The sequence below is a fragment of the Phalacrocorax carbo genome, chromosome 7 (assembly GCF_963921805.1).
Source record: "Phalacrocorax carbo chromosome 7, bPhaCar2.1, whole genome shotgun sequence".
Lineage (NCBI taxonomy): Eukaryota > Metazoa > Chordata > Aves > Suliformes > Phalacrocoracidae > Phalacrocorax > Phalacrocorax carbo.
Window position 1 is genome coordinate 33,672,915 of NC_087519.1, and position 288,358 is coordinate 33,961,272.

The window sequence follows — 288,358 nt, forward strand, 5'->3', positions numbered from 1 at the left end:
ATCTTTCCTCCTAAAGTTTTTACTCAATTTCCCTCCTGAAAAGACTGCCACTGACAATCAAGGAAAGCAAGCAATTACACAGTCTTATAATACTTGAAAGATGTAAAGATAATCAAACATCTTCATAGCAGTTTCGTGAAAGATCATCTGACTTTATGCATATGCAGGTTCTGCAGTCTGAGTGTGCTAGGAAGTTATACCATACTTCTTAGGGCTTCTGTAAAGACCCAGTTTCAGAACAGCCTGGATTTCTCTGTTACAATATCTTAAAATCCCTGATGTGTTTTTTGATTGTATGTCAGCCCATTTTAGGGTGATGGCCAGCTAATATCAAAGATAGCTGATTAATGACTCATGGACCAGAAGTCACCAGGAAGTCCATTTCCTGAGACATCCTTGGGACATCCTTTCTCTGAGTCACCATACCCGCATATCAATAAGGAATTTTCACACTACAGTGACCAAAGCCTCTTCCCTTTTGCCCTCTTTACCAGCAGTTCAAACACCTTTCTCCTTCATGTGCCAAAATATGCATGCACTAGGTGACTTTAAGACAAAGATGTAAGCACAGTTACGTGACATTCCTGCATTCACCGTAGACATGTGTCAGTTGTACATCCATGCACATGATGTACATTAGATCATAACATAAGCACACTAACATAAATGACCTATCTAGTAATATGGTGGTAGAGTATCACAGTAAACAGCTCTTGAAGGCCTATGCCTTTTCTTCATTTTCTCTAACCTCTGCCTTTTTTGCCCAGTAATTTCTGGTTTCTCCTTTACTTGAAACACAGAACCAAGCCACAGGTTCATAGCTAGATTCCTATCTCAAAAGTTCTAGTGCTCAGGAATGTTTGGATTTGGAGTTTTGGCTTGACGCATCACAAGGCCATAGTTATTTGATCACAGCTTACTGAAGCTCAGGTTTTTTTAGGGTCCCCCAACTTTCAGATTTTTAAGATATGTGGGTTTCATTTGTCTCTGATTTTGAAGAGGTATCACTGACATGATAGCACACATCCTGTTCTGTATTATTTCCTTTAAAAATTGGGAACTTGTTTAATCACAAATAGTGAATTAAAAAAAAAACAAAATAAATTTTACACTGATGGTGTTGCATTTCCCAGTGCTGCTTCACTGCTTACATGTTGTAGTATTTTATTTTTGTGAAACTAAAGTGTATCTGTTACTTCTAGCAGTCTGTTGGTGTAATTTCCACATAATTTAATCATGCTTATCAAAATACTACTTGTGGGAAGAATGATCGGTTTGTTTATAGGGTTTTATTCACCCCAGAAATGTGGCTATAAAAAGTTAATATTGTCCTGAATGTATTCCTTATATAAACACAGCAGGATTGGGAAAGCATTCCAGGACATATATCTGTCACTGTAAGTGGTATCACCCTATAACTCTGCTTAGCTAAAATCAGTCTCTAATCAAAAAAAGGTAATGGATTTGTTCTGATGGCACTGTAAAGTGTCAAAACCGTAATTCTTACTGAACTCTCTCTTCACAGCTGAGATTAAATAGAATAGCCTAATTGCACCTTGTGCTCATTTAGTGTCTTTGGAATTAAGAAGGTAGGATTTTAACATCTATTCTATATTCTTGTAGTCTTAAATTTGAGCTTTGGTAGACAGAGAGAGAAAAAGTACAGCTTCATTTTCTGTCTTCTAGGGAGATTAAAAAACCCATTAATTTAAGTAGCAGGCTCTGCACAGAGGGAGAAAAAAAGATTGCTTGAATAAAGATCACGCAGAAACATGACCGAACATTAAGGCCCTCCAAGCTCAGAAGCTGCCTGAAGCATACACTTTAAGGCTCTTTACTAGGGCTCACACTGAACAGAGGCAAGAACAACAGTTTGGCTCTGCCCACCAACCCTGCATCAGGGAGAGGAGCCCAGGCAGCTGCCTTTCTCCTGTTTGTGCACAGCAGGCTAAGGGCTGTGACAGAAAGAAAATGAAGGTCTATAAAGTTAGTTCCAAGGCAGTTACAGCAGACAAAAGATCAGTTTAGTGCCTTTGTTCTTAGCTGTAGTTCTGCGTAGTGTCTGGGAAATTCCTATTGACATCCCAGTCACACAGAAAGGCACTTCAGGTACATATGGCACAAGTGCAATTTTCCCTTTTTATGGGTAACATTTACCTGCAGGGTTTGGCTATCCTATAAAGTGGTATTTAAAATATTCTCAAGGGCTCTTTCATCAACAAAGAGAAAAAAAATATACTTGTAGCTTGCTTGGCTTCCACATTCAGTATTAAAGAAAACAACCTGCTCCAGTCACACAAAAGGTAAATAGATATTTCACCATCATCTCACTGTTAGCTGGCACTGAAAATTAAAATTAAAATTCAACAGCATGACCATACTGAAAGGAAAACAAAAGAAAAGACAAGGAGAACCCATGTTCTCTGAACCAACAAGTCTTGAATTGCTACAGAAGAATGGGAGAAAAGGATTTGAATTAAGCCTTTCACCCAGTATCTATAATATTCAGGCTTTGAGGCAACAAAAGAAAAACATTTCTACAGATGGGTTGGGGTAAGAGGAGGAGAAAATGTGAGAAATCTGCACAAGAAAACAAATATCTTGTACTCAGTCATCAAACATATTAGGATTGTAGCCAAATGGCTTTATTTTATTTTACAATTACCAGACAAGCTCATTTATGGAATAGCATGAGCCTTGCTTTCCTACAATTTTTAGCACAATAGAAAATTAACTAGAGAAAACTGGCAGATGCAGTTTTTATCAATAAAGCTCTGGTTAGAGGAGTTGAAAATCTTTTCCTTTCATGTTTTCAAGTTCTTATTGTATACAATTGTTTTCCTCAAGGGATTATACCTGATCCCATGAAGCTTTCCCTGCCAAGACAGTCCAGCCTCATTGTGGAATGAGAGCAGACATTGATAGGCAGGGACCACAAGGGAGACTGTGGCGGCTCTGGGCCCCTCTCTCCCAGCAGGTTTTTGCTGCTCAGCCTGTAAGGGTCACCTGAGCATGGCTTAAAGGATCTGGAAAGGAGAGGATATCTGAAGGCCAAATATTTTAAAAATGCAAGCCCTTTGCCATTTCTCTATGAACCTCTCCCATCAAATAAAATAGATTCAACACTGTTTGTTTCCAAATGTGCTGGAAATGAAAATAACTGCAGTTATTGAAGCTGTGGGAGGTACAATGGATATTTCAGCTGCAACAGGATGAGAATGCCCGATCAAAGGTTCCCTTCAAGCTCTTTATAGCAGACAAATCCTCAAAAGAAAACATACTTTGTTAACTTTCATTTGAATACATCCTGCTCCAGCCAGACAGCCCACTTAAAATGACACAGAAGTAGTAAATTGTTCTGCTGATTGGTTAGCTGGAGTTTAACAGCTTGAGCTTATCAGGAAAGCTATAGGAACAAAAGTGTCGGGCATATCATCGTTCAGGCAAGACCTCCATCTACTCTCCCTGAACCTCTGAGGTGAAGGCCTTTAATGCCTCTTTGCGGTAAAAGATATGTCATGAAAACACTGAGAGAAGGACAAAGGCCACCCAGAAGGGATCTTATTCAACAAACCTTCCATACAGCACCCCACAAGAAAGCTTCTTAACACGAAGTATTTCAATAGCTGCATTGGGCCCATGTTTTTCCAAGAAAGTGTTTGCCTCAAAAAGTCCCTTATGAGGTAGAAACAACAGGAGATCTTGTCCTCAAGATAATTCCAATATCTAGCAACTGAAAAATGATGAGAAGAACAGACTTCCTGTTATTTTGTTCTGAGAAATGGCACCCCAAGGCATTAAAATGCCCATGAAAATATGGAGGGCCAGATTTTTACAGCACTCACAGCATACACTGTTGAATTGAGATTCAAAACACTCAGTTCCTGTTTTCTGGCCAATCCATTTAGGCTGCTGACTTCTGGCTCTGAATACCCTCCAGAGCTCAACGGCTTGTGCCCAATAATGTGCACATGCCACTAAGCCCAGCATTGTCAGACAGCTACAGGCTGATCAGAAGCATTGGTAGATTTGGTTATTTCTGTCTGATGATACAGTCAACCTTTGAATAATTGCCTCTGAAGAAATAGGAGTAAATAACACACATCCAGTCTGGCCCAAAGCATTTTATCAACGCCAAAATCTCTACAATGTACAAGACTCTACAACAGACAAGGACAACCCCTCAAAGGCAACTATGATTGTTGCATGAAAGAGTAACAAAGCTCAATTAACCCATTAAATTATCTGCCAAGAGACTAAAGAATTTACTGTTCAAACGTGCAAAATTAGGCTAAATAGAAAGTGTCGAGGTCTAGTAAGACAGGATGCCCTTACAAGGAAGCAGCCCCAAAACTCAATGGGCAAAGGAGACCGTAGGTCATGAAAGGGCTGGAGAGGCAGGCACTTAGTACATCTCAGTGGTGATGTTCATTTAACACGCAGAAACAAAACACAATATGGAAATTCACCAGTCAGGTATGAGCTGTCGGTTGTGTTGGGTATGAAGTCAAAGATACATGTATCTTAGATCCTCTTAGGATGTTGTCGTAGGAGTTTCTATGTGTGACAACATTAATTTGAGCTTCAGGTAGAGAACCATATGCCAGAATGTACAATTAGGTGTAAGCTTCCTGCTTTAACCCCATCTCCTGTGTCTGTCTGGTTTGTTTTGTAACAATATTAAAAATGTAACTATAGCCCTTAGTGAAATTAGACAGATTTATGAAAGGGAAATCATGCCTGACCAACCTGACAGCAATCTACGATGACATGACTAGCTCAGAGGATGAAGGAAGGGCAGTGGATGCTGGTTATCTTGACTTCCACAAAGCTTTTGACACTGTCTCCCATAATATTCTCACAGACAAATGATAAAGTATGGGCTTTATAAATGGACAGTGAGTTGGACTGAAAATGAGCTGCACTGCCTGGCTCAGAGTTGACATCAGTGGCACAAAGTCCAGCTGGAGGCCAGTCACTAGTGGTGTATACCATGGCTGAGGTCAGTGCTTTATAAACGACCTGTATGGTGGGACAGAGTGCAGCCTTCTCAAATTTGCAGATGATACACAACTAGAAAGAGTGGTTGATGCACCAGCTGCTTTTACTGCCATAGAGAGGCACCCAGGCAGGCTGGAGACATGGGCCAACAGGAATTTCCTGAAGTTCAACAAACAGAAGTGCAAAGTGTTGTCCCTTGGGGAGCAATAACCTCCTGCACCAGAATAGGCTGGGGACTGACTGGCTGGAAAGCATGTTTGCACAAAGAGCTCCTAGTGGACATCAAGCCGACCACAAGTGAGTAGTGCATCTTTATGGCAAAGAAGGCAACAGCCTCCTAGGCTGCAGTAAGATAAGCAGCTGCCAGCACAAATCTGGAATGCTGTGCCCAGTGCTGAGCTCCCCAAACAGGAGAGACAGGGACAGGCAGGAGCAAGTCCAGCAAAGGGCCACAAAAACAATTATAAGGGTTTGTAGCATCTGATATATGAAAAGAGGCTGAGAGGGTTGGGGTTGTTCAGTCTGGAGAAGACAAGGCTTGGGGGGATCTTATCAATGTGCTAAATACCTGATGGGAGGGATTAAGAACATGGAGCCAGGCTCTTCTCAATAATATCCAGCACAGGAGGTAAGGGGCACAAATTGAAATACAGGAAATTCCATTCAAACATAAGACTACACTTCTTCTGTGAGGGTGGGCAAACAGTGGAACAGGCTGCCCAGAGAGGTTGTGGAGTCTCAATCCTTGGAGGTAATCAAAACCCTGACTGGGTGCTGGCAACCTGCTGTAGCTGACCCCGCTTTGAGCAGGGGAGTTGGACTAGACAATCTCTGGACATCCCTTCCAAGCTCAACTGTTATCTGAAAACATGCCAATCACAGTTAGTATCTATGAAAAATAAAGGCACCTGTAAAGTGTCACATTTCTGTGTACATTTACTAAGAACATATTTACTACAAGTTTCACATTTAGCTTGAGGCTCTCTTCAACTTCTCACCGAAGTAAATGTAACTTAAGTGCATATATCAAAAGAGAAACAAAACTCATGACTGATAACTGTCACATTAAACTAACTTTAAAGTCCATGATTCAGGAGGTGGTGGTGTTAAGCAGAAAAGTTTCAGTGCAGCTTTTCACTCCAGTGCACTTCCACTGCCTCGAGCCTCACCAAGTGTATGCAATGTATGTTTGTTCACATACAGATCTTTGTGTAAAAAGACTATCCTCCTCTGCATTTTAGATCATTTGCTTGCTATTTTTGGCAAAACCTAGGAGGTATTTGATACTTGTACTAATTTCTACCAATATTCTTCCAGCTCACCCCTCCTTGTATAATACTACATTTGCCAGAGGCTAATGTAGTTCTTTCCATCTGTTTCCCCTTTTTGTTCGTTTTTGAGGGAGAGGCAGCAGGGATAGGGGATTTGGAATGGGTAAGGATAAATCAAAACTTTGGAAAGAAGAAACCAGAGCCTCTTAAACTTATTTACTGAGGTCCAGAAAAGCAGAATTGACTGTTGCTGCTTTTCTAATTCCAGACTTAGTCAACAAAGTTGTTAGTGTTGCAAATCAAACCATAGTACCTCAAGAACAAAGAGAGATACAGATAGACTCCAAAGTCATTAAACCCCCCAAACCAGCTGCATATCTGTAAACACTGCTCCTCTTAGAGCAGGGAAACTCATCCCTAATCTCCAAAGTATCATTTAGGATTAAATTGATAAGAATATGAGTTTAAAGGAAAATCTACTGGACTCTGACTGTTCTAGTACATACAATGTTTGTAATAAATCCACCAGTAGTTTTTACTCTTTATTGCAGATATCCATAGGCTATTTGCTTATTTTCCCAAGCTATTCAAGACATTCAAACATTTTTCTCCCCTTCCAGAAATGCTGATATGAATCGTATGGACAAAGTAAACAGAGTACTCTGTTAAGAGTTTCCCTTTTTACAAGTGAGCCATAAAATTGTCCATTAATCAGCCTTGCTTCCCCAGGGGCTGGGCTGCATTGTTGAGGTTTCCTTTTCCATTTCTGATCCCTGTTTTGTTGAGGAGATTACAATAAAGAAAAAAAAGTCATAATGCAGTAAACCAAAAAGAATAGGCTTTTGAAAACTGCCCTCCTCTCCACAAAACTTGGACAGAGCTGGAGTTTTGATCAGTGGTGGAGAATTCTAAATTTAAACATGCTCTATTTTTCATCCTTAACCTTCTAGTAAAATAACACCCCTATCATGGTTCCTTCACTTCCCATCCAGAGGACATAGTGTTCCTATCTATTTAAATAATTCCAACAAGTTCCTTAGAACAATTAAAAGGCCCTTAAAGGTCTCCTGGGATACGTATCTACAACCAGAGAAATAATGAAAAGCTGAGAGAATTTACTGGGAATCTGGCATTTCAGAGCTTTGCTTCCTGTTAATTCCTGAGAAAGGTGTCAGTTTTGACAATGCTTGAATTTATCTGGAGGGCATATACTTTTAAAACAGGGCAGGAAGAAAAATATATCATTGTACTTGTCACTGCACAACATGTGCCGTCTGTGGGCACAGTCAGCCAGCAACTCTACTGCACATCATATCTTTGAAAAGCCAACTCTTTACCCATGACAGACAAGTCTGCATCTGGTTTTGAAGGTGCACAGCAAGAGTGAGGTGAAGGAGTCAACCTCAGTTGCAGTAGGATTTCCAGCTGACTTTGCTGTGTTTTTTAGAATAAGTAGAAAGCTCATGAGGCTTACACACGAACACTGGAAGCTGGTATAAAATAGCACAGAATGAAGAAAGTCCACTAACATGTGCATGATTATACTACCTGTAGATTTGGCCTCCAGCTGTCATAGATTTGCTAACTATCACCTAAAAGTTAATACCTTTGTCTTCAAGGTGTTAGATAATTTAATACAAACTTTCCAATTCATTCTGTCCCTAATTCAAACTTGGGCTCTTATATTGCTTCTTCTGTCTTCCCTATCTTTCACTATCACACGTCTGGGGGGAGATGACATAAGCTCCTTGCAGGCATATATTTTTAGCAGAGCAGCTTATTTAACATGCAAACCAAATACATAATCAAAGTGGTTGTTTTAAAGGGAAAGTCATCTCAAGGTTGACTTAAAAGCCAAACAGCTTTATCTCACCAAAGTCTCAGTTAAGTGCTGCAGTGTAGAGCCCTACGTGTAAGGCAAGACTGCTCTTTCCAGTGAGGCTCTGTTGATCTATGATCTAATCTAGGCTCTTTAAATAAGCTTTTAAGTGTGTAACTAAGAACCCTTTTATCTGTTATTAATGTCTCCTTCTGTTATCACTGCAAGAAATTTAAATATACTAGTTGTATTTGATTAATTCCTCTACAGATTTCCTTCCCTCCCCAAAATACGTGAAGCTTGGTAAGGAATTATTTTTTCCCTCTCTGTATTCCTTATGAGCTCAGTGGCACTCTAATATTAGCCTCATGTACATAAAACACTGAAATGTCTGGACATGCATGCAATGTGACTCACTCACACCTAGTGAACAAGTTCTCTCATTCAAAGACTACAGAAGTGTGAGTTTCTTGAATCACTGATTTTATTAGTACAAACATGTTGAACTTTACTAACATACCTTTTGACTTTATTGGCATACCTTACTTTTTACATCTTAAAGACCTTGGCAGTTTTTCCACAGTCAATTTAATTGAGATAGCATTCAGGGGAGAAGAAAGAATACCTAACTATATCATGAAAGGAATTTCTCCTAATCTTTTTCATCTTAGTGGTGGCTGACCTAAGAAGATACCTGCCACATAACCTGGTTTTTTTTTCATGAAGGTTCTTTTATTCTTGTCTAAAGCTAAATCTTACCACAGGTCTGATTCTAGTTCAGTCTTGAGTTTTCACATGCTGTTAGGGAAGACCTGTGTCCTGTATGAAACCTAAAGCAATACTCATTATGCATGTTTGCATTGGCTTCTGTGTCAACCAGGAAAACTGTTCTTAAAAAGAGCAAATAAAAGAAAATCTGCTGAGAAATTATTAGTTGCCTTGGGAACAGTACCTGCCAAGTCAGCTCTTAACTCATGCATCCAGTTGCCACTGAATTTGATCAGCTCCGTAGCACATTGCATCTGACTTATCCTGTTGTGTCCCAGAACTGCTGAGCCTTTTTCTGTGGCCAAAAAGAAAGATATCATAAAGGTCACATCTACCCTTTCTAAATCTTCCAGACCTGGGAAAGAAATGTGTTCCTTTTCTTGCTGCTGCAGTGACAGATATTTAGCTCAGTGGTGAGACACATGAATGAATATGCAAAAGTTAAAATCAGGACCACAGTTCTGTTCTTGCTTAAATAAAAATACCCTGTGAAGTATTTTATTCTGACCTTCAGCTGTGCTATCCACAATTGACTTAGACTTACAATCCTTTAGCAGGTATTACATTGATGAGAATTTTCTGTGCTGTCTAGGAAGGCTTAAGCAAGCTTTGACTTCTCTGTTAACAAGGAAGTGCCTCTAGAAAATTTCAGTCCAGGCCCCCATACCTCCCTCCAGCAAACTATTGCAAAACTGACCAAGTAGATCCTGGTGCCTTATGCCAAATCAGTGACCAAAAGCATCTCTAAAGCCAGTTAAACTAAAAGAACAGGTGTAGAGCATGCAGAATGAACCAGAGAATCTCATCCTACTGTGTTTTTATATGCAGATATAAATCCAGTAAGACATTGTCTAAATGCTGTAATTCTGCAATGTCTGTTTTTTCCATTACAGCCACCGCTTTTCATCTTGTTCACACTAACATACATATGTATACACACATCTTATATGTGCACACACACACACAGAGAAAACAAGAAAACATGGATTCAGAAAGAACCTAAGTATGAAATCAACAAAGCAGAAAGTGCAGAGCTTTGAAATGTTAAACCCCATGCTAGCAGAGTGTTTGTACCCACCCCTTTGTGAATACAGCTCCATGAATAGTGTACGACATTTTTAAGACACATTCCTGGCTCTTACTTCATAAACCTGAGTGTTAAAATTGTAGCATAAAAGTTCCTATCACATTTTAATTTACCACCAAATTGTGATATGTCAAATTCCAGACAAGAAACCACTGAAACCATAAATTCTTCCAATGACTGTTACTAAGTCTGATGTTTCATAAAGATAATGCAGCTAATTCTGTCCTAATACATAAACTCTAACTAGTAGAGAATATAATGTGGGTTACAACGTGCACTCCTGAAGCAAACCTTAGTAAAAGACCCAAGGATATTGCTAATTTCTCATGGTAGTCACTAGGAAAGTGTGAATTCTGTACCAACATGTCTTCCCTCCTCTTTCTAAACCCATTTTATAACTGTAAGCATTCTCCTTCATTGTCCCCTTGCTTCTAGTAATGACTTGGTTTGTTGGTTTTTTTTAAATTCCTTGCTCTGTTAACAACCTTTGCAGTGCAGAGGGTCTTGCTGGAAAAAATACGCCCGGAGCCTTCATATCATTTGCATATCATTTTAAATACATTTACATGGCATTTTAATCAAGGAAAATGCAAACGCACAGTTATAACTTTTTATTTATAGAGTTCTTATAAGGCACTCAGCAAAACATACAGACAAAATATGACCTCAGGGCTGAAGAGAAAAAAGTGTCAGTGAGAAGACTGTTAGCGTGTTTTGAAAATCCATCTGATTAATGCCCTGATTTACATATAGCTGTTATTGTTTGAGGCTATTTAGGAACTTGAAATGTTCTGATTTAATCAGTTTTACAACAGAAAAATTCTGTCTACATGTACCCAGAAAGTCACTTACACACAGAGCACACGCGAATCTCTTACTTAGTTCTGGATGTCATCTGGCAGATATTTGCTCTAACTTACGGAGCTTGCAAGGGACAGATTCTTGGCAGCTGCCACATGATCCTCACCCTCAGATTTCAAAGTTCTGCTGAATGTAACACTGAAGATGACCTGACATCTATTGCATCTCCTCAAATTGCCATGATCTGGTCAGCCTAGCTACATCTCTCATTTCCTTGAAATATGCTGCTGGTAAGGGAGAAGGGTCATAATAATGGAGTTGGCCAGGAAGAAGGTGCTCTGCTCTGCCTTACACCAGCTAGCTTGTCGCCCACTCACAAGTCTTCCCACCCAAACCTTCCCAACAGTAGCAGCAGACAGAAGCTCTGATTCTCCCCCAAAAATACAATTATGCCAGTGACTGACTCACCTTTGCCTCCCAGCTTGAGGAGTGGTGCTGAGAGGGAAGCTATATGGGAACTCTGCAGGGAACAGAAAGCTCTGAAGAAGTGGAAGTGGAGTATGAATTCCAGAAACCAAGGACTTCCTCAAATATAATAGACCTCTCTATATAATTACATATAAAGCAACAACACTGGAGGAATTTTGTAAGGTCATGCTTTAAAAAGTCAAGCAATGCCAGATTTAAGGCTATCAGAAGAATCTTAACCTTTTTAGACATGTACATTCTGATGATTCTCACAATCATATTGAAAGCCTCCATGAGAACCTGGGACAGAAGAAAGACCTGACTGGACACTAGATTTTGACTCCATGAAAACTGTTCATATGCCTCATCCAAAAGGTTAAAGCTGAAAATTTTTGCAGAATTAAAATCCTGAGACAACTTTCTTCAAGTTGTTTTTCAAAATGTGACATTACCTCAATGAAATACCTTCATCTGATTTCCTCCTGGGCAAGCTGAAGAAGCAGCTCACTGAAACTAAAAAAAATTGTCTCAGCTTAGAAATTACTCACAAATAAAACTGAAGAAAGACTCATCTTCAGTATGTTTGTCCACCTTAAATAATGAATGAGGTGTCTGTTCTGCCTGGAAGGAAAGAAACAAGTATGAAATAATGTGATTATTGATGGTATGCTAGGAATTATACTTTTAATATGCCAGCTCCATAAATATCTACCTGAATCTGACAAGAAATGCTATGAGACTTAATGGGTATTTGTAAAATGTTTAGTGATTCCTATGTGAAAAGCCCCTTTGAAGTACTGTTGTTGTTGTTGTTGTTGTTGTTGTTGTTGTTGTAGAAAATAGGAAAGGTGGCAGTCTTAGTAAAGGAAAAGAAACTACAGGAAATATGTAAGAAAAAGGATGAAAACCACTGTAATACTTCAAAGACCAGTGCTTCTAAAGCCATCACTTACTGTTCCATAGATATTCTACAATTTTTTCCCAATCTTCACAAAACATCAGCGTTTCAGATTTACATCTTAGTCATATGGCAGAGTTATGGTATAATCTAAATCTCTTTCAGGGCAACAAAGTAAACAAAACTGCTAGTGTACTATATAAATTTTGCTTAAGGGCTTTAAGGACAGCAATGACATAGGGGAAAAATCTGTTCAGGCTTACACTGGTCTGACAGGAAGGGAATCAAGACCTTCATTCTTTTTTCTGGGAAATATAGGGCTTTTCAGGTGAACTAAAGCAGCCCGGGTGTCACTGAGGCACATAATATCAACCAAGGGAGTCTGTGGACTGCACTTTTTGTTTGCCCACCCTTCAAAGCCCATTAGTGTGGGGGGACAGAGAATTTGTGAAAGAGGGAGGTGCAAGATAGAGTTAGAGCAGAATTTTCAGGTAATAGTGAAAGTTAAAACTTTATGAGCTTTGTTTTTTTGTTCTGTTGCTGTTGTTCTTCTTGTTGGTGGTTTGGCTTATGGCTGGGGGTTTTGGATAGGTGGGGGGGGTTGTTTGTTTGGGGTTTTTCTTAAAGTATAAAAAGAAAAAAAGCTTGAACCACCACTGGAGAAGTAGAGCTCTTAGAAATGAAATGTTGTAACTCACCACCTGTGCCAGTACTACATTATCCACTTTTCTGATGGCTTTTTCCCTCAAGGACCAATTCAGCAACAAATACGCTCGGAGTTCAGCTATATTTGATGATCACTGGGATGTCACTGTGCCCAAATTTCTTATTTGCAGCTATTAGTTATTCTTTTCACAGCTGCGTTATTCACTCCCAGGTAAGCTACGAGAGTGACCTCCACACAGATATGTGGGAAGTTCTTCTGTCTGCTGAGGGAAAGCCTTCATCTGGTTATCATATGACAGTAACTAATGGTAAGGATGATGAAAAGACCCATGACAAGGAAAAGGTATCAATATTTTCTTGAATTACCCCCTACTTTCTACAAGTTACAAGCCACTTTTAGGTTATAAAAACCTGGAGGATGCCAAAGACTTCATTTAAAACAAAATCATGTCATCTTCTGGGAATTTTTGCAGAAAATCATACCACTGACTGAGTGAAATAGTTTGCAAAAAGGACATATCTGGCATTCCGTGGTTTTTTGAGTGGAATAAAATTTCACAGGAGATTTGATTCATCTCCTATGTTCATCTCCAAGTCAGTGTTTCAGACCCGGTGAAAGCCCATAATTATGACTGAGATTTGTAATCTCATATGAAACAACAAGACAGGCTCTGTCCATTTCAAAACAGCTATTCATATCAGGCATCTAAGCACTACTGCCATACAAGACTTCCATATTATTAACTGCTAGTATATAAAAAAAAATGCATGGACTGATAAGACAGTATAACACTGTCAGTGCCCACAATTTTATCAAAATTTTCACTTTATTGGGTGTTTTTCTTCAAAATCCCAGCTACAAGGGTCATGTAACTTTATCTGAAGGTCAGATTTCAAAAAAGTTTCTTACCTCTCCTTTTTAGTGAAGCTTGATAACATAAGGCAGCTGAACCCTATCAAAAGTAAAGTAACCACCGAATATGATGCTATAATAACCTATTGTTTTAAAACCTCTCTTGAAGGCAAAGACAATCTCATTATTGTTATTAATAACACTACATCAGTGTAGATCAATCTTAAGGTCAAAACTGTTTTTTAAGCTGTGAAAAGTCATACTGCTCTTGATACCTGTACTGGCCAGGTTTATTTATATTTAATGCCAGCCTGACTGTAACTCATAAAGATCACCTATATTTTTTCAAAATAAAAATGTGAATGTAATTTTAAGATTTATCTAGAACAGGGAAAAAAAATCTAGAAAGAATGTGTAAACCTTTGTGATTTATAAAAAGAGGTTTATATTTCAAAATTACTTCCATAAGATACAGTCCAAAAAAAGCTGCACTGAAATTCAGAATAAAATGAACTTTTTGTCCTTTTTTTTCAGTAATTATTACAAAAATGAGAAATAACAGAGCTTTCTATATTATTACTATTTGAAAAAGAATGTGTGGCACGGGGTATGCTGTGGAAGGCTAGTGTCTGAGCAAAAAGCTTAGCTTCTTAAGGTTTATAATAAAAATGTGAAATATCATGAACTGGGCAGGGGAGGATTTGGAACACTAACAGTTTAACCTTCATTCTGTAAAGGTAGAAGTAGGCAAATAAAAGAAACATGTCTGTCATCAATAGCACCATGATGACATGAGGAAGGTCACGTTTGCCAGAATTTTCATTTTTTCCCCCAGGGAACATGAAACATGTCAAGTGCATGATCATGTACCAGGAGGAGCAGTAATACTTTTTGTGGTCAATCACCTTCTCCGCCTTGAGTGGAAAGCTAAACTTTCAGAAGTCAACAAAATCAAAAATTAATTAATGCACGTACAGCTCAAGAACTGAGACCACTATCACTATAAGTGAAGTGTCAGGCACTATTCAAAAGCCATTGAATAGTCACCTGTCCCAAAACATGGCAATAATTCCAAATGTCTCATCAAACAAAATTTTCAGTAGCAACCAGGTAGAAGTCAAAGACTGGATTTTTTTCTTGTCTTTTACCCATTCAGTTGTGAAGATACAATCTGTGAAGTGATGTTTCTGAACAAATATTGGGTTTATTCTGCAGTTTTTCTGTATTTCTGAAACTAATAATTTGGGGATTTCTCCTGCAATTTCCTTTTTCTAAAGGGTTGGTGTTCTTTGACAAGTATTCTGATATAGATATGCACTTCTTATCCTTTAAGGTTGTTCTGATCTAAGAATTACCCCAGAGAAATGTTACAAAAATAATTTTCTTTCGTTTCTGTAACATGATCTAGTTCTTTTCAAGATCTCCAAACCTTAACAATGGGCTATGTCACAGTTTAGAATGCAGCTCAAGTCAAGCATTGTGAAGTACAAAGAACAAAAAGTGAAGTACATCAACTAAAAGGCCTAAAATACTTTCATCTATCTTGCTATCTATATTTAGTTAAAATATGCCATTTTTAAAATATTTCAATGTGATCATATTGGCACATTTTCCTCTACTTGCTTAAAGAAATATTAGACTGTTCACAATACAGAATGTTAAACTCAAAAAGTTTATGCTGTCAAATATTATGAAAAATATATTTATACACGAATATATGTATATGTGTGTGTGTTTATATACATATATATAAAGGTCCTATTTTAATTCCATTTTAAGAAAAAGCCAAGAACATCTAAAGCCCATTTTAATTATTTTTGGCCTTCGTATTTTCTTCCTGAGTTATTTTGAGAAAGAGAAAACCTATCACCAATAATATTTTAAAGCCATCACTTAATGTTCTGTCATACATCACTAAACATTTCAGTTTCCAGACCTTTCAGCAGTTATACAGCTGTTATTTATGGCACTAGCGAGTAGTTTTATAGTCTGATTATCAGAAAGGGAATAGGAGTTAGGCTTTTTTTCTGGCTTCTGTCTCTTCAAAAATGAAAGCAGAACAAATCCTGCTCAAATAAGAAGGAAAGTGTTTCCCAGCCTTTGCTTAGTTTGTGTTGTTTTCCTTTCAGGTTCTCTTCTATGGACTCCCACTGAAAACATGTCTTTAAGGAGTATTTGTTAAGGCTAAACAGACAGGTTACTGGTGGCCTTTGTCTTCCTGTTTTTAACTATTTTCATTCTTCCATTATGTCAACCACAAAAATATTCTCATAAAGGTCTCATAAAGCTACGTAACACTGAAGCAGTATTTGATTATCCCTTGCTTAACAGCTCTTCAACATCAAGCACCTATGTACAGCTCCAAAGATAACACAGTACAACATTAAGTGAATTTTAATAGTAAATAAAAGATGGCAATTCCTCTCTCTTTCCACCTGTCAAACAAAAATACGTTGTATCTGTTGCATGAAATACTAACAGTAAAGTATAATTATTCTGATTTAACAAAACATGAACAATGACAACATTTCAACACCAACAGGCAATCATTAACATGTAGGCCAAGTTATCATAGGATAAAGGAAAACACATAAATTGTTTAAAAGAAATGGTCTGTTACTAGAAACACAAGCTCATATGTGCCAACAAATTGTATCACAAGAAAAAGATCAAACTGGTGCACGCACAAGCATAGGTTATGGAAGCAAAAAGGAAGAGATATGCTCTTAATGATAATTAAGAACTGAAACAATCATATTATAAATATTCATTATAGAAAGATAGCTTCACTGCTTAGAAAACATTTCCATCTTGCAAACGTGTCATTGAATTTTTTTCTTCCTTGTTATGAAGGATGGAAGACCACAGCATCTGTTGTACTACACAATGGGTCTGTTCATAACTAAAAAGTTGGGCACTTAAAGGTGAAAATATGCAAGAGGCTTTTCTCTCATTACTTATTTCTGCAGGTCTGTAAAACTGAAGGGATTAAAACTTTAGATTCATTGATTATAAGCCTAGGGAAAAGGCTGGAATGGTGCAGTTAATACCCAGCTTCGTTTTAAAGAGAAAGTCACAAAGACTAATTCTGCCTACAGAAATAAGAAATAAGAGGATCTAGCTAGAAGAAGATCTCCAAAATGTGGAGGGCAAATCTAAACACAATCAACTTTTTGGAGGTTTTCTATTCCCATGGTGAGAAAACAGCAGAGGTGTAATTGTGAACTACAGTTCAATATAAAGGCCTCACAGAGCACTTGGTACTCAATTTTTTGTTTCTCATGAAAGGCTCTTTTTTTTTTTCAGCTAAAAATTCAATCTCCAACCCCTCTGTTCCACTCAGAATTCATAGTTATGCCTAATTTGCTGCTTTTCTGGCTCACTTACAGGCCCTGTTGGCAGGTAGTGAATGCAAAATCATTTTAATGGGGCAACCCCTGGGAACGGGAGCAAAAGTTTTGAGCATTTACAATGTTATAATGACGTACAGCCAGCTGTTAGAAGAAATAGGCCTCCATCACTGGAGCTCACTGGAATGAGACCATTTGCATGTATATTTTCAACTCAACAGTCAGCTAAAGAAGGAAAATAAGTAATCCAAACAACAAAAGAACAGGATTGGTCTGGACAGGGAAACATCATGAGGACATACGTTACTTATTAAACCCATTGCACAATGAGAACTCCATCCCCAAGTTGAGAACCACAAGCTGTTGATGCCACAAGCAAAGTGAGGGCCAATAGAACTTGAAGGCCCAGATGGGAAGGTAAAGCAAATAAAATAGTTCAGAATGGTAGCAAGCAAAGAGAAGAAACTCCTGGACAAGGACAATTTGATATGTTGGACAGTTTATACAAACATGAATTTAATTTGGATGTAACCCAGAGCATATTTTGGGCAACATGATCAGACACTAAATTCCCATCTTTTCTATTACTTACCATCTCCTGAACAATAGCTCTCAGTGACGACAACTGGTGCCAAGTTTGAAGAAAATGGACTTAATTCGTTTCCCACTGAAATCAATAGAAATCTCCCCTTGCCTTCACAGGAAGATAGATTAAGCCATTTATTAGCAAGAGTATCTGCTCATAACAATACTATTATAGAACAATTAGAAAAATTATAAGAAACTGGAGAACAAACTGAAGAATAAGCACTATGGTTAAGAAATAATAAGAAATCTATTTTTAAATATGCATCATTCTCCCTTTGATACAAAAGTGAGCCACAATGTCTTATTTCACATTAATTTCTTCCCACTAATTCAGCTGATCAATGATCTCCAAAGAACCTGTTTGTCTTGTTTTCCTCTACTTCAGTCTTCTCCATGGAATTGCTGTCTCAACTCTTTCATGTAACACAAGATTATTTTCAATCCACTGCCTCCTAAAACATCCACAAGAGGATGATTAAAAGAAAAACATCTGTCTTAAAAATCTTGTGTTCATTTGCATGTGGGATTTTCTAAAGGAAGGCAGTGGTTTATAGAGCTGAACGGTTATAAATTCTTTTGAAAAATCTCACTTCTAAGTCAAGCATGGGGTCTCTGTGGGGACACTAGCTAGGACTCAGTGAACACACAGTCGGAGAGTCTCTGCTAAATTTCATGGTGCAAGGTGCCTACATGGGTGTTCTGAGCAAGGACTGAAGCCTCTTTCAGGAGTTAGAAAGGGAAACCAAGGAGGCAGGAGGTTCAATTGCACTGGGTGAGGGAAGAGGAGGAACAATTACCAGGTGGGCATCAGCTGGGAGAGGAAGGTGCAAGCAGGTCAATGGTAAAAGCAGCTGTCTTCATCCTTGGAGCTTTTCAAGATCCAAATGGATAAGGCCCTGAGTAATCACATCTGACCCTGCTGACCCTGCTTTGAGTATGGTTGGCCAAGAGACTCCCTGAGTTCCCTTCCCACCTGAATTATCTTGTGATCCTATGCTTCTTGCAGCCCCCACTTCCTTATCTCTGTCTCCCAGCTAAGACCAAAAAAAAAAAAAAAATCAGTCAAACACAGATACTTAGGTTGAAAAAAAAAAAAACCTAAACCCTGTCTCTCTAGTGGATTTGAGAAATCTTTTAGTCCATACCCCTTCCACAAGGGACAATCATGATACCTATACCACTCCTGACAGATCTGTAGTTTACATTCCTCAGGATTTTCTCTGCAGAGTAATATAGACTCAACAGCCTCTGCTAGTAATTTATCCTGGTACACCACTCTCCATCTCAGGAAGGTTTATCCTAACTCAGTATGTAAATTTGTTTTGCTTCTGTGTAATTCCATAATTTCTTGTTCCAGCTGTTAGACATGGAGGGCACATTATTCCCTCCCTCATTGCAGCATCTTGTTCCGTATTTTTAAATGAATATCAATCTTTTATCTAGTCTGAACAACCCCAGTGTATCCAAACTTTCCCTGTGCCTCAAGTCACTGACCATTCTCTCTGCCTTCCTCTACACCCTTTCCAATTGGCCAATATCCTTCACAACCTGCAGTGCCCAGGACTGGGCAGCCTATTCCAGGTGACACTGATGCAGGGAACAGAGTAGAAAGTTGACTCCATGTATCTTGCAGGTTATGCTCCACATACAGTCATGTTTGCTTTATTCACAGCATCATGAGGCCCTTGGCTTGAACCCAACTCATAATCAGCTATAACTCTAAGCTAGATGTTTTTTTTCAGAATTGCTATTAACCCATATTCCTACATCAAGTACTGAAGCAATTGATTAGTTCTGCCTAAATGTTGAACCTTCACTTCTCCTTTCTGGACAACATCCTGACTTTTCCAACTCATATCTTTAACTCTCCAGATTATTTTTACTTCTAATTTAAATATAACAAACTTGGAAGTCCTTCATAAGTCTAGCAATCCCTCTCTCTATTCCACCACTTGAGTCATTAATGAAAATATTGACCAGAACTACAGAGTTGTGTAAGTAGGAGGAAGCTGTTATTTCCTGAACTTCTTACCTCCTTCCTCCTCATTTCAAGTCCATTTCCTTCCTCCCTCCCTAGGGCATCTGCAGAGAGCAGCCAAAGAACAAGAGGAGAAGGCAGGCTTCAGCCAGCCCAGCAGTCATACATGTATTTTAGTAGTGGTAAGGACCAAAAGTAGCAACAAAAAGATAATAGGATAGTGAACTGTGATTCAAAAGTGGAACTCTGTATAAAGCAGCTGATATCACACCTTGTTTGCCATTTTCCTGCAGTTTTAGAAGTGTGCCATTTACATGTCGAAATGGTCCTGCACATAAAGCAATATACACCCATGATCATGACATATTACATGGTCTCTTGCAGGTCAAAATAAGACAGTAGAAATAGCAGTATCTGATATTCCTACATCCCCTGCAAAAGCCTTCTGGCTGAGCTCAGCCCATTCTGATGGCACCCATCAGACAGTCTACAGTGTTTTAGCACTATACAATCTTTCTCTTTTCAAATGTCCTCCTTGTATGCTCAAATGCAGAAACTTTCAGCTCAATAGCTTAATTATGCACTCAGATAATGTAAATACAATACTTTGGTTGCTGTAAAAAATCCAATTTTGTCTGCTGGCAGTGTCTAAGTGTGAAGCAATTTGCAGTGAGGAAAATTCTGCCTTATTCTGAATGGAGCCAGAAATCTTGATAACATTCAGCTGTATTTGAGTGCTTTCAATTTTCTGGTATTTTCAAATACTGGTGTCCCCTTCCTAACCATCCTTATGTCCTAATGTCCCATTTAAGACAATACCAGAATCAAAGCCAAAGCCAGTAGCCTTTATGAAAGAGTTTAAATATATATATAGAGAGAGGAATTACTATAGGTATAAAAAAATGAAAGTACTAGTCTATTGCTAATATAAGTCAAAATGGGAACTCTGCACTTTGGAGCAGAGATTGAGTGCTTAAGTTGTAGGTAGGTGCAATTGACCTTGGTACTGGTCAGCAGCACACAATGAAAAAGAATCTTTTTTAAAAAAACAACATCAACAAAACCAACCCCCAAAAAACCCAAAAAAACCCAATAACAGAGTGCACCTCCTCCATTAGGTTATTCCAATTTTATATTAATGTAGTTGCATTAACTAGCAGTTCAACTATCATAACCTAACATTGGAGAAAAAGAGGATCACACAGGCATAGACTTCCAGAAACCTTTAAGGAAAGGTTTAACTACATTTCCTGTCAATATCTATCAAGGACAGTAAAACATCTTTGCTATTTTCCACCCTATTCAGCACTGAGAAGGACATAAGATTCTTTTTTTTCCCTCACCAGGAACTGAGTTTATTCTCCCCACCCCAGTCAGGATTGACCTACTTAGATAGTCTACGTAATATATAACATTATTGCCAGGTGCATTGTTTTCCTCTACAGCAAAGAATGTCTTCATATTCCCAGAGTGTATCAAGTGCTAAAAGGCATCTGCATAATCTCCAGAAGGCAAACACAGAAATCCAGATAAAAAATACACTTAGGATATAATTATAAAAACATGCAATGTTAGACAAAAAATTCATTTTTTTCATTTTTTTAGTATTTTCAAAAGGAGGAAGGAGGAAGGTTTCTGAGGTTTCCAGAGCAGGGAAGCATTTTCCACTTGATTTAAAGAATTGCAGGCTTGATCTGGCACCTAGCAGTAGCAATACAGGCAAAACATCTCAAGGCATCTCCTCCCTTTTCATAATAACTTTTTCACTGCAGTGGTAGGGTAAAATAGTGATGCTCTCACATCCCTGCTGCCAGCTCTTACCCATTGTACCAGAGCATTATAAACATCTGGCAGCCATTCAGCAAGCCAGAACTGAAAATTATTTAGCTAAAAAAAAAAAAAGTAGGGGAGTTTGCTAGGTTTTTTTTTAAGCCAAATCAACTCACCTGTCAGGTTCACCACTTTCTTGTGCAAAAGCTTGTGCTAGAATAGCAGTCTTTAACACAAGGGTGAAGACTACATCGCTTGTATTATTAGCCAACCTCTAGCTGCAGTCTCAGAATCCCAAAAGACACATTAGCATGGCTTGAGCAGTAAGTTGGTGGGAGGGAGGATGTCACTGAATTCAAACCTGGTCTCACTTACACTAGCTTGTACACCAATACACTGCTCTCAATTTTCATCCCTGTAAGGGAAAAATCAAGACCAACGAGTTAATGAAATGTCGGGTGAAGAATCAGCTAAACATGTCAAAATGCCACAAAAAATATTGCTCCCAGAAGAGAAAGAATCAAGAGTTCACCAGAAATGGCGTATGGCTGGTGATCATTATTAACAACCAAAAAAGAAAAAAAAAAAAAAAGGGAAAAAAAGGAAAAAAAAAAAGAAAGATCTCTCACACCACAGTTCAGTCAGTTCCTTTCCTGGCTAATACTCTAAAATGATAAATCATATCATACATTACAAAGGATTCCAATAGACATATGGCAGTCCTTCTAGTTTAGGTTTATTTACAGCATTTTCAAAGATGCAGACAACTGAGGAACCTCCCATGTAGCTGAACCTCAATACTATTGAATCATAAAAAGTAACAGCAACCGACTCTTAACCACAAAGATCAAATCCAAATCTCACCTCTTTTTAAATGTCATTCTGCTACCATCCTTCTCTTCATTAGCTTTTCTTTCCATGTCATGTTTTTCATTATCAATTCTATTCAGTGAACATAGTTCTGCAATTAATTTTGCAGTGTTTTTGTTCATTTTCTTCCCCCGGCCCATAATCATATATAGTGTGTCTTTCTGTAAGAAACAAGCTTAACAGATGCCAGTATTATACAGCACAGGCATGGCACCCAAATACCTAACAGACTGCTATATGATTACCAAAAAATAAAAAGTCACCTTCTCCCTGTATAACCTTATCACAAGATAGAACAGATATAGACTGAGGCAAGATGAATTTCAATCTGCAATAGATATGCTCTTTTCTGGATTATAGCCCTTGTATTAAGAAATCAAAATAGATTCCAAGTGGATAATCAAAATCTGAAGTTTTTTCCTCTTCTTGTAAAAGGTCAGTTCCCTATTGATGTAAATCAGCTGAATTGTATTTCATACCATAAAATTTATTTGCATTGGTGAAGGATCTGTAAACACAGGGACAATAGTCTCATAGTTAAGATTCTAGTCTAGGAATGAGGAGCTCAGAGTTTAGCTCCTAGCTGTGCCACCACTTTTCTGCATGAACTTTAAATGCAAAGCCCCTCATCTGAATATCTATTTCTGCTCTACAAAATCAAAAGAAAACTTCTCTGAGTAGTCTATTTAAATTGTAAGCCACTTAAGGCAAGATAAACAATCATCATTATCAAAGTGGTAGAAACATGGTACTTATCCATTTTTTCTCTAACTGCTAATCTGGACACTGTGGGCTAGTACAGAAAAACACTGTGATTCACACTGGGATTTTGTCTACACCAAAAGAGATTCTTAGCGAAACAGTCCAGAAAACTTCCCCCAAGTCATTTCCTAACCTATGAACCTCTGAACCACAAAAGACTTCAGAATCACAGCATGGAAATTGTAACATTTGTGTTTTCCCCAGTGTTTCCTTGTCAGGTAGCACCTCAAGCAGTTACTAACACAACCATACTTTAGAACATGTTGAACTCCAATTCAACAAATATAGCCCGCTACAGTTTGATGCCTGCTAAATCTCTTTCACCACTGTCCTAAGGCCTTCCACCTAACATCTAAGGTCTTTCCAACACCTTTCATGACTTAGTTACTTCTTTCCTCTGTTCATACTCTTCATCTTACTTGTTGAACTACTGTTTTCTTTTCAGCTCCAAGATTTCAGCTAACAAAAGATGTAGCCCTCAGGCATAATTTAAAGTTTAGATTCTCTCAAAATTGCTTAGCCAAAATAATACTGTTACTATGATCCTTGTGGTTTTATTACCGCTATCTCCCTTTAGCACCGGTCATTTTTAACTTTCATAAGAGCTGTCCCCACAAAAAAAAAAGAGGAGTGCAAATATTCTCATAAGCATTGAAGAAGGAACTACTATGCGACATACAGGCACTACAACACAGCCTACAAACAGAAGATCAGTGAATTCATTTCAGGTTGCTCATAGGCCCAAGACAGCAGTTTTATTCAATTTGAGATGGAAAAAGACACTTAAAAATATGTAGCCATTCTCAAGAAGTCAGCATTCAAAACGGCATTTATATGAAATGGCTCGTGCTGCTGATCTGGGGCTACAGAGTTTAACAAAATTATACCCACATTCAAACTCTGGCACCCACAGGAATTAAATAAACCAGACAAAGATGTGACAAATCTTCCAAACAGGATCATGTGAATGAACACACATGCAATCAGATCGCATAAATATGATAGCAGAGAAAGGGATCTCAAGTTTCCTGAAAGCTAGTAAGCCTAAATTATATCTTCCTCCATGAGTCAGGAAAGGATCAGGATATTCTGAATACTGGTCCATATGTCCAATGTCCAATGCTTTTTCTTATGACAGGGCCAGGGAGAAATCTTAATGTCAAATTTCCAAGATGAACTCATCTTTTACTTTTTCCTTCTGTCATTCTATCTCCCTTAGCCTGAGAGAACAAAGCCCCTGTCCTAAAGCATTTAAAATGCTGCATTAGAATTAGAAAAAAGCAGATTGCCAGACAGTCTTAATAAATAAAAAAACAATATGAAAGTGATCTACATGGAGCAGATTGTTGAAAATCAGCTGGCCTGAACTTGTTCACACAGAAATAATTACATAATATGAAAAAGTAGGCAATAAAATTGCAGAAAAAAAATTATGCTTAAAAAATTTGCACAAAGGGGTAAAAAATGAGTTAAATTATCTGTTGTGAATTGCTCCTCAATTTCAGCACTGCAGTATGTTCTACTATTTGAGCAGGAAAAATAATTAGACTTCCAAAGTAGTTCATACATACCTCAGCGACCTCGTACTAATCTACGAGGTCTGGAAATCAAGCTGAGAACTCACAACAGGACTGGTATAAATAGGGAAAATATTTACTGACTATAATGATTAGCTATACTCTTAGGGATAAATGGACAGTGAAACTTCATGAATTTGCTTCCAGCTGTGCAACAACTTATATTATACACAAAATATCTATAGAATAATACAACAAACATGCTTTTCTCTCATTCCGTTTAGTTTTTTTGAGTTAAATCAGTTTCCCAAATGTCTTGGCTTAGCTTATCCACAAAGCATTATCCACAACTTTGTTTTTGAAAAATGAATTCAAAATTCCAAGGAGGTGAAGAAGTATCAGCCCAGCTGCAGGTGAAGTGTAAGACCTGGCTCATCCTTCCAGATGTACCTGGAAACAACAGTGACTTATACTTTTGCAGAATAATCTGGCCCAATGAGGTGACATAAGTCAAAAATCTAATTGCTGTTTTTTATGAAATAATAACAAAAATAACTCCCTGCACCCTGGCTTATGCTCCTAAGGATAATGCAACCAGGTGAAGCCGTCAGGAAATCCAGTGTTTTCATAGAGGAAAATACATATGACTAAAGCCTAGGAGCAAAACTATGTAAACAATTTTTTCAAATGAACAAACTAAAAATTGCATTCAGTTAACAAAATTAATGTCATAATTTTGGTCAACCAAAAAGATATATCTCTTTTTCTCCTCTGCTTAATAGAGTCTAAACTATTCTCTCTGGCTTTCTAAAACTTAGTCTATCTATCCCTTCATTAGGGATATTTCAAAGCCAGCCTGTCCAGACCTGAAGTCTTTTTGGAAAATGAAAGCAGCAAAGGACTAAACAAAAAAAATATGTTGTCGCACTTTTACGTAACAGTACAAGAGTGGAATAGCAAGATTAATTTGGGCTGCCTGCCTGAGAGGCCAGGAACCCCACTTGCAGCCCTGGAGGCAAGCGCTCTTCTCCCTCCCTGCAGCATACTGCACATTAGGTTCCACAGCCCTCCCTCCCTCCGCTTGCATGAACAGGAAGGAAAGGCCTTACCTTCTCCAGGGCAGGCACACTGAAAAATAATTCTAAATTAAAAAGTGAAAAAGTTCATTTCAGCAGTTAGGAATCAATCCCATCTTTATTTTCAACTTTTAGATAAAACTGTTGCATAAATTCCAGTCAAGCTCACAAATAATTTCAGAATGACTGAAATTACATTGCTTGGGAAATTATTTGCTGGGGGAAAAATAAAATAAAAAATTAACAAATCTCATCTGGAAAGAATGGCTCTGCAATCTCCTCCTGACTATGCCACAAGCTTGTTCGTCTGCATACTTAAGCTATTCAAATTCTCTTTGCCTGACTTCTTTTATTGTTCAGACACTGATTGTGATGCTTCCTGTCTCTAAGGCTGCTGCAAAACTGCATCACTAATATCAAAGGTCTTTGAGATTCCTGTATGGAAATGCAAAAAAAAAAAAAAAAAAGATTCTTGCACTGAGCAGCAAAATTGACTGTTATTCCTTTGAATATGAGACAGAGGGTAGAATCAAATATACAGAGACAGATCTAACTCCAGAAAATAGGAACTGAGAAAATCTGCACTCTAAAGACTGTAATACTGTAAGTACTGCTGCATTTAATAAACATTCATTAATTCAATGATGAAAATTTGCTTCTGTCCAAAACCATAATTCCATCAAATTTTTAACTCCTTGCTGTAGGAATTTAAAATAAACATTTTATGATATCTTAAAATTTGGTGGCAAAAAGCTGCAGTCTCACTTTAGACTGTTTCAAATGAAAATTTAATTTAGATTTAATTAGAAATATGTACGGCAAGTGATTGCTATAAGTTTGTTGACAGAGATCCCATCCAGCAACTCTACCATCAGTGCATGCAGAAACCTACAGTACAAGAAGAACCATGATGTCGTGCAGAGCTCTCTGAATAGCCTGTAAGGAGTCATTCAGACTACGGATAATAATGCTTCTTTTTTTCAAATTAATCACCAACAGATCACATTTTTTCCCCAAAAGTTAACCCACCCATTCTGCTGGGGTAGATGGTGCCCTTGATTAATCACATTTCTCACGGAAGGTCATGAGTAACAGCCTGACTTCCATCTCCAAAGGCATTTGACTCCCCCCAGTAAATGATAATCCGGGAAGGCAGCAGGAATGGAGGAGAGCTCACATATTAGCAACATGGTTTTGCTGGTGCAGGTGGTCATAACTTATTGCAGATGGAGATATAAATTGCTAACATCTCTCACAGGACCATAGCATTATGTATGTACAATACCATATGTGAGAGTTTGAAGCCACAATGTCTTCCTCAGAAGAAGCATCGTTTAGGGAACTGAACGGTGAAATTTTTTCTTTCATCTGGAGGAAAAGGTCCCAAAGGAAAAGAGTGATGAGATGTTTGTTTATCATTTTTAAATGAGCTGCTAGTAAAGAAGAGAAATGTTGAAACATTTTCATCCTGGAAGGAGGAGAGGCATTGTGGTCTTCTATTTTTATCACTTAACAAGCCAATGGCATGAAAAAGGTAAGGGATCTGCACCATACACGAAGACAAGTTTGCAGGAGAAGGAAATGGCTCTCGCCCACAGTTTAAAAGAGGGAGAGAGTTGGCAGGTTCTTCACGGGTCTAAGTTAAAAGTCAGTCTGTTTAAATTGCTACTCAATCTATTCAAACTGCAACTGTGTACTTCTAGGTTGAAATGTAACAGACTACATAAGCTTTGTACCTTCAACTCAGGAAAAGAAACCAACCATGGCTTCAGTCTGATTTCAGGGAAGAAATTGGGGTAGACTGTGAACATGTGTACATCCTAGTGTGGCTGTGGGAATCTCTACTGATGCTTTTAACCCTTCAAATGCTAAATAATGAAGAAGGTGCTCTCCTAGGCTGGAAGCAGAGAGATTTTACCCAGTTGTTTCTGATTTAGGGATGTAGCAGTCCTACAAGAAAGATTACCAAATTGTCAATTCAGATTCTCCTTGTACCTTCTGATTGTAATCTGCTTCCCAAATCTTGCTGAGTTCTCCAGACATTGTAGCAGATGCACAAAGATTAAATCTGTTTTTCTAGACTAGGGATCCTCTGTAGCATCACAGGGGTAAGGCTTGGATTTGATGCAAAAGCAATGCAAGTTGTTCTACAGTTAACAAATACATCACTATTTAATCCACCAAACACCATAAACACTAGTGCAAACATTTTAAGAAGCTACTGTGTAGTCATTAAATATTGAAATCCATTCTTAATTAAATACTTTGTTTGACATAAAAATTATAATTCTCAATGCAAGATTTAGCCCTGTTCCAGCATAAGAGCAGCAGCATGACATAATGTGTTAGACCATCTGTGTTTACAATCACTGGCTTTCCTAATGTATATATGAAAATTAGGTCAAGCCAGAAACAGGTTGCTTTATTTAGTTAGAAGATAACTCAGGCTGTTGCTAGACATCAAAATCCATGACTTCTCATAGTTCTGACCAATTACAGAAATTAACTGCTCCATTGAAATAGCACATCTGAAAGTTTTTAAAATTTCTTTGAAAAAAATGTGGTGCTGTAGAATTACATAAATTTATCCATTTTTTTTGGCTACTACAAGTATTTGTGACAATGTGTATGCTGAAAAATAGAGGAAAACAGAACAGAGTTTTGCAAGATCTTATAAAATCTAAACCCAGTCCCCCATCGACTTTTTTTTCCCCTTTGGTCTATAGAGTATGTACCTTCAAACAGAATTTATGTGATGTACCGTTTCACTTTAAAATTACATTTTCCAGACCTATCCAACTTTTAAATATCTTTTTACTATTATTATTTATAAACACAAGGATAACGGATAAGGTTAATGGAAGATGATGTTTAGCTATGAAGACGTTACCAAAAATAATTACACCATCAAAAGTCTTTCTTACATTGGATTAGCAGGTTATCACTATTGAAAGGGGCCAAAGCTGTGGATGAAGGAGAGGATTGGCATGGGAAGAGAATGAAGGCAAAGGCATCACAGCACCCTAGAGAAGTTTGTGCTAATACCTACAACAAAACAAAGCCACTCCTTGTGAGAACTGCATCCACAACTACCAGTAGGCTGTGGAAATACATATAGAAGGGAGGAGGTATCTCAGTTTCTCTTAGTGTTAATGTACCCTTGCAAAAATTGTACAATCTGAGACATCACTTCCTGCAAATATACTTATGTTGCCTACCTCTACAACTCTATACCTAAGGTCCATAAACTTTTCCCAAGAACAGTGAATGAGATTCAGAGGGTAGTTTTAAGTGCTTACAGGATACAAATCCTTACACTGCCCAGGAGTAACACTTCATCCTGGGCAAAAAGACACCAATAGGCTTCTGAAATTCAACATATGAATATATGGAAGTCAGCCACTATTTCCTCACAATGTCTGATGGTTTTCTAAAACCATTAGTGCTTGTAGCCATGTGATAATTTGGACATCTTTTAGAAAAAGTTATGCCTCTAGCTTTCAAAGTTTCAAAAGACAATTAAAAAAATATAAGCTACATTATCTCGTCTAACCAGGTGGCAAATAAAATTTAAAGAAAGCAAATGAAATGTATTTAGAATCTCTAATTATATTGGGCTTGAATTTTTATCACTAGGGCTGGCAAAGCACTAACCTCTATAAATGTATGAAAGTATGGGATACCCAGGATGGTGAAGAATTATCTACAGTGACTCCTAGAATTATAATGAGAGAAAGCTGCATTAAATCAAGATAAGAACATTTAGAAAAATAATGCTAGAATGTGGAAGATTGCAGACATCATTCACAGTCACCATTTTTCTTTTCTTCTTCCTATGCCTTTGATCTAGAGAGAAGCAATAAAAGTAATATGAGCTATGAAAGGAAAATCATATAAAAGGGAGGCATTGTAGGACCATTAAACACAATCAGTTACAGGGAATGAAGGACAATACATGAACAAAGAGAAAAAAAAGTACAATTTTAGATTTTTAATCATTATTTTTTAGAATAATTTCAGGCTAGTTTCTTTAGAACAACTGTGTTTTCCTAGAATCTTTTTGACCATTTATAGACCTTGCTATCTACAGATCCTCAAAATATTGTTTTAGAGTGATGAGACAGGGATGAATTTGTTTAACTGACAGCACAAATGATAAAAATAGTAATTTATAGGAAAGATGCTCTACAGATGGCAATCAGCACCTTATCTCCCCCAAACTGCTTCTGCTTTGCACTCTTGCTCTGCAATGAGCACAATGAGATGAAACAAACAAAGCAAGAGCTAAAAATTATGCAAAGTTCACCTCCCCTCACATGGGACAAACGTCATTTCTGTCACTATTAAGTTGAGGTAACAACATGCTAAAAAGGAGGACTTAAAAACTGCCCAGGAATATTCTGTGTGCTCGCTTCATAAGAGATTCTTTTGTTTCAAACACTTTTACATTTTAAAATAAGAAAATTCTGTTTTGAAATTTACAGCAAAGTTTCAAATTATTGAAGCCATCTGTTTCAACATTTTCTTCTGCATTTCGACTTGTTCTGGTTTTTTCACTTTGTATTATTTCTAAAGTTTGAAGTAAAAAGACAGATGAAAACAAATTTTAATAATGATCCCAAGTTTATATTGTTTTGATTACATCTTCATACATTTTTTACAATTTTTCTATCAGGACAGCATTTTGGCAAGAATCAGATTCTTTTTGACAAGCTGGTGTCTTTAAAAAAAAAAAAAAAGAAAACCCACAGAAAATATCCCACTGGGAAAAAAGCAAGTATGCTCCAGTAAGAAATAGTGGACAATATAGTTTATTTAGAAGGATTTTTATCCAACACCCTTGGTTACACTCAGTAGAAAATATACCTTATGGTATTTAGGGCAACCAAAACAATCATTTATTTGCAATACTCCTAGCTTTATGGAATCGTATAATCTGCAAATATAAAGACAGATCTTCCTAATACAAGTATGTATTCAAGGGGCTAAATAATTGGTAAAAAAACCCCGTCTTCTTTAGCTATGATTTCACATCACCATCATTCGCTTCCTATCAAGGCTAAGTAACGTTATATGTATTATTGAATTTGGTTTCTGAAATCCCAGCACATTTGTTGTAAGAAGAGGACTGAAACAGCCATCTTTGTCCACATCTATGACATCTACATGCAAGTGTGAGAAATCAAGCATGGCCACAGGAGAATTTTGAAACTTATATACCTGAAAGGAATTAATAGAGGAGGAAAACAGGTATGGAGAATCTTATGTGGAACTGACCATGCAGATCTGAAATAAGAAAAAAAGGGCTGGTGATATTTGTCTTTCTCATCTATAAATGTTTTCTCAATTAAAAACTAATAAATAAATAAATACATGCAGGCATGCAGATTGGTAATAAACTGTCTGCCATAAGCGCTTAACTGTAGGTCAGGATGTAAACACATTTTCCTAAGAATTGCACAGCTTCTCCTTAAAGAAAATAATATGGAGCCACCACTAAAATATTAATTTTCTTAAAGAATAAAAGCATTAAAATTTTATTGTTTTATTTATTCATTTTCATATGCTACTTTTAATTACAATAGAACTTGGACTCCTTATTGGCTTCTGTTGCATATGACCAGTCTGGGAATTCCCAAGAATTGCATGAATAAAAATATCCAATTCAACGTTCAAGTTATGTTCAGCAGAATGTAAAGCACATCTACACATAGCTTTTATTTCTTTCTGAACTATCATAGCCACAATAGAAGGATCAGTGGGAGCATATCTTTCATACACCAATAAATAGAAATCAAAGTGGGAAACGCTGAAATGAAATCAGGAGTTAAAAGCCACTTATTGTTATTCCCTGCACTCTATAGTGTGACGTAATTCTATAATAGACATAGTTAATTTCAGACATCCCAGGTACAAGGTGGCTATCAAATCATGTTCACATGAAGTACTAAATTAAACTATGAGATGCCTCAGTACTTTCAATAGCACCATTAGTTGAATAAATGCTGCATAATACAAGCATTAGTATTCAAATCTGCCCATAATTTCTAAAATGAAGTGTGATCACTTTGGATACTTATTTGAAGCAGAAGGTATTATGGCTAGCTATTAGTATTACTAACACAATCACTGAATGTATACATACAACTTCATACAAAAAAGTATATGTACGGTATAAATCTTTCATTTATTTGTTCTAAACTGTCTTTAAAATTCTCATTCAAAGCCAACGTACAAATACTATGGGGAAGATATCTGGAGCTACCTTTGTGATAAATAGATTGAAAAGTAGAGATGCACATCTAGAGTCTGAACTTTTAATTAATGATGTTAATGAGAATGTTGTCACAAATTTCAATGGCAAAAGAATCTACTTTTTATAATGCATTGTCACACAAGCATTCTTAAAGAAGGACTGTGTTCTTAGGGACTGAAACTTTAGCTGCAGCAGCATGCTGCTCATGTCTGAGCTCTGAGATTGCTTCGTTATTCCTCCCCTGAGAATTCGATGGATTTAGTTCAAGCACCATTGAACGTGATGCTGTATTAATTGCCCTGGAGGGTAGCAAGGCCTTTGAACTGTGGCTGTGAGTGATATTTTGCTATAAGACATGTGTCAGCACTTGGCTGGTTAACTCTAGGGCTGGGTTGTACAGCATGCTGGGACCAAGTATCTGGAAAACTACTTTGCATCCTAATCTTACATCTGTTTTCTATCATGCTGTGAGATTGACTGGCCATTCTATCAGAGAAGCATCATTCTGGAATAGGCAGTCTAAGTAAAAATATTGTACTGTCAAAGAATATTAAGGACACGCCATCATCTCTCATAGTTCATATAACCAGCTGGCAGGCAGACACCAAGGTAATATAGTGGCTGATGCGCTATCCTTTCTCCTGTAGAGGAACAGTCTGTGCCCAGCTTGGTACAACAGAAACTAAAGTAAAAACAGTTCCACAGACCCACTTGTCTCTGTGTTTGTGAGTATAAATTTTCTTTAGATATAACTGCAGGCAGAGTCCCTACCACACAATCATCTATCACATAACCCATTATTATCAGTATTAGAATAGCACCAAGAGGTCACAGCACAGCTTTAGCAGTTATAGCACTCACCCGAACATTACAGACTCCAGTTCAGCTCCATCCTCCCAAAAGAGCTCCAACCCCTACCTGCTTTTCCTCTGAAGAGGAGTAAGCCAGAACACTGTGCTGTATCCTGTCTCCACACTCCTTTCTAAAGTCATGCCACTTTGTATTATAAAGCACAGCAAGCATCACTTCTGCAGCTGAGACCTTAAGGGCATTCGCCTAGTATTGAAAAACCTGGGTTCTGATTCTTAGTCCAGAAAGTTTCTGTTTTATGTATACTAGGTGAAATACCTAAAAGTTACACCTAACTCCTGGTCTGGCAATATCTTCATATGGAAGGGATCATTGTCACCGTATTTTGTGTGGTCCCCAGTCCTGGACTATTTGTTACATGTTGCTCCTAGAACAACCTCCTCAGGAGACACAGACAGAGAGAAATGCTTAGAACAAAGGTCCTGATCTGCCTTAAGTGCAGGACGTTTCCAAGATGCTAAGTTCTGGCAAGAGCAAGGCAGTCATGGTCATGCACAAAAGCAGAAATTGTAGGACCCTGCATGACTTCAGTGAAGCCGAATAATTTTCATGGCTAGAGGCATGTATGAAGGATGTGGGGGTTAAACTAATTTATGGACTGAGGCAGGATTAAGATGTCAAGTTCCAGTTTCAGTGCCTAGATCATTTTTCCTACGTTTCTCCTTTTTTTCCTTCCTTTTTGCTTTCTTTCTGCTTTTCCTTTCCCTTCACTTCCTTTTCTGATTTAGTCTACAGGCTGGTTTTGGCTGGGATAGAGTTCATTTTCTTCACAGTAGCTAGTATGGGGCTGTGTTTTGGATTTGTGCTGAAAACAGTGTTGATAATACTGGGATGGTTTCATTCCTGCTGAGAAGTGCTGACACAGAGTCAAGGCCTTTTCTGCCTCTCAGCCCACCCCACCAGCGAGCAGGCTGGGGGCGCACAAGGGGTTGGGAGGGGACACAGCTGGGACGGCTGACCCCAACTGACCAGAGGGATATTCCACACCATATGACATCATGCTCAGCATGTAGAGCTGGGGGAAGGAGAAGGATGGGGAGGGGAGGTTCAGAGTGATAGCATTTGTCTTCCCAAGTAACCATTACGCGTGATGGAGCCCTGCTTTCCTGGAGATGGCTGAACACCTGCCTGCTGAGGGGGAGGTGTAACTGAATTCCTTGTTTTGCTTTGCTTGTGTGCATGGCTTTTGCTTTACCTATTAAACTGTCTTTATCTCAGCCCACGAGTTTTCTTTTACTCTTCTGATTCTCTCCCCCATCCCACTGTGGGGGGAGTGAGTGAGAAGCTGTGTGGGGCTTAGTTGCCAGCTGAGGTTAAACCATGACAAAGCAGGGAACTAAACTTGCCACTGTTATCAAACAAAACTTACCTCTCTTTCCAAAAGGATATGAGCTACACCTTCTCCTTTTATCCCTGCTAATAATAATGTTTGGAAGCAATAATTAATCTCTTTAGTTTAGAAAGTGTACGTGGGATTCAAGTGGATGCATGAAAAAAGCAACCATAAATTCACAAGATATGTTAATAATGGTGCCACATACACGCCTACATATTGACATGTAAAGCAGAAAGTTATCATATAAATTCCTGCATAAAATACTAAACCTTCCCTAGTCATTTATTTGATATTCTAAAATATCTATCAAAAATAAAAAAGACTAAGATCCCATACTAAACATTAAACCATAGGCTCTTTTCTTTTTCTTTTATGGGGGGTTGTGGGGGTTGTTTTTTATTGTTGTTGGTTGTTGTTTGTTTTTTGTTTTTAACCTCTTTAACCCATCACAGCAGAAATTTTTAGGAGAAAGAGATGTTGACATTTGAAGTTGAATATTTAAAAAGGATGTCACCTTAAGATTAAAAAGAGAATAATTTTGTAAAGCAAAATGCAGTACTTCACATTTTACGGTCAGACAGAGCCACACCCTGTGACGTAAAAGAGACACAAAGTATAGCCATAGTCTTTTGATCTAGGACAAAGAGTTGCCCTTCATATTGCTGGTAATATGAACTAAATAATAGAAAAATATTAAATAATTTACCTGCAGCTTCAACCAATGGAGAGATAATCTAACTTCCCCTTAGAATTTTATTCAGTGTGACGACAGCAATTTTGCTTCTATGCAACAGTACAAGAATTTGGATAGAATCTTCTCTGCAAAGAGACACACACACACTTATACTTGATTAAAAAATTAAATAATAACCCCCTGTTAAGTAAAATGTCTTAAAACACACATTTCTTTTGCTAGGGCCCAGTGCAGTTACTGAAAGCTGATGAAAAAAACTCCACATAAAGCCAATGCATACAACAAAAGGGATAATGAACTTAACAGGGGCAAGGGGATCATACCACAGGGTACTCAGTGCCATCGCACTTCTTCCCTCAGTCCAAATCCCTGACTGGAGCAGTATTCTCATATGTTACAAGTCAGTTGTTTACTGCCAGAGTCCATCTGTAAGTATAAGGAGTACTTTTTCATGTCCTAAGATGTTACTTGTATTTAGTTTCAAATGAAAAAAAGCTAGCTAGAAGTCTCTAAATCTGAACTGTCAAATGAGAAAGTTTTTGCACTAAGTGGCAGTATAGTTTGTAGGCATTTATCAAGATAGCCCATCAGGTTGACACTTGACATGTAAATTGTATAGTAAATCTGACAGCTCAAATATTAATGCATCCACCTAGTTCTATCTTACACTGTTACTACTGCAATAGACTTTTTGAAAGCATCCTTGATATCCATTTCAAATCTGGCTGATTTTTCAAGTTGACATCATATCAACCCAGTTGATTTAGAACTAGCTATTTGAAGACAGCTCAGTCTGTAATTATTAAATTAATTACTGATGCAATTTACAAGTAATATTTTGTATTAATATTCCCCAATAGTTTTTAATCAGCTAAAAAAGTCCTCAACACACACAATGTATTTGACCATTTCAGTTGATAGCATTGCCATGCCTGTAGGCCAAGAGATTACAATAAACTATCCCCCTTTCTTGTAGCTTCTTGCTCTGCAGGATATATTTTCTCCTTATAATAATCTGATACCCAAAGAAGTGATGAGTTAAGACTTCCAGGGCCAATTCAAATACTCACAGACATCCAAAAGAAACAGCTCTGCTGTACTGCAAACAATGGAATAGGCACTTTTAAAGCACCAGTGCTATTTACAGCTTCACGTGCTGTAAGCTGGGGACTGCAACAACAGACATCTCAGCATCATTCTGGGTGCTGAGAAACTTCACTTCCTGCTGACACCTGCAAGAGCTCCCTGCAGGACCATCTCTGCATTTTGCAACATTGGGCTGCAGAATAGATAGGAATTGTTTTGTAGGGTGGGATTTCCAGGCTGCACATGGTCTAGAAAAACTTAGTGTCTCTGAATTCTGTTTCTACTAGCAAGAGCCCTTTGTAATAGGCAGGTTTAATATTCCTTAGGAAAAATGGAAACTACACTTCTCTTAAATATGCCTTGTAAATAGCAAGTAGTAGGCTGATGGCAGAAACAAACTTGAAAACTTTGCTATTCTACAGAATAGGAATTACTTCAGCCATCTTTAAGAATAATATTTGTAGTTATAATTAGACTGGACAAAAAAAAAAAACCTAAACAAACTACCAATTTCTTTCCCCACAATAAATCTTAAGTGCTGCTTTTAAAAACATTTTAACACCTACTTTGGTTTCATTCTTTCAATTTTGAATAGCGATTCATAAGAATCATTATCCAGTGGTCATTTGAAAGATGCAATGATAAATAAAAATAACTCCCAAATTGTTTATCTTACTAACTTCATGTGACCTTTATTTTCACGTTTCCTTTTTATTAATTTCAAGTATCTGACTCATTTCATATCCAGGCCAGCCTTTATTATATAAAAAAAAAAAAAAGATTGCCTTTGATTTTAGAAATAATCTTTTTAGAAATAATCTCATTTCTTAGTCCTCCATGTTGTTTATCAAATGACTCCATCTGTTCCTTAAAAGAACCCATCCAAAACAAAAAAAAAAAAAAGTCAGAAGTGGAAACAAGAAAAATAATTTCTTGCCAATCCCACTTTATTTTATCTTAAAAATAATGGGAAGATACTTAAAGAGAGAACATATGTGTATAAGAATATTTTAGGGAATCATTATATCATTGAGGACATGTTCTAAAGACAGGACAATGAAAAAATATCAGAAACAGACTTCAGGAATGCTGAACTGCAAACAGGCGACTGGAAATGGGCAACTATGGATCAAGGTCTTGAAGAGTAGTGTGATCTAGCTCAGGACAAACACGTCTCAATAGACAGTAATAGTTAGACACTAAATTTACTAAATCGTATGGGGCCAAAAAATTGAAGTCAATGGTATTATAATTACGGCCACTAGATTATTTGTTTCATACATATGAACCTCACTAGTTCAATTAAAAAAGATATATTGGAACTATCAGATACCACTTTTCTCAGGGAGAGGGATATACTTTTCATTTTTTTTCCATTTTAAAGCTTGTTTTAGAACTAAATATCAGTCATTCTAACAAATACAGCAAATATATTCACAAACAAATGTAATTTTTATTTTAATCTGCAGTAGGTATAACAAGCTCCCAGTTATACTGAATCTGTTAGCTCCTGACTTTTGTATCAAAAGATTCTGATATGCCTAAGCTAAAATTTCAGTGTAGCTAGATTCCAAATATTATTTTTTGTTACTGTTTACCTTCTCTCACACCTTAACCCTGCTTCCATCCAGTCTGCTTACTGGCCTAGTTTTTGCAGAAGTTTTCTTTTGCTACTTGAGGAAATACAGGTATTTATCTGGCAGGACCAAACTGACTGTAAGTTTTCGGTTGATTCAGACAGTTTAAACAAAGAGAGGTTAGTGGCAAAGTTTCTCTCTTCCCCTAGTACCACACTAAGGAAAACAGAGAAAAGAAATCTTTCCACCTCTTCACAGTTATGGTTAATTGACTTCCCCCTTCCCACCATGGGGAAAGGCACTGCCTTCCCATGTCTCCAGACCATATGGCTGAAAGGAGGGGAAGTAAACTACTAACTGCAGAGAAGCAGCAGGTTGTGCCAAGAAGATAGAGAAAGGAGGCGGTAACAGCAGAAAACCCAAACATCAGCCAGGAAAACAAAATGTGGCCATACATGTATTGCTAAAAATGGCAACCAGGATAAAGGCTCCAGGGATCTTTATTTAGAAGAATACATTTCATAAGGTAGGTATAAATATAAAATAATTAGCATGTAATAAAAACTGTTGACAAGAATGATATGATACACCTTAAGTTATTTGGCTGGATTAACAGATAGCAGTAGAATTGTTCTTAATAATAAGTATTTGTCCTACTTTTCTGCTGAAATGGTAACCTCTGATGACAATGGCCCAATTCTTGAAAAATTTCTCCTTTGGTTTCAACATCAGTGTTTGGAAAAGCTGATCTGTGTGTTGCTAGCTCATACCAGATGGTCAAGCAATGACAAGGCAGACATTTTAGCTCTACTGCAAAGGTCAGATTACTCCTCTTTCTAAAGTAGGAAAAAAAAAACATCCCAAATTTCAGGTTTTATGCTATTTTGAGTGTGTACTTCGAGTTTATTTAGAAGTTACACCAGATTTTGGGCTAAAGGTTCCCAACCGCCTTCAGAAAGTGTCCTGATGATGTTAGTTGAAGCCTATCCTGCCCTACACCTTGCCATCACTGAATGTCACAGATAACTGATCCCATACTCATTTCCTGGCATTTTGAAAATAAACACATTAGGCAAATGGAACACGGAAGCAAATATGATTGTTTTATCCTGATTTTGCAGTGCCTATGGCTCCTTAGTAATAAACAACTTTTCTTCTATCCAATCAAGCACCATATCTTTTCCTGCTTGAGATGGTACACAAGAGTATTTAGAAACATTTCACAGGTCTTTACTACCATTTTCATCTCAACCTCAGTGTACTCTGGTAGAAAGACATGTACTTATTCTTTCCACAGTACTTTCTGCTTTTGCTTTTTACACAGTACATTTAAAATAAATTCCTTGGTGATCTTGGGAAGAACTTTCAGATCATCCTAAGCCAGCTCAGCAAAATGTTCAACCATGTAACTTAGAAGTCAGTCATGAGGGCTTCTGTATTTCTCTTCCGCAATCCATGTATTGGCCCCACACGACTTAGGAAATGACCAAAGGAAACATTCACTCACTTCATGAATGGATGATCTCTTAAAGAAGCAGAGATGCTGTAGCTGATTTTGAAATTCAAAGGGGTGTTTGGTAACTGCAGAAAGACAAGAATTTATGAAGTCTAGCTCCTTTGTTGCCTGTTGTTATTCTCATTTTCAAAGGCTCAGTATACCAATACATTCACCTTAATACAGCACACGTGAAAAATAAACAATATCCTTTTAAAATTGACGATAATACAATTCCATCTTTTTGTTCTTCCTGGTTTCATCCTAAAGCAAATATGAGAAAAAGACCATTTTTCCCAAATAGAAGAAGAAACCTCACAGGGGACTTCATTTCACAGGGCTTCTAGACTGTGTCTGAGTGCTATTCAAAATCTCAAGACTTATGTGTATAAATTGTTTTAAAAGCTGATCAAGTTATTGAAGCAAGACTGTTAGCTAATTGATTGGTCTTACCAAAAGATACCTGTACATTTTATTTATCATTTATAAAATCATGTAGATACTCTTTGTATTCAAGGTATATTGATAAATGAGCTCATTATAAATACCTGTGGATGCAGCATATATAAACTGGCCCCTAGTTAAATGGCAGGGGTTCATGTTTTCCAACAAAACACTACCTTTTCAGTAGAAATCTCTATGATAAAAGAAATGATATTGAATTCACCTGCAGTGATGCATGTTAATTAAAGTATGTCTATAAAACGTATTGTGGGCAAATGCAAGCTTGCCCCACCTATACTGCAAGCCAAACGAAAGCCAGAAGTCATAAATTAGCCACTTACTAGGTACAACTAGTAGAGCCCAACTGCTTTGCCTAATATATTAGCTTATGTATAATCTATTCCACTATACAAGTACTTGGTCTGGAGCTGACTCATGTCCCATGGGATATAAGTAGGGACAGAAAAAGTGATGTGTTGTATGTTTTACATAAATAACACCCTTGCAAGAATAATTTTCTAGCAAGCTGCAGGGATTACCAGAAACTTGATTGTAATGTAAGAAAACAATAGTAAAATTAATATCTGGGAAAGGGTTCACTCCTTTATCAATCAACATGTATCGATGTCAGACATGGAAGTTTAACTAGTGATGATGAGACACTCAGACAAGTATTCCTTCAAAAGAATTAACTTGCAGTTGACCAAGATAATGAATGAGTAAAAGTTTTGCAGTCAAATCTGCAGCTTAGATACAACATTGCTGTAAAGAATGTTGTGAAAACCCCAAACTTCTCTTGTGCTATATATTCCTGAGTTAACAGATACAGAGTCAAATGTCTGGATCTAGAAAACAGGTTGAGGCGAGTACAATGTTCCTTTTATCAGGATCTAAGAGTAGGAATGGTACTTGAAATGGGAAAAGAAAATATTTTTAAAATACCATCTTTCTGAGTTTGGAACACCGTGTATGAAAGTTGTGTTGTCCTTCACTTTGACTTTCTCTCTTACCAAAAGCACATTAGTTATGATCATGTGTCAGATTGACATGACTGAGTTGTGCTGATCTGCCAATATTACCAGCTTCTCTGATCTGATAAGGTGTTCATTTCAAAAACACTTTATCAAAGAAAGATGAAGGTCTTAATGTCCTTCTACCAAGTTATTTAACACTGAACATGCCTATGAATTCTTCAACATTGTTTCACTTCAATGACTGCATTGCTTACGACATACAAAGCAAATAGCACATTTTAAAAAACAGAGAAGTAATCTATTTTGTGATTTTTATATTTTTTTTATTAATTTCACCCTGGTTTCAAGATGAGAATGAAAATATACAACCTCCACACTAGTTTGCTTTGTCATTCCTTATAATATTTTCACATTATTAGTTGGCTTGCAAATGTATATGCTAATACATAGGAAGGAATTTGACATTTCAAATTATCAGCCTACCTGCTAATACACTAGAATGAAATTTCAACTAGGTTCAAGTGACCAGTAAAGGGGGAACTCTGCTTCCTTAGCCAAAGGGAGAAATATAGTGACCCTTGCTCATTTTTCCATCCAGTTTTAGTGTACAGAAGAGCATACTTGCCCCCAGTGGGGGATGTGATAAAGCAGCACATCATGGAGAACAGAGCATAAAGGTTTTTTCGGGGGGAGAGGAAGAGAGATGTCCTTGAAAACCATGAAATAAAACAACTGGGAAATCTAGGTGCCTACACAGTGTATGGTTTTGTTGTTCATAACTCAGAAGTAAAAGCCAGAGACAACAGGAAGATAATTTTAATAAAGACAGCTTTAGAAAGCTACCAGCTTCCTCAGCAACATTTCCAGCTGGTGCACATCAGCAGAGCTCTGCTGAAGTTAAAGGCAACAATTGAGCCAGCAGAAACATAGTATTACGCTCAAAAGAGATTAACTAAAGGTGGGATAAACTTGAGATGTGTAACACTGAGCTGGATTAGTTTTTAATGACCCCACCTATCTTTCCTACCAGCTCTCTGTTCATCTAAATGTTTGTGTAAAACTAAATTGCAGATCTCTAGCCAAGAAAATAAACCAGGTTTGATTAAAAACAAACAGGAACTCTAGAGTTATTGCAGGGTTTTGTTTACTTAACTTTGCTTCAGTCCACACTTTGTTACAAGTGTTCATACAGACTTCCTAGTGAATTCAAAATGTGAGCTATTCGGGACAAGCACAGGGTGAAACCTGATCAGAACTTACTTGTATACCATTGCATTTTGAATACAATTCTGAATTTATAAAAGGCACATATATAGGACAGACAAGAGCTGTCAATCAACTGTTTTCTGCAAACAATTTCCACATCTTTAAGGTATGAAGAGCATCATGGTTCTTCTCTTAACAGGAAGCAATCAACAGCCAGAGAGAAAAACCATGAAATATTTTAATCAATACCATCAGGGCTAATAATTACTGTTGACTGCTTATTTTAAGTTTCTAAAGACAGGTGATATAATTTTCAGTGTCTTATAAAAGGCCAAATGTGCAGGTGTTCAGAAAATAGAAATACATTTTTAAATTCATTTAAAAATATTTCTAAATCTTAAATATGTAAATGCAGTCCAACAACCTTACACTTCCAGGGTATAATGTGTATAATATAATAAATGCTTACAATGAAAGCCCCTTCAATTGAAATATTCCTTTCCAGCAGCATCTGTATTTTCTGCAAAAGCATGCTGATCCTGAATTAAGTTCCTTCCAACCATAAAAAGTATTTTCAGCTTTCCTTTCAAAAAGGCTTTCCAATTACTATTTCAGTTGATCGAAGAAAATTTTTCTAGGTATGTATTTTAGGGAAATAATTTATTGTGTCTGGATTTTCATAAAGAATGAAAAAAAATTCCCAAATATCAGGATTTTCAGAAAATACAAATTCCATGTTTTTCTGGCTCCAATACTCAGAATTATTTATTACTTTATGATTTATATATCTTTGTATCATAGGCAGAGGCAGATTATTCCTCACTATGGAATTATCCCTTCCCCCCCAAATTTCACTGTTGCATTAAAAATTTAAAAGTGCTAAGGCTCTGCTGGCAGAAATCTGGCTATATTTTTGTCACATGTAAGGACTCATAACAAAAAGAGTGTTGCTTCACATAAAGCAATAAAATTTCAAGGACCTAATTTTAATATTAATCTGCCATTGTATCAGAAATTAATAACTATGTAATTTTAATTACATAAAGTGCAAATGGGATTTCTTAATGCTATCAACAGCTGTTTGAAATTACATTTATCTGAAAATATTGGAAAAACAGAAATGCTCCTTCACAAACTATGTGGCAATGAATTTGCCAGGTATCTAACAGTCTAGTGAAACCTCTGTTTCTTACATAAGATGCCCTATAGAATACAAAATCATGAATAAGCAGTATGACTAATACTGCTCTTCCCCCCAGCTCCTGCTAGGTAAACAAGGACATGTAAAAGAAGCACCTCTGAGGGAATGCCAAGGCGTGTGACTCCCTTAGTGTCAAGAAATTACCAGAAATATCTACCACAGGGAACTACCCAGCTAATGAAAACAAAAATGATCTGAAACTCAAGAATAATGATAGCTCAATGTCTAATTATCCGAGATTAATTTTTGATGACACCTCCTCCAGCCAATTAGTTTGCTAGTCACCAAACAGTGCTTTTGGCAAGGAGGGTTAAGCAGAAGGCTGGAAAAATAACAAGAGAAAACAGGACTGAAAATGCTGGAGCCAGAAGGGTCCCAATTCTTCAGCAACTTCTCTCAGTGGCAGAAGTAGGCTCTGCGCATGCCAAGAGAGTTAAGACAAGTTTAAACCAGAGTGAGAGAGAAGAGGATCAGCAGACTGGGACGCCTCCCACAGCATCCAGGGTGAGCATTACCACCCCTGTGAAACCCGATCTAAGCCCAGTGCTGCAGCCTCTCCCCATGACCCACAACATTGGTACCACACACAGCTGTCCAGCCTGCTCTGCCATTCATCACCCTGATAGACAGGCTTTCTGAGCAAGGGCTGCAGTACAACACCCAGAGACCCCATCACTCCCTGTGTACACCTTTACCAGAAATTGCGCGTGAGCCTGCCATGGCCTTCAGGGCTTTGTTCATCATGTGCTAGTGTGCACGTTCCTCTCCAATGACCTGCAGCACTGGTCTCAGACTTTGGCCAGAAAAAGATGAAAGGAAATCACTATGGTTGCTCATCAGCAATAAAATAAAAAGTAGGTATAAAACAGTAGAAACTAGCCATATGAAAGGCCCTGTGCTCCACATATATAAATCAGCATAGCTCCATTAAACTCCTCTTTAACAATCCCAAATGCCAGCACCAGCATCAGTCAGAACATAAGTTACACTGATCTTCCATAACCCACTTGCACATCGGGACATCATGTGATAATAGCACTAGCTGACTCTTACTAAGCTTCTCCAGCTATTTCTGCAGCATAAAAAGAAAAGTGACATGGCAACTGCTGGAAAAGACTGATAAATATTTCACTTACTCAGATTTAGAAACTTGATTGGTGTAAAACAGTTGTTCTGCTTTAAAGAACAGACCTCTGCAAACCATTATGTTTGTGTAGGAAGATGGAAGAGTGGGGGAAGACAGGCAAACAGAATGAACAGAAATTACTTTTCTTTATTTTTCTTCTTCCTCTTTGAATTTTACAAGTTTGCGACCAGCAAAGCTCAGGTTTTTGATCTAGAGCCAGATAGACAATCTTTTTAATCAGTCAGCATTTACCATAGTGAAAAAATATCCAGCAGAACCTTGTATCTTGTCATTTTCAATAAACCTACTATATCCCACCAAGATTATTTTTTCCTAGGCCATAAATTTGTCCTCACCTAGTAACCTACCACCTGCTGATCCCCATTATTTCTGAAGCTTGTTACAGACAAGTTTAGTTACGATTCTTTTTTTTTCTGTTCCATGAAGCAGAAGTACTATGTCATACCTGCATAACCCATTCCTTGTTCTCTCTCCAAAGATACTGATACAGCTGGTAACTCAATGAGATGTTTATTTCAGGCTGTCAGGCTGTTATCTAGCAGGTAAGAGCAGTACACCAAGGGAGGTACATATAGGAGATAAAGCAACCACCTCACTAAAACAAGTCTAGAGAAGGTCTGAGGTATAACCTTTCCTCAGTGCTGGAGAATATAAATGAATCAGTTGTGTTAGATTTAGACTTGCTTGACTTAAAATTAATTTCTGCAATACCATCAGGCATTAATATTGACATTTGATGGTATTTGAGTTGCTATTTACACTCTATACAGTAGAGGTACACCAGACAGTTTACCTTTAATACAAGCAGCTGGTTACTCATTTGGGAAGCCAAGGTGGGATGGTGTGGCCACTATCACCTTATGACCCTTAAAGATTACCTAACAAGGACTGCAATGCCAAATTAGCTCCAGAGACTGCCTCTTCTATTTGGAATTGACTGCAGTCACCACCTGTACATAGTACAGAGCAGCACTGATTTCTTCTATGTCTTTTTATCAGCCATACTAAGTGACCTACCTTATTCCTGGTAGGCTAGCCATGTACATTGTCCCTATAATATAGAATAATATTATAAAATAAGTTGGAAGGGGCCCTGAATTCCAACATCATCCTCAAAGCAGAACTGACTTCAAAGTTAGATTGCTCAGGGTCTTGACTAGGTAAGTTCTGAATGGCTCCAAGGATGTTAATTCAACAGCCTCTCAGGGTCCTGTTCCAGTGCTTGACCACCCTCATGTGAAAAAAGATAAAACATTTCCTATGGCTATTCCTAAGAAATATCCTAGTATGAACAAAACCTCAGAGAGAGCAGCAAACCATGTTAAAAAGTTTGAATAATTTAATGATATATGGTAAAGTCTCTGTTTGTAAGTGGTGGCAGTAGTATGACTTCAGGGTTACTTTATTTTTACCTTGCTGTAACTGAACACAAAGATGATAGCTGTAGCAAGCTCATGCTGAAACATACATTGTTACAGCACTAATGTGATGTCACCATTCTCCCATTCTCAGCCAGACCATCCAACACTTCTCTTCAATGCAGACACAACTGAAAATATTCTTGTGATAGTTTCACCATGAATCTTCTACAGTTCAGTTTTCCACATTTTAGAAATTATTTTCCCTCTTCCAGACACGGGCGTATGTTAACCTCCCTTAGGCAAAAACATTATATCATTGATGTGTTTATAATCTAACCTTCCACCAACAAGAAAAAGCAAATTAAGAATTTGAAAAAGCAGTTATTTGATACAACATGATTCAGTTATGTTTATTTCCAAAGAATGCCTTGAGTAGGGTTGATCTAAACCAGTGACAAGCACTGCTTTCTGCTGTATACCTAAACTAAGACTAAATTAACAAACTCTTTCAGTTTGTAATCAGCTAATAAAAATAAAGTGCAGCAAACAGAAACTAACCTGTTTGTTTTTCAAAGTAATGCATGTGCTGTATCCAGACCTTAATTAGACCACATAGTAAGAGACTTTTATAGATGGATTTTTATAGACACTTTTCCAGACACACTGTGCTCCTGATATTCCCCCCCAAGCCTCAATCCACACCTTGCTAAATAACTTTTATAGATCTAATTAAACAGGCTGGTGATTCAGTAGTAACCCTATTAAAAAAAAAAAACCAAAACAAAACAACAGTACTTGAGAACTGACACTCTTACTATAGCATCCTCCTTTCTTTCCAGTAGGATTCTATAAAAAGAGCTACTGATAAGATCTCAAGATGTTTTTATATTGCACAATCTGATGTGATCCTAGAAACACCTCACCTAGTTCTGTGTGAGCTGGGCTTTCTACACAGTTCAATGCAGCACCAAAAAAAGACACATTAACTCTGCTGCCAGCAGCAATATGACAGGAATAGTGTGGCACTGCATCCAAGCTAATTACATGCTTTTCTGCTGTACTCCTCCTTATGGAACTAGGAGAGAACACGCATTATTCATCAGAGACACCCCCTGAGATCTTTTATGTCTAATATTATTGAAAGACAAGATAAACCTCCATCACTGAAATGTTGCCTAGAAATTAATAGGGATCTATAAAAATTACCCTCCAAAACAGAAGAATACAAATGAGAATTATTTATTTCCTTTTTTTCTAGTATTATTAAATTTAAGGAACTATTCTATAGACGGCATGCAGGCCCATTAAAGTTGATAACAAAGCTCCTGTTATTGGAATTGAAGCCACAATTCCCTAAGATGACTCAGAAATCTCAGAGACTGGTTATGATACTCTATTTAACTTCAGGCATTTTCTGTGAAGAATAAAATGTTGCAAAGCCCTTAGAAATTATTACAAAAAGCTGCTCATGCTCCAGGATTACTAGTTCTCTAAGAACTCCCTTCAGCTGCAAATAAGCTTGTCACATAAGAACTTATATCTGTCTAATACTCCACCGGTTTTGTCCAGGTAATACTGGGACTCATGAAAGAATAGAGGCTTTTGCTGTCAGTCGGTCCTGCTCTAGCCTTCCAGCACCAACATGGCATGTTTCATGAATACACATTATAAGTCTGATTGTGTTTAGCAAGCTGTTGCTGCACTTTCCACATTTAAGAGGATTTTTCTGAACTCTGTAAGAAATACAAAGTTACATGCCAAATTTTATTCTCAGTTAAACTGAGCAGTTTTAATGTTCATATAAGGCATTTTTTCACTACTCCGAAGGAACAATTTCTATACTTTAAGAGACTGAAAAAGGCTTCCTATCATGCTTCCAGCGACATCTTTGAACATGTAGAAGTTATCCTCATACTTCAGACTCCTTAGCACAGTAAGAATTTTTTTCCTGTGTCAACTTTATCAGCCATTTTTTATGGCAGAAGGTGAAATATTTTGAAATAAGGCATTCCTACCCAAAACTACTTCCATATTTTTAAAGGAAATCTTGCAATTCTAATATTTTAAAAAGTATTTGTTTTACTGTGGCTGAAACAACAATGCATTTCTTCAGTACCTTTCTGGATATGGCTGATAGTTCCCACAGTCTAGAAATGCTTTTGTACTAAGAAAATAACGTTGAATAGATGGTTTGTGGCCTTAGACACCCCAAAACGCACTATTTCCTAATCTTGAGCAGAGAAACTAAAAATGTATAGAAATATACTAATTTCCTGCAAAATCCAGTCGTAACCGGAACTTATAGTTATCAACTTGCATTATAGGGTGGTGTGCAACAACCCCCAAAATCATGAAACACAAACTTTACCTTACATATTTTTCTGAGGAAGCTCCAGTCAATAAAGAGTTAAGCACTGCAGCAGCAAAACTCTTCCTATCTGGGAAATCCATGCCACTAAAAAACCAATTCCTCTTATTTCCACCCTGCTCATAGGGAAACAGCAGGCCTTTTACTCATTATTATTTATTTCTTTGATCTTCTCTCCCCTTGAACCTTACTGCACTTCCTTTTACAAGTTTTCCAGTTCCTTGGCAAAGGTGTACATATCAACACCATCTGGCTGCATGCAAAGAAACATTACTACATGCTTCCCTGAAGACAAGCCTGCTGTGTTAGCCATGAGCCACTGACATAATTTCCAGCTCAGCACTTCAGAAGAGTTCTACTCAAACGCCATTGCTTGTATTTCCTCACAAAAGAGGAGAGGAAAAAAACCCTAAACCCTCCACTGGATCTATAATGGTAGGGAATGTGTGTGTCTCGTTTTATGAACACAAAAATTTCAGGCTCAATTATGTGTTACTACTATGTACTCTTCCTGCCAAGCCACTGCTCTGTTTCTGATAAGTATGCAGCAATATAATGAAAGAACAAACTACAGATCTTTTAAGTTGCTTTTGAGTAATGCTTTTTGCACATTAAATGCATCATGGTAGAGGTTTTGCATCTCAGGAAGCATTGGCAAACCCTGTCAATTGTTGCTATGTTTTACCAAAACATTTAACCAACTGAATAATAACAACCCCTATTAATCATATGAGTGGTGAGCAATTCCTGCGTTCCAGCTGTAGATTTATGACAAAGTAACATTAGAAGCAGCATTCTTAGACCAGAGCCTGTCATTTATTAGTTAATTTCCACAAGCACATATTTGTATGTCTAAATATTGTAGGCAGGATTCCCATGACAAATTAAAGTTAATGGAAATTGTATGCATCTCTTAATTCTTGGAATTGAAACAATATTAGCACTGCATGCAATACTAAATGAAAGCTCACTATGAGCCTTTTAAACACAGCACTTTCTTCAGCTTGCTACCTTTGGCTATGCAGTCAGTTCAAGTTTATATTCAGAAACTACCTATCGTTTAGCTGCTTTGACTAATTAACCAAACTGAGTATTAAATTGCTTGAAGTGTCATAACCTGTTCCTGCCCAGCTCAACTCCATCCAGTAATATACTTATTAAAACCACAATTACAGACACAGGCAAATGTTACAAACACTGCTTTGCCTTCAGGACCCCACAGGATCCAAAGCTGAAGCCTAGACAATGAGTTGTGAGCAGAGGCCCTCTCTGTGCAGCGTGCTTCATCTTGACTATATGCCAAGGCCAGGTTTTTTCCCATTCTACTTGTTGCCAGAGCACATTACTGTGTTTGGGTCTTAGCTTGAAGACTACTGATGACAATCTTTGGTGGAAAGCTCTGAAAAAAATACCTTTACATACAGAGAAGTGATTTTTTAAGAAAACAAACAACCAAAATATTATGGAGATAATTTGCAATTAATGGTTAGATGTATTTTGAGGCCTGCATCTTTTAAAGTAAAACAATAAATTCGGAGTTTTACTCCCCTATACAAAATTGTCCATGATGCAGGAGCACGCTGCACTTGGGCACTATCTTGGCGTAATTCCAGCCAATAAATTTTGCAGAGCAAAGGTCAGCACAGGACTCAAAAGTAATCTCCTGCTCCACTCATTCAAATATATTCATACACACTCCCCTGCCTGTGCATATGTAATAGTAAGCCAAGAAGGATGGAAATTTTCAGACTGCTGCAAAACCTAACTATACAAGTTGGGTTCCTGAAATCTGATAACCACAAGAAATGCAAATAAACTACTACAACCTTAGAATTTTCAAACATTGGTTTTACGTTTGCTATTTGTATTCTTCTAAAACTACAAATGTGCTACTATAGATGCTTTATAATCATCCTGAAGAAAATGCAGATCTGTTCTTTCTTTTAAGATGCAGAGAATGTGCAACTCAAATACACCTTAAATTTAAAAAAGAAAAGGACATAAAAAAGGCTCCACATTAATGAACTTGAAGGCAGATATTACTGTATTACATTGGACAGTATCAACCACAACAGACTCCTATAAAAATGAGAAAATATATCTTATAATTTTTATTGTAAGACTAAGTTATTGACAGTGAATTTGGAAGCCAGCTATGCACAGGTCACACCAATAATTTTTAATGTCTTGTTTCATGCTAGATTTCTGTGAAGTTTTATGTTCCTTGTTCACTAATTCTTTAAGCATAAAAACACCAGCAGGTGCCAAATGAAATTATCAGGCAGCAGGTTTAAAACAAACAAAAGGAAGTACTTTTTCACACAATACATAATTTAATTGTTGAATTCCTTGTTACAGGATGTTTTGCGTGCCAAAGTCATAGGCCAGTTTAAAAAAAAAAAAAGAGAGAGAATGAAAGAAAGAAAGAAAAAAGCATAATTTAGAGAACAGTTTCATCAAGGCCTATTATATAAATAGGGCAAATATAATCTGCAGCTCTGGAATTCCCAAAACCACAGAATACTGGAATTTGGCAGAGGAAATAGGGGAAAGTCTCATTCCACTCTTGACTTACCCCCACTCCTTGCCCAGCAAAAAAAGAAAAAAATACATATTCTGCTAGAGGGTACCATCAGAGGAAGAGGTTGTTGGACTAGATGACCTTCAGCTAAGCCTGTCTGGAAAGGTTCTTTTTCCTGTGCACTGTCTCTGGTAAGAATGCAAAAAAGTCTACCTATAAGTGCCATCTTCTTTATGTAAGACTTTTGATGATGTACAGCAACAGTTTCTAAGTTGGGTTTTCTAGCTGCTTTTTTGAGTCTACATTATCAAGGCAAATGCATCCCAATTTGCAACCATTCTTTTCAGGTCAGACATCATTTGGATAATCATGGCTTATTAAAAATATCTGTTTAATGTTTTTATCTCAATTTAACTATAAACAGGCTCTATGTATACTCTGACCTCAAGAAAAAATAATGCTTGCTCCCTGCAGTTAGTTATTACTTCGATATTGAGTTGCAAGATACATGCTGATATAATGTCAGGGGTGGATCTGTACTACTTCTAACTCTTGCATATGAATGAGCACCATTATGTGACACATGCAAGATAATAACCATTACCACTGAGGATGGGATTCACTCCTGTTCAGAGAAGTAATTATTTAATATTAAAAATATATATATATTGATCAAGGATAACATAACAATAACATGTACCAACACAGTATACCAGTTTTCCATACGTTATCATGCAGATTATTTTCCTCTTCCAAAACAGCTACCTACATGCCTACACACTGGTGCCGTATTTACTATGGGAAACGATAGCTCAGGCAATGCTTGGCTCCCAGCTCACTCTCTTAATTTTTGCAGCAGCAGATGTTGCCATAATTCTTTTTCATAGGATCACCTTTCTGGTTTTATCTGCAAAGAGGGCTGTCAAATTTATCTTCTGTTTAGGTCATCAGCAACAAAAATCAGATGTTTTTTGAAAAATAGCCAACTTTTTGAGCTAGGTGAAGCGTGAATGTTGTTCAAGCTTGCTTGTTTTATTCTTCTAGCAGAAAACTAAGGGTACACACATGTGCTTTGTTAAATCATGAAGCAGAGTAACTCAAAATCTCTAGATTTTGTCATGTTTTCTTTTTTGAAACAAATTTTAAAATTACTTACATTAAACTAGTGTGTAGAAGCTCTCCTTTAGAATTAATATAAACTACCCAAATATATTTTCATTTGCTTCCATGTCTAACCTAAATTAAGGGCACCTTAATTTTGAATGAGGGTTGGTAGTAGGAACTGATGTCATTTAAGCAATCTATATTAAATTGCAGTTGATGAAGTTTCGGTTTAACTTTTCTAAAACATACATACCAAGATGTCATAGCTGCTTTTGAAAAAATAATGGTTACTTTAGATAGCTACTCCTTAACAGGCACATTGGGTAACATAGTAGATTTATCTCCACAGTATTTCTGGAAAACCAGTTTATGTTACAAAATGCATTTAATTTGCTGCTGAAACAGAAGACCTGAATATTAGTTTATAGCCTTCTTGTCAGAGACAGGTACTTTAAAATCATGAAACAGCTTATTGAAATGCATTGTTTAATTTTTAACTAACAAAATGTTGCTAGAAAATATGTAGGAAGAAGCTAATCAGAACCAGGAAGGTTTGAATGGAAGAAACTTTGTAAAAGTGTTGAATAAAAGCCAGAGTAGTTTTTGAAAAAACTCTTGCTAACTCGACTGCCTTTATCAGCATTACGTATAATGTGATTCACATCCATGAAGAACCCATGGTTGGGCAAACATTCGAACAAGTTATTTGTTCTGAAATAGTTTCCAGATCACGTTACAGTAGGAAACTATATTGATTCTATAAGGATCGAGTAAAGTGTTTTCATTTATTTTCACATTTAACCAGGTTTTCTAATAATGTTCTGAAACACCCTAAAATATTTACAGTTATGAGACTGATATTGTTGCTAAGTATTCCTGTTTGCAGATGAGAATTAATTCCACTTATAAGAGAAGATCAAATCCCTACATGCTGGTGATACAACCTAGAAAATCCATTAGGGATAAAATGAAAAACAGATTTCATAAATAAATATGTAATATTTCTCATGTTTAAAAGCTAACTTGAGACAACCTAGGTTAGAAAAAGCATGCTGTCTGAAAAAATGAACTGCAATAGTTCAACCAACAGGCCAATGAGATTGTTTTAGATGGTCTATCCCCACTCTGCTACTTCATTCAGACCTTTAGCACATGGGATTACAAACGGAAATTACCAAGCTAGCTGTAATTCAGTTCTGATTAACTTGCCCAAGCCATGACTACTTTCCAGTGGAAAATTTTGTCTACAGTTGAAACACTGATACATGATTGACTTAAACACTTCACTGATTCAGGGATGTTTTTGCGTGAAGTGCTTATGGTCAAATGCATAAAATGGGGATTTAGCTAGTTTTCACTCCAACCAAGAAAGCAATACAAATACAGCTTTAACTACAACACATTTCTGTCCACAGTGAATAAATGGATTTTTCATTCTTTTGCTTCTCCACACAGCTAAAATGAGAATGAGGATATTAGTGGCAAATTTAAGAAACATGCATCCCAAAGAATGATGGTGTCTACATTCTCAGAGGAAAACCATTATCTAGTCCACATGTTGCAAACTATATGGACATTTCTGAGGCCACCTGAACTTCTTGTAATTTAAAACAGCAGAAGCCTCTCAAGAATGGGCTATAACTCATTCAAAGGCACACTCATGGTATGATTTGAACATTTCAAAACTATATGTAAGAAAATTAATGGTGAGTTTAAGGAAAAAAACAAAACCCAAAACTTGGAAGACGTGCACTGTATCCAAACACCCAAAGAAACACATCAGGAAGTTGATGAGATTCTGATTAGCAGTCAGAGAGGAACCAGCATCACACAAATCTAATGGAAGTTCCCAGACTGGAGATAATATCATAAATATCTGACCTCAAAAAGAAACTGTCAAACCTGACATCTGCTACAGTGCTGTATCTATAGAACTTAAACCACCACCTCAGGTTGCCTCTCCTGGAGTCACCTCTCAGTGGTGAAACACTTGGAAGATCAGAGGTCAGTCACTTCACTACTGGTGGCATACAGTAGAGATATTATAACTCATCCAGGTCAGTAAGAAAAACAAATATTAAATGCAGTGAATTCTGAAACATGTTTGGTAAAATAGATAAATAAATAAATATGAAAAAGAAAACACTCCTATTCTTCTTGATTTGTTCATTTTTTGCTTTCCCCAATAGTATTACTACCTCATTTCTGCCAGCCTGCTGATCTAGCTGAAGTCTACATCCTCAGCCCTATAGTATTTAAGCAGTAACAACAGCAAGAGTAACAACCTCAACCCCTTTTCTTAAATTCCTTCTTTGAGTAACGCTTGTATAAGAAATGAGTTTGTTTCTCTATGTGTACATGCAACCAAGCACTTCAGGCAAGACAAAGGTTTTTTAGTTGGTTTTCTTTCTTAATAAGAGCAAAAGCTGAAAAGAACAGTTTTTTCACTTACCTGAAACCTGCAGGGTCTGTAATTGCTTGTCAGCTCTCGCAGATATGACCACCTTACTGAGGTTTTGCCTCACCAGAATGTCCTGATACTGGCAGCAGCAGACATACCAGCTGATTTTTAGGGGTCCTACAGATATCAACCTCTCAGGGGGAGACCTGAGAGAAATAAAAATCTCTCCCATACTTATAGGCCAATCCTACAAGAAGTCTTCCATATTAGGGTAAAATCCTTAAACTACATTCTATATTTTAGTAGACAGCTACAGCACAGCTTGATCACATTATCAAATCTAGATTCTGCAACATTTCACAGTGCACACATCTTTTAGTAATGTTTTATATGTACATTATTATTATAGTTTTAACACTACATAAATGTATGTGAATTTGGTGTTCATGAAAATGAACAGACTATTAAAAAGACTAGAACCCACTGGTCTTTAGGGAAACGTTTCTTTATGACACTCCTCCCCTGCAAATGGCCAGGTCTATTGCATTCTGGAGCCTTTCTTGAATTCCTGCCAATGACACTGGATCCTGTAATGGTTTTGTAATGAGGCTAAAATCAACACCTCTAAACTAAATGGGAAGAAGACAGAAAAAGGAACTGGGACATGGTGAGAGGAAATACAGTGAGGCCAAAGTCATCCAGAATGTCAGAAGAGAAAAAAGGAAGGAGACTAGAAAAAATAGAAGAAGGAATGCGAGAACTATATGGTATAAACAGAGTAAAGTAGATTTTTCTTGGTTTCCTCCTTTCTTTCCCTGGCATTCAGTGCCATGTCAAGAGCACACTTGTCACTTTTGTGAGAACTCACAATCAGCAGCTAGAAGAGAAATGGTCTGATGGCACTGTTCTGCTCTGCAGTTTGCACAAATCAACACTAGCATGAAACATTCTTTTTGGTTTAAAACAAAACAAAACAAAACAAAAACACTTAGGTTCAGCATGTCCAAAGTCCTGAACTGGGGAAGAATACAAACACATGAACAGTTTTATGCTATTACACACTATTAGAAGCTGAAGTTTCAGTCGTGGAATCCTATGTTCTCAGTACACTGCACAACCTCATTTATATATCCTCACTTATCCAAAATAGTTTGTGACAGACCACGCTGTCACAGTGAATAGCAAAAACCCAATGTTAGATTACTGAGAAGGGCCTTGGGAAGGAACAGGGCTTACAGCATTAGGAGTCCAGAACAAACTTAAAATCTGCCCTCCCATTCCGAGCTTGCCTACTTAAAACACAGTTCTCAGAACAGGTTAAGTAGAGAAAAATATTTTACGTTATTACTATTATTATTATGGTTCTCCTATTTCATTATCACACTCTTTGAATAGGAAAAGAGAAGTTCTAAGAAGAAAGAATGCCTTTTTCAGGAAATCTAAGCTCAAGGATTGCTGTCAAGCATATACTTTAGTTGTTGTTTTGTTTTGAAAACATGTAAAGACATGTTTTCCATTTATATTGTATCACTCTTTTTTACAGTTTGCACAAAATCAAATCTTTTTTAGGAATCATCGTCTACAGCCACTTTTTATTGCACTGGAGGTTATGATCTTCTGTTCACATCATTATGCTCAGGAGACTGTATAGAGGAGGGGGTAAAGTTTTCATGCAGCAATAGAATTCAAATCTCTTCTCACAGAAAATACCTATTTTTTCCAAGAACTATGAACTAGAACTAGATTAAAAAGCAGGATTAAGACATTCACCACAGACATGAACAATGGTAGTCAACAAAGCCACTGAAGGCAAAGTCATGAAGAAATCATAATAGAAAAAACATATAATGTACTAACAAAATTACTTTATGAAATGTAGGGGGACAGGGAAGAAAGAGAATTTGAAGAGGGTTTTAAAGTCTTGTTTCCACTTGTCCTTCTGGTCTTCTGGTTGGCTGTGTGCAAGTTCTTGAACCCTTCTACACTTTTCTACACCCTGGTTTGTGCACAGTGGAGACAATCCTAACTGCCCTTGCAAATTGGACTGAGATCCATGAAGAACAAAGTATGGTTAATAGATAACCAGCAATATCACATTTAAGCATATCCTTCTAATTCCAGCTCTTCTCATAGCATCATTCTCTACAAAAAGTCACCTCAAACAGCTTTTTTGCAAAGAAAGCAATAGTTTCAAGTGATTACATTTATAATTTTAATAATGTAAGAGTTTTACAGTAAGGTACCATGCAACCAAGAATTCATTACTTTTCCTTTCAGATTTTAATAAAAGTACACTATGAATTATTTAAACTAAATGAAACTTGTCAAGATAAATTAATTTAGTACATGTTGCGATGCAGTATATTCTGGCTTTAATTGTGTTTGCTGCTTACTGAGTACAGTGATTCACAAAGTCCAGTAATATATTTTCCCAGCCGTTAGAAACAAGAACCACGGGAGTGTTGTATCATTTTCATTACTCAGAGATTTTTCACTTATTTTTTGATAAAAAGTTGAAGTAAGGTTATTAGACTAAAAAAAAACCAACCAAACAAATAGTGAAAATACTGAAAGGTTCAGGGGATTTCTCATGTACCTCTTCTATTTCAACTCCAGTCAGCAGTACCTAGGAAAAATCCCAGGATGATGAGTTTTCAGAAGCTGCTGTGCAAAAATTGTGAGAATTAATTTGGTACTATTTAGTTCTCATTATAAAGTAAAAACAGCATCCCAGGAAAGTCAATAAAAATTTTGCCTTTGACATGAGTGAAAGAGAAGACTCAATCCATTGCCTAAACATAGCTGTTAGTGGCATGTGAAATGCCCTGGGGGACTCCGCCTGGCTCCAGCTGACAGTCTAGCAGTGCTTGACTTTCCTGTAGGTCATGTTACTTTTTCTGCCAGCCTTATGGGGAATCCCATGACTGGGATTCCCAGGTGACTGGGACACCTCAAGTAGCATTAAGCACTACTTTTACATCACTGAACTGAGCCCAAGATATCTCCCATTGGACATCCCAGACTGATGGTGCCTTACATGGGTACTGTTGTACAAGTCTGCTGGCAGCCCCAGCCTAACAGACCTGTTGGCATTCCTAACAGTAAAATATGCATTAAGATATTTATATAAATAAGTTATATATCTTTATATACAAATACCTTTAATAAAGATGCATATTTAGAAGGAATCATCCTTTCCATTCAGCTATGCTGTCAAGTCTCACAAAGACCTCGTACCAAAGATCACTTCCCATACTATACAGGTAAAAATTGTTCAAATCTCTTTTCCAAAGCATTTTGCAGGGTAAATTTCTTGAAGGATAAGGTTGCAGAAAGCAGGATTCTCTTTTGGAATTTCTGTACCTTCCTGAGAATAACATTTGTTTCTAAAGAAAGTAAGGAGCAGGAATTCTTATGAAGTCTTAAGTTATGGCTAGCTTGTGAAAGAGATGTGGTGGTTCACTTTTACTGGAAAGGGATACTTTTCCAGTTTTCTCACATTTTAATGGAAGCTGTGAATTCTCTGCTTGTCTAAAAACAAGACTAAACCTATTTTCCAGTTTGTGCTAGAAATGATGACTGCATTGAGTTTTCTGGGGAAATTAATCAAGAAAATAATTTGTCATCAGGGAGGAAGCTCAGTTTAGGAAGAATGATGTAACAGTCTTCCAGAGTCGATTCATGCTTGTTTTCCAGGATGGTGACATTTGAAACTGCAACAGTGCTAAAAAGCTGGAATCATATAAAAAAATAAAGCAAGCTCAAGTTTGTTTGAATGAACACAAAATCAGATTTTTTTCCAAGAATTTAAGAATAATGCTCATAGCACATATAATCTTAATTTTAAAATTAAATTTAAAAACTACTCTTTGTAACAAGTCTATAAACAGACTAGTCATACAGTGCTTTCTGAATAGTTCATAAGGCACTTGTGTTTACTTAGAGGTCATTCAAGTTCAAGACGACTGATTTAGATCTTGGTACAAGTAGAAACTTCACCACTTTGGCAGAAAACCCACAACATTTAAGTTTCTGAAAGCAGTACACAAGTCTTGAGATTAGGTATATTTGAAGATACTGAACCATGTTCTCTGTTCGCTACAGTTGTCTTTATGCTGCACCATCCTTCCTCCTCTTATCTGCAAACTGAAGAGGCCACTCCATCGTTTTTGGACATGTGAGAGTGCACCATGTTCTCCTCATACCTCTGACAAAATTCAACAGCAGACATCCTCACCCAAAGCAAATGTTGTGTGCAGAGCCAGTGTGCCGAAACATCAGAGCTGTTACATGCTGGGTCAGGCCTATGTAGAGCAACCTGACAGTTACTCTATATTGCCCTCTGCAATGTAGGTATTCCAACAGAGAGTCATTAACACTATTGCTGCAGAGCTGATTGCTCCTATTGTTGACTTCTCATTTTCTTTCTTTTTCCAATTTCATTTATTCCTTGAAAGATTCCTCCTGCTCTCCCCCGACTCACAGCACTTGCTGATGGCTGATAGAAAAGTGGCTGGCCTGAAACAAACAGAAGAAACTTGCCTTGCATCTCAAGGAAGAGATAGACCCTGAAATTATGCACAACAATCTCCAGGCTTAAAAGACAGGTCCTGGGGGTTTCATCAATAATGAATATCTGTACAGCAAGAATGGAGGTAGGGATATCACCACACGCTAACAGGGTATTTTATGCTGAAATAACAGGTGGTCATAAGAAGTTCGTAAGTCTAGCTGCCAGGAAATGGAAGGAGAAACAAACAAAAGGGTGTGATTCAGAACAAATCAACCTCATCCAGTACATTGAGAATATATGGGATGAGCTCTGAAGTGATTACATTTCCTCACATAGATGCGAGGAAAAGGTATGTTGGGAAGGGTTGAACTGGCCTCAATCTTCTCTGAAAAAAATTTACCTTGCATTATAATAACAATAACTACTTTTAACATTTATATAAAAGGTTTTCTTATGGAGAATCCCCAAGTTCTGCTCCTGGCTTGGGAAGCAGTAGCCCCAGCACATGTTGGTTTATGAGGGCAAATAGGCAAGAGAATACCATGTCCAATTGATACTTCAGGGAGATTTGAAGGAGGATGACCACATATTTGGAAATAGGCTAGGACACTGGGGCTACTACTCCCTATCCTACAAAAAAGAGCCTTTGGACTGTAAATAACCATAAGCAATCAGGCCCTTGGTTTTACGTCTCATCAGCAAGACTACACTACGTATTCATTTAACTCACACTTGCTTTTAAGTTCTCTCAGCTTCTATTGCTGGTGGGTTTAATTCTTTGTCTTACCAATGAACTGCATTCCTTTACTTTTTATTCATTGGAAATCTGTAGCTGACTCATCTAGCACTACATTGACCAAATCATAATTGAAGAAATCCTGCACTGACAGAAAAAAACAGGTCAAGTAGCTTCATGTATTCTTAAGATTTCTAATGTCTATGTGCCATTCCTCATGCTACAGGCTTGAGAATTTTTTGTCAGATAAGATCATTCTGAAATCATGAGATTCTTTAAAAAATAAAAAAAATGGTGGTACACAGTAAAACTTAGGCTTTTAAATATGTACTGATGAAGAGGAGAAAATGCATATACACTTAAAAAAAATATACTTCAGTGTCTTGATAAGCTGTGACAAACTTTTCCAGTTTTTGAGATGTTGCTTAATCTTCTGGCTCCATTATTAAATCTCTAATAAACAAGGTATTAAACTATCAGTAAAACCAATCTAAGGGTATGGGGGAAAACCAGCATTTAATTTACTAAGTGCTTCAGGAGAGAACGTTCTTCTAATCTAGTAAGCTAAAAACAAGGTGTAAGTAATTCTAACAGAAAATATAAATTAGGAAGTAGCCTGGAGAAGGAAGCCCAGTTGTGTGTGCCTTAAGCTTCAAAATTATTTATTTGTTCTATATTTCATATTGTACAAAACAGTTGCATTGAAAACACAAATCTTCAGAAGTGCCTGAAGATTAATCCCATGGAGCTCAAAAGCCCTGCTATTTTGACCTTTTCTTCAGAAAGACAGTTGTCCAACTCTTACAAAGTAATATTTTCCAAGAGGACACCAATAAAATCTCTTCCCATATATGCTTCAACTCTTCTGGGAAGGATACCTGCATTTTCCAATATTCTGTTTGAATGGCAAGCTTCAGAGAGCATTCTACAAACTTTCTGAAATGCTAAATCTTTCAAGACATCTCAAGTTATATATTCTAAAATTTGTTTGTGCTTTTTTGCAAAGAGCATGCACACAGTTATTGCAGTGTAGCTGACAGACAGAAACACATGAAACTACATAATTTGATCAAGGCATCAGCGAATCACAAGCTTGTTTTAAAAGTCATGGTGCCAACCAAGTAAGACCTTAGCTCCGTAATCACATAACATTAAAAAAAAAAAAACACACAAAAAAAAGTCAGATGACCACCCCATTTGAAATCAGCTTCCTCAGTTAAAAAAAAGCATTATGTTTACAGTCCTGTACATTCCTTAAATGTTGCTTATCTGCTCATCTCACTTGGATAATAAAGTGAGTTTCCAAGACCATGCTACACTTTTCAAAGTTTCACTCTGTCACCTTCCTTGTTATCTCTGTAATAGAAATGAAGCATGCAGTAACCAGTAAGACTAGACTGCTGAACAATGTTATTTTAAAAGCTAAAGAGATATATCAGAAGGTAGAATTCAGGTTTCCCAATTTAAAATAAATAAATAAATAAATAAGTTGTGCTAAATTTCTAATTATATATTTGTTTACACGCACTTCAGTATTAGCAGTCACACATCCATACTGTCCATAACGCTTGTATCAAATCAGTAGGGTTATAACACCATTAAAGCGATAATGCAGTACAGTTTTTAGAACAGAGCAGCCCATCGGTTAAACCCTTCTGCAGGAGACATAGGTCAAATTCACACAGCTGCTGTTTCCTGTGCTATTATGGGGTTTGTCTGTATATGACACCCCATGCTACCCACAGTCCTACAAAGAAAAGCATATTAGCAGCAGCAGAACAGATCAAGGACAACTGTCTCTCTTCTACTCATATGAAAATTAAGTGGGAAAGTTCATCTAAGGCAGCACATTACATCCGTTTAGCAAATGACACAACTAAAAGGAGACTCAAAAGGAGAGTCAAAGCTTTCAGTCAAAGCTACACCCTTTCAGCGTAGCACCACTGGAAGTACAAAGTGTTAGGGAAAATAACAGTAGGAAGGTTGTCTTGTATGTTTCTTTTAACATAGTTACCTTCCTCCTAGTATAAATTGTACTAAGTTGAACACATTGAGATTTTGCGTGGTCTTGAAAGTCAAACAATCCTAGGTGAATGGAGTACAGGATACAAATCACCTGGAAATGGTATGCATTGCAAGTACAAACCAAGACGCCACAGTTGAGCACTAGACCACTGAAACCAAGTAAGCTGAAAGAGTCCCTTTGGTCTTATCTATGTTAATTAGTAGGAGAATAAGAGAAGATACTTTCTGCTTATAGTATCTAGATTTGGAAGAAGCTATCTAAACTAAACATTGCACTCTGAAGCTTTTATTTACATCAGACAATTTCTGGCACCATTTACAGAGGACAGTTATCTGCACGAGGATCCAATGCATTAAAGAAACCAAGCCCACACTAGAGGACATTCCTTATTTAGACAAGCATCCACTCTCTAGATTTCTATAGACACAGGTGCTTCTAGCACATCCTAAACAAAGGAAAAATAGTGGGTATCCAAAGCAGCTTCACAACTAGTATATAATGTACTGTAACAAAAACTTTCTGATTGCATCTATGTAAGTGGGCAAGCACTGCAAACTATCTGAAGCAACAACTTCACTCTTGTTATCAATATTCTGAGCTATTTATATGCATACTGATTGTTATCCCGTACTCCTTGCCAAGGAGCATTTTGAGAGTCCTTTAGCCACCATTCTTCAGCTCTTCAAGAGCTAGGTCAGATGCTGAATATATATAAACAGCCCTTTTGTGCTTGAACGTGAAAGAGAAATGAGTCATCTGTACATGATCTGTGTTACAGCAAAATGTAATTTTTCGCTCTGACAACATGTTCGTGTTTGTTAAGTTATCTTGATTGCAAAGAGAAATTTGTTTTCTGTGGAGGCTTCTATGGCTTAAAATGTCAACTGTTTTACCTATTTCCCTCTTTCTTTCTTCCTTTTTCAACTGATTCACAAATTAAGTTGACCCTCTGCTAGGTTGAAAAAAAAAGACTCCTGAAAATTAAAAGTCTGGCACAAGCCTATACTAAAAGTCCATTTATCTTGTCTTTTCTATAAAGGTAGTTTGCAGATTCTGGCAAAGATCCCATTTCCAGTAACATAAGTCCCCAAGGAGTTCTGGTACCTGAGGCTTTCTCTTCCTGGATCCTGACCACATTACTGTGATTAAACTGTCTATTACAGAAAATACTGCTGTTATTGTTTGTATTTATTATTGTAAGAGGAAAAGAGCACAAAAACATATGTATATTAAACGCTGGATAGTATTGTCACTGGTGCATCGGAAGTGACTCTGCAAGCGGTAGTTTAAAAGCATTTATCTTCTCTTCATGTTGCTTTGTTACTCTGCTCTGAGAGGGGTACCAGTATAATGCACGTAGGCTTTGACTACCCAGCAAAGTAATGGAATACGGCAGACACAGAAATGAGTCAGGTTCTTTAATCATCCATAAGTAGGTGCTGTCTGATACAATCATCTCTCTGAGCCAACTGTCTGAAACTTAGCATCGTTTGTTACACGTAAGTGTAAAGTCTATAACCTTAGCTTGCTTAACCTGCGCCTCACAGTGAATGATTCTTATGTGCATTCTCCACATTCAGTGGCCAACCAGCACTATTGAGCCTGTGCACCTCTCCCTGCCTCTAGCAGTATAAGGCTTTCCTGGTGACCTCAAGCTTTTGCATTCCAAACATGAATATTGCCGACTTCCTTGTGGCTCCAACTCACTCTAGTAAAATCATTATACCAAACTGCTTCATCTTTCATGGTGTTGGAGGATAAAGTGTGTGTGAAGAATAGAATTGCATGCTTGGAACCACTCCTAAGCACTGAGCAGTTTTGCAGATGGGGCTAGCAGGCTGTTCAAAGTCCTTGTGACGTTTCCCTTTCTTTTAACTGCAGCTCTACTCACTAAGCAATATAATCTTCCTTTTACCATGGAGTATGCTAATATAAAGCCACTTTGTCAGCATGCTGGTGACACCACAGTTGAAGTATATATCAGTTCAATCATTCATAAATCAATGTGTATATTCTTCCTAAGCTCTAATGTCATTTCATCAATGCACTCCTTATTTCGCAGTTATTGATACTAAATTCCAACATGATTACAAAATCACATTTTTCACTTTATTACATTTTGAATATTGAACGTTTTTCCTCTTTATTAAATTACACTGTATTAGAAGAGTCTGAAAATCCTCTGATGCATGACCAAGGACATAGTTCCATCTGTTTTGTTTTTCTGATTCATGACATAGATGAATTTGTTTTAACCAGTATATGAATTTCACTTTAATTCCACTTTATGTCTGCCAGGTTACATCATTTCTGATGAGTGGATACTCTGCAACAGAGCTTTGCAAAATTATTTAAGTTTAAAGTAAAACCAGCTTTTTGCATAGCTCAGGTGTTTGGAAATGAGATACAGGGACTTAAGTTACCAGTTTAAATCGAACACATGGCACAAAGCCATATCAAAACCTGGCAAAACCAGCCTGGCCAAAAATAATTCCTATTTGAAGGTTTCTTGGTAGCCTATATAAAATGAACAAATTTCCTAACAGCTACTTAGAAATGCAGGTGTTTACACAACCAGAGCTGCTAGCACAATTGATGGATTGTCAGCAGTTTTAGCCCAAATTCCAGGTGTTTGATTTTGAACTCAAAACTTTACAGTAGACCAGGAGAAACTCTGCACTATGTCTTAGAATTACACCATGCAAATTTGTTGTTTATATTACAGAAGAACTTAAAAGACTGTATAAACGAGAGCAAGACTCCATGGAATTAGGTGCTGTACAAGCACCTGTGGTGCCTAAAAGGAGGAGGGATGAATCCTAAACTAACTGAAACTTAATTTAGGAGTCTAATAATCTTCAGCATTTTCAAGAGACACCTATGGAAGAAAAGTTAGATTGCAATAGGCTGAATCACCTCCTAGAAGTGCCCATCTCTCTCTATGAAGCATCCAGCAAGTTAGCATATGTATGGATCACAATAAGGGGACAGTCCCTAAGCTTATCTATTTGACAAACAAGTCTTCTAATGTCCAGTTTTCCATATGAAAAAAAAAAAAAGAGGTGGAAACAGACCTTAAAATTTTACAAATTTGCCTCATTAACATGTGAGATGAATTTAAAATTTCAAGGCTGTGGAGATTCATTGACCCAGACTGTTATACTGTCTCTAGTGGTGTTACCACACTACTTTGTTGGTGTGACAATACTTTGATTCAAAAGTTGTCACATAGCAAAAGAAGAATAAAAATGCAGACGTCCAGGAGGTTTTACTGGAAATATCATGTGAATAGATATATATTAAAAAAAAAGGATCACTTATTTCCTTCTGGACATTCCACTGTATTAGTGACCATCCATTGGGTGCTGAAAATAAAAAATAATCATGCCTATGTTGATCAGGGTATCCTGCCATTTCCTGTACAACCAGCACCTTCCAGAAGTGTGCTAGACAGGGAACAAAAAAAATCATTGGTATCTGAGGTCATCCGGGAGAAGAGCTTTCATTAGTCACTGACCCTACCTCAGCAGAAAACAACAGGTAATCCAAGGGCTTTTTTAATGGCTTGCCATTTACAACACACAAAACTCAACATACAGGCTAAGAATTATTATGCAGTGTTTTGTTTTGTTTTCAGAAAGAGACAAAAACAAAAGGAAAAAAACCACATCCTGCCAGGTCTCAGTTTTAAGGTTTAAAAGTGCATCTTTGTAACAAAGAAACAGGCCCGTTTCTTGCCTACAGCAAGGGGTGTTTGGGTAGGAAAGCAGACAAGAATCAATCACCTCCATGCACAAAAATGATTTCAGTTATTTGCAGGATCTAAGATGAAGCAGTGAAATTCTAATTTCTTCTCCTTTCCTGCCCAGGTGTATGTTTATACCCACATTGCACTTTGAGGAATTCTCTTTCAACAGCAGATATCTTCCATTTGTAATGCTGCAGCTACACATATATATGTGCCTATTAGTGTACATATAATTTTTTTTTCAATAATGCTGCAGGTATACATTGAAAGGCTCATCTCCTTTTCCCCTAGAGTAGTGATATTAACAGGCAAGATACATTTACACCTCTCCAGAGATGATGATTTTGCAGTTGAATGGCAATAAGGATATCCCACAGCAGCAGAGGAAAGCCTGGACAATGGCAGAGGCTGGATGCATGTGTACCTTTATTTCAGAGAATAAATTATAAAAAACAACTATGTGAGCTCTTAAGTTTAGGGCACATTACCCTTTCTCCCAGTTTAAACTACATTTAGGTTAAAGCAATTTAGCTCGAGACAGGATTTCTCACTAGGACAGGAACAAAAATTAAATGTACCTATGCCCCCCGTTTCCCCTCCACTTCTTTCAGCACTTTTGCACTCCTGAATAGAAGAGAAATTGCTATCTCTATAGCACAGAAATTCTTCACATTCTCAGTTCAGTTGGGCACAGCAATGTAAGAATCAAGTATTAAAATGAATTATTTAAGAGATTACAGACTATATATAACAATATCCAAGGGTCTTAATGCTTAACACACACACTCTGCCCCGAAAGAATAACAACATTGGTCAAAGCCCTGCACAAAGATAGGCATTGCACTGAAATCGGTTTTGATTTTTTTTTATTCTACCAGTATAACAGAGAGTAGAATTTGCTCCATTAGCCCTGATATCTAAGGTCATTTTTACAAGTATTTGTTCAGAGATTGTGCTTCCCAGCTGTCCCTATTTCAATTTGCTTTGCTAATGTCATCAGAGGTTGTTAAAACTTGAATACGGGGTGAAAAAAATAGCAAAAAACAGTTTGCTTTAAAGGTAGTTCTCTAATAAAAATATAATGTTTTGCTTTGGGGTTTCAGTATTCTATGCAACTTGCTATTCAGTATTTTTGAACTTGCACGTGCATGAGCAACATAAAATCAATATCAGGGTTATTACCTAGGAGACACAGGTGGGTTGCTTTCGTAAAGCAAGTACCATTTCCCAATCCATTACTCCTTCCTGTAACTCTATAAATAATTAAGAGAATATGCCTGTTTCATGGGATGATTCTTATCAACTGCCAGCTAGAAAGACCTCCACAACCTACTGTACACCAGAGCGTGTGCTACAAACCATATTGCTTTGATTTTCTCTCTGTGTGTGGAAATGTTTGGCTCAAACATAAAAACATGAAGTGGCATGCACTAAAACTGTAAGTCTTCAGTACCTCCACTTGTAAACTAGTTTTACAGCTGTAAATTAAAGGGATTTAAAGGCTTTTGTGCAGATGCTAATAAATTCCATCCACAAAATCATTTTTCCTCTCCCTTACAGAACTTTCCCATGTGCTTTCACGTGATACACCTGTTCTCATTATGTGGGCATATACCTTTGTCCTGTGATAAAGCATTCCTTCATCATAGAATTATTAAATGTCATTCCTCTTGATTACTCAGTAAATCCCCTGTGGCAACAAATAAATTGCAACAAATGGATCACACACAGTAATGCACACTTCAATATTCTAAACAATATTTGACCACAGCAAATTAAGAAATTTCCATTCAGTATGAATATGCATACATTAGAAACACTATATATGTAACAAAAATAAGTTTACACTTTTCCTAATTTTGTGTAACTTGTATGATATGTGATGTGCCATAAAAGTAGTTAAAAAACATACATTTGAAGCACTGAATGCTGTTCAGCATGCTGTTTCGAATGGTTACACAAACTGGTGTGTAACTGGGGCACAGCCTTATAAACAACAAATGATGAAAACTTCCATCAGTTGAAGATGATGGCTTTTGTTCAGTTGCATAAGGCTAATATAGCAGGATGTATTTCTGTATGACTAAATGACAAATGCACGAAGATGATTGATGGAATGAAGTAAATCTTTTGTTTTCCAAAACAATAGCTCCTCATTCTCTATTGTACTATTTCTCTTATGCACAGATAAAGGCAGCAGTAAGCTCCCCTCCCCCTTTTTAGAAAAAGGTTACTCAGGTTTTTGGATGATGTCCTAATCCACCAGTCCTGTGGGTTTAACTGGGAAAATGATGACAGCAGTCTGGTCCGTGGCTGTGAGGCAAGGATGGCACCATCACAGAACAGAACTCTCCCCAGGAGTTCTGTGCTGTGAATACCTCTGCCTACATCCTTGGGGGGATTTCCTTAGACTATTTTAACACAGAGACTAAGGTTTGTAGTCTACTGTTGGTAGTTATAAGATGGATAACCAGAGGTTCGGCTGTCTGGACCCATGTAGAACCTATACAAGCAGAAGACATGTCCCAAAGGATAGGCTGATAGATACAGAGTGGACCATATTGATTAGTTTCAGGTATTTATATTACCTTCACTAGACCTGAATCTCATCCACATTCACTGTGAGGAGTGTAGGGAGATCAGCCAACCGCTAAACTAGGCAGTAACAAGGTTAGGTACTGTGAATATACTGTTCTTCTCCCATGTTCACCTGAACTCCATTCTTACTCTCTGTGTCCTGTCAGGATGCTGTGCTGAACATACGCAACATCAAAGTGCTGTATAAAAAAAAAAAAAGAGAGAACCTCAAAACTTTGGAGAAGAAATTTCACCTTCAAGCAGCCTGTCCAGTTCATAGCGCTCTTAGGTCACTATATACACAAGAAATTTCTGCCAGTGCATCCCAATTGGTGGAGAAGACATCTCTGCAGCCACTTGAGCTCCCCAGGCTGCAGTTATGCTCCATATCAGGATCTGGGAACATGGAGATTTTTGCCTTACTGCTGGTCCCAACTTAGCCAAGCCAGCTGTCCATGGTCCCTGCTGTAATCAGTGATTGCTAAGAGCACATGCAACATTTGCACAAAGGAAAAGCAGGCTGTCTTTGAAGAGGCAACCCCATCAATGACAGGCGGCAAACTGACACATTGTATATATGGATATTGTTTTTTGAAATAGGTAGAGTATGCTTTCACACTTGAGCAAGCACCTGAAAGACATTAACAGTGCACACACATCATCCAGGTCCTCTGCACAGAAGTGAGTTTACCCAGGAAAAAAGATTAATGTATTTCTATAAGCAGTTTTAGTTTGGGATGTTTTATTTGTTGGATGCATTATTTTAGAGGCATCGGTACCGTTTCAGTTTCAGAAGTTCTAAGCACATAACACCCCCACATCCTCACCACCCCTTGTAATAAGTGGGGTTAGAGTGCCATAGGAAAAATCAGAAATATGGACAAAACAAATAATTTTTTTCAGTCTCATTAAGTGAGGATAAATGCCACAGGCAAGAGAGAACAGCCTTTTCCAAAAAGGCAATTTATAAAATCACGCTTTTATAAATGCTAACATCCTCACATTATCTTTATATCCAAGTAAATGACGTGTGTTACACAGTAATAAGACCTATATTTTCTGGAACAGGAAATCGGTAAAACAGTTTTCTATCAGACATTACATCTGCTAGAGCCTCAGGACACTCAGACTGACTAATGCCAGTAAGGCTGATGTGTGACAATCATAGATAAATTACATTTTTTCTGGTGGGTTTATTTTGTTTAAATTGTGTTAAGTGTATAAATAAATAGCTTAAAAGTATTCTATCCAAACAAATAGAGAAGTTCTCCTAAAAAAGCAAGAATACTGACAGTCATGGAATCCTCTAACCGGTTGGATTATCTCCATGGAACCTTGCAAGTTAAGCCATTTTAATTGTCACTGAGTGGTACTCTTATGTCACTTGGCTTTACATACTTATATATCTACCTCTGAAAACTACTGAGAAATCTGAGCAAGCCTCCTTTAACCAAATAAACTGAAAACCCTATGAAGAAATATAATTGCTTTGGGAAATTATTCCTAACCCTTAAAATTGTAACCATTCTCATTAATTAAGTGTGGTTTGGGGGAGTAGATGGCTCAAGAGATTGGTAATCAGCTATCGGTTTACCTCTAGTCTAGGTAAGGATGGGGTGCTGAATTATTGTCTTTCACTAAAATATCATTCCCTAATCATGTTTTTCTAGCCTAAGTGCTTGGATTCTGAAGAACCTTAGTGATACCAGTCCTCTAGCAAGCCAGAGCAAGAAATCAAGCAACTGCTCATCTCCCAGACCACCTTTAAGCTCAAATTAAGTGTGTCATCCACTGTACTGTGGGAAGCAGAGACCACAGATATCTTCACTCCAGTCTACAATCACTCTGAATCCACTGCCTTGTCTTGTGGATGAACAAGATTTCAGCCCTCATGAAATCTGAGAGCTACAAGGCCATTTGAGAGCTACAAGGGCATTGTCAGAGTGTGTAGAGATGCAGTTAGGAAAGCAAAAGCCCAGCTTGAATTGAAACTGGCCATAGACGTCAAAAATAATAAGAAAGGGTTCTTCAGGTATGTAAAACACAAGTATAAACAGAAGGAAAACATAGGCCCACTGTTAAACGGAAAAGGAGAGTCAAGTCACCAACGATGCTGAAAAGGCAGAGATTCTCAACACTTTCTTCACCTCTGTCTTTACCAGCACTGTTGGGTCCCAGGCTTTGGGAATGAAATTGCTGGTTGATCCAAACACTGACCCACCATCAGTGAAGGAAGAGTTAGTATGTGAATTATTACAGGAGCTTGACCCCTACAAATCAATGTGCCCTGATGCCATCCACCCGAGGGTGTTGAGAGAGCTGGCTGACATCATCGCAAGGCCACTCTCCACAATCTTCAAGAAGTCGTGGAGAACCGGGGATGTCCCAGAGGACTGGAGGAAGGCAAATGTTACCCCTATCCACAAGAAGGGCTCGTGGGAGGATCTGGGTAACTATAGGCCCATCAGTCTTTCTTCAATCCTTGGAAAAGTTATGGAACGAATCCTCCTGGGGTCCATCACAAGTCAAATGAAGCACGTGATTGGGAAAAGCCAACGTGGCTTCACTAAAGGCAGATCGTGTTTGACAAACCTAGTGGCCTTCTATGACAAAGTGACTTGCCTGGTTGACATGGGACGGGTGGTGGACATTGTCTACCTGGACTTCTCCAAGGCTTTTGATACAGTTCCCTACGGACTCCTCCTGGAGAAGTTAATGCATTATGACCTAGACAAGTGGTCTGTGTGATGAGTGGGGAATTGGCTGACTGGCTGCACCCAAAGGGAGGTGGTAAATAGCTCCTTTTCCAAGTGCCAACCTGTCACAAGTGGAGTCACCCAGGGACTGATATTGGGCCCAATGTTATTCATCATCTTTATAACTGATCTGGATAATGGGATCCAGTGTAGCCTGATGAAGTTTGTGGTTGACACCAAGCTGAGTGGGGAAGTAGACACTCCAGAAGGGAGAGCTGCTCTGCAGGGACATCTGGATAGGCTGGAAGAGGGGGCCAGCAAGAACCTTAGGAAGTTCAAAAAGGACAAGTGTAAGGTCTTGCACCTGGCAAAACATAATCTGGGAGTGCAGCACAGACTGGGATCCACCTGGTTGGAGAGCAGCTCCGTGGAAAGGGTGTCTCTGTCCTGGTGGACAGGAAGCTCAACATGAGCGAACAGTGTGCTGCTGCAGCCAAAAAGGCCAATAGGATGCTGGGTTGCATCAAAAAGGGCATCACCAGCAGAGAGAAAGAAGTCATCATCCCACTCTACTCAGCGCTTGTCAGGCCACACCTGGAGTACTGTGTACAGTTCTGGTCCCCGCTATACAGAAAGGATGTGGGCAGGCTGGCAGGGGTGCAGAGAAGGGCCACCAAGATGATCAGAGGACTGTGAAGCCTGCCATATGAGGATAGGCTGGGAGAACAGGGTTTGTTCAGCCTTGAGAAAAGGAGGCTTACAGGGGATCTCATCACCATGTACCAGTAGTTAAGGGGTAGCTACAAAGAAGATGGAGACTCCCTTTTTACAAGGAGTCCCATGGAGAGGACAAGGAGGAATGGGCACAGGTTGCTCTTGGGGAGATTCCAACTGGACATGACAGGAAAATTTTTCACAGTCAACCATTGGAATAATCTCCCCAGGGAAGAGGTTGACTTGGCCGCATTGGACGTCTTCAAGAGTCGTCTGGACAGGGTGCTAGGCCATCTTGTCTAGACTGTGCTCTTCCTAGAAAGGTTGGGCTAGGTGATCCCTGAGGTGCCTTCCAACCTGTGAGTCTGTGATTCTGTGAAATAAATGCAAAAGACACATACATGTAGAGCGGAAGCTTGACTTAATTTCATTTATCTTTTATCTGTGTCTTGAAATCAGCAAGCAGCTAGGTGCAGTTTATCCAAGTATTTAAAAAATTTTCACTTTACAAATGACCAACAAGCTCCTGTGCATTTCATAAGTACTAACATCATAATCCCTTCTTAATCTGTCAAGTGGTGGATATTTTCATATTTTGGTGTACTGAAAGGTAATATTACTGGAGCGTTATTTGCCAATTTCCCTGATGACTGAGTCTGCATCATTCAGAATTTAACTATGGAAGTGGAATTCTTGCCTATCAGGGTTTATTTACAGATTTTACCAGATGAATGTGTAACCTGTGAACTGTATTTAGGGATTTCCAGCTGTTAACGGAAAGCCTGGAATGAACAGCTTGCAAGCTTTGAACATATTTAAAAATCACTACTAGTAATCCTCAAATATTATTAAACTACCAGGGATGGAACAGTATATGTTTAAATGTGTATTAACCCTTTAGTCACTACAATTATAGCATACACATACTACAGACTATACATGCAGACCTTTGAGTCTCTGTGATGCATTTAAGCACAGTCTGATACAAGTGCCACCAGCTCAGTGTTGTATTTCCCTGGTTTGACCACCTGGCAAAATCAGAAAACCCTGGTTTTTGTTTTGACTGATTGAAGATAATTTTGTGGAGCCTGGCAGAGACAGCCTTGGTCCTTTATTTAGATATGTAGCTAGAAGAAGAAGTGCATAGAAGATGAGAGAAACATCTCCATCCATTCCTCCTTGTACTGCATTGATTATCTGTTTTCTAGAAAACCTTAATTTACAAAGTTTACCCCATTTTCTACAGTACCCATTATAAGACTTATTCCTCAACAAGTTTTGTTTTAAACACAATTTAGACAGTTGAACATTCTCCAAAATCAATTCTTTGTAGAGTACCCTGATATTTAGCTTGTTTGAAGACAAAAAAAAAAAAAAAATGTTTGGGTCAAGTGGATAAGCCAATTCTGAATTATGAGACTTTTTGAGAAGAGACAGATTTTAGCAATGGAAAATAGTTCTAAGATTTGGTCTGTAACCAGCTCAAGCACTATTGACATAAAACCCTTCAGATATTACTTTAACACTCCCCACACAAAGAACTAGTGAAGGACCTATTTTCTACCTTGTACAAAATTCTAAGTTCAAAGATATTTGAGTTCTACACCTCCTAGCAGTTAAGGACATTTTGTGTCTACAATTTCAAAGAGACGTCACATAGCTTTTCAAAACTATGTCCTATGTAAATGAACTCTTCAGCTAAGGAAAAATATTTCTTTAGAATAAATAAGAGAAAAATGTAAACAGCTTCAGAATAAATGAGAGAAAAACGTAAACATCATTCTTGTTAAGAGGCAGGTCTGAATGGTTTCCATCACGTGAAACTATGATAGCTTCATTCCAAAATCCAGCCACCATCCTTATTAACATATATTTTGAGACCATACACATGTTCCCAGTGTTGGCCACTTGAGTTTGAGGCTTCTAGTTTATTATTATTTCTCATCTGATTTCTAGTCAATATTTCAAGAGAGACATAAAACAAAAGCAATCAAGAGCTCCTTTTAAAGAATACAGACATGTGTAAACTTCTATAAATTATTTTTTTTTTCCTCAAGTTACTAAGTACAGTAATTCAAGCTTTGGCTGTCTGCCTAAAACTACAGTTTCCTTAAGTTTTAATTCAAACTTTCATCTATAAAATTGATTATACCATTAAAATAAAAGTGACATAGTTACCAACTACTCTCTATAATTAGATACTGTTAGGTGCTTCCTGTTACTTGAAAAACATTCTTCATTTAATATACAGAGAGAGGTAGTGTTGACTAATGAGCTGTTCCATTACTAACTTTTACCAGTTAGTAGTAATAGTTTTATCAGAGCTGCAAACACTTTTGAATAGCTAGATCTTTGTTTTGAGAGCTGAGCTGAAATGTTCCAAATGCAGTAAAACTGAGGAGCCCACGTGCAATATGGATTCTTTGTTCACCTCCTGTACAGGCTGAAAGAGACAACCTAGACATAAATGGTCATTTGTTCTCATTACTGATCCCAAGGAATATTGTGAAGGAACGCGGAAATTAATCTAAGTATTCTGGCTATGTTCCAGCTTGGATAACTACATCCTCTCTACCATGAACACCCTCTATTTCTCTCCACTCTTTAATTTCATTTTAATAAATTACTCATTTCCCTAGTTATAAAACATTGCCTAGTGCTGATGATAAAGAATGACTACCACATTCCTCTCTGACAATGGCTGCAGAACAAGCCTTACCTCCCCACGGTCAGGCTGGCTGCGGAGGTGGCATCCTGCCCACTTGAGTTGCTCTGCAATTAAAAAGTGCTGAGTAAACATAAGAGATGAGCCAAAGCAAGGAACAGAAATTTGAAACAATACATTGCACCCCTCTAAGTAGGAGAATGTTCCAACCTAGAAGGGAAGAGAGTTCACTGCCATATAAAAACACAGACTGTGTTTGCATTTGTGAAGCCATAGTCTCATCAGACTTTGAATACCTTTAACCTGGGACTGTGGCTGCAAGTTCTTTCTCAACTTCAGCTGTGTCAGCAGAAGAGGTCCTATTGGCCTATGTCCCTGTCACAGCTTCCCTCCACCCTCTGGCTACTGCTCTCTCAGATCTCCCAGCTAAGCTACCCTCTGAGCGCGTGTTTCAGCCAAAGTAAATCTGATTAGCATAAACAGCTTAATAACAGGTCTTTGCTAACATTAATCCAGTCCATGTTGACTGGAACAGGGTTAGGGAAAATGTCACAAACAGCTTAGCCACTGGGTACCAGAGGACAGTGTATTCCTTGAGGGTGACAAAGACAGCCACCTGGAGGCTTGTCTCCCCTTCTAGCTTATCTGCAGCCAAAGAAGGATTTACACCTACAGTAATACTTGTATTTGGAAAAAAAAAAAAAACAACAAACAAAAAACAAACAAAAAACAACAAACATATAAAGTGGGATGCTTTGGTATTAAACTGGAAAGATCCAACCTTCTGTCATGAAGCAGAGTTCATATGGTGGAATTTATACAGAGATAACCTGGCCATACATAAGGGCACAGTAAAACTGAAACATAAACCTAGAAGATCAAAGTACTGTTTGAAGAGATCTGTTATATCAGTGATCTGTTATATCAGAGACCTTTCAAAAACCTTTTATACCCCTACCATATTTTGTTGGTTGAAATTAAGTTTTCTGCTGTTGCCATAGCCTCTTAACACTAGGAAAAATATTAGTAGAGGAGGGATGGGATGGGATGGGATAGTCAAAGGTGAGCAGCAATAAGGAAAAAAAAAAAACAAACCCAAACAAAAAAGATCCAAACATACAAAGTCCAGTCCATGGTAGGGATGCAGTGCAATTAGTTACTCTGTTCTCTAACACCTAGTCCACACTTTCAAAAAGTGAGGCATATAGCCAAGTCCTAACCAGTTTTCTGGACTATGCAAATGGAATAATCCTGGCTACAATCTTAGAAGAAGTTGTGCTCCTGAGTGGGATTGAGAGGTACAAGTGTTAATGGGGTGTGACAAACCAGAGAGGAAAAGAGTTGTGACTTTGCTGCTTTTCCTGGCTGGAGTAGGCTGATCTTTCCCTGCCTCTCCAGAATTTGGCATCCAAAACCAGGCTTCACAGCAATTTGGAGTTACACCTTCAGCTTGTCAAGTGGCTAGTGGCTCAGATCCACTCAAGTTTTCCAAAAGGTTGCAACACCCACAATGTTATTACTCCAAACAGGACAGCACTCTGGGTTTGTCAGCATTAAGTAGGTTCATTTAAACATCAATTCAGGGATGGAAATATTAGAAACTTTTCCTAGGAAAAGAAGGTTGAACACTGAAGGTGGATTGCAAAATTGGAAACAAGATTACAAAAAAAAACACCAACAGAAAACTTAAAAGGACTCACTCCTGAGTCCCTTTCCATTAAGACTACATTTTCTCTTTCTTCAAAACAATCTCCCAAACTATTCACAAATCTTTAGCCAGCAATAGCTCTGATAATTCACATTTGCCTCTACCTTTTCCTTGTGAGCCTGACTTTTCTCTTCTTTCAGTACAAGTAAAACATTCAGTAACTGGTGCTGGGACCAGTTCAAGGCAAATCAAACATTTGGGGCATCTCTGGAAGGAAAGACAGATAAAGGGGAGAGGGGAGTTAGCTTTCAAGACTATAAAGTATCCAGTATCATAGGAAATGTTCACTGGATGCACATCCTGTCTCTGGCTCAGTTTAAGCTGTCCACAGGGACTAAACACAGCACATTAATAATATGGGTGACAGAACTGGCATGTAGAGTCTTTGTTTGAACTATATTCCCTACTCTCTTGTCAGCTTAGAGGCTTGCAACAAGTGAGTTGATTCACCCATCACTCTCTTTTATGTATCCACAAGGCGAGATCCAGCAAACAAAAAACTACTCCAGATATCTCTTAAACATGACAGTAGTATCACAGTTTAAATAAAGATGTTTCTAGTTTTCTTTTCTCTTTCTGTTTTATATACTTTTTCTTTGCACCAAATTTCTATTGTTTCAGTCAGAAAAAAATGTAATTGATTTTTCCTTAATTCTCTGTATAGCTTTAGCCAGGGTACCCAGTCTTTGATTTGGAGTGCCAGTAACCATGACTAAATGGACAGTTAATCCAGCCTGTAAACTATGACAGCAGTCCAGTCCCTTTACCCTTTCTTACAGAAGACATTATCCATGCTATTATAGAAAGAAAATTCTCCTATGAAACCATAAAAGCCTGAAAGCTGCTTCTTAACTTTCACCCCTCAGTTTCCCTAAGAGCAGCTGAGAGGTTCTACATATCTGGGCTATTAATTGGCTCTTACTATCAGAACAGCTGAGTACCCAGCACCCCTTAATCGCAGTTACCCCCACCACACTCCTGAGGTAAAGCAGTGGCATAACCTCTACTGTACTAACAGGGGGCACAAAGAGTCTGTATAACTTGCTCAAAGCATTCACAAGATCTGTGGCAGAGGCAAGATTTCAGTTCTCCTTCTGCAAGCCAGGGCTTGTATCTCTTCCAAAACCAAGCAGCACAGAAGCAGGGGAACTTACTTGCTCCCTCCCCACCACCCTCCTGCTTTTCCAGTTTGAATGGATAGGAAGGTCATATATTGGACACTTGTCTAGAAACCCCTTATTTTGTGGACACCCCCTGTGTCAGGGAGTTGTTACTACCAGTTCATCAGGCTGTGAATACAATAAATTCCTGTAACATGCATCCATCAACCCAGCTAAAGTTTTCCCAAGCCGCAGAAAGCCTGAGATGAATACCACTTCAGCCTCCCTGGACATGTGTCTTCTTTTCCATCAGTTTTATAATTTCACAAAGAACAAAATCAAACATGCAAGAACCTGGTTTTGTATAAAATTTGCCAGCCTACAAGGAAAGACAACCCAGACCTTGGGTTTCTGGGCATTCTGTAGTTATTCTGTAGTTATGGCAACTTAACTTAAAAAAATAAGTGTCCTGTCACAGCCGAGACCATTCACCATTGTCCTGAAAAGTGTTGTTGTACACTTGCATTTGTAGCAGTCTAAGCACTCCCATCAATAGCCCCATAAGCAGTTTTCACACTTGTACTATCCAATTTAGGAGGGAATGCTGGTTTTATCTCAATTATATACTGTAATCCTCTATTTAATCCCTCCTTTCAGGTTTTACTGCAGTTTATTCAAACTCTGCCTTTGCTTTTATTTGCAGTGCACTATTTTTTTCTTAGGTCATGCCAGGCCCTTTCTAGGAAATAATAATTCCTTAGGCAATTTTTCAAATTTTTAACAAATGAAAGTAAAAAAGCTAAGCAAATTGTCCTGTGGGTATCACAACTAAGTAAAGCAAGTATCCTACCTATTTGTGTCCTCCATCATTTAACAGCTCTTCCTCTATCGATGCCCTTTCCATATCACTCTTAACTTCTCTCTTAGTTCCCAGAGCCCTCACAAATTGAAGATGTTACAGACAAATTTTTAAACCAGAGTAGTTAGTGGTTGCTGCTGTCAAACTTAAGTTGCATATGTGATGACTGTCAAGCTGGCTGTTGCTTTCTAGAATGGCAAAGATGCCAAGTTATAATTGTTCCACTCAGGGGGTACATGCACTCTAGCCTCTTCTGAGCCACCAATATGCACTGTGTAACACCTTTGAAACTAATACCACTCTATCAAATTTGGCTGAAGGTGTCCAGTGAGTTCCAAAACTACTGAGAACTAAAAAGCAGGGTGGCTGCATGTACTTGTCTTGAAAGTGTACCACATCCCCCCATAACAATTCAGCCATTAGCTGTCTCTAGATTCAAGACAATAAGACAGGTTTAATGACATTCCAATATAGTCAAAAGACACAAATTTCAAAAGCATACGGTCAATCAGCAAGGATTATCCAGACTACAGTAAAAGTCAGTGGATTTTGTTACTACTCTGCCTGGGGGGTACCCTTCACTTCTGTTAGAAGCACAAAGAACGAATGTCATACAGAAGCTCCACATTCAGCTTGTTTTGAAGTTTAGAAAATTGTCTCATCTCCTACCGTAACAATGAGATTGCAGTGCTTTCCCACAAGCACATAAGCTATATCTTCACCTTTGCCACCCCCCACTAACTATACTGACAAATACATTCCAGTTGTCATGTTGTCATTATAATCCTGCCAGAGAAGGGGGGGGGGGGGGGGGGGGGTTGAAGGGATTTTTTAAAGTAAATCCCTTTTTAAGCTTTACTTAAAAGGTTCAAAATTAGTTCTGAATTAGCTTTTCATACCAGTTTTAATTTCTTTCATCTTCTGAAAAAATTGCTTGAGATTAACAGAGAGAAGCAAGCACTCCAAGGAAGGTAACTTTAGGAGTCGTCTGGACAGGGTGCTGGGCCATCTTGTCTAGACTGTGCTCTTCCTAGAAAGGTTGGACTAGATGATCCCTGAGGTCACTTCCAACCTGTGATTCTGTGATAGCTCTAAGTGTCTTCAGAACTAACCACTAGAAGCATTCCTAAAGCCTCAGTTATTCCTCATGTAAATAATAATGACTATAAGTCAGCCTTACCAAATAAAGGTCATTGTGGTAATGATACATCTACCACATCCAGATCCTGACAGCCTCTATAGTGAAGTCTAGGGTATGATCCAATTGTAATCAAAAGTAGGTACCTTCTAACCTTTCTAGCATTGACTTTGTCTCTTTTGCCAATGCATCTTCCAATCACATGCATCTCAGTAAGGTTTTCCAGGAGTTGTGGGATAGATACACAAGAAGCAGTGCAATCATAGACTCAATATACATTTTGATTCAGTTCCCAGTGCTTCATTACTGCATAGTAAGCAGAGCCATGGGGGACAACACAATACTCAACTGCTTTTTTGTAAGAGACCTTGGAATTTTAATACTTTTCTTAGAAGCATGGGAGTTTACAGTATCCAGATAATAGCCAAAGGACAACTTATACTTAATTTTTACTTTTTATTGAGGTAAAGTTTTGAAAATCAATCCAAAAGGTCTTAAAAAAAAAATAGCAGCTGTTGTAAATAGGGCCACTTATGCTGATAATAACAGATACTTTTCCATGGGGATATGTGTTAGCATAGATGTGGGAGCATACCAGTTTCTGACTGTGGCAGTACTAAGCTTAACCCCTTCCTGTGTAACTCAAGCAAAGTGAATTTACCTTTTTCACAATTTATCCAGGCACCATCAAAACCCTTTTTTATTGAATTTATGGCAAGTGGTCAGCTCTAAAGCAGAAATGGCATGAGGTAGCAAAGTGCAGAGCAGTTTTCAGGAAAAGCAGCAGTGCTGCCAGGACTGAAAGGCATCTTCTTGGAGAAAAGGCGAACAGGACAGTACATCAGGGGGAAGAGGACAAAAAATGAGCATTTGACTCCTAAAAAGAACAGAAGCAACAAGAAATTTTGGAATATTTTTTTTTCCCCCGGAAAGAAAGGAAGAAGATGGAAGGAGAGAGAGGGCAGTACACTAATAGGTCTGATACAGTTTTCTGGGGTTTCCTTCTCTCATCATTTTTGAACAATGATTGGAAAAGATCTTGCATTTAAAACTTCTGTAAAAGCTTTGTAAAACTATGACAGAGAGGGAGGCACTCCCCCAGACCAATGGGACGTAAACTTCTCTGAGGTATCCAGGATTTTCATGCTGCCAAATATGAGAGACTTAAGAAAGTGTAAGCTGCCTCTTTGTATAATTCCCGTGTTAAGCTAAGCCTTAACACTGCTGCTATGCACAACCCAGGACAGGTAACTCTGTGCTTAATCCATTGGTTTTATTCTCCCAAAAGGAATTATCTGCTCCTTGATAGAACACTAATCTTCCATAATCTTACAAGATCAGGTTACCTGTTTATGCCCAGAAACTGTCTCTATCCTTATCCTAGCTTTCTTTCATGTCTTCTCCCTTTCTGAACAAATGCATTGTTTTGTGTCTGAGCAGGGGCTTACAATGTATTTTCTCTTGTGAGTGGTATTGACCCAATGGCACACAGCATGCACCTTACTCAAAGTCTGAGCAATGTGTAGCATGACTTAAAAAAAAGGATAAGGATGTCACCCACAGCTAAAAAAAAACCCAGAATGCAAAAAAATAAGGGAAACTCCAAATAAAATAAAATCATGAAGAGACAGGGACAGGAAGAGCACATCTCCTTATATTTACCTGGAGGAGAATTTAAAACCACAGCAAGTTTTGGAATGAGTGAAAGGAACAGAACAGACAACACAAAGAAAGAAAAGTTCCTTGTAGTGTTAATTTCCCTCACTGCTTTGCACATGCTTTGAGGAAGATGGAGGGCAAAATCGTTTCAAGATCACAGCATTTTGAGGCAATAATGTAGCTCATTTTGTCACCACTACAGATGGCAGGCTGTAATGAGCCCACGTTAATGACTACTATAGATATTCTATACACAGATATGTAATGGTGCGCTGCGAGATGTCGACAATGAAACCAAATGCTGAGAGCCTTGTCCTCATTTCAGGTTTTGTTACAGGCATGAAGCTCAGACCTGGTTTGCTCAAAGATGGACATAAGATTACTACATTCAAGAGAATTTGGTCCAATTTTTACAGAAAACAAAGGTTGATTCATGTTTTGTGCTGAATCACTTTCTCCCAGATAAAACTGGGTGAAACTCATAGGTTTCTCCTGAACTGTCACATTCATTTTTGGACACTATATCTGGCTTAAAGTAAAAGACAAAACTGGACACAGCAAAAACTGGAACTCAGAAACACACCTGCTTAGACTTACTTTAATGCTGGCAGACATGCTCTTTTAGCATATAAAACCCCACAGAACATGCATTTTAACTACATACAGTCAGGGCCCTGAGTGCATGAATAGATCCTACTGCCCCAGCCAGCCTCACCCAGGACCTGCACCCACGCCCTCTGCCCATACATCCAAGAATACGATTTGAACTCAGGCCTAGGCCCACAGTCCTGGCCAGGCTATGTCACGGGTTCCCATACCTGTGCCTGAGCTGCTATTGTTTAGGCTTCCCCACACTGACCACAAACCAAACCTGTTGCCTTAGTTTCACCTGATAAAAGCTGGATTGTTGCTGTTACTACTCTGTTCTGCTCTTCCAGCTCAGACCAGGACTGAAGGCTCAAGTCTGAGCTTAAATAAGGCTCTTGGATGCACAAGTGAGGGGTGGAGGTCTCAGGAGAGGCTGATCAGTACAATTAAGGCTTATAGGCGCACTCAGGGCCCTGACACGTATAAAACCTGGGAAAGTTTGAAAAACACCCAAACCAACAGATAATGCTCACAGTGTTTCCAAAGAAGATACTTCAAACATGACAATGTCTAGTCCAGGGAAGATAGAAAACAGCAGTCACTCTATGGGGACCGGGTATCTACTTTTCTCTTTGAAAAAAGGTGGTCATTTCCAACAACAGTTAGATGACACATGCTATAGAAATGCCTCTGACTCAACAACATGCAGGCAACCTGATAGATACAAAGGGCGTGCAATTACGCATTTCTGTGCAAAGCTGAAGTTATCATATTTTGAGCCCATAGGTCACGTCAAAACAAACACTACCTCTACTAATTCCTGAAGCAGGAGGTGAGTGGAGGCCATACCATGTTGGCTAGATATACTATCTCCAAGAGATCTATCACATGGAAGAATCAAGTGAAATTTAGGTTGACAACTATACTTTGTGGGGTGGAAGTCATTCTGAAGGACAAGAATTTATCATATGAAGAACTGGCATTTGGGATTAGTAAATGAAGAGAGATCATTTGAATAAACTACCAGATGGGAAATACACTTGTCATGAAGGTCCCCTTAATTGGCTCCAGCTTGAGGCTAATCTGAAAAAATGGGTTTGGACACAGCAACAAACTAACCAGCAAGAATCAATAGCAGTGACTCAGATAACAGCCCAGGAAACAGCTACATGAATGTGATGCAAGGATTATAAGGGTGTCTGATGTCATAAAGTTATAATGTGGAAATTATTGACCTTGTATAATTTCTGCCTGAGGTCGTGATAAACTTCTAATCAGTCACAGGAGCAAAATTAAAACAACGTGAGAAAACCAGCTGCCTGAGAAGCTTGCTACAGCTATGAAAATGCATTGCCCTGATATTAAAGGCATATTCCACTGCTTACTGTAAATTATTTCACAGATTTATGTTATACTTTATTGAGATACCAACTGGGAGTGATTCTCGTCTCCTTTCCAGTATTCTTACAGTGATGTCAACTTTTTAATGTCAGTGGAAGTAGTTCTAATTTACTACTTAATCAGAAGAAAGTCAGATGCATTAGCTTTCCAGGACTGATATCTAAACATTTCTAACATGGGCAAACAGACAATTGTTTCCATCATTACATGAGCAAATAAAAAACTTTTTATTGTTCTTCAAGCTGCCACAACTTACTCCCAAAGGATTTAAGATTAATGGACAATCTTCTTACTACCTGAAATCCTCTTGGGATGACCGTTTTTTCAATCCTTAGCATCATATCATTGTATTTCAAAGGGTATATTGTTCATAAAGTGCTCTTTTCCTGCTGCAAAAAAAAGCTCAAAAGCCTTAAGCCCTGGCTTCTACCTGAAATGTTCCCCAAATATTTGTAGTCCCTCCTATATAATAGGTTTTCTATATGAGACCCATGTTATACACAAAAAAACCTACACTAATTGGTTTTTATTATCTTAATAATGTTAACATTTCCTCATCTAATAGTGGTTAATTTAATGTGCTCCTGTAATGCGCTCCTAAATTACTAGCTTATAAAAAAACCCCACCAGTGCTGATTTCAGGTTTCCACACATTGCATTAATTATCTGGAAATGTCTCTGAGACTTCCTAGAACAGATTTTCACAATCTCCTTATTATCCCTGTACAGACGTTTTAAACATACTGTAGCTACTCCAAGTTCATCATCCTTGTAATTTACACAAACCTTGTAATTGATATTTGTAAGCACAGAAAATCTGGAATTTAAAAGAAATATTAGATGGCCTCCTGCTTTTAACTCACAGATCTTCCACTTGAACAGATGTACTGAGAACTGGTGCTAGAAAGAGGTGAAGACCCCCTTTCCACCGAATCCAGGGGAGATGTGAGTGAGGAAGGGTGCACACAGCCTAGTCCTATTCTTCCTTGCACACACGTTCCTTTTAGGTGCTCATTTGCTATTTAGGGAGATTTACTTGTGAGCCCAGCAGTAAGCAGAAAATAAGGGAAAAGAAAAAATCAGGAAAATAAAAATATACAAAAACCAAAACACTTCCTACCAGAGCAGAAAAATTATTACAATCACTAGTCAGGGAACATACAAATACCCAGTAAGCCACAAACTGAAATGCATAACTAGATAATTCAGATATCTAAGTGAGTTCTTTCCCCTCTCTCCCATCACCAGTGTGAGAGCTAGAAGCGTAAATCCTAGATTTATTAAATAAAACCACACACGTACACGCAAAATCATACAGCTCAATCTAATCTGTACAAAGATAACACCTGTTAGGAAGTATAATATAACAGTCAGGATAATTATTGCATGCCACAGTGTAGCATAGATTCCGAGGGTATCTTCTACATCCCATTTCTCTGGTAGTACAAGAGTCCAATATTCTCTGACCAGGTTTGTTTAGAAATTCCATATTTGGAGGGTGTAGTATTTAATATAAAATGTACTTATTTAAAGATAGCTGATGTTACCCATACAGGATTTCTGATTTAGCAGATTGATGAAAAATACATTGAATAACACAATGCAAACATAAGATACACTTGGCAATATATATATAGCAATTGCAATACACAGTTCAGTTACAATCCTAACATGATTCCCATTGCCAGTCTCTAGAATATGCTCACCGTCATGACACTGGGCATCCCCCGTCACCAGGAATGAACACATGGGTTGAAGCCAGCTCAAATACATTGCTCTCTTCAGATTTTATACTATATGTTGGGTTGAGTAACATATTCACTCCCCCCATGCTGGTATAGCTAACTCAGGGAGACATTCACACTCATTTAATTAATTCAGGGAGTTTATCTAAAACAAAGACCACACTCCAGACACCCTAGTGCTGAGATAAAGTCAGCTTATTGCAACAGCTGTGGTCAGTCATATCCTGCATTATTCCCCAAGTTTCACAGGCACATTGCCCTGGGCCATCTCCTCTGAACCTTCTTCTGTTTCAGGGGTGTACTGCTCAGTCACACAGCTCACAACTGCTGCGTCTCAAGGTACACAGAACCACTTTCTTCTGGGCAAGTTGAAATAGGGCAGGGAGGCTAGGCAGCTTCCACCCTCTCTCTCAAGGAAGGAATTAAATTATCTTGAGTGAAAGACTACTTGCATCTGCTTCACCAAAGAAAGAGGACACAGCAGACCCACAGTTTACTATACTCTAGTGAGTTTATCACCCATTACAGTGAATGGTTCACACAACCAAAACTTAGTTTGTGCCAGTTGCAGACCCAGAAAGATGTAGTGGGACATCAGGTATCCTCCAGTCACACTGTGACTTGGGTCAGAAATATCTTTTCACAACCTTGAAGAATGATTCTTGCTAAAAATGTTGGTAGGGCCATGACTTTCAGACTTTTTAGGGCTATGCCTAGTATGTTTGAGTCAATCTAGCTGTGTTAGGTAAAAAGAGCATGGATTTGAGGACAGCAGTAATACTAATTGCTGAGTGAACAAGTTATGCACCAACAGAAGATATGACCATGTAGTGGTAAAAGCTTTTTTACACATCTCGCGGTCACTAGCAAGCACACTTGTCAGCATAAAGCAACTCTGTGCAACAGCAGACGAAAACTGTAGGAGCTCTCACCACCACAAATTTTCCACTATCTTTCCTCTGTTTGCCTCCAGCTGCCCCCAGAGGTTGCTGACAGCCTTGCTCTGTCTCGAGGTGAAAGCACATGGATGAAGGCAAACAAGGCTGCCAGATACCTCTGGCAGTCCCATGGGCAACTGTAATTCACAGAGCATGACCATGAGAGCATTAATGCAGGTGTTTTTGTGAGAAGTCCTAAAGCAGACGTGTCTACTCAAAAGAGTAGACTTATTTACTCAGTTGCAAAATCTGACAAATATCTACTTACACTTGGAAGTCAGTAACAGAACAGTGAGGAGAACGCTCTGCAATTAATTCCTTTTGTATCATTCCAGAACTCAAGCTAAAGCACTCAGCAGTTTGGGTTTACCAGTGTTGGAGGCAAGGTCTGCCCTGTAGAAGCTCCAAGTCAGGTGGGAATGCTCTAATTGTCCTCATCCAGGCCCTGAGCAGCACCAGGCATGGCTAAGGAAGACTTCTCTTTGTCAGTAGCAGTCCCTTGGACTTTGAACCTGGAAAAATCCTGACAAAGCTTAAATTGTACCACTTACAAGGTATAAGGCAAGATGCAGCTCCTTGTTTCCCCTAATTTTATTAGCTAGGACAATGGCATATTCTCTTGATTGATGACCTCCCAGGACTAGCCTGCTTTAGGAAGTTGTACTGGCCTGTATGAAGGAAGAGAAATTACACGTCTTTCTGCTGGAATCCATGCATGGACCACAGGAAAAAAAATACCTAAAGGTAAACAAGATCCATTTAGAGCAGAACAAATTATACGTATGCACATTAACATGCCCTGAACAGAAACATTCTTGATCAACAGCATATAAACACTTGGGCAGAGGGATGATATGTTGATAAAAATAAATACTGAAATATAGTTCTTGGCTCATTTCTATATAGAGCATGTTCCAATTCCCTTTGATCAGCCACACTGTTCAAGGTGCAGTTGTGGTGGTTTGAGGCTTTTTTCCCCAAAAAAACCCAAGAAAAAGCAAACAAGTTACTCAATTACAGGAGTCTTAGAAACTAGAAACTGCATACTGGTGAGTCTGTGCCTGCCAAAGAGCATAAATCATAACAATTGTCGTTTCCCCACCCACTGGATATTTTCCACATTCTGGGTTTCCTTCTCATTTCCACCTTCCTTAGTATGTCTTTACTCTATTGCTACTATTCTCTTAACTATTGAGGGCTTTGTCTGACTTCTTCGAAAAAGTCACCTTCTGTATCTCCTCCCTTTGTTTTGGTCTTACTTTAATTGTCAATTCTTCCTATCTTTGTGACTTTCACACCCTTGATTATTTTTCTTCCTCTTTTTCAGAAAACCGTTGTTTCCACAATCACCCTGTCTTTGGAAAAGCTTCCTGGAGTTTATCAGCCATGATTTTGCACCAAAACGGTTATTTGTTAGACCATAGAATTTAACAGGAGAAACTGAACTCTGCTTTTTATATGGTTGGATTATTTGGGTGTGGTCCTGTTGTTTTGTTGAGGTTTTTTGATTGTAGACTCACAAGGACATAGTAGCCTATTAAATGCTACAGAATGAACTGGAAAGCCTATTCAAACATTCACACGGTCTACTATATCGTATAAAGCAGTTTGTAGCACCTTCTCTCCTATCATATCTGAGCATCTTATAATCAATATTACGCTGTACTTGTAGCACGCAGGGTGGCATATAGCAAGCAAATAGCCCTGTTTTATAACTAAAAGAGATACACTTCTATATGCATAAAAGAGGATGCAGCAGCTGTTGGTAATGCAGGGCAGGCTATCTGTCAGCCTGAGTTTTGTGACAGTGGATCAGTGACCCTATTTGCCAGGCCTATGCCCCCACTGGCAGACAGCCTTTTTTCTGACAGGGCTCCTAAGGCATCTTCATCCCCCCACAGACTGTGTGATAGACCACTGGAGAGCAGCGTAAAGGGAATGCTACCCAGAGAAGCTGACTCAATGAGCAGCCTTCATCTGGTTTACCCTGGGAGAAAGGGCTACAGGAACATGCTGTGTCTGCTCTGTTACCTGTGGTAGCTTTTATGACAGTCATCTCATTTCAACTAAGTTTGTTATAGCAGAAAGATATCTCAAAAGAACATTTCCTGCAGATTTCAGTCAAGTTGAGCAAAGGAGGATGTCATAAGACTTAATTCTGAGAAAAGCTACATCATAGTATCTCCTTATTGGACACCAGGGAATGCACAGAAAATTTATAAATGCCCAGCTATAGGAAGCATTCATGCTTCTCAGATACCAAAGGAAGGGCAACATAAGATACTTGTGCAGGAAACTGTAGGATCACACTACGTAAGGAATTAGGCTTTATTAATGTCAGTACTCAAATAATTGCATGATTGCAACTGGTGTATGAACAAGTAAAGTTTTAAAAAAATTAATTCAGAATGACTCAAAATTAAAATTGTAGCTTATAAGGTTCTCACCAACAAAATAAAAAATTCCATTTAAGACAAAAATATTTTCTGTCAAGCTTAAAATGAAATTTTTGATTTTAAGACATTCAGGAGAACACACTTTCTTATTCACATCTAAATTCACAAAAGTGGCATTTTGAAATTGTACTTTCTTTTGTCTGAAACCATTTGCCTATTTTGACCCTCACTCAGTAACTATTTTTGTTCTCCCTGAACTCCCTTTTTCAGCAAAACCCTACTGGTCTTTATTTTTTTGTACAGCTCTATTTCACAGCATTTGAAAAACCTCCATTCTGAAAAGAACTGTTCTCAGTACATTCACTAGTGTCTCACTGGCCATTTTATCCTATAGACTGAGACCAAAAATATATCCACAGAGCAAGTTCTGTTGGTGAAAACATTGCCAAGTTCAACCTTTGCAATTAGCGAACAGGAAAACAGAATGAGATCTTAGGATGAGCTTTTCAGTGTGCATTCCTCATCCAGTGCTACCAGTTTTGCTTTAGATCACACAGAGGCAGACTTTAAAGCCAGTGAAATCTCTTGTCTTTATCTCCTGCCTTGTTTTTCTTTCCCCTGTTCACAACAGCAGCCTCCCTGGTGTGGGATAATTCCCTACAAAGATCTGTCTTGCTCTCTGTGTCCTGTGCTGTTTTTCTCTCTTTTCACACCACAAGCATCCCTTGAGCGGAATAATGCCCTGTAAAAGCTTAATAGTACATGTGCTACATGTTGTTTATTTGTGTTTTAAATGCCTAGTGTGGATAATACCTAGGAAAAACCTGTCCTGTCTTTATGCTCTACATTGTTGTTTTCTGATACCAGTGAATTCTGCATCTAAGCAGTGTCAGATCCTTGTAAATGGCAGTGTCATAAAAACAGGTGCTAATACCATGAAAAGAAATTATATTCTGAAATGTTTCTCCTTAATTTCTAGAACAAACTGTGCCAATAAGAATAGGTAATATTCTGCATAAACTACCACTAGTGGTAAGTACTTGAACTCTAGGAGACTGACAGATACACTAAGAATTTGGGGGCAGACATTCAAATAGTGTAGGTATACAAAGCTCACACCTACTCTTGTCCAGGTTTCTGCAAGTAATAATAAGCAAAAATTAAGCACACAGTGGTTCTCACTCCACCCAGAGTGCAGGGGAAAAAGAGGGTTTGATCTGGGATGGCTATTTCTATCTGCTATCTTCTCCAGCTTGCTGTTCAGGGAGCAGAACTAGGCCTGTACACAGACAGCTCTCCATAATCCAGAGTAACAGGAAGCCTGGCTATGGTAGATAATGCAAAAGTGTGAACAATATAGGTGCTATGTTATGCAGAACATGGTGCTGAGACCCCAGACAAGCTCAAGTCCCCCAAAGCTGCTTAGATCCTGGTCAGCTAGTTCTCATGTCGTGTTCATTCCCCTTTGCTTTTTCCCATTCTCTCTGTCAGCGCTATGCGTGCTCATTTTCTTTTTAGCTAAAAACCCTTCATCACTCACAAGTGTAAAAAACAAGCCCCAGCAATGCTGAAGTTTGATGATCATTTTTAGTTACATGTTACTGCTTTATATATTTTTGTGGCAAATCAGCATTTATTCAGAAGTAATTTTCTGGTCTAAACTAATGAGCAATGAGTGTGACAAATACCTCTGTTAGTGATTGTGCATTTTAAGGCAATTTTAGAGTGCATGATCTCTGTGGAACAGCCAAGCACATTTTGCTTCTCATATATATAACTTCAACTCTTAGTGATAGAGTCACATTAAAGATATCATACCCTCTTGACTGGGGTTTTTATCTTTGCTAATGTAAGGCTAGTGGCTCTGATGCAATGTGGATGTCCTTGGACTGATTTAATTGGGCGGAAACCTTTGAAATATGCCACAGGCTAATTCACTTTGAGGGTTAAAACAATGAATCCCTGTAGAAAATAATATATTAGTGGGTAAAAAGATGAATTAATGGCAGTACTTGAATATCATCTCTACAGCAACCAGAACAGCTGAATTAATAACATACCAGGGTTTTATTATGGCTTGAGAATTACAGCTATGATGACACTATGAGTAGCTCAGCCTTCCCCTTTATTGGACCTTTGCAGACCCCGTAATCCTTTGGCCCCTAGAGAATTTGTTCTCTCCTGATGATCAAGCAAGGTTACTCCATTTACATGACCATGTCCTCCCTCAACCATCTCCTGCCTGCGCATTTCTCCCCCATCTCCCTTTCTCTCCTTCAAGTTCACACACAGGTCACACACCAAAGTACCTGTGTTATACCTGGACTCATGCAAATCAGTAGCTTAGAATTTGATTGCCCTAACTTCAAATCATAGTTTTCAAGGGAATAAATGACCTCCTCTTCTGCCCACACAAAAAGTTTGTTGCAATAAATGTATATGCATTTAAAAAAATCCTTTCTAAGTAATACTAAGAAATCAGGAGGCCCACTCTCCTGTCATGTGTCTTGGTAAAAAGCTGGAATGGTTCTCTGTACAAGCAGGTGAAGGATTCAGATTTACACTGGAGTAACAGTAGGGAAACTACACTGTGTGTTTCTGTTTTTCTAATCTAATGATATTGTTCAACAAAGACAGAGGCCTCTCTGTGTGCATCTGACACTGGAATATTTATCTTAATGTACTTTTTTGTGCAGCAAGAATTTCAGGGGGGAAAATCCTTCAGCTCCAGCATTATCCTCAGTTGGCTAAGTGCTTCCTTGATTGATAAAAGTGCCATCTTGTATCACAGAAGCAGGGAGACATTTTTACCAATATGTCTAGTTCTTGCAAGTGCAGGATGAGGCTGATGAATACTACAGACATCTGCTAATGTTATCTGTTACTTCAGTGAAGAACTTTAGATTGTTTACTTTATGAAAATCGGTTCAAACACACAAACACCAAAAAAAAAAAAAAAACAAAACAACCCAACAACAGTCAAGAATCTTAAGAGGATTTGATTAACTTGAGGGACCAAAGGGGTAAAAGGACACTTACTGTACTTTTTAAATCTCTTTCTTTCAGTCTGCTGGAGAACACAAGGGTTTTGGGTGGGACTAGGGGGAGCTGAGATTCTTGCCTCGTTTGGGTGTTGGGGTATTTTTCTAATTAAAAGAGGAAATTGCTTAAGTGTATTTAGGAATTTGTGTAAACACTTTTGACCAGCTCAGAAACATAATCTGAGCTGGACAGAGCTGTAGGCAGAATCACCATTCAGTTTACAAGTCCCTGGAAGAACTTTACAAGAAAGGGAAGAAAAAGACCTAAAAAAGCAATGGAGGAAAGGGTAGAAGGAAATGAAAGGGAAAGGCAAGGAATTCAGTGTAGTAGATTTACCTTTAAAGCTAAAATTACTTTCCACTGCACTCAAACCCTCTTTACCACATACAATGATCACTTGATCATATTCTCCAGGTATTTCTATTTTATTTCATACACATTTCCTGTAAATGGGGATTAGGCCATTTCAATCATAACCTGCTCACCTAATAATTATGCAGGCAAAAAAAGTATTTAAATCAGTGGGAGAGTTTGGCCCATTTAGAGAATGCAGAATAAAATCTATTACTGCTGGCATTTTCCTAAACCTATATTGTTATGGGTACTGAAGGGTGCCTTTTACTGTGCAGGGTTTCACAGAGGATAACGTCACCTGTAAAAGACTGCTATGCTAGGAACAGATCAAAACGACTGGGGCAAAAACAATGCCTAGAGCTCTCAGGGTGAAAGCATGGAGCTTGGTTTGGCTCCAGGCTTTTTCAGATATACCAGTGCTGTCACTAACCTCCCTGCACCTGGATCCCACACATACACTTTATCCTGGGTTTGCTTACTGAGATGGGTACTTCTTTAGAGAGGAAACAGTGTTTGCCTACACTGCAAACAAGTATGAGTTTGAAGCATGCATGGACATACCCAAGCTAGCACCACCAGGAAAAAAAATAAAATCTAGTGGTAATAACACTAGAAAAAAAAAGCCACAGTGAAATGCAACAGCTAGAAATCGGTAATTCAATTAATTCAGACTAGAACTAAAATGCATATTTTTAAATAGAGAAGCTAATTAAGTCGTTAGAAGACATTACCAGAGGAATGGTTTAGTTTCTTAGTGACTTAGGTCCTTGAACTATTTTGAACATTTGAATGTGTTTCCAGTACATTTCCCCATGTACGAATCTTTTTAGATGCAGTATCACTCAACCTGAAGCGGTAATCTTGATGCAAAAATTGCTAGCTTGGGTGCTCCAACATACATCAGCATCATGCCAGGTACACGTTAAAGAAGGTCTCCTCTTACTTCAGAAACTAGGAATTTCCTAATTAATTCCTGAGTGAAGTTCCAGAGACCAAGTAGGAAAATATGCTATCAAAAAATTTCCAGTCAACTTTGTAGATTGACAGTGCCTCACATTTTGTATAACTATCTGAATTCAGGGTGTTTACACTGAACACTGCCTTAGTAAACCTCCTCATCAGTTGCCCACATCCATACAAGGAAACATCTCATTTAACTTTGCAAATAGATATATGCAAGACTGAAAATCACATCAGAATTGATAACAACGAGAGAGAGAGAAAGAATTGTCACTCATTTGAGAGCAAAAACGTCATCCTTTGCTATTATAAATACTAGCTGTGTCAAAGCAATGAAATTATATACCTTGAAAAGAAATGTGAGTTGTTACAAATCTGCCCCAGGCCAGTACACTATGAACAGTGCATTGTCAGTGTTGTGAGTGTAGTAGGAGCCAGTAATCTTCAGAGATTGCAGGTGAGGGGGCAGGCCTGTCATTTTAAACTAACAAAATGCATGTTGTTGTTAGCTTACAGTTCTTTGCAAATACTACCCTACATTCATTTTCAAGCCATCATAAGTAGGACCCTCAAAATCAGGTTTTCTTTGAGGTTTAAAGGTTGAGTTATTGGCATTCCTCAGGGGAACAGGCTACTAAACTTTTGCATCAGAGTAATCTGGAGTGTTTTGCATGCTGTTTTCAGATCAGCTAGTTTGTCTAATGAATGAGATGTGAAATGAGTTCCTAGGGCTCAGGAGAAAGCTGAAGGAGGATTTCTCAGTTTCTCTGAAACTCATAGCATTAACCCTGCATACACTATTGCATGTCAGTGTGTAACAAACACCTAGGCAAACCAATCCATCACCAAACCTTCTGCAAAGCATTAGCAGCCAAAAGCAAGGGAAAAGGCAGGATGACTGGTTTTTGAATTCCAAGAATTTTTAAAGAAAATAAAAGTTGACACATGAAGCTTTTCCTTAACTTTATCTTCTGGGGTTCTAAGTTTCTGTGCTGAGAAGAGCCCCGTACAAACACAATGTAAGATATCCCTAGGCTATATGTTGTTTCAATCCTAGGATCATACACAAGATAAAATGGCAAATGCACTTTTTTGCTGGTATAAAGAAAGTCCAGACTATGTCTGTTTGCCTGTGCAGGCATGTCAGTATTGCTAAAAAACATTGAAGGCATTTGAAATTATTTTCAAATACCACAGTCTGAACCTTTGCCACAGCTAGATCATTGCAGGAACAGAACAAGGACTCAGGTTAAAGAAAAAAATGTTTCTCAGTTGCAAACTGCAAATGCTTTGTCACTTATTTGCATACATAAATGCAGAGCAGAGCATGTGGGTGCCACCCTAATATAAATGTTTCTTGTAAGCTACAATAACATCATGATTTTCATATATAATGTCCCATGTATAAGCACTGAAGAGTTTCTCCACAAATTCCCAGGCCTGCCCTTACCAGCCAAGCTGGGCTTTTTCCTTCTCATGCAAATACTGTACAAAAAGGGTGTGAGCAGAACAGGGAGCCACAGTAGGAAGATTCCCCAGGCCAAACTGGAACTTCAGTAACATCTGTGACAACCCCTGACTTTATGCCTGTAAAGCTATTCTCTTTGCTACTCAGCTGAAGACACACACCACATAAGAGAGTGCAGGACCTGCTGTTGGTTCCCTCTCCAGATCTAATACAATTGACAAGGATGAAGATTTCAGAGAATTCATGGACAACTCAAAGGAAGTCATCAGACATAGGAAAAGGCTTATTTTTCTAGTAGAATAGGAAGAAGGCAGGCTTTCAAAAATCCAAATGGCATAAGCATTTGGAGAAAAGGAAGGGAGTTAAAGCCTGCATTACTGCTGCCTCCGGTATTGTGCTTCTCTCTAAATACCAGAGTAATTGTTATCATTAAATGCCATCAGTCATATTTATGCATTAACATTTGTACATAAATGAGATGCCCCCCTTTCTGGACACTACAAAAATCAGTTTGTATCTTCACGATATTATAGATGTCTCAGAAGATAGAATCATAGCATGTCCTGAGTTGGAAGGGACCCACAAAGATCATCAAGTCCAACTCCCATCCCTGCACAGGACAACCCCAGATTTACACCATGTCTCTGAGGCCATCGTTGAAGAGCTTCTTGAATAGCATCAGGCTTGGTACTGTGACTGCCTCCCTGGGGACCCTGCTCCAGTGCTCCACCACCCTCTGGGTGAAGAACCTTTTCTTAATAACCAACGTCCCAAACAGCAGATAGACAACTAAAACCTAACAAAATCATTTATTAAAACAAAGATCCATCAAAAGCATAGCATTCAGAGCCAACAGCCATCAGCACCTTAAAAAAGTATAAGCAACAGTAACTGCAGCTGCTCAGAAGGTTCCTAGTATCTCAGATTCACTCAAGGTTCATATTAAAGATTATCCTGTGGCTAACACAGTTTTAGGATTTAGCGAGCTGCATTCTGATACGGAGCTCAAGAAGAAACAAATCACATCACTCTGTGAGCAACTCTTAAACCAAATCCCTCGAGTATTACCCATCGCTTGAACTCTCTCACCACATAGTTCTTCAGCAAATAGCCTTTGTTACTGAAGTCACAGTTATATAGTGCTCCTATTTGTCATTTACACTTCATAGATATAAAGGAATATAGATAAAAATCTGTTAGCACTGTCTGGCACCCAACCACCATTCACTGGCAGTAATTAAATCCTGCTGTAAAATTGCTACGAATATTTCTCAAAAGCAGGAACAGATGTTTTTTTGCAACCAAGCAATGACGAAAATCTGACAAGTTCCATAAACCAAAGACGTGGGCACTTCAGAGAAAATTTCCTCTATGATTTTGCTACCATGCTGTCTCAATTTGCCAGCGAAATTGCAGAGATAAAACAAGACCATTTTCTGGTGTTATTAGTCTTGTCTTTAGTAACACAATAATTGTCAGAGGAACTTTGAAGTAAAAATAATAATAATAATAATAATGAGACACAAGGCTTACGAATTTACATTTCTGTTTCCAAACCATAATAAATTAACACAATCACTCAGAGTTAGTTACAATTCACAAATCATATCCTCATTTGGCTTTTATAAACTATCATTGTCTAATTAATATTGGTACTTATAAACATCTCCTGGTTATTCAGTACTACCTTTTTTTTTGGTTAGCTTTTGAAATTCAATTACAGTACATGAGTTGTTCTAAGCAGTGCCCAAGCTGTCAGATAGTTAAATGTATTTGAGGTGGGAGAAGGGGGGTTCATTTTGCATTTTCCTGGTCTAGGCCTGCTGCAAAGAGAACCTTAGTCTTTCCTTCAAAACATGTCACTAAGCCACCCTGAAGAATTGCTTTACAACAAAGCAAACCTCCCCTCCAGTTCCAGAGTGTGTATATTCACCACAGAGCTGTCATGATAGCTTGTCAGTAGGGTGAGATGAAGAGAGCTATCTGATCTGCAGGGAAGTAAATTGATAGCAGAGATATCATGTTCGATCAAGAGTCATGGTGGCAATTGGAAAGCAAAATTATCAGTCGAGCTGGCTTTAATCCAGTGAAATGCAGTTTAAACAAAGAGGGAGGAGACAGAGACCATATTTCCAAGAATGTTCAGCACCCCCAGCTGGGGTAATTTTTTTAAGAAACTGCTTGGATCTCAGATAGGCACCTGTAAAAACAAAGGGTTTTGCTTGGTGTCAAGAATTTATGAAAACTGGGACACTTGGACTAAATGTCTTAGCAGCAGCTGAGCAGCCTAGAAAATCTGACACATAAATTACGCAGCAAATATAGTGCCTGCATAGGTTCCTTACTGAAAAGCACGATGACACCAGCTACCACTTATTTAAACTAGTGCATTTCATTATGTCAGGGCAATTGCTACCCTGGTACATATCTTATTAGTGCTTATTTATTATCAATGTTAAGGAGGTTAACTGCAGCGTTATTTCCTCTGCTACTGGGCTTTATTGCATGTCTGAGGTACAGAGTTCTGACTAAGCTCAGGCAGCAAAAGACCTAAGAGAGGCCGTGGCTCCACAATAAATATCCTTTAAAGGAATATAGCAATCAGGGAAATAGGGAAAAACAAAGCAAATTTCTTCTGGGGAATATCAAGCGAAGAAACCTAGAGCACCTGCTCTGATGAGAGCTAGATGAATAACCCACAAAGGTCGTTTATCCAAGAAATTGCATCTTCTTTTCTGTTGCAAAATATCTGTAGAGAGCGTAATCTTCAATTCTGGGAATTTTGCAAGCCAGTCTTTGATTTAACATTATGGGTTGATTCCTGTCAGTTGCTGGGGAAAGTCATTTCACATTGGACAAAGTGACATTAATTAGTTGCTGCCTGGTCCGAAAAGTTACCTTGTACTACTGCTGATCTATCACTCCATGACCTCAGAAACAATTCCACTACCGGCACTCATAGTTGGAGCATTCACATGTTTAAAAGCTTCCCCATCACACCTTCAAACACTTACCAATGTGATTACAAGGGAAAGTGATATCAATAGGAGTCCATTTCTCAAAGGAAAACTGCAGGGGGAAAAAAAAAAAGTATTGCATTAGTAGTAGTGTTTTTGTATAATGCATCCATTTAACAGGAGCTCTGGTACAAGAAAACAGTATAACACTTAAGTTACATGCACACAACTAGAGATACATTAAATAGACCATAAAAAATTGAAAAAATTAAGAAGAGCCACAATGTTAATCAAGCAGTAAACCAACAGCGGCAATTTTCTGTGCACTTCCAGTCAATGGTGAGTGCTACATCTTAAATTTCTTTACATATTTTTAAAATTAGATTAATCACATTATCTTTTGCAAAAAAACAGATAGTAAAACACAGACTCACCATTTCACAAAATTAATCACTTGTTTAATACACAAAATTATGCTTATCCTCTTGCAGTCTCAAATAATTTATGTGAGCAGGCTTGTCTGCACACATAAACAGCAATCACTTCCCTAGTCACTGGAGTTCCTGCAATACGCAAACCAGGAGCTGGACCTGGTGTTTCTTAAGGGGAAGAAAACAATCCCAGTTCTAAACAGGAAAAAGATTTGCTGCATGTTATAGAGACAGACATCTTGCAGCTTTCTGTGTTTGCTGAGACAGAAATGAACATGCGACACACAAACAGGGGATCACAGTAGCCACCTTAGTTGCTACATGCTGTTTCTGGCTAAATGGACATTTTCCTTTACAATTATATTGGGAACACTGAAGCCCAAAGCACATATCAACCAGCATCAGATACAATGACTACTTTAGCTGTTGGTTTTTACCTAACATAACATTTGGGAATTTATTTGATGGATTTACTGTTACACACTCAGAAAACACTTTTTATCCTCACTCCTCTCAGCATGACTCCCTGAAATACTTGCACATGCATATCCATGGATACATTTTGTATGCATGTCTGTAAAATAGCTCTTCACTTTCAACACTGATCTCATCAAATCCTGGGAGGAATATAAGCAAAAGCAAGTCCTCCCAGCCTGAGGAGAAGCATCCAGTGCTGGGAAAGACCCAGTGTCCCAGCAGAGGTGGACAGGCAGCCCCAGAGTGGTATGGGAATCTAGCGCTCCTCCACAGCAGCCCATGCACCCACCCAGCAAAAACAGCTGAAATAGGGGAAAGAAAGCATCCCCTTTACCCTCAGTTAGTATGCAAGCACTTTGTTGAATGTCATTTGCTCCTGAGTGCCGTGGCTTGTTTTGCTATAGAGCTGCTGTGAGATTTCCATCAGTTGGGTCAGTATTCTGGCATTAATACAACCTCCCAAACAGCCATTACTATTTCGAAAAGAAGAAGAAAATAAATCACCAGGCTTGGAAAAAAAAGATGCTTTGTGCAGACGAAATCACCACTTACCTTTCCTTTGTGTTCTGCAGCCTGTCAGCAGTGTGGACAGACCCTACCAAAAGGGCGGGACATGGGTTTTGGAGGGCAGCACCCTCCTGCCCCCCAACAGCTTTTTAACAAAAGTGCTCACCGTGCTTGTCAACTCCAAGCCAAAGAAATTCACCCATTAGCAGTTAAAATACATCTGACAGAAAAGAACAGAGTGCTGCAGGAGGCACTGGGTCCCACCACCACCAGGCTGGGCCCGCAGAGTGTTGCTGTGCCTCAGGCATGGGCCAGCAGGCACAGCTAGCCCAGGCACCCCTGCCCAGGGCACATCCCCTGGACTTTCTGACTGGAAACTTTCTGCCCTCAGCTTTGTTTATTTTGTGGAGAAATAAATTATCTCAATTCTGCCAAATTCTCCTGCTTTTTCCTGTCAAATCAGTCTTTCTGTCACTGCCTGGGCAGGGTGAGGCTGCTGTGGGCCATTGGGCTTACAGGGGAGCAGCTGCCAGGCTCAGGTGAGCACCTGGGGGCTGTGGCAGGGCCTCCGGCTTGGGTCCCCAGGACTGCACACCCTGGACAGCCCAACCCCACCGCCCCAGCCCTGTGGAAACTGTCTTGGCAATGAATTTCCTGGGGCAAGCTTGGCAGCAGCAGGATGACTAAGAGTATAAAAAAGGTGTCCTCAATCTGAGATTCACTTCTGCTAGAAGTGATGGGTTAAACAAGGGAGCAGACAGGAGCAGGAGCCATGGGGTGTGTGTGTAGAAGGAGGGAGGGTCACCAAGGCTCTGTCCCCCACACCCACTCTCCAGGGGTTTCCAGGCAGCATTGGTGGGGACAGCTATGGGAGCATGCATTTGCTCATTTCCTCCCAAGCAGGTTTCTGTCACTTTTGCTCTCATTGCTTTTTCCACTGTAAAAGCCCCTGGTTCACTTTGTTCTCTCTTTCTTTGACACACCTCTGAGAAGAGCACTGCATTTTGTACCTTTGGCTCTTCTCCCCTCCAGATGCCTCTTTTCTTTACCCTTTTCCATTTGCATCTGCAGGGCTGGTTGACTCGAAGTTTCACCGACAGCCAGGCTACCACCTGCACTGGAGATGTTGTTACTGCTTTTGCTCTTTTGTCTGCACAAATCAGAGGTGGTGGAAACAAAAACTATTGCACAGATTGTTTGCACAATCTCTCCAGGAGAGATAAGATTGCTGTCTATTGCAGATTTATTTGTTCTTTAATTAATACCTATAGCATTAGTTTTCAAGAATCCCCCACAACTTTACTTGGGATGTTATTTGAAAGGCCAAAGGCAGTCCAGAATATTTTCCCTAATATTCAAATTACTTTTTTCTTTTTAGGTTCATTCCACTGCTCCTAATTATAGCATAGCTTCTATGATGCGACCAAATTCTTGTTTTTCTTCTGCATACATCTGTTACATTATTTTGCTCCTTAGCTGGTATCCTGCTAAGCACATAATATTTACCAGAACGTCGTATGTTTACTTCTAAACAGCAGTCCTTCAAGTCCACTTTAGTTCTCTGTTATCAGTATTTTTCATGTCACTGATATCTTTACAGGATATCCCAAACACAAGTATATGAGGATGCACACGGAGATACCAAGGCTCCAAGATACACTATGAAACACTGAGGGCAGCTAATCTGGGGTAAAATAGATGGCATCAAAAACCCAAGGAGTTAAAGCAAGATCTAGTCTAGGGCTTTTTTGCCCCAGGACATGTTCCAATAAATGCATCCCCAAATTGTGCTAGCCTTTCTTCCTGTTATAGCACATGGCAGATCAAAACTGATTTTATGAAAACAATCAATCCCAAGTCTTTTTTACTACATCATTTCTTGCTATATCCATCCCAATTTGGAGCATGCTGTAAATAGGTTTTGCTTTCCTATATATTAGTTTGCGTATTTCCACAGTATGTTTCATTTTATTTTCAGATCAAGAGTCAAATCCTCCTGTGGAATTAATAATTTTCACTACATCTATCAGACTTTGTCCATAGACAAAAGTGGGGTGGATAATACAAAAAGCAGTCAATAAAAAAAGATATCTCAGAAAAATATTCATTCAAATTTAAATACAAGCTGCTCTGGTTAAATTAGCATCTATGATACCTTTGCTTTCTACAAACACCATTGCAATTGAGTTTTATACGATTTTCTCTGAATACTTAGGAAAGCAAATCTTAACTTTCTATACATGATCAGTCACACAGGAATCTGATTAGGAGGGTTATGTTCAGCTAGTTAAGACATAAAAATAATACCGTATACTTCGTGGCACTCTGTGCCATAGACCCATGCAGAGCAGTAGAGAAGTCAATTCCCTTGACTGCAGGACTGAATATGAAGTCAACAAACAGCCTGATAGGCACCACTAAGCATGGAAATAGTTAACTAAAGTGCAAGCAAAACTCATGAAACATTTAATCAAAAGAATTTAAAATACGTATGAGTTTTAAAAATAATAAAAGGCTATATCCAAACACGGTAGAAAGGGAAAATAAAAATATTAGAAAGAGACTATTCCTGGAAATTTACATGCTCTCTTCTGTGGGAGGTTAAGTTGGTCTACACAGTGTTAGACAACAATCAGGTAAGAACACTTGTGAGATATTAAAGGATAAGACTGGGAATAATAATTTGATCTATTTGGTTTTTATGAGGAGAAATAGATGGGAGGAAAATCCTACTGGAAGTCTGGACAAGCAGTCCCACAGGGAACCTTCTAACCATAGTTGATGCCCAGCCAAGCACCATGATGCCAAGGACACAGAGATGCTCAGCAGCTAGTTTGACCTTGCTGACACTGCAGGGATCTTCCAACTCCCTCCCTTTGACCTTGCTTCCTGCCTGGGACACAGGCTGCTCTCGACGAAGGCAGCTCAGACTTATTTCTAGATGCAGGCGCCAGATTTCTAAATGTCTTCTCTTCAGGATGCCGGTGTTGTTCTTACCTCAACAAGCTAGTGGACTTCATAGCTTGCTTGCTGCAGACAGCTGCTCTGCAGCACTTGAAATCCTGTTTTAAATCAACAATTCTTTCTGGAATAATGCAACAGAAAAACAAATTTGGAATCAAATTGTTCTGTCGGATTCAAGGCTTTTCTTTCAACAGAAGCAGCCCAGCTGTATCCCGAGTCCCAGCATATGGATAGTGTGATCGTGTTGCCATTATTCTCCTCTGTTTGAAAAAGACACTGGATACAGAGAATGTATCTCTTAAGCCATTATGGATACTATATGCCGTAATAGAATACTCTTCCTGTAACATCTCAAAGGGGACATGAGATATCACATTCTTGCCATTCTTATGTGACCATTGTTAAATAATGTATAGGCAAATGGGTGGGTTGCCAAACAAGGGGGGAAAATATTTTTTTCTATGACGTCCAGTATTGTCTTAGTGAAACACTCAAAGACCTTATTTATGTAGGTGTTTTTAGGAAGTGCCTGAACCCCCCTGGCTGAGAAAATGATGAACCAGTGGCCTCTTGAAAAGAATATTCCTGAACTAGGGTAATATTCGCTTTAATGGAGTTGTGTCTACGTTCAAGATGAGTCCTGCAATCTTGTGTCTTGCCAGCCTAGTGGGAGTGCTTTGCATTGCCATACAGGTGATTGCAGGTTTGATTTTCATTTCCATTTCCCGATGTCAGATGAAGGTGCCAAATCTCCTTAAAGATAGTAATCAAAACCACATTCTTGCTCCCAACCACATACTCAGCTCATTCAGCCTTAAAAGACCAGTATGCCCCGCTATGAGGTCAAATTGGCAGGGGCTCTAGGAAAAGGCCTGGCAGGATGAGAAACACCCAGCTCATAACAATCCAGAATCTGCCAGTTACTGTAGCAAAAAGAAAAGCCCAGGAAAACTGAAGCAACTCTTTACTCATTTCAGGACCTGCCTTGCTCTGTGCAATACAGAGCTGAGGAAATCCTTGCTTGGAAGCCCAGTTGATAGCACATAGATTAATCACATGGGTGTGCAAGAAAATAAGTAGGTGCATGAATTCTTTAGCTATGCTACACATTTCCCAATGCAGACTTCCTTCACTTTAATGCTGACAAGCTTTTGATTTTTTTTGTTTTTAATTATGAACTGAAATCCCTTTTGCTATCAGTTTTAAATATAACCATCATTCTGCTGTTTAACTTGGAATTCCATATCACTCGTGCAAGTTGTAAGTTTAGTCAGCCTAGTATCTCTGAAATAAAATATTTGCCAGCAGGAAAATTAAAGGTTATCTCACATTAAATACATGCATAGTGATATGACTTGCTAGTGAAAATTCCAGCCAGATGACTAGTGTTAATCTTGCAATACCATTAAACAAATCCACAGTCATAAAGGGTTTCTCAGCCCATTTCAAACAGTAAAAATGCAGGAGGAAAGATATCCTTGTGATTAAGGAACAGGTTTCTGATCCTAAAGATCCGACTTCTTTTCCTGGCTTTATCACATACTGTCTGGGTGACCTTTAATAAAATAACTACCTCCCACTGTGCCTCAATTCCTACTTTGTAAACCAGTGATAATGAAACATTCCCTTTTTTATAAATAGAAAATGGTATCTTTGGTAGAGAAACTGTAACTGACATGTTTAAATAACACAAGGGGAGTCTTAAAGAAAAACCGAGATCTTCTGACATCTTAATAGAAGTAACCTATAAAAATAGTAAGAGAATTCTCACTGCTTTCATCTGGGGTGGAGGGGTTGCTAACTAGAATTTAGTAAGCTGCTAAATTTTTTTTTTATTTGATGCATTCCCAAATGTCAGTGTCTCAGACAGACTTATCTGTTCTGCAGTGCTCGCTTCTGCCCTGCTCTGAGAACCAGCCGCCTTCCTCCTCCTTTCCCTGCCCTCCCCTCAGGTCCTTTACCTCTGTCTCCTTTCTATGTCTCCTTCACTCTACTTTCCAGACTGTCAAGGCTACAAGAGGTTCACATTTGATAACTTCTGACGCATTCAGAAGTCATAAAAAGAGGATGCCTGCCTTCTGCAGAGAGGCAGATAATCTTTCATTTTTCTTAGGACAGCAGTTTTATAAGAAGTTGCTTTAACACACCTTGTCAGCTTCTGGGATCAACAAATCTGTGAGAGGGAACTGTTGTTACCAAAAATATATTTGAAAATCTGACTGGCCTCCTTTTTATTTTTATTTTTTTAATTTAAGGAGGAGGAACAGAAAACCTAGCCAAACCCTTTGCTTACTTGACAGACATGCTGTAGGAAAGAAAAAATGTCTCCACAAATGAAGCTCTGTTGAAAGGCAGTACAACACCTCACAACTACAGCAAGTGGCAATAGGCAACATGCAGGAAAACAAGCTCGTCTTGAATTCATGAATCAACAAACTGGTTTCTTATAATAATTATGAATCATCATAAACTTCAAACTTCTAACTCATTATATATTATTAACTGCTAATTCAGCTCTTCTCTTTCTTGTCTTTTGTTTCTTGGGAGAAATGGGAAGGTGTTTCAGAGCTTCCTTGGAACCTATGCCTTATGGTTCATTACTTCAGTGCTATCTTCAGGAGTGTCTCGTTACCATCTCAAACAGGGTCATTACTCTCATTTAGAGTGCTATTAACAATTCTGTTAATCCATCTATGCTGCAAAAAAGTGTGTCCACATAGTAACTGCACATGCTGCTAAGGAAGTTTTTATAGCAGAAATATGCTTTTATATTTATTATTCTATTCTGAGCTTTTGAGGGTGGGGTAAAACTGTGGCTTTGTTATATTCTTGAAATAGGAAATAAAATATTTACTAAGCAAAGGTAAGCTTTCCTGGGAATACACATTGTTAATCAAACCTCACCCTTACTTCAAAGGATCAATGTCACAGAGCAGCTGAAGTTCTGTTTCAGTGATAGCAAGGCTTTATCAGGTTCATGAGGCCTCCTATAGCCTCAGCAATGTCTACAATCTGTAGCATCATCTAAGTAAGTAAAAGATACAAAGACAAGCAAACAAAAGCTATTGTTTTTACAAGTGAATGTATTTTCTTTAGAGAATAACTACATAGAAGCTGAAGGTAGTCCATAATTTTTACATTAAAAAAAATACTGCCACAACAGGTATGCTCACAAAATCCATTTCCTGCCATGAAGTCAAGCAAGAAAAGAATGTTTTCCAGTAATTTCACAGAAGAGGAAGCAAGATCTAAGACCCATGGCCCAGATCTTACATGAATTTAGGTATCTAAACCCAAAAAGTTTGAAATTCAAGTAAGGTTGCTAAAGAAAAAAAAAACCAAACACAAAAAAACCCCACCACCAAAATACCACCAGAGGCACCCAAAAGACATGTTTCTGATGAGAGAAGCCATCTAGGTTCTTTCACTATCCATATTGCTTTGTAAAGCTTTGATAGCATTAACTGTTCTTGGAGCAGACCTGGGTGAACATCCCTTGAAGGAGCTGGAAAGAGCCTCGTGAACCCAATTTCTTTGGATTTTGAGTGAAAGAATACAACTCTTGCAAACAGCCTATTAGAAATAATTATTAAATTTAATTACAAGTGCTTATCCTGTCCTTGTAAAATGAACAGAGGCATAAAGGACTTAACCTGCCCAACCAAAAAACAAAAATCAAAAAACCCACAAAACCTCTTTAGTTCCCAAAGGCCATTTTGCAAAGTAACACATGAAAGTGCAAAGAATTACATGGAGTAGGGAATATAAACTTTTAAATTATAACTAAGGCAATGTTGTTTGGGCCAATGGCATGAGCATGGCCATCTATCTACAGACCAAGGAATGGAAAGCTGTTTTACAGGCTACTGGACAGGTAATTTCTGTTACACCAAGGCAATGATCAATCTATATCTTTCATATGGCATTCATTAGACTGTTCAGAGAGTCCAGAAAACAGCCCAAACAGAAGAAAACATTAGCTGTAAGAAAGCATTACTTAAGTGTTAACAAAATTAATCAAACTTCTTAATTTCAAACCCTGTATGTATTTATCTGAATCTAAATGTATCCCTGAGACAAAGTAGCTCCAATGGTATGCAACAAAATGCTATGCTTCTATTAAAGCTAGGTGAAAACAGAGCAGAAATGAACTTAGTTTCCCTCATTATCAGTGTGTGCCTCAACTGTATCAGGTCTTAGCCTTCCCCACCTGTACCAACATTCCAGTAATTGAGTCCTACAAGTCCTCCTACACTATGGCTTTCAGTTCCATTTAAATGCAGATGTGGACTAATGGAAGGGCTGTGCATTTCTGAACAGAAACTCAGAGAACATATTACTTGCCTATTCAGTCACCTGAATGCTTTTATTCTTTTCCTTAACAGCCTTTATTTTGTTGTGTGGGGTTTTTTTTTTATTTAAACAACATGGGGTTTTTTCCATGATCTGTTAAAAGAGGAAGAGGGAAGAAGAGCTAATTATATCTGAACTGAAGTGTAACCATGGCCCTATTAAATAGGTAGCAGTTATGGGCTATTGATCGCAGTTCACAGGAAAAGCTTGTCATGTAGTGTCAAGAGGTTAATGTAATTACAAGAGCGGGCAGCAGGATCAGCTGTGTCCTCGAACAGGCGAATAACTAAAAGCTGCTTTAGAGACACATAATGTTGTTAAAGCATAAATAATTCATCCCAGCATTCGAGAAGAAATTACTGCTCCGTTCCAGCGTATTATTCAGCCATTAAAATCCTGCCCTTGTAAAGTCTTTTGATGTAGTCATATTTTCAGTTCTAAGAGCAGTTTTGGAGCATTCAGCTTTTATTAAGCCTTATATTGTGCAGTTTTCGAAGTATTAAAAAGGATACGAAATAGACTTACAATTTGTTTAATAACAGCATTGCGATTCAGATAAGAGGGAGAGAGTCGTGTGGATTTATGGAGTGTCTGTGCAGCGCAGAGATGAAGCCGTGGCATGATGTGATGGAATTTTTGACTCCCCTAAGCTGGGCAGAATTAAATGGGCTTCAGCTATATACTAGCATTGATAGCTGCAACAGTCTTCACAGCATTTGGTGACCCATTTCTTGAGAGCCAGCTAAGTAGGAGAGCCATGAGAAGATTCAATGTGCCCAGCTATTCTCCTGTTACAGCCTTTTGACTCCAGCTCTTTGCTTGTCCTTGCTAAAGTCTGTGGCAATTTGATGTTGAATGGCTTCCACTTTTTGCATTCGTAGCCTGAACTGTCTTGTTTGTTGCAATGTCTACAGTTGCCCACATTTACTATCACGGGCTGTGGCGCTAATTTATGTCAAATTACAAGAAAAAGACCCAAAGTAATTGCTTCTCTACCAGACCGAGGCTAGCCCCATGCAGATGGGTAGTTTGGTGGAATGGCAGAAAAGAGAGTGGAAGGACAGAGTGTGACAAGGAGCTGCTCTCTCCTCAACCTTCCTGTCCCCAGACCAAGTTAATCTGATGCTCAGACACTTGTGTGACACAACCAAACCCTGCAAACTGCCCTTTGCTAATAACTCCTAAATGAAATTCCCAGTTAAAATTTGCAAATAAGAGAGAGGTTTGGGGTCTCGCCTATCTGTTCACAAACTTATGGTTACTGTGACTTTGACCACACATGTGAAGGAAAAAAAAAAGTGGCATCTGAATATATAATTTTGATGTCTCTGATTATTTTTTAATATCCAAACAGAAAAACAATTGCTTGTTTGAGAACAGACTAAGCAGTTAAGAGCTTTAAGAAGAGATGTGGCTTGACAGAGAAAATGGGCTTTCATTTCAAGCTCACCAAAAGGAACGCCGCCCTCCATACAGACCCCCAACCAAGTTCTCCCAGCCATAATTATTCACCTTAATCTAGTGCTAGAGCCTAGTCCCAGTCCTTCCCTTGCCCACAAATGTAGCTAGAGCTAGAGCCTAGTCCCAGTCCTTCCCTTGCCCACAAATGTAGCTAGAGCTGGAAAGCTACAGAGACATGAGCCTTACCCTCCCCTCTGCTAACAGCACTTCTGCAAGAGCATTGCCAGTATTATCAAGTCTATAGCAAGCTTTCAAATAATGATGGCTGTGGACCACAGTTCATTTCTCATCAAATAAAACAGCAGTCTGTATTTGAGATACGGTTACAGAAAACAATCATAGAATGAAATATTACAGTTCTCAGACACTGCAGTGATTGTCAGCAATCTGATGAAGAAAGGAATAAAAAATTTAGTTATAAAATCAGTACAGGGGAAAAAAGAGAAATAAAACAGAACCTAAGAGTGAAGCTGAGAAGACCACAATGTCATGAAGTAGAAGCAAAAATAAACAAAAAATAAAACACCAAACAGATTCTCCATTATCTTTTGCCTTATGAATGCCCTTAAAACACCACTATTCTGGCATAACAGTTACTCTTCTGGCTTATTTTGAAGACATCAAAACAAGTGAAGTCCTGCCAAAAACTGCTATACTAATTTTAAACCAACTTTTGAAAAGTTAGAAATTTTTACAACAACACCTAAAGAGACCATATTTCTATGAAAAAAAAAAAAAAAAGCTAGAAAAAGTTAGTTTTCATCCTGTCATTTCTTTTCAAGAACAAAAAAAGAAAAATTTTCAGGGGAAAAAAAAAAAGACTTGGAGCAAGCAAGCTGGTCCTCACCATGAATATCCTCACCATTGAGCTATGTATATACTGCTTTTCTGTGTCTACTTCCCATGCACTAGTGTACAGATGTTTGCTGTGTTGTGAGGGGAGTTTGTCTTGGCTTTGTGTATATGTGCATGGTGTTGACAGTGGGATTTTGGTGTTACACTATTTCATTCAGAGCCTGAGGAACAGAGCCCAGTTTATTCTTAAGGGAAGTTGAATTCAGTATCTTAAATGCACCATACACAAGATAATTAGGAATGTGTCAATATTCTGTATACACAGGTTACAACTCCACATAGTTAAATAAAAGAGGAAGCAATGTTTGAAACTGCAAAAGCAAGCCTGAATAGCAACCTGAATACAGCTTATTGTTTAAGTGTTACACACTGTGGAAGAAAAAAACATAAAAGATGCAAAAATAGGAGCTTTCTGCTGTTTTCCTATTTCCTGGGGTTTGTATGGTCTGTAGTAGCTCTGAAATCACATCAGTGCACATAGGGACAGCTAAAGGCCAATCCCACATCAACTCCATCAGGTGGAGTTTTAGTGCAGCTGAGGGCTGTATTTTCTGTCATTCCTGCCATTAAATATCATCACCCCAATCAGTTGGCCTGGTTTATACCTTACAGTAACATTTGGCTTCCTTGAACTTATCCTGTGATAAGCAAGAATCAACACTCTGTTTGGTTAACAGTAGCTCAGTTGTCTATCATGACTATGTGAAAACACATTATTCATTGCCGTAGGTTGGAAGTAAACCCAAGCTCTTCTCAGGAAACAAGCCAAAACCTGAAGTTTTCACCTGGCTTGGAATTGAAAACTTGGCAATTCAGCAGTTTTGAATAATACTTGTGAAAAAACATAAACAACTAAAATTAGACACAGGCTTGTTCAGAAGGTTTTAGACAATTTTTCCAGAAAGCTAGTTCAACTTTTCTAGTTCATAAAGCAGTCTGAACCCCATCCCTCCTGCAGAGGAGTACTGGCTGAGCCAAGTTCTTTTACTGTTAAGAGAATCACTAGATGTCTGAATAAAATAACACAGAAGTTAAAATCTTTCTTCTTTTGAAGACAATGATAAAACTCCCAGTGGGGCCGGGATTTAACTGGAGGATTACATCTGCTGTGAATCAATCCTCTACCAACTTTAGAGGAGTTAGGCCAATTAACACCAGCCAAGGGCACAGCCCTTTCATTCTACCCAGAAAGCAATAATATCCATTATTGGTTTTCCCAGCCAGCACTCTGCCATTCTTCACCACAATTTCCCCTCCATCTCCCACTTTTTCTTATTTCCCAGTTCTGACACCTGGCTTGCAGAGCCCTCTGAACCCCTAAAAATATGTGCTTTCTAAAAAGGAGAAAGAAAGAAATAGAAAGAAAAAGGTTTGGATTTTTGCTTTGTCAGGACTTTTCTTTATTCATGTCCGATTAAAACAAAAATAAAAAGTAACCTCTTCATCTTCAGAGAGGAAGGAGCCGAGGCTTTTAAAGTATACAAAAGTGAAATAACAGCACAGACTGCCAGCCCCAAATCAGATGTGCTTGGAGGCATGTATGCAATGCATTACAAACATCCACTCCATGTCTCAGGCCACATCCAGGGACATCTCAGGTCCACTGTCCACATTCTGAACTCTTTAACACACAACAGATTATGTTCTTAGATAATATCTTGTTTCAATAATTAGTAAATATAGTTATGCATTTTTAATTCGTCAGAACAGAGTGAACATTGTTCCTTTATTACTTCAATTTTCATTACGACAACTCTAAAAATTCTCCCCTTTGAAAAACTTTGTAACATGCTCTCTTCAACCTTGTTGTGTTATAAGCTGCTCCTCATCTCCTTCTCCCCCATTCCTTCTTGACTTCCCTTTTGTTTGTTTCTCAGCCTGGCTGCACCTCTGCCCCAGCCGCCTCCTTCTACTTTCAGACAAACTTTTCACAGCCTGGAGCCCAGACTGAAGCAAAGACAAACTGCTCCTAACTCATCGGTGCTACGCAGATTTATACCTGCTTACAATGCTTCGTCTGAACTCAAGTGCTGTAAGACAAACTGCACTAGCTCTGTGCTATTTCATGCCAGGAAAACACCACTTGACTTGTTAAGCCATCTTTAAGGCCGCTTCACCCTTCTAGAAATCTGAGTCTTAGAATATGAAGAGGGTTTTCAGTTTTGTGTGGTTTTCTTTTAAATTATGTTTTCTCGCTGAGAAAGTTTGATTGATTCAGGGAAGATAAAAAAAATCCCATGCAACTCAGTTGCCCAGTCACACACTGAATTTCAAATAGCAATGAATCAAAGAGGACAGTTCATGAGCTGAATGCTTGGCTGTGCTGTTCAGCAAACCCATTAAAACAATCTGGTTTGGTTTACAAAATTATATATAAACAAAAAGAGCAACACCATATATATCAAATATCATCTACAAATGAGATATTATCTACAGCTGAAATGCAGCTGCTTTAAGTGGGTTTCACTTGAACCAAAGCCCCAGAATACAACAGTGAGGCCGAGAAGAAAAAGCTGCAAAATGAAACAAATGAATACTGCCCTAGGTAAATGCTCAACTGCAAGTCACCTCATCTACAGGGATAAGTGCTAGTTCATGCAGTTACATATGGAAGAGGCATGCTTTCTTTGCACAGACTCAGATTTCACAAATAAGACCTCCAGTTGATCAATTTAAGACTCCATATGCTGTTGCTGCTGATAATGAGATATTAAAGATTATGGGATAAACCAACATGTCATTCTGATTAAAAAAGTTAAGCTTATAAGTCCATAGAAATCCCTTTTTAATACAAGCAGAAAGGGCTTAGCATTAGCGTAAGTTTGTTCAACAGTCAATAAAAGTTAGAGCCAATAAGTAAAAGGATGGATGAACAGAAGATTTATATTCCAGCAAGAAAATAAGGTTTAGTGTTACAAAAATCATCTGGTGACTTGTCCTGTGCTGGGAAGCTGTTTGGTTACATGAACACCTGGAATTGCCTGGACGGTCCTGTGCCTGTTGCCAACACCACATACAGCTGCTCAGTCACACACGAGGAACAAATTCATCCTCAGAACATGAAGCACACATATAAGAATGTGTGCCATGTTTAACAACTGCTTTCTTTGTGAACAAAGAGAGGAAGCGTTCCAGTACCCAACAGCATATTGTCTTTATTTCCTCAATAATTTCAGTAGAGCTGCTTTTCATTTATTCCTGAAATATGTTTGTATCTGCATTAGATACTGTAGTGATGCTCTCTGGATGACTGTCCTTATAACAAGCACAAGCCTCTCCAGTCCTGTAGCGAGAGCAGGGATGCCAGGAAATCGTGGTGCATTCAGGACTTGAGAAAACAGGAAATCCTCACCAGTGGCAATTGTAGACTGAGAAATGAGGGAGGTTTAATGATGGAAAAGGAAAAAACTGACATAAATGTGAGCTGGAGAATAGGAAAGAGGAATAATCTGGGATGAGCATAGGAAGAAAGCAATCAAAAAACCCCAATAAACCAGGGCTTTATCAGACAAACTTTGACTTGAGGTTGTCTGCTTCAAGAATAAGTGCACTGAGGGACCAAAGACCCAAGCATAGGTGAAGATACCCAGTACTGGCACAGCTGCTAACAGCGTGTGGAATAATTACCAGTTAATGTAATTTTTCAAATTAAAACATGCAGGTTTCTTGAGAGAGAGGAGAATTTCAGGTGAAACCTGCTAAGTAGGCCGGCCTAGTGATTCTGCTAACAGTCCAGACAAGGCCCTTGCTTTTTTTATTGCTCTATCTGGTTTCTCTGATCAATGCAATACAAATCTGAGCTGAGGCCCAGAACTGGCCACATGTTCTCCTGCAACACAAACTGATTCTGTTCAGCTTTTCTTCCTCTGCTGTGAATAACAAAAGTTTATTTCAGTTGGCTCAGTGTTTGACAACAAATAATGCAGGGGGGAGAGAGTGGAGGCTGTATCATTTTTCAACAAACTGCAAAACTATAATCTAAAAAAACCCAATATGCCCCTAGTTTCAGTTAAAATGCACACACACACTAATTTAGCATGATTTTGCAGGTGCCTCTGATTTAAGCCATACTGGTTTGTTGTTTGCTGCCTTCCCCCACTCCTTTAGTAAACAAATGACAAGCTAAATGGTTGCCATGATACAAAACACCCACCACAAAAGCACCAGCCAAGGTGTCAGATCTGCTGCTCCCCAACTTCTGAGCCCAGAAATACCATCCCTTGGGATGCACCAAGACACACGGGGCTCAGGCACATCCCTGGTTAAACCTGGAAGCACACTGAGATCAGGAAGGGCTTGCACCACTTCAAAAATTAACTCACATAAACACCATTTGCATCTCCTGATACCGTAACAGCTCCTAGCCCTGCTACCCAGCCCAAAAGGAAGAAAATGACCCTGTGTCCTCAGGGAACTGGCTCCTTGTGAGTTCCTTCTCCCCTTCCAAGCAACCGCTGGGGAGCCAAGAGCATAGGAGCACTGTAATTATGGCTTGTAATGAAAGGAGATGGCCAGCAGCTGGGTTACACCGCAGATAATTCCCACAGCTGGCAAAGGCCAGATACACATTGACCACTGGTGGTTTTATACACCTTGCAAAGCTCATGCTGAAAACAACCAGTTGCACTCACCTCAGATGGAAGCAAAGATAATATAGCTGAAATCAGGGTTGCAAAAAGATGCAATGGCAACTGTGTATTTGCCTTTACTCCTTAACCAGACTACCCCTATACACAGGTAAAAAGCAGCCCCAGAGAAAGAATTTTACCAACCAAATCTCTATAATTTTAATGTCACCAGTCCACCCAAATTCTTTAAGTCAGGCTCAGGGACAGAGTGGTGTGACTTAATTATCTTCTTTTATAAGAACAAAAAGTTTATTTTTTTTTAATTACAATGTTCCCAAGGTATTTCTTATTGTTATTAGAGGAAAGAGGCCGAACCAGGAAGAAGTCTGCCCTTTACAGGGAAGGTGATTGTTCCCAGGGACCCTGATTACTTGTGGCAAAAGTTCCACACGTTCAGAAGCATTGTTTAAAAATATTCTGCATCGATCCCATGAAAGCCCTAGTCTCAGCCCATCATGAGGCACGTCTGAAAGCTGAGAACAATGAGCAAGTTCTGCTGAATGAGGGCCTGTACCTTTGTTCGGATCTGAGTCACCTTCTGATGGGCTCCTCTGTATTGTACCAAAAGCACCACTGTGTATTTTGCACATTCACTGACAGCTGGAGTTGTCTTTTTGTGTTGAAAATAAACAATAATGACATTAAAGATTTGCCCTACAACACACACTGGCAGCAGCATTGCTGCGGAAATGGTACTTCAGCACGTGACAGGTTCGAGTTGTGCAAATAAAAGTAATGGAACATATTTTAAAAACTGACACTGGTATTACAAAGCACATCTGGATTGTCTCCTAAGGGTGGTCCTGGGACAGGTAAGCCCATGCACACGGTGAGCTTACAGTCACATCTCCAGAGCAAGCTCTCGCACACCAGCTCACTTGGCGTGTCAGTGCAATGTCAAACATAACTTCAGCAGCTGTCTTCAGCAGGAATTCTGCCAGAGGGACGCGGCTGGACGGGGGTGAGAATAGAGGTGCGGTGCTCAGCACTGCACCACGACAGTCAGCCAGAACAAAGCTCTTTTCGTGCACGTGTGTATACAAGGCAATTTCATACCCACATAGATACAGATAGATTTTGTACTATACCTTGTTGGGATGAAAGGAGCCTCTTTTTGAAAACCCCATTGCTGGATGCTACCAGGCAATATTACAGCAACTTTTTACTAGGAGAAAACTCCTCGAACTCTTTTCAAAGGGTCCATAAACTTATTCCTCCCACCATTTAAGTTGTTACTAAGCAAGAGAAGAAAACCCACGCACTCTAATCCAGCACAGCTCTTACACACACATATGTATATTTTGCTCATAATACGCTGTACTGTTGAATTCAAACACAGGTTTAATACGTAATTTACAAGTTATTCCCAGAATTGAAACAGTTGTGTGCACTTCCTTGGGTTTCAGAATAGCTCCTTCATAGAAATGCCATAGTCAATCAATTAAGAAAGCTAAAAGTAATCAGTCACCCACGGTTGATTGGATTTAGCAGTTGGTGAATGCTTTTTGTCCTTGGATCAACTACACCCACTTTCAAAGCTGATTAAAAATTTTTGATGATCTCTTCCACCTGTTCAGGATGATAACCTGGCTCCCAAACTAATCAGCTCCAAAACTAATCACCTCCAAAACTCTGGGTAAGTAAAAAGTAGCTCTTAGCAGGCTGCAGCCTGGTGTGAAGACAAAAGCAGGTGAAAAGTGAAGCAACACCTGTGTAAGAAGTTTCTAGACATCAGTTTTTGAAGACAGCAACACTTAAGGAAGCAGTATCCTTGGGCACAGGAAGAGGGGAGATGCTGCCTGCAAATATTCAGTAACTGCCACTGGCTTAGGCTCTCTTCCCTACCTCACCCAGCACAGTGGGTAGCCACCACAGAGGTGCACGTGGTGTGAAATGGCATCATTGTGGGTGAATCTTCAAAACTTGAAACAACAGAAACTATTGCTGGCACTTCTTGAAAAATAGCAGCCAGCTTATTAGATTGCTTTCCCCTCTATGAGTGATCAGCAAAGTCAGCAAAAGACCCTGAAACCCGGCTCTGCCATTCCCACGGCTCCTCCAGGGAAAGCTGAGCCGTTGCTGCCTGCTTGGACTGGTGCATAGTTGGGAGCACGTCATGTCCGTGTGAACCTGCCCAAGCCTGAAACGCTGCCTTAATGGCAGAGAGGGCTGTTTAGTTTTCCATTTCTTTCCTCCACCTGTGGACACCTGTGGATCACAAGTTGGTGAATGATACATAGATGTCCTGCCTCTTCAACAACCATAGTGAAACACTCAGAGAGAGTCTGCAAAGATGACAAAAAAGGTCTCCAAGGACGCCATGTTGCAATCCTAACTATTTTGCCAAACAAAATCCATCTGCCATCATAATATGAACCCAAAAACAAAGCTGGCAAAGACAGGAGTTGCAGGACTCCACAGAAACCTTCCTGCCTGTTGTCAGATACCATTATCTTACATTGTTAAATATGTACTTCAAATATTTACATGAGTAATAGCCACATAAAAAAATACAATAGACAAAAAGACCAACCTGAATGTACTATTGCACTTGAGTCATTGCCAAAATGCATTTTATATTTTCTGTTAAAAAAAATAAATAAAAATTACCTTAAAGTTTCATGTAGCTAAGGACTAGATCCTTGAGCTGATGCAAATGAAGGCAGTCCCCATGAAATCAGTTCATACCACCTACAGGACCAGATAACTCACTTATCCTTATTTTCTTATTACTGTCAGTGTCACCTTTCCTAGGCCTTTCACGTTACACTGCTTCAACCAACCCAGCAGTCTCTCTAAGTATGGAAGAATGTCATGATTCAATTTTAACCTCACATTTTTTTCCAGAAGCATTTCTTTCCAAGGAGTTTTAACCAATTTTTCAAAAAGGTGAAAATAAATGCCTTTTAACACTTGTCATATTTGAGAATCTGCTGTCTGGAAAGTCCCAGGTAAGAAGGTGAGCCAGGTAATCCCCTGCTTCCCTGGCAATTCTTATGCTGAATTTTTAAGTGTTGAGTTTCCAGATGATCCCATTGGCACATGGTGATGAGATGGCACCAAGCTCCAGAGCACTTCTGAAAATTTAAGGCCAGAATTTTTAAGGGACTTTGGATTTAAGCCTACTGAAAACTCTATCTCTGATGCCCACTCACCTCCCAGATGTTGGCATTTTCAAAGCATGTGTCACTTAGCCAGCTAATGACCTTCCCACAGCCTTCAAACGAGCAGAAGCTCAGGACAGGGGACACCCACCCGCCAGAAGACCCTTCTGTACCTTTGACCCTGCTCAAGCCAGGTGACAGGAGGCCCACTGGTCAGACCACCAGTTGTTGGTGAAGAAGAAGCAAGACAACACCTCGTGAAAGCCACCATCCCAGCAATATTGTGAAAAGTGAAGCACTGATGGTGAAGGCCACGGGAGGCAGGAAGGAAGAAGGGCCTTCACGGGCAGGACCTTCTTTGGGCTCGTCTCTCACGGAGACCAGCTCAGGGCAGGGTTTGCAGCAGGCTCCGCGGCGTGAGAGGCACCAGAGCAGCACAGCAGGTCCCTCCATAAGCTCAGAGAGGTTGGAAAGCTATGTGGCGTCTTGCTGCGATGGCTGGCTTCTGAAAAATGCCTCCCCCAGGTGATTATGATGGAGATGTTTTGGGAGCTTCGTCAGCAAGGCACTTAATGCAAGGCTGGAAATCCAACTGGGAAGTGGGGACTCTACGTGAGCTGCTGCACCCCTCTGCTAAGCAGCTCCAAAGCATCATTAAAAAAGTTGGCAGCAGGCACCTACCTGCACCTGTAATTGCCTAATAGCCCTAGACTGCCCAGCCCTGAGATTTTAGTTACTGACCCCAGGGGAGGCAAGTTACCTTGGCAGAAATGGGAGGAGAGCAGGGTTCCTGATGGTGGTTTTACTCTGCTGACCACCTTTTTTTTTCTTCTATTTTAAAAACAGTCTCCAAAAAATGAATATCAAAATGCCTCAGCCTATTTAATTCGTTCCAAGATCTTATAGAACAGAATCACGAGTGACTTCAAGAACACTACAGAAACAAGGATTTCATTATCTTTTGTTGGTCGTTACAGGCTACAACCCACAACAGATTACTGGATATAACTGCCATACATATATATATAAAAAAATAAGTTAGTGTAGCATATTCCTGTGGCTACTCTCTCCATGCACCCACAGAGAATACATTTTACTAGGCTCATCGGAGCCATTTTATTTCTTATTTAAAAGAATAAAAAATTCTATTTTTTAAAGAAAACATCTACATATTCATGTAACTTTCTCCGAGGCTTCTGTAAACAAAGAATTAAGTTCAGGGCCACTATCAGAAGTAAGTTATGTCAGAGGTCCGTAACCCATTCAATTGAGAATCAGTCAATGGCCCAAGGGTACTTCCTTGCAAGGGAAAGGGTAAAATAATGGAGGTCAAGGCCTCAAACGCAGCTCAAGTTTTAATCATGTTGTTGATTTAGGGCATAACATGCTTTTTTTTTTTTTTTCTCTTCTTTCCTTCCCAATTGCCAAAACCCATTTTGTTTTTCTTGACATGTCTACAATAGCCCCAATGCCTCTAGATGGAAAACCATGCCTGTTCCTCACACTACTCCATGCTCAGCCCACGGGCAGCTATGTATATTATCACTGAGATGCAAATATATAGGCTTTATATGTAACTGGGATCACCTGCCTCATGCTACTGTGCAAATATGTGGAAAGAGTGAGGGGCAGAGAGAGAACAAATGTCTTTTTGGTAAGTAAATACTTCAGTAAAATCCATGTACTTGGAAGAAAATTAAAGTTTTGATAGGATATTTCATTGATTTGTGAGCTAAAAGGGGAAAAAAAAGCAGACAATCCGAAAAAGAAGGGAGAGTACCCAAGTGTTCAATCCTCACTGGACGTTCTGAAACAGTTTCTTAAAAAGATGTAAAGGTTTTGCTTTCATTTAACAATAAAACTCAAACACTCATAACAGTCTGTCTTTGTGTGAAATGGAATCTGTTTTTCCAGCCATGACACATTCTCTCTTAATACACTGACTGGCCAAATAAAGGCACCAGAGAAACACCCAGTTGGCTGGCTTGCTCTCTCGAGTACAAAAGGACACAGTGAGCTTGTGTTTGAAATGCCATAAACCCAGAGCCATTGTCGTGACTTTCTTGGGACCAATGCTGTTACGTTACGGTTCTGCTGGCTTCACTCTTTCCCAAGAAGAATTAGGTTAAAAATATTTTTCAAATAGGCAAGTCAAAAGATTAAGCAAATTTCTAGAAGAGCCACCATCCTTTCTGCAGTACCTCTCAACTGTGTATGTATATAATTCAGGTAGTTAAAGAGCCAGGAAGTCTGTATATCCTAAACTAAGCAGCAGCATTGTAAAGAAGCAACAGTTAAGGACATTACACCTTTGGCACTCAGACTACGCAGCACGCACCCACGCGTGTATTACCGTTACACAGCAACATCCTTCACACAATATCCACTCTCTCTGTCTCTGGCTCGGAGCCCTGTCACAGAAACCATCCCTCTCCATTTACTGCTGCTCCCGACACTCCCACGCCTCTGGTTTGCATTTTCACCCCTCAGCTTCTCCCTCCCCTCCCTCCTGCTCCTTTCACCTTCTCCCTCTCTGGCCACGACTCTCCACCACGCGCCCACAAGCAGTAACTCAGCAGCACGGTCACAGTTCCCGCATTAGAGGCGAAATCCCAGCCCGAAGGAATCTGTGAAAACCATAGGATTTCTGCCAAGGTGACGCCCGGCCCCCGGCAAGGTCCAGACAGCGGGAGACAAGGGAGGGAGACTATTCCCAGGCAATCCCAGGAGTGCAAATGAAACATCATGATCCTGCAGGTTTCTCTCAGGCATGGCGCCCATGGATACTACCTGGTCTCCAAGGAAAATTCACTGAGACTGTTAACAAGGTCAGCCTGACTGCAGCATCTTCCCACAATACAAATACTCAACACACCACACAATCTGTGACAGCAACAAGAAAAAGTAACGTGCTTTAACGTACGTGTGGGAGTCACACAGCTGAAACGAACTTCGGGAGTGCATTCCTGTGAAATCTACTGAAGAGAATTAGTCCCTTTGGGACAAATACCAGGATTATTACTCTGAGTTCTGGATTCATATCTGTTGTGATAAACACTAAATAATAAAACATTCAATGATTAGAAACAGTCTGTTTCAGGTTTGTACAGCAACTACTTTATTATTTTCAAATGCAAATGTTTGCATTGTTTGCTATTTTACAATTTTACAAACTAGGTATAAAAGACCATAAATAAATGACATAAGTTATGTGTACCTAAAATTCATGGAGGGGGAAAAAATTACAAATTAAAACAAAATAGAAAAATCTCTATATCTAACCCAGAGATCATTCAAATGCATAAACCAAGAAATGCTGTTAGATTTTTTTCAGTATGAACTAAATTACAATGAGCCTCATACATTCTAATTTTAACCACAGTCCTTGCATATTCCAACATACTTGCAGTGATACAAAAAAATAAATGCACTCTCTTTTTATTTGTCTGATTAGTATTTCAGATTTTTTTTTTCTGGTTATGAAAATGTCACATAAAAGAAAAATACTGCTTTTTACGTCCTGTTTACTGGTTACTTACCAGCCTTTTGTATTTTATACATATATATTTTTAATACATAAGATCCACCACAAAATTAGTACAGCAAGAAACCTGGACAAACATCAACCAGTGGTGTGTGCGCAGGACTATTTCTTAACAAACAGAGGTTTATCATGCGAGACGGTCCTGGTGATGACCTCTTCCCTAACGGGAAGCAGCGCCACGGCACTCGCTTTCCTTTTGCCCCCAGCTCCGTCCGGAGCAGCCGCCGCGGGTGGCCCACGTCAGGCAGCGCAGCTGGCACCTCCCGGCGCCCTGACCGTGCCCGGCCTTTGCTGACAGCGCAGCTGCCCTCCATCCCTTCCACGGACCTGCAGCTGATCCTCTGCCCAAGCAGGCAGAATTACGGTTAGAGAAGAACTGGGAGGGTCAGTGAGGAGGGAAAAGAGAAGGAAGCAGGGGCAACTTTGGGACACTTCACGGCTCTGGTCAAGGCTGCGCTCTTTTACCGCAGCGCATCCGGCTTCCCCCAAGTCTCCTGGAGCGACCCCCTGTCCCGTGGCAGTTTGCTGTGTGGCACAGGGCACTGTGGCAGATGCCAGCCCCCCGCGGCCAGGAAGCAAGCGGGGAGCATCACCTGCCCTACTCCGAATACCCAGCGGCCATACGTTCCCTGGGCTCTAGCACCCAGCTGCACTCAGAAACTAGCTTACACTACATTAACAGTGAGTTCTCCAAACACAGAAAGCTTTTCTAGGTAGTACCAGTAAGTCACAGCACTGTTCCTCGGGCCACGGAAGGGTGCCTTCTACTGCACTTCACCAGCTCTTCTTGACCCGCACGAGGAACAGGACACATTTCACAACTCTCTTGCTAACTACTGTAACCTTACAAGTCTTGTTGCATCTTTGTTCCTTAACTGTGCTGGGGGCAAATTAAGCGTTTTGATTATTACATTACAAGATTTCACAGCTTGCACACAGAGCGAGGTGCTTCTGTGAATAGATGAATTGCATATATTTGTTTGCGTTCAACAAGTCTCTAAAACCCTATTTTTGCAGATAAAAAAGGCTACTTACGAATTCAGTTCAGGGTTACCAGTGGATGGATATGCAGGTGTTGCCTCCATCACCTTGCCATTGAGAAACTGGCTGATCTTGATCATGAACAGGGTATTAGTACGAACAAACACCACTTAGGAAAATCTTTAGCACCCTTATGGGTCCTGTAATCCACAACTCCAAAACTAACTTGAAATTTCCCTTGTTTCAGGCTGCAGAACTACTCATTAGGGTTAGGTGAGGCAGCTAAAAAGTACACTTATAGATACAGAAATTTAAACATTTTTTTAATGTGTGTGTTCTTGCTACCATTGCAGACACGAGCTATCGGCCTGCTCTCATGAGACAGGGGATTCCTGCGCTTCCAGAGGTGTTTTCGGCACATTCACAGGCAGCTCTACACACGAGGTGACTCGCACGCAAACACACGCACACAAGCACACATACGCACCTTTCAGAGGAGATAATAATCCATTATCCGTTCAAGGAAAAAAAATATATTTATACCACTGCAATGGCACGTTTTGTGTAAAATGTCACTTCAGCAACGTATATAGGCAGCTCACAGGAACTGGGTTTTTTGCTGCGGCACCTGGCCTGGCGTCCATGGTAAGATGGGTAGTGCTCCGTCACCTGCATTCGTCCGAGATGCAGCAGTGACAGCCAGGGAGATGAGGAGAGAAAATAACAAAATATATAAATAAAACCAAAGGTAGGAAGAGAAAGCAGAAGGGGAGAGAAAAAAAAAATCCAGAAGTCTGCAGGGCTTTGACACAGTACATTCCTCAGGTGACAACTGGGTGCTGAGTCTTATGGAGTTAGTTATCTCTCAATGAAGAAAAAAAATGGGATGTGTGGTAAGGAAAAAAAAACCATAGAAAGCCAAAGTCATGCTCTCTTCAGGGACTGATGACTGTTCAGCGGGCGTTTTCCAGAATCAGTGCTAGGGAAGACGCAACTGTGGATCCAGAAAGCTTCATGTCTAGTCTATGTTCCTTCATGGTCAATATGATCAATAGGATGGGCTACGAGGCCGTGAAAGCAAAATGTAATTCCCCTGCACAAAAACAAAACACAAATATATTAAAAAAAATGCAACACGACAGAGAGGCACACCTGCCAAAGCCTCCTTAGATTTCCCAGCAGAAGTGCTGCTGTATATAGCCAGCACCTCCTCGGCTGCTGCAATTGCTGATTCCCATCAAAGGACAAGACCTGAACTAATCTCTGTCCCGGTGAAGAGGTGATATGGCAGCAGGTTCATGGAATTAAACTTCTCCCCAGAGAGGGGAGAAGGATTTCCTAAAGGACAGAGGAGAAAGTAGGAAGAGATGCAATTTTTGCACAAACTGGTGTCTGAATGGCAAACGCAGGAGGCCGCAGCACGCTGCCACGCTCTCGCTGGCTGCTTCGGCCGTCTTGGGCCAGCAAGACAAATAGAACCAGCAGTTCCCAAACGGCAAGAACCCTTTGCCTTCCTTGTCCCATTTCCTTCCCTCATGCTATTTCAAAGTCTTGCTTCCATGACATACCTTAAAACAGATATGTCATCTCTCTGTATGTATATTTATATGTGCTATCTATTTCTTTTTAATCTACTCTCCTCCAGCTAAAATCACATTCAAGAGGATGCGCTCACACTGGCCATATTTTATCACAGGGAACACAACCATCAATGGCAGTTCTGAAAACCTGGCACGTGAGATGCCTTCACAGTTTTCATTCTATAGGGACACAGTTTTTCATTTTGTGTGGAAAATACTGGAGTATTTTGAATTACTGTTACTAGACTCCAAGAAAGCAATTTTACAAACTGGCCAGAAAATTGGGTGTATTTTGTTTTTACATTTTTACATTAAAGACAATCTCAACAGAATGCAACAGATTACAGCAAGAGAAAAGTATCTCTGCACTTAAGAAGCAAAACAATTTTTGCTGCTGAAAGTACAAGTGTCAGGTCTTTAAAATGAGTAACCACTTCTTATGTTGCCTGGCAAAATGACATTAAAACATGCTGGTTTAAGTAGTTTTTTAAAAGAAATCTTAAATTTCTTGAATTGAAAAGCTTTTATAAGTAATACTGCAGCAGAGTTTTTACTAAGCTGTCATGACTTGACAGGATCAAAATTTAGGATCCCATATTCTGAACAACTTGTTTTCTGAGAAAGTTGGGGGTGAGGGAGAGTTAGTGGTTAAAATCAGCAAGTTATTGTTAAAAGTGACAAAAAGCGACGTGAGTGACAATACAGTAAGTGTGACTTGTCCAACTGAGTGAGCTGTTCTGGATTTAGAATAACTGCAATTATTAAAAACTCTGACATATAAAGCCACTAAATAATTTCTGAATTTGCTGTCAGGTGCAGAGTGGGATCAAAATATTATAGACTGAAGAACCAGTTTTAGCATCATCAAAATATCAATCTCACCTTTCTGACACTGTGCCTGGCACAGCTGAAACTCTATGTCTATTCTAGACGGTGTCATGAAAATCCTCCTCCTACCCAGCACAATATAAGTGGGCCTGATCCTGTATCTTTTCTAAGGTAATCTCATCACTTTGGTCCTTGGAAGGACTTTAAAAGGAATTCGATTTATACACTTTGTTAAAAAAAGAGTAATAAAAGCTTTAATGTAAGTAAAATGCAAGCCTAAATGTGTTCAGAGCCTTACCTGATAAAGCTTTATCCAATGTGACCTAATGAGGACAACCACATCCCTATAGCAGTCGCCTCCACCAAGTAACCCGGGGGATGCTTTCATTCGCTCAACTCCCCTTCTGTTTCTTAAGAGGAGCTGGAGGGCAGCTTTTCAAGTAGGTCATGCTCCATCTTGTTTGCCATGCTTGCAGAGAGGCACTTAGACCTCAGCCACGCATCCTACACCTGGCACTCACACCCACAGTTGCCTTGATAATCCAGCCTATGGGGCCGGTTTCAAAAGCGAATTTGGTTCCCACAGCTGATGAGACTGGATCACCATGTCTGAAGTGTAACACTGCTGCATAGCATACAGCTGTCACCACGCCTGACACCCAAGCTGTGCAAAACCAGGAAGGCTGTGTGCACAGTCCCGTTTCCTTCTGCTCTCCATCCCTTAAAACCACTGACACAGTAACTGAGACTGATCTTCCTAAAACACAAATATTGGTTGTACTGGTTGTTAATGAGAGGGTGGGAAAAGGCCTTGATTCTTCTTGGTGTATTTATGAGTATCGGTATTTTACAAGGTTATTTTTTACTTTCTATGGAATCCATATGTGTGGCTTTTTCCACCCAAAAAATAACGGTATCCCTACTACTCTCAGTGCACATTGGGGTCAGGCTCTAGCACTGAATTGAGTGAGCCTCAAGATGCACTCCTACACCTTGTCTGCACATCCTAACACACAACAGCTTGAGAGCAAGACCAGGTTTTGAAACACAGCAATTTTCATTGTCATCAAACAGAGCAAAGAATGGGAAACAATAAGCAATTAGTCTGGGAAACCAGCACGGGTTCATACAAACCAGTTGGAAACCCTAAGTATTACATATTACAGTGCTCCCCCCCACCCCCCAAACAGTGATGAAATCCTAGCACAATTTAAGAAATAAAGCACCATAAATATGTTGGACACTGTACTTCCACTGACCTTCTCCGTGTTGCAAAGCAAATCACTCCTTGAAAGATAAAAGTCGTCTGAAAGCTCCACAGCCACGATTGTCACAGCTGACTGCTGGCAAGATGTTCACAAAATGTCTTTAAGTGGTAGGATGCAGCATGGCACAACAACAGCCAGTAATCTCCCCAGAAGTCCAATTTTGCCCAGTAATCCACAAGGTGGGTCATTTCATGTCTCAAGCCCGTGAATGGGTAGAACACTAATTGACAGGCACTGATTGGCCAAATGATATTCTCACCGAGGTTTCTGCAAGGTATTAGTGATGCATCAAGTCTGCAAAAAATATCCTAGGGCAGATTCTTCATTCCAGTGAAAGATGCACAACGGCGGTTTCACCCACAAATAAAACACTATGGTTGTAATCCTACAGGTCACAGGGAGAAGGAAAGTAATTTTGTTTTTGTTTTTGTTTTTTTTTTAAGCACAGTATCTGGCAGCAAACATAGCATCAAAACTTGAATGTGACTTTATATTTATATAGATACATGTATTTTACATATCGTTGATCAACAGAGAAGTATGTTCCAAGAAACAATTTGTTCCAGGTCTGGTTTAAAATGACAGCTTGTCATTTCTGGAGGCCCCCCCTCCCAACACACACGCTCGGTTTCCACAATCTGTACATCAAGCAATGCTGTAGATCTTTATTTCGACGGGCGAGGAGACGAAGTAAAAAAAGTGCAGTTCTTCAATTAAAGTGCATGGATGAGGTAAACTAATTTCAAGAGTTTTGAGTTTATTCACTACTGGCTCAGACGGGAACCATCCTGCCGTGCATCTGTTGCATTTGGGTGCGCATTGCTTGAACACTGCTCAAGATCTTGTTCTGGTGCGTGATGGCAGTGATCCCGATCCTTGCCAGGTCACTGTGGAAAGCAAGAGAAGAAGTGGGGAGCTGAGAACCGTGGATCAGAGGCTGGTGCAGAGAAAAGTATTAGGAGTCAACCGCAAGCAACACAGCAAAAGCAAGGCAGATGTACAGAAATGTTTAATTAAATAAGTGAAGGCATTGTGGAGGCATTTTAAAGTTATCCTCCATCCAAATGAAAGGCATTCCATTCATTTAATGAGTGTAATGATATGCAGCACAAAGCAAAAGAGGCCGATTAAATCCAGATTTACCAGTTTTTTTGTTATATCGCTGAGTACTTACTCCTGGTTCATATGCACCACAGCCTCTAGGGTGGTATAGCCAGCAGCTGTGAAGTTATCCTTGTATCGCTCCATTTTAATGGCTTGGAGCCAGTCACCGACAGAAACCACCGCTGAGAACTCAGGGGAGCTGGGATCCAGCAGAGCTGTGCTAGGTCTGGATGCCAAACAGTGAAAGGACAGAGAAATGGTGTCAGCTGGATCGTGAATCACAGACCAAAGTTTGGACTCTGCAACAATTATCCTCAATGATTAGGGAAAGTAAGGGCAAGACATTGCACCCAGCGAAACTGGTGGCTCTCTGCATGGCAACGCAGATCAATGCAAGAAACTTAACAAAATACGAAGTAATAGGCCAATTTCTGCTAAGAATGAATTTGACCTTAGGTTTCTATTTTTGCTTGCAGATCTAATTTGAACCACTATGCTGCTTACAATTTCCACCTCAGATGCAACCAAGTTCATAGAAAATGCTTTCACTTCAAAAAACAAAGACGATGGCAGTGCTGGAAGGAGTTCAGCCTACTGGTCTGTATCTCTCACACAGCAACGCAAGACCTTGCCAATCCTGCGTATGTCAGACCTCAGCTCAGCAACTATAGAAACACTACTGAAGTATGCACAAAGGAACTGGGAGCTCACAACCTGCCAGACTGGTTTGGAGGGCAAAATTCAGGGCGGGTTCAGCTAAGTCCTGCTTCTAGCCAGGTTCGCAGGCAAGCTCAGTGCATTCAATCAAACTCAGGACAGCAGGGAGTTAATCCCCTCTTTAATCAGTCCATTCCTGACCAGCGCATGTGCCAGGAGTGGCAGGAATCATGAGCGCTTTGATCTTTGTTTGCACTGTGGAATGTGCTTCTCATTTTCCCTTGCACCGATTTGCAAATAATTATTTTTACAAAATTTGCTTCTCTTATTAATATCTCATTTATTATTTCATGTATATCGTAAATCACAATTTCATTTAAACCATTATAAATTACTACTATCTATCTAACCAAAACAGTTATAGTTTAGCAATTTATTTGAAAATGCACATCATCAAAGATTAGGTATGCAATAGCATAGATAGGTCTCGCCTAAGGCACTGAGCACATGCTGGTAATACCTGGTACAACTCTTTTACTGTACTATCTAACAGAAGACCAATGATGGCAACCTAATTATATATAATTATGCTTCACGTATAAAGTCATATAATATATTAATAATGTTATACGTGTATTTGAAATTCATATTCCAAAGGGAAGAAATATAAAGAGCTATAAATAGCCACGAATATGAAATGACTTTGAATAGGCTATTAACTTTTGGTTTTTATATATATACACACACATACATACACACACACACAAAACGACCTTGAATAGGCTATTAACTTTTGTAAAATCTATATATTTTCAAAGACCACATGTAAATTGGATGGAAAGCAAAATGGAGGGGTTGATACTGTGATTCTCAAATCAAATTATCACAGTAGATCATATTGTGATCCTCACCATGAAATTATTTAAGCCTCAAGGGTGGATACATTTTTGCCAGGCTACCAATGCAGTTAGGGCAATCTGGCAGATACGTGGTGATAGTGGCCTCACAGAGTTAATAATCCCTCTTCTGTAAGCAAGAGTCACAAAGGGACCTACAAGTTTAAAAACAAAAAAACCTTTTTCCAGGATGTTGTTCTGTTGGAGACTGAATCAGAACCTCTGTTACTCCTTCACTGATTCAAGAAATTTAATTTTGTATTGGCCCGTGGATATTTTTGTACCTTCCCTTCTACTGGAAAATATTTTCCCTTATCTTCCTCCCGTTTCTTTTCTTTTAAGCTTTTTTCCAGCTTTTTGCTGTAAGCAAATTTACCTTACAAAGCAAAGACATTTGAAAAAGATAGAACAAACCTGGTGTAAATTAGTGAAGCTCCTATTACTTCAGCAGTGTTTCACCAGCTTAAACAAACTGCTGATCTGCCCCAACAAAGATATTTTGGGTTTATCCTACAACTCTAGGAGTCTCCTTCCTACTGCACTTCTTTTGCACGTACCAGGTATACCATGCTTAGCAAACAAAACAAAACACAAATGTAATACGGGATCGGTGGAGACATGAAACTGGCTTTCCACAAAATTAAATTCAAATTCACATAAAAATTAATCCACACCTTCCCAATGCCTGCAAGGTGTTGGCTGTAATGCCATAACGCTCATTTGCAAATCCTACACAAATCTAGGGTTTATAAAACTTGATGATGTACTTTTCCTGCAGAAAACCACATCACTCCTGTTTGTTACACTGCATTAAGGCTATCCGTTCAAGCCCTTTCACTCGGGGGGGGAGAGGGAAAAGATGGAGCAAACATCGTCTTCCAAGACCTTGCCTGCATCAGAAATTTTTCAGGACATGCTTAAGACTTCTATAAAACTGGTCAGCACTGGTGCGATACAGCAACAGCTCTGCTCATTCGATTTTCCTTCTCACAGAGCTAGTAGAGTCTGGGGTGCCCAGTGGGGTTCAGCAGTGTGCCAACACGACCCCTCTACTCTCTTGCACTGTGCAACGTCTGCTGTGCAGTCTGGCTCTGCAAAGCTACAGAGCATGCTTTAATCCAGGCGCAGAGGTTTAGGTGACTTGCAGCTTTGCCCGTCATCTCCACTGTGCTCCCTCGTACATCACCATTACAAAAGCACAGCTGACCTGGAGCTCTCGCTGCCTGTCCTCTTCAGGCTGTTGGGGTTGCGGATGAGTTTGTCCAGCATGTTGACAATCTGTCCAAATTTAGGCCTGTCACTGCGTTCCTTCTGCCAGCAGTCTAACATCAGCTGATGGAGAGCAATGGGGCAGTCCATCGGGGGTGGCAGCCGATACCCTTCTTCAATGGCTTTAATAACCTATAAATGGCACAATTAGGAAGACATTAGAGAACATCAGACACTACTTACATCTACCAGCTGAGTATCATTTATCCTAGGGCGATCCAAAGTATGGAAACAAATCCACAATTAAGTGAAACAACATGGAAAATTGCACTCAGACTTAGGCAGTTGGTGGTCTCAAAACTGTCATTTCTCCTCAGCAATTCAAAACTAAAAGGGTACAGCATCCAAAGCAGACATCAGATACAGCAGGGCAATGTATCACAAAAGAGTACATGGGATACAGGGATGACAAAATAGCCTAGGTTAGAATTAAACAACTATGCTTGTTGCACAGGGGGTTGGAGAAGCAACAGCTCTACAGCAGATCTTTAATATCTGTCAGTTTTGGGTGTGATATGTTGAAAATAAAATTTTCCCCATTATTTTAGGGTACAGCAGATCATCCCCTCCTCTCTGTTGTCCTGGGCTCTCTCATCCCTATCAGTAACACCAGCCTTGTAGAGACCTTGTTCTCTCACCACTCTATGCTCTGAACCAAGAAATGCAGCAATGGAATCCTTCTGTGCAGCTTTATCAAGGAAGTAACAGAAGTCCAACACAGCAGCTTAAGTATACATTTCATGTTTAATAGAAACCAGAAAAACTCAGAAGCTGAAGTCCTTTCAAACCTCCAGAAAGGGCTCCAGAGCTCAGTACTCTGATGGCTTCTTAGCCCTCTCAGAACAGGACGTGACCAGGACTCAATTCTGATATGACAGGGACATGACCCAGAAGCCTTCGGATCTTAATTAATCAATATGACTCTCTGGCAGGATTTACCATAACACCAGGAGTGCACATGGACTGAATTTCACTAAATTCTCTCATTCTGGTCTTATCCAATTAGTGGCTAAAATCCACTGGGGGGACAGGGAGAGGGATATGCTTGCACACTTAGCAGCTATTCAGCGACCACAAACAGCGTGGCTCTCACTACTCCAGAAAGTATGAAGATCCTTTTGATTTCTCTTGATTTAACAGACACTGAGAATAATTTGAAAACCACTTCTGCTTTGTTGTGAAAAGCACTGCTCTCACCATCATTAAGGAGAAAAAAAAGGGTATGTCTATGCCATGTACTAAGAAGAGGATGCAAAGACAGTAATATTGGCTTTCACTGTCCTGTTCAAGCCTTCTTTTTGACATGTTCTAGCACCGTGCATTAGCAGCGTATACCAGCCTAATAAGCTAGCATGGCATTTGTTGCATTGAGCTCCACCGTGCTGTGTAGACATGCCTGATATCACTGAGACACATCTGGCGTTTTATTTTCTTGCTAAGTCTTGATGACTTCCTGTTAGCAAAGGAAAGCAAGATTGGGTGCCAGAAGAGACATTTCACATCAGAAGGAAATTAAAATTATATCCCCTGTTTAGATTAAATGCCATCCGCATCTAGACACTCTTTGAAAATGTTCAGCTCTACATAAGAAAGCAGATGACTCGTAAAATGACTTAACCACTCCCATGACCATATATTCAGATTAACATTTTCTTCTTCCTCTATACATTTGTAAATCCCCTGGGAAAAGAATTATGGATAATCTATGCCTCATTTTCACTGTGATTTTTTTTTCCTTTAATAAAAATTCTATTAGCAAAAGTTCTTATTAGCATTATTATTAAATACTTTTCTGGAATAGCAGCCATTGTGCATGCTCTCTCTTGGAATATACTGAAGTAGTCCAGATGGTACAGTTAAACAGGACATGCATAATTTAAGAATGGTCATTTAGGAAAGCTGCTTTTTAATATCCTCAGGGGGCAGCTATGCAATTGTTGCAAGGATGCCCTGACTGATAATCAGAACCGGATTTCATATGTGTTGGTTTAGATATCCTACAAGAAATGCAATCATCTGGAAGAATTATAAGCATACTGGGGTTTGAAGAATTAACTACTAACAGGAAGCTCCATTAAATCCAAGTGTTTTTTCTTAAAGACCTTCAATAGAATTGAGAATATTAATGTTCAAAACTTCCCTCTCTTGACAATATTACAATCTGACAGTTTAAATATATTCATTTTCCTTTCCTCCATTCTTCCTTCTTACTGTAATTGCTTATAATATTTTTCCTAAAATTAAAAAAAAAAAGAATAAGAGAAAAAAGATACATGAACTAGTTACAGACCCCAATTTGAGAATCTCCTATTCCCTGACCATAGACCAGGTATTGAAGTATTCAAGGAAGTCTTAGCTGCAGAGAGGTTCCCTGAGACAACAGGTGTCTACCACCCATCATACCCTTTTAAAAATCTGGAGTAAATGTCTTATAACCATACAGCAATTGACACAGAAACACATCAGCAGACATACAGGGACAAAGATAAAAGTGCGAGCGGAAAGGGAGAGAGAAGGAAGAGGAAGCTCAGAAGGAGACTCACATCTTGATTGGACATATCCCAGTAAGGTCTTTCTCCGTAGGACATCACTTCCCACATGACGATGCCATAGCTCCACACATCACTAGCCGATGTAAATTTACGGTAGGCAATTGCTTCTGGTGCAGTCCACCTGATGGGGATCTTGCCACCCTGTCACAAATAAAAGAAGCCACATGCTAGCAAGTCACTAACCCAGTGATGTGCATGGCTGACACTGTTCTACACTGCCATTAAAAAATACAAAATGGTTTTCTGTATGCAATTCCAGAACTCTTCATAAAAAGACATCCACTTTCTCTTTTTTTTTCCATAAAACTGTCAGATCCAACCAGGAGGCAATGCTGCCCATCTGTTTGCTTCAGTCACACAGAGGCAAACCAGTAAATTGTTAAATGTATTTTTATTGGCCCTCTAAGAGGTCTCTGCTTAGGGCTATGCTGAAGCATGAGAACAAGCCAGGCGTTTTACAAAGTATGTATTAGAGATTTAGTTGACAAAACAAATAAGTACATGCTGTTAATTACTATTTCCTTGATTGCCTGCCTGACCTGTTTAGCCTGTTTCAGAAAAATGGGATTATAAACGTTTTGCTTTTCAAAAAGGTAAAATAAAGAGAGGATAAACTGGGAAGATTTATGAATACTCTGGTGTTTCCCATGGGCAATATCCCAACTCCTACCAGAGACGTGAGATGGCAAGCAAGCCTCTGGGCTCTCCCAGTCCCTGTGGGAGGAGTTCAACACCAGACCACGGTACACGGGTGCTTTTGATACCTGTTGGGAGAGAGCTGCCTCTTGTTACAATACTTCTTTTTAAACAAACAAAAAAAAACACTTGGCCATCAGATTTGCGGCCCTGAGGTCCTGCACTGTTTTAAAAGGAACTCACTCCATCCTGCTTATCTGATTTTGCCTTAGCTGAGTGATCCCAGGCCAGAGATTTCTCCTTTTGTTTATGCTAATATGCAAGGTGTTTTTAATTGAGCTTTTGGTTTCCTGCAGTTCCATCTGGAGAATGACTTAAGCTGAACAAAGGTTTTAGGGTTTTTTCATTTGCTTTTATGCTTTTTTGATTAAGTTTATTCGGTATTTTTTTTTCTCAGCTATCTTCTAGGTGGTTTTTATCCATAACAGAGTGCAGTGTGTGCATACTCAAGGGTTTATTGTTCTAATATCTCTCTCAAGTGTTTAATATGGACTTGTTCCAAAGCCAAGTGAAATCAAAAGGGGTCCTTCTCCTGGCTTCTTTGGCCTTTGCATCAGGCCCTGTGTGAATCAGACTGTAGCAGTATATGCCTTGTGTGGCTATAGGATGTTTTCACTTTAAGATGTTATACTACTAACAGGGACCAGAAGGCACCATTCTCTTAAACAAGGATGCTTTAAAAAATGTGTTCTGTTGCATCGTCTCTGGTTATGAAAAAGCTCGATTCCTCTTTTCAGACACAGATGCATGGACAGTGGTTTATACATGGTTGTCATTCTAAAAATTGTCAATAAGCTCTTTCTATTTAGCTGCTCAAGTACAGTGGAGTTCATCCAAATTTTCCTGATCCTTCATTACTGATACTAAATGAAGACAATGCACCGTAATGCAAATGTAGTTTACTCTTGAGAGCAAACATAATACCATATCTCCACTCACTAAATTCAAAGGGAGGATTTTCAATCATTTCTGTCTTGCCCTTGTGTGTTTGTCTGAACTTTGATTTGCCTGAACACAGCTTTTCAGACTTCTGCTTCTGTTACTTCCACTTGTCACCCGTATGAGTGAGAAATACCGAGGCTGGCCAGCATTTAATACTACATGAGTCTATCCTTCCCTGTAATGAACTGTGAATCCATTAAAGGATGAGCGTTGGGATTAAACTGCAAAATCTGAGTGCTGCAGACAAACTCTGCACTAGGGAGAACAGATGGAGAATGGCAGATATTTAAAAACGAAGAAAATAAGCAATTAAAAAAGGAGACTTTATAAACTCTGACTTTTTTTTTTTTTTTGCATACATGTTAATTACAGAGGTATTGGTATAAAGGCTGGTAATGGTCAGAATATTGTTTTGTGGCCAGAAGTACTTGGCATTAGTACTATTCCACATGCAGCACATTAAAATGACTTTACCAAAATTAGTTAACAGTGGGATGCTGAAATATAGACAAAATAGGAAAGAAACAAAAAATGGTAATGCAGGCCTCACAGATTTCCCAGTCCAAATTATTTAGGTCGCATTGATGACTACGACTGTGATGGGCAAAAGTGGATTTTTAAATTTTTTTTGGTGGCTTATGTACACTTGCTGAATCAAACCTCAGTGGGAGTAGCCACTTGCAAATAATTACGCATGCCTGTAGATAGAAGGAATAGAAGCCCAAGCTCCAATTTCTGGCATCAGATTCCTGTCATGCACTCCAGCACACTGAAGGAATCAGAGGAATACATGGGTCACATCCTCAGAGAAGAAATACTGATGTAGGCACTGATGTAGCAATAACACTACATCAATTTTTACTAGCTATGGAGTCTGGGCCAATGTTTGTCTTTAGGTTGTGATATAGGTTTTCACTTATGACTGAGATTATTTTAAAACAAACCACTGTCACCTCCGACACAGTCAGACAAAACCAATAGGTAGGCAAGAAAACCCACTGGACATTTCCTTTCCCTCCTTACCCGTGTGGTATAAGCTGCTTCAGGGTCGTCTTCCAGGACACGGGACATGCCGAAGTCAGACACTTTGCAGACCAAGTTGCTGTTGACAAGTATGTTTCGAGCAGCTAAATCCCGATGCACATAGCTCATGTCAGACAGATACTTCATTCCTGAGCCAATGCCACGCAGCATCCCCACCAACTGAATGACGGTAAATCTGCCATCATTCTTCTGCATATGGGGAAAGGAAGAAAATCACAGAGCATTAAGCTAAAAGCTACATTACTGCCATTGCTGAAATTGGCAAAGAGCATATCTCTGGATTCCCATCTTCTCTCAAATAAAATGCAATGGTATTTCCTCACTCTCCTGACTAGTGTCTATAACTCACCAGTAAAGTACAAACCCAGAGGTTCTGTCACAGCTTCCAGTGATGCAGTATCCAGTTTGCAATGAATCTGGTTTTAATGACTCTATAGTATTGAGATGCTTTCAAAAACGGAGGAAATCAGAACTGTTCCCATTAAACATGGGTTATTTAAGACCCTGCTACTTTAAACATTACATTTATTCTATATCCTTCCACTTTACATTTATTCTGGTTTTTGATAGGAGCAACACCAGAAAACACTATTTCCCAAGTACAAACATAATTTCTTTAAAAGTGCTGAATTTTAAGTATCTTTCTCCAAAAAAGAACCAGAATGAAAACCAGAAAATGTTTCCCAGTATAAAATTGCCTTACTTTACTATGAAGAAATCACCTACCCTGAGGAAGGCATCCAAGGAGCCATTCTCCATGTACTCAGTTATGATCATTACTGGTTTACCTAGAGTTAGCAGAAAGAAAAACACAATTCCTTGATGAACACCAATGTTAATGGGATAAAAATGGGTTGCACATGATTTTACTGCCAAGACACCTGGCTTACACAATCTAATTTAATTTGAAAATCACCAAGCTTATGCCTCAGCTGTGGGGAGCAAGAGAAGAAATATTATAGGACAGAAACATTTAAAAGGCCACATCTGTTAGGTTAACCCTTTGGTTGACTCATTGACAAGGTCTTTAATTAAAGGGGCTCCCATTCTCTAAGGAATATATGAATTGATAATTGAGAGCTAAGAAACAAAGGTCTGTTCAAACTTGACAAAAATCTTTAGTGTAATTAAACGGCTTGCAAACTAGAAAGTCTTCCTCTTTCAAAACAGAATTTGTGAATGTTTTTGTCTCTCTGCCTCTTTCAAAAGATCAATGCTTTAGGTGAGTCAGAAGCTGTCAGCAGCTACAAGGTATTCCAAGACAACTGGATTCAAGAGCGCAAAACACAAGCTGTTCCTCTCAACTTTCTCTGTCCCAAATTTGTATCCTGTGTCTCTCGTTATTTATAAATGAGGCAAAACCATTTGCCTCATGAAGTCAGCCACAGGATAAATGATTCAACGAATTGTGTCACGTGTGGGCATAGTGCTTCAGCAGCGCTCAGCTTTCCATGCTGTAATACAGACAGCCAAGCTGGGCAATCTGAATAGAAATGTAATGTTAGTGATGTGGGGATGCTTTCTAGGCACTATCCTGCCTAAAACAACAGCAAATACATAAACAATGCTTGATGTTGTCTTTAAGAGCTTTAAAAAAGTCATACAACACTGAAAATGAAAACATTTAGGTACATATATGTACAATAATTATTTTGCAGGGTTAAATCATGCTAGTTATTCAGCATCTAGACATTTGCAGAAATGGGTCCAATACCATCTCCAGTCTAAAAGTGAGCAATGGGAGATGTAGAGAAGTGACTTATCAAAGGTCGAATGGCAAAAGCCCAGTCCCCAGATGAGCACTGTTAAGCCTACCTGAAGTCAAGGGAGCACCCAGGCTGGCATGGCAACCCTTCCTCCCAGTTTTGCTTTAGCTACAGCAACTACTGAGTGTCCCCCTAAATAAAAGATAGTGTTCCAGAGAAACTCTGCTTTTGTACTTCCTGGAGTGGCTCTGAATAAGGGAACACTATGGGAAAGAAGGGTTCAATGGGCATGTCACCTGGACTGTAGATGGCTCAATTCTGTCTCGGCATCAGAGGTATAAGAACTACTCAACTTTTCCTTGCTGCCATTACGAGCAAGTATCTGCTCCAGAACAAGCAGCTATGAAAATTACCCTACCACAAAATGTTGCAGCATTGAAAGTTCCCCGTATCATTTCTACCTCAGTGTGGTTTTCACCAAGATGCTTTTCTCTTCATTTGTCAGGGATTTCTGTTTTTAAAGCAACCTTTCTTTTGATTAGAAAACAATATGCTATAAGGACTGACTGTACTGAAAATTTTACATCATTTCTCTTAGGCCAACATATATGTGTGATACATCACTTATTTCACTCATCATTACTGACTTCACTTTTTCAGTCCCAACCTATCCTTTGCAGGCCTTTAACTCTTCCTGCTTCTCTTTCCCTTCCCAACTGATATCAAAACGCATACTATTTTGGTCCCATGTAAACAGGCATGCCTGTGAAATGCCAGTCTGGCAGCTGAACCCTTTCTGATTTGCATGAACACAGCAGAGAAGTGACAGTACTGCATAAAGCAAACCGCTCTGGATGAAGGGCTTAGTGACCTTGGCTGAGTACTTGCACCCTTAAGGAAAGGGATGTGATAAAACATCATTCTCTCTCTAATTCACTTTTGCAAGCATTCTTCGGTAGAAAGAGAAAAAACTCCAACCAAATCTGCATATGTCACTGTTTCATTTATCCTTTGCAACTGTGACCGGAACCCTTCCACTGAACAAATACAGCTAAATGAGTTTTAATTAACCTTCCTCAATCAAAAGATACTATGTCAACGTTGAAAGGAAGAAAAGGAGACTCTTTCAGTGCATTAACATGTAATTTCATTACTCAGGCACTACTTTAACAGGGGAGGGGGATAGAGAGAGAAGTTACCATCAGTAAGTCAATTATTAAAGTACTTGACTAGCAGCCAATAATGTATTCATGGTTTTTTGCTGCCTTTCTCAACCCCCATCTACACCACTATTTATCTTACATTTTAATTTTCAGTTTATTAAATGCATTAATTTATCACACCATTCAGAAAACCTATGGAAAAATTGAGATAAATGTCTTCTTAAGTAGCCCTGTTTACCAAACACACCAGCTCTGAGGTAACCAAGTTGGCTTGATGTGGAAGCGTTGCTTACTGCAAGTCAGGCAATAAAATGTTCTCAGGTCAGGCTACCACCCCCTCAGTGAAAATTTCAAATAATTTTAATTCAGTGACAACTGCATTATGCAAATGCATACAGTCATTTGTAACTGCTAGAGCTGTAATAGCTCAGGGGTTTCCAAGCCTCAGTGGGATTTCAAGACAAAGATTCCCCTCTTGCCTTTCTTTTACAGAGGTGCTACAAAAATCACTGTCTGTAGCAAACACTGTGGCCTGACCAAAACTCCTCCCCCCCACCAGGATTTGTTACAAAAAACAAAGAGAGAAAGAGAGAATCAGACCTGCAAAATTTAAACCGAGTATTAATTTTAATTTCTGTTTTGAGGGAGGCCCTCAGTAAACGATGGTCAAAATTAGTCCAAACCTCTATTTTTCCTAGATGAATTTGTCTTGAAAAGCAAACAGTGACACACTGTATGAGTCATTTTCAACAACTATGAGGAAAGATAGAGTAGGAGAGGGAAACACAAATAAGTACAGGTAAGTTTTCCAGAAACGTAGAGTAAGTATCCAGCTCCCACTGACATTCAAGAGGAGCAGGGTCTTCCAGTGGTATTGATGGCTTTGGCAACCCTCTATGTGAGATACTGTTTTCTTCTAGTAATATTTTACTTTTTAACTTTTCATCCATATCTAATTTTAATTCCTTACACTATGAATACCCTGCATTCGTGTTCATGTACACCATCAGCAGTAGAAGGTAAGCTTCATAAATTCCACCCTTTAACAGCAGCTCACAAGATCACTGTCTGCTTTCTTTGCTACCCTGAGCAGGAGCACCTACATCCAAAGGGTCTTTTAGGATTAGTGATCAGTGCCAGGCTTTGCCAACATGCTATCCAGGGCAGTTGGAGTAGGGACAATAACTACACCATCGCAGTGGCACCTTACCAAGTCAGACCCAAGCGTGTCTGTCTCACGGTTGTATTTTCAGCTCTAGCCTACAAACAGCATGCAGCGAGCGCTGTCATTCTCCTTCTAAGGCAGGGTTCATGGCACAGTGAACGCTAACAGACTTTAAAAAAACCCAAGCCAAGCCAAACAAGCAAAAAGATAGGCCAGGTAAATTCTGCAGAGTTAAATTATCACACCTCTAAATCAGAGAAAACAAATAATCAAGTTTCACACTAAAATAGCCTACTTCATTTCAAGGGCTTGCTCCTTACATCTGTGCTTTGTACCTTAAACATATGAGAGACTGTTTTGTTTTGGTATTTTTCCCCCAACCATTTTAAATTCTTTGCTCACCATCTGCTTTTGCCTATCCTATAACAATCAGCTCAGTCTAGCAAAGATGTGAAAGATGCCTGCTTGGCATAGCAAGAAGGGAAAAAAAAAAGCCAACCTCTGCAGTATTAATTCCCCCTACAAAATCTCATACAAGCTGCCTACAGATAGAGTATCAGTTGAAACCATAAACCCATTTATAGCTGACAACAAGATTAATGACTTTTCCTGCACTGATTTCCTCCTATTAGCTATCAGTTGATCTGTTCCATCTGTCATTTCACAGGAAAGAAGGTAAAAAAAAAAAACCCAAAAAACAGCACACACCACCACAGACTTAATTTCTCAGTCACTTCCAAATTGGCCTTGCCATGAAAATGACCTACTTACATTTAGTAACTACACCTTCCAAGTGGATGATATTGGGGTGGTCAAATTGTCCCATGATGCTGGCCTCACTCAGGAAGTCTCTCCTTTGTTTATCAGTGTAACCAGCTTTTAGAGTCTTGATAGCAACACAGATCTCTCTTTTTCCTGGTACTTTGAGACGTCCACTGCATACTTCACCAAATTCCCCTTAAGGAAAAAGGCACAGGATTCCATGGTCATGACATGAAGCACTCACTTGTGTTGTCAAACTGTTATGTCAGTTCATTTGGGGGAACTGTCATACAAAAATCATAGGATCCCAAGTTTCCAAAAAAAAAAAAAAATTTAAAACTGTATTTACAGAAAGAAAATGCAAAAGTTCTGGCACTTACCCACACCAATAACTTTTTCAATCTTTATGCAGGAGGCATCAATTTCTTTGGCAAATTCCCTCACAGCTTGATTTGGATCCTCATATGTAAAAGGATCCACATATGTTCTAACACCTGCAAGGCAGAAATGTTTTATTTGAAGTCACTGATCTACATGCTGCTGAACACAGAACATATGAGACTGAAGCCTTAATGATATACAACAGCAAAGAGAGCGTACAATAAAAATGTACTGTAAGCCAGGAACGACCCATAAAGGAAGGAAGGACTTCATGTATTTTTCCCCAATGTGATTTTTCTGTAATGTAAACATTTAGTATTTCCCAATACTGATGTAAGGAATCAAGCTTTTGCCAATAAATGAGCTTCACAAATCACTGCCATCCCTAACAGGCCAATAGGCTCTCTATGGACCCGTGAGACTAAAACACATCACATCTCCCTTTTGGGAGCCGAGAAATTCTGAGCTCAGGTGCTAGGTTTGGTACCTGGATGACTGAGATGGAAGTAACAGTAGGATTCGGTCCTGGAAAAAAAGCAGCAAAGTTCACGTTTTCTTTCCTGCAGGACTGCCTCCAGCCCATCCAGAAACTGCCTTAGCAGAGTCTTGCGGGAAAAAATCATGCTATTGCTAGCCAAGAATAGATGTCTTTCAGTGGAATGGAAAAATGTAAAAAATTGATGAACCTTTCTCCTGTCTGGCTGTCCAAAAATTTTTACCCAGATACTTCCATTTTTCCTGTTACTAAAGTGTATAATTTTGAAGGAGAGGAAACTTGCAAGAGAGGAAAACAGAAACATATTAATCTCAAGGGTAATCTCATCCCTTATTTCCCTGGCATCAAAACATGGGACATGTTTATGAACCGAATCAAAAAACTCAAGCACCACTGCCTTTTACCTTGGTTCAAATGTTTCTCCTCATCTGCCTCTTGCTTAGCCTTACTGTACTTACTGCGCCTGTCAGAACAAAAGAGAGCATTACAGTTCAAAATAAGTATCCTACTTTGAGACAAGCTCAGTCTTTGTGACCTGCTGAGACTTGAGGCATTTGCACCTGCCATGACCTGTGCTTGGCAGCTCCCCTACAACAGCCCATGACACAACATACGCTTACCAGAAGGTAAGAGAGGGTAAGAGGGTAAGAGAGAGACTCCTCTCCTCAAACCACTCTAAGTGTATTGGCATCAGCAAAGCATCAAGGGAAACACAAGTCTCCATGTTTGCATCTTGGCATTTAAAGAAAGAAAAGAAAGCCTGCGTTTCAGCTACTCTTTCTTCAAATGTATATTTGCAATTCTGTGCAAAAAAGGGCCAAATTGCTTTTCAGCCCTATCGCATATGGATTTAAATGCTACAGAGGTGTTTTAGTAGATTGATTTTCAAACATAATTAGGCAAATGCCAATACCAACACACTTATTTAACTGCAAATTTAAAACTGGAAACAGTCTATTAACACAGAAATCAGGATGGCAGCAAACAATAACCCCAGACCATCAAAAATGTGTATCCCCTAGGATTTTGTTTATTCTTTTAATTACTGTACAATTGAAGGGGTCAAAGAACTCCTGATGGCAGAGCTCCTCTACTAATCCTCTGAGTTGGAGACAATAATGTAGCATAGTTTTTTAATTCTATAGATTAGCATTTCTATACCTACACACAATACTGTATCCAGTTATGTATTTAATTAGTTCAGCTTTAAACATCAATGGGTAAGCAGCATTAAGAAAAATTAATACAAGAGTTTAGTCTATTAGGGAAGATACTGAGGAATCAGCTCAGCCAAATGTGTAGTGCAATTTAAGTTCCCCAGCATCTAATGGTATGTAGATATAGAGATTTGATTTGGGCTTTTACCCATCATTCACTGAATGGTCGGAACCAGGTGTAAGAACAGACACTGCCAAAGAGAAGGGCTTATTGTTGCTTATTCCTCAGTTTGTCTGTTCCTATGGAATTCCAAGTCTCCCAGCGCATCAGACCCAGGTTAGCTAACTGGCAAGAGTTTGGGCTGGTGTGAAGAAGAGGGAAGGCAGAAGGAGAAACCAAGCCTGGAAAACAGGAGGCAAGACCGGCACTGCCTGTGATGTTCAACCCGTTGCCTGGAATGGGGCAGGGGATGACCAGGCCTGCCAGGGACACTGGGGTGAGACTGGGTTAAAAGTCTGAAAATGGCAAATGGGTAGAGGAGGAAAATGGGAGTGGGTTAGAGAAAGACCTATCGGGAGATGTGAGTTAAAAGGGGTCAAAACCTCACGGATAACAGGAAGAAAACACGTGACCAAGTCTTGCTTGCAGCAAATCTTCCTGAGCCTCGCCATTCCCCTCCTGTCAGCAAAATCCTTCTGCCCATTAGCAAGAAGCATCACTTCCCACTCTGCGCCTGGCCTGTGGGCAATGGCAGCTTCCCACTGCTGTCAGCTGAAAGGCCACTTCCCAGCCTTTGTCGCTGCAGTCTTTTAGTGCTGGGTGTTAAACACACTATGCCAATAATAAAAACTATAAATTAACCATGAAACAGAAGGAAAAAAAAATACTGTTTGACATGTGAAGACTACCTGATCTTTGAACTAAGCCTCACAGCTCCCAACAACATCAACAGGACTTGTGTGTTCAGACATAAAAAGCAGGTACACATCCAACCATAAACGGCTGGGAGCTTCTTTTCTTGATGAAAGTCAATTAAACACAAATGGCTCCAAATCACAAGAGCAGCATTATTAAAAACCACACTGGATCCAAACATCAATTTAAACCATTTATTTGCCTGAGGACTTACAGCACTGGTATAACACAGACAAGTTAAATAAAAGGACTCTGCTCTACTCCCAGTTACTGAACTGAGTGAGAAGGAAGTGGCCGCACAAATCTCACCATGCGGGACCAAGTCAGCAAAGGGGATTGCAGAGGTGGTTTCAGGTATTATACAACTTCCCTCAGAGGAAAGAAAAAAAGGAAAGAAAAAAAATTTTCTGCATTTTAAGCAGGACTCCATCAAATTCATTTTATTAATGTTCAGGCACAGATGGGAAATATGAAACAAAAACAGGCTTTGCATGAAATAATTTTAAGTATGAAAAAATGCTCTCTATCTTATTTTTAAAAAGTACTAGCACCCTAACAACAGATTAAAAAAATTATCTTCCCCCACTAAAACCCAAAGACATGCAAAAAGCAGAGGGAAACAAAGGGATTACTGTTTGAGCAATATAATTGTAACTTATTAACTTCAAATAATACCTTCCAAACTAAGTACCTACTTCCACTTCTCCCTGTGTCACCTGTTGACCTCTCCTGCCTGGCTCGGGGCAGGACACTCCTGTCCACCACTGCCCCCGAGAGCAGCCCAGAAGCCCCGCGCCACGGGGCATGCGGGGCTGGAGCTGCCTCTCGGGGCTGCTCACCTGAGTGGCAGAAGGAAGCCTTTGTCGCAGATTTGAACCCTGTAATTACAGGGATTTTGCTGGTGGTGATTAAATAGCCGGCATTCAGGAAAAGAACACAGAAGCTTTCAGAAACTGCGGGGGTCAGAGACAAAGGCAGATCTACAGGTGGAGGCTGGCAATGAAGAAGGGGTAACAACAGAGGGTATTAGCGTGCACTGAGGTGAAACAGCATGGACTCCGCGGCGCACTGCTGCTCCCACCTCCTCCTCCCGAAACAAAAGAGGCGTTTGGGGTGCTACATTGCTCAGGCAGGAGGCTGGCAGAGCATGCTGATCCAACACCATCAGTAAAAGGTAGGCAAACATGTTCAGCTGTTTATGGAGCAGAAGATAAATCAATCTATCAATCAGAAGAATTTCTGACAGAAACTTTTAGATGACCAGAGGATTCTGTAGGGCCATCTAACTCCACCCAAGCCCTTTTAGAAAGTGGCTCTTTCCCAAATCCTTTACAACTCTGTTTGAGATATTCTAATTTCAATCAGTGTTCCTGCAGGCCAGGGTTTAGGAACACGCACGCTCCCTCCTGCACTTTGCTCTATGGATATGCTCATCTTAACCTCAGTTAAGTTTAAACTAACATTTAGGCAGATTAGTTCTCATGTTAACACAAACACTATAGTCGCAGAACCAAACAGCTTGAGCTGCCTGAAGGCAAAGTCCTTTGACAAATTCTGTTGTAAAGATGAATTTTGGGATTTGAGCAATGACTTGAAAAAACATAATGTGACTAAATAATTAGTAGTAATAACCCAGGGTTCAAAAGTGGGTACCTACAGCATATGCCCAGTTCCCACATTTGGCTCACAGATGCAGAGAGGCCATGTCAGCAGGCCAAAACACAGTTTTGATTGTACAAATATGACTTTTAGGTCATGACTAGATTACCAAACCTCCTCATGGGGACTGCATGGACAGAAAAGCTTCTTCTCATCTGAAGTCATTTTGGAACAAAGTATAATTATTTTGCTATTAACTTCTGCTGGTGTAGGAACATCATGAAACATCCCCAAAGCCCACACCTCTAAATGATATTGGTGAAGTAGTTAAAATGTTAGAGTAATAGTGAATATTAAAGTAGATTCTATTTACTGAGAGCTACTTCCAGCTACTGGAGAGCTGTGTATTAAGGAAGGCTATTAATTAGCAAGGCACCACGCATTAGTATGCACAGAGCAGTTTCACTGTCCTAGTATTCCATTCATCTTGCTATGTCTTTCCCCTTCCACGGCCTCTCTGAGACCTACCAGTGCAGAGCTATGGGACATCTCTGAACCCATAGCCACCATGATACTTTCATCTCCATTCCCACTAGTGCCTGGTCCAGCCTTTTATCCCTACTGCTCACCTGCTCTTTGTCTTGTCTTTGTCCAAGTTGAACACTTGTGGGCAGAGATAACTGAACAGACAGCCTGAGTGTTGAGGAGACCTGCCTGAGTGCGCACCCACATCAGCAAGTCTGTCAGCTACCTGGCTCCAGACAGCCTTTCCTTTGACAGCTTTATGGCCGATACTAAAGAGAATCAATATGAGGGCAAGGGGTTGACATTTCATTTTCTAAAAAGTGATCCATTGAGGGCCAATCACCAAGCAGTGTTTATCAGCCTTCGGAAGCCACATTTTTTTATAGGGGAGGAGGGGAAGGAATCATCTCAAAGCAGTTCGACAGGCTCAATTCTCCAAGGTGGCGACTCATAATTAGAAATCCAATGTATCCTGCTATCAATCCTGCCTTAAATAATAAAGTGATCAATAAAAGCAGAGAGGAGATTAAGCCATCAAGCTCAGTGATGCTATTTGCTGTTGCAATGGCTTTTAATAAACCTGTCTCTCTGCATTACATTTTCATATATTCTGCTCTTCTTTCTTTTTGCCAGCATGGAGGCTTTGAGTTGAACACCCACAGAAAGCGATAACAATACATGTCTACTTTCCAGATATTACAGTCATAGTGACTTAGCTGCTCTTTAAGACAATTTAATGGAAGAGAGCAAATCAAGAGGAATTTGTGCAGATTTATGGCTGATGCCATTAAACTGATCAACAGAGAATGACAAAACATGCATCCCTCAGATCCCAGGCTTCAGATGCAGTAATGATACATCCAGTTCTATCTCACAATTACAGTGAAGCAAAACCATGCTGATGTTTTTAAATGAGACTGAACACAAAGATGAACACAGAAACACTTGCGCTGTGTTTCTGCTATACTGTCCTCCCATTCGCAGGATTATTCCTGATGCCTGGGTTGAAACTGGGAGACTGAACAAGTACTTGGTAGAAGATTATGCTCCTGCTCTGACGAAATAACCATTGATCCAGCCTGCTGTGTTACTGCATATGATGCTGAATGACCGCAGCTTCTGTTTTACAGTCATATCCACTCACACTGGAAGGACTAACCCAAAAGACTAATGCAGACTGATACAGACTAACACAAAAATCACAAGCATAGCAGTCTGATGGCTTAGTTCACAACAGCACAGTTGTTTATTCCCTCTCTATCAGGATTCACTCCAAGAAAATCTACTGCACCCATACCCATTAAACTTAACTTCAAATTACACTAACCACAAATCTCTAGCTGGCTTGCTTCTCAATGCCAGTTATTGGAATCAGCTTTGCATTTGAAGGGCAAATAGAGCTGGAACTATTGCCATTACATCACATGCTGCTTGGTACTAATGTTGAGAAGATCAAAGCTACACGGGAGAAGGCTTGTAATGCAAATGCACTGTTTATGATGCTAATCAAAGAATTTAGCTTTGTTTGGAGGAGACAAAAAGCTCCCTCATGAAAGAGAGGGAGAGAGAAGCTTAAGCTCTTACCTCCTGCTGATGACAAAGGCTGCAATGAGAATGACCACAAGAACAACACTGCCAGCCACTGAAACAAGCAGCACTGTGGGATTGGTACCATCGCCAATGATGGGGGAAGGAACTGGAAACAGAAAAGGGAGCATTAGTGTCAGACACCCTCAAAAAAATCAACCTAGGTAGCACTCAATGAGGCTTTCTGGCTTGTGAAGGCAGTTTACAGTAGCACTCAAATCTACTTTCACGCCTTTATATACAGTCATTTGACACAATTCTCCAACAGGGTCCTAATTAGCTGAAGACACAGTGTTTGATAACGGTTTGGGGAACTTCAGTTCACGGGGAATGACAACCCCCTCTCCTTCTCCCCTTCAGTGTTGCTCTAAGGGTATAAAACCTTTTTTTTTTTTTTGCCTTTCTAATTGCTTTCCACTCTTCTTTCCTCCTCCTTCTTCTCTCAGTGGGGCCAGATGATCACTCCCCAGCTGACACAAACAGAATAAGTTATTTTAAAATGTCTTCCCTCTTCTTGCTGGATTGATTATTTTCAGCTGTTAACATCCTGAAGGATGTTGCCACTAACTGGCATGATCTTGAATTGATTTAAACAGACCAGTATGTCCAAAATAAAACAGGCTTGGTCACATTGCCTTCCTGCCACTGAAAAGCAAAGATTTGGGGGGCTGAATTTGCATGTTTCCTTGAGCAAAGTGAAAAGCTCTACTGACGACATTAATTCCAACATCCTGTCTTTATATGCTGTCTAAGGAAAAGTGCAAATATGTAAGCTGATGTAGGACACCTAACTGATCTATGTCAATAGCTTGCCAAGGGGAGTAACCAGGTTCTATTCTCCTACAAATGAGATATTCCAAAAACATGTGCAACCATCTACATTTACAGTAAACAAAAAAGGTACATAAATCTGTCAAGCATCAACAGCTTCCAAGTGTTTTTAGGCTGGATGTCTCCTTACACCACACTGAAGTGTTTTCATTGCTAGAACCTAGAATATAGCACACAGACATCCAAATAGATGTCACACGTCAGATTCACGCATCACCAAGAGTCATGCATCCATGGAAGAACATCTTCCCAGAACAGACACACCACAGTCCAAGCAACCAATGGAAAACTCCCAACACATAGCTCAGGTACGTTTGCACTCTGCTCAAGGGAAAGAAATCAGTGGGCATGTCATTACCTGTGTTAGTTGTGAACTCAAATGGTCCACTGAAGTCTCCATATCCTGCTGCTGTCCTGGCCCGCACGTGAAATACATATGAAGTCAGGGGGTTCAAGCCTTTGATGTCAGTATTCCTGGAGGCTGTCTTCACAATGCGGTAGCTGCGTTCATTTTGGTCCTAACAACAAAAGAACACAGTAGTGATCAAGTAAAAATGTCTTGGTGCACCATGAACCGTGGAACCCCACTTCCTTGCCAAAATTGACATGATGAAAGAAGATGAGTAACAGTGATGGAATTCTCAAAATATGTCCTGAGGGCTCTTGTTGTCAGCCTTGCTCAATACCCCTAGCACTGCCTGCTGCATGGAGCTCTGAACAAGCCAAAAAAGGATGATGAGGCGGTACGTATGATGCTCATATATCACTGATATTTAAGAAATCACACAAAGAAATCCTTTGGAAAATAGCCAGAACTTCAAATAGGATCTTCTTGATGAAGAAGCAACATTTTGCTCACGTATTCTCACACATACTCACACATTACTCGCACTTTCTTTTTCTTCTTACCAGCCAGGACTCATATTAAAAAAAAAAAGATAAAAATATTTTAAGAAAGAAAAGACTTAGCAAATGTCTTCCAGAAAGTCCAATCTTAAAAACTGTTCTATTTTTGGCTGGAAAATCCATCAGAAAATGTAACAATCTAGCTTCCCTGCAAATCAGATGCCTTTTTCTGTATGTTTTTAGGGAAGCAAATAAGTGATTATCTTTACAAAAACAATTTGGAAGTATGCAAGTGTGTGTGAGAGAGAGTGCACACAAGCAAGAGCAGGTAATTGTTCATTTTTGCAGAGAAACTTCAAAGAAAATAGCTCTTTTCAGAGTTCCATACTTGAAAAGTTATTTGTAGGAATAACATCTCCCTCTAACTTGGAAAGTATGAAGAATGTAATTTTCTTTCCTTATTCTGTATTAAAAGCCATCCAGCCCACACTATCACTCTAAGCAGAAGCTATCGGCAAACAGATCTTATTATTATTACTGTGTTATATACTTCATTATTATACTTCTGTCTATGAAGTAAATCTAATGTCTCACTTCTGCCCAGCATTATTGATTCTCATTATAAATGTGCTTGCTACAAAAGCTCAGTTCCTAGGTAGAAAAAAATAACGAAATAAACTTGTACCATACAGCTGGAACAGCCTATAAGTCTTATTTTTTCAAGCAACCATTCAAGTGTATTAAATCCTTAATTGGATTTTATTAAACTGAAACTATTTGGTTTCAAATGATGGAACCCTATCTGGAAATAAATCATAATGGAATGAGGTAAAAAGAAAAAGCTCTCCCGAAACCCAAACAAAACTCCTTGCTTGTCCATTTTTGAATAGTACCTTTTCATAGTATTTGACTTCATACTCCAGAATGACTCCATTTGGCCTGTCAGGTTCCAACCAAGCCAAGGCAACGCTGTGCCTTGTTATCTCTTTGGCCTGGATCAAAGCAATTGGGGACGGAGCTGCCAGAACAAAAAAAAATTTATAAGCAATAATTTCATTTTAATGAGGAACGTATCTTTTTAATCATAGCTTTCACAACATGCATACTTTCAGAAATTGTGTTTTTCTTTGGGGTGGGGGGTGGGGGGGGGGGGGGGGAAGGCTAGAAGCCTTTAGTACTTTACTACTTTTCCTGTTTCTTCCAACAAAACTGCATTTAATCCTCTCCAGTAAAGTTTGTTCTTGGGTGCTAGGCAATACTACATAGGTGGGTTTTGAAGTAACAATACAGTTGTCTAAACATAGCGATGTTCATGACGCCTCCGTAAGAGGCTAAGGTACTAAAGGATTCTGCCTTATTTTTGTCCTTTGCTAGGCACAGTGTACAGATTTGTACTTTTCTTTTGGACCACAGCGATTCTCTTCTTCCACCTCCTAAAATTAACTGATGTTACTTCACCAGCTATTTGCTTTACAGGAACTATGAAATTCCTGAGGGACCAATCTGATCTTCTCTAAAACTGAGAAAATATTGCCACTGAATTAAGTAAGAACAGAATAAAGCTGAATACATACAAATTTGGACCCTCCCATGAAAACCAGGAAACTTGTATTTCAAGAGTCTGAGCCAATTTGTACTTCCTAACTTGCCCTGCTTATGCCCAAGTCTATGAGCAGTCCCTGGAGAATGGGGAAGCTCAGCACCCAAGGGCCAGATTCTGGCTTTGACAGCTCCTTCCCAGCCAGAATATATCAGAGATTGGTCCATTGTGTATCAAACTGGCATCACCTGATCCTGTCCCATGTGGCGCTATATAGATGCAATGAATAGAAAAAGCAGGATTACATTGCCAAAGGTAAGGGCTGTGTGATTTCTGGAAAAACTACCTAGCAACAAGCTAAACTCAAAGATCTTTTAAACTGTATCTGTGTGCAGTAATAAGGGCTGCAACGAAGAAGATAATGAAAAACATCTCATTGTGCACCCTACCCTTTCAATAGAGCCTCTGCTAATGCTGAAGTTCAGGTTTTTGACTGGCTAGAGGACAATGTATTCTCCCTTTGACTGCGATAGCAGCAGATTCACGGCTGCACTGGGGGAACGGGTTTTCTGAAGATTTATGAACCCGGCTGCCCCTTTCTTGCTGTTGTGTTGCTGTGTGGTCACGTCTCTAGCCAGCTGTTATCAAGCTCTTTTGATGCCGACAATAGCTGGTATAAATGGCGGAGTCTCCAGGGATAAAAAGGGACATTCATGAAATTTTTAATCTTATCTTACAAAGCTGTCCTGTATAACCAGAGATTAGAGGTCTTCCTAAATTGAATATATTTGTTCTTTTGTCCCCTGAAGCTGTAGCCACGTTGCTCTTTTTTTCCCCCTTTCCCCTAATTTTTTGTTTCTTTTTCTACCCTTAACTTTGGAATGACGATCATGAAAATGTTAGAGAGTAAAAAGTATCCATGAAACATGTATCCTTGAAAACTACCAAGAAAAACAAATAAACAAAACAGTTACAATAAATGAAAGGAAAATTGAATGTTGAAAGCCTCAAACCTACTTGACCATATCAGACAGTTCTGATGGAAGTGAAAATAACCAGTAGACGCCGCACAGTCACAAAAGGGTGTCTCCTCTTGATATGAAACCATCAGGGAGCTGCTTCCTGATTTACTATTTGACAGTTTGGCATCTCTGTTAGAAATGCCTCCAGAACCTTTCTCTCTTTTTCTTTGTCCGTCTCTCACATGCAAAGGCAAATACTGGATGACAGAGGAGACTATAAACACAGCCAACAGGGAGGATCCAGGTGTCCTCCATCAAGTTATATCTGTGGCATGACTGAGAACCTGCTTAATAGCCTCACAGTTCCTCAAGAGAGAATCAGGCTTTTTTTCCTCCCCTTTTCAGAAAGAATACTGCTCAGCTAATAAATTAGAAATCAGATTTCTTACCCTAAAATACACACACACACGACATTACTGATAAACCAGAGAGAAATCTGCTTAGTTAATCGGTGCCTCATGCACGGCAGACAGGCAATTCTTTTTACTGAGAATCTGTCACTTATGCTGGTCTGACCTCAGGAATTGTAGAGAACAAGTTCACCTTCTTTACTTTGTCCTCTTTTTAACCTTCTTGGTTTCCCATTTCATTTCTGCAGGCTTTTATATTGGAATTTAGTGAGTCCTTCAATATTGGGCTGGTAAGTGCTGTATGAAAACTCATTTCTTCTCTGTTGTAGAATGGCTATTTGCATCAGAAGAATATATATTAATTACCCCTTTCTTGTGAAAGATGCTTAGCTTTATATAGTTTAACAAATGCTTTCTCATGTCTCTCAAAAATGGACAGCTGATCTTAGGCATTACTCCATACTTGAATAAGCAACCTGCCCCTGACCTCCAGGACACAAAGAGGACATCAGTTCCTTTGTTACTCCTTATGATTAAAACTGTAAGAACGGCCCTATTTTTTCCTTCCTGTCCTTTATATGCAAATTTATCCTACTTAACTTTTAATCTCTTCTTTTGTCCTGTAGCCTGCAGATGAGCAATTTGTTACTGAGGTTTTTTTTGTTTTGACTGTACATCCTGCCTCTCCATATGCTGTACAGAAATCCTAAGAGTGCTGAAGTCTAACTACAGGATGAAGTACCAGAACTGCAAGAGGCTGTCCAGCAGCTCTTTGACATCTCTGCAGCACAGACCTGTAAGGGTCTATGCAATAGGACGGTGATCTGCAGCCCTGTGGACCTTGAAGAACCAGGCTTAGTAACCGCAGGCAGTACTAGAGTTATCCCACTGCATGGATAAAACTCTCCAATACCAATTCTCTCTTATTTCTGCAAATGGCCCTACAAATCAGGTTTACATGTTTCCTTGTTTTCCAAGATCTACCAGATGACCTGGTAGTTGAAAGACTGGGCTTCCGGAAGAACAACAGGTCTCCTTGGACATGTATTACCAAAGGGGTGTAAGAGTCCAGTCAGCAGAGTCCGGGACAAAGAGGACATCACCACTGCCAGCTCATCATGGCAATCCAGGCAGCAGTTACAGCCTTCTAGGTGAGCTTCTGCAAAATATTTACATTCTTTGTTCTTCTCCCTTTTGCCTTTAAATTGCCTCTTAGGGATGATGTGAAGATAAACATGTAACAGGTTGTAAAATGATGCTTTGATATGAGCAGAATAAAAGACAGAATTTTCTCTTATATGTGCGTGGGCTAACCGTTCATTATACACACACATTCCTACACAAAACATACTGAGGACAGCTTGACCAAAAAGAATAACATACACAATTAAGATGTTCACAATAAGATCACATAATACTTTTGGAAGAAAGTGGGAGATCACTTTTTGCACTTTCCTCCTCCCTACTCCCAGATATTTGGAGTGGAACACTAAGCAAAAACTTGTTTCTCAAACAGCATTGCTTACAACAGCAAGTTTTTCTGCCACATCCACTGACTGTACACACAAGCACCAATTCTACCAGAACAGCCCATTCCACAGAGAAGAATGACAACGTACTTTGGTGTCTAAAAAGGGGTCCCCTTGAACAAAAGCACCAAGTGTAACTTTCCCTAGTTCAAAGCTCAGCAGTTCCTCTCCCTTAAAAACCCTACTCCCTACTGATGTGAATGCTGCAATTTTCTTTTATCTACTTCCTCAATAACCTGCCATTAAACACCTACTAGTAGTTTTATTACTGTGGTTCTGAGCTTGCGGCCTACAGAGAGAGCGAGCACAGATGTACTACAAAAACTTCACCCAAATACCATAAAGCCATATCCCAAGGCTAATAAGTGCTGAATTGTAACAGTTTTGAGGCACTTTAAAGGATAGCAGAAGCAGAGTGTCAGTTTTTCATTAGTGCTTCAAATTGGGGGGGGCAGGGCAGGGGAGAGAGGAAAAAACCAGGAAATAAATAGATGCAATAAAGTCTCTGGCATGTAGGCATCCATGAGTGAAAACAGCCCTTTATAAAACTACAACACATGAGTACTCAGATATCAAAGATACACAATGCCCAGTGTTTTAGTGAAGATGCCTTCTTAACCACAGCAGGGTTTACTTTCCAGTCCCCATGATTTGAATTTAAATGGATCATGTTTACTCAAGGGGTCTTTCACTGATTGAAAAATATACCCACAGTTTGTACATTATCTCAGCTAAATTCAAATAACATATTTAAATTTAATTACTTGAAGCTTAGGGGTTTTCATGCTTTTCTTTTTTCCCCTCAATTGCACACAACAACACTTATTTGTTCTTATCAATGGCTATGCACTTTGTCAAGCATCAAAATTAAATGCTTGAAAGCACTAATGATGTTACTGTGATTAAGGGTTTTTACCTTCCAGGGTAGATACTAAAAGCCTGCTCCACTATTAATTACTTAATTTTTTTTTCTGAGAATCTAACACTGAAGAAAAGTCCTCTTAGAAATCAAAACTAGACAATAAAAGATCTTCTCTTAATTGGGACAAAACACATTTAACGGAACCTGGCACCTTTCAGGTTTTCTCTTTGAATATTTACCTTGTAATATTGTGGGATTTTACATGGGATTTTGTCAATAATATTATCAAATAATCTCACAGCAGGAAAAGGAAAAGAAAAGGAAAAGGAAAAGCAGAGAATGAAATATGTTTTTAATACTTTCTAAAGGCAACATTCTTCGGACCAGATTCTGGTAATTTTATTTATGTAAGAAAGCAACTTACTCTACTAGCTGTCGCACTGACTTCAAATCAAGAGAAGGGAAAAGTATACAGCCCTGTTTAGTTACATGTACCAGAATAAATTAAAAACGAAGCAGTTCTGCTCTCTCCTAAAATGTGGGTGTCCAGTTCTGCTTGCCATTGGTCCCTTGGGCCTTCTACCCGCTCCTCTCTCTTGCGCAGGCAGAAGTGCTCCTGTTTCTGAGTACCACCACCCCATGCTCCAAGTAGTACTGGCAAACAGCTTTGCAAACAAAGGAGAATGCATTTGAGCATTTCCAAACATATGCATAGCATATGTATAAGCCATGTATGTATATAAGGATAAGCACATGAAAGGCTTTTGCCCATGTGAACCTATGTGCACACACAGATTAGATGTCTGTGCATGTCTGAAGAACTGAGCTAGAGTTTGGCATTCCCATTCTTCACTGCCAGTACGACAGCTACGCCTCTCTCCTAGGGACCAGCAAGAGTCTGAGGGCTGGATGTGCACTTTAAAAACTAACCACATGTGGGGGTTTTTTTTTTTAATTATTCCCTCTGTATAAGTGAAGCAAACATTTGTACTAGTGGTGATTGGGCCAGGTTAGGACTTGGACAAGGATCTAGAGGCTTGATTGCCCAACTGAGACACTGGAAGCCTCCCAAGGCATTCCTGACTCCTCTGTCTTCCCACCGTCTGCCTCTCCCTCCCCCAGGAATGACGACTGGCGAACAACACCTCCCAGCCTGGAAACTGAGACATGCCAAGATTCAGGCCAGCATTTTCAAGCTTTAGCATTTAAAGCAAAGACTTACGATCTACGCCACTAGAGTAAAGCGCCCAAGGTTATCCACCCACGCTTGAAAATCCTGGCCGACGTAATGTGAAGCAGTATAAGAGCTGAGCTTGGCCTCTTTCTCTCCATCCCTTCCATCAGCCATAATACTTCTGAACTAAACTTTCCCTCCTTGTTACTAGAAGTTACGCTGCTCAGGAAAAAGCACCAGCTCAGCCACAGGATACTTTCGTAGGACACCTTCATCCCAAAATGACAGGCGCACGTGATCTTCCTTTTCTTTCCAGGCTCCGCAGCACAGTCGCTGCCAAAGAGCTCTGAGTAAAACAAGTGACAAGCTCTCACACCTAGGGACCAGCTCACATCAGTTATGTTCATAATTATGTGTTCCTAAAGAAAGGGGCTAGAAAATGAGATTTTAAAGACTGTTAACACAGCATTATTATGTTTTAAACATTTCCTCTGTTTTAAAGTTTTCATTTCTTGCCTCTCCCAAAAGAACCTGTGCTGCAAATCTTGCCAAACCACAAAAGCTGGCTCTGACTTGCATCAAATCAAAAGCTTGAAGGAAACCCCAGGCTGTTAGCAGCAACAAATAGTAGTAGTTGAGGATTATTAGTGTGCTGTATTTTTACCACCCTACGCCAGCTTCAGTTCTTGGAGACATGCAGTAGCTGCTGAGGATCCACAAAGAGCCTGTGTATTTTCTTGGTTGCATGTACAGTGCTCTGTCAGTTTTAGCACAGACTGCTTCAGCATACCAAAACTGCTCTAGTTTACATCAAACCAATTACAGGAGCTGAGGTCTGACCTCAGTTCCCTGTGGTTTACATCAGGAACTGCAGTGAGACAGGGGTGATGAAGAAGATTTTGCACACCCAAGAGATGGCTTGTTCTGGCTATTAATTTCTAAGGACCAGCTCTTGACAGCAACACATTATTTTCAGGTACTGGCCCTCCAATTCTGAAGGCCAAATAATGATGTCAGCTAATGCAATGCAGGTCTGGAGTAACTCCAAAGATTTGAATCTGCAACCTGCAATCCCAAAGATTGCCTTAAACCAGAAGACTATAGAATCTACATAGCATTTAGCAAGAGATCTGTATTACAACTCAAGCATGGGGTCTGTTTAGTCTGAGAACTGCTTGTTTTCTTTCTGCTAGCTTGCTAAGAAATCCTGTTGGCATGTTCTGACAAGGATAACTTAATAGTTGCCAACAGAAACATGGCAGAATACTGTATATTTCCTGTATGTATGAATGCCAGTTTAAAACAAACAGGAAAACAAGTCTTTTAGTTGGAAGGCAATTTATAAGAATCTGTCTGAACACTACAACCACTTAAAAAAATCCAGCACTGAAACATTTCTAAATGTTTAAACTAGAATGATTAACGCAAGAAGGGCAAATGCACTTAGTGCTGTGAATTGCTCTAAGAAACTCTAGAGCTATAAGCAGTTTGTTAAGATGGGGAATTAGCAGCTGTCTGACCTGAGCAGGTTTGGAGCCGCTGGTCACAAAGCAGGTCACGTTGCAGTTACTCTTCCCTCTGGTTGAAGTTAGAATCTGACCCAATATAAACAACAATAAATTTTGTAGCCTGAAGAAGCCAACGCTGATGCTCCACTTCATTATATTGGATTGAGAGAAGCCGAGAAAATGGGCCTTGCAGTCTGGACAAAGATAGACTGCTGTAACTCCGAGAGTCCTCCTTTAGGGTCCAGACCGGTCATGCTTAGAGGCAGGATCCCACGACCCGCATTTGGGTTGAACGCTTCTGGGAAGCATGTGCTATAATCATCCTCTTACTTCCCAGATGCTGGTCCAGCAAGCACAGACTGCCAGAAACCACTGATGCTGGGACACAATGTATAGCACCCCAGGGTACAGTGGCTCTGGGAGAGCCAGAATGAGAAATTAGAGACCATAACCTCTAGTTATTAAAACAGATAATAATGTTGGAAACAGGGCATTCCCCAACCGCTCAAAATAAGTAGTCTGGAGCAATCTGACCCACTTACCACCAGACCCCTCAGGGCAACTCTACCTCACCCACACACCCTGCTGTTCTTCCCGGGAAGCCCAAGGTAGCCACTGGAGCTAATTCCTCCCCAGAAAGAGCCTGTCCTTCACCTTTGTATTGCTGCACAGGAGATGGATCTGTTGAGCTGCCTTTTCAAAACAAATTCTTCTGCTCCCCCTCCAGCCCCTTCCACAAGGAAATCAAAGTTACCCTCAAAGACACATCAGATGTCCTCAAATGAGACCCCTGTCCCATTCTCTAAGCTTCCTCAAGTCAAGCAACCATCCAGCTACTCTTCCTCCCTTTTTCCCATCATCCTGCCCACGGTCAGAGAAGTTAAGACATGTCTGCATACACTTCATGAGTCAACAGACAAGGGGAGTAGAGCTGTTCTTAAACTGTACAGGACCAATGAAATAACATACTGTATCTGTGCCTTGCAGACCACGTCTTGTGTGCAGCTTTCAAACCACTTACAATAGCGTTACCAACAATCCATAAAACAATACCAAAAATACTGACCCTGCTCTATTAAAATCCCAGTGGGGTAACCCTTTGTCTCACATTGCAAAGGACAGCTCTCACCTGATGCCTCGTGTCTGTACCTATGAACAGACTCATTTCTGCTCCTTGGTCCTTTCTTATACTTACCACCAAGCCACCTGAGCATAGGGTTTCCCCAACAGTTATGGTGTAAAGCTTAACCCACTATGCGGCTAATGTGTGATTTGGTACCCAAGGCATACGTCTCCTAATGCTGTTCTTGGTACTTGCACAGTTACTTTTTATTTACTTGAATCATGGATGTCTAGATGATGTATATATGTGCTAAATAACTTCCTTTGCCACTTACTTTCAGCATTAAGAATATTAGATTTTGTGAAGAGAGCTGCTTAAAAGCCTTTTTGAAATCCAGACAAATAAATGCCTCTGCCCTATATGTAACTTAGATGCTTTGGAAATACTGAAGTATCTTCTGAACAAAATAAATAAATAAATGTTATGACTCATTTTGCTAAAGCAGCATTCACTGTTTTAATAAATAGATTTGGCCACATTGCCTCATCCTGGCTTCTGAAGTGCTACCGTAATAGCAGAGTTAGATTTTGCCATTTGGGTTTCTCAGATCAATCACCCAAAGTCAGAAATGGCAAGACTATCAGAAGAAAAGATAATTAAATTACAAACATTTTACTTCAACTGTGATACACAGCTCCAACAGCAACTGCAGGCTGGGTCTCAAATGTGCTCTCCTGAGCCTGCGGCACCCAAAAGAATCAAAACCTAGGACTCACCTGACCACAAAAATCATACTGCCTGTCTTAACACTTTAAGAGTAATAAATTGTTTCAAAGTCACCAAAGTTAAGGAACTTCATCTTTATTTACTTTAAGCTCCATCACGTAGAAGAGGCTGGTACAGAAAGCTTGCATTTACGTATTTACATTTCAGCTGAACCACCTATAAATTTTAATTATAGTTGACATTCGGAGCATTCAGCTGGAACTCCGGTAAAGTACCTTCTGTACAAAGGTTAGATGAATTTGACATGATATGATCTCTGCCTCTGGGCTGTTGAGAAACTCTTGAGATTGAATCAAGGTTTAAGTTAGTAGCACTTCATGAAGGACACTGATCTGACAGCACTTGGAGATCCTCAGTTCTTCCAGGATGCTGCAAGCCACCATGCCATACTCCCCATCAACTTTCCTCTTCCTTCAAGGGAAAAAGCTGCTCTGTGCTTTTGGAAAAGTACCACAGAGACTCAGACTGCAGCACACCTAACTCACACTCAGAGCTCTTCTACCAGGTCCTCTCACTGGAACTGAATTAAGCCCCCTTTCCTTCATTAGCAACGGGCAGATTTCTTCACAAAATGAAAAATCATTAACAGACCCAATGCGAGAGAGAAGTATATTCTGCACACAGTGTTGTTGCAAAAAGCAAAGCTACCTGAAGGTTGTTATGCAGTTAAAAAAAAATTTTTAAAAAGCAATGAGGAACAAACTGGCGAAGAGTCTTAAGCTTCCTGAAACACATAAAACTTAGAATTAAAACCTTAGTTCATTATGTCAGTAACCAATTACATCATAGGTGGCACATAATTAAACTTATAAAGGGGTTTCATTATTTTGGTTTTATGCCGGATATGGAAAACTAGTGCATTATTCATTTAAAAATTGTGTCAATTAGAAAAGCCCCAAATGGAATAAGCAATTAAATATTAAAGGTGGCTGCCTCAGTGGAAACCAGTCAGAAAGATAATTGGTAAAGTTTCCTGTGCAATGCAAGTGCCATTACAAAGGCTGAACAATTTCAATCCTAAATAAATAAATAAATTGATAGACCTCACGAGGTTATGAAGATTTGGAGTTGTACAAAGAAATCAGCCATGTTTTATTTCTTGGAGGAGTACTGAGCTACAATCCGGGCAAATAAAAGCCTATGAGAACAGTAATTCCAAATGAGCTCACTCGCATAGACAGGTCTGTGTTCTGAGTCTGAACCTTCATTTTCAGTCCCAGATTCGCAGCAGATAGGACCACACAGAGAGCCCACCGCGACTCCTGACAGCAAGATCTCTGTGGCAGGTCTCTCCTGCCCTCCAAGGCCAGGGCCTCAAAGGGTACTTACAGGGTGGAACTGAGAAGTGCGCAGGATGGGGACTGCAAGGAAAAAGATAAACTTCATTCAAAACCTGCAATTCAAAAAATCATTTCTTCTTCCAACAGCATGCAAAGCACTTTTCAATGTTATGTCTCTCCTCCCTATTAAGGTTCATGGTTTTGTTCTCAGTTCAGTTTTGTCATCAACAGGTCTATATATTTGATTATCTTCTCATTTGATCCAGAGGAAGCTGGTAACTTCCATTTAAGGATCAGACTGAAAATAAACTAGGAAACTCCTGTGCTACAGAGCCCCTTTAACCTGTGATGTTTACAGCTTGTTGGTGTAACAAATATGGATATTTTCTGATTAAAGAAACATGCCACATCTGCAAGCAGTGCTAAATAAGTCTCTCTCTGAGCCCAGTCCACTCTTTTCATATCAGTACTTCCCAGTACTTGCATAATTGCAGTTTTAACCTTCAGCGCAGGCGGCAGTGAAAGCAAATGGCTGAAACACTTCTGGGAAGGCACTGCTGGGTCTGCACATCACGTCTGAAGTACAACGGAGAGCCCACCAATCTCTGCAGTTCCTACAGGACTCCCCTTGGCCACCCTGTCCCAGAGTGCCTGGGGAGCTTGAAAAACACGGGATTTAACAGTGAGACATTTACATATTCCAGTCACTTTCTGTCTTATTTATGTGTGTACACAATATCCTGATAAACTAGAAGGGAGGCTGCAGCCATTCCATCTGCATTCCCTTTTGTGCTAAGAAAGATAAATTGAGGCTGATTCAGAGGACGGATTTAAAGAATGCAGTATGTTATCAAGACAAGTGCAATCTTCCCAGGGAGCCATTGTAGTAAGTTGTCTTGAGATTATGGCTTTATTTTGTTGCCAAAATAAATGGACAGCACACAAAACTCAACTCATATATGAGACACTTCTTCCAGCCCACTATACCTTCCTATTTTCCTTAGCCAAAACTGACTTGTTCTATTATTTACTGATAGGATCATTTAATGGCACATAGAAAATTAAAAATAATAAAAAGCTAATTAAAAACTTCCCTGCTTTCCTTTTAGTCTTCAGTAATCCATGGAAATGCAAGACATTTATATCCAAAGCACACTACAGGTTAAGGGTTTTTCTGTCTGTAAGAATCCATGGATAATTTCAATGGATTTTTAATACAGACAAAACCAAAGGGATATTATGGAATAGTAGAAGTATTTAATAAAAAAAAATCAGAATCAGCCAATCATCTTTTTAAGACTGGGTGATATAATTCAATAGCAGGGATAAAAATCCTAATAAATTCTGCAGGAAGAGTTCAGAAGACTAAGACAAAAGTTATCACTTCCCTTTAAATTAACAGTAGGACTTCTCCATAAGAGAGGTTTTGAAATACAAATGACCAGAGGAATAAAATACAAATGCTTGAGCTTCCTACACGTCTCTAGACTATTTTAAAAGATAAATTCAAAGCCACGATCAACTTTTGCTATTATCCATTTACAAATCACAACTTTCATAGATCCTGAATCCATTCTTGGAGTGCACTACTAAGAATTCTGGGACTCTGGTTCCTGAATTTAGTAATGAAGGCAGATTACCTTAATCTAAGGAGATGCCGTGAAATCCTTCAAGTAGATGCAGATAGAGGCTACACATTTGCCTGCTTTGTTTGGGAGGGGAAGCCCACTGGAGCTCTGCCATGATAATAAAACGCTCCCTGCACACCAGTTCACACGTGGGGCTAAATCTAAAGTGACATTTCCCAATGAAAGGAGCAGTATTCACTCGTGTGCTCAGCATTTTGATGTCCGCCAAAATCTGGCAAACATGATTATAGAGAACCAGCAGGCATGCCACAGCTCTATTTAGTCCTCATGGTTCAACGCAATGCCATGAAAAAAAGAGGAAAAAACAAAAACAAACAAAAAACCACCAAAAAAACCCCAAAAACCAAAAACCAAAACCAGGCAGCCTTGGGATGGCATCCTGGGAGTATGATTTCATGCATATGGATGGACTTGACACACGTTTTGCAATTCCTCATATAAGGACAGAATATCCGAACCAAAGGGAGCTTTATGCACCCTTGTGGGGTCAGTTCAGCATCCTGCCCTCCAAACTATGAGACAGTGCAGAAACTCTGGGCTTCGGGAGGTAGCGATGTTTATTTGTGCTACTCTGCATGGCATTTTAATTAGTAACTGTGTGGATTTAAAACCTTTGAATGGACACACAGGGGCAGTTGTGCAGCCCAGCTTTTGTGTTTCCTCTCTCTCAAAAAAATCCTGTTTGAGGACACCAGCAGGGGGTTAATGGAAGCTTTGATAAAGTTCTGCGAAGCCTTTTATTGTTGCTCAACTACAGACTGGACTCTGCTGTCTCTCTGGCTGCTTTCCAATTAATTTAGTCAGCTGCAAAAACAACTAGAAAATTTAGAAGCCCGTCTAAACATTCAGTAGCCACAAACATTCCTGGAGAAAATCTCCTTTCACATGAGAATATTTCCTTGCCAATTGTTTAGGAAGCACTCAGACTGCACTGCAAGCTTCACGAATGTAAAATGTCAGTGCCCTGCCAGCAAAAGGAAACGCGCAGTTAAATAGTCCAGAGCAAATAAAAGCTGCAGGACTATCTTCATCTCTGTCAGTTTGGTAACTATTCATCTGTACCAAGATCTCTGAGACCAGAATTTGATCTGATTTGATGCCTCCTAAAAGTAAATTTATATAATTTAAATATGGTCAATGCTACCCAGTCCTGAAATTAAATGCCTTTTTCCCCAGGAGGATATGTAACTAACCTCCATTTTCCATAGCAAACCATGAGATCTTTTTTAAAAATGTGAGCAAACTTTCATTTAAATGCTGCAATTACTTCTTGGCTCTATCTGATATGCAACTTGTCTAAGCTGTTCACTGAACCCTGAAGCTGGTTATTTACTAAGGATCTTTAGAAAGCGCTCTTTTTTTTCTCCTTCCGACCAAGACTTGTATCCCCCACCTTGAATACAAATTCATGGAAATGGGTGGTGCAGGCAGCTTTGCCAACAAGCAGGCAGTTGTTATTTTAATTATTATGCCTTTGTGGAAAGCTGTAGCTACCTTAAAATAATAATTTAATCCCTCCCAACAATAGTTTTCCCAGTTTTGTTTTTAAGACGGGAGCACGTATGCTTATAACTACACATTTATTACAGACCATCAGTTAAAGCCTATGCAGGAACACAGAATTGTTAATAAGAAACTCCCACTTGCATCTGCCAGCTTGGAGAAGCTCCTTACTCAGACACATTATCTTACACACGTAATTAAATGAGCAGAAGAAACCTGAAGCAGTCAATGTACGCCATCTCTGAGGCTCTGAGAAATCTCATGATCAACACTGAAATTTGCCCATTCGAAAGTATTCCTAACTCTTTGCTTCCACGTAATTCCCAAATTTCTTGTTTATCTTCTTTCTGGATCTCCCACTGCATTTATATTTGAAAGCTCTGTGGTTTCTCAAAATACATTATTTGGTTTGCTTCAAAAGTCCTCATGGTAACTCCCTTTGATGTAAATCCTCAGACAGCAAAAAGTCAAAGCACAACTCCCTTAGAGAAACAAAGCAAGGGAAGAATGAGGCAGGTCGTTGTCCTGCACAACCTGGCAGGTCACCTCACCGATTACAGCAGGTGAAACCCTACAGCAGCTGACAACTTGTCCCAACCCATCTGCTTGAAAATGTGTGTATGGGGGGGGATTGCTGCTGATGTCTAGTAGATAAATGCAAAGCCTTAGAAACCACACTGGTTTAGATTCAAAATGAGAAAGTTGCATAAAATTAGCCTGGAATTCTGCAAGATGCCGCATCAAATCAGAGTGTCACGCTCACGGATCACCCCTTTTTCAAGTCCCTGCCTACTAGTTTGGAATCTTTTTCCCTACTGAATTCATGCCTGACACAGCTCCATTTGAGGAACAAGGAGACTGCTGATCCATCATCCTTAGTACAAACACCTTTAAAGCAAATTAAAAACACCCCTTTTCAACTCCCCTTTTCCATTACCCTGACATTTTGCAGAAAGAAGAATGCTGCAGCTAGAAATATCACAGGCACATCCCATGCTCTGGACATCTGGCATGTATCCAGATGTTTGCCAAGAGATTATTTTAAATCATGCTTGTAGGGAACTGGGTGGCCAGGGTGCTGTGACTGTTTATACACACCCAGCTACGTGCACAAGTTTTCCTCCCGGATTTCTGTGCCTGTAAAAGGACTCCTGGAACAAGGCTATTTGTATCCTTTGGCTGCAGGGAACAAGTAACTGGAAAGGGTGGGACCATGCTGGTAGCAAGTGCTTTGTATTGGGGTGGGGACAGGACTGAATTGACTCCTGGATGTCTGGGAAGTCTCCAGCCAGTACAGCCAGGTACTGCTATGCCCAGCATCTGGAGTACCACACGCACCTCTGGCCAAAAACACAAACTCACCCACATTCACAGCTTCCAGGTTAGGCCATTCAAAACCTTCCAACTGGTCCAAAACGCTCGCCTAGTAACAGCCTGTCCCAGTACCTTAATCCTGCCCTCTACAACGCCCTAAACCTCACCAGCACTACCCTGTCCTCACACCACCCAAGGGAGCCAGGCAGGGAACAGGACTGGAAGAGCCACCAGCCATGCAAGGGCAGCCGACCTCCACGAGCCTCCCGATACCCTCAGCAGGCACTAGGGAACGGTGATATCTGAACAGAAAACAACTTATTTTGCCAACTTCCACTATTTTAGAGGGTCTGCAAAACTCTGACACAACTGTATGATGAATCCTGTCTTCAAGCTCACAGAGCTCCTTCCCCAGCTATTTGGAGATGACATCTTCCTTGGGGTTATACAGCCCTTCAAAATTATGTTTCAACACAACAATGAAACAGCTCATCACCAGGATTACATTAAAAAAAAAAAAAAGAAATTTTTTGCAAGAGCTAAGCATGAAACTATAGCACTCTGAACAACTACAGACCATGCTATTTTTTTAAAGCAAAATTAACATCTTTTACCACCTCCCTATCGATAAGGTTCTCAATATGCACATAAATATCACCACATACAAAAACAAAAAAAATATGTTATGTTCCCTCTCAGGGAACAGCAATGATTTACTGTTATTTATACTGAAACCAGGACTAGACTCAAAAAACATGATGGAGTTTAGAGAATCAGATAGATCGATCAATCTTCAGAGTATCTGTTGATTTTATTTTCCAGTAGTATTTATGGGTATTCATGCAGTCACCTAAAGAAAGCTCTGCGACTGAAATCTACTTAACAATGTCCTTTGATGTTTCACTACGGAGCAATTCTTTATAGATAAGTTATAAATATCCAGGAAAGTAGCACGTTAAAAAGAATACACTGAAAACCTTAGGTTTCCTGGCCTTTGCATGTTTTCCTTTTGATCTGCCTGAGCACCTATTACTTTGTCGATATGAGGAGTGCACACTGACCAAGGGCAATGTACGTCCATGAATTTTTACTGACTGCAAATTTAGCTCTGCATAGGCTAAATCGCACTGGCACAATGTAAGACCTTATACGCATTTTCTGTGCTGTTCTGTACAACATGTGAGGAATGCTGATCAGCATTTGAAAGGAACCATGGGCTTTCAAAGACGACCCACCGAAATGCAAAATGGGAATATATATTCCCCTAACAAGAAGTCCAGTAGAACTGGTGACTCATCTGGAAGCAAATAACTCCTCCTCCCCCCCATCTCTAACTGAAGGCACAACCATCCTCAAAGGATCAGGATCTTTCCGATTTTTTTCTCCCTTTAGAAATGGAATTAAGAGCATAAACAACAAACAAACCTGAAGGCTAAATAAACTTGAGTAACAGCTGACATTTTCCTTCCCTGCACTGAATGTCAATATTTTGGGTTCATCAGTGTGGTCACCACAACTTCAACCTGTCCCAGAAGAATACTCGATTCACACAGGTCTTCCCAGTGGTGCTCAAGTCCTGGTGGCACCATGACCCATTTTAATTCCTGCCTTGAAATGGATACTGAACAACCGCAGGGCTCTGAGTGACGGTGAGGGACCGGGGGAGAATACAGAAGCAGGGGGGGGAAGGACAGCAGCACAGCCAGACACACTGCTCTGCCTCTGAGATGAAGCAGCTTTGAGACAGGCTAACAGACAGCCGGACAGGCAAGGTGTGGGGCATCACAGAGACAAAGGAGTCAGAGAGAGGAGTGAGAACAGAAAAAGGGGAAAAATGGGGCAGAGAGCCTGAGAGATTCATACAAAAGACCAGTTCTTGATCCTGAGCACAGGAAGCTTGAAAACATCCAGTCTGATGCGGAAGAAAGAGTAAGTTTGTTTATTTATACTGTATTTTAATCCTAGTTGGCATATCCTGCCTCCATGTAGCTGTGCTGGTCCACTTAAGGAAGCACTGAGCCCAAGGTAACCTAACACAGTAACAAATCACCAGGTAGTCTATTTATTCAGAAATACCAACCGTTTTAACTCCAACAAGCAAAGAAGCAAGAAAGACACCCATCCCTCATAAAATGCAAACAAAAAGAAAGGAGGAAAGCGAGCAGCATAAAGAGGTTGCATTTTAAATCTCATTTAGAGCTTGTGTAGGCTTCCCCCCAACCACTGCCCCCTGCTTTATCCATGCAAAACCTTGTGCTTGCAGTGCTGCCCCTCGGACATGCACACAGATGAACTTAGCAGTGAACCTGGCTGTCAGGTTGGAGACCTAAACAGCTCGGCTGTAATCTTTACTAAAAATATAAACTGTTTAGCATCTCTTCAAAAAAACAAAAGCTTCCTGCTCGCTGTGAGCAAGGTCTCTTTATTGAGAGATTTACTTTTAATTTTGAACAGCTTCGCAGCATTATCCTTAGCAGAAAAAAAAAGAGCCTGGGGATTTTTGAGCTATTCAGTCAACCGCTTGGTAGGGTTTCTCATCAAAATTAGCCTCTCCTAGCAGCATCGCATGAGAATTGCTGGTTTGCATCTCTTCCACAAGTCATTTCACATTTTTAAAAGATGAACGAAGTGCTGATTTCATTTGATCAAAAACAGAAAGCCAGAAAAATCATCACTGCTCGTGGAGACCCTTAATATCAGCATTTCCAGGTACTCATTGTGCTAAGGGCACTGGCTCCAAATTTCAACAGCTCAGTGTTCCATCCTTTTTTAATTTCTTTTTAATCTTATATGGAAAAAGAGTGGTGGTTCCCATCTCAAAAAATCCCCCCAAAATACTACACCAAACATGTAGAATAGCTAGATGAATTCACCATTTGAAATTCTTAAAATGTCACAACATTGAAGTATTTCACTCAGAGATTCAAAGCCTGAAATTTAGCTTCTCTCTCTAAGAAAAAAAAAAAAAAGGCACTATGAAGCCCAGGACCTTTTCAAAGGATACAGGAAAATACTTTCAGATGCTTTTTGATCCTACTTTGAATGGCAAAAGCTTATTTTCATTTAAACATTTTTCTACAGTATTGGAAACCGGAGAGTTTCTAAACAAAAAGGGAAAATAAACGGCCTAACTTCATTATCTCCAGGAGTAAAATGGCAAAAGCAAACAAAAAACCACCTGTGCCTTTCAACTGCATTTTTGTCATTGCAACACGTTTCTTCAATTTTGTACTGAATATACCAGTAACTGATTTCTCATTGCTTTCTGTCCATCTCCAAATACATACATACTGCAGGACCTGGTACCAATGCACGCAAACATACAAATATTCAGATTTCTGATTCTGACATCAAAAACTGCATTCTAGAATTTCTGTATTTTTTTTTTTCAGATTATACGGTTGCATATTTGGGATGTCATTTTGAGACTGCTGTTAAGAGGAAGGATTTCCTGGTCCCTTTCACACTTATCTTCCCTACTGAATTTAACTCAAAGATGCACCCTTTGCAAACAGTTCCAGCAAATTCCTAGAATACAACCCAAAAGCACTGTTCATGTCTATAGACATCTTTAATTCTATCAAAGCCACATTAACAACTTTTTTTTTTTTTCCTATCAAATGTTGGAAAGCACAAGCATAAACAGCAAAAACAATGAAGGCGTTTACAGATTTTCAGTGTTGGTAGTTTCATTTTTATTAGCAAAACAAGGAAAGAGTGTTACTAAAGGAGGAGCTTGGCTCTAATCTTAATTTAGAAATTGCTGCAAAGAAACCAAGGTAGCTTCACGTTAGTGCAAGATCAAAACCAAGCCTGTGGCAGTCCTCTGTCATGAGATTATTTCTTTATAATGAAATACAGTGAAAGAAAATGAATGGCTCAAGAATTTTAATGTACCCCAGACACACCTTTACAATGATTAAACAGATCAGTACTTGTAAAACCCAAGGGTCCAACTTTACAAACCTTTACTCAAGCTAGCAGTTTCACTGAAATCAATGGATTATTTGCATATGTAAGGACTATTTATCTCAGGTAAGATCTGTAGGTTCAGGCCACCCATTTCTATTTAGATCTTCTATGCAGCAGAATACACAAAGCTGTACGAAGAAGGGGAGAATGCCAACACTGGCACCTTGGAATTAATTTTCATTTGTACCAGCACAGTTATCTCCGGCCCTCTGAAGCATTTGATAGACTGGGCATGTTTCATAATTGGAAATGTTGGCAAAAATACAAATTTCCTGATGTGAAAGAACTGCTACTCATGGATAATAAACAAAATCAATTCTTATTTGCATATTCAATCAGATTTCAGTTTGCATATTAAAGCATAAGATGGTAGAATTTTCACACGGTAGATGGATCCCACTCACTTATTCATGCATATATGCATCCACTAATCCTTACACATGCCAAAATCAGTCAGAAATACTCTCTTTGCTAAGCACTCATAGCACAAAACCACTGTCCCTGCTGCTGTTCTCAACCTTTTCTTTTCGTATAGCGTATGACAGCATTCTCCTGCAGCTTTCTCTAAAGACTCTGTAATAGCCTGTTCTCTATTAGTCTTCTTTCACTAGGCAAAGTGATAGTTTGAATTTTTCACTCATAATTTAAAAGAGGTGCTGTCAACTTTATGTGTGAAGAACAAAAAACACCGGACCAGATTTTCAAAGGAGCTTCAGTGTGAACTTGACAATTTTGCTTGTGACTGCCACTGCAGAACTGAATGTATCTCTCACTGTCAATATTGAAGCGTTCTGGACTACAGCTGAAATTTGTAGTTTTAGACTCTGCATACCTCTTTTTCACATGCATCTACTAGGAAACAGAATTCAAAATATTTATATAGTCCAGTACTATCAAAATATAAAATATTAATATTGTCCCATACACCGTAAGTCTAACAATAAATGATAACCCTGTAAGCTACGCTCTAAGGTGCTGAATACCTGCAACATCTGTGGGACTTGAAGGCAATCAGCCCTGTAAGTGATTAGGTAACAGGTTTGACGGTCTTGTAGCCAGTCTGACAGTCCGGGTATCTAATTTGCAGACAGCAGTGTCCTATTCAAATGTATATAATTTTGTGCATTAAATTAAAAATTCAGCTGGGACCCTATGCTTGAAACACTAGCTAGCTGCAAACAAGAAATGTTTGTATGTAATTAAAAAATCATACGAATGATCATCAAAACTAAACGGCAGCCTGCTGCAGCAGACTTTACTAGGTCAAGCACAGGGATTGAAAAAAGTAGAACTGCCTAGGGTATCTGAAATAACCAGGTATAAACAGAAATGGTATTTCACTCTCCCAGATGAGTGAAACGCAAAACTCAGCCAGCATGAAGATGAAAGCTCATATAGGATTTCTAAAGTAACGCTAGCTCTAATCGATTGAAACGTTGTTAGCAGCAGGTTAAGGAGGTATTTATTTAACAATGGGACAGAATCTAATTGACTTTGCAGGGAGAGGAGAGAGAGCAGGCAGGCAAGGGAGCACTACCTCATTCTTCTTTCAGAATCTTATATAGCCCTTTTTGGAAGGAGGCAGAAGCACAATTCTGTGCTGCCCGAGTGCATATTTTGCCCTCTGCAAACACCAAGGCCATATTCGTATCCATGTGCAGGGTCTCCCCTACAAAGGGTCGAGCTGCTGGCGGCCCTGGCTCTGTCCTCTCGCATCACCCAGGGCGGCTGTGCTGTTCTGCTTCTGCAGAATGCCTCCCAGCGTCCTCACAGCATGCTGCAACAGAGCTCTGCTCCCAGCTACAGGAGTCAAACCTTTCTCTGTTTTTCTGGCTCTAAAGAATTTAAACTATTCATATAAATAACCAGAAAATAAGTGTTTGACCCAGTTACGCATCTTAGGGCTTCCTGCATTCATTTGCTAATGCTAAACATAATGGAAATCACAGCTTTCCTAAAAAACAGGTAGAAGAGAAAGAAAATTTTTGTTTAGGTTCCTACCCGCTTGGTTAGTTGTCACAGTGACTGACACAGCTTGGTCCTGGCTGGGATTTTGCTTGGACACTCCATTCACCGCCCAGACTTCAAAGGTGTAGTTAGTGTGTGCCAGAAGGTCAGTAATGGAGACTTTGGTGGTTTTCAAGCCGTTCTGCTGGGGGCTGAAGTGTACACCACTGCCACAGGACCGGCAGCGGCTGAGGTCGCCGGCACCGCACCTCTTGCATACCACGTTGTAGGAGATGTCTTCCCGACCACCTTTGTTCTGGGGGGGGCTCCACTCCAAGTTCACCGATGTCTCGTTGACATTGGAAATCAGGTTCAGGGGAGCAGACGGAGGGCCTAGAAAAAACAAAGTCCACATGTTTTTAGTAACTGGAAAAACCTTACATAGTATCTTCAGGCTTAGGGTCCTGGGTGATACTGAGAGCATGCAGCTCCCAGTTAAGTCAAGGACAGCAGAGATCACACAGGATTTTACTTTTGCATGTTCTTAATGAAGGTGAAAAATTAAGTGGTAAGTCAAACTCTGATCTCTTCATCTTATGAATTAACAGTATTTTCCAGCTCTAAATGAGCCTGAAAGCCCAGTACTGCAATTAAACAAGAATGGTTTTTTTTCCACTTTCACTTGTTTATACTTGTTATGAAAAACTTCAAATTTACATATTTTACATTAATTTTTCCATGATCTCCTGAGCAGAGCATCAAATGCACTAACTCACGCTTCACTTGAGATTTTCAAGGTCCCCCATTACCTACAGGCAGACTCTCATTGAAATTGTTGATCTCCCAATATTTTCTTCTTAAGAATAGACGTGCAATATTTTTCAGACAAGTTGATGTCAGACTGCATTCAGTGAGCGTTGAAGCCCATCAAGCAGGGAGCTGGACATGACACTTTGGGATGCAGAAAGGAGATTTGAGCAGAAAGCCGGACACAGAACTAAGGCTTTGAAGGACAGAGAATAACGGTTACAGTAGGGTAGTGCTGGAGAATGTGAAAGAATTGGGAAGGGAAATACAGTGAGCAGCTGAAAGAAGAGCTGATACAAGAAAACTGGTCAGGAACAAGAGACCCTACAGAAAGCTTGGAAATAAGGCTGCATCAGAGACACAAGGTCAGCTCTTGCACCCCAGGCACAGCAGACCTTAAGACTCATAAACAGGCTGCCAAACAATTCCCAGCTGGTTCCAGCATGGGGACTACAGAATTTGGGGATGGAGCCAAAGGCAGGCTGGGGAGGACTTCCCTGGGCAGGAGGGGCAGAGCTGGGTGCAGAGAAGGGGTGGCAGGAGCAGAGCAGAGCCCGCAGGAGGCAGCTCCTCCTGGCATCTTCAGCAACCCGCCGGGACTGTAATGGTCGGTTCTGCCCGACTGGGCAAAACTGCCTCCAGCAGTGCCCTGCCTCACTCTGTAACCAACGCACAGGCAGAAGTCTTCTTTATATGCCTAAATCCCCACAGGCCCAAAACCAATAAGCACACTGAAAATGCAGAAGAACCAATCCTGTGACTCTCAATCTAATTTCAATGTAGTTGAGGTGAGACACACTTTCTGTACCCTTAAATTTAACAAGGATGATTCAGAGCACCTCCATGAAACAGACGGGTATTTTATACATCACAAAAAGCTTTGCTGATCATCAAAAGGCAGCCTATTCTGGGGCAGAGCATGAGGGTGCTCTGACCATGCACGCACGCACACAATACTTTGGGACAGGATATAAGGTAAATACTATATTGAACAGAAACGAAACAGAGTGGGAAGGAAGCTTGCAAAATGTAATGATCCATACTCGAACACAGTAAGAATAGCAGTCCTTAGCAATTACTCAGAGTTAGAGCTTTAAATGCAAGTATTATTATTTTAAAAATACTGGAAAAAACATTTATAGAAAGTCAAATTCAATTTTTATTCAAGATAGAAGAGCTCGTGAAAGCTTCTTAAATTTTATCAAAATACATTTGATGGTTGGAATTAAAAAAAAAGCTCAACCGGATCTCCTGGCAGAAAAGGAAGGGGAAGTTCTGGCAAGTTTCATTCCAGGTTTTCCATTCATGTTATTTGTCAAATGTTATGAAACTGGAAAAAAAAGCAAGCACCAATAGTTTCATTAAGTGTATAAATAAATCAATCATAGTCTCTCACACGCCAAAGGTACAAAACCAGCCATCACGGTAAGATGGGAACCGAATACGTTAGTGTGAAATTCTGCTGAAATTACAATGTGACTCAAGTCTAGCAGTGAAGAGGTTAAGCCGTTAAGAGGAGAGTATGGTGAAGATTAATTCTGGCTGCCTTGACTCATCAGGTGCATCTAAAAGCCTGAGACCTGAGCACACTGTGGAGGACAAGGTTTTGCAGGCTGCATCACATCCTTGGGTATGTGCTGAAAGCTGCCAGGGTGTAACACATGTTCAACAGGAGACAGGACCTTTTATTTTAGGAGAGGCAGGTATGTTAAGAAGAGAGTCGTAAATTACATAGAGGTCCAATGTATCTACTTAACTTCAGTACCTAAAATGAAAGGCCTCTGCTACAAGAGTAGCTGAGCAAGGATTGTTTCTCTGTGCTCACTTCAGAAATACAAAATTAATATATTCATTTTGAAAAGAGGGAAATCCTCCCTTCCTGCCAAACCTTTGAAACAGTCTCCGAGTTAATCGGGGCTGACAGGCAGAATTACTGCAAGGAGAAGCGAGAGCCCAGACCAGCCCCTGCGATGGGGAACCCTCCTGCCTGCTGCACCACTGGGCTGACATTCACTACTTTTATTTATACAGTGGCAGCATTTAGGACTCCTAAGGACAAAGCCCTTTTACTCAAAGATCAGTTACTGAACACAGTAAGAGACATTTCCTACTCCAAAAATGCTTAGAAACTAGCAGAGAAAGAAAAGGGAACTGCTTTAAATCTCCATTAATCACATGGAAACTGAGGTAGAGAGCGATGTGGTGAGATGACAAGGGCACACAAGCTGTGCCTTGCACATCTGGACATCGGTCCCAAGTCTCAGCCCAGCGCCTCTGGCCCACAGCCAGCTCTCTTTCCCCAAAAAACTGGGTTTGCCAGCTCCTCTCGCCAGGAGAAAGCTGTCTCTGCTTAGCATGCAAATACAGAGCCTCCTTTTTCAAAAATACACTCTGAGTGCAGTGAGGTGGAAGACACTCCTGAAATCATGAACCTGAGTGGCAACACAGGAACTGCCCCAAGCAGGAACTGGTCTAAAACCCATCTACCCCAAAACTCCCCACACTGCCTCATGTCAGAGCTCTCTCTTCAGGGCGGGCAGGTGCACAAGGTGACAACATTTATCCCTCTGTACTGTCAAGGAGGGAAGAGGACAAACAAAAGGAGGAAACCAGCAGCCTCAGTAGACTGCTAGCCTAAGTCCACGCTGTGCAGCAAAGGTCTGACCTTGCCAGAGTGGGAGCTGTCGACATCTGTCCTCCCAGAGGCCATTCAGTACCTGGCAGCAGCAAGCCCTGAACAGAAACTACTTCTGTGGGAAACAGCAAGAGCTTTACCGCAAGAAAAAGCAAAAGGCATTTTCTTACAGAGCATTCACGTGCTGCAATCACAGAAGCAAGAGCAGCAGCTTGGAGCATAGCCAAGAGAGCTGAGATAAGGTGATGCCAGTGCAAACACCTCCCTGCCTTGAGCAACACATGGCTCTGCCAAGGCTGCCCTCATTTCGGGGGCATATTTATGAAGCAAAGTACTCCACATGAGGAAGGTACTGCCACAGTTATGATCTGAAAGAGGCGGCTTTTAGCTCAGATACAGCAGCCAGTTTGGGGTTAAACTCAGACTTGCTCTGATGTCTATTAAGATATTTTCCAAGGCTCTAGGTCCAGTTTCACGTGGGAAAATGTGCCAGAATGAATCAAGCTTCTCAGAAGCAAAAAGTCAGTAATTAGTATGTGGGACAGGGCATTGCAGTGTCTAAACAGAGACGCAATGAAGCGGAAAACCAGGGAAGCAGATGCTTGCAGGTCACAGAGATGAGTGCACCATCTCCAGCATGAAAAGGAAGATGCGGGGGAGTCTCCAAATGGTGGGCTGACATTACAGTGAGGGGAAATGCAATTTCTTTTCTTTCTGGAGCATAGTCATCAATGGAGCTGTTGGTGCTGGGAGTTGGGGGGAGTTTCAGATCGATGGGCCTGGTTTCAGATGTTGCAACACAGGGCGTATCTGCTCCTTCAATGGTGATCAGGATTTGCTTTGTTTCTGACAACAGAGCTGCTGCCGACAGATGAGATGAAAACTCTTTCAGGGCCGTGGCTAGCTAGAAATACCAGTGCTGTTTCCGGATGAACCCAGCCAGCAGGATTCTGCAGGAACGGCATCTTGCTGGCCAGACCACTGCCCTCACACAAACCCTCTGTCCTCCTGCAGAAGAATCTAGCTACAGGGCAGATGAGAGGGGACACAAGGAGCTGTACCACTGAAACTGGTGCCAACATCTGTGATTTTGTCCCAAACCCCTCGATTTACAGTGTTTTTCTTAAAACTCCTGCTGATGAAAGCATGCTGTTGCATGATCCATTCGGCACTCTGGAAGCACGGAGCTAATACTGCCACATAGCCCAGAAGAGCTTAAGAATATGACAGTCCCTACAGAAGAAAAAAAAATCTAGATGTTTTTATACTGTAAAACAACTAATTTTGAAGTCAATTTTGTGATTTTAGGAAGCCAAGCGCTCTCTCTTTCCTTGCCCAAGACAACAGAACCTTAGAGATGGATGCAGAGCTGCTCACACATCTCCGGTTGGGAGATGCAAAGAGGACACAGTTTGATCATGGGGCCTGAAAGCCAGATCACTCACCCAGGCCATTTACCAGCACCATGAGCGAACATGAGGGACTCCTCTGTGGGAACACAGGGAACGGAAGTTTTTAATTTTATTCCTTCCTTGGGCTCCATAAATCTTGCTTCACAATAAACCCATCAAAATCAACTGAGCCATGAAGCAAATGGAAAGGCCCTGGGTGGAGCAGTTCATTGTGTGTGTCAGGGCTGAGGGAAACACTGAAGAGTCTGTTTAGCAACAAATAATCTTTGTCAAGCTAATCTTGCTATCTTCCTCAACCCTCCTATTAGATTTACTGAAATGTATTGGGCAATGCAGATTGTTTGGCTTTCTCTTGCTGCAATAAGCTATAGCCATTTTATCTGTCTCTTTCACCCACAGATAGACAGATCTGTCTTAAGGACAAGGTTGTATCCTATGTCAAATGAAAATTCAGGGAAACTAGAGCTTTTAAAGGATTAATAGCATGAGCATTACTTGTATAAAAGTAATGATGTATTTTAGCACAATCTTAGGCTGCATTTTAACTTTTCATCCATCATTATATCTCTCCCTCCCTTCTTACAAAATACCCAAGCCCATCTCCAGTCAGAAGCCACCCGTATGCCACTGCGATTCTGATAAGAGGCATGATGGAAACCATGACAAGGGCACATATTAACACCTGACGGGCTCCCTCCTACTTTCCAGACCACAGGACATCTCCACCTGCTACATCACCTGTGTGCCAGCTGTCTGTGGATTATAGGTCTCTGTGGGCATAGTTAACGAGCCTCTGTGATTCATACCCGGCATCAAGTCCGGTCTGAGCATCCGAGTGACTCACATACAGCTTCCGCAGTGAAGACCCTGTATCTGGGGCTGAACTAGCACCTGTGGGGTGCAGATAGCAAGGGGCCACAGCTGTGAAGCAAAGCAGACTGCAGACTAATACTGGCATAACAACATTTCATCAGTAAACTGTTTATTTTCAAGGAAAATAGTATTTTGCATTTAAATCAGCTGTCCCACACACTGAGGGACTATCAGAGATTGTCAGCTCAAAGTTTGCCTGTTGTTCGGATACCATCCTGTAGAGGACGTTATCCCAAAGTCCCTTTCTATCTGCCACCAAAAGATAACAGTACAACGGTAGGAGACTCAGCCTAGGGGAACTGGCAAAATCATTCCACCAAGGAAAAAGAAAGTCTATCCTGAACGCAATGAACAATTTCAAAGGCAAATAGCACAAACACGATTAGCTGCCACTGAGTAAATTCCTGCTGCCCTCAGGGATCGGTCACACCCAGCCTTTTATGCATGCCAAAGGGAAAGTACAGACCCCAGGACCCTCGGTATGCCCGAGGACAGGGTCCAACCAGGCTGCACCAGGAGTGCAAGTTCAGCACCGCCGCCAAGTGATGAGTCCAAAGGAGAGCACCTCTCCCTTGACAGACTCCATACACCTCAAACCCATGTCAAAGGGCGTGCTGTAGCTGGGCTCCGGGAGCTGGAGGGACTCCAGCAAGACAGGCAGACAGGCGTGATTTGTCAGGTGTGTAGACAGACTCCAACCTAGTCAGCCCACCCTTTCTCCCTACAGCTGTAAACCCAACTTATCTACGCAGCTGAAAAATACCTCTGGAAACTAACCTTGGGATCTGAGGGTAGACCTGTAAGTGCACTGCACTGGGGAACTGTATTTAAATGGTTATGACAAAGGTTTTAATATCCCTGATTTTACACCTTCCTTTTTTATTACTGATCTGCCCAGCAAGGTGCTTCTCTAAAAGTCTCTGTGGGTGTATGCAGTAAATTCAATTACAGTTTTCTACAACTGGACCAGACAGACTTGTTTGACATAAAGAATACCGTCTTCACTAAACCAGTTAATTTAGTTCAGCAACAGTGTATGGTTAGGAGGCGTGGATTAAAGGACAGCGGAAGGAGAATAGAAAGAAATGATTCTCAGCAAAAGAGCTCCTAAGTGACTTTGTTGTCCCACAAAATGACAAGAAATATGGAAGACCTTGCAGCTTGGTTCTCTGCTGCTCCAGGTTAATAGGATGCCAGAATCCCACTTTTAGACAAGTAGCATCTCCAAATTTGGGGCAAACAGGTCTTGTTCACCAAAGCTATAGACAAGTAAGAAAATTCTTTTTCCTTTTCTCAGCAGCCCCGTGGATAAAGCACTGAAGATGAATTTCTGGGCTTTGGTCTGGCCAATTTTATCAGAGCCAAGTAGCCATTATATACTATTTTCATAGGTTGAAAAAAAAATGTCACAAAACAAACGAAAAAGCACCTCAGCACAGGGTTCTGACACTTAATGCCTTTGAAGTGAATTTAGCACTTATGAGAAACCCACTCTGATTGCGCCCAAAATAAAGCTCTCTAGCCACAAACAGCCGCCTGCCCACAGTCCTCTGTCTTAGCATGTCCCCTGGCACATGTCTCATTACCAGGAGCTCCTTTTTCTGTGCCAGCTTAGTCCTCAGCCATTACCAGTGCTAGTGGAATATTTTGGCAGTAACATTACCCATTAAGGACTGAACTGATATTATCAGTATTTGGACTGTAACCACATCTGTTTACTACTAACCTCTGCTATAGTTAATATTTATTACCTTGAAAGATCTGTCTGTGGGAGGAGATCTATTAAAAACACAAGCTGAAACCCACACTCTCCGTGGAAGTGCTAATGGAGATATTTCAAATCCAAACCCTCAAGAAGGCAAGCCTTCATTATGAGCATCCTGTCAGTCACCAGATCAGTGCATTTAAAATGTACCCTCCTTTAAAAGAAAGATGCTTTCAGAAGACATGTATGTGGCTAAGTAACAAGCAGGGTGAGGCTTTTGAGCCCTGGAAGGAGAAAAATTATTTTTAAAATAATTTACTCAGTCTGTTTGTGCATGCGTGTAAAAGCACATTTCTCTATCAGGTAACGGATGTCTCTGCAGCCAGGGCAATGGATAATTATTTTCAAGTGGGTTGTCACCCTGCATTCAGTCAGCATTCACCTGACAGTGTGAAATCGGAAGGAAGCTTCACTGACAATTCTCACCAGACATCAGAAAACCTCAAGCATGTAGAAAAGACTTTAATCTCCTTTAACCATTCCCACACTCTTCTTGAGGAAAATATCACCTTTCTTTTTTGATGCAGAAAAAGTAGACCTTCACTTGATAAAAATTAAAAATTATTCTAGCAAACAGTAAAAATAACACGATAACCTGCTGCAGTTTCAAGATTTCTAACTTCACCCTCAAACTAAGAAAACATGATGAACATACTGTTAAATGCAGCAGAGTGCCAACTACGGGTGTTTGTTAATCAAAGTCAATCAGGCAGACCAGCAGGCTTCAATGGGCTTTGGCCCGGGACTGACAAAAGCTGCCTCTTCGTAAGCCTGCTCCAGAGACACTGCCCCTCTTCATCTCCGGTGATTTCAAAGGGAACGCAGGGTATTCAGAATGCTGAGCTAATTTGCTCTATAATAAACAAGATTCATACAACAGGGAAGGTTACTACGACTCACCATCATTTAAAAGGAGCCTAGTATGATCTGGCCTGTTTTGAATCAGCAACTTGGCCTTGGCTATACTACAGAGGAGCAGTTAAGTCTTTGATAAGTTACAGGAGCAGCAGGCACCTGGGAGTAAGCATCCAACTGCCTAATAGCAAGAAAACCTAACTAGAAATTCACTATCAGAAGCAGTGAAAAGTTTAGCACATCTTCTGCTATATAAGACCTGAAAGCAAGCTTTTGTGTACAACACAGCAAGAATAAAGAGAACAAATGAAGAGGTGTAAAAAAGAAAAGATCCATACAATGAACAACTCCAAAGATCTCTGGAGCATATCTACAGAGAGCAATGAAATGTCACTGGAAGTACATCAGGCGCCTTTGAAGGGACTAGCTCAAGCACTAAGAGACAGTACCACACTAAGGCTTTTAGTCATGTTGCCAGCCTCACCAATGTGACCATACTGCTACTCTCTCAACAAGGCCTCACGATGCCATTATTGTATAGAGAGCCTTTAACAATTCTAATCAATACTCTTTAACTTGATCATGATCCTAAAATTCATCTCCCTGGAGGCAGGGCTGAGTGTGAAATACAGAGTTTACCATTTTCACAGCGGATGCAAAGAAAGTAATTATTAAATAATCAATGTCTTCAAACTCTTTAAGTTCCCTCTCTAAAATGACTGGCAAAGAGGTGCCAAGCACAGCCATCAAGCAAAAGCACCTTGGCCTCCTCTTTCTGTCTCATAAAGCTTCATTAAACATGTACAACTGCAGAGCTGTCAATAATGTTTTAGCATGTGAGCTGTGAAGCCCCCAGATAAGCCTTTGTTGTTGATCTTTAAACATCTGAAAGACAAGTTATAAGGCAGAGTAAACACCTGGGCTGTGTAAGTTTAGGCTCAGAAATAAAGCCCACGCTTTCCTGTGACAGTTGTATATGTTGCTGCCACTAATTGCTTCTTTCAGCAGTCATGGACAGGTCTCCTGTTGCTGTGGGCTCATTTACACAAGCACTGACAGTCCAGACAACCCTCACTTCTTGTCTGCCTAGCTATTCCTGACCATTTATCATTATAGATTATGTGTTTTTACAACTGGTGAGACCAAAGTCAACAGTCGGCAAGATGCAGCAGCAGCCACTTGAAATATCAGTCATTTGCTCTATTTCCATCTCTCTTCTACCTTCTGTGCATGGTTAGCATTGCAACTGGATTTTAATAAGGCAACTCATTTGGTAAACAATTCTTAATTTATTTACTCGGGCATGACTCTTTTGACTTCAGTGGGAGTTCTGCCAAGCTAGGGATCTTGGACCAGCGCCAGTGATAAAATACCCATTTTACTGGCATATACGATTTTCTATTCATTTGCCAAAAGAACCCTAGTTACCATCTTCACAATAGGCTTTGCTCCTTTCACCTGGAGAACAATCCAACCAATGTTTCCTCTTCTCTCCACGCTACGGGAGTTAAGCAAAGAGGTCCAGTTACCACTGACAGAGGTGTGGGAACCTGATGCTTGCAGGTGCCGCCCCTGTGGGTACTGGATTTCTCTTCCAAAAACCGCCATATAAGAACACTTTGCATTGCCACATATGCTGAGACACTTTATCATATCTACTCCAATACAGTGTGCTGCAGACAATACCACCTGTGTACACTAAATCTTTCAAGATAAAAAGAATTCCACTGCAGGTATCAGAAAGTTATCTGACAGTCTGACAGGAAAGAAATCCAACCAGAAAAATAAGTTGTTCTGCATTGGCCCAACTGCTGAATTTCTTACTCTGTTAGCCCTCTAATTTACTTTAACGACTCTACAGAACTTGGTCCTGACTAACCAAATCAAAGCCCCCACTTAATTGAGTAAATGTCTCTGTTAATTTAAGACTCTGGCCAGAAAATCAGAAGACAGCTAATAAAGACTTGCTGTATTTAAGGGAGTGATGATTTTAAGTCTACTGATTATAAACACATATTGTCAAATTACTCCCGTCTCTTCTCTTCGAGCCATAACCACTCCCCTTCTTATTCAATGTCTTCTTAATTCCTTCAGCCCGTCACCACAGATGAGGGGAGACAGCGTCCTCCTTTAAGATTCCCATCACTCACAAACCCTTTCTGTCAGTCTGGCAGCAACTGATGGTCTATTTTCCCAGCCTATGTGGAGAAGAAAAATCACTCTCTCCTTACTGCCTACCCACTGTTCCCTCTGCTCTTGCAGCTGCCATACTGCACCTTAAAAGGCATTTTGACGTACTGTTTACATAATGAACAACCTTATGTGATGCTTTAAGAACAAAATAATTTACTTAAGGTACAGACATATATAAAGATGTGGAAGAATTATTATGTCATAAATTTAACTTCTGAAGATCAGAGGCTGTATTGGCATATCCTTCATTTTACACAGAACAGGCTCCAACAGCAGAGGTGAGACTGAAGTAGTGCCAGAACAAGTATGCAAACCCTGGGAAAGAAGCATGGCAAAGCCAGTGCAAAGCATACTAGCCATCATGACCACACATTGTACCCTACTTTCTTATTCTTCTAAAAGCTAGAACAGTGATAATCGGCGTCTGTCTGGAAATTTAGAAGAGGCACAAGTGAAGCTGAAGGAAAAAGAGCACATTTGTTTATTTAGAAGTCTAAGCAATCATAATAAACATATCCTCAAATAATCAGCTCCTGTGTAATTATCTTACTCATTTGCAAGCACAGTTATTAGGTAGGTAAATTCACTCTTTTTTGAAAATGTGGGTCAAACATTTATCTCAGATATATTAAATGCAAAGATTGTGCTAAGGGCATATGTTAGACTGTAATATTTACAAAACTGAAGTGTTTAGACCTTTCAGACCTTTTTTGAAGCCTTGACCTTGGAAACAAATAAGGACAGTGTTATTTTAACATGCATTCAGATTTTAACAACACAGTCACACAGCTCTAGTGGAATCCACATAGAGTTTCCACTGTAGATTGCTCATCATTTCATTATGGTTCATTATGCTGATAACTGTCAGAAAGCATTAGAAGCAGAAGCCTTGAGTAATAGCACTGAAATGGTAATTTAAAAACAATATACTTTCTGGAGGAAATACAGCAGTGCACTAAATTCAATTAGAAGAGGCGAATGTAAAGACAAGTAAGTGACGTTTGCTGTTTGAAGTCAGGCTCTTCGATTTCTTGATAACCTAAACTGGAGAAAGCCCTTTTAAAGCAAGCACTTTTCTCTTGCATCTCACTAAATTTGCTCTCATTATCTCTAAGCTATCCGGTATAAACTGTCTTAAATGCAACCGTTTTAGAAATATTTCAGGCCACGTCAAGATACCATTCAATCAGTCACTGTTTGGGTGGCACAACGGACTAAATTATTCAGGGTCATTTACTGAGACAGATTGCAAGCTGGACAGTCTATGTTGGTAATCTCTCTTTTGTAAAGGGCTCCCAATTAAAAATCATTAATAATCTGAATCGAACAGACAATATAAACAATACAAAACCTTTCCAAACTCACTCATAATGTGAGCATTGTTTGTTAAGAAACAGTTAGAGAACCCGACTCATTAACGGTGGGGATGCGGGACCAATGTCCATTAACTTGGGTGGGAACTGCACCTGCCTGCACCAGTCTGCAATTCACAGAGTATCTCCTTACGGAGAAGGAAATTCAGGGATGAGGACCATGATTGAGACTGACTGTTTTCCAGCCTCATGGATTGGTGTGTTGGTGAGCCAATTTATTCTCCATTAGATCGCTAACCTTATGAAAGACTCATCATCTCAGCAAGTACTGAAATCTAATGAAGGTCTGAACAGTTGCCTTAACGTTATTTTCGTGATGGTTCCAAAAGGGAAAGATGTCCATGTTTTCCACAGTTTGTGCTCAAGTGTACTACAGGTCAATCATACCATCTCCATGCCCAAGCACACAGCTGATAAGTCCACTGTGCTTCAGAGTTGTAAGTTTAAATTCCTGATCTAGGTCCAAGCAGCAGACCCAGGACGGCTCTGATCCTCAGTGGTAACAGACATGTTGATGATTAGCCCCATGAGGCAAGCTTGAGGGAAACAATGCATCAGCAAACACATGTACGTCAGGGTGTCTACGCCTGGCCTTCCAACACAGCCCACTCCACCATCTCCTATGTTCACGTCCCTCCACATTCTGCTCTTACTTGTACAAGATTTGAGCCATATGTAACTACTCACTCTAGCAGAGCTAAAATAGAGCAGAACACAAACTAGAGTTTGATAGATTGGATGCCTGGCTCACCTAAAGATTAGGTACAGTTTTTACAACTCAACAATAGATGGAGACGTCAGAAAGCGGTGTTAGGGAATGAGAATACTCTGAAGCACCTCTGCTGACCAGCGCATCAGGAAGTAGGTGTTGTTTTTATTACTTACCATGGGATTTGCAAGACAGGAAAAAGGAAGGGGAATTCTCCAATTCCCTCTCATCCACTAGCACAATCAGGCTAATGGAAAGTCATAACGGTTGTCCTCCCACAACCTAGAAGGCGAGATAAGTGACGAGGCCAGCCAGTTTATTACTAAAGGAAATCAATAGCCAAGGGTCAAAGCTTTACGAAAACACATCCTAAGAAGGCTGAAGTTCTTCATCTTAAAAAGTGTTTAGAAATAATAAAGAAAGGATCAATCCACAGTCCATTCCAGGTGTTCTCTCCAAATTACCTAATGTTACTTTCATTCACCTGGTCTAATAGTTCTCCAAGTGAACAGAAACCTGATTTTACAAGCCAGTGGAGCAGAGTCTATCTTTTTGCTAGAAGAATGGATCTCAGATACTGTGTTTTATTTCTTCATTAGTGCGCCGTCACACTGAGCGATTACTAAATGCAGGGCTGAATGAGAATACCAGGGTTAAAGAGAGCATAATGAACAAAGAAGGTGCCTGATTATTATGGCTGTCAGCACAAGGGAATTGGGTTTGTCACCTGGTTTAACCAACTGGTAAGAACTGATTAGAGGCTGAATCCATCTGAAAGAACCTTTGATGTTTACGCTCCCTTCTGTCTCCACATCTTGTCAGGAAACGCAGACAAATGGGGAGCTTCTTCTGGAGGGGCTACCTTCTTCAGCAGAGGCCCTTCAAATGCTTTCTGTCACCTGCCTCAAGCACGTGGGCAGAAGGCTACTTGGTGTGGGGAGCACAGCAAAAAGCTCCCCCCCACCCCCGCAGGAGCCCCTTGCACCCCACTCCTTGCACAATGCAGAGGTGCACCACGCATACAGGGCTGCGTTTTGTGCCTCTGCAGGTACCACCATTGTAGCAATGTTCCATCACTGCTAAGGCAGACCTCAGAGAGTAGATACTAGTGAGCACAGCGGTGGGGGAGCAAAGCTGCCCCACAAGCCAGCTCAGAAATAACCTCTGTGTCTTCCTTCACCTTGGATCACAGAAAAATAAGCCCTTAAGCTACAGGAAAATTAAAAGCTATGAAATGGGGCCTCCAGAGATAGGCCTGTTTTCCAAGACCAGGTGTCCACGGGATTGTGGTGTTGGCTTGCCTCTGCATGCCGACCTCTCCTAGACTGCTGCAGAGATGAAGGCTGAGGCCAGCACCATGGCCCTTGCCTTCTCTTCTTCCTATTTTCAGGGTAAAAGGCCAAGATCAGGGACTTTAACTTTGACTGACCTCCAAAGACAGGGATGGGGAAGGGTGCCAGAAGTAGGCCCAAGACTTGACAAAAAAGGGCTAAGCTTGCAGGGGTACATTTTGCAATACAAGCAAACATATATATCATTTGCTCACAATTCCCACATCTGGAAGTGTTTTGCTCTCTCCTCATACTTCACTCACTGCACATGCCTATTTAAATTCAACCGGCTGATTACTAATTTGATTTCAATTTGGTCAGGATATCACTCACAAGGACCAGAGCCTTATGAGAAACTTTTGCTGGTATAATGTCATTTAGGGTGTACCTTCCTAACACTAGTTTTATTGTTGTAAAAATACATTTTTCCTATCAAAATGGTCAAGCTTTTATAATATAATTTATACTAGAAGATATAAAAGCATGTTCCTACCCACTTCAGCAAGGTTTCACAATACAGTTAGACCTCCATCCCCAGTCAACATTTGGCAAGGGATATACAGACCTCTCTGCTTTCCTACTAAGCAAAAGCAGCTGCTCCTGGCTATGCCCAGACCTGCTTAACCACCACCCAGCAAAACTCACAGCTGAAAAGGAGATCACCGTAGAAGAGCTGGAATCAAGGGGGTGTGGGGAAGGGATGAGTGCTGGCTTAGTTATGGACATGCTTTGCTTCTGCCTTGTAAGGGAGAAATTAAGATTTAAATAAATGTGAGTCATCTCTTCAGAATGAATTTGGAATATATTAAAATGTTACAAAAGAAATATCTCAGCCTTCCCTCACTCACAGACACACACACACTCTCTACATAAACATACAGCTCCACTCCTAAAATCTGGAAGCATTTCCAATAGCTTACAGGGAAAGCCACACACAGATATCCCCTGGTAAAATACAGCTCTTTCACTTATTGTTTCAAACTGCTCTGCTCCTATAGAAGTGAAAACCGAAGAACTAGATGATTACAATTTAACACCAGGGCATGCCGGGAATCCCAGGTCTTTGGCTGTGTGAGCCGTTAATCAACACACAGGACAAGGAGTTGTTCCAGCAACACCATGGGTGTGCTCAGGGAACTACGCCTCCTGTTCTCCCCGCTGAAGGCATTTTGGTGGAACTAAAGCCAATTCCGTTTGCTGTACATGATGTATTTATCTACAAAGGATAAAATAAAGCATACTGTGGGTGTTTGTTTCATTAAGGTTTAAGATTTATTATTACCACCCGTTTCAGAGGAACACTTTTATGTTCCTTATGGTCACAAAGTATATTTTGAGCAAATTAGATATATAATAAGATTATAAATATTACCTATTTACCATAGCTCATACAATTATGAGAAAAAGCTTTCACAATTTCTATAAATATCAATACTTAAAGAGATGAAAGGTGATGTGAACTACTGGAGCAGTTCTTCAGACTGGAACTCAGACCTGTATTTTATTTCCAACTCTGTTACTGAGGTGTGCAAGTCACTCCTCTTTTGCAGCTTTGTCTTCTCCCAGTCTCCTGACTTATTTAGACTATAAGCTCTCAAGGGTCAGTGCAACCATGTCATTGTGAAGAATTCAGGGCTGAGAACTAACGCTTTCTCTCCCAGAAGTGTGATCCAAAATGCAAACTGCATCTGCAAAGGGCTCTAAGAGCTATTGAATGCTGCTATCAGGAGCAGGACATTTCTTAGAGACAGATCTACAGGTGATACTTCCTACATAGAGTGAAAGAAAGACAGAAGAAGAAATGGATGATAAAAGGGGAAGAGACTGTTTGAAGACCAACTTACGAGTGCAGGGCATGGAGGCAGCATCATTTTCAGCTCGGAAAAAGCCTCGATCACAGGTGCAGGAGGTAGAGCCTTCCCAGATGGAGTAGCTGTGAGGCGGGCATTTGGCACAAGCAACATCTGTTGAGAGCGCCTTGTAGTATCCAATTTTGCAAGCTAGATGGAGGAACAGGAAGGGAGAGTGTTACTTGCCCAGGCTGTGATCATAAATTGCTGTCTTACTATTCAAAATCAAGGCAGGAGACATTTCAAAGAGGTCTAATGATGTCCTCTTAGCCCCAGGTGAAGAATTAACAATCATCACACACTCTTAATGAGGAATCCTATGTCAGGGGATACTGATTTCTAATTCCAACAAGAGCCATTTTAAAAGTTGGCTTGGAGATGGTAATAAAAAATAAAAAATTATACTCTTCTATTGACACTGCCAGAAAATCAGCTGCCTCTTTGTGCTTACTGTGGAGTTGCATGTTGCTTAACCCATGTCCACCTGCACTCACACACACACAGAGCACAACAAAAGGGGTGCAATTGGTTTATTCTATGACCACTTAAGGAATGGCAGCTGACAGTCAGACACTGCCAATTCTTAAGAGGGAGTGGGACAGGAACCCACTGGGATTGGCAGCGAGACCCTCAGCCTAACATGCCCGGAAATGGCACGTCTCCCTCCTGGCAAGGCAGAACTCATTTGGCTCTTTCTCCCCAAGGGAGGAAATCAGCAATGCTCTCCCCTCCACAAAGCCAGGGCACAGCAGTAACTGCACCGCTGCCACCAGGTCCCACGAGCAGTTGGCAAGCTTTCAGTGACATCATCTTCATAAATGTAATGCTTACACGGATGGCTACTTTTACATCACTTGGAAAAAACTCAGTAGCATCATTAATAACATATTTTAATAGTAGCTAACAAGTATGTCATCCTAGAAATCTCTCCCCTGGCTAGACATAAAAGCCCACCATCACCCCTGCCTTTCAGTGCTAGGAGAACAGAGAAAATACCCAGGCACATAAATGTGTAAAAAGGAAAGGTTGTTCCCAGTGTCTACCGCGTGACTCACTCCCACATCTCCTCATTTATCACCTACGCTACCTTTAGGCTTCCCGTGCTATGCACAGGCTCCAGAACATGGGGTGCAGCACCCTGCACAGCCAGGGCTCACCTTCTATTTTACCCTTCTTTTAGTCCTCCTTGTTCTTTCCCCTCTTTCTCTTATGAACCCCTCCAGTGGGAAATGGAGACGAATTTTAGTACACATTTATAAAACAGCAAGTTACTTCATTCTTATTAACCAAAGCCATTTATGGAATTTCCTTAACAAGTCCTAACTTTACGACGTGCCGTGCACCATCTATAAGAGCACTGGGAGATCACTCCGTTTTCACTTGCTGTGGCTGTCACTGGACCACAGGATCTTATAAAAACACATTGCTCAAGTGACTAAGATTTACGCTTCCAGAGTTTACATGCATCATGTTATTAGATAAGGTTCAACTTGCAAGGTGCTTTTTGGCCATGCTTCAAATGGCCTTGGGGTTTCGATTAAAAACAGAAACCACAGCTTTGGCAGGAAGAAACACGGGGTCAAACCCAGCCTCCCCACATCAGAGACAATTAGTCCCTGAGTACAGATACAAAATAGGGTACGGCCTATCAGCCAGGCAGTCGCAGTACACGAAGGCAACTCGGGTAAAATAGCTTATTCTGCTTGTGATGTCAATTGCCCAGGAGGGGGGAAAAAAAAAAGGGGGGGGGGGGGGAGGGGGGGAGGGGGGGAACCCACCCAAACCATGGAAAATTACCTTGCTTTTTTTGATGCGATTTGCAATATCTGGTGAGTTGTACTATCACTACATGTCCTCTTGTGCCTGGTTTAACAACAGCAGCAGTCAAGTGGCAGATTCTGATCTGCGATATCATTCCTAGTTTTCACTGTCACAGCTCAGATCAGAAATGCACCGAAGCCTGTATATAACCAGGACAGACACTGACAGCAGGAATCTTGCTGCCATATATAAAGATAAGGCATGGAAAAACAGAATACAAGAGGAGACCAGGCTGACTGCTCCTATACACAAAATTCTATCTATTACTCAAGGTTGTTAAAATAAAACATGTAAACTCTAACATTACTGTTAGTATGAACATCATAGTTCACAGAAAGTATTAAATGAAGGGCTGACTGTTGCGTCTTCCTAGTATTAAAATACTTAGAGGATAAACAATCCAGTACAAGGCTGAAGATCCTGCTCAGGCTATTGAAAAGATAGGAAAATGTCACAGGTAAAGATTTTTTCAGCCATTCCTCCTCCTCGCTGTCTTTGCAGACTCAGTGGTTTAAAATGGAATAGATGGGACACAGTGGGTACTGCAAGGTCAACAGTCTGTAATTCAAGGATTTCCCCTCCCCCCCCCCCCCCCGTGTTTCATGCACTGTATTTTGTTTTCTACTATATTAAGCCATGATCATTAATATTTCAAGACCTGAAGAAAGCTCTCCAAATGCAGTGGCAGCTCCTAAAGCACACACAGCCATTTTCCTTCAAAAAATCACTTACTCCTGAACAGTTTAAGTTTTCTTCATTTTAGTGTGCTCAGAGATTCATCATGTTTCAGCATGTGGCACAGAAGGACATTAGGAAATGTGTTGCATTAAACCAGTAGTTCTTTGCCCCTACCATCTTCATGATACTGTCACTTAAAATCTTGAATCTAATCCTATAAAAGCTGTTCTTAGCATTAAGTACTGCTGACACACCTATTACAACCAGAGCCTGTTAAGGCTACGGATGGGCTTTTTTTGAATGTTAATGATTTAGTAGGCAAACAAGAAGCCTGTACAGAACCTGCTCCCTGAAAGTCTTTATTGCTTGCTCATGACAAATCTTCATGCAGCTGCTTTTCTTGGAAGGATTTGCTGGGTGAGACCTGGCATGAATGGCGTTCTTACACAGCTTTCGAAAGATACCATTGTAAAAAGATTAGTTCACATGTGCAATGTAAACTTTGAATTCAATTCCTCAGCTTTAACTTAATTAGTTCTGTTAGTTGTTTTGTTCGGTTTTGCTTTTTTTAAAAAAGAAAAATCTTTTCTTGCATTCAGATCACCCACAAACATAACGAGGTTAGAATCATCTGCACTAGATCCAAGGAAAGTTCTCAAGCAAAAATATTTTCAGTATGAATAAGCTCACAGTTTTTTCTGAGAGCAAATCACATCAATTTTAAATGGACATCAGCTTGAAATAATTGTTGGTATCTTTGAGTTTCAGTGTCAAAATCTTTTAAATTTGTATTTGTCTTGAAGTGAGACAGGATTTGTCAAACAGTACTGGTCATCACTATATGCTTTTTTTTTTATATATTTACCAGAGTGATACATGTTAAAACTGCAAAAACTGCTCTGAAGAATTGTGGCACTGCAGTCAAGTCTGGATGTAAGTTTTCTTAAGCTGTTTTTCAAACTCCATTTCTCATTAAACCTGATTTTCAGACTCTTATGGCTTTCTCAAAAAAAAAAAAAAAAAAAAAACAAAAAAACCAACACAAAACCAACCCACAAACCAACAAAACCCCACACCAAAAAAATAACCCCACACCAAAAAATGCATGTGTGAGCTGGAAAGTCTCCTTGTTAGGTGTCTCCAAATGCTGAATCTTGTATCAGAAAATTTCAGCCAGCAATTTAAGAATTTAAAAACTGAACTTATAGTGGATGGGGTTCTAGCCACATTATTTTTTGTCACAGCTACAACAAAATACATGTATTAAATAATTTTAAACTATTTTTAAATAAGCTACTTTTTTCTGATATGGAGTGAAAAATCTTTTTAAAAAATACTTTTGCACATTTAAAATTGTTTTAAAAAATCCTCCAGTGATTGCTTTTAAATTGTTTCTTTGTCCTCATTGATAAAGCAATGAATCTTTCCATCATGGTTTGGAAAAGGCTTGACTTGCTAAAATGTTCTTTTTACAAAAAAAAAAAAAGCGTAATGTCTTGCAAAGGTTTGGATAAAGAACCGATCTCTTTGTTGACAAGTTCCTACATCATTACAAATGCAGTGCATATCTTAAACTCTCAGCGAGCTCCAGTTCGAGGTTTTGGTAGTGTCATGGGGGCAGCACTCTGCTCTTCTCTCACAAGAAGGCTGAGTTGGACTCTGAACCGAGCAGGGAAGAGGCCCCAGAGCCAGGTGGCTGAGCTCTGAGCAGAAGACAGGATGGGGAAGGTCCAAGAGAGCCAGCCCTGAGCTGACAGCTGCTGGGCAGGAGCTCCTGCAGCAACTATGGACCAACACCAGAAGAAACAGTTCCTACCTGCTGCCTCAGCCTCTGCTGAAGAGGCACAGGAATTCTGGACTGCAGAGCCATCACCCTACAAATACTGTGCTAAGGGCTGCGATCTCCAAGCAAGTTCTGCAAGGAAAGGGCCCTCAGCCAGGACAGGCTCAGCAGCCAAACACAAACCACACTCCCACTGGACCCCTCCTTCCTGAAAGGGACCATCGCACCACTAAGAACATTTCTTATCACAGTCAAGTGAATAATACAGCTAAAATCCTGTGGGTTAGCTGAAATTTCAGAAACAATTATTTTAATACTTTCCATTTCTTGATGCAGAAAAATGTATCAGCTACATAGTAATGAAAATTTCAAAATTCCTTGAGATGCAGTTTTGAATCAAACCTCCCTCCACACACGACAAAAGAGGGTTAACTTTTTTTAAGTCAATGATTGTAACCAACTTTAACAAAAAACCCTAATATAAAATTATTGGTGAAATGAAGGACGAAGCAAATAATTTAAGAAAAAATATTTCAGTGTCAGGCTTATAAATTTCAATGAGAAAAGAAATTTGTTTGAAGACTTCAAAAAATACATATTTCATGTCTTTCATCACTGGTTAATTTTTCTACAGCTCTTCCCTGCATGGAAATATTTTAAGCTCATGTTTTAACTGCACCCTTAGGAACAAAAAAGTTACTTTTATTTTTCCCCTCTAATGTTGTTCTTATTCTTTAAGAGGATGGATTTCCTCTCTTGGATTGTAACAAAACCACATCTGCCACGTAAGTAGGCAGCATCTTCTCAGCTCCCTTTTACTGTTATTACCATTTCTGAACAGATTTTTGTGTGTTAATTATAGAACTCAATTCTTTGGATAGACACTTTTGATGAGCTTTCTGCCCCGCACCATGAACCCCTCTGTTATTGTACAGCTGTTTTCCTTCCAAATGCTCATCAGGGTTTTCTAATTGTCAAGCTGTCCCAGCAACTAGTTCTTTTGACCTAAAAGTCAAAGAAAGGGAGTCACCCTTGTCTCCCCGACATGAATACCACAGGAGTCCCAGTGGCCCCTCTAATACCTACGAGACAATGCCTTTCCAGATCATTGCCACTACAAGCATAATTGGGTTTTGGGTGAAATGAGAAGATTTTAAATAGGATGAATTAATGAGTTTCTTGTAAAATTAAGTCGTTCTCCTGGTCCAATCTAATTACTCACTGTAATGCCCCTGAGGGTGATAGATAAAGATCCTTAGAAGCTGGGGGGGTGAGGGGGGGAGGGGGAGCTTTCTCTTGAGCCTTTCTTAAAAGTCAAGTTGTAGAATTTGATGCGATGGACCAAATGTTGTTTCCAAATAACATCAGATTCCTTTGATGTTCACATTTTAAGGTCTTTGCCTCCTGTTAATAATGACTGTATGGTTGCTATAAATTATAACAAGTTCTCTATCTTTAACTTGTATCTCTGATGAGAAAACCACTATTTCTACACACTAAGCATGTATTTCTGCTGTTTCATGAATGACACAAGGAAACGCAAACACAGTCCCACTAGGGAAAGAGCCTAGACTGTCTGACTTCAGAGCACTTTTACTCCATGATTGCATACAAACCTGGGAAGTTCAAAACAGAAATAAAGGGACCTTGGAGCACATATGTACTATGATGCAAAATCCAAACTGTGTTTAAGCTACTGAAACTGTGCATACAGGTACACCCACAGGCGCATGCACAGACCTCCTGCACAAAGCCACAGCATAAACTGGGTGGAAGAGCTTTCCACACAGCCGGTCTGAACAACCTTAAAAACACACCCACATCTTCGGTTATTTTTTCCCAGTGTAGCAACCTTGGCTACAAGTTTGCAGCTTGCGCTGTGGTTTGTTTCTTTTTTTTTAAGCACTAGCGACTGACCCGGCGATGACAGGAGAGCCGCAGCCCTGGCAGGACCGGAGGAAAACACAGCCGCCCCGGACAGCCCACAAGCACGCTCCTCTGCTGGGCTGCACCGGGCTTCCTCCAGCGGTTCCTACAGCAGGGACCGGAGGCCTGGCAGTCAGTCGCTGCGGGTGATGTGACCCTGCTGGCGCTGCTCACCTCGCACCCACGTCCCTCCCAGAGCCAGCTGCCAGCGGAGTGGGCCCCTCTCCCCCACCGCTCTGGACAAGCCCAGCCTGTGCATCAGGTGGCTTCCACTCAGCTGCCAAGACACTCACCACCCTCTGTCCCCCAGACACCCAACATAATGAGAGGAGACGGGTGCCATGCACCCAGCCCCAAGAGAGCACAGAATCTCCTGGGGGCTGCCCAGAAACAAGGCTACCCCAGGCTGGGCTACAACTGCCAGAGGTGGCAACCACGCAGGCACACATGGGGCTGCTCCCTTCCATCCCACACTGAGCATGACCCTTGCAAGACCAAAGTCCACATCCTCCAAGGGAGACCTTATCTGGCTGGATTTTTCCCAATGCGATAACTCTAAATGTTAGAAGACAGACACCAGGCATGTGCTCTCCAGCTACACAGCACCACAGAGGCAACTCTCAATCAGCCACCTGCACCTGCCCAAGCCCCTACAGCAGCCACTGCGGTAGGACTCAGCCATGCCAGAGCAAATGACGGTGGCTCTTCTGAGGATCATTGTTGCAGCCCTTTTGGCCATCAGGAAAAGCTCAGCTGCAGACAGTAGGACAAGGAAGAGGAGGGCAGCATCCCAAGGCAGTGGCTAGTGGCTGTACGTGGTCACAGCCGTACTCAGAAATCTTTGGCAATCCAACAGTGCACTGCCTGATGTACATCTGTGGTGAGATGATGATCACCTCATTGATAGGTGGCTGGAGTTTTAGTTCTTTTTTTTTTTTTTTGGTTCCTAGGAAACAAGAATTAACTGCCTACTTCAGTTTCAGGAGATAAAAGAAGTGAGAAGCAAGGAGCTAGAGAGATCTTTGGTGTGGAAACGAATGATGATCACCACTGTCCAAGGTCTCTCCTTGAATCCTCAGGAGGGAGAAGGATGAGGTGCTCGCTGCTAACCGCAAGGCACCGATTGCCAGGGCCTGTCAAAGACAGTAGGGCGTAGCCATACACTGACATCAGCCAAATCCCTCTCTGCACCCTCGGACACATCCCGTCAGGTCCCAGGGACTCGTATATGTCCACTTCACTGAAATGCCCCTTACCTCAGCCCTCTCCTGTAACACTTCCACAGAGTCTGCTGGACCCAGGCAGCCAGGTGACCAACCTTAAGAGTGAAAATCCCAGGCTAAAAAGCATTCAGCACCTCAGCCATTTCCATATCATTGGTCACTAGGTCTCCTGCCCCACTGAGCAGTGGGACCATATTTTCCTCAGCCTTCCTTTTGGTGCCTGCAGAAGCAGATGTCCTTGGTGTCCTTCATATCCCTCACTAGGTCCAACTCCAGCCAAGCTTTGGCTTTCCTAACTCTTCCACTGCATCCTCAGGCAATGGCTAGATCATACAGTCCTCCCAGGCACTTACTTCCCTTGTGTGTCTGAACTGTGCCAGGGGCTCCCTGCCCATCCTCCCTGGCCTTCTGCTACACCTGCTTTGCCTTCTGCAGCTGCAACAGGCTGTTTCCGTGGTTTCAGCAGCTTGTCCTTTACAACCCACAAGGTCATGTGGGCTTCCTCACTGCCTTCCTGACATGCCAAAATCTGCTCTCCTGAAGTCCAGGGCTTTAATTTTTTTTCTTAATATACATGAAGTCCAGTGAAATAAAACAGGAGAAGTGAAGAAGTCACTAGCTCTGCGAAGGGAACAAGCACAACAGGGCAGGATTTCTGATACAGCAGTCTGTTGAAGAGAGCTACAGGCGCAAACAAAACCACCAGGTGTATGATACAAGAACCAGAATGGCCTATTAATCTCAGCCAGGAGGTCTTGGTCACCTGGGTATCATTTTCTTGATACAGCCTTCAGAGTCAACTGCCACACATTTCTACTGTGCAGCCCTGCCCTTTGAGAGCCCATACTGTGGGCACAGACCCACAGCACCGCTGGCATCGTTTACTTCCAAATCCTCTCTGCAGGGACAGAGTTTGTATTTTTGGAGTGCCGCTCCTAAGCGGTATCAGTTCTCTTGGATTTTACACAGAGAAACGCTATGCTTCTCTTCTACAGAAACTTTTCAAACTAACTTTTCTCTCATACAAAAGAAATATAATTATGCTGATAACCCAATCATTTTAAAAGCTGAAACCTACTTTTTCAGACACCCTTTTCTAAGGAAACTAGATAGTGAAAACATGAAAGAAAAAATTAAATACATATACAATTCATATGTTAAATAAGTTCAATAGGTGCATACATGAAAAAGCCCCAAAATTGAAAGCTTAGTTTTTATTCTTGAAAACTTAGCTTTTATTCTTGAAAACTATTAAGAATTATTCTGAACTTTGCTCTACTGCTGACAGATCACAACTGCTAAAAAAAAAACCTCTCTAAAAATATTCAAACTTGAAAATTTTATATTTCTATGAATTACTAATAATAGCTTACATATGCAACACCCATCTTGGCTATAGCTGTGGTATTGGGGCAGAAATAGGGGTAAGTTTGACATTTTTCCACATCATGATTGCTACTGATCTTTAGTAGTGCCCTGATCATGCGTTAGCCCTGTCAACACTGCCTGCATAAACTGCTTCCAGCCCTATGCTAGGACAGTCAGCTGAAAAGTCTCAACAAGACATCATAAAAGGAAAAACAGGCCCCAGACAGAATATTTGCTGCATTGGGTCTCTGGCTGGAATTAAAACAAAAATTAGAAGGCTAAAAACTCCAGGTCTGGGCAAAAAAATTCCTGACCGGGAAAAAAAATACCCGCACCAAAAACCCTTTCTCAGTGAGAAGTCGGCACTTTCCACAAGGAATGAAAATCCCAACCTGCTCTGCTCTCTACAGGAAGATATTTGCTAGGACCGGCGATCACAAGTGAAGCAGCCAGCACTCCACCAGCGGGAAACGGAAAGGACTGTTTGTCCTTGCAATGTGTCCAGGAGGTGTCCCTTCCTTTCCAGACAGTTGTAGGGCCCAATTCAGCAGAGTATTAAAAGCACACATAACTTCACATTTAAGTACTAAAGCACTTCATTAAAGTGAAGAGAGATGTACTGCTGAACTGGGGACATTTTTTTTTTTTAATATTTAAATGATAAACAGATGCCCTGGTATGATAAAGACCCCTCTTCTCAGAAACGGCAATTGAGTGGCTGTGTCTTTTTCTGGGGCAGAGAGTACTAACATTGCTAGCATGCTCGTGCAAGTGCTAAGAGGATCTTTAAAATACTACCGAGTCAAGTGTTCGGATGTTCTCCATCTCAGAGTGCTCAAGCTGTCACTGTGCTCTGTCACAGACTTCATCTAACTTTGAAAGTTTAATCACCTTTATACAAGCTGTGAGATTTAAGAGATGAGTCAAATAATCAGTTTCAAATAATTACTCAATTAGAAAAACCAGTTGACGGTTTCCCTTGAACAGAAGCAGCACGAGGAGAATCACAAAACTAACAGATTCTTAAGGAAACCTAAGTAGTTTGGTTTTTTAAAATAAAATACAATAAAAAATATAGATAAACATCATTTTTGTTCTTTAAGCAACAAAATTTTACAGAAAAAATCACTACTAAAGTTGTACAAAATACTCCAGTGAAAGCTGATTAATTGGCCTGAATCTCCACATTAACAAGCCCTAATCCTCTTGTCAGGAGACCTGCTTACAAGCTTCTCTCCCCAGTCCTGTAAAAGCACTGATGGGAACAGAGATCTGTATCTCAAAGCACTGTCCAGCCAGCCTGGGATTATCTCTCATCTCCTAAATCTTAACAGCTCTATAGAAAGGCAATTAAACTTCCAAAGTTAGATAAAGTCTGTGATAGAGCACAGTAGCAGCTTGAGCAGTTTGACAAGGAAAGGCCTAACATGTAGCTCTGACATTATTGTTTGAAATGTCTATTTGCTCCTAACACAAGCGTCAGCTGGCATCAGCAGAGGGTCCTGGACTTTAAAAAGAGTGTACTCATAAGGTAAGAGCATCTAACACATTATTTTCAGTTATGTTAAGTGCTTGTATTTGGGTGAAATAATTGGGTGAAATAATTCCTACATTAATACCCTTTAACGAATTTTCTATTGTCAAGAATTTGTGGATTGATCCTGCACATAAATCCTTTAATGCTGTCTCCTTTGTGCAAGCGGAATTTCACTCCGCAGCAGAACTCAGCATAGCTGTAATGTTTTCTGCTACTGTTTGAACTTGTATCGTGACTGCAATGGAGCCATGTCACGCCAGCAAACTAAGAATGACAGTGTTTTCTGGGCTTTTTTATTCTTGGGTTAACCGTGAACAGCCTGGAACAGAGTTCAAGCTCATATCTCCAGAGCTATAGCAAGATGCCTTAATATGGTTTAATCATCACATCCTCTCTTAATGTCTGTATGGTTAATAAAAAAAAAAAAAGCTATTTTGGTCTCCCCAGAGACTTGCTTGACACAAAGGTTTTGAAAGATGCCTAAATATAGACAGTTCTGGTGAGATCCGGGTATATGCAAGATAACAACTCTGCACTATTTTTGACCGTTTAACAAAGATGCTGGGAACACAATGGCTTCAAAGAAGCACTGCTTTGGCTCTCCCCAGCACTACAGAAAATAGATGGAGGTGCTTCTGAGCGACTCCCATCAACATCACTGTAAAAAACTATCAATCTTCTACTAAGTAGTACATCAATCAAAATAGTGGCGTGCAAATCATGATCCATTAAGTACTTCACACTTGATTACCCATGACATTTTAGAGAGGGTCATACATTGATGAGTTGCTTCTCTCAGCCATTTGCTATTTGGAGTGCATGACCACTTTTAGTTCATTACCAATGCAAAGTTTAGCACAAAGCTTAATTTCAACAAGAAGAAAACGGCAGCTCAATTGTTTGTCCTTTTCTCCTTAAATTTGCTCAAACTGTATGTCTCTTTATTCTACATGTATCACACCTTTTCAGAAGTGTCAGACATGGGGCATGTGCAGGTGCACCCTTGTTTAAACATGGCATTTGCTACCAAAGACATTCTGAAAGTGGTAGAAGATGACTCAAACCACCCAGGATTTCTTTAGATACCTTTTTTCCTGATTCTATCCTAGATGTGAAAATCAGGCTGAACATTTGTTCCTCACTGGGGTAACTTACAAAACCCCAAACATGCAGGGAGGCATCTGGAAGCCATCCTTCTACATTTGTTCTTACAGCCTGACACCTTACAACAAGGTGCGATCTCATGGCTACAGGAAAGACCCAGACAGTCACCCAGGTCTAATTCCTGGCTCTGTCACAGAGGCTGAGGACAGCTTGCCTGACCTTCCTCTGGCATTCACGGGCACGGTGTGTACCACAGTATTAAGAGGAAAATCATTCATTTCCTTCCCAGCTAGTCTGGCCTCACCTTCTGCTCAGCAACTTCCAGGTCATTTCCCTGCAGATCATGGGAAGTTCCTGGGCATGGATAACCCTTTCTCACAGGAGTTAAGGGCAAGAAAGAAGCAGGGAGCCATGGAAGAGAAAGCAAGGCTGCTTCTTTGCCCCCCCTGATTTGAAGGGTGTAACTATACAGACACACAGAGCGTAAACTTCTGTATCCCTGCCTCACTTTGTCCACTTACAAAGTCACTAAAATTCACAATAGATACACCTAAAGGCTGTTGTGAGGTTTAATTAAGCAATAAGTGAGGATAGAGCACTTGGAGATCTCCAGATAACAAGGGGCTCATATAAAAGAGGAGGTGATTGCTTCTGAAAAAAAACCAAAATCTCATGGCAACAACCTGGCATACTCAGCAGGGAATATCCAGGGCTGTCTCAACTCTCCTTTTACAGCCTCAATAGAGGAAACCTGGGGAGACTGTTTACCTACTCTTTTGCATCACAGCTTTGGCAGGACGTTTGAGAGGGTGCAGAGAAATGCCTGCACGGGCTGAGCGCTCAGAGCTGTGAAATACAGTCCCTATTTAAAAATCAAAGAGCTGGGAATCTGCTCCTGTCAAGAAGCCTTTCAACAGAGAAGAATAATTTAGGAAGAATAGATGAAATCTCCCACCTAAGGGTGATCTGGGTGGCTGTGAGGAGAAACGCGTTTTGGCAGTTCCCACATTCTTTTGTCAAACTTCTGTTGTCTGGGAAAGAGTGGAGTGCCAGAAGCCCTTGCAGGTGAATACCTTGGCTGCTACAAGCTCACTTGATTCAGAGCGATAGCATGTTTATCTAGATGTTTGGAAAGTTATTAATGAGATCAGCAAATCCTTTCCATGTATAAATTATAAATCACCTTCAGCAATGCCATGTAAATTATCAAGTCAAGTGAGAACATGCTTATTTATCTGTGACAGCCTTTTATCACCAATAAATGAAAGCAAAAGAGGGAATATCTGGGGAGAAGTGTATGGCTCATAGCATCGAACCACAATGTGTTATACCATGAATGGAAACACCGGTGCAACAGAACCCCTGTTAAATTGCATATCACAACATCCTGAAGGAGATGCCAGCAGTGGCACTACACCAATCTAGAAGGAGTAGGAAAGCAGCACACTTTGCCGTCCAGGCTGCACTGCTGACCCTGTTCAGGTGCACTCAGAATAGTTTCCACCACACTGGTGCATCAGCACTTGCTCTGCAGAGAGCAGATGTCCCACCCAAGCCTGCACTCAGTGCCTCTTCTCATCATCGCACCTCCTTGCAGAGTGAAGGCAAGGCACTGGATATACAGAGGCTGATTTGGGGGACCTGTTTTCGCAGTCCCAGCAAACAAGAGGTTCAGAAAAAGAACAGCCAGAGACATACCAGTTTTATGAGTGTCTGCTGTGAGTTCTGGGTAAGAAGAACTACAATTTGAGCCAGAATTAGCTTTTAAATCCTCTCCTATCCTGAATTCGCAAGATACATCATGCACTATTTCCTTTTAGCTGATGTATGGTATCTTTATATCACAGCTCTGCCCATCCATCTTTAAGGTCCAGATAACCCACAGATTTACAACACAGCTGTTGCTCTAAGACTACAGGATTTGGCCCAGTTGTGCAATGGGCACGTCACCTGGTAAAATTTGAAAGTAGGTTTGTTTACGCAGGCTGCCATTTGATGAATGCTTTAAGCCAAGATTTTCTTCGAGTTCTGCAGAAAGTCTCCCTTTGTATAAGAAGGTATATAAATAGATGAAATGAAATAAAATCCTGGAGAAAAGAATTGCAGAAACTGATGTTATGCATGAACAAAAATAGTTTTGATAGGTTTCTTCTCCCTCAGCTTAGCCTTTGCCAGGCAAGTCCAGCAAGGCTCTCAGTGGACACACCAGTGAGCTGGTGGAAATGATAAATTAGGAGAGGGGTAGCAGGGGTCCTCTGGCTCACTGCAGGTGAAGCATCCAGAGTATGTGTCCAACCATACTGCAAGAAAACCACACTGGCTGAGAGCTCACACTCTGGACACTGCAGGAGGCACACAAACCAAGACATGATAACACAGTTTCAGGACAAGACTAGCTGCAGCATAGGGAACAAGCCTACCACTGACCCAACTGCTAAAGCAAATTAAGGCTTCTCAGGTGGGTGAGTTAGTGCTGATGAACAAATGATGGGTTTCTTCCCCCCTCCATGCAGATCACTAGAGGACAGTCTCATCGCTGGCAGGGGCAGCTGATGAGCCATCCCCAGCAGGGCTTTGCCACATCACCCTAAGCCCCCTGTGCCCCTGGCTGACAGGGCAGGTACCCAGAGGGCACAGCCTGTGGGCTGGGATACAGGTCAGGACACAGCCCAGCCTGCAGGGCCTTTACCCTGGCAATAGCGACACACATGAAGAAAAGCTTCCTTTCCAATTCCTGATGCTAATTAGAAGAAAGTGACAAAACAAATACAATTTTGCTTCCAATCTAGAAAAGCATCCTTCTCCAACAAAACTATTGGCAAATAAACCTAACAATAATATCCCATTTTGGCTCAGGGGCCCTCATTTATTTAAAAAATCTACATGATATGTAAATTAGTACAAGATAATAAACAAATAAATTAATTGTGGTAACTCTGGAGCTCTTCAGAAATGGCCAAAAGCACCACTGACTTCAGTCCAGGCCACAAAAATTTATTCTAGCAAATAAATCTGGCAGTAAGTCTCACTGACGCTTCACACACCCTGAAGCTGGCGTGTGACTCACATCCGCCCCAATCGCCCCACTCTCTTTCTGATATGATAAGTTATCAGTTCTTATAAGTGCTGCTTTTATCTACTCTCACTAAACCATATCAAGACTTAATTTTGCCTCAACAATTAACAGAATGCTATCAGCAGCATCCAAATTGCATCTAAGATAGTTTAGGAGAGTGAGGTTTTAAAATGTCATGGACAAGGTGATCTTACAACAGTTAAACAAATATCCTTGGGTATGCGAGACCATCTATTTTCAGCACATATCTTACACTTTTTAAGAGATCCCAAATTCACACAGGGTAACCTCTACTTCCAAACTTCAGCCAGAGACCTGAGGCAGAAATGTTCCCCTTTTCCCTCTGCCTTTGTCAACTATCAGTGGATTCATCCCAAATTAGAGAAAAATCACCCTGCAAAACTTCACTGCCTTCCTCGTGTTCCCTTGACTGTCAAGTCCCATTACAGTAAGGCACCATACAACTACAGATGGATGATCCCCAAGAGTAGCCCCAGCAGCCATCTACAGCCACCACAGACTTCTCCCCTGTGCCCGCCCCACAGAAGGGTTACTTGCACTCTGCCTTTGACCACCTAAACAGAGTTCACTGTGAATTTGTTAGGTTGCCCCAGACAGAAGTCCTTTGAGGGCTATCTTTTGCTTGAATTTTCAAGTGCTTAATCTCTTGATGACCAAAATCTTCATTAGCCTACCAAAAAATCACAGGAGAACCTGTTCTTTTGAAAACTAATGCTCAGATCAGCATATTAGTTTTCCATATTCCTTACTTGCAATTACTTAACACTTTTTCTTGCCTGCATTCATTCATTAAGAAATATACGCTCAAATAAACAAACCCAGGATTTTCTAACAGAATCAAAACATGAAATCTGTACCTATTCAAAACTTGAGGCAGTTAAGCAGAGGAGGACGAAAAGTACTGGCTGTAATGAATTAGTTATGGTGCGTCTGATATGTCAAGTTTATTTTCTAGATGTATTTTTCCTTTGTGAAGGTGCAGCCGAACAGCAGCCACTAATGGGTCAGTAAATTTGCACTGTGCCAGACAGATTCCCAAATACATGAGATCAGCAACCAACTAGGGGAAGAGGGGAGATGGTTATTTTGCTATATTTTATTCTTGTGCATTTGCTTACATTTTGTGAATGTGCCACTTAGAGCTATTTTTTAAAGTTGTGCCCAACTCATCATGGGAGATAACTAATCTTCTGAAAGACCTGTATGAATCACCTTTGTCACCATTAAGTGGGTTTTGACATGGCAAATGCTTAGTGACTTTATTCTGAAATACACAAACAGAACCATTCATCTGCACAGTAATTTTAGGGCTTCAGAGGAATACAGGGTTTGAATATTTAACTAAAGAACAGCAAGTTCTAGATATAGATTAAGTGTCCCCTACCCAGATTGCCTTAAAGCAATGTGGAAAGATGGAAAGTTGCTCCCACATGGGAACAGTTACACTGGATTAATCCATGGCCTTAAAAACTAGCTGACCAAGACCCCTAGCTGAGGGCCTCTTGGGCCTGTGGCAGTGAAACAGGAGCCTCCCTGCCTAGGCTGTGTCCTACACCAGGCTGCCACTGCAGCATGCCCCAGCAAGAGGCCATGGGCAAGGGGCAAGGGGCACCCAGCAGAGCTCCTCCCCACTGCACATGGGACCCTCAAACAGCGATTGAAGAAGTCAAGTCCAGAAGGGAGACCAACTGCCCTGATATATTAAAAAGTTTCCCAGAACTGCTGTTAAGGAGAAGCCTCAGTATCCAAATACTTTAATAGTTACCTGAACACTTGCAGGGCTGCCGCTGACTCATAAACCAGCTGCACTCAAAATTCTGCAACTGGGGATTAAACGCTCTGCCTCAGAGCTCCTCCACCTTGTTACACACACAGAGCCCGTGACAAAAAGCATTTGCAATTCAAAGCACTCGCTGATTCAAGGTCAGAGTTTTCCAGTTTCAAGAATTCTTCATACGTGCAAAGTCTGAAGCACTGATACCAACAGATTGATAGATTGATTTTTTTTAGCATCTACCTCAAGAAAGCGAAGATGAAGGCAATCATTATTTCAGCTTCTGGAGGGGGACTTCCCTGTCAGTGTGCGTTAGCAAGTTGTTAAACAAAATGTTTTGCAGTAAATCACATGGAAATGTGAACTCAGCAAATGCCAGAGGCAATGACAGGCGGATATAAATGACAATTAGAAAGGTGTGTCCGGATGCTTAAGGTATGAGCCATGATAAAGTGCTTGTGAAATTTCACCTGCCCGGATTGGGACAGAGGTTGTGGCCTTCGGGGAAACAAACAAAAAAAAAAATCAGATGTGCTAATTAAAAAGAAAACTGTATGTCTGAACAAATATTTCAGCCTCAGCAGGGAATAAAACCTACAGATTGTGGGAATTAGTCTGAATCAGACCTCATTAAATGGTCACAGCAAGGTTGGAGAAAGACAGTACAAACCAATGGTTACTGCAAGCACCTCTTTAATCGATGAGAAGACTGAATTCTTTTCACATAATCACTCATTTGCACTCACAGGCTTCCGAAATGGGTTTAGCAGATCTCTGTTCACCTTCTCAGAGACGCTTTTGACTTTTTAGTAAATATATGGAACTGATAACAATCCTTGCAAATTTTGAGGAAAAAAAAAGCAGACAGACATATACTTTTAACTGATTAGACATTTAATATTAGCAACATCTACTACCATCACCGGCAGCTAGAGATGATTAGCAAAGAACATCATGAAATCACATTACTGCCTTCAGCAAACCTTCAGAAAATGCTACTTCCGCAGTCAAAAATAGCATACCTTACCAGCCCATTCTGTCAGCAGTAAAAGCTGTTTTCTAGGCCACAACATTTTCCATTAATGCAATCTGATTTGCCACTGCATTTTTAGAAAGCGAAGGTGACTCTGTGATACTGAGAGAGGACAGTCAGTAATCCAGAAATGAAAGTCTAAAACTCCTCATGTAGGGCAAGGTCAAAGAACAGCTGCCTATGGAAAACCCCATGCAGAGGGACTTGCATACCATGTTCTAGTGATGTATTCCCAGGAGCTTTATACTAAGGATATTTTAAATAAACAGTAATGTAATTCTCAACAAATTATTTAAAAATGCAGAGATAATGACTTCTCATATAGCTTTATTACCACTTGCACTTATAAATACATCACCTGGGTAGTTTTATCTCCCACATTAGTTGATCTTTAAGAAGTTTCAATTATTGTTCATATTGTTCTGAGAGCTACATCTGTTCCTAGTAACAGAGAGAAGAAAAAAAGCCAAAACAAAACGTAGTGATATTTTTTAAGGTACAACATAATAGCTACCTAGGATGAAATCCTACCCACGTTTCTAAGAACTGTGGTACTATATAGTAGTGACAAAAGAGCCGGTGGTGGTTTTTGATAGAGACAACTACCATTCATAAGCTACCAACAAACTAAAAAAATTAACAAGCTCCATAAAGCAATTAAAATCCAAAGTGTAAAGTAGATGTAATGACTCAACAGCCTGGTCGCTACTCTCTTAAAACCACCTTAAATAGCACATGGTCTGAGTCTCCTCACATTGACATCAACATAAATTTAAGCAGCAAACTCATCATTAGTGGAATTTCAGTGATATCAAAGTTGTAAGATGGGAGAAGCAGATCCAAGGGCTGTGCACTGAGAAGACTCACAAGACACCAGATTTGTGCACCACACTAAATCTCAGTGTGGTTACGTTAAGTGTCACTTTACGGGCCAGAGGCCAGCTATCAGCAGTTTGCTGCACAATCTGCACAGTATGTGTTGTTTTATCAAAATCTCACTCTCTAAAGACAATTAAGTGGGCACTATCACTCTCAGAGTCAAAGCACATCCTTCCTGATGGTGAAAAAAAGCCTGGAATGATGGTCTAAATATTCTCCAGTGGGTTTTAAACAAAAAAAACAACCAACCAAACAACCCCCACCCTCAACACACAGAAAGGAAAGAAAAAACAGGATGTAAACTCCCAATTTCTGCATTTTAAATATGTCTCATTACTGGGAGGACATTCCTCCTCCCTCCATCACCCTTGTGCATTGGCTCTAGTAATACTGCTTACAACTTGTATGAGATTCCGACCTAGAAGATCATTCTCATTCTAGACTTGTACCCAGCTGAAAAGTTTCAAACATGTAAGACACAGTATAATAAAACAACTGTCCTTGATCTCCCAGATAACAAGCAAGGCTTTTTTAGTGTTTAAAATAATCATTATGCATTCCATGCATATTTAGAGACATCTTTGTATCATTTCTTCCCAAAGACAACTTTGGCCCTCACAAAAGAGGCTGTTCATGTTCTTAGGTAGTGCGGAGTATATTAATTGGGCAATACCTCACACTTATTTTGGAATGCTAATTCGGACAGACCCCAGCTCTGGCTGAACTGACTGGTCACTTGCTGACTCTCTAGAGGAGTGGCCATGAATTAGGAATAAAATAGCACATTTGCAAGGTGAATTTCAAGCGTGCTCAGGTGTCATACTATGTCTTGAGCAGTGCCCCCCAACCACAAAAATCTGATGGGTTGAGATTTAGCAATGTCGATGACATCTGGCACATAAACAACTAGAGTAGTAAATCAAAGATGCCTTAGCTGCCTCATGAGATGACAATCAGAAGATCAACCACCTCGAGGGTGTGCATGGCTGTAGTGGATCCTCGTGCACCCCTCCAGGGAAACCTGTGTGCTCAATTGCTTCTCTGAAATGCCTGTACACCAACGCACACAGGATGGAGAATAAACAGGAGGAACTAGAGATTTCTGTGCGGTCGCAGGGCCAGATCCCCTTGCAATTACAGAGACATGGTGGGATAGCTTGCATTACTGGGATGCTCTCATGGATGGCTACAGGCTTTTTAGGAAAGACAGGTCAGCAAGGAGAGCTGGGGGAGTTGCTCTTTATGTGAGGGAGCAACTGGAATGTATTGAGCTCTGCCTAGGGGTGGAAGAATGAGTAAAGAGCTTATAGGTAAAAATTAAGGAGTAGGCAAATATGGGTGACATTGTTGTGGGTGTTTGCTACAGGCCACCTGATCAGGTGTCAATTAGGCCTTCCACAGACAGCTGGAAGTAGCCTCACAATCACAGGCCCTGGTTCTCATACAGGACTTCAACCACCCTGATATCTGCTGGAAAAGCAAGTGAGGTGTGCACGATCCAGGAGGTTCCTGCAGAGCATTGAGGATAACTTATTGACACAGGTGGTGGAGGTGCTAACGAGGCAAGATGTTCTGCTGGACCTTATACTAACCAACAGAGAAGGTCTAGTTGAGGATGTAAGGGATGTAAGGGTTGGGTGTAGCCTTCACTGCAGTGACCATGAGATGGTGGAGCTCAGGATCCTGCACGGTAGAAGAAGGGTGACAAGTAGGATTACAACCCTGGGCTTCAGGAGACCTAACTTTGGCCTCTTCAAAGACCTGCTTAGAGGAATCCCATGGGTTAGGGCTCTAGAAAGCAGGGGGGTCCAAGAGAGCTGGTCAATATTCAAGTACCACTTCCTCCAAGCTCAAGATCGGTGCATCCCTGTGAGGAAGAAATCAAAGGAGCCAGGAGACCCACACGGGCGAGAAAAGAGCTTCTAGAAAAAAAACAAAAACAAATGGAAGAAGGAGGTTTACAGTATGTAGAAAAAGGGACTGGCCACTTGGGAGGAATACAGGAATGTTGTCAGGGTGTGCAGAGATGCAATGAGGAAGGCCAAGGCCCACTTGGAACTAAATCTGGCAAGGGATGTCAAGGATAACAAGAAGGGCTTCCTCAAATACATCAGCAGTAAACGAAGACTGGGAAAATGATAGGCCCACTGCTGAACAAGGTCGGTGCCCTGGTGACACAGGATGCAAAAGGCAGAGTTATTGAATGCTACCTTTGCTTCAGTTTTTACTGCTAAGGCTGGCTCTCAGGTATCCCAGCTGCCAGTGGTGAGAGAGAAAATCTGAAGAAAGGAGGACATCCCCTTGGGTGAGGTACTGCATCCAGTTCTGGGCTCCCCAGTTCAAGAAAGACAGGGAGCTGCTGGAGAGAATACAGCTGAGAGCTATGAAGATGATCAGGGGACTGGAGCATCTCTCTTATGAGGAAAGGCTGAGACACCTGGGTTTGTTTAACCTGGAGAAGAGAAAACTGAGGGGGGATCTCATCAATGCTTATAAATATCTAAAAGGTGGGTGTCAAGAGGATGGGGCCAGGCTCTTTTCAGTGGTGCCCAATGACAGGACAAGGGACAATTGGCACAAACTGGATCACAGGAAGTTCCACCTGAATATGACAAAAAAAATTCTTTACTTTGAGCGTGACAGAGCAGTGGAACAGGCTGCCCAGGGAGGTTGTAGAGTCTCCTCTGGAAATATTCAAAACTGACCTGGGAACAGTCCTGTGCACCCTGCACAAGGTGTGCCTGCTCAAGTAGGGTGGTTGGACAAGATCTCCAGAGGCCCCTTCCAACCCCTACCATTCTGTGGTAGTTTGGGATGAGCTTTTAACTTCAGATGGAGGAAGAGAATTCAAAAATTAACTAGATATTCCCTGCCAACATCCGTCACTAAGCCTCTGCCAGGAATGAAGCAGCTATTATTCATTGCTTATGCAGCTCATATCAAAGTTAGCCCTCGAACTCATGATATTAGAGAGTCCATGCTACATAGTAATTTGGGACACCACCTGCCTTCAGAAAACACAAGCAGGATGTTTAAGCAAATGGAACAGCCCATGAATCAGAAATCTCCACAGCTTGGGTTTGAACAGAGGAGCTCAAAGCAGCCAAGGATTTGCATGAATGCCACTGCACCCTTCCCTCCCACTCACCTGAAGCCCTCCCTAAGGCTGTGCCTTGAGTAATGCCTGGAGGAGGCTGAGGAGGGAAAGTTGAGCATGGCTCAAGTACCACCCTGCAGAACAAGCAACTGAAGGAAGCAGAGCAGTACCTGTCTGAAATCAGAGGGTGCTCAAGGAGCCGATGGCTCCAGGATTAAACCAGCCTCAGGCTTCTTCTGATGTGTGCTCATTGGCACTTGATTCTTAGGACCATAAAACCTACCAAGGCCCTCTGCCTCCTTCCATTACTCTTGGTGCTGACTCAGCAAGGCTTAGGGCACTTCAGGCTGAGGACAGCTTCATAAGAGGCAACAGGTTTTTATAGTGCTTCCAAATCCACTTTTTAGCAAAGCCTGGTCCATAACCCCATTAATTTCCTTCCCTTACATATTTTCCAGACCACAACCAGTGTTAGTCAAAAACCTTTACTATCCTTAACAGTTTTAAGTATCTCAATTTGCCCAGCTTATTCTGTCCCAGTACTGCCAGAAGCTACATACTATAGCTTGCAACATTACCTCCCCTCATACAGTCACCCTTACGTTATCTTTCCTCTTTCTTAAAATGAAGCTTTGTTAAATCACAAAAAAATTAAATGCAGAGAACCAGAAAGACACTTCTTCCCTTTAAATGCTTTCTACTGACAACAGACAAATAATTTCAGTGACTTACATTTGTAAGAGTTGAGCAATTACATGTCAGTCTACAAAAGACCACTTTCAGTTTTTGATTATGCACTTCTTTCTTACACACACAAATAGATGCACAGAAATTCAGACAGAAGCTCCCACTTGATCAAAGCCGACACCTCGCTGGGCCACGAGCTCCCTGCTTGCCTGGCACTCGCCCAGCGGGAGAGCGCTGCCGCCACGGCTCAGGTAAGGGCTTTTGGCACAGGCACCTCCACTCCTCCAACACATCCTTTCTCACCACTCTGCACTGTCACTGTTGACCCCAGCCCTTATTTCCTGTTACTCCCTCCCTGTTGCAATGACATTCCCAGCAAGAGCTTTAAATAACAGCCTGGGGTATTAAGAGAGTGACTAATTCTTTACATTTCCAGTCATATGTGGTGATCTCCTAACAGGCAACGGCACTGACAAGCCCTTCCTGCAATACTCTATTTAGCAAACTTTTTCTGTGGAAAGGTATTCCTAATCATATCTTAGGGCAATTAGAAACACAAATTATTCTTGCCTTTCTCCTCCCAGTCACCCGATGGCTGTGCACTTGAAGTAAAGCCAACCCAGCTGCTGTGCAGCAGGACAGGTAGGGCCAGCTGCCCCAGGGAAGGGGGAAGCAGGAAGGGCTGAAGGACATCAGCACAACTCCCCAGGGGACAAGACTTCAGCTGAACCTGCTGGGATTTGGCAGGATTGCCCTGCAAATGAGAGCTCAGGCAGAAATGGCTGGGTCACAAAAGGATGAAACTGAACAGATAAAGAGAGGCCGACTTTTAAATGGGGAAGAGCATCCCAGTGGTCAGAGCAGGTGACAACCTGAGATGTCAATATGCTGACCCCATAAGCATTTGCTGTTTTTCAGACAGGGTTAACTGGAAAAATACTAGGAGACAAAGTACCTTCACCCACTCACATGATAGAGTGAGGTCCTAATATCAGGTAAACAGTGTCCCTGTAAACTTGTCATATTCTGCACTACCAGAGCAATAAAATAACACATTCAGACTCCTGTGAGAGCACTACAGTAGTATTTATGAGTTAAGAAACTTTAAAATATTAATACTAAAATCAGTAGTATGTCTCAGCTAAAAAATACATTTCTAGTTTATTCCTTTGAATGTGAGTGCTAGAAAATCATAGGGTTTCAGTTTTTAATAATCCTTCTTGGCAATTCACTAAGCTCACACGTTTACACTAGCAAACAAGATGAGTGTTGTAGGTTGAAGTTACTCTTTGATCCAGTAAATAAATCCATAGTGAATTCAGGTTCAATTACTGTATTTAAAATTTATGACATCTACAGTGCTGTAACAAGTTAGTGACAAATACCAGTTTCATATAGAAAACATGCATTAACATGCACAAACTACAAAAAAGAAAAATCAATTGGCCCTATACAGATGTACAAAACATACTTTGGTAGTTTTATAGAGTATTTTACATACATTGGACAATACATTTGATTGCAGTTCTAGTTACTACGAACAATCCACTATTACAAAGAAATTTCTAGTTTGGTATACTGAAAAGTAAAATTTGCTTTACTGATATTTGTGTGCGCGCACTTACATGCATATTAACAAATGCAGTCATCGTTACTGCTGAAATTTCATTTGCATGCAAAATACCTCTGGTGCAAATTACCAATAACATAAGGGAGCCCATGAAATGTTAAAGACTTCTAAGGATGAGAGAAAAACTATTTGCATTTTGGGCCTGATCCAAAGCACATTAAAGTCAAGGGGAGTCTCTCCATTGGCCGCAACAGATGTTCTGACTCGAGGAAGTTTTGATGCAAGTTATTGACATAACAGTAGACCTGCAAGACCACAAAATCCACTTACTGAAGAAACCAAGAGTTATCTTTGCTGAATACTGATTTACTGCTTTTCATCATGGCAGCTGTGTCTCAGCTTCCTCTGGGACAGTCTTTGCTGCCTCTCCCACTGCAGCACATCTTTCTGTTCCGATATCCCATACTCATTCTAGTTTTTACACCTACACATTCTTCTCTCTTGTTGATGGCTTTTAAATTCTTTCTCACTCTGTAGATACTTAACTTTGTAGTAGTGTTACTTAATGCCACAAAAGTGACTTGAGACAAGTACCCATATAGGACAGTTTAAGAACTGCCAAAATACGTTATGATTGATCACTATCTATAGAGCATACAGATATTAACTGCTTTCAGTCTTTGAAAAATGGCTAGCTATTCTTATAACAGAAGTAAACTGCTAACTGCTCTCATCTATTTGAGAACAAACAGCTTAATATTGTTTCAGCAATCTCTATTTTATTCCCTCAATGTTTTAGTGCAACTTTTCATTTGGCCTAAACATAATGCTGCTTTCTACACCAGAGCAGAGAAAAAAGACTGTTCACGTAAAGGATGGGAAGCACAATGCGGTGAAAGAAAACAAGTGACTGGACTTGCAACACTGCAGGTACCAGGTACAGAAATAATAACACGTTTATTTAAATAAGCTTGAATAATTTATTCCTTTTAGAAAGGAGCATTTTTCCTGGCATGACCCAAATAGAAATGAACTAGTAAAAGGAACGTTTCTCTAACATAAACATTATTAACAAATGCCATATCTATTCTACACTTGTCACCAGTAAGCAAAAATCAAACCCACTGCCATAGAACAAAAAAATGTACTAGGACGAAGTGTACATTTTTCTTCTTCTCTATACTTCAAAGTCAGAAGCACTCCTCATATTTCATGGTAAAAGGTTTTATTTCTCAGTTCTCACAGCTCAGGCAATGATATCGTAACTCAAAGGTGGTGCAAGGCTTACTTTAGCTCTGACCTCAAACAACTTTAATATCCCTTCTCTGCATCCCAACAGATACAGGACTGCACCTGAGCAGCCAATATCTCCTCAGCAGGTACCTGTTTATTCAACTTGTAAGTGAGCACATGTGCTGTATATTAAAGCCAACCTGGATGCATAGAGAAGGTTTCTATCTGCATGAGGGAGGCCATCTTTCAACATGCAGAGATAAATTTGCCAAATATCTGAGGTACGTGGGAGGGAATGTGAAATTAAGCCAAAACACAGCACAGACTCACAAAGCAAGGCGCACAGCACCACATCTGCTACACACATCTACTCTGGGCTTCTTGAAGTGTTAGAGACAGCATGTTGTTTCAGAGCGATGAAAGCAGTACTGCTGCAAACGAGGGCGGAGGAAGGACCTAGATGGAAGCAGCATTTCTGCTTGTCTTTCTGGGCAAGCCAGTAACAGGCAGAGTCCCTCGTGGCTGCTCTGCAGCATCCCTGCCATACCGTATCATTACCACAGGCTCAGATAAGGAGGGGATGCTAAGGGCAGTAAAATGAAGACACAAAACTCGTATGTAGAGCCATAATCCTTTGGAAAAAAACCCAGGGCCTGTTCAGCGTCACTCTGGCTCTGCAGGGGACTAGAACAGTGAGAGGTATCCAAGGTGCCTAAAGAGGGTTCTGGTCAGCTGAAATTAGCTGGTTAGTTAACTGGAAAACTGAAATGCAGGGAAAGACCTCTAGCAGCCAAGAGACCTCTTGGGGAGAAAGAGGTCAGGAGACAGCATGATCAACTCTATTTCTAGGTCAGACCTCAAGAGCTACTTTTCAGCTGTAAGATGATGGTGATCCCACAGCAACTGTGCAAGAGCATTTACCACACGAGACAAGGCTGGAGATTACCCCAGTTAGTCAGTTCCTCTGCCCCACAGGAGGATAACCTGTACTTAAACCATACTACTAGGTGTTTAACTAACTTATTCTGAAAATCCTCCAATGCAGAGATGTAATCTGCACTGCCACTACAGATCTCTGGCATTATGATTCCGCCCCCCCCCCCCCCCCGGCCTAGCCTTACCTTCTCTTTTTGCAATTTAAGCCCGTTATTTCCTGCCCTGTCACCAGCTCCATCTTTCCAGACAACTTCTACGTACCTCTGGTTAAAGAAGAAAGTTGAAAGACATTTCAAGATATCTTCAACTCTCATCAAGTTCAAACTTTGAACTTAAATCAAGCTGGACAGTAGGTGATAACTTAGACAAAAGGGATGCCTTAGTCTCTTAAGCCTGCATGAGGGCTACAACTCCATCAAGGTCTGGACTAATTAATTACAAAAAGACACTGCCTAGTATTTCAATTATTTCTTCTGGAATAAGGCCAAAATACACTAGTTGATGTGAGTAGGTAAAACAGAATCCACTACTTTCTGAAAAACCTCTTTGAGGAACAAATTGAAAAGCGCTCTCAAAGAAAATTTATTTCCCCTTATCACGTGTACTTATTTGTTATTGAAGGTCTGCTTGCAGGATTCATGATGCTGAGCTCAGGGCAATATGCAATTTATTTTGAGAAATCACATACAGACTGAATGAAGATATGGGAACTACAAGTTAATACAGAAAGAAGAGGCAGGTCAAATCAGCACTGGGCTATCTTGGTAGTATCTCTGTAGAGCATCATTAATGCTTAATAAAATGAATTTTATAGCAGGCTTCTAGTTCTTCATGGTTTTTTTCAGTGAAAACCTTAAGTATCTGGAAGAGGACAGGGGTTATTCTCCAAAAACAGTTGTGAGGTCTGATTTTCTATTTCTTTGGCATGACTCATCCATAGGCTCAACACTGTGGCAGACAACTTCCCTGTACAGAATCAATCAGGGCAGTGACACCAACCAGGTCCAAGTCTCCAGACTACGGAAGCACTCCTGGGAAACATTAAGAGCCTTTTTCCGATACCTGCCAACACTATGCCAGGGAGAAGGGGAACTTTCATTTTTGTCATCATAAAAAATACTAGGTAAGTTGCTAGAGCATTGCATTTCCCTAGATTTTGCAGTACAAATTCTGCTCTCCACTAGACTTCAACAGCCCCTACTAGCTCTGAGTGACATAAGTACACTATTTGACTTATTTGCATTTTAAAGCCCAAATAAGGTCCTTTCCCTCTAAGCCAAGACAGGCAGCTTTCTTCTTTGCCCCACCCACAAGTCCCTGTGACTCACTACTTCTGACATATTGCAAATTTCTGGGGAGTTATTCCTTCCAAACAAGTATCTTCCTTGTTATTTAGCTGGGCTGAAGGGCAATTCACCATCATTTATGACAGAGGCACAGAGACAACTGCATAGCAATTACTCAGCATTTGTTAAAACTAAGGCCTCACCTTTAATAATTGCACAGTCACATTTCTTTGCACAGGGTCAACCAGAACTCCGGAAGGGAGACTTGCTGATTGACACAAATATGTTTGTATTTCAAAGGGCAAACTACAAAGTCAAATAAAAGGTAGTGTTTGCACAAGAGTTAACGTAGCCATTTGGCATTCTCAAAGAGCTCAACAATCCCACGGAAAAAAGTGTCTCTCCTGTGCTCTGCTACAGTGCATTTTTAACTCAAGCTTTAATACAGGTGTACAGAGAGGTCAAATTACGATGATCCCTGCAGAATGCTAGCCTAAACGCACAACCACAAGAATGAGGTGTTAACAGTGACCTTTAAAGGAAGGCAATACGGTGGGCAGAGGTCCTTCTCCTCACTATCCCCACCGTGTGCTGGCAGCTGCTGAAAACTCAGTGCAAGTTAGAGCCACAGGGATCCCCTGACCGGACATTGGTTTGTCCTTCCATGCAACTAAACACGAAAGACAGAGCAGACCTCCTTTCTCACACTTTCATGCCCCTATTACAGTTCATCTTGAACTAAAAGGACCAGCTCTGCAGTGTCACTGCTCCAGTGCAACCTAACAGGAAGGAGATGCAATACTTCAGGTCATATACTGCTCTTGGAACTGCATCAATGCTGTTAAGACAAGGGCAGATCCCTGCAGTGCTGGATCAGACCCACAGAGCATCCCCTTCAGCCTCCATCAGACCCAGTGCTGCTCCTTCACAGTAGACAAGGTCTCCTGCCCCTTTCTGGAGCTGGTCACCTGCCCTACTTAAGCAATGCTGTGGCCATGGTCAATGCTCCTTTCCTTTCTGCCGCTGCTCCACGCTCTACTGCGAGTGACTGTAGGTGTATTTTGTTCTCCTTTCTCTCACAAATTAAAGTGCTCTATCTACCCTAAAGCCATAAACAGGTGCTTTCACAGTGCCCACAACCCTTTGAGCTCACTTTCAAGCTATTGGGTGTGTTGAATTCAAGGTTACCAAGTACATTAATTCCAGGTACATTAAACCCAGGTATCAAGTGCATGTCTTCAAAGAGCCACTGAGAACTTTAAGTTAAATCAACTAAATGGATCAAGGATCTGCACATGAGTAGATTCAGCCAAAAAGGATGGAAACAGTCTCACGGGTGATTAGCAATGCACCTTAAGTTACACACACTGACTTTGCCTCTTTAGCTGATTCCTTTCAACTGTCTTCCCCACATAGACAGGCCTTTGAACCTCAAAGCACTACAAAACAATGTGCTTTATCAGCATGTGTACCCAGCACCCACTAAATTGTCATGGCCAGCCTAAAGTATGTTTAGTACTGTAATGCTAATCCCAGTATTTTAATCTTGTATGGATTTTCAGAAGTAGTCCACGTTTGGATCAATGTGGCAGAACTGTGTCTGGACTTGGCACAGAAGGAGTTTCGAATGTACCATGGGAACAAATTCAGCAAACTGCAAAAGAGTTCTTTTGCACGAAGTGTAACTATCACTACTCTGATATTAAATATTACCTGGAAAGCACTCTTATTAACAGCAGAGTCCTTGATTAATGAGCAGGTGGAGTGCATATAGGGACACAGTCCTGATTTCAGCTGTCTTATTAGCTCTACCCATGACCCTTCCGATCACCACAAAAAATAAATGAGGAAATCCAAGAACCAATTATGAGCAGACAAAATGTGTCAGCCTAGTAACTATGTTATGGTACTTCAGAGGTTAAGGGGAGATCAGCAGATGTGCAAGATGTAAACACTGAAGCCACCAAAAAGAAACAGCAACAGAATTCAGCTATCTTCTAGCATCTCTGGTGTACAAGACCACAGGAAGCTCCTCAAAAAGTAGTCTATTTCAGAATGGCTCTGGTGCCATTCTGACCACTGTAATCGTTTGTTCATTGTTTTAACACTGATGGACACAGGAAGAACCTTCAATGCTCACCCCACTCCAAAGGAGGGGTGGAGGGGCTGTCTCTCCCACCAAGGCACAGGCATTAAGCACTGCCTGAAGGCCCCATGGGGGCCTTTGTCAGAGCACAGGAGTTTGGCAACCAGAAAGCCAAGGGCAGAAGAGAGAGTCCCACCCAATGCTCCTGGAGGGTGCTGCACATAGGCTGGGGCTGCAGACCATGCACACGGGAAACCAGAACCATCTTCAGTTTGTTGGCAAACAGTTTATCTAAGCATCTCTTGCTATACATATCCAGCAGCCACTGCCCCCAAGCAATCCTGTTAAAAAGAGGCTGTGTGGGTAGTCCCTACTGTTTAATTTGTGTTTACTAGTCTCTTGAAAAACCCCAAAGAAATCTTTTACATGCACCAGCTAAGTACAACAAAACTGAGTACTCCAGCATCTGAAGAGGTTCAGGCAACTTGTGCCCTACAATTGATCTCCTATTTCTCCCTACATTTTCCTTCTAATTCTCTCCATAATTACACAGGCTGCCAGATCTTCCTGAAGCTGTCAGTTCCCCTGAATTCATTTTCAAACGGCCATCCTTGAAAGAGCTTGGTCACTGGATCAAGCTGTCTCAGCTTGATACAACCCATGCCACTATTGATGGCTCCCCTGAAATGCATGGGTGCAGCTGGCCAGACCCCAGCAAGGGCTGCCCAGCCCCAGCAGAACCAGGCATGGGGAAGGTATTGATCCGGTCCTTTTACCATGCTAATTTGCCCAATGGCTGCTTCAATCATCACCAGGCTGAACACTTCAAAAGGAAACTGTTTTCAAAGCACCAATGTCTTTTTCAGCTGCAGAAACACTTAAAACTGAAAATAAATTAATTCAAGCACCAAGTTCACAGAAGCACTGGTCGGTATTCTTCAGCTCCCTGAGACAGAGATGTTTGATGTATGGAAAGACAGACCTGTTAATTAATGCTATTAAAATGTAGCCTGGCAAGAAGCCTCTGGGATTTAAAGTAAGAAAATGCACACCCTTTAAGTGCACACTTGAATATAAAGATAGCCTGTATTTGTATCAAAAAAAATTCAGCCATAACCTCTTGAAGCATTCCACTGATTTTCACACACACACTTCTCAGCAGTAAAACGTAGTTAAAATTAAATATCTGTAATTCTATTTCTGTAGTTCAGCATTGACACTGGAAAACATTTGGCCTTTCTTAGCATTGATAATGGGGAAAATAAAGCTGATTGTTCAGTCCCTTGAGACCACTGAGAACACATAGTAAAGGCCAGACAAAACCCTTGTTGTGACAGAGGCATTATTAAAATATTTTGGAAAGCAGCAGCATTATTGACTAACGCCTTTGCTACCAACACACAGTCTTCGATCACTGGCTAAACACAATGGGAGGAAAGGATACAATGACAGGATTTAACTAACAGTCCGTGGAAGTACTGAAATACATTACATAGACAAGATTTGCAGACAGAACAGAAATCAACCGGGTGCTTTGCATCCGTGTTTGTGGCTCACATCATGCTTCTAGTAAAACCGGAGATGAGTTGTGAAAGCCCGGAGTGCTCTCCAAGCTAAGGGAGAATAATGAGTTGTATCTCTGACCCACAGCATACTACCCTGCTTTCAAAGATTAAAGAGCCAAAACCTTGGATTTCCCTTCAAGTAGGTTCCTGTTTCCAAGGCTGAAGTCAGCCTTGGTCATCAAGCAAGGAGGTGAACCATGACAAAGGAAGAGCATCATCCTCAGCCTGCTCCTCTGGACCCCCGCCCAAGGCAGCAGCAACCCACTGAGCCAAGCCCTGGCTGCACCTGCAGCACCAGCTGCCCCTCTCCATGCTCACCTGCCCTCACAGCAGGAGCAAATTCAGGATGCCTTCAGGATGCCGCTGAGCTTAACCCCTGGCCGCAGGGGGCAAAAAGACCATCAGAAGCCATGGGAGAGCACAGGCAAACAGCAGGGAGCTGACTGTCAACCTAATGTTGGCTCTGGAGCAGGCAGCATCATCGAAGCAAACATTCGCAGAAACAGGCTTGAAGAGATAACACCAGAGAATATGAACAAAATGGAACTTGTTTCCTTGCCACTAAATTGTTAGCTTTATGGGACTTCATGCTGAACGGTATGAAAAAAATCCAATTTGCTTTGAAGCACATTAGTCTAACATCCTAATTATTGTTTACATTGCCATTTGCCTTCTATTAAGAATTGAATAATTACCCAGCGCTCCATAGTTTAAAAATACAAGCAAACAGGATTATCTGGGTAATTAAGACACTGTACTGCAGCTTTGTACTGTGGCTGTACCAAGTATTCACATACACAAGCAGAAGCAATAGCTATCAATTGCATTAGTTCAAACGACATTTTAAGGAGTTCCAGCATGCAAGATAGGTAACTCATTAGAGAAAGGTGGCCAGCACCTTCTGACAAGCATGGAGGGGGGAGAAGGTATCTCACAGCTAAGATGCTAGACTGAGTCTTCCGTCTGGTCTCATCCCAACCACAGACATCCTATGCCACTCTGGGAAAATTACCTAGTCTTCCTCCCTCTGTCCTCCAGGTGCTGCAGCACAGGCACATCCCTCCCCCTCCTGCCCAGGAGCCCCACCTTTTCCCAGCCTGCTGAAACCACAGCCACCCTGCAGCCTCTGCACTGCTACACCAGGGTCCCCAGTAAACACAAGGCCTGTGTCCAAGCACACCTCTTTCAGTGGGTTTGTATAGATTAACTTAATTTTACAGATTCCTTTAGTGAGATTTAAACCCACCCATCTATAAAAAAAGCAGACCAGCAAACCAAGTTTTCTCTAGGCATCCATGACTAAATGAGCCAAAGCAAATACCAACTGTACAGTATAGCTCTCCCCATCCAAACCTTAATAGCCCATCCATATTGTACTTTAAACAGCATGACCTCCCCTTCTGGGTGACTATTAGGACAAAAGCAAAGTTTTTGCACATTCCTTTGTTGTTTTTAAGAGCCTTTCCTCCATTTAATTACGCCACCAGGTTTCACACTGTGCAGTTTACTACCCCTGTGAAATTACCTTCAAGTTAAACACTAATTGGACATCCAACAAAAATGAGAACCCCCCACAACCTTGTTTTTTCTTCTGGTTTCTTATAGGATGTAGTCCCAACATGATCAGGGTCCCAATTTCATACCACTGATTTATAAAGACACAAAATGAAAAACAGTACTTTAAAGAAATACAGTACATTCGTGCAGCATGTGTTCTAACTTATATCAATAAACCTTTCAACAAATCCGTTCTGAACAAGCCTGTGTTTTGGGAGCATTTAATGAGCCTCAGCTTTATTTCAAGCCAAAGGCAATTTTAAGTAGAGTTGAAATAAAGAAAAAGCTAAAAAGAAAAGAAAGCCACTAAAACCAAAAATAAAATATGGGTTCTTGTGTAATCATGAGGCTTAAGAAAGCCGAACTTCTCACAGATTATTTTCTTTCGATAACTAAAGACAGCAGTTCATTTGTGCACATTTATCCAAGTGCTACCAGCCCCTTTTCCCCTTTGCACCAAACTATAACTGTGGGCGAAGGCCATTTCTGCAGCCAGGCCAGCAAAGTGAAGGGTACTGCCCCAGGGCTGCGCCGGTCCTTGACACAATGCATAGAAAAATATCATAGAACATAATGCTTTTTCATGCATGTGTGTGTGCGTGCACTTACAGTGCAGGGGCAACCCCACCTCCTGAAACTGGTCATCCCCCCAGTTGAGGATGTCTCTACAGAAGGGATTCATGGTCACCAGTGACCATCTAGAGGAGATGACACCCAAGGGCCTGCGGCCCCACCAAGCACAAGAAACGGCACTCCCTGTACCTCCAGCCATCATCTACAAACAAGGCCAGGGTTTCAGAGCATAGCAGTTTCCCACATGCCGGCTTGAAGCGAGCAAGCAGGCTGCATAGACTAGGAAAAGAGTGACAATCAGTCATAGTCACAGAGGAGACCTCAAGACACAAGGAGCACACTGTGCAAATATTACACTATATCTTAAACAGAGAGATAAAAAAATCAAAACAGAATCCATTTGCATAAAATCCAAATCTTTGAGCTCTGTATAAACAGAAGGAGATTTTGGCTGGCGTTTCCAAAGGAAGCTCTTATCTCCTTTGTGAAATGGGTGTGCTACTTTGCATGAGGGTGTATACAAAAGATGTAAATGAAGAATTTGCTGCATGCAAAAGGCAAAGCTGCCGACAGCTGCCAATCCCCATTCACCGGGAGAGCTTCCTTAGTCTCCAGCAGGAGGAAAGAGAAGGGAACCAACTTGTTTCCTTCCCAGGGTGTTGAAGTGGGCTCTGAATATTCATAAAATGGCCATTTAGTCATGGGAGTGTTAATTGTCTCTGATTCACAAAACTGTGTGACCTCACCTGCTCCCTGAAACATATCAAAAGGATGTGGCATAATGGAACAAAACCAGATAAGATATTTATCTCAAGTTTGGGGGGCTTTTTGATGCAGTCTCGAAAGACTGAAGTGTACTGCTGAGTATTTCTTTAATCACTTCCCACAAGCACAATAAAGGCCAAGCTCAGTGGAGCATGTTATTAGATAATAACATGTACCCAGCCACGATCTAAATAGTAAAGTCATCACACACAAGATGAGTCGTCTGGAAAGTTTTTGTGATTTGTGTTAGGGGTTTTTTGTGTTTTTTTTTTAAAAAAGAGAAAAAACTGTTCAGAAGATGGTTTATATGCCCCACAAAAGACTACCCAGGCCTGCCATGAAATTCAAACCACCACAACAGCTCATCTGGCTTTGATTCTGAGGACTGTGCTTTTTACTAGTAACACACAGAATAAGGACCAGATATTGCTCCCCTGTGTACCAGCAGAAATTTTGTTGGGAATTCAGAAGGAAGCGATCCCAGCCTTTCTTCAAGGGATACATGAAAGGACAATTGCTTGACAACTGTAGCTTGACTTCTGAGGGGGCGAGGAAGGAGGAAAGTATTACAGAGCCCACAATGACGTTTAAACGGAGATTCTCAAATGCACCAGGCGGAACAAAAAAATCGTGAAGGGAGCAACCCTTGGAAGATCTACTGAGCCTCATAAGAGCATAACATAACCAACTCACTCCTTCAGCAGAGGAGGAAACCATCTAAATTTGGTTCAGACAGCCCGTGTTTCAGTATCGCTCTCATGCCCCTCCTGGTAGCTTCCATCTTCTCAGCTCCTTTTAAAACGTAACATGTTGAGTCTGTGCATTTTTTTTTTTCCCCTGCCAAAAATAATCAACCTGGAAAAAAGACTTCTGAAATCTCAAGTCTGCAGTCTTAGTCACCCTTCTGATTACCCTTTTGTGCAGCCAGACTGTTCATCAGTGTTATTCTGACAAAGAAGTTGTCTATGACTAAAATGGGAAGTACACACAAATTACTTCACTTTCCTGCCCCTACAAAACCCACCACCCAAAAAATCTTATCACAAAAAACATAATTAGACTGTACCCTCTGATGTAAACTGAACTACTGCTCTCCATGATCACAGCCACTCTTCAAAGCCTCAGAGATAAAAAGAATCTTATCATTCAAATTATTACTTCTTAGGGATGCTCTTATCAAAGTTCCAAGTAAAATTCTAAAAACAGCAGTGATATGAAACCAGGACTGAGCCATATTTTAAATGACACTGGATTTTCTGCCAATTGGCCAATTCACAACTCAAAAAACCAAGTGTAGATGAAGACAAAGCTGTTGGCTCTCATAACCTTTACAATATCACAGTAAAAATCTCAACTGTCTCACATATTTATACTAAGTGGCAGGTCTAAAATTGAGATTTGTAATTTCACAGCATCAAAATCATCACAGATGGCTACAGTCTATTGCTTCTCTAATCTGTCTTTTCTCCCTTCCTGCTTGTTTTCCCCCCCTCATCCTTTGAGTTAAAGAAGATAGTAATTTTACCATAAGAAAATAGTAACTCAATCCAAACCACATTATATTAACGGGTAATGAAACAATTTACATAACAATGATGCATAGAAGCAAAGTTTAAAATTACTTTATGTCTCAACTTTGCCCTAAAGCATTAATTACCTTAGCCTTGAGACGCACAACTAGTTAGGATAGTTTTGTGTTCCATCAACAATATTCTACACTTATGCTCTCCCAAATGGATAGCATTAATGGAAGTTTGGAGAAGAGTAAATAATAATAAGGAAAAAACACATCAAGAGCAAGTTTGCAAGTTTGTTTTCATTTTTGGTTGATTTGGGTTTTTTTTATTTGGGATTTTGGGTTTGTTTGGGCTTTTTGGGGGGGGTGTTTTTGTTTGGTGGGTTTCTCGTTTTGGGGTGGGTTTTTTTTAAGCATCAAGTTCACAGCTACAAATTCATCTGTAAGAAAAGAATCATTGCTCACCTAGTATTTCTATTGATAGAGACCAATTTTGTGGAACCACTCCTGTGACACACCTGTGAAGCTTCCCAAATAAATATGGATTAAATACTTGGCTCCTTTCCCTTTCTGTCCTGTGTTTTTGCAGAGAGAGACACTGAACATCCATATGTGTGTGTGTAAGACAATTACCATCAATAAAGTCAGCTAGAAAAAAAGTAGCAGTCAGAGGAAGGATGGTTTTTGTCATCATATTCAAACACCTCCATACCACTGACAATTTTTTTAAAAAATCCTGCTCAAGGTCAGAGAGTCATTAACTCCCACTACAGTAACCACTTTAGATGTGAAGTGGCTTCCCATTACGCTTCCCACACACACATCAGAAATTATGCAAAAGCAGCTCAAGGAAAATGTATTATTTGAAAATCAGAAGGTTGAACAAACCTGAAGCAGCTTTTAGGGCAACCCAAGCACCAGCTGGTCCATCCCAGCACTGTGAAGCAAAGCGCAGGTTCCAGGAGAGGGCAGAGAACTCCAACATCTCCTGTGGATCTCCCAACAAGTGCAAAGCCCTGATCCACTGGCCTAAACTATTTCTGCCCACCGAGCTTTTGTCAAACATTTAAGATCTTAATCAATCCCAACTCTGACCCTAGAATCAGACGGGAAGATGGATGAGGAAACTGACAACCTCTGACCTTTCCTTGTATTTGTCCTGCCACAGTCAACCTATTGAAAAACAATTGAAGTGGAACCTGCTCACCAGCTCCAGTCTCAGCCCAGCACCCTTTTACAGCCTTTCCCAAACTCAAAGTCTCTCCCCTGCCCCCAGTCCTCTGTACAAAAGCCACAGGAATCCTCCTCACTTCATCCTCCTCCTCCCCTCCAAAAACCTGCCAGAGCAGAACATTTGCTGAACTATGAAGTTAAGTGGGTAAGAAAAGAGGAACCCTCATTCAGCAGTGTCAAAGGCCAAACTGATTTAACAGCCTCACTGGAAACCAGAGAACAAGCTGCATAGTTCTGGTAAACTTCATGAATTCATGAAGAGGAGCTTCCCGGTAAACTGTTCTTGCTGGAGAATGGCAAACATGAGAAAAGGAAACCACAAACAACCGCTGATGGAATGGGTTTAGTGCTTTCAAATTACATGCTGGCTTCAATCCTCTCAAAATGACTAGTTCAGGCCAACTTCACTTTGGAAAGCCCAAGAGACAGAATGTTTCTCTCCCCTTTGTAAATATGGCATCTCCCGACCTTCCTTTTACTTGGGAAACAGATAATTGGGTTTCCTGAGACCAAGCTTTCCCGGGAGTAGCCAAGAGCCAGTAGGTAGCTGACATTCAACCCCAAGGTCTAGTCCAACACCACATAAATAAATTTAAAAAGCATCCTACTATCACCACTGCCCACCAGCAAAACCTCATGAGATTTCCCTTGAGCAATACAGGATTGGTTAGGCAATTAGCTCATCACATCTGGGCCACTGACACCAAAAAGTGTTACAATTGTGTCCATCAGAGTGACCCAGTACCGACCTAAATAGGCCTTTAGGAGAAGGCGAAATAATCTCTGCAATAAACCAAGGTTCTTTTTCCCCCCATTCGCTTCCTCCTTCCACAACCCAGGCTGTAAAGGTGTCAAGAAGCTTTGCCCAGAAATTAGAGCTATTGGAAAGTAACAGCATCTCCCCAGCCACCAAGAGCTCTCCCCAGCAGCCCCCAGTCAGTACCACAGCCTCAGGTTCACATATTTAACAATACACAGGTTTTCAAGTTTCCATCTCACAAAATTAAAAAAACAGTCATTTACACCAGACAGGATGCCTTTTCATTGTGCTGCTCATCCTTCAGTTCCCTCTACAGCCAATGGTTATTTTGTTGCCAATATGGCACACTTAGGCTTTTTCCATATAGCAAAAACATTAGAAATGAAGGCCGAAGTTTAAGCTTTGGCAGGAAAGCAGTGCTAAGTATAATTTTTCAATTCGTAATAATGAACTTCATATGGACTGCAAATTATCATTTAAAAGAAATCAAGTAGGACATTCAAAAGACACTGTTCTCTTAGGAGTCTAGCACAAAAGCAATCAGTTACTTGCTCTGCTATCTTGTTCTCAGTCTCAAGATTAAAAACAATGACCTAGTGAATAACGCTGCTTCACATCTACTTGGTGTGTTATCTGGCTCCAGAGAACCTTTTCTAAAAACATAAGTCCAAATCCACTAAGGGGTTGGGCACCTTCATTTCAGCACCCACCAAAATTAAGCCCACTGGCCTGCGCAAAATCCATTTGAGTTTGATCTTAATTTATCCTTACATGAACAAGAGTTTAGAAGCTAAGACTAAAGATATTTTATTTATAAACTCCCTTCTCTCCTTCCCTAAACTCTTACAACTACTTTTTCCAGAAAGGGGAGGTGAAGAAAACACGTTTTTTGAGGTTGTTTTTCTTTTTAGGATAATCTGCCTTTTATACAAACTTAATCCCTAATTCTGCTGCACACAGAATGGTGTATGTGGGAGGGTGGGGTGGAGACTTGTAGCATTTCTAAGAGTATCCTAGCACCTCTATTATTAAGCTGACAATAGAGACCCTCTGAGAAATGAAAATATTTAACAAAGGCAGCAGTGTCAAATATCAAAGGGTTATTTAGTGCTAAAAATTTGCAACAAGTAAAACAAAGACTTCCCCTTCCCAAGGAGGGAAAATAATCCAGCTAAAACTCCTGCTCCCCACCTCCTCAACTGGTTCTTACCCCACCACATTATTCAGAGGAGACTTTGCCAGAATTTCCTGTGCCTAACAAAAGTCACTTCAGATAAAACTTGAAAGATGTGTCTCTTTAAACAGCAGTAGCTCAACTGCACTGTTTTGCAGTCATTCACATTTTTGTGACCTTCGTGAGCCAATTCAAATTTAGGCGCCTGCTAGAAAATGTGTTTCACCTTCTGCCTATTATGGCAGTATCATTTGTTTTGCATTATATAATTCTTAGCCTTGCCACCTGGAGCTATTGGACTTCTTCATTAAACCCCTCTGTCCCACCGCATCCCACAGGGGCTGCTAATTACTGGCTTTACTCCATTTACTCTCATCTCCGATTCAATTACACATTCAACTAAGCCCTAATGAAGAGTACAATATGGCTCATCCTACCTTGGCATTCACCATTACGTTCTTCATAGCCAGCATTGCACAGACAGTTGCCAATGGGCACCAGCCATTCACCATCTGCCCCACAGTACATTTTTGGCACATCCTTCTCTTCCGAGTTGTTGACGCAGGAGCCGCGAACCTCCACCAGAGAGGATGTATCAGCCCCGGTAATGGTGTCTGGAAACTGTGCCAGGTTTCGAACTGTCAACGGGCACTTCTTATAAAAGACACGAACAGACACCAAAGCAATGCAGGCACCGACATCCTGAAAAGCCAAGTAAAACCCTTTCTTGCTGAGTGGTCCCACATCCCGGATCTCTGTATTCAGCTTCATGATCCTGTCACCAATGTCCACCTGGGTGAAGCTCTCATCAGCAGCAATGGTGTCAATCTTGGCAAACTGGCTCTCTCGAATGAAACGCTCCTTATCATTGTTTGATTCATAGTAATAAAGGTTGAAAGTCTCTTTGCAAGTTCCCATGACACCCGGCAGGCTGTTGCAGTCTCTTAGTGTGAACTTGATTTCAATATATACCCTTTGAGCCCCCTCACGGGGAATCCAATCAGTTCGTAACCAATTATTCTGACTGGGCTCCATTACATTGCAGACTTGATAGGTGCGGATTGGAGTGTTCTTCTCATCCATAATGCTTACTTCCTCCCACTGTGAAGAGGGAAAGATGAAGAAAAATGCATCAGTATTAAAAGGAACCGCAGAGCTTTACAGCAAACACAGTCTGCATTTCCACAACTAACGTGGAGATTGCATTTTTCTCCATTACAGAAAGCAAACAAAAAAACCCAGACAAACAGCAGACCAAGCCATAGCCAGGCCCTCAACTACTTGGACATTACGAGAAGAATCTGTTCAGGAGAAACAAGCTGCAAACCAAGTAACACCTCAAGGAGAAAGCATTGTTTTAAAGACCCTCTGAACCAATCCAAGAATACTCTGTCAACTGACTATGCTAATTACAGTTCAGCCCACAGGACCCTGCCCAGATCAGGGCTACACACAGCACTTTACACATAGGGCATCACTGACACTACAGCGTTTCCCCTGTAGCAGACAAGGCACGAAATGCATGGCCCCTGCTTTGTACATGGGCATATGAAACAGTGAGATCATTGCACTTAGTTGCACAAAAAGCACAGGGCAGACAAAGCAGCATCCACATTTTTGGCATCACTACCATGTATTTCAAACTCTTAAACCACCCCATATTATTTCTCTAAGCCATCAACTATTTTCCTGGGCTAGCAATATCCCAGTCACACTCAGCAAATAGTCTTGACTTTGGAGCTGGGCAGAAATAGCTGTCTCCAGAACTGGGTCCTTGACTTGGGTGGCACTTAGGGATGGAAGGACAGGTAAGGAGACATCATCACCAGCCTACCAGCAATGTTACCATTACTTTGCTATCCAAACAAAGTTTCTTATTAAAGGGAAGGTAGGAAAAGCAGCAATACTACACATCCTGTCCTAAGGAAACACCACGAAATAGCTAAATTCATATTCTCAAAAACCCAAAAAGGTTAGCAGAGAGGGTAAGTGTTGAAAGATCAGGGTAGCAGCATGTGTCAGAACTCTCACACCCCTCAAATCAAGTTCAGGCATCTTCAGAAGTGCAACATAAATTATGAAACCACAACAATACATGCAATCCAAGGAAGGTATGGAAAGAAGTAGTCTAGCATGATGAACTTATAAAAGCATGCATAACCAACAGTTTTAAAAAAAATTGTTTTGATAATCATGGACAGAAGAAAGTTATCACAGTGCTTTTCTCATAGGGAGAGAAGGGACTTGGGGAGAGAGATCTTTCCAGCAAAAGCCCCATAGCTCTTCAGTATGAGAAAAATCCTTCTTAAAAAAAATATTAGAAAATTATATACTGCCTGCGTTTGCAGGCAATACAATGAAGCATATAGGATTATCCTTAGAAAACAGTAGCAACTTTTTAAAGAGACTTCCCAGAAGTGCTTTTCAGAACTACTGAAGCCATGGCTTTGATAAACAGAAGCCTTCTTAACCTTAAGGGGCTTCTTGTATAATATCCTGCATTCTTCTCAAAGATTGCTCTTATGCAAGTGATTTTTACTTAAAAAGATTCCAACTTAGCTGAATCCGTTTATAGAATGACAGTAGTTAGCACCATGAGTCACTAGTAGCACAAAGAATAATATTTTATTTGCTGCCTAGAGATAACTGCAAATTAAAATGGGGGGGGGGGGGAATCAATACTCAGCATGTCACTCCTTTTCACAGAAAAGGAAAAAATAAAATCTTAAAAAGTCATCCATCAGCATAAAGTGTAACATGGTGTTAGTAAGAAGACAGAGTTGTTTAATTTTCAGCTGCCACAGAGCTAGTTTACTGTTACAGTGTTGTCATTATGATCCATCACTTTCCATTCTGCTTATCCTCAGACCGTCTATGCTACCTATATTGTGCGTGGTACAAGTGAAAGGAAGAAGCAGAGGGAAATAATACTTGTTGAGGGGATTTCCTTTAGTACAATGGAGGATGCTGCTAGAGGATTTAATAAAGAGACCGCCAAGGTCAACGGACAGGCTGCAACTAAATTCAGCAAGTTTCAGATCAGGTTCTGAAGACACCCCTCTCTCCTGATAGACAGGCAAATATATAGAGCTGGGTTTCTTATTTCATAAACATGCATACACAAAACAAACCTAAGCATGTCATACTGCCAGAGCTGAAAATAACTACAGTCCCAAATTTCCAGCCACTGTAAATGATTTGTAACTCTAAGTATGTGGTCAAAGCTGTAACTTTTGCTTTCAAGCTGAAATTAACTTTTATAATTCAACTCTTCCCACGGTTTAATCACGCAGAGTAAAACATTCTGGGCACAAAACCTGCTTTTCAACTGTGAAATGCAAGAGTAAATCATTAATTACATTTATAATGCAATTCATTATTTCCTCCAGGGCTACTATATATTTGATTACTGCTAGTCACTGCTAAATGACTAAGTTTATCTCCAGTCCTTCTTATCCACACAACCCCTCACACCTCAGGAACTGCATGGTACAGATCTAGGAAAATATCTTCTTCAATAGACAATAAGGTGCACGCAGTTAAAGTAAAAGCACTGAAGGACAGAGTCTTCCCAGGAAGAGTTCATTTCTGCTTCTTGAAATAAATCTGCAGCATATGAAGTTAAAATAAATGCTTTCCAAGCACCATATCTCAGAGACAGACCATGTACTCTTATATTTTTCACTACTGGCTTAAAAATAGAACACACGTATGTAGGTTTACTGAAACAAGTCACGTCCACAATAAGAACATGCATCTCCTTCTCAAGCTTGCATGGTGCTTTCAGAGAAAGCATGGAGGAAAAGGGGAGTCCAACAGTGATTAGTAATATACTGCTGTCTTCTCATCAATTCTACTACTAACTTATTAAAACTTGTCTTTTAGGTCCTATTTTAACATACAGCATGGATATCCTTTGAAGAGCTGTATGAAAGACCGCATCTCATTAAATGACCTTTCCAGGGTACAGGATTAAGAAAGAAGCCCGACTCTCACTAAGAGCTGTACCTTTCCACACTGTCAAAAGATGAGGGCAATTGCCTGCAATCAGCAGTGAATGTGCACTGTCGGCACTGCCAGAGGCCTGCCAATCACTTCCCCACTCTTTAAAAAAAGAGAGTTTTGGGGACAGCACAGTGTGCTCAGGCAGAGCACAAGCCATGACTGTAGTCAAGTTCACCCAGCACAACAATGGGGGAGCAAAACAATCCCCCATTCTCCCATGTTATGGTTATTCAGAGCTTATGCATAATGCATCACCAACCAACGCAGCCTCAGATTCCTTCCACTCTCTACTGTTTCCTTAGCTCTGCTTCTTCTAATTACGAGTGGAAACGCACATAAAAAAGTCAATTTGCAGGTTTCCTAAAGAATCCAGTGCTTTGTTGCGCACAGGTCCTGATCTTTCAGCACTTCTATTTTTCAATCAGTTTGACTTAGTTACTTCTGCTTTAGCATACTAAGCTGCTTTATTCAGTTAATATTAGAAGGATTTGAAGTGGAGTATTTTAATATTAATGTTTACTGTCCATTGCTGGCATTTTTCTTAAATTGTTCACTTTAAGAAAGAAAGAGCTTTTCTAATTACTTATTAAAAAACAATCCCAAGAGGTACCATGAAGTATATGGCTTCACCAGATCCCACCAACTCAGAAGCCCAGCATTCTCAGGAGTTTCCCCACAGAGGCCCTGGGCACCCTGCAGGATGGGGCACAGATGGGGGAGCAGCAAGGTTTCCATCCACTAATATAAAGCTAAATCAGTAGAGACACCTGGCCTGCAGCTCAGTAAGCAGAGGGGCTCTAAGCCCCAGTGTGAATCTCTTAATGTCATCACACCACCATTGGGCAGCGAATTCAAACAATCTTCACTTTAAAAGTACATAAAAAGAAGCTCCAAGGAATCACCATCGAGCACTGGGTGCTACAGTTTATCTGCTCAGAGACCAAAACATATGATGTTTACGCCCTGAAACAGGGCAACTGTCCCGTCATACCAAAAGGTCTATCTTGTATATTGATCCCTACTCCTTCATCCAGAAATAGAACAGCAATTGTTCTGAACATCTCCCAGCCGAGACAGCCCACAGATATAATAATTACAGTCAAGAATGCCAGTTCAGTCGCCAGATCACATTTCTTGTTGGTATTTCAGTTTTAAATAGGCATCTAAGCCCATGCCTCAACCAATCTCCTAATTCTGAAACCTCTTTTCTGCCCTTTTGGTTTCCACTTCTTCCATGACAGAACTATCCAAGGGGGAGTATAGAGTTTCTCCAACAAAGAGTAATTCACTTGGTAAGCCAGGGAAGAAATCTGACCTCCCCACCACAATCAACAATAATCGAGCCATTAGGACTCTCTGAAAGTTACTAATCACCCCCTTTACCCTTTTGATCAGATAGTGGTTTAAAACTTACCCCTCCTTCCAGGGGACTTGCTATCCACCCCAGTTCTCCCTGAACCGATCTGGAATCCAGCAAGGTAACTGCAGAAAGGTACAAATAAAGTAGATTAAGTTCCAGCTGCCAAAAGGCAATATTAAAATAAATCCTTTACCTGAACGTTTCCATATGCGTGGAGCACGATCGCGTCCACCTTCAACTTGAAATGCAATATTATTTCCGACTGCGCCAATGCCTTAAAGAACCCGAAACTCTGCTTTACATCGGAGGCATCGCCCGTTCGTCCCTTCGCTCACCGGCCGCGGGGCGAGGAGCGAACTCCCGCGGCACGCCCGGCACAGGACACACCGGGGCGCTCCCACGTTAAAGGGAAAAGCGGTCCCGAGCCGGGAAGCGGGGCGCTCCCCCGGCGCCGCGCCGGCCACGATGCCTGTTCCCGCGCTCGGTACCGGCGGGTGCGAAACTGTTGCTTTCCGGGCCCTGGGGAGCTCGCCCAGCCCCGGCCGGGAGCGCGGCCGGGCACCGAGAGACCTGGCAGGGAGCTCCCCGAGGAGCCGGCGCCCCCCACCCGCCCGCCGGGACGGCCGCGGGCTTCCCCCGCAGAGAGACCGCCGAGCCGTCCCGCGGGACGGGCTGTGGCACGGCCCCGGGGAACGGCGCGGAGCCGCCGAGAGCTCCCGGGAGAACCGGTTTACTGAGCCGCCCTCCCGGCGCGGCGGCGCCCTTGGCGGCAGCGCGGGCCCCCCCGGTCCGGACGAGAGAACCGGCGGCGCGGGGGGACGGGCGGGGAAGGCGGGGGCCGCTCCGCCCCGCCACACACACCTGTGCCGCCGGCGGCCCCCGGAGCGCCGCTCGGGCAGGTCAGCGGCTGCCGGCCGCCCAGCCGCCGGCCGGGGCAGCGCCGTCCCGGCGGCGGGGAACGAGGCGAGGCGAAGCGAGGCGAGCGGACAGGGGACGGCCGCCGCCCGCGGGGCGCCGAACTTTCCCCGCCGAGGGAACGCGGAGCCCGGCCGCGGGACGCGCGCGGCGCCTCACCTTCGTTGGCGGGATAGACCCGGGAGCCGGTGACGGCCCCGCAGACGCCGACGAGGAGCGGGAGGAGGGCGCAGAACGGGACCCCGGCCATGCCGCCGCCGCTACGGCCGCTCTATCCCAGTGGAATAACTGCCTACATGGGGCGCGCGGCGGGCGATAGACATTGCCAAGGGGGCGGGGCGCCGCCTGCCCGTCAGAGCCCGTCGCCAATCGCCGCCCGCCCCGCGCCGCTCGCCCCGCCCCCGCCGCTCGGCGGTGCGGAGCAGGGAGAGGGGCCCGAGGGGCGCGCTGCCCCGGGCTGTCCCGCGGGCGGGGCGCGCGCCGGGGGGCCCGAAACAGCGTCCGAAGACAACAAAATGGCAGAAGAAGGCAAAAAAAGAAAAGTGATGAGCGTCCCTCAGGCCCCCCCCCGGCGCGGCGGAGCGGCGGGGACAGCCGCAGGCGGACCTTCCCCGCGCCGAGCCCGGCCGGCCCCGGGAGCCTCCCGCCGCCCCGCCCCGCCGCGGCGCCAGCGTTGAGCAACAGCGCCACCTGGCGGGGGCGGCGCACCCCTCGGCGCCCGGGGCGGGCGGGGGCGGGCGCTGGCCTCGGCGGCGGTCACCGGCGGGAAGCGGATTTCCCACCGAGGCCGGGGGGAGAAGCGGGCAGCGCGGGCGGGCCCGCAGCAGCCCTCCGGCGGACGACGAGCCCCCTCGCTGCCCGTTTACCGCGAACGTGCCAATCGCTAACGCTTTTACGCGGGGGGCAGCGGCCGGGGGGCGCCGAGGAAGGAGCCAGGGTCAGGAGCGATCCCTCCGAGCGCCGCCAGGACGCAGGCGCTCACGCACGCCCCGGCTCCTCACCTGCCCGGGGAACGTTCCCGTGCAACCCCCCGCAGCGGGAGCCGAGCGCCCTTAGGGCCACGCAGAGGATATTCCTTTTAACGAGGGGTGCGTGGCTACGTCCCCGCTTTGCTTTGGACGCTTCGACCTCGGGACTGTTTTTAAAACACTCTCTAAATGCGTTTCTACAATAAATCCATAGTTTTTAAAAGCCCGCGAAGCCCTCGGTGCGTCGGGCAGCGTCAGCGCGGTAGTCGCCGTCCTTGAACAAACAGCCCGGATTTACGAAGCTGCGCAACAGCCTGCGCTGCTGCTGCCTCGAAAAGCTTCGCAAAGGGCAGTTTGTGAGGCGCCTTCTGCTCCCGGGCGCTAAAGCCACCCTTAGTTTCAGCTAAGGTACCTGGCGGCGGCGCTGCCTCGGTTTCCCCCCAGCTTAGCAAGGCTAAGACTAAACCCTAGCACCTGTGGATGCAGCGCCCTGTCCCCAGCCCGGGCACGCTGTGCCCTCACCAGGAGCAAAACCCTGCTGGGGCAGAGTCGGGAGCGGTGCGTACGCCCAGCACCGCGGCCCCGGGACCCGCCGGGACCCCCCGGGAGGGCGGCTCTGCCCCTCCGCCCCCCCGGGGCCAAATCCTTGCCGCCTGCGTCCCGGCACCCCGGCGGCTTCACCCCGGCTGCAGGGGAGCGCAGCCGGGCTCTCGGCAGATTTTTCTTCTGTCTGGGGTAAAACGAATTGTTGCCACGTTAACGTTAGTTTCAGCACAGAACCGCCGACAGAAGCTCGATTAGTTAAAAAAATACTCTGAACACATCTTAAAGCTTGACCAACAGTTTTGTGCCACAGGAAACGTGCCGGTCGTGAATCAGCTATTTTTTCTTCGTATTGCTCTACTTTTTCCCAAATTCAAGTATCTGTAAAACACAGCACTTACAAACACCCACTTACTAGCGGTTTTTGCTTCAAAATATAGTGTCTCTTTCACCTGTTTTAATTTTATGTCAAGATCCAGGTAGGGTGCATTTTCTGGTTTTTAAAACAGCTTTAAAAAGGTTTATTAACGCAGTATTCACAATGAGGATTCTATGATCTGAGGCTCAGACTATTTTCCTTTGCCTTGAACATTTATTTTGGAGCACCCACTGGCAGAACCTTAAAAGATAACTCTGCAAAGATAGCTGGTGTATTTTTCTCTTTCCATAGAAAATAAATCTTTTAAGCAGCTGCCTCGATAATGGGAGTTAGAAAACAGTGCAGCACAGTCAATGCAACTGTTAAAACTTGTACTTCCTGACTTTAATTACCTACAAGAATTCTTGGCCTAATGAGGAGGAAGAAAAGGATTAGTTCCTTTTTTATTATTTACACAAAAATATAAGGAGTCCTCAATTAAAGTAATCTGAGTGTTCTTGTTTTCACATCTTTGATGCATCTGACAGATCTGCTATAAGTCAGGATAAACTGTATAGGAATGGTAGAGCATCAAAACATCTTCTTTTTTTCATTGAAGTTATTTTTGTTGCATTGCCAGCAAAGTCGGTTCCATAAAAATATTAAATACTTTGAAACCTTAGAAGTATTCTATTATATTAATGCAATTTTATTTTGTTAAAAAATTCACATAAAATAAACACAGACAATGTACAAAGAGCCCGCAAATGTCATAAATTAAAATGTTCACAATTCTACCAAATCCACTACATTTTGGCTCCAAGAAAAGTTTTTTTTTTTTTAAGAAGCCTTGCCAAAATAATCACAATTTCTTTACTTTGTGTCATTTCAACGGATCGTAAAAGCCCAGCTTGGTTTTAACAAATGTCATCGATACTTGGACTAAATTCTGTTCTCAGCTTCAACAAGTAACTCCACCTCACAACAAAGCACCTGACATCAAAATTTATTTCTTAAAATTTTGTTATAGCTGCTGGATCTGTTACGTTTTTCTTAACTGCCTATTAACTGAGCAGCCTGCGCTGCTGCCAACCTGCCGGCTTATGTTATTGTAACTCACTATCAGGAGTGATTCGGCTTTGATGGTAAATAATCATGTTTGCACCATAATCAAGTTTACACCATTTAAACGGTCAATTTAATGCAGTTTGAAAAAGCACAGCCAGCATCTCTGATATTTGTCTCAGATCTGATATTTCTCTCAGCTCCTTAGTGAAACTATATTCACTTGCAGCACACACTGTAATAATTATGACAAAGTGTTAAATGTTTGATCCTGTCTGCTTCAGAGAGGTCAACCCCAGCTGAATTATTTAGGGAACTGTTTATAGGGCTCAAATGGTATGGACAAACAGCCACATGAACCCAGAAACACAGAGTTTCTGAGAAACTGTAAATCATCTTGAAATATAAGGACTGAAAGGTTGTTATATTTCCTACTCATTCACCACTTGTTTTCCTCTTATTTTAAAGCATCAGTATATTAGTATACAAATAGTTGGGCACTGGCACATGTGGTTCATCTTGGATGAGTTTTTCTGCAGTTAATATAATTTCTACTAGAGCATTCTAAATAGATATGAAATGTCTCTCACACACACACGTACACTTACATACATGTAGATGTTTTACATTTTGCCCAATCACAAACACAACATTCATAAGTTAAATACATTACAGACCCCAAAAGGGCTGTGATTTTGGATTAATATTCTGTTCTATTTTTACTTTATCTTTTCATTCTCCATTTTTCTATGTCCACCTACTCGTGCTCGTCCATCTCCCCAGAAGCTTTTTGCTGTCAGTCAAGTGACAACCTCAGTAGAAAGCTCTACGCGTTCATGGGCCTCCTGAGGCCCAGCACTACATTTAGATGGGGGGCGGGGGGGGGGGGGGAGGAAAAAGAAGAAAGAAGAAAGGAGAGGGGAGAAAGCACAAGCTCTTCCTTTAGTATGCAATCCCACAGCCTGCAGGAAAAAATTCTCCCAGCTCTTCTGAAAAGCCTTTTCCTACAAAAATGCAATCCCACTTACTCCACTCCCACACAACTTCCACACTACTGGGCTGTTTGCAAATGAGTGTAAAATAACCCCAGGAAGTTTAACACACACACACACACACACACACACACACACAGAGAGTCTCATTGTCAAAGGGAATAATGCTCCCGAAGGTACACCTTTATCAGGCTTGGCACCAGAGAGTAACTGCCGGCTCCTTCCCAATACCAGTGCTCAGATGTGCCTAGCCTTTCCCTCCCTGGATTTACTGATTCTTAATGGATGTGTGAGTATTAAGCATTTGCCGATAAATTACTTTACAAAATTTGTTGTTGGCTATTTGAGAACAGCAGCTCTTTATTTTATATGAGTAAGATTCCATTCGTCGGTCATGTTTGCGTCAGATGAAGTTGCAGTCTGTAATACAAAAAGCCATAGCGGGAGAACATCTATGTGAAGGTAACGTGCAGTTCTATAACCATCAAGCTGGCAGAATGATTTTGTTTCAGCTGGGATTAGCAGGAGCTTCACTGCTGACCTCAATAAGAAAAGGATCAGGTCTATAGCTCATTTGCAAATCCACTCTGCAAAAAAGTGAGCTTTAGGCACTGCAGATTATTTACACTTCCTTTTCTCAATCGTGATGATCCCACAAGAGTTTCCTATTTATTGCTGCCGTGATGCTGATTACAGGAGCTGTGACAGTGTCTTTATTCGGACCAGGCACGTGTGGCGACTGGACAATGCACACACAGGCGTGCATAGATTTTTTGCCTTTTCTAACCAACAGTGCTAAGGAAAACTAGATAATCGTAAGTGAAATGTAACAGGATTTTAATGACATTTGAAGTAGTACCTTTTATTACATTGCTCCTGACAAGACAACTCAAATCTCATAGTTAGTCTAAAATTTGTAATATGTCATTATCAAGTCCCTGAAAGGAAATCCTATCACCAAAACTATTTTCAAAGCCAAGAGTGTTTATGATGCAGTTTATGCTTCCTAAAATAAACAAATATTAAAGGGCACTGGCAAAAGGTAAAATCTGAGATGCAGTACAGACGGAGCAAAGAAAAGAGAAATAAATGCCCCAGGATGCCAAACCAGGTATTACCTACCGCTCTTCACCTAATAAGCAGATCAAGTGTAATAAACCCACCTCTGCAACGTAGGTGCCAGCTTAGCTCATTGTGGTTCTCACCCTCATTAAGATCAAGGGGCAAGCAGCAACCTGCAGGTTTTTTCCTGTGAAAGTGTGACCAATAAACCCATGCAAACAACTGTATAAGGCTGCAGTTTGTTTGCAGTGCTAGCACAGATGCTTGGCAACCCAGGGAGGAATGTGCCTGCCTACGTTTCATTGAAAGGTTATTTAAAGCTGTGGAGGTTAACAGACACCTTAATTATTACAAACTGCTTTCGAATATCGCTGGCTTTGTACTGCCAGTCCTTAGCAGCTGTGCTTCTAACTCATTCATGATCATCTGGGAGTAGCCTCAGCTTCCAGAAAATAAAAGTTACCGGGATGAAGATGTAGGGCTGGCGCGCGTTGGCAAGCGGCGTTCGTGGGAGGATTGCTGCTGGCAGCAGCCAGGGCCACCAGCCAGAGGGGAGGCTGCACAGGCAGGCTCCTCCTAAGTACTCCTTGGAGCCGCTGAGAGAGAGCGTGCTCAATTAATAACGAAACAAATGTAAGTGGAACAGCCTCTGCCAAAAATTGTAGGGGACCTGTAGCAATTTCAGAGGAGCCTTAGTTGATTTTGAAAGGTAAAGCTAAAGTCTAAGCACAGAGAATTGCAAACTACATCCAGATTTCTTTAAAAGCACGCACCCATTTTTCTGCAGTGGGAAAAAATATTTAGTCAGACAGACATAGCTTTCCTCTTTCAAGAACAGCGTCACAGTTTAAGATTTCTGAACTAGATCCTGCCTGTACTAAGGTAAAGTTGAATATTAGTAGGAACTTAGCTACTAAGCTTTAAGAGGCAGGCAGAACTGGGTGCTTCATGTGAAACAGAATAAATCTAAAATTAATACAATTTTTAAAAATGTTTTCCAGATTTGTTTTCATACTAGAATTCTAGGTTTTCTGCCATAATTTACTGCAGGTGTTATCTAAAAAAAAAAAAAAAGGATACAGGATTACTTTTATAGCACCACTAAAAGTTCTGTATAAATAATTTTTTGTGCAGTCTCTGGTTTGTCTTTTTGGTAAAATAATTGAAAGAACAGAGTGTCAGAGCTCTAATTCATTTTTATTCCATGTGTTCAGAGACAGTGATCTTTTCAGAGATTATTGATGCAATGATGGTACCAATCAAACTGCTCCAGAGACAGGTTCGCTACAGAGCACTGAAGATTTCTGGCACTTCTAACAGAGTGTAAATCCTAATTAACTCAGAATAAGCCATCCTATCTGAGATAGTCCACCCATTATTATGAACAAAATATTTGCAGCCATATAGAAGAAAACTGTGTTTAAAGCAAGAAACAAAACCAACTCCTCCTCCTTTTTTAATGTGTGCTTTTTTTTCATAGTAGGGCAGAGGAAGACTCTGTCTTTCTTTAGAATTAAATAAAAAATCCTTGCTTTTTGTTCTAAAAAGTGGAAAACTTCTATGCATTTTTTCTGTGCATGCAGGCATGACATACATTCACAGGACAGGAGAAAGATTAAGACTGGGAATTTACATCTGGGAGAAGGGCTCTGCTCTGTGTTCTGCACAGACTTCCTTAGCAGCCTTGAACAGCCACTGCAGCAAAACTTTGGAAGTTGCATGCAGATCATTACATTAAATGCCCACTTTAAAACAGTGATGCTAAATAAATATTAAGTTGGAGAGATCTGTAGGCATCTAGTGCCTGTTGCTCCATTCTTGCAAAGAATGCAGAGATGTAGTTTCATTTGGTAACATCTATAAGGCATGTGGGACTTGCGGTCTATAGGTTGGCCAGCCTTAAAGTAATAATGATGAGCTTACCTCAGAATCTGAAGCATTGGCTGTATTTCTCTGTCCTGATTTCACAGAGGCTATAGATACCAAAGAATGGTTGTTTATTATCTAAGAAATTATTTGTCCTATTTTAGGGGAACCACTAGCCAGGGGAAGTGACCATATGCACAGGCATGTGTTCTAGCTCAGTGTTTGCACTGATTTTATAGCAGAATATTGCCAATTCTGCCAATTGCCATATTAACTTCATATTAGCAAAATAGTAGGCACAGAAATTAAAACCTGCAAGAAAGGCAATGGAAAAAATGTGGGAAAAGTGGCAGCCATTATTTTCCTCGGTACTGTCACTGATATTGGAAGAGTTCAGAGAATAAAGTAGTTTGTTGTGCTGGGCAACACTGCCACTGTATTTCCTTGTTCTCTTTGTATTTATACCCATCTGCTGGGTCTTGTCAGGTACTGAGATATTCATGTGTGCTTCTAGCACAACCAGATCTCAAATCCACTCCCGGGGATCTGAGCATCACTGTATCATTAGAGCAAAAGATGCGCACAGGGCTGTACCTACATCCTGCGTTACACATGCATGAAGCTCATTTTAAGATTTTTTTTTAAATTTCTGACATACAAATCAGTTCCTCTTATTTCATACGCTGATGGCACCACCAAACAATTTTTTTTCAGTTGCAACCGCTCTTTGCCAAGTCCCATTCCCCTCTGAGTTTTCCTTCAGCAGTAACTACCTCATTCCTTTAATGGAAGTCAGCCCCAAACCCAGAGTGTATTTTCCTGTACACAGGTCCGACATGGCGGTAAAGAGCAGGACCACATCTCTCCAAATTCTACCTTAAGGCAAGGTTTCCATTAGAAATTACTCATTGGTATTGCTTTACTGAGACAGTCAATTGTAGGACTTTTCTAATACATATGCAGCTGATATTTCCAACCACATTTTTCTCCCAAACATTTCCTCTTGCAGTATCCTGAGGTAAACAGCAAAAATATTATGTTCGGGGAAGAATGTGCAACTGCTACAGCTTTTACGGGCCACCCCTCACCTCAGCTATCTCCCCTGCCCATCACAGTTACTAATCCTTATGCACATTACCACACTGGCCACAGTTTCTAACGCAGGCTAAAATTAGTAGTGTAAAACTTGCTTACCCTACTTGAACAATGGGTTCAATTCTAAGGAAGACTGTGACCAACTATTTGCCTTGACGCATTGCAATCCCTTTTCCTTCATTTTAAGGGCTTGCACAGCACCAGGAAAACAAAAAAGAGCCATTTGCAGTGTGTTGGAAACAAAAGGAATGGATTACTGGTCATTTTTTTGTCCACTCCCTTCTGCGCAAAGGGAACACACATGCTAAAATTTATGGTTTTTCTTTCCTTGATTACTGTCTGAAACTTTCATCAAAATATATCTTTGGGAGAGATCAAAGTAAAAGACAATGTACATTTGTTTGAGTTTCCCCCACCATTCCAAAATATCCAAAAATGTCAGAAAGATACTCAAATAAAGAGCTGTAAAAGTAAAACAGATTCCCAGTGGTGACATCTGTTAGTATAAGGATTATTCAAACATCTCTAGAGTTTTCCAAAGAAATGCCAGGATGGCTTCCTACCAAAAGGCAGCTAAGTCTAATATCCTCCTTGGCTAAATCTACATACAAACCTTGTGTCCATATTTTGTCGGCCTGAGAAACTCACACACTTGTCTTGACATGGAAATAAAAAAAAGATTCACAGGGAATCTGAAAATATATGTACTGGGGAACCGGTTTAAACTGACGTTGGGATTAGAGAAATATCTTTTTGTGAAGCTGAACACAATTGTCAATGCATGGTTCAGTAAAAAATGCATTTCTGCCAAAAGCAACTCTGTCATATTGGTGCAATAATAATGCAATATATATTGGTGCAAGACAGTTTCAGTTTAAGAGGATACCAGCGTGGTCAGGTGGTCTATAAAGGAATAATTTCTGTCTTTTTGGATAAAATGACTTGTTTTACCTATGAATGCAAACACACTTGCAAACATGTACAAAACCTGAATAAACATGCTGCCAGGCACATGGATGGAAACAAAACCAAGAAGGACCCACTAGAAACTGTGCTGTAAAGAGAAACAGAGGCCTTAAAGCTACTCCAGAGTTGTTCCCAGCCACGTCATTCTCCATTTTCCTCATACCTCTCAGGTGGCCTATAGAGACCACCTACAAACTCAGCCTCATGGAGAGCGTTATGTACAAGACACAGGTATTATTCCATTTGTATTCATTTAAGAAGCCAGCTCACACCAGTGGAATTGCACCAGTAATGATGTGAGGTTTAGCACCAGCAGCTCCACACCCCACGTGGAAATATCATGATGGTTTCATTACACTGGGAATTTCCTAGAGCCCATAAACTGATGAATAAACTTTACCTGAGGATTGCAACGTTATTTGTAGCATTGAGAATGAATCCATTAGAACTTGATGTTTCCAAAGCCTGAGCACGGTTACTAAGAAACTTAATTTGGGAGAGACTTGCCAATACATCAATGAAATTAAATATAAGACGACAGCATTTACCTTGATTCCAATGCAGGATGTTTGTTAGTGATAATGATTTTTTTTCTCCTTTAATTAAAATTAACTTTAAAGCGTTCTCTAAATAAAACATTGCTTAAAATGTAGCATCTCCTTAGGAGTCTATCACTCACACCAAGCTTTCAGAAACAATCATTGCAACTTAAAAGGCACTATAGGATACTTAGACTAGAGTTATCTCACATGTTAGCTGGCTGCTTTGTTATTTGAGCTCCAAATGTTAAACATGTGGAAGCAACATAAAAGGATCTTCCTTGTAAAGCACATTTTCCAAATTCTCTCTATCTGTTATTTAGAAGCCCATAAAGATCTGTGTGTGTCTACCCATCTGCAGCCACATTTATTTTTACATGTTTTTGAGCACATATCTCTCAGTGTCATAAGGTCTTCATAAATAAATCAACCTACTTAGATCTGCATGCTTTGAATAACAAGTCAGCCACCAAACCAGCAGATGGATACATTTTTAATTAGGTAAGCAGTCAATGCCTTTCGGTTTGAAAACTCTCTTGTTTCTCTTAAAAAGACGGAAAGTAACCAAATGAAATCCAAAATTGCAGTGGGACAGCATAGCGGTTTTAATCTGCATGTAGCTGCAAATCAGCTTAGAGCCCAGCCTGTATGACAACTTGAACAAATGCAATATTTTATATCAAGCAAACCTCAAAGTGAAATATTTAAGGATCTTGCAAGAATATGTTGTAAACAATATGTATTTTTCAATAACACATGTGGTTACTTATGCAATCTTCTCACTTAAGCAAGACTCTCTGATCTTAATTCATTTACTGTGCTGCCTTTGCAATCGCTCAAGCAAAATATTTTTAAGCAGCAACTTTTAATTTACATAATCAGACATACTTTCCTGAATAACATGGAAGAAACTCAGAATTAACAACATCTTGTACTGCTTAAATAATCCCTGAAAAGAAACTTCAGCAGTTCCAGTTAACTTCTTCCCACAAAAAGGTTTTCAGTTTTGGACTTGGAACGAAAATTAGCATGACTGATCCACATCTTATCCACACTGAGCTTTCCACACGCCTCTGAAATTCCCCAGCTCCGGAAAGTCCATGTAAATACTCCAGAGAACACCAGCCCTGGGGGGAAGGCTGGCCCATGCCAGGGAGCCCCAAAGGAGACCTCCATGTGCCGAGGACTTCCAGGGCACCTTGCTGCCTGCAAGGAATAAGTCAGCCTGGAGCCGCCTCTCCCGTGGTCCCTGCCTCGCCTCTCCCTGATATGTTTTCCCTATTGGCCCCTGTTAACCAAAACAAGGCCTTTTGTTCCCATTTCATTCTTCTTCTATTAAGAGTTTGGAAGTCTTCCTGTGGTTTCCCAAGGGATCTTCTCTCGCACTTCTGCACTAGTGAAATGAATCAATTGAAATGAGCAGAGCAGAGCAGCAGCCCTGGCCATCACGGTCTCTTCCCCAGCCAGTGCAACAGGCTGTGGCTTCATGGGGTAGGGCGAGGCACAACGGCAACTCTGACTGCCCGGGCAACGCTGGCACTCCCATTTCTCCTTTCAAGAAAGAGGAATGGCCAAGAGGTAGTGTTATCTAACACAAAACTAAGATTGTCTTAGTGTGACCGAGTAGTCCAGAAGATTGTCCTTTGAATAAAAAGGCTTCTCTGGCAGTGGGCGAGCCATGGCTTCCCCATGGGCAGGTGACTGCCTTCTGCTTGGCTAAAACCACCAGCGCACCACTTTTGGTGTGTACATTGACCCCTGTTTGCAGCTTTTCCATGCACAACACCCATAACTGTCAAAAGAATCTGAGTGCCCAATATGAAGGTCTTACGTCGGTACTGAGATGACAAAATAATTTTTTTAATCCTTATTCAGTTTTATGCTTACAAAGAAAAAAAAAAGATTTTAAAATTCACAAAGTAGAGACAAACTCCAGACATAAAATCCGATACTTAAACAAAATAGCTTAAAAATAAATGGACCAGGTGTAATCTTTGATGTCACTTCCTTGGATTTCATGATACAACACCTGAGGTGAATTTTTTCCATTTTACTTCAGCAGGCTCTTTTTCCTGCGTGTGCTTATGGTAAAATAATAACCGAGTTTCCCATATGTTAAATAATAAAATTTAGTTCTATCATTTCTTTCTATCCCTTTACAGTCTTTTCAGCTGACTAAATGGAAAATACTGTATCTCTAGAGCTGACTGGAAAAGAAATAAAGGTCTGACTCTCATCCCACTTTTATGGGGTTTGTGCTGATGTAATTGTACTGATTTCAAGGAAATTGCTTCAGATTTGTGCCATTAGTTAGATCAGAATCTAGATGTCAGTGCACCCTGAAAATACCCAGCTCTGCTAAAAGGTTCAGGATTACTCTCAGAGTTTTACATCCTGAAGTCTAATTGCACTGTGTAAAATAACATTTGTTAAAGATCAGATATGAAGCGTAAAGATGGCAATTATTTGAAACTTTAGGATATAATATTTGCCCACTGGTCTACATGGGCCATTATGCTTAAAAACTGTAGTAGTACAGGAAATAAAGTTTCTTTTATATGTGGTACAACTTTATATTCTTATTTGAAATGAAAATACTGTAAGATGGAGAATATTAGTAGGGCGTGCTGAAGCTGACTTGTGTTGGCCTGTGCTACAATCTTCCTTGTGCCTAGTTTGAGATATGTGTTGTAGCTCACAATCGAGAGGGAAGCAAAGTGCTGTAATTTCGCAGTTGCCGCTGATGAAAACTTAAAAAGCAGAAAATTACAGGGGGCTACACAGTGCCCTTGTGCACCCCAAACCTCTGCTCCCACGTACACCGCGAGTGCTGAAGAACTCGAGTGCGGGTCTCAGAGCTCTGTAGACTGGAAGGCAGGTGAATGGGAGAGGGTCGCTATGCTCATTGGCAATCTGGGGAGTGGGAGGGCTGAAAAAATGGGATGAAAATGTCCTTGCTATATTTCAGCTCTAGGTTAGCAAATTACAGCTCAATATGACAAGACGAAGGATAATGTAGTTTGAGTCATTTGCATTCAGGTATTTTTGTACTGGGATTTGGAGCCTTGTGCTCAGACTGCCCTATAGACCATCCATATGGCATCGCTCTAACTCAGTGGAATAGACCCCATTGGACAACTGGCACAGTCATTGCTTTACTACTTTGTACAGTTTCTTGGTAGGAGCTATGCAGCTGGTAGTTCATGTTTTGTTTTATAGGCAACAACAGAAAGATGGAGCCTTTCTATTGAAATTAAGGGATTTATGATCTGTGTTGATCTGGTGATCAATACTGGAATAAGTTAAAGGATGATTATGCTTGCTCTATTTAACAGGACTTCCAGACCACAAGAAGTACTGGAGTAAATTTCAAAACGATGGGTTTTGTCCTTATCCTCCAACCCTGTTCTGACCTCCTCCACTAGATCCTCTTTTAAGTAAAAGTGTGTAAGAGTTTGAGGAACACAATACTATTGCTTAATTTTGTCTGCCTTTCATTAACATTTATATGAGTTTATGCCATGCCTTTTACTGTTTTCCAGCTGATAAATGTTTTTTTAATATTGTGCACAGATCATTTTGCTTATAATCAAGGAAGGGAAATTAAGTTTAACATCTGAGAGCTTTAGGCAAAAATGACAGGCGTGGACCAGATGACCACATGAGAGTTGCAGACTCTCTTTGTGCCCCAGATTGGCTGGTATTGTTTTGATGCTGTTGCGCTGGAGCAATAGCACTAACGTAATTATGAGATCAAGCAACATCTGGCGGATTTGGCACCCAGCTCACAATCAATTGTCAGTTTGGGTCAAAGGATGAATGCGCCTTAAGTGCACGTTAGGGTGCGCAATCATAAAGCTTGCATTAGCGAGGAAGGAGAAATAGCTGCATTCTTGAGTTTCATCGCCCGACAAAATTGATGGCCCACAAAAGCGCAGTGGCACAACACACAAAAGTGATGATGCCAGAGAGACTGATGCGCTGCGGGCGGTATTTGACATCTTCTGGATGTGGGCTGTTGTGTGTTGTGATTTATGTCACCTTAATGATTGATTACTTTCAGATCATTCCCATTCTACTATATCTCTGAGAATTTCCCTCTTCTTCAAACATCTTTTTGTTCCACAAGCCCTAGGCTGCAGATGGCATCAACCCACGCATCTCCATTGTTCGAAGCCTACAAGAACTCCGCCATTCTTTGCGGGAATGCTCATAGTGGAGTAGCTAGTGTCCAATTAAATCCTGAAACTGTGGCTGTGGGCACTTTAACCTTTTTGTCCCCTTGCTCTTTCAGGAATTTCATTGCGTGCAACAACTGCAACCCAAGGATGCCTAAAAAGCCATCAAGAAAGAAAATCAGAAGGAGATACATTTTTCAGGTTATGGGAAAGAGCTTCAAATGATGGCTACAGCTGCATCTGTGGCACCTCCATAAAGGTTTTTTCTGCTAATGTTTCACAAAATGAATTATCATCTCTGGCATGCAGCATTACAGCAGTCTCAGTGTAAAGGCAACAGGCTAAAGCTTCTGTATGCTGGAAAGCCAAAAATGCCTCTGCGATGCTTATGCAAACCATCAGTTTTCTCTGATATGTCAGCCATTCTGTGTGACATAAAATGTCAATGACTCAAAATTCATATGATGGGAAAACAAGAATTCAGAGCTCATATCAAGAAAATACCAATTTTTTAAATATATTTTTTATTGTGGTGGATCTAACACGGCACAGTATCAGGGGAATTAGTATAGTGGGTAGTGAATATCTTAACGTCTTCAAGTCACAACAAGCAACTACAACAGACATTATTAGTTTCTATTTTGTTTCTCATTAGAAAGCAACACCACCAAGACGACCGTATTGGCTACTGCTTCAGCCACTGACAACAAGATACCAAAAAGGTCTTCAAGTGCACAGGTTTTGCCACACCTATCCCTTTGACTTTCTAAGTTTCCTTAAAAGGCTTTTTCTGTCACTGTATGTATGCAGTACTGCTGCCTGTGTGCTCTGAAGATCCATGTACTCTCTTTCCCTGGTGTGGGAGGTGCAAAGGGATGTACCGCAAGCTCCAAGAAACCCTTCCAGTTGCACGTTCCTCAAGCAGCGTCAAACACCATTACTTGGATATAATATTAAGAAGGATCAGAAAAAGCTTTGATTATCTTCCCTCAAAGCACATACTGATTTGTTTTTTAAGTAGGATATAACAGTCTATAACACTTTTCATTTATCACCACTACCTGTTCTGAGTGAAATAGGCAGAGGGATCAGCTCCTATGTAAATCTAGTAAGGATTCAAGACGTAGGGCAGGCTGAGGCCCATCAGTGCTGTTCACCTGCCACACAAAGGCGTTTCAAAATTATCAGAATCCTGTCTGATAAGAGTCCGATATGTGCTACTTTCACCATATGTGCACTGTGGCAGTGTTTACAGTGTGGGCATCAAAAGCCAGTGAAAGCATTGCTTCCAGCTGGACATGAGGAGGTTTGGTAATACCAGACAAAACACCCAAAGTACTCACATTGTACCAAAAAAAAAGAAAAAAAAAAGTAAATTGACTGAAGAAAGAGGACAAGAGCAATGGGTCAGCTTGTGCTAGCTGAAGTTACAACTGATTGTGCTATTTCTTAAAAGCAAAGTGATCTCAAACTATGCAAATGATCTCAAACTATTTTGTATTTACACAGACAGAGTTAACCTCTCATTTCCAGTGCTGCTCATCGCTTGCTTTGTTTAATTTTCATATAGGTAACCAGGGATGAAAGATATCTATCAATGGCTCCAAGCCTGGATGTGTCCTCAGGGTGAAGATTAGAAGCACTGATCTGTGTGTTTCCTTTTTTTTTTTCCCCCAATAAGTATCTGAGGAGTTCCTGTGAAAGCATTTCATGTAAGTGGGTCACAAAGAATGAAAACTGTCCTTGGACAGCCTTTGAACAGGCACAAATATGTTTTCCTCCTTGGTTTTTTTTTTCAGCAGAATAGAAAACATAAGCCGCTTTCCGTAAGCAGTATTTCATTTTTAACAGGCTCTACAACTCCTCAGAAACCGTAAGCAGTGCTGAATGTAATTCAAACAGTCCTCAATACACACGCTCTGGGCCTGACTCCCACTTAAACTAAGGTTTGCACTATCTTTACACCCACTGTAAAACTGTTTTCACTGCTGTAATTGCAAGGAAGGCTTTAGTCTTAGGGAGATGGAAGACCAAAATATTTTGAGAGGGGAGGAACATTTCTGACATTGCCAATTCAAACAGGAGGTACCACACTGCAGAGACAGCACTACCACCCACAAAATTAAAGGCATGACCCTATCTTGTATCAAAGCCCTACACTGACCCTACTGTACTGAAACCCAGGTCTCATTGGGTTACTTTACTTAAATGCTGTGAATGTGTAGGACTTCTCAAAAGCAAGTAAAGACAGAGAAAGTGTTTCCAAAAGAAAGCACATGAGCCCATGCACAGTGAGCAGTCACAGCCCTGGTCACCATTTTGCAGGGGAGGAACAACCCCTCAGTGTCCCATGACACGCTGTAGTGACCCAGCTCTTTGGCACAATAATCTTAGTTTTACAATTTAGATAAATTGAATATTACCTGGGTTAAATGAGTCAAGAAAAAAGGAGATATATTTAGAGAATTTATCTAAGGCTTTCTTTTGCCTTATTGCCTTTTAGCTACCTTCTAACAGTTGTCATGAGCTACAGCAACTCTGAGGTAATAATAAATTATTTGAACTGACTGAATACTTACATAGCTGGACGAGGCAATGGGGAGGAGAACCTTTCTTCAGTTGCTGTTGGCCCAGAAAATAGGTTTGATGGATCACTCATACCAGCAAAAAGACCAAATAACCATTTATTTATTGGGCAAGAGGATGTTTGCCCAAAATCTAGTTTACTTCATTGCTAAGCGGTGGTGAATTGTGTTTTCAGAGACAACTTCACATCATTCACCAATGCTAAGCTTCAAAATTTCAAAGACTATGTAAAAAGTAGAGACTCGCATGCAATAAGTGCCCTTCTCTCTGCTACACAAGCTACATGCTCTTCTCAGTATTGTTTTAATGAAAATCACAAGTATGGCTGTTAATCAGGCAAGCACTTAAGCTTAAGTATTCACTATAAAAGCACCTCTCTTGTCTGCCTCAGGATTATTCATATGCCTGCCTTTGGCATTTAAGCACTTAGTTGAACCAAAGCCCACAGCATTATTTAATGAAAATAACTAAATATATTAGATACATACAAAATTTGTGATCACCATTCCTGTGGAGCCCATTTTGTAGAATGGATCCCATTTATAGAATAAAATGGGACAGAGGTTTCTATTGCTATATCATCTGAATCAAAATGAAGAGACTGAGGAGTTACAAATACAGTCACAGACTGGCTGAGGTTGGGACCTCTGGAGGTCATCTTATCCAATCCCTCTACTCAAGCAGAGTCACCTACAGCAGGCTGCCCAGAGACATGGGCAGAGTTGTTATTCTGAAAGCATCTGTGGATACTAGCAACACCTTCAGGCTAAAAAAAAAAAAAAGATACTAATTTTATGAGTGAGTTTACAGATTCCTGATACACTTAAGTCCAAGCAAAGGTCTGCAGAACAGCAACAGTAGTGAACATCACAGAATAAACACTCCCCAGTCTCTAATCTGACAGCATCTGATGACCTGAAGATGATAAATCATAAATCATCTTGGCCTAAAGACTTGACAGTGCTCTTTTTGTAATGTAATACTTCCTGCAAAAGGACAAACTCTTGTCTCAATTTAATTGGTATAACTCTATTTCAGAGAGATTATGGGGATATGACAGAAGATAGAATGGGATCTACTCTTCTGAAGAGAACAGAAGAAACTGTGCAAGATTTTTTTCTAACTAATTTTTTGCCTGCTGAAAATTATACATTTTAAAATTTATTATTATATCACAAAAATTCTACAGTACCTGCAAAATGCTTGTATGCAGTAGAATCAGTCTGTACCTTTATCAGGGAATGAATAAATATGCTTTATGCAGAAATGACCCTTTGAAGGTATTATCCAGCATAGTACTGCACCATGACTGTTGATAGGGATTTTGCAATGGAGACGGTCTGTTGTCAGGGAAAGCAGGATTGCCACCACAGGCTGTACAGTTCACAGATCAATATGAGATCTGACACAGACAGCACTTGTACTTTCAGTGTTTGACTCAAAGTCATGGTCAACAGAACCCAGGGGCAAGGGTGGGCTCTTCTGAAAAACAAAGCAGTCAGACGAACAAAGGGAGTGGAAATATTCATTTCTAGACTGCACATGCTTTCCAGGTTCCCTACAGCTGATGTTTCTATACAAAGATGGAATAAGGTACTGTTTAAAAAACAAAAAACAAACAAACAAAAAAAAAAAAAAAAAAAAAAAAAACAAAAAAAAAACCCACCTCATCTACAGGCTAAACACAGTTCCAGTAAAGTTTCTGTGAAAATAACAGTTGGCAATAGGCTCAGCATACATACTTTCCTTTTTGTCCCCTCTTCCAAGTGAAAAGAAGCCTGACATGTGGACCTGTGTCTGAATTTCTGGTTCATGCTGACAGAAAAAGAGAGGTATTAAAATAAAAATCATTCTTAAAACTTCCTGGGTTTCCATATTCCTGCCATGTTTGAGTTTTTCATGGAGAAGGCACATCTTCTCTGGAGGCACTGCAAGGATTGATCAGTGTCCAGAGTGTGTTCTCAGGAAAAGAATAAAAAATCTGGAGTAACTCCACTAAAAATCAAATATGCTGGTATATATGACTGGCATATAGCTCATGAAATCTTTCCCTAGGAAGAATCAGCATTTTTCTATTTCAGCTCAGTCACTATAACTTTCCTTGCATACTCTTCTAGCCAACTTAGTTATTTATTCCATTTATAAAGATGTTCTGTTAGGGCCTGCAGATATGTGTACATAACAGCCATAAAAATCACAAATACATTTGCAATCCCTGACTGAACAGACTTAATGAAAATAAATTCTTCGTGTTCTGTACAATTCCTCTATGTGTTAAGCTACTTTAACAGGAGCAATTGTTTTCTTACAACTTCACCTGTAACACAATCACTACATTTACCCTTGAAAATGTCTGCCTGAAAACTACACATCTCCCAGGGTTAAAAAGCTAGGTTTGGGGTTTTTTTTTTCCCCCCAGATCAGAATCTTTTTAACATAAAAGGTTCAGAGGTTTTCTCTGAGCTACTTCGATGGCTGCAGCCCTGCAGGGGGTCAGCCAGCAATAAGCAACCCTGCCGTAACGGTGGGCTTTCCCCACTATTCCCCCTCCAATGCAGAATAAATGTCCTTTCCTCACTCTGTGGAGTGCTCGATTTCCCACAGATTGGTTTATTTCTGCAGAATTCTCCAGGCGCACAAACCATTCTGTTCTGGTGAGCTCTGCACGTCTTATTCATGGTAATTACGCTCACATCTTTGATCTCAGATGAGATCTCTTGTGCATATTTTGTTCTATTTATGTCTTTGATCTTGTTACTTGTTTTTCCCCCTTTTTTTTTCCAGTTGCCTGTCTTTTCACTTGAAAGGCATTCATCCTACATCACTTTAAAAACAAAAGGTGAAACACTGGTGCATGTATCCCAAGTAACCTTGCAGAATATACAGTAGTACTGAGCAATTTTTTGAGTAAAGTGCATCTGTGTTTTGTATCCCAGTTTAAACGAGCAGTAGCACATCATGCTGCTGATGTCAAGAATGCACCTAGGCAGCTGGAAGTAATATGTGGTCCTGAGAAGAGTATATTAAAAAAAAAGCCCAGTTATTGTGATGACTGCAGTGACAGCAGATTACCCTGGCAGAGGGGAGATGTGCAGGACCCACTAGTGTGCATGACAAAATCTGCTCTCCATGGCAACAGGCAAGTGGCAGGGGCAGAGGGCGGCAGGAGCCCCGCGCTGAGCTGGGGCATGCTGTCCCGCAGCCCTCCCCGCTGCCCTGGCCGGCTTCGCAGCTGTGTCTATGGCGGAAAGCTTCAGCTTCCAAAGCACCTTTACAGTAGACCTGCCCCACAACAGGCTTTTACAAATAAATCAAAGGAAGCAATAAATATTTGTGACTTCTCAGGTGCTGGTATTGTTAATACTGAAATACTAAGTGCACCACAGTCGCCCCACCAGCAGTGCTGGCTCTGGTGCTCAGCAAGGATCTCCTCAGTGGGGCCATAAGCATGTGCCAGCTCTAGCACTTAAAGTCAATGGGATTTGGATTTATGTTTGAGAGTAAAAATGCAATACTCTTTTGCTAAAGCTGGTTCTTCACAAGGTATCAAAGCAGAACAGAGGAGTAAAATTTCCAGGGCTTAGCATCACTACAGTAAGATGACCTACATTTACTAGAGTGTTTCATGGGGATTAAGCTGAAAGACTAGAGGGATCTCCAATTATGAGAGAAAAAGCATTGGTAGGTAAGAGCTACATAAAACAACTGCCTCAAACCTCACATTCATCAAAACTCACAAACACTTCTTTACTGTGAAACAATTGGCATTTATCATTTCCCTCCACTGTGCTGGCTTGGCTAAAACTGCAGAGGACTGACAGAGCAGATCTGTGTGACAGAACCATGACAAGTATCCTCTGCTTTCCTTTATATCCTCACAGACAAAATCTTATATCAATAGTAAACACAGAATCATCACAGGAGGCTACAGGGCTGGTTAAGGATGAATGGCAGTTTCCATCTGAGAATTTATATAGATTAATCAACACTTTTGTGCTGGAGTTTCTCAGGCTATGTGGATGAGGGGCAGAACAGTTCATCGGGAGAGTAGTTTCTAAATGCCAAAGTCTATTTGCCAAATCTCAGTGCAATTCTGAAGCAGCCACATATGTTCATACTATGTTCTAGCACCGAAAAGCTCATAAATCCCTGTTTGGCTTCCTCAGAAGCACACGTCAGTTATAGTAGAGCTACTATGTTATGGTAACATAAAGCTACTAGTGCCATAGTCTCTGCTTGCAATGTACACGTAATTAATTTCTCTGAGATCTCAATTACCTCTCTACTCATCCTGTCGTGAAAGTGGAGTTATTATCTCAGCAGGGAATATAGTGTCACATTGCTTCCTTTGCACAGGTTCCTCTCCATGTGACTAATCCTTCACCCATGGATATAAAGGTGCAGGTTTTGGTTGCTAAAAGCCCTGTGAAAACAGCAGGCAGAAACTGTAACTCCCTGGTCATCCCTAATCCAATACAGGTGTCACAAAAAGCGTGAATAAAATCTGTTCTTCAGGTTTTTTAATTATGCATAAACAGGAATTCATTAAAAGATTAAGATGATGGACAAAAATTTCATAAGGATAGATCTAAGACAATACAACATTATTAGACTATCACTGTTTTGAAAAAGGGAAGACAGACACTTCAAGTAATTTCAGTGTCTATTTAATTGCCTTAATTCCAGCAACACAGAGCAAATGCATGTTTGCTTTGTGCTGGAATTCATCCTGACCTCCTCAGAAGCAGTGCTCATATTTTCTTCTGCCTTCTAAAAGCATATCAGAAATTTCACTTTCTTATTGTGGATGAGCATTTTTCCAGGCCACTCTCATATTTTTTTAAAGCAGAACCAGTGAATACTTTGCAACTGACACCTTTCTGCTGGCAAGATCCCTCCCCCTGCAGTTAATGTGCCTTCTTAACCTGAGCTGCAAATTGTGCAGCAATTATATCATTCACTGTCTTTGATGATGTGCAGACATCCCAGGTCTTTTGGAACCCAACACAATGGGAAAATCCTTTCTGTTTAAATTTAAGATAAATGGAAAGAAACCTCCGTGTGTGTAAACCTATTTTAAAAAATAATTCTATGGCATGGGAACCGGTAAATCCTCATTTGATTTGAAATTTAAATACAACTGGAACAAAGATGTTTTAAATCCTCCCATACGTGTGCCTCCATGATCCCAGTAATACGGGTTACACTACCACCTGTCAGGAACTATTCCATATTCTCAGTCATCGCTTGATCAGACAGATTTCCCCAAATTCATGCCTGCTGTCCCATTTTAGTTACTGAATCATTAAGAATAAATAGGACAAAGAGGATCTCACGAGGTCTAAATTGAGACCCCTGTCCCAAAGCAGGAAACCATTCCAGACAGACATTTGCTACCATTTCTCAAGGAGATCTGCATCACCCCAGTGATGTGCACACACCAGTGTTTTAGTACCACTGCCATTTCCCCTCCCCTCAGTACTGACACCTGCCCATCGTGTGTGGGTTTGTATTCTCCACCTGGCCTCTGTTCCACACCTCCTCTCCTGAGCAGCTGGGGCAAAACACATCCCAGCTCCATTCCAGCTTTCCTTGCATTTCTGCAGACCCCACTCCTTTATCAGACCTTTGACAGTAACCAGAGATAACCCAAGCAGCTGTCTCCCCCACGCAGGGTGTGGGCTCCCTGGGGTGAAGCTGTGCCCCAGCTCCCCACAGGCTGAGTGGGGCACAGGGCTGCCAGTACCGGGGACCCTCTTTAGCCTGGGGTGCTGAGCCTAAACCCCGCTTTTAAACTGCCTTTGGCGGCTTCAAAAATTACAGTTAGAAAGAGGGCCAAGACAATACAATCAGGCCACAAAACTCTCAGCTATAACACTCTCTTAAGTCAGTAGCACTCAATGTGAAAAATGAGGTGGTTTGTATCTAGTAGTGGAAATAATGCACCACTGCATCCATCCACGCCTGGGTCGCACCGAGGGAGGAGTGATGCCATTGGGAATTCCCGGCAGCAGGGGCAGGGAACAGTGGGTGGCTTCAGGAGGGTACAGGGGGTTGGAGAGTGGCAGCAAAGATAAGAGTGGCTGGGATTATGGAAAGCTGCCAGAAACCCTCTTGACTTCTTAGCTTTTCTGCCATTTGGGGAAATTATATAAAATAAAATTTTATTTTTTACTTTTTTGTGTGTGTGCAAACAACAACATGCTCTTCCAGATGAATGTATTTTAACTTCTAACCATTATTTATCTGCACTCAGGAAATATATAGATTAATTTTATATATTAAGATATATATTTGTCTGTATAATATAGACTAATCTATATTCAGTGCTATATGCTATATTCACCTATAAAATATTGATGAATACACTGTCATAACTTGCAAGTATTTCAACATAATTTTAGACCGTTGCCATAAGAGAATATTACCAAGAAACTGAACTCATTCAAATGAGAGAGAAAATTTAAGTGAAGTAGCTATACTTTTTTTCTCCCCAGGAAGACCTGTGGTCATTTTAGGCAAGATTAAAAAGTTCAGTCTTCTCAATGCCAAATTTTGTTATTTTTCCTCCTTTGCAGAAATATCCAGTCAAAACATTTTGGCTGCAGCAAAAAGGGTTAACAACTGTTAATGCCTTTCAAACTGCAAAGATTTACATCATGATCATTTCTTCACTATGTGAATTTCAAGTCTTAGAAAAGTATCTTAATTTCAGATTGAATACAATGGTTCAGCACTATAATTACCCCCCCTTTCCTTCTCTTATGGAAATAAAATTCATAATTCTTCCTGTCATTTTTACATATTATACTCATGTCATCAGTAGTTTTAAAGTTTCTTTTTTTTAAGGTAGTTACTGGTGGTATAATAAAAGAGAGAAAATTAATTTCCTGTAGTTTGAATCAAAGTGCCCCACTGTCTCAAGATGCAATGTTATAGTAAAACTGTAAGGTTAATGGAATATTAAAATCTGTCAGTTGAGCTTCCCGGGGAAAAATAGTTCATCGTCTAAGGATTGAGAGCATGATGGTAAAAGGGGCTATGTAAATCACCAATTAACTGCTCAGAATTAAAATGCAAGAGGACCTGTCCTTTCTGTTTACAGAAATGAGTGCTGTATTGCAACAATCAAAAGCTTCTTCTAATTTTTAGGTAAATAACAATTACCGTTTCCTTTTAAATATCATATAGCAACAACAGTGCTCCAAACACAAACAGTTTTTCTGTGCCTTTGCTGGAGTGATTAAAATGTTGAAGGCATCACAGCGAGTCCCTGAGCTCCTTGACAGCTGTCATTGCTATTGAACACAACTATAACAGCCAGAGAGAGCTTTATTGGTAAACTGTTCTGCGTTGCCACAAAGGCAATCTCGCCATTTCACACAGGCATCTGTTGCCATATTTTGGAGCTTTATTCCTTCCCTCTCAGATGGAGCTGGTGATTTGGTGCCATGTGCAATTTCGCCCTCTTTATCAATTCCATTTGGTGAGGTTTGTGCCACCAGGGCTCGGAAGGTTTTGTTTCCAGGAAAATGAGCAAGGAAAATACATTTTTGCCGAATATAATGGTCTTTTTCTGCACTAGTCATGTGCAACAATAGAGCCGAGGGCTTTTCAATAGGGAGTGGTGTGACTTCAGTTCTTAAATATAAATGCACAGAGTTTTTATAAGAAGTGGTGTACCCTTCCAATTTACATCTTTTTTTATGGTAGGAAAAGGAGAAAGCTTCACCACAATGAGCTGTAGCTTCAGTAAAGACAGATCAGACGGCCCCCACGTCTGGCTGTGCACTGCTGCACAGTCACAGCCACGGCAGTGCCAGAGCCCTCTGCCAAAGGCTTGCCTCCTCGCTCCGATGCACCCCTATGGCTTTCAGCCTCACAAACGCCCTTGGGCAGAGGGAAGGACATTTGCTCTACTTTCTAAATTTTACAGACAGTAAAATGAGGCAGATTGAAATAAGATTACCTGCTCAAAATCACCCAGGAAGACTACAACAGGGCTGGGAGCTGAACCTCAGCTTCACAAATCCCTTGTTTAAGGCCAGGGGCATTCCTGGCCCCTCTGCTGGCCTGCCTCAGCATCTCACCTGCGCCCAGGCAGCCCAAGCATCGGAAATCCCCCAGTGGTGGGTAATGCTTAGCCACCTCCTGCAGGTCCCCATATCCCTCCAGGTCCCTTACCAGCACATCCCCAGTATGCAGCAGCGGCTCCCTAGACTTTTCCAGCACTTATCTCAGGTACATTTAACACCTCTTCCTCCCTTCCCCACACCTTCCTCACATTTGGAGACCAGTGTAGCTGCAGGGCTGCACCTGCAGAAGGTGGCCTTGGGTAGCAGGAGGGACACAGTGTCCCAGGGAGCAGAGGGAAGGAGGCTGGGACAAGACCTGGGGTTAAGCTGCACAGAATTTTCTGGACAGGGAAGTGATGGGGGCCAGATGTGTCAAAAACATTTAGATGTTTGTGCTGGATGCTCCTGGAATAATAAGCAGGTTGTAGGGTACAGGTTTCATCTGCTAACAGCTGCAGTACTTCTTGGCTTCCCCCTTCAGTGGAAAATGGGAAATAGGAAAGAGCGATGTCAGTCATGAAGACAAGGACTACTGCAATACCTAAAATACGTATACATCTTTGGGTGCTGAAAGCAGTTAATAAAACCCTGTATTTATACATCTCTAATAACAACAAAAAAAAGAAATCTTAAGAACAGCATGATCTGAACAGGCATAAAAGTAATTTTTATTCTCTTCAGTCCAGAAAATGTACTCCTTCAAATCTCTTCGCACAAAGCAATAAGCAATTCTCTTTTCTGAAGAAATCATTGCCTGAACAACATTTTTAAGTTAGAGAATTATGATGTCTTTTCTATGTTCTGCACCTTTAAATCTGTCAGACTACTACTATCCATTTTAGACTTTCTGTGTTCATTCATGTGTGCAGACACACACATTGTGTCATGGAGACTGCAGCACATTTTTTCCTGTTTGCTGTTTTTAAATATAAGATAAAAGTTATTTGGACTGCAATGATCTATTTATTCTTTACCAAAATATATAAAGCTTTATCTTCCACTGCAATGCATTCATGTTTGAGGTGCAGTGTGAGAGCTGCTCAGCGACACAAAGGAACACCAGAACTAGAGCTGGTTAGAAAACAGATTTTCTGTCCTGCAAAACAGTCCAGGATTTCTTCTTCTTTGTTGTTGCTGTTCTGAATCAGGGCAAAAAAGCTACATTTCTAAATGTTTTTCACATGGTGCAATTCTAGGGGAAGGAAATTATTTTTTGTTTGATATATCAATCCTCTTCATTTTTATGTAAAATGCACGTTTGAAACCAAAAGCATCTTACAGCTATACATTTGCACTTCAGAAATTACAAAACCCAGTACACTTGGATTCCCACTAAGTTCCCACTCCCTTTTTCTTTGCCCAGTCCCCATTTTGTGACGAAGGGCCATTTTGTCAAAGTACTATTTCTACATAGGAGCTGTTTTTTCAAAAGAGAAAAAAGAGACCAGATTCAGTTAAACTGAAGAGTCTCTGAACATTTAAAATTGTCTATCCACACAATTAAAATACAAGCACAGGGCCTTAACATCCGCTCTTCCCTAATTGCCAAGTACAGCCAGTAACTTCTTACAACCTGCAAGAGGTATCTCCATGTTTTCAGGTGCTCCCAAGAGATCCCGTAACCCTGACTTCCAGATATGTTCATTTCACTGTTACAAAGCATCGTCTTAAATTTTAGGCTATCATCTCAAAGAGCTCTAGGAAAAACAACACCGTTCCAAAGAATCAGTCCCACATGGGGTTAAAAAAAAAAGTGAACAGAAGTACTGTTGCTACTAAATGGCTAGCAAGTGCTCTAAATAAAGCATTGCTATCTGATGCCTGAAAACAGATTTGACTAAAAAGGTATGCTTTCAGACTAAGAAAGCAGAAAAAACTAATTAGACAAGAAGCAACCGTGAACAAACATGTTAGCAGAATCAATAACTGGAACTGATCAGCTATTTCTTTAATTGTGCCAGCTGGGCTCTAGCGATGTGCTTAGAGGAGCATAATTACCCGTTTCGGTTGTACAGCAGAGTTCTTTTTCTTTTCCTATCCTTTTATTCACCCTCCTTTCTTTTTTACGTTAGGAGCTGGTCATATGCCATTAGAGAAAGAAAAACAGGGTTGAGAAATTAGTGGAAAATGGGCCATCCTCATACGTAAGATGATATTATACGAATAATTAGAAGTAGCGCTGGACCGTTATGCCAAATGTGACCTAATAGGAAAGTGAGCTATCGAGGAAATGTATCTAATTTCTTAATGTAAAAGGACATTGTGTATGCTGTGTGCAAAGCAGCACTGTAAAATAAAATAAAATAAAATAAAATAAAATAAAATAAAATAAAATAAAATAAAATAAAATAAAATAAAATAAAATAAAATAAAATAAAATAAAATAAAATAAAATAAAATAAAATAAAATAAAATAAAAATAGGGACCATTCTCTTTCATATTCTGACATGCGTACCAGGGATTGTTCTAATTTGTAAGGCTGTGACTGATCCAGGCAGAATTCTGCTACTAAAGCACTGAAGTCCACGCCATACAGCTGCCTGCTACTATTAGAAAGAAACCAGGACAGACAAAAAATAAAGCACAGAAAGGAGAGGGAAAGTGGTAAGGAAAGAGAGAAGGGGCTCACTGATTAATTACCAAGCCAAAAAAAACCAACCCACCCTTCCTTGACTGATGTTTACCCGTCTTTAATTGACAGCAAAACAAAAGGATTTAATAACTTCAAGGCTTTTATGGGCAGCTCCATGGAAAATCCATAGTGGTGCAGAGGAAGCTTGGCTTTTTTGATCTATAGCAATGGCTAAATGGGTCTCCATTAGAGCAATGGCTACCCCAAAAAGTGAAAATTAAAAAGTGAAATATACATTTAATCAGCAACAGGCTAATATATCAAAAGAGTCGGCCTATCCCAACAAGGGGACTGATTCAAAACACATTGACGTGAGTAGAAAAAAGATTCATGTTCAACAAAAGCTTAAGCTCAGAAACTTGTCCAAAGCTGATCTAAACCCTTTATACAGCTGAAAGCCTCAGAAAACCAAGACTGGTCCTATTTTCTGGTTGCAGGCAGGTCACCTCCCCATCACAGGAGCAGTCCTAATTGGTGACATGTCCTAGAGAAGCACAGTGCTATGCTGGGGGGGAGTGGGCAGCTCAGCTGCACCCTGCTGCCTGGCAGGGCTCTGTGGGCAGCTCGCTCCGGTGCCCAGCCACCTCTGACTGTGGCATCACCTCCTAACACTGACTGCTTCTGCTTCCTTCTTCCCTTCTGCACGCACCTTCTCGGAAGCTATAAAATGACCAGCTAAAGAGGAAACCTCCTCAAGAGCGTGGTAGGAAGCTGAAGGGAAGTAGAAGGAAGTAGAAAAGAATCGAGATGCTTTGGGATTGAGATGTAAGAATAGGCACCAGCAGTAACCAGCAGCCTTAACCCATAACTTCCGTAGGCCAGAAAACAAATCAGGGCTATTAGCCCAGCAAAGCCGTGGAGGGATGCTGCATAACAGGGTCCCTACAGCTGGGGTTCATCCTCAAAAGCCAGCAGAATGCATTTAAGCAGTCCAAGGCTGGTTTGCGTATGCCAAGGAGGCTTGCGTAGGCTGGTGTTTTATATGAGGCAGCATTTCTATACTTAATTTCATTTTTCTAGCTGAAGCGATTTAGCTTTATTGTGTGGCACATATGCCTTTTGATATGGAAAAGAAACTTTTGTGAGGCGATATTCAAAGGGGTCTGCATTTATGTGGGCAGTTACTTCTGGCAGACGTCAGTTCTTTACAGAGCGGAGTAGCAGGATTTAGAGCTAATTAGGGAAATTATAAAACAAAAAGATATTCTCTAACAATGAAAGATTCTTCAGTCAAGATCAGTCAATCATCCTGACAAGGAAAATAATTTAAGATTACTTGGTGAGAGAATAAAAATGCATTACATGGGGTTAAGCCCCAACAACTTTGTGTTATCTTTTAACATATAGGCACTTAGCATTTCATAATACAGATAGAATATCATAACAGAAGATCTCAGTTTCATCTTTCAGTCTTTCAAAAAGTGCCTAAGTTCCTGATCATTTAAATCTTCACTGATTATTCATCACTACCAGATAGGAGATGCTAAATTAGCTACTTACTATGGATGATATTCACTATGCTGCTAAGCACAGCCACAGAGCAAGCCTCACAGAAGCAGTGGATGATAATGCTTTCTGGGCTCATCCTAGGTATGATGAGCTGCATTTCAGCACCAAAGAAGCTGGTACAAAAGGCAGTCATGGGGCTGAGCTGAAGAAGAATGAAAGTATCAGTCATTACCAACAGCTATCAGCCCTAATGGAGGTGATAACAGAGCAATGTTCCAAGATCTCCATCTTCAAAAAGCCTCATTACACCGAAACAAACCCAGAAGGGAGAAATTTGCCCAAAATTAAATCAAACCATTGATTAGATTTCACTGGAACCCAATTTTATACTAACAACAGTCCTGGTTTGGCTGTCCATCCCTAGGCCCAGATAAGGCTCATTTCCACAAATGTTTTAAGGAATGCAAATATGGCAGAGCTCTGCCCAAGATTGCCCTAGCTCCAGGAAGACCACATGTTCCAAACGACAAACCATGCCTGTGCCCTGGTGAGGTGCCCCAGGCAAGAGAGGACTTCGGCGCGCTCAGAGCAGCCTGGAGGATGGTGCTTAGGCACACAGGGAAAAGGGAGATAAAAGATTTCTCACTCCTCCCTGTCGGCAAAGACTCCACTCGCATCCTGTGGGGGTTGACTTCACACACAGGGAGGAGATGGCTTAAAGACTGAGGCAGAAGAGGAGTCCCTGGAAGCCTCATGCCAGGCCGCATGTGGGCAGGATGCCAGTCCCTGGGCCCATGGCTCAGGAGAGCGGGCTGGCTGCCCACTGCCACCACACTTCTGGTGAAAAGCAAAGCTGAAGACTCCAGATCATACAGTATCACTTTAACTTTGTACAAGTCAAAAATTCCTCTTTGACTTCATACCATTGCTGTTTGTATTGCCATTGTCCTCAGAGGCCTTGGCTGAAGTCAGGTCCCCACTGTGCCAGGCACAACACAAACATATGGTTAGAGACAGCCCCTCTCCCCAGTGGTTTACAGCCTAACTAGACTAGACAGACCAAATTAACATCATTCCTACTTTCCAAGTAGGATGCTGTGACATAGAAGGATTTCAACAGGAGCTGGGAACCTAAATGTTTCTAAAATAGGGCTTTCAAGCTTTCTGGGTCTTAAAAGCAGAATTACACTCTATCTTCTACTATGAAAATACAGTCTGACTTTGGAGTGACCTTCAGAGCCCAAGACACAAAGGGAGCATTTGGCCTCATTCAGAGCATGAAACCCAGCCCTGGTCACACAGGCTGCTGTAACAACCCGAAGGTTTTTACATCTCTAAATGCCAAGGTGAGCATTTACTTTGAAACGGAAAATGTTTTAAAAACCAAAACAGCTCTGAGAACTGTTAAGCAAAGCTGTCATCAGCAAATTATTTCTTTCTGCTGGTATATTTTTTTTCCCTCCTGTAGTATGATCTGAGAGCTAAGTACAGCAGTCAATATGTAGTAATCAGGCTAATGATTGTCTAATAGCTAAATTAGGAGAGTGACTCTTAATCATGCAATATGATGCCAATAGTCTAGCACTGAAATCCAGACATGAAGCAAAACTCTTTGATTACACTTCACATTTTTAAAGACCTAATTAACTTTTATAAGGCTTCTTGATTTTTAAAATATCTTAAGTGAATGGAGTGTAACATCAAAACTCTATAGAAAGCAGCAAATGTGTTTCTTTGACATATCCCATGCTAGGTATACAAAGATGGTAGACCTCCATACAAGACTGTTAAAATTATGGAACCCAGAAACATATATAATGTTACAAATCTTTTGATATTTTTTATTAATTTTCTATAAACCTAAAGCCCCTAATAAATACAATTCAAAAGGTCTTGCAGAAATACAATCCATTAAGCACTGTGTAATCTACTCCAGGACCTTCTTACAATGAACCCTAAGTGAATTTGTCCAGTTGAAGCTTAGAGAAAAGGTAAAGGGAAAAGGGAAAAAAAAATATAGACAATATAAAACATGGACAAAAAGACAAATGAGCCTGTGCAATCTCTATTCTGTGCACTAATGTATTTGATTAGTCATGTACCAGTTCTGTCATTCAATTAGAGTGATTTCAAATCCTTTATTACAAATCTGTTGAACTACTTCTAATGAAATAGGAATGCAGATGTTCTAATTTTAAAGCAACAAAATCTCAAAATCTACTTTGCTGAAATTACTGACGATGGAAGAGGGGAACCATCTGGCCTCAAATAAGATTATAGATCCTGATGCCACAAAAAAGAAGGTATAAATATCCTACCAGAGACTTACTTGCAGTCTAGATGATCTTGCAGACTTCCTACCAGAAAAACATCTCAGAAACCAAGAGTTTACCATAGTAAAAAAAAGAAATAAGCTATAAAACCTGCATCTAATGCTCACTGAAATCAGTGGGCCATCTTTTGGATTAGTATAGAAAAAAATGAGTGCAATTAATGTAGCTAAAGACCATTCTTCTTATTTGAAAAATAATTCTGTTGGCTTCAAGCAAACTAACTGCATGGCAACAGCAAAAGTGATTTGACCCATCACTGCTGGAGAGTCCTAGGGAACATGATGGCAACTAAGAAAATTGCTTCAAGGGAAGGGGCAGAGAAGAGGTTTAACACACTTTTTCCCTACCTACTTATTGAACTTGCTGAAGTTCTGACACTTGCTTCAATCATGTCCAGTACGCTTTCCATTGTGGGGAAGCTACAATGAACCCTCTGATTTTAAAGGAACTTCAGATTACTCTCCATCTGCCTAGATAACGAAAACAAGATTCTCAGGCACTACAACATTTCAGAAATCAGATAATGAACTGAAATAATATATTTCATGGATTAGGCTCTCTCTGAATCAATTTATATTGGGTATTTTGCTGGGAGACTGACCCAGATTCCATACATATTTTTTTAATTACTGGAAAATCACTTCAGCCAATTCACCCATTATGGATGACATATTTCATCATGTTCAATATTAAGTCATAAAGGGAAGAAAAAATGAATGGTGAGGTGTAGGAGTTAGCACTTCACTTCCCCGCACTAACTGCAGAATTTTACAGAATGCTTATGCCTAGTCTTTATATGTGATTAGTCTGATGGGTCACTGAATTGCCTTCAGATTACTAGGTCCCAAATTCAAAAGCATTTCTTCTATTATTATTACTTTAAAATTCAGCCTCCTATTTTCTCAACAAAGGTGCAAGTCAAAATAGACTTTTATAATACGTTATAATATGTTTTCCCTGGCCCCCTGCCTGCAGTTGTTTGGATAGCTGACAGACCGTGGTATCTGACAGTACAGGAACAGTGTGGATAGTTTGCCATTCCTATGGGGATCTATATTTGGCAATAAATTTAGACTGGATGACTGTCAGCAGAGTGTGTCAAAACTGTGCCAAAAGCACTTTTGGATGTATAATAATAACAAATGAGTGTTGCACAGCATTAGTAGAGGAATTCTAATACAAGTTGTCCATCATTTCACAGTAAGTTCTTTACCATGTTAGTGAATCTATGTCTCATAATAAATTAACCATATCAAGTACTTCATCCAATAGGTTCAGAAAAATAAACATACGTAAGTCTAGGTAACTTCCGTGCCAACAGAACAATGCCCATATCCCTACACATTCCTTTAGCACACAACTCAAACAAACACAAGTCTAAAAGCCAAATTTATGGCTGGAGCAAGAGGGCACATTCAAGAACAATCTACAGAGCTGGGTGTGCTCACACCAGCCGTCAGCTGCCTGTTAGCCTGAAGTTCTGTAGAAATCCTTAATTAATGGCATATATAAAAGTTTGTTCCACATTCCACTATACTGAGTCTGTAATAGCCAATCTAAAAGGGCTTATCATTATATAGTTCTCCAGTCTGATGCAGAAATGTAGATAATAAATCTCTGTAGGAAAAACATTACTTAATTCCTATGGGAATCATGCCAATACTCTACAGTGTAGCAGTCCACATTTATAAAAACATAGCTACTGTTCAAAGCAAGCAAACAAACAAGAAATTCTGTGTGTTTAGTGAAAAGCCTCATAAATATAAGAATAGGAAAATACGCAAATGGATTTTAGCACCTCCAAATTCTGAAAGCGTTTGTGAGAACAGGTATGTTGCTATGACAGGAATCTCTGAAGATGCTGAGATTTGGTAAGTACGATGACACCACCAAATGATTGTTACAGACAAGGAGGAACACATGGCAGCCCAAAGAATCATTATGCTCATGGAAAATTTACACCATAATCTGCAGAGGGAAGAGTCAAAAAGGATTTAGTTTGGAAAACAGAAAGTCACCAAAATCCAAACTTTGCAAAGGAAAGTATGCATTAGTTTTAGCTGCTTTTTTAAGAACACATAAAGAATTTCTTCTTTTAGAAGGGAGGACAGTTCTGAACAGGCTCAGTTATATCCATGAGTAAAGGAAGACATGGTTAGAAATCTCTGATTCAGCTTTCACCCAATAACTTTCCTATTTTATGGTCAACAGCCATGAGAAACATTTCTCGTTAGGTTTGAAAACACTGGCCAAAGCTCAGGAATCAAAAACTAGTCCAACTTCAAGGAACATCAAGAACTCATCCTTTCAAAGACAACAGAAGTTACAGGTGAGCTTACTTCCCAAAAAGCCAGTTATTTTTAAAGGTGCTTAAATATGGATTGGAAAATGCTCATGCTTGAGCAGTGACTTGCAGGCACTGACTCCCCAGGGATGGCCTGAGGGTGCATGCAGAAATGCAAGTCGGCTGAATCAGAAATGCAGTACATGTTGTTTTCTGTCAAGGTATGTCTTCTGGAGGTAAAAAACAGCAAAGAACAGCACAGGATGGTGGGTTTAAGATGCTATAATTAGTAACGCATACTTCATAGCAACATGGCCTACGGACAGCGAAGTTATCTGGAATTTCTGCTGTGCCATGTACAGCAGCACATTTTTCCTAACCCAAAGCACCCAAAGAGGGAATTCCTTTCCACTTCATTCCCAGTGTTCCAAAAACACTGCACATAGACTGGGCTCTCAGGAAGACTCACCACCACCTACTCCACGTGCTGCATAACACAGGCTGTAACTCCTCCACCCAGATAAGAGCAGATACCTTCTGAGAGAGACTGCATGCTGCAGCTCTCTGAATGAAGCAGCAGGCAGGTGTCGAGCCAGGGTGCAGCTGTGATTGATGTGCACTTTATGTGCATTGTGGCTCACTCTATGATATTTCTAAAGGAAAAACTTCAGTGGAGTGGCTGGCACATCAGTTGTGCAGTCTCCATCACCAGCAATGGGAGATGCACAGCTCAACTCTTTCAGTCCCACTGAAAATGCACACTGTGGGGCACTGTGACCCTCAGCCACACACTTCCATCTAGATGTTGCCAGCACATGGGCTTGGGTTAGCAAACACTATATTTAGGAATAACAGCTCAGCACATATTTTAGTTGTATAGGTACTTTTCTTTGTTAATTTATTGTACTGAGGAGGTGATGGGGGGGGGGGGGGGTTGCACTGTGGCACAACCTCAGCGAGAGGCAGAGTTGGGACCTCCCTCTACAGCTTACACACAGAGGGTCATGCACGGTGAGTCCAAAGGGGCTAACACAGAGCAGAGGGAAATTACATCTGCCATTAATAGCCATTCAGTAGCAGAATCCCACCTGTTATAACACCACCACCACTCAGTGACGAAACTGGTCACAACTTTCACACTACCCTGATTTTACTCTAGGAGTATGCACCTCCTGGGTCTGCTCTTGGGGCAGCATAGCTGTGTGCTGCCTCCTACTATAGGAAAATGGGGAAAATGTAGTTCAACACTACACTGGCAATTATTTTTTTAAGGACAGAAAACACCCTTGCTCTTGTAGTAGGCTTAAATGTAGTTCAGCAATTAAGATGTTGGTTCAGCCAACTGAGATAGAGTAATTTTATTTCAATAAATAGTATTTTTCAACAGTCCCAGATGAATATTTCTATTTCTCATAATGGCTTAGGAAAAAAAAGTCAAAATGTTATACTGTGAAAGCACTCTCATTGCCTTTCCTTTATAAATACTGTCATTTTAATTGAGATACAACTTCCACACTTTCCTGCAGAAAAAGCTACACATTTCTGAAATACATTTTTTAGTGCTGAAAAACAAACAGCAGACATCTAAGTGAAAGGCACATTATTTCCACTTTTTCATCTGAACAAATATATTGGCTTATTGTGCCTTAAGGAAAGGTGCAAATGATAGAGTACTATGGCTCAGATGTTCCTGAAGACTCTTCTGGACAGCTATTATAAAGCTATTGGTGATAGTGGAGGATTGATCTGAGAGTAGTCCACCTCAGTTTCAAGGTTAATAACTATTTTTCCATCCTCACTATGTACCAATTCCTTTCTGTAACATTTGCATTCCAACACTCACAATCATTTAAAGGGCCTCTGGTCATACCAACATAAGTAAGAGCAGATCCTGGGGTAACCTGTCTCCCTGCGATAGGAATATTGGCAAATCAAGATTTCCCCAGCAAACCCAGTACAAGCTACTTCAGGAAAGCACAGTTTGGCCAAAATGCCCACTTCTATGCTAGGGCTTTTGCTAGTGAGGGTCTGAACTCTTCACACTCCTGACCCCGCCAGCTATTTCAACAGAGATCAACAGCAAAGACCCAGCCTAGCCTCTACCTCTTCTCCCTCCAAACAGCTGGGGAAAAATAAGTCCCCAACAATGCAAATACATCGAATCAGACAAGCATTTTATGGAGGAAGAGAAGGTTAGAGGGCTCTCCACTGCCCCTCCAGGGCTGATGCAGCACAAGCCCTCCTGTTGTTGCCAGCACTCCATCTCCCACTTAGCTCCACTGAGATCGACGTTGAACCTGCCCTCGCAGCCAACTGCTTGCTTTGGGTACAGAACCACCCCCTGAACAGGGCGGTTGGAGATCTAAATGCCTGTATGGTGGGGGCCTATAATTAATTCTGGATATATAAGCATAAGCAAATTTCCATTCAAGCCCCTGGTAGTTAATTTTTCTAGCCGTGTGCTGAATTTTGTTCTTGGACTCGTGTACATTTTGGTGTCTAGCTTGCTCCAGTTCCAGCTCTCAGTGCATATGCACATCAACTGACAATGGGAAATGGGAAAACCTAGGCCCTGGTTCATAAATCTAAAGCCTATAAAGGCCACCTAATAGAATTACAAATTTCTTAACACAATTTAATTTGCGTACATGCAACTCTTAAAAACTCTTGATTTTCCTGACAACCAGAGCTGATGTGTTTTGATTCTGCTTTTATTGTGTATACTAGCTTCTATTAGTACCATCATAATAATATATACAGAGCGATTAATTCATGAAGTAAAAGCTTTTCTTCCTTTCTAAAAGCCACTTAATGTAAACTGTAAACAGCACGAATACTCTCATTCAGACTGATTCAAAGTTCTTAGCTGGGCCTGAGAGGCACATCGTGAAATGTTTGCAAACAGTGATGGATGGCTTTAGGCAGGGGTTGCTCAAATTTGCACTGGAACCACTCCTAGCACCTTACTGGAGTACAGCAAGCTGAAAACCATTAGCAATCATTCCTGATAGGTTATAATGCCTTGAAAGATCATGGACTTTTTCTTATGTGCAGTGTCTTGTGTTGACAGGAATATTAAAAACCACCACTTCCCAAAGCCACAAGTCCTTTGCATCATTTATGCATTCAGAATAACCTTTAAGCAGATCATCTTCAAGTGTCATAGCATCTAGCATCACAATACCTTTAATCATGGTCAAACACGCTGTATTTTAAGGGATATCCGATGTAACAAATATTGTGAACATAACAGTATTTTTCGTCTACATGTAGTCAGAAATATGTTTTCCAGAGATACTTAATAAGCTTGACTGCTTTAGCCAGAGATCAGCAAGGTACATGAGAACATGTATAACTTAAGCATATGTGCTTTACCCGTGATTACAGCTGGGCAAGTCATACATTTAAGTTAAGTACATAGTTAAAGGCTTTATGGAAACATGAATTTAATGCATGAGAGTTTGAGGTTGGGGTTTGTTTGGGTTTTTTTACTCTGCCTGTTTGGACTGATTTCTTCAACACTTCTATCATTTCTGCATGATTATTACCCAATTTATTTTTAATTTAACTTCATATGTGCCATATTTCCTTTCAGACAGAACACTTACTTTCTCTTTAATAGATTTCTGTCTTGAAATACTGACCTATTTACCACTGGAAAGAAGTAAAATATAGGCTCTGGTATAATGCCTACTGAAATCAGTCTCAAACAGGTGCGGGATCTGACACACATAGAAGCCAGTAAAATGCAAATGGTATTTAGTTATTGAGGCAAATGGCAAGCTTTAAAGCACCACCTGTGTATATTTTGCAACATATCATGAAAGTGGTGAGAACTGTCCTCATTTATTCATGCATTAACTTGTGACATTTGGCTCAGAACAAAAAGCTGTGGAAAAGGGTAAGTTATGAGATGTCAAGGAAAAATGATATGCCACACTGTAAGATGGTGCACTTTATATTTTACTGTTCACTTCAGTGTTATTCTCAGTCCTATAGCAAGGAAAGGGTCTGCTTGGGGGGGGGAGGACGGGTCATTTTCCTTATGCACTCAAAGAGAAAGCCCGGAGTTATGTTCACCCAAGTACCCCGCTAGCCTGACTTTCCCCTCCCCTTTGTTAGATGAATACAAAACCAATTGCCTTTTCATCCTCTCATTGCTGCAATGCAAGCTTTTCTATCTCCCATCTTCCCCAAGAAACTCAGCAAGAGCTAAACCCACCCCTCCAAGAGGGCAGCATAAGGCAAATTGCACCCAAAGTATTATGTGAGGTCTGTGAGCCAGAGCAGACCCCTCACCAGTGCATAACGTGATGGAGGATGACTACTCCCGTAACCACCGGTGGAGTGTCCTGACCTCACATTTCCATTGATGCCACAAACCGCCAGAGAGGCAAACAAATCATCTCCCATGTCAGCATTTTATATAAAATTGAGTTTTATTTACTTACTATGTATTTAGACTGTTTTAATAGCTACAGAACCATATTAACATAAGAAATTGCAATGCTGCTTCGCTATTTACTTCAATATATTTACCAGTAAAATCTGACAGCTGACAGCTTGTGAATGGGATGGTAATGTAATCATTCCATTTACACTGGATAAAACACAACTTTCTGAAATCGTGTGACAATATTTTCAGACTTAAATGATGGTTTAGAAATAAAGACATAAGTATTTGTTTATGAGTAATCTATCTTGAATATGTTCATTAGTAATATTCCTGAAGGCTTCCAATAAAAGTTATTTGAGATTAATTAGAAGAGAAACAGCTAATTTGTCTGCCCGAGTGGTTATCACATAAACCCTGACTTGAAATAGCACCTAAAGAAAACAAATACAAACCTGCCACAAAGATGTGAACATGCTGTCCCAAAAGGCACAACCACTTAACTTGTGTAATTGTCAGTACAGTCAAGAAAAGCTGTTCTAAGATTTGGTTTTCAACACTGGATTATACAGCATGTCCAAACAGAGCAAATTAAATTAAGTTGCATCTAAATTAGACTTCTTCCAATGGCAAGATTACTTTACATCAACAGAAACATTGATCTGCATTAGCAGCATCTACTAAAGATGACAGCAGAGCCAAGAGGAGAATTTAGAAAGCCACTCTTAGATCTGATCTAATTTCCCCCATCCTTAAAACAAGACCAATGCAACTCACTTTCACTGAGTTCAAAGGACAGTGATCAACCCCACTGTTCTTGTAATACTCCAACGTTTTCATGAAAAAGTTGCCTATTATAGTCTATTCTGTTCAGTTCACCTCTTCTTGACATAAGCTAAATCTCTCTATTACTGCATTTATTTAGAGTACTTGAGCAGAACTTTGTCACCTAAAAACAACTCTAGTGTCTCAGAGTAATAAACTCTAACATGAAGAGATCAAATTCAGTTTATATACTTCTCATTAAAGCGTTCTATCAAAAAGTCATGTATCTAAAGGTTGCTGCTCTTGAGCTTATTTTAGGAAATAAAAAGATGACCCAGAAGGCTTAAGTTGGAAGATTTCCCTGCTCCATCTTTTCAAGACCTCTTTGTACATCATGCTGAAGTAATAGGGGGCAGGGGAGGGAGGGGGGAAAGCACTCTTCCCTGAGGGACCCCCCAACTCTCTTTTAAGGATGTGCTTCTGAAAGTTGCATCTGCAGTTCCCACCAACTTCAGCAGGAATTTGAGGCTGACAGCCAACAACAGGGTCTGAGTTAGATCTTTTATGAAAACTGGGCCTGACTGTGGAAAGGTGGGGCTTTTCTGAAATTAATTTTTTCCACTTTGTGGGTGTCTTAATTTACTTCTCTAAAATTTGCAGTATATGCTAAAATCAAGGCTGATCAATGACTCTGTAATCAACAGTATTACAGAGAAAAACTATTTGTTAAAATAAGGGCTGAGTAAAGGACAAGGGAGGCTTAGAGGATGCAAATAATCCTGACCAGGTGCTTCCAGGTGCTTCCCTGTTTTCAGTTGCTGCTGAAGGCATTATGTGCACACACAGTAGGCAGATGCCTATGACCTGAGAGCTTGCCCTGCTGTATCTAGTTAGCCACGGCAAATAACCGTGAGCTCCTGAGTGATCTACATTTTCATTTCTTTTCAATTTTTTAAGACAATAATTGGGGGGGTGTGGGGGGAGGGGTGTTGCATGTTTTTATTAGAGTACCGAGTCTATATGCTTTATTTTTTTGGGGGGGGACGACACACGAGACGGGACGGGACATGACACCATTATCGCTGCCTGTTCAGAAATAATCATAGAATCATAGAATGGTTTGAGTTGGAAGGGACCTTAGAGGTCATCTACTTCCAACTAGGGAAATCTTTCACTAGATCAGGTTGCTCAAAGCCCCATCCAACCTGGCCTTGGACACTCCCGGAGAGGTGGCATCCACAGTTTCTCTGGGCAACCTGTTCCAGTGTCGCCACCTTCACAGTAAAGAATTTCTCCCTAATATCTAATCTAAATTTACCCTCTCTGAGTTTAAAACTGGTACCCCTTGTCCTACCACTAATGCACAAACTTGTTCTCCACGAAACAGACTGCAAGTAGCAGTGATTTTGATCAATGCCAACCTGTACTGGATCTAGTTCAGTGACTTAAGACAGAATGAAGGGAGTTTGAATTGTATTCACTTAAAACTAGGTATTTTAGATAAAAATCAGAACGGAGAATTCATACCAAGCTTTTATCATCAAGACTACTGCTCAAAATGTTTAATGCTATTTTATTCTAAAAGGGAAATGCATCACAACTGTATGCATCTTATTTGTTAGATTTATTGTACTGATGACAGTAGGAAATACTCTTATTCACGATAACCATTTCTTCGATCTCCACATTATCAAAATAGATTCAACCTTTTGACACAAATCCACATTTTACAGTTGCGGAAAAACCTGACAGAAATGGTACCAAGCATGGCAACAGCCTGGGAATGAAACATATTTCTGAAATTTGCTGTATTCTGGAGAAAATCACAATATGCTAGGTAGTAGTCCATGAATGTCATGGAACTGTTTTTACTTTATTTTTTATTTTATTTTAACAGGGAAGAGTTTGAGATAAGAATAAGATCCATGACAGTCAACCACAGCTTTTAATGAAACAGGGACTTAGATCCAGACTGGATGACTGGCAAAGACTACTATCTCTCTATACTAATTTTAATTGAGGATCGTTACCCTGTTGGCGGGGAAATGCTCCTGAACCTGCTTGTGTCTTAAATAATGAACCACCCAACCATCACTCCAGAAAGTTACTGAGACATTAGCTGGTGTGCTTGGACAGATTTAATCTTGATCTGTCTTTTTCCTCTGTCTGTGCTGTCCCTCCTGACAGCACAAACCTCCGCACAGGGTATTTATAAGTGCTTTCTCGAGGATGGCTATACTATGCCTTAACTCAGCAAGCAGGCCACAATCAATGAAAGTACATTTTTTCCTGGGTTAATGGATGCTGTACACATAACAAATTTTGTTCTGATTTTCTGGTAAGGTGCTGGAGGTGAACCGCGTTGCATGGACTTATGTCTCATCAGGCATGATAAAAAAGCAAGACATAACAGGTCCTGCATCACAGGAATTGTGCCCTGTTTTCTTTAAAATTAATGGGGGTTTTGTTGATTAAATCTTCACCTGACTAACATCATCTTTCTTGGCTCATCTTCTATAAAGAATACAGGTAAGACAAGGTCAGCTGTCCACAGCTAATTAAACAGCTAGCTGACTGCTAAGTATTATTTAAACTGTGCTAATGCCTAAATGACCTTGTAACATTGTTCTTGGCACCGCTAAGCCCATAGAAAAGGTAGATCCCTCCCCAACAGACATACTGCAGGTGAATGTGACAAACAGGCTGGGAGCTAGATGGCAAAGCATTCAAGAAAGCATGTCTTGCATAGATGAGAAAGGCATAAATGTATTGTGTACTGAATATTACAGAGTATCCATCAGGGATCCGCAGATTGGTGTAAGCTGAAAAAATAATGAAAAATGAGTTTGCAGTAAATGGTTTGCCTCTCTCCCACTAGCAAAAAAATCTGCTTTTTATTAAGTACAGAGATTAATTATGCATCTAGGTAATTGCCTGGATAAATCTGGGACAGACAGAAAAGTTAAGAACTAATGGAAAGTTAATTTGACATTCAGTGATGACTCAAAATATTCTCTCCAGTTTTGAAACAGACACCGTTCCTACTAGACGAAAATCCCTCTTCATCCAAAAATAGGTTAAAAATCACCCAGGAGAAGTGCAGTGGAACAAGAGGTCAATCTTACCTCAGTTTTGTCACCCCTGTTTTGTATCATAAAGAACGAGGTGGCACAATGCATGAAAAGAGAAAAGGCATCAGAAGTCCTGGGAGGAAACTGCAGCCAGCCTGCTTTAAGGGAAGAGGGAGAGTATAGATGGGGCTTTTGCCAGAAGAGCAGCCCAGAAATGCGTGGTCCCCACTCAGCAGAAGTCAGGCACTGCTGCACCAGGGAGGCACTCCAGGCTGCAGACAGAACCATTCAATACACACCGGTGTTTTCTCCCCAACTTTGCATATTCCAGTGACAAATGACAATCATTTGCCACAGTCTAAATCAACCATTATGGGAAAATAATGCTGTATAACTCCGAGACCTATGTACAAAAAAATTTAAACTATTTATTATGACATTCTGTAATAAAGCTGTTTGTTATATCATTAATGAGAAAATAGCAGAACTGCTTAGCATAGAAAGGTGACAATCAGGTGAATGGCAGAGGCTGTCATCAATAATTAATTGTGCCTATTTGGGGGGTTGATTATGAAAAAATAAGAGGGAGAGGAAGAAGACAAAAAATTGAATTACAAAACCATGATCAGAAAGTTAAAACAACACTGCCTTGTAAATAAACCAAGAAAAACAAATGGAACATTCTTTTGTGCTATCAAAAGGATATTTAAAATTAACATTATATGGTCTCAAAAACTAACTGAAACAGAGCGAATTGACAGCAGATTTCTTCTAAGAAAAAATACAGGACTTCCTGACTGAGAGGACAGTATTCTAAAGGATAATTAAAGCAGCTCATGATGAGAAGTACTGTACAAATACGAAGATATGGGACTGATAAATAATGTGCTCATGGAAATCTTGTTTTTTATTTTCCACGGAACCTGTAAAATCTCCACTCATTTGTCATCTTGTTTTGTTTCAAGGAGTTACATTTGTAATAATAATTTTATTAAGCACATTCAGAAAAAAACTCTCTGCAACAGGAACAATGCATCATATTGTATCTCACAGGCTACAGGAAAATTATTTTCAGGTACAAAATATATCCTGTGAAACATTTTCCCATCAAGTTATTAGCAGAAGTAAATTCAAAAGGGGAAGAGAATGTTGAGTTGGGGCATGGATCAGAAAAGAATTTAAGCACTGTCTTAACTGTGTATCTGAATTGGGACCTTAAGTTTAACTTTGTTGTTGAAGCAACTGCATATTTTTGTGGGACCTGTGTAAAGCATGCGAAGATACGTCCTGGATTTAAGATAACTTCTGCTTCTGCAGACCTAAACAGAAGGTCCTACTGGTGATAAATCTCTCAATGATTTAAGTTAGCTCTTCTTTGACCATGCAATGTCTCTTACTCCAAAGAGATACAGAAGGCCCTTGGGCAGGGGTTACTACTGGTCAGAGCAGGTTTTAGCAGAGCAATGCTACGTCCTGATTCAGAAACTCTGTGCAAATGATGCTAAAGTGAGTCAATCAGTAAGAGAGAGAGAGAGAACAGTTTGTCCCCCATTCTAACAGTTGTGGAAACCAGCACAAGAGTCAGAGTACCAGACTGCTTCCTTCTGCAAAGGCAGGATTTGCAACAGCCCATTAAGGAAGGCAGCCTGGGAAACAGCAAAGCGAGAAAGGGAGCGTATAAAAGATTAAGAAATTGGCCCAAAGCTCTTTGACAGAAAAGATGCCATTTTCTCCAGCCCTTCTGGAAGGAATATTCTTCTTTGGGTATAAAATTAGGCTTCAAAGCCTTGATATTTGTAACACATAGCCCCATTAAGATCACTTAACTGTCACTCACAGAGATCCATCCACCTGTAATCTCTGCATATTTACATGGGCTTTTTGACACCTTTCCCAAAAGGGCCGAGTACCCGATGTGCAGGCTGGCAGGCAGAGGCCAGCTCCAGCAGGGGTTACCCCCCAGGTCACAGCTCTGCGCCTTGAAGGCAGAGCTTTAGCTCCTAACCTGCACTGTGGGGCCAGGCAATGACCTGCCAGTGGCACACACTAAATAATTTCCCAGAGGAATTTTACTAAGCACCCTGGCGTTAGCCTGGGTGTCCATTTCAGCAGTGACTATTCTTCTGGCCACCCAAGTATCTAATGGCGCTTCATCAAGCTGTAGCTGAAATCTGAAAATACACATATGTTTTTTAAACACAACTGTGCTTCAATTCCTTTTAACTCTACAGACAGCACACAGCTGTTTTGAGCTAATGGATGTTACTTCTATTGTAAGATTGCTTGAAAATATAACAGATCATATAATGGCAAACGAACAAATACATTTTTATCAACCTCTGAAATGAGTCGTTTATCTTGTAGGCTATGTACTGAATCATGACACCAAATGATAAGTTTTATCTCTTTTACTGTCAAACTCAATCTCAGTCAAGCCCCAAATTGCTGAGAATATAAGTGAAGAGTGAGCTTTACTCCCAAATGAAAATATGAGAGAGGCTGGATAGCTGGCCTTTCCCTAAGTGGCTTTAATCTTTGGGAGGTTTGGCTTAAATGAAAACGTATGGCAGTGCCATCGTCCAACAGTCAAGCACTGGCTGGGAAGGTTATCAGTGAGCAGAGTGCCTGTCTCCCCTCTCTGCCTTCACCTCCTTACTTTTCCTCAAAAAAACATTAAGCGTTCTCTAGTCACCCGGTCCCACTCTGCTATTCAGTTAAACACATAAATTTCCTTTTATTACCTCTTTCAAACAAATCCAACTTTCCATCATACTGTACAATTAAAACTTAATTTTGTGTTAATCCTTGATAAATGATACCTAATATAAAAGTTGACCCCTTGAAATAGGCTAACATTTAAGGCTTTGATGAAAACCAAGCACTTATGACCTATAAAGGAACAGCTGTAATATCTTCACTTAACTCATGGATAGCTGGCTCATTTAAAAGACATTGTATTAACAAAACTCAATCATTTCCTTCTGAATTACTTCAGAAAGATCATGAAAATTTGATAGTGACAAAGGTACCCCATACGAACATCCTAAAAATGACTATTCACACCAAAATAGAAGCAACACAGCATATATACTTTTTAGGTGTGGGGTGGAACCCGTGGTGCTAGCCATCCCAGGAAAGATTCTTCAGTAATGTGAGGTTGAATTTACATTCAGCTTAAGATCTACAAAAATTACACTAAGTCTATCTTAAATATATTTTAAGAAATCAAAGACCACTGACATGGAAGTAAGAGCCTGTGGCAGAAAAGGAAGTGAAAGAAGATTTATGGTAGGTTAATTTCATTTGAAATAACCTGTTTTCAGCCAGCCAAAGAAAACAGAACCCAAAGGAAATTTAGAGGAAATAACCTTTAGGTCAATTTGATATCTGTTTCACTATGTGTGAAGAAACATCCTTCACAAAACCTGGACCCTCTAGTCATAGGAGAACTGATAATCAAAAGTAACGTGGAGGAGAAATTGTTGATTGTCATCCCCAACAACAACAGACAGTCACAGCTATTGTATAAAACCTGCAGGCATGGCACTCCCCAGCCAGCCACTACACGTGGTCTTCAGGGAAAGTGCAAGGGTGAGAAGGCGGGAAGTGCTCCAGGGCTGCAGAGCTCGGGGCGATCACTGTGCAGATACTGTAGCATCGCTCTCCCCTGCCAGCCCTGAACCCCAACTCACCTCCTCGCCTGAGGCTCGCTTCCCCTTTCCTCACTCTGTCTTTTACCAGACAAGAAAAGCACATTGTAACCCCTCGCCTCAGTGAAGGTGACGCTGTAACACCAGCCTGGCAGTTAGTTGATGCTAAACATGGACAGACAAATTGCTTCTCTGTAAGAATCCACAGGTTTGTTACTGCATGAGGCTGGCTGATGGATGGGGGGGGGGGGGGGGGGGAGCCTTTACGTGACAGAATCTCTGACTTTTCCATCTTTGATCAGCGCTATACTCCACGCATAGACTTGGGTTTGGAAGGATAAGGAAGAGAAACTTCTTCACCAGAAGAGAAACATTCTCCTGCCAATTTATTTGGTTTTATCTGCCTGTAGTTTCTACAGAAACCAATGTCACCTGTGACATTGTGATTATCTCTGTTACAACCTCTTGTGGCAGTCTGTTTTGCATTTTTTGCCATAACCTTCCACACAAAATTGATCTGTCATGAATAATAGAAGTGCCACCACGTTATGTATTCCATTTCATAACATGATTCAATATCAAGAATGTTGGCTTTTTAAAAAATCCATACCATTTTAAAATGGCAAACCCTTGAAAATATTTTCAGCCTGGATTCTGAGTGCTGCATAAGTCTTTGCAAAACTTCTGATTAACTAAATGGACAAGAAATGTGGATCCACATCAATGGGGAAATGGCAGAATACACAAAAATTATTTCAAAAAGTCCGTGCAGGAAACACCAAGCAACAGGTAACAAAGTAAAAGAAACCAAGAACATACCACAAACTTCTAATGAGAAACATTCAACAGTCATGCATTTAGTCTGAAATTATGTAAAGTAGCTCTAATTATTGATCTCAGTTATGTACCATGTAGTTTTCAATTTTACCTACTTTTTAAGTATTGCTTCATAAAGAGGAAGCAGAGTGTAAGCTATTTTAAGCCTAACTAATTTTGAGGAGAAAAGAGGGAAAGAATGATCATCTGAGGTAAGGTGCCAGGTTCTGCATGCTTAAAAAATAATTTTGGGCCAAATTCTCCACTCGGCATGTGCAGCAGAACTTCGCTTTTTCTAAAGATAGAATTTCATTTGCAAGACACGCTAAGTCTGCACTTATCACAAGCCACCTCCTGAGTAAAGGATCTTGGACTTTATTGAAGTTCTGAAATTCCATTTCAGGTGATGCCAAAATGTCTATCCTGAAAGTCTTTGTTAAATATAATTTAATCTTGATGGTAGCTACTTTGAGGACAGAGGTGGATAGGAAGTGCCTCCTCCACAACTTTGCCTCAGCTGCATATCTTCTTTTGCATGAGGGGATTCCACACTATACCCATCTTCTGTTGAGAAATTCCTAACCCTGGGTAAACGGTCTTGTCCCAGGGTCAGGGTTATACTTTTGGAAGTATCCCATATGCGTATGATTGTATGGGACAAGAGAAATGGGACTGCTCACCTTTCCCTGTAAAAATAAATTCAAGAGCATAAAATTGGGGTTTCACTGAATCAGAATAGCTGGGAAAATCCAGAACATAATGTGCATAATCCATATCAGATCACAGCTGCGGTCCTTTGTCTAGCCCATTTCCCAGATCCCAGCAACCTCGATTTCTTTTCTTCATTATATCATACCTTCCTCCACAATTGTCTACAGAGCATCCTTCCAGAAGATGTGCAGCTGAATTTATTCTGGCAGAAGAAGGAATTGATCATGGTTAGTCTGTTAAACTACTAAAGAGTGAGCAGCATCACTCTTCCTTTTCCTCTTCTAATTGCAGAGAGAGAGACAGAGAGAGAGAGAGAGCGCTGCTTGGTTATCTGAGAAGAGGCCCCTACCTCCAGGACAGGTTTCCAAGCTCTGGATGACACATTGCACAGAGCCTTTCTACAACTGAAGAAAATGACTGAAGACTCACCCCTGTCCCATTTTCCTGCTGGCTGGTTTAAACAACAGCACTCAACATATTGTATGGTTTAGAGATCATTCTGAAGCAGCACCATACTTTCCCCATAAACTGTCAGGGAGCCTGAGGAACTGTAACCACTCTGAAGCCTTTTCCTAGATCTACTCCCAAGCTGAGCAAAGCTACACCTGTGTTTGTGAGAATCAAACTGACCACTGCAAACATGTATTACAAACACTTGATTCTGCAGGTCCTAGTTAGCATAGACATGATAGGAAGACTTCCAAGTAGCATGCTAGGAGATGAACACTCAGCTTAAAATGAAAATATTTTCTTTAACTGTTTCTTTGTCATTTTCTTTTATAGCATCAACAACCCTACTCCAAATCAAGCACAAGTTTTATTTCTCCTGTCTGATACAGAAGCAGCTGGACTGTGTTTCTTTGGTGAGTTCTCACCACCCTTAGACCTCTAACCCTTTCTGCCTATTTCCTTTCTCCTGCAGCAAGTAGAGGAAGATGGGTTTTAGCAGCCTTCTTATTCAGCCCCAGAGATAGCCTCCTGAATTGTCTTACTGCATGGGCAATATCTACCATCTGAGTATTTCTATGCACAGTTGTGAACTGTATTTCACCACACACTTACTACATCTGTTCCTTCAGATGAGGCACAGAAAAAATACCAAGCTCCCCATAGCAGGCTTCCAGTCAGTATTGTGTTCAGTCCTAGCAACTGCACATGTGAATTATGCATATCAATGGGCATATATTTTGGCACAGCAGTTTAAAAAGTCAGAGAAAGCATGTAGAGCCTAAGGTCATTGCTATTGTAATGCAAGCTTCAAAGATACCCATCACAAGTCACAGAATAAACAGCAATGGAACTTGTCCTGCCTTAAGAAAAATGAAAGAACAATGATTAATATGTTGTAATGGACCTTTTCATCCTTATCGCTTCCAGACTGTGGAATGTTATTTCTGGCACAGAGATTCTTGGTCAAGTATGAAGAGTCATCGATTGGATAAAGTGCTTGATTTAGCCCATTTTTATTCTATTACAGAATGACAGAAAGAGGTTTTAGACAGGAATAAAATCAATAGGGGGAAAAAGTAGAACTTGGCAAAATATAGCTTGAAATGAAAATGATGTATTTGTAATGTTGAATTTTAGGGTAAGGATTAATTTAAAAAGGGACTACAAATCTACTGTCAGGCATCAAATAAGGGCGAACAATTTTTTTTTTTTCCAGTGCCCTTTATCCCTATCACCCCCCCCCCACACACACACACACACACACACACCCCCGAAAAAAGCAGCAGGCAGCATCCCAGCTGGTCACCCTGTTTATTTTCTTGTTATGAGACTTGGGTCCCATGAGATCCAGGAGCCTGGCAGGTCTGCACCACAGTCCTACTTTCACAAACAACAGGACGTAGTACGTCCCCCTCCACAGATGATCCATGGCGAGGAGATTATCTTAAGCACAGAACTGGTACAGAAAAGGGGCAGAGGGGGAATTATTTTCCCTTTATGTGTGCAAAATCACAGTAACACCTGACGGGCTGAGGCCAGATTTCTAGTCGTACATCTGAAGCTCAGAATGTTCTCTTCCTCTCCAAAGGTTAATTATTTTTATTTATGAGAAATAATATTACAAAGTCCAGATTGAAATTAGGGTCCCATAATGCTATACACTCCACATACCTGCAGTCAGGCACTTTCAGTGTCTTGAAATGTTCAAAATGTATCTTTTAAGGAAATTAAATTAGGGCAATGGTAGAGGAAGCGCAACATTAGTAGTTGCAATACTCTAGGACACTTCTCACTATCATTTATTGAACAAAAACTCCCTATGAAACTTGTTCTGTCCCAAGTACCACTAATCTACACAGAGTTAACTAGCTGACCTCTTGTGCACAGCACATTACAGAGGTTTCTTGAGGCAGGATTTAAAGATGGAGGCAATTCTGACTTTTCAGATCATTCAAGAGCATTCCTTTTACTGTGGACAGATTGGCAAGAACCAAGTTAACTGGATATTCCTCACACTGAAATACTGGTGGGAGGATATGATTTCACCTGGAGCACCAGAAAGCAGTCTGCTTTAGAGAAAAACAAGAGTAGTAAAAGTAACATATTTCTATTAACAAAAAAATCACAGCCTGGTTATGGTGACTAAGAAGGCATGGGCCCTGTGGCAGGCATGGTTGACTGTCCTAGGGACAACCCTGCTTTGCCCATGCAACTTCTCCCTACTAAATGTGGGTAGCAAAACTGCACTAAGACCTCTGCAGGTTTTTCTCCCAGCACACCCTAACCAGGGCTTTCTCCTACTTGTCTTCCCCCTCCCTTGCGCGGCCAGCTGGGGCTGTAATGCTTTGGCACAGAACCAGCAGGATAAACACTCTGCCAAATGTCAAGATCCTCAGGAAGAGTCAACACAGGCTTATTCTTCCTTCAGTTCTGTGATCAAAACTTCCACAGGGAGACTGATAAGGCAAGCGGACTGTTATTGTTAAATACAGCAAGTACATACAGGGTAGATTAATCTCCACTTTACTCCAGGGTAACTGATAGCCTGAGTCAAGTTAGAGAGATAGGAAAATGAGTTTCTTTGCTTAATATTACATTAAGTTTCTTGTTCATCAGAACAGGAATGCAGCTCATAGGGGAAAACCTACTTATTCATAACTTAAGGAAAGGGATATATGACAAGTGGTAAAGTCACAGGAAAGGGTGGGGAGCATAAATGTCCCTTCAATTGAAGAGCTTCTAGTGAATGCACAGAAAATTGCTCGAAACTGGAACCACTCTGAAGCAGAGGCATATTTGAAGGTCAGAAAGGACTGGTTTTGTCCTTTCTTCTAGACTGCACCTCAAAGCACTGAGAACATTTCATTTTTCTCCATCTAGTTGTCTTCATTAACTGAGTTTTCCCATACACCCAGTCCTCTGTCCTGATTGTCACTGGGCAATCTTGTACCCTTTAGCCACAGGTTCTTCCCTGGGTGAAAGAGGACAGCTCAGAGGAGCCATGCGGTTCCTTATACTCTCAAGTGAGCAGAGCCCAGTCCCAGTTCTTTGCATGACAAGCCTTTGCCTTGGGATGCCGTGGCTTGGTCTCTTTCTAATGCAGTTGCTAGCAATTGTCTGCCATCCTCCTCATCCCTACGCTTCTCCTTCCACCCTTTTCCAGCCCCTGTCCTCCAGCTATCCTATACTGGAGGCTTTACAGGGAGACTTGAAGGGGTGACACTTTGCCCTGCCCCAGGAACTGCATAAGTAAATATCACCAGTCTTTCCTCAGAGCACGTAAGAGTCCATATAATGGGCTTTTTTCTTTGTGGACCAAGGCCAGGGCCAAGGACAAACTGCTTCTTTGTAAAATGGAGTCCCAGGGGAGAGGGGGGAGACGGTAAACCAAGCTCTTATTGAAGTCAATGAGCAGGATCAAACCACTAATCTGGGTAAACAAAATACAGAAAATGACATTGATTGCAGATTGGCTTTAACAATGAATAATTGTGCTTTGATGTGCACATAAATGTGATAAAAATCAAGGCAATATATTCAAAACAAAATAAAAGAAAAAATACAAAGGGATATTTTACAACTAGGCTCCATTACCATCTATCCTAACGAGATTAAGTAGTAATTGCTGTGTCAAGAAAAAATATAGTGGGCTCAGTGGATGAAAGATCATGATAGGATCCCATTGTATTATAGGCTTAGGTCTAGCTGGAGAGCAGTGATGGGATTTTTCCAGCATTGCACAACCAATTTTTTTAAAATTTTTTTTTTTAGTATCAAAGGTCTTTCCCTAGAAATGTAATTCTTAACAATAAAAGCATTCCTCTTTAAACATATCTGTAAGCCCTGCTGAAGTTAGCTGCAGGCTTTTCATTCTTTCACTTTAGTACAAAAGTATCTTGAAATCAGTAGTGTTTTTAAGCAAGCTTTCCTGGCCTCTTTTCTTACTGAGGATGCAAGGTTTCTAGTAGTGGGGTTTTTTAAATGTATTGCACTTGATCATCTCAAAGTGCAAACTTCAGTACCATCTAACATTAATAAATAATGGATAAATATAGTATTTTGCTAAAGTTGCATTGCCCTGAATGTAGTACAGGTTTGTTTAGGCTCATAGGCTTCATAGAGTCTTTAAGAACCAGACACCAATATCACACCAGAATTCAACAAAAATTAATCAATTACACTTCCAAAGTGTCTTTGAAAGTTTCTGCCTTAATACTTTCTTGGACCTATACTCTGAGTATAAGGTGAACAAAGGACAGTGGTTGAATTGATACATTTTCTATACCAAGAGAAAACTGGGTTTCTTTGTCATAACATTAAATTGTATTAAGATAAAAATAGCAAGTCTAGAATTAAATAGCAGGTAGAAGAAATTCACATTTCCTCCTTGATCTCTTTGTTACTGAAATCCTTTAGGCAGGTGAGAAAATAAATTGCAACTTTCTGAGACACTTCCATGTAGAATAATGTATTCCACAGAAGGCTTGGTGATAATATTAATGAGTGGTGATGTTACTTGTATCCGTAAAGTAAATGTATTTTGACAGTAATGGAATGATCTCGCTGGAATATGGTGATGGACACTAGTTTTAAAGCTCACCTTAAGACATATTCTAACAGCCCATTTGTTCAAATCCTGCATGTTGATACAGTGTCAGCACAATGTTAGTGTGGAACATGTTTCTACTGGTAGCTAGCTTCAGGCAGCAGGAACAGTCTGGAACAGAAAGGCCTAAGGAAAACAAAGAGAGTGGAGCTGGTGTGAAAAATGAAAATAGAATTTAGGTTTCATCTTCCTTATTTAAGGGACCAAAACAAGTGAGCTTCAGTGACAAAAACAAATAGAAGAGGAAAGAAGCAGAGACAGCTTCTTTTGTTCTATTAACTCAGCTGGCACCAATGAACTCACCCCTCTCCCATTTTCCTGCTGGCTGCCTCTAAACAACCGTACTTGATAAATTACATCAGCAAGTCAAATCTGATGCCTTGTACATGAGGCCCCATCATTTGATCCACTACATCTGCTGCAGGTTTTGTTCCCATCTGCCCCTTGCTAAGGGTCCGTGAGATGAGACAGCAGCCTCTTCACTGGTGTAAGCAGTGGTCTGCCAAGAGCCACCACGCTATGTGGAGGTGAAACCCAGCACCTCTGGGCTATGAAATGCCATATGAAAGAAAACCAGTCTCCATATTTCTCATTGTGGTCCTTTTCTCATTGTGTAACCATGTCTGCTCTGTTGTGGGAACCCACCTGTGGAATATCACCTCTGGGAAAAATAAGCATGAGTGTCTTCTTGGGGATCTGCCTCACTGTACTGATGTCCCATTCAGGAGGTGTTCTATTAGCTGTCCTCACTCCCATACCTTTAAAAATCAAGACTTACAAACTGCTGAAGTCACTTATCACAGACTGTACAGGAACAGCAACAGGCAAGAAAAACACTCAGATTATAATGGTGCCCTAAGTGGAATTTAAAACACAACAAATTAAAACACCTTCTTCCTTATTTGTTTTAAGGTAGGTAGTTCATGATCAAAATATCATGGACAGACTAAAGAGCTAGTGGACCTCCAGTAAGCAGCAGGGTACAAGGTGGGTGAAGGATAGCTAACTGCCACAGTTGACCCGACCAAGAACTGCAAAATTGTTTGGGGGGGAAAAAAATACAAACAACCGACAAAAAAACCCTAAAGATTCAGGGTCATGACAACAACTGTAACAAAATAATATATATTTCTGGGTCTCTAAACATTCTTAGTTGCTTATATACTTTTGCCTAAGACACTTACATGATTTTCTATTTTTATGCACTGGTAATTGGAGTTTACGATTTACATATTAGAGTGCAGTAGAATCCAATTATAGCAAATCTACAGAGAGACTGTATTTATTTCAGGAGAAGATACTGAGGAACCATGTCAGCACGTAGCAACATAATGACCTGCTCACTTTCTGGCTTTCATGCAAAACATTGTAATGATTAGGTTTCAGACACTGCATGAGGATACTTAAGGATGAGCTATGAAACCACTCCACATCTGTGTTTGTTTTATTAGCAGAACCATTTCTGGGAAAAACAGGAAAGCAAATGCTGATCCAGCTGCTAATTCTGGATAACTCTTTTATGTCACTAACTGCGTTACCAAACAGTAGTTCTTGCAATCCTTTCTCCGTCTCCTCCTTTCTCCATTAAGTATAAATTTCTTGTCATTTCCCCCATCAGCGCTGAAGCATAATTATAACTAATGTTAATTGCATAGGTTTTACGTTCCGTGTAAACTCAGTTACAGAGAAGATGGTTTGTCGATGGTAGATTGACAGATGATATATAATAAGAGTATGAATAAAAAATAGAGTTCATATACATTCTGCGACATGCCAGGATGGAAGAGAGTAAAATATATTTTTTACAGATAACCATTCAGTTTACTGATAAAATGATCACAAGTGACAATCACCTTGATCTGAGTGGAGCAGCTCATATGCAATTTTTGCCGCTCAAGACCACAGCTATTGCTAGTGCTTGCCAGATCTCAGACTCTGAAGCTCTGTTTCTCACTGGACCAGCAACTGGAAGTCACCCCGCATACACAATATTATGCTGGTAAATTCAATGGGACTATTAAGTCTTCTCTGAATTGAGATATGGTTAGCTGATTTTCTGATGGCCTTTGTGTGAGCAGAGATTACCAAAGCTGTTGAACAAACATGGGGATCCAACACCCCAATTCATTTTGAAAACTTTAGGCTAATGACCTGAATATTTCAAATCTTTCCTTCCCTGTGATTCTGCTGTCTTCAGGGAAAATTTTCACATGCTACTATTATTTTTTTTCTCTCCCTCTCGTCCTTCTTCCACAAAAAAAAAGCTGGTATGATTGTTCTTGAGTCAGTCATTGTAACAAGCTTGTGCTTGATTAATTAATAACCCTAGTAAAGGGTAATCAGGGAAGTATGCTACTCCCCCTCCCCTATTTGAAAACTGCAGTTCAGCGTCGGCTGACTGCAGAGCCAGATTGAACAATGACACTTTGAAGCGATAACTCCCTGTGCTCTATTCCAGAAGAGCAAAATTAATCATGCTACTCCTAAAAGCTCTGTTGTATCCTTAAAGTATCAGAAAACATACAGCATTGTGAAAAAACTAAGTGCTGTTTCTCTGTCTCTGCCAGTAGCTTCCCCTTCAGTGTCTTGAAAAAATTGAGGTTCTGTAATAAAGAAGGCAAGGGAGCATCTATGGCAGGATTTGCACTCGCAAACAGCTGTGTGCACTCTAACTTCATATAGTTTTCTTACTAAAATTGTGCATAACTGAAAGTGATGCAAATAACAATAAAGCCTGCATTCAGGGAGACTGTAATATCTTTGTAGACTGATATATTTTGCTCCCTGAGACTGATGAGAAATGACTATAAAATACAAACCTGCTTCATTTCTATTACAAAAAAATCAAAACCAATGCTGCCAGCTAACCATTAACTGAAAAATAATGAGGGCTAATGAAATAGCAAAAGTCCAGATCTTTCAGTGCTCAGACAGGTCTCTTAAGGGAGCTGAAAATGAATTAGCCTGAGTTTGACAGCAGAAAAAAAGGCACCTAAGACACTGGAGGGTGGGGACGAGGCTGTCAGAGAAGGAGTAGAGAACAGATTGACAGACAGCCTTATATGAAAAAGAGTAATTTAGGGGTTAGAGAATAACTCAGAAAAATGTTATAATAGTTAGAAATCATTTTAGAAAAGTAGTGCTAAGCAGACTCTTTCATTCCAGCATTAGGACTATTCAATGGCCCTGCATCATCATGAAGAAGGTCAGAACAATCATAATGGTCCCTTCTGGCCTCAAAATCTACGACTTTATTAAAATCATCTGGACTATATGGTACTGCAATTCTGTGTTCCGTGTAACTCAGTAAGGATTATTCCTTTTCTGTGTTACATAAAGATCATCCTATAGAATTGTTAATACCCCACTCCATCTATTCGCTGGTACATAGGTAACACAATGGTCCCAATAGCTGGGCTTGGACCTCCCAGATACTTAAAATAAAGGTCCAACAAAGACTGTGGAAACTGATACAAGGATCTGTGACCTATAAGCACCTAACCTCAGGACCGTCTGATGTTAGCCCTGCTTTGTGCAGGGGATTGGACTAGATGAGCTCCACAGGTCCCTTCCACCTGCGTTTTTCTAAATATATCAACCAACACCTTGCACAGGAGCAGCTAAATGAAGTATATACTTCTCTATTTCACCTGAAAGTGATATCACTCTCCACAGTTTTATTCCTGCATTTATTCAAAATTGACCCAACCTGAACAGTTAAGTACCTATCCCTGGATAAAGTCTGGTCAAGATCTAAAGGCAGACAGAGCAGCATGCCAGCCCTCTAGAAAGTGCCCTTTCCACTAGCCACATTCAGAGCAGGCCTAAGGAACAAAGCCTTCACAAAACCTGCCTGTAATGCCTTTGTTTTAGAAATAAACATGGTCAGAGGAGAGGCAGTATTGCTGCCATCTGTGGTTTATATGGTAGGTGAGTAGTTAAGAGGACTTGCAGGACTTGCAGGATTTGGATGGTAAGCCAAGATCTCACACCTTCTAGGAGAGCACTAATCCCTGAATGACAGGCTGAGAAAGCTTCATTCCGACCCCAGAGGCTGTGGCACTGTGCAGAAGGAGAGGGTGCAGTTCATCAAGTCAGAAGACACGCAGGATGGAGCAGGGTCCTCTTATCAGGGCCCTCAATTACTTGGGGCAGAATCACACATTTTGATGCTTGAACTTGAATTGTTGGCACAAAGAGGAAACAGGAACTGGGGCCAGGTTCTGGCTCTATTGCAAGGACATCTAACAAATCTCTGTCACAGAGGTCTGCCAAAGTATGAGTCTTAGTCTACCTTACATTAAAAACACTAGGTAGCTCCAGGTATTCTGATCAGAGCGCGCTCTCTTTTGGATTGAGGCGCATGCAAGGAGGCACACACCTTCAAGTTAGCAGATCCTCACTAGTTCAGAGTAGCTGTTTGAGAATGGACTGAGGCCTTGGAAGGATCAGCTCACCACCTTCCAAGAAAAATAAATGGAGTACCAAACAGTAGAGTGCATACAAATCTCTGAATGAGAACCGAGAAGACTAAGAAAGGCAGACCCTTTCAGCTTAACCACTTGGACTTTTGATTAGAGAAGAAGCTTACATTGATGTGTTTCATTAATATGTCCTCTCTCACTAATGGGGCTCATTCACTGCTTTTTCAGTGCCTACAAGGCATTGCATTTCAATGATGTGTACAGCATGTGCTCATAAAATGCCTTACCAGTCAGTTTGATTAAGAAATGATACAGATACACAGGGCTACTCCTTGTTTGTGATACATGCCTCAGCCCAAGCCTATCTGCATTTGAGTCTCTGAATTCCTTGGGAAGAGCTGGGATCATTAAACAAAGCTCAGAAACCCTCCTGCAGCATACAGGAAGCACAAAAGAAAACTGAGTATGTGTAACTTACTTTCAGAATTACTACCACACATTATGGCTACTTCTGTAATTACTCTACCCATTGCAGTTTCATACATATTAGAAAGGCCACGCCAATAAGCTCTGCACCTTTTATTCAGATTCATAGGTCAAGACATCTTGGCTGATTGAGAGTCCATCAGATCATCTACTTGAGTACTTTATTAAGATTTTGTATAAAGCTATCCCATGTTGCTCCTGAAGAAGATTATTGCCTAAAAACCTGAAATAAAACCCTAACTATTCTGTTTAAGCACTTAGACACCTGTATGAGATTGTTATTTCCAACAGTTCTGGGAATTAACTGATACTGCCACATCCTCTACTTGGGAGGTTCCAGCTAAGAGTTAGCGGGTATCGCATCTTCAGGCCAGGTGCGACGGGGCTTTGAGCAACCTGGTCTAGTGGAAGGTGTCCCTGCCCATGGCAGGGGGGTTGGAGCTAGATAATCTTTAGTGTTCCTTCCAACCCAAACCATTCTATGATTCTGGCATGCACAGTGTTTCCAATGTACAAGTGGAACAAGTTCTCTTCCCTGCTGTGTGTTCCAATAAACCGGCAGGATGATTTCAGTCTTTGCTCCCTTTTAACACAAAAACCCAAGGATTTTTACAGAAGGAAAAGACAGAGAAGAAGACAGGACACACAATTTTCCCTCTCTACACTGCACTTGTAAGAGAGGTACAGAAGGAAGGTGAAAGCATTACAGGGATCCACATAGGACCGGCATGTTTTCTAGAAACTATCATTTGCCAGTTGTGCAATGCCTTCTCTACATGGCTTGCAATAATTTCTGGACCTGATATTGTCATGATTCATGGTGTGTAAAAAAAGCAGGGGGAAAAAATGGATGATAAGACGCAAAAGACTTGGTCTATCCACAGTCTGCAGAAATGGTGGAAATCTCTGTGATACTTTGCATTCCCAGTCCCTGAAATTAAGGTCTGTCATCTTTTATTTGTCACCTTACTTGACAAATAAAAATGGTAATTACTTTTAAGAGCATAAATGTGAATAGTAGCATCTGAGATACAGCAACATCCTGGGGTTTCCAAAGTTCCTCTGAAGGAAGGACCTGAAACACGAGCCAACTCATGCGGATGAGGTGGACCAGCTTTCCCCGGAAGTGCTCTCTGCAGGGAATTTCTACACGCAGGGTACAGAACATGCACGCCAGAGCAATTACTTCTCCTCCTCCCTGCTCCCCTCTTTTTGGAGCACAGCCATACCTTGCCCTTTCCAAAAGAGTTTGCAGGATGCCAGTACAGACTCAGAACAGTATTTCAGCCGGAACAGGGCATATGGTAGGTTTGAAATTCACTGCCAGAAGAAGGAAAAAATGAAAAAGCTAGGACTACTTAAAGTTATTATTTTTGCCTCCTCAGTACACTTACTAATTATTGGGAGAGGGGAACAACAGAGTGAAAGAAAATCAAATCTTACCATCCTGCAACATGTGGGTAGTCTCCACCCTCGCAGTTAGAGAGTGCCTGTGCCAGTACCTGGTCTGGCATTTGGGTCAGCTGATACATAGTTTGATGTTTGTAGCTGTACGCTTCTACGGGAGAACTTATCGTGGGCCGCATATCTCCGGGACACAGGGCTCTACCCACCCTGGGGACAGTGATGCACAGACACCAATATGATGGGTACAAAATGTCCGTCTATTTAGCTGCGTCACACGCTTATATAGCTCTTGCGGTTCCTGTTCCTGCCACTCCTATGGGGAGGAGTCTATCTTTCCGTCACATCCCATAATCTTCCGGTCGACGATCCCTGTCTATTCCCCTACAGATGTTAAAAAATGTCAGCATCTGTACTGGCATAAGCAGTTCTCCTCTTCGTCCTCAGCCAGGCATTCCCACCCCTGCACCATCCCCGCAGCTGCCATACTGTCACAGGTTTTGGATTCCTTTGATGAAGCAATAAGGGGCAAAATATTTTTAATCCAGATCATTCCCCTACCTGCTTCATCAGGCAGCCCTGCAAACAGTTGCATCAGTACAATCAGGGGGGATAAATAAGACAACTAAATTATTATTTGTGGGGGAAACAAACAAAAAGAACAGTTACCAGGGAAAAACCCTAGTTTTATATGAGGGAATTGCTGCCCAATTTTTTTATTAAATGCTTATGTTGAAAATTTTTAACGAATACTAAAGGAGTTTCATATTAACAATTCCAGGTCATTGCATTTGACATTATTATTGGGAAGAACATCCACCAAAACCAGAGCAAGCATCTCCATGGCAAAAGTACACTGAAGTTAGGGGGTAGTTCCAAGAGACTTGTTTTCCCCTTTAAAAAGACATTTATTTTGATAGGAAGATAAAATACTATAAATAATGCAGCATAAATCTTCAGTGTGGGAAAGAATCAATGCAAAATCTCAGAGATCTGCAAATAGCAGCTGTGTGCATCAGGGCCAAGTCGCGCTTGCTTTTACACAACAGCCTTATTGACAACATTAGGATTTCTCCTGTAAGAAAAGGGGATTCCAGATCTTCATTTAGAATATCTATAATTAAGTTAGTAACAAATTATATATAATTACAATTTTATTGTCTTTGGACATACCTATCATTACATTTATCCCTGGTAGACTCTTAGAGATTCCAATTTTCAACAACCTCAAGCCCTTTCGGTGCTCCCGCTGATGCTAACAGCAGCATGACTGGATTCTTGTATAATTAGAGATAATAACACAACAGGGCCGTGCTAGAAGTGGGAGCCACGTATTTGTCCCTGGGCCAAACTCAGAAGGCAGAACCTCCTATGTGCTTGTGGACAGAAAGCTCTTCTTAAGGATACCAGGTGTTGCAAATAATAAAATCCCAGGTAAACAGCACAGACTGAATGCTTGCCTTCAGGTGAAGCTACTACAAAACTAGTGAGCATCACATGTGTACATCTGTGGACAGAATTAAGTTTTTTTTACAATGCCACAATACTGAAATCATGGGGGACTTATGAATGGACTCCCTGGAACTAAAATGAGGGTCAAACGAGGACAAAGTAGAGAACAGTTCTTTTTTTTTTTTTTAAACTTGAAACAACTAATTCTAAAAATTAAACATATCTATGATAAAAAACTTTAAATATTTCAGAGTAAAAACTTCTCATATAATATTAAGATTTAAGAGAGTCTTCTGTGATTATTTCCACTACATAAAAATAGCAGAAAAAAATGTCCTCACCTGAAACAAGTTATGAAATGTCATAAATAAGAATGCATTCATGGTGCTTAATGTTCTACCTTAAAGTTAAAAGAGAAGAAATGCTAATGAAGCAAGTTCTGGTCTACAGATAAAAATACAGTCTTGCTAAAGTAGTCTATATTTCTCTATCAAAAGTACCTGTGGCTCTGTGCTAATTCCTGTTCTCTCTGTTAAAAGAACAAAAGCATGATTATTGTTAGAATTTATTTCTAAATAAAGATGAGCTGCTAGAGATGTGGGATGCTCAGAAAACCACATTTCAGAAAAGAAATCAAATCACTTTATTTTTATTGGCTTTTTTCCCCTCTTAAGTTAGCTTAGACTGACAAAACATCTCCCAAGTCGACACTGGAATACAAGGTGATATTTAGTCAGCTCTAACTCTGTCAGAGATAGCATCTTCTTCCATTGACTTTAGCAAAAGTGCTAACTAATACGCAATACAACCTCAACATAGAAAGCAAGGTGCTGGCTTTGCATAAGCTCTGGAACAATCTTTAGAGACGGTGAGGCTGATTAACAGTTAAACAAAACATCAGAGAACCCAAACTAGTCTCCCCCTGGGGCGTTACTGGGTAACGAGATGTTTGACAGTTAACATTTGTAGTCACAGATTCACTGCCTTAAGATCTGGTCCCAGATGTTTTTGTGCAGTATACTTCGGACTAAGTTATTTTTAAAATTTCTCTGTTCTCTATGAGTAAAGCCTACAATCATCTGTCAATAGCATGAAAGAGTTCTTTTTTGTGTGCGTTTACATTGTTTAATTAACTTTTTTCAATATACACAAAATTCCTCATGCTGTGAGATATATGGGAGGTAAATCAGTACAAGATGGCAATTCTTTGTCTCTCCTGAAAAGGCAAATTGCTTCTCTCAATTACAGTTTTTCTTCCTCGCTGGACCAATACACACAACCATGAATTAACTTATTGCAGATGTAAATGCCATTGTGCATCCCTGGTGGGTTCTTTGCCCAAGTCCCAGGATTTTGGGTTTAGTCATCACCCAGGTACGGAAAGCAGAAGCCATTGTCTCTCACCATGTAATCAAGGTAATAATTACAGACAGTGGATATGGAGCTAAGAGGAAAAAAGGCTTTTCAATCACTGCCTCTGCATTTCAATCGAAGCCCCATGCTGTACAACACTGGAGAACAAGGTGTAAATCAGCTTAAGAACATAGTTCTGCATTCAATGCATTGTGGTTTACAGCTCCCAAATGACCTTCATCTATCTTCCTTAGCTGTAGAGGTGTATAATTGAACTAAAGAGAGGCTTGAATAATGAGGCTGAGAGTGGCAGCTCCGCTGCTGATGCTTAATAGTGTACCAGCCTTGCACTTTGTTTTCTGATATGTAACAAAATACTGTAGTGGGTCCAATTCTTCAGGGTGACACTTGGTGATAGTCCCTCTCTTAAAATAGAAAAAAGCAGGGGTTTTGCAGGAAAAAAAAAAAAAATAAATCTTTGGCTACAACTAGGCTCCCAAAAATACAATTATATGAACCATTTTCTATTCAATATCTGCTCACAGAAGCTCAGAGAGACAAATTGCAATTATCTGCTCTTCTTTCAGTCATGGAATATTTCTATTTTTTTAACTTCTCATCTTTCTTGTGAAAGATTCCCCTGTCAGCTCAGAGGATTGCAGTGTGACACTTTCTAGCAAGACTTCTGTACTGGGACCTTGCCGGAACAAGCAGAGATGAAGTCTCTGAGAGCAGCCTTTCAAGCAACAAGACCTTGTTTCATGATCATGCTTTTCCTATATTTATGGGTGCTGGAGTCATCCTTTCTTTCTGTTGGTGAGGTTAACATTAGAGGACTGCAGTCTTTCCAGTCCTTCTAACTCCTCCTTACCACCAGTTCATTACCGATAACTACACTGGAAAAAAGGTCTAGCCGTCCAACCGCCCTGGATCAATGTGAAATGTCTCCCCAGTCAAGCAGCTGTTAAAAACAAATGTTCCTCTTGTGGCATTTTTGTTGATTTCATGGACACTAAAAGACTTACTCATGCGTTTACAGCATCAATTAAGCAGTCAGTCTGCTAACTGCCTCCCTGTTACAGCAATGGTGCCTCC

General features: G+C 40.5%; 1 protein-coding gene across 1 annotated transcript; it reads right to left on the bottom strand.

The window, feature by feature from the left end:
• Nucleotides 1–117,446: 117,446 nt before the first annotated feature.
• Nucleotides 117,447–227,310, bottom strand: EPHA4 (EPH receptor A4). The gene is made up of 18 exons (XM_064457359.1): nt 226,850–227,310; nt 225,830–225,897; nt 220,848–221,511; nt 182,144–182,299; nt 166,401–166,739; nt 145,741–145,865; nt 144,360–144,519; nt 143,168–143,279; nt 137,791–137,849; nt 136,890–137,003; nt 136,519–136,704; nt 132,440–132,501; nt 131,693–131,902; nt 129,023–129,172; nt 126,418–126,611; nt 123,728–123,883; nt 122,545–123,440; nt 117,447–119,970 (listed from the first exon to the last, which is right to left on the bottom strand). Exons 1-17 carry the CDS (start codon nt 226,938–226,940, stop codon nt 123,326–123,328), a joined length of 2,961 nt encoding a protein of 986 aa, XP_064313429.1. The 5' UTR covers nt 226,941–227,310; the 3' UTR covers nt 117,447–119,970; nt 122,545–123,325.
• Between the last annotated feature and the right edge of the window lie 61,048 nt (nt 227,311–288,358).

Bases quoted from the DNA above. Each gene is read 5' to 3' on its own strand.
- EPHA4 (XM_064457359.1), bottom strand. From the start codon at position 226,940: ATGGCCGGGGTCCCGTTCTGCGCCCTCCTCCCGCTCCTCGTCGGCGTC. The intron at 143,280-144,359 runs GTAATGACATGC...TTCTGTTTCCAG, and splicing joins TGAGTTCACAACTAACACAG to TTCCTTCCCCCATCATTGGC. The intron at 132,502-136,518 runs GTAAGTAGGTCA...TGCTAACTCTAG, and splicing joins GGAAGGTGTAGTTACTAAAT to GTAAACCAGTAATGATCATA.